General features: G+C 39.9%; 3 protein-coding genes, 1 long non-coding RNA gene and 3 pseudogenes across 4 annotated transcripts in view; 3 read left to right on the plus strand and 4 right to left on the minus strand.

The window, feature by feature from the left end:
* The window catches only part of LOC131838112 (uncharacterized), a 7,161-nt gene extending 6,165 nt beyond the window's left edge, over window positions 1–996 (minus strand). Inside the window, exon 1 of the long non-coding RNA XR_009356481.1 lies at window positions 940–996. This is a non-coding gene — a long non-coding RNA (uncharacterized LOC131838112). The remainder of the gene's footprint in view (window positions 1–939) is intronic.
* Window positions 997–15,697: 14,701 nt separating this feature from the next.
* On the minus strand, window positions 15,698–46,696 carry LOC131838332 (IQ motif and SEC7 domain-containing protein 3-like; annotated as a pseudogene).
* A 19,123-nt stretch (window positions 46,697–65,819) lies between these two features.
* Window positions 65,820–68,601, minus strand: LOC131838113 (C2 domain-containing protein 2-like; annotated as a pseudogene).
* LOC131838333 (ATP-dependent zinc metalloprotease YME1L1-like) lies at window positions 68,500–91,815 on the plus strand. Its single transcript, XM_059184288.1, is given in 11 exon segments — window positions 68,500–68,887; window positions 69,205–69,339; window positions 69,913–70,045; window positions 78,952–78,956; window positions 79,094–79,138; window positions 79,141–79,248; window positions 79,816–79,967; window positions 80,630–80,771; window positions 80,847–80,918; window positions 81,752–81,840; window positions 91,468–91,815. Coding segments are annotated over 11 exon segments (1,617 nt in total).
* Window positions 91,816–92,005: 190 nt separating this feature from the next.
* Window positions 92,006–119,677, plus strand: LOC131838336 (RAD51-associated protein 1-like; annotated as a pseudogene).
* Window positions 119,678–120,988: 1,311 nt separating this feature from the next.
* On the plus strand, window positions 120,989–204,158 carry LOC131838338 (ankyrin repeat domain-containing protein 26-like). The gene is made up of 18 exons (XM_059184301.1): window positions 120,989–121,019; window positions 121,693–121,750; window positions 124,314–124,389; window positions 130,569–130,692; window positions 131,232–131,290; window positions 134,742–134,832; window positions 141,916–141,998; window positions 144,465–144,613; window positions 159,587–159,620; window positions 159,970–160,096; window positions 165,148–165,361; window positions 168,493–168,676; window positions 170,642–170,794; window positions 179,463–179,732; window positions 180,382–180,596; window positions 181,841–182,006; window positions 197,147–197,192; window positions 203,921–204,158. Exons 1-18 carry the CDS (start codon window positions 120,989–120,991, stop codon window positions 204,058–204,060), a joined length of 2,220 nt encoding a protein of 739 aa, XP_059040284.1. The 3' UTR covers window positions 204,061–204,158.
* Window positions 204,159–247,726: 43,568 nt separating this feature from the next.
* LOC131839883 (patched domain-containing protein 3-like) lies at window positions 247,727–267,424 on the minus strand. The gene is made up of 4 exons (XM_059187613.1): window positions 266,196–267,424; window positions 265,112–265,233; window positions 252,230–252,375; window positions 247,727–249,387 (listed from the first exon to the last, which is right to left on the minus strand). The coding sequence occupies exons 1-4, from the start codon at window positions 267,333–267,335 to the stop codon at window positions 247,883–247,885; spliced, it is 2,913 nt and encodes a 970-aa protein (XP_059043596.1). The 5' UTR covers window positions 267,336–267,424; the 3' UTR covers window positions 247,727–247,882.
* Window positions 267,425–288,358: the final 20,934 nt, after the last annotated feature.

Below are 288,358 nucleotides of genomic sequence, written 5' to 3' on the forward strand. Positions count from 1 at the left end.
CTCATCTCATGATAGGGTTGTGAGAGTGATCCCAGCGTGGGGCTCTACACTCAGTGCACAGTTTGATTCAGAGTCTCTCCCTCTGCCCTCCCCCTGACCGGCTCCTGTACTTGCACATGTGCTCACTCACTCACTCTCAAATAAATAAATAAGTAAATAAATGAATAGGCTAAACAACTTTTTCAGATTGAAGAAAAATCAAGGGGTGCCTGGGTGGCTCAGGCAGTTAGGCAGCAACTCTTGATTCTAGTTCAGGTCATGATCTGCCTGATTGAAGATTCTCATTCTCTCTCCCTCTGCTCCTCCCCACTGCCTGATCTCCCTTTCTCTCCCTCTTTCTCTAAAATAATTTTTAAAAAAAGATTAAAGAAAAATCTAAATGTGTAAACCTGGATTGAGTCTTAAACATGGATTTGGGGTGGGGGTTGGGAGGACCTCACTACAAAAGGTATTAATAAGAGAAATGCAGAAATTTGAATATAACTAAATTTCATAATTAGTTCTGGAACCGTGTGAAATTTCCTGACTTTAATAACTATACTGGTGTTATATAATAGAATATTCTTATACTTTAGGATATACATAACAACGTATTTGGGTTAAAAGAGTATGATATCTATGATTTACACTTAAACAGTTTAAAAAATACATTTATGTAAAGCAAGTAAGCAAATGGGGCAAAGTGCTAAAAAAAATACTGAGTTTGTTTAAGAGTACAGAGGGTTCTCTGCACTATGTTCACAATTTAAAATCTTAAATTGTAATAAAATTCAAAATCCCCTTCATCCCAAAAAAAGGTTATAAATGGTATGTTCAGAATGAAGACTTATTTGTAAAATAGCCATTAAGAACTAAACCTTAAGCTTTTAAATCAGTAAAAATTAAATCAGCAATGGATTTTTTTTAATGTCAAGTCATAGTAAAGGGAAGGTACCTTACCTTTTGGAAGTTTACCTCCAAGCACAGTAAATTTTTGTGGATTTGTCAAGAATTCAAAAGACATCATTAAAAATGTTAGCTATGAACTTAAATTAAAAGCACATTTATGAGTGTACTTTTATGTATTTATTTTAAATTACACTGGTTTAATAATACATTTGCAGCCAATTTGCAACCCTGTATTAGACAACTTTAAAGAGTTCTCAGTGGGGAAAAAAAAGAGTTCAAGTACATTGGTCAGGGTTAAAAAGAAACTACCTGATAAGAAGTATACCAAAACATGAAACATCTCTGGGATGAAGGGCATTATGAAAATCTAGAATTAAACTCATGACTCTCTCAGATTCCTAGATCGTTTTCTAGGACTTTCTCTAGGAAGTATATAATTGTTCCAGAGTAAATGAGTGTTTTTTTGTTAGGCTTAGGATGGTCTTCGAAATTTACTGATGAAATTATTAAGACTTAATAAAATGTTTGTAAAGTTAACAGCCGTAAGTAAAGCTCTGTCCACCCCTAAGGAGAAATGTATACATATGTTCACCAAGAAACATAAGAGATATTCACAAGAGCACTCTTTAGGCCAAAACTAGAAACAACCCAATGTCTACCTAATGGAGAACACAAACTATTGTGATTCATAGAATAATCTGCAATGGGGATGAATGAAGTAAAACTTCATGTAAAAACATGGATGGATCTCATAAACATCATGTTGAATGAAAGAAGTCATATACGCTACATGTATTATGTTTATGTAAAGGTCAAATGCAGGCCAATTAATATATGTTATGAGACAGAACAATGAGATGCTTGAAGTAGGAAGAAAGGGACACTAGGAAGTTTCTGGTAACATTTCACTTCTTGAGCTGGATGCCAATAATATACTGAGTTCACTGTGTGAAAACTTACTGAGGTACAGATTTGTGATTTGTACAGTTTTGTGTGAATGCTAAGCTTCAAAATTTATCTTTATAAAGAGATCTGGGGGGCTCAGTCAGTAAAGCAGCTACCTTCGGCTCAGGTCATGATCTCAGGATCCTGGGATCAAACCCTACATCAGGCTCTCTGCTCAGCAGGGAGCCTGCTCCTCCCTCTCCCTCTGCCACTCCCTCTGCTTGTGCTCTCTGGCACACACTCTCTCTTGAATAAATAAATAAAATCTTAAAAAAAAATAGCATCCCCCCAAAAAATAAAAAAAATGTATATAAAAAGAGATCTAGCCCTTTATCCATTAAAATACATTTTTTAAATATTCAAAGATATCCATATACTGAAAGAAGGCCAATAGTCATTTGGTCAAGGTAATCAATAACTTTAAACTTTTAAACAGATTAGATGTCATCTACTACTAAAGCTACATTTTCTCTGCCCAAACTTTCTGTCAAGAAAATTCCCAACTGAGGTATATAAAATCTATATAGAATGGAGTTTAGGGATCAAGACAATGAATGGAGTTATAAAAGCCCTTATTAGTATTTTTATGGCAACTATATGTAAAATTATTCTTATAGAACCAGAAACTCTAGGCAAGGAAATGAAATTCCTATACTAGCTGTTTAAGAGTTGGTAAAACTGATCACAGGTACCACCTACTGACCCAACTATTTTGGTAAATGTTGTAAATTACATTGGTCTATATAAATTTAGATTCTATAGCGATGGTGGCAATATAAAATTGTAACATTAATTATAGTATTTGTTTAGAATAGCACAGAAAACTTCGTGATAATCTACAAACTTTGGGATGAGCCCTTTCTAATATTATCGATGTCTTCTTTAACTTCATAATCAGAATTGGATTCATTCCAAAAGTGTAGTCTATTGAGCACTGAAGTAAATACACTGCAAGGAGAAAGGAAGAACGCCTCGCTGACCATAATCTCAGCACAGTTCAATGGAGAGCAGGCTGACTGCACATCTTAAAATGGGCAGGGCCCTCTGCACTTACCAGTTTTCAAATACTCAACACACCAACCTCTTCCTCAATTATTCTCTTTACGCATTCCGACAGAGTTCACAGCTGTTTAAATTGGCAAGGGAGGGGAGCCTGGGTGGCTGAGTGGGTTAAAGCCTCTGCCTTTGGCTCAGGTCATGATCCCAGTGTCCTGGGATTGAGCCCCGCATTCGGCTCTCTGCTCAGCGAGGAGCCTGCTTCCCCCACTCTCTCTGCCTGCCTCTCTGCCTACTGTGATATCTCTCTTTCTCCCTCTGTCAAATAAATAAATAATATCTTTTTTAAAAATTGCCAAAGGAAGGGAAGGAGTACTTGGTATAAAATTATCATAGTGACTCCTGATACTTTATTCCCTAATAGTTGAGGTTGTGAAAAGTATTTATGCATAGATAGGGAACAGAGTGTGGAAAGAGTAGGTGCTTTCATTCTACTCCATATTAAAGTGGACTTTTGACTGGTCAAACAAGTCAGGCACATTAATTCTCAAGATCTTTGCTCTCTCTCTTCTTCTGGCTAGAAGTGTCTTTTGCTCAAATACATACATGGTTTAGGTACACCTGGCTGGCTCAGTCTATAGAGCATGTGATTCTTGATCTCAGGGTTGCACGTCTGAGCCCCATGTTGGGTGTAGCGATCACTTAAAAATAAAACCTTAAAAAAAAACCACATGCATGGTTTACTCCATCATCTTCAAATCTTCACTCAATGTCACCTTCTCAGTCAATCAGAAACTGAATATCCCCATTTAAAATTGTGATCTTTAGGGGCGCCTGGGTGCTCAGTGGGTTAAGCCTCTGCCTTTGGCTCAGGTCATGATCTCAGGGTCCTGGGATAGAGCCCCGCATCAGGCTCTCTGCTCAGCAGGGAACATACATCCCCCTATTTCTCTCTCTGCATGCCTCTCTGCCTACTTGTGATCTTATCTGTCAAATAAATAAATAAAATCTTTAAAAATAAATAAATAAAAATTAAAATTGTGATCTTTCGCTCAAAACTCCCAGTCTTCTTCATGCCACTCCATATTTTTCCTATAATGCTTCATCACTTTGAGCATACTCTATTATTCCCTTATATGCAATATCATGGTTTAGTTTCTGTTAGAAATGACAGCAGAGATTTATTTCTTCTTTCCCAAAACCTAAAAGAGGGATGGAGACTATGCAATCACGGCTCATTTTTTCTAGTGTCCAGCCCCACCCAGGAGCCCACCAGAGTGGCCTCGTACAAATGACAGCACCATCACCCAGGAAATTCCTAGGGATTTAGAAGCCCTGTGTCAGATATCAGCATCAAAGACCATGCTGCAGAAGCAAAGATGCACTTACTACTCTTGTCATTTAGGGAATTACAAGAGTTTTAGTGCCTCGACCTGGAGGTACATACCAATATATATATTTTCTATTTTATATCTTTAAAATGAAATATTGGCCTTATATAATTATATAATATTTGAAGAGTGCAGGGTAAACTTTAATTTAAATTTATTTTTTGTTTATTTTCAGCAAAACAGTATTCATTATTTTTGCACCACACCCAGTGTTCCATGCAATCCGTGCCCTCTATAATACCCACCACCTCGTACCCCGACCTCCCACCCCCCACCCCTTCAAAACCCTCAGATTGTTTTTCAGAGTCCATAGTCTCTCATGGTTCACCTCCCCTTCCAATTTTCCCCAACTCCCTTCTCCTCTCTTATCTCCCCGTGTCCTCCATGCTATTTGTTATACTCCACAAATAAGTGAAACCATATGATAATTGACTCTCTCTGCTTGACTTATTTCACTCAGCTTAATCACTTCCACTCCCGTCCATATTGCTACAAAAGTTGGGTATTCGTCCTTTCTGATGGAGGCATACTACTCCATAGTGTATATGGACCACATCTTCCTTATCCATTCGTCCACTGAAGGGCATCTTGGTTCTTTCCATAGTTTGGGGACCGTGGCCATTGCTGCTATAAACATTGGGGTACAGATCGCCCTTCTTTTCAGTACATCTGTATCTTTGGGGTAAATACCCGGGAGTGAAATTGCAGGGTCATAGGGAAGTTGTATTTTTAATTTCCTGAGGAATATCAACCCTGCTCTCCAAATTGGCTGCACCAACTTGCATTCCCACCAACAGTGGAAGAGGGTTCCCCTTTCTCCACATCCCCTCCAACACATGATGTTTCCTGTCTTGCTAAGTTTGGCCATTCTAACTGGTGTAAGGTGATATCTCAATGTGGTTTTAATTTGAATCTCTCTGTTGGCTAGTGATGATGAACATTTTTTCATGTGTCTGATAGCCATTTGTATGTCTTCATTGGAAAAGTGTCTGTTCATATCTTCTGCCCATTTTTTTATATGATTGTCTGTTTTGTGTATGTTGAGTTTGAAATTTCTTTATAGATCCTAGATATCAACCTTTTGTCTGTACTGTCATTTGCAAATATCTACTCCCATTCAGTGGGTTGCCTCTTTGTTTTCTTGACTGTTTCCTTTGCTGTGCAGAAGCTTTTGATTTTTATGAAGTCCCAAAAGTTCATTTTCGCTTTTGTTTCCTTTGCTTTTGGAGACATATCTTGAAAGAATTGCTGTGGCTGATATCGAAGAGATAACTGCCTATGTTCTCCTCTAGGTCTCTGATGGATTCCTGTCTCACATTGAGGTCTTTTATCCATTCTGAGTTTATCTTTATGTATGGTGTAAGAGAATGGTCTAGTTTCACTCTTCTACATATAGCTGCCTAGTTTTCCCAGCACCATTTATTGAAGAGACTGTCTTTTTTCCACTGTATATTTTTTTCCTGTTTTGTCGAAGATGATTTTACCATAGAGTTGAGGGTCCATAGCTGGGCTATCTACACTGTTCCACTGGTCTTTGTGTCTGTTTTTATGCCAGTACCATGTTGTCTTGGGGATCACAGCTTTGTAGTAAAGCTTGAAATCAGGTAACGTGATGCACCCCATTTTGTTTTTGTTTTTCATTATTTCCTTAGTTATTCGGGGTCTCTTCTGATTCCATACAAATTTTTTGGATTAGTTGCTCCAGCTCTTTGAAGAATGCCAGTGGAATTTTGATCAGAATGGCATTAAAAGTATAGATTGATCAAGGCAGCATAGACATTTTAACAATGTTTATCCTTCCAATACAAGAGCATGGAATGGTCTTCCATCTTTTTGTGTCTTCTTCGATTTCTTTCACGAGTGTTTTGTAGTTCTTCGAGTACAGGTCCTTTACCTCTTTGGTTAGGTTTATTCCCAGGCATATTATGGTTCTTGGTGCTATAGTAAATGGAATCGATTCTCTAATTTCCCTTTCTGTATTTTCATTATTAGTGTATAAGAGAGCCACTGATTTCTGTATGTTGACTTTGTATCCTGCCACATTGCTGAATTGTTGTATGACTTCTAGTAGTTTGGGGTGGAGTCTTTTGGGTTTTCCATATAAAGAATCATGTCATCTGCGAAGAGAGAGAGTTTGACTTCTTCATTACCAATTTGGATACCTTTTATTTCTCTTTGTTGTCTGATTGCTATTACTAGGACTTCTAATACTATGTTGAACAAGAGTGGTGAGAGTGAGCATCCTTGTCGTGTTTCTGATCTCAACAGGAAGGCTGCAAGCTTTTTCACATTGAGGATGATATTTGCTGTGGATCTTTCATAGATAGATTTGATGAAGTTCAGGAATATCCCTCTATCTCTATACTTTGAAGCGTTTTAATCAGGAACGGGTGCTGGATTATGTCAAATGCTTTTTCTGCATCAATTGAGAGGACCATGTGGTTCTTCTCTCTTCTCTTATTAATTTGTTCTATCACATTGATTGATTTGCGAATGTTGAACCATCCTTGTAGCACAGGGATGAATCCCACCTCATCATGGTGGATAATCTTTTTAATGTGCTGTTCGATCCTGTTGGCTAGGATTTTGTTGAGAATCTTAGCATCCATATTCATCAGTGATATTGGTCTGAAATTCTCCTTTTTGGTAGGGTCTTGGCCTGGTTTGGGGATCAAGGTAATGCTGGCTTCATAGAAAGAGTCTGGAAGTATTCCTTCTGCTTCAATTTTTTGAAACAGCTTCAAGAGAATAGGTGCTATGTCTTCTTTGAAAGTTAGGTAGAATTCCCCAGGGAATCCATCAGGTCCTGGGCTCTTCTTTTTGGGGAGGTTTTTGATCACTGATTCAATCTCTTTACTAGATATTGGTCTCTTCAGGTTGCCAATTTCTTCCTGGTTCAATTTTGGGAGTTTATAGCTTTCCAGGAATGCATCCATTTCATCTAGGTTGCTTAGCTTATGGGCATATGACTGTTGATAATAACTTCTGATGAGTGTTTCTACTTTCTTAGTGTTCGTTGTGATCTCTCCCTTTTCATTCATAATTTTATGAATTTGAGCTTTCTCTCTTTTCTTTTGGATTAGTGTGGCCAGTAGTTTATCAATCTTATTGACTCTTTCAAAAAAACAGCTTCTAGTTTCATTGATACGTTCTACTGCATCTCTGGTTTCTACCTCATTGATCTCAGCTCTAATCTTGATGATTTCCCTTCTTATGTGTGGAGTTGATTTGATTTGTTGTTGATTCTCCTGTTCTTTCAGGTGTGGAGACAGCTGCTGTGTTCTGGATTTTTCAATTTTTTTGAGGGAGGCTTGGATGGCTATGTATTTCCCCCTTAGGACCTCCTTTGCTGTATCCCTTAAGTTTTGGAGCAAAGTGTCTTCATTCTCATTGGTTTCCATGAATTGTTTCAGTTCTTCTTTGATCTCCTGGTTGATCCATGCATTCTTAAGCAAGGTGGTCTTTAGCTTCCAGGTGTTTGAGTTCCTTCTGAACTTTTCCTTGTGATTGAGCTCCAGTTTCAAAGCATTGTGATCTGAGAATGTTCAGGGAATAATCTCAGTCTTTTGATATCGGTTGAGTCCTGATTTGTGACCCAGTATGTGGTCTATTGTAGAGAAGGTTCCATGTGCACTTGAGAAGAATGAGTATTCTATTTTTTTAGGGTGAAATGTTCTGTATATATCTATGAGGTCCATCTAGTCCAATGTGTCATTCAATGCTCTTGTTTCTTTATTGATTTTCTGCTTCAATGATCTGTCTATTTCTGAGCGAGGCATGTTAAGATCTCCTACAATTCGTGTATTTGTATCAATATGACTCTTTATCTTGATTAACAGTTTTCTTATGTAATTGGCTTCTCCGATATTGGGGGCGTAGATATTTACAATTGTTAGATCATCTTGGTTGATAGTCCCTTTAAGGATTATGTAGTGTCCTTCTGTATATCTGACTACAGTCTTTAGTTTAAAATCTAATATGTCTTATATGAGAATCGCTACCCTGGCTTTCTTTTGAGGCCCATTGGCATGAAAGATGCTTCTCCATCCCTTCACTTTCAGTCTGGGTGTATCTTTAGGTTCAAAATGGGTCTCCTGTAGACAACATATGGATAGGTCCTGTCATTTTATCCAATCTGCAACCCTGTGCCATTTTATGGGCACATTTAGACCATTCACATTGAGAGTGATTATTGATATATACATTTTTATTGACATCGTGTTACCTTTGAAGTCTTTCATTTTGTAGATTGTCTCTATATTTCTGTTCAATGCTATTCTTTTATAGAACCCCTCTTAATATTTCCTGCAGTATTGGCTTGGTGGATGCATAGTCTTTTTTTTTTTTTTTTTGGTGTATGTGTTTTGTTTTTGTTTCGTTTTGTTTGAAGTGGCATTTTTAAATTTTTTTCAATTTATTTATTTTCAGAAAAACAGTATTCATTATTTTTTCACCACACCCAGTGCTCATTGCAATCCCTGCCCTCTATAATACCAACCACCTGGTACCCCAACTTCCCCCCCCCCGCCACTTCAATCCCCTCAGATTGTTTTTCAGAGTCCATAGTCTCTCATGGTTCACCTCCCCTTCCAATTTACCCCGACTCCCTTCTTCTCTCTAACACCCCTTGTCCTCCATGATATTTGTTATGCTCCACAAATAAGTGAAACTATATGATAATTGACTCTCTCTGCTTGACTTATTTCACTCAGCATAATCTATTCCAGTCCCGCCCATGTTGCTATAAAAGTTGGGTATTCACCCTTTTTTTTTTTTTTTTTTTTTTTTTTTATTTATTATTATTTTTTTTTTATTTTATTTTTTATATACATATATTTTTATCCCCAGGTCTGTGAATCACCAGGTTTACACACTTCACAGCACTCACCAAATCACATACCCTCCCCAATGTCCATAATCCCACCCCCTTCTCCCCAACCCCCTCCCCCCGGCAACCCTCAGTTTGTTTTGTGAGATTAAGAGTCACTTATGGTTTGTATTCACCCTTTCTGATGGAGGCATAATACTTCATAGTGCATATGGACCACATCTTCCTTATCCATTCGTCCACTGAAGGGCATCTTGGTTCTTTCCATAGTTTGGGGACCGTGGCCATTGCTGCTATAAACATTGGAGTACAGATGGCCCTTCTTTTGACAACATCTGTATCCTTGGGGTAAATACCCAGGAGTGCAATTGCAGGGTCATAGGGAAGCTCTATTTTTAATTTTTTGAGGAATCTCCACACTGTTCTCCAAAGAGGCTGCACCGACTGGCATTCCCACCAACAGTGTAAGATGGTTCCCCATTCTCCACATCCTCTCCAACACATGTTGTTTCCTGTTTTGTTAATTTTGGCCATTCTAACTGGTGTAAGGTGATATCTCAATGTGGTTTTAATTTGAATCTCCCTGAGGACTAATGATGATGAACATTTTTTCATGTGTCTGATAGCCATTTGTATGTCTTGGTTGGAGAAGTGTCTGTTCATATCTTCTTCCCATTTTTTGATATGTTTGCCTGTTTCGTGAGTGTTGAGTTTGAGGAGTTAATTATAGATCCTGCATATCAACCTTTTGTTTGTACTGTCACTTGCAAATATCTTCTCCCATTCCGTGGGTTGCCTCTTTGTTTTTTTGACTGTTTCCTTTGCTATGCAGAAGCTTTTGATTTTGATGAAGTCCCAAAAGTTCATTTTTGCTTTTGAATACAGGCTTTTCCCACTGCCTTCAGCCGCATGCGCGAGCAAGTGAGTGACAAGAAGCTGGGTAAACTGGTGCCCATTAAGCCGCTTCTAGCAGAGCCTGCCTGCACCTGCCCAGGGTGAGGCCTCCGATCAGCGAGTGAGTGGATCATGAGAGTTGGAGCTTCTACTCAGGCCTCCCTTTCTCTCTTTCCTGTACAAGCCCCTTCCAGAGGCTGTGGGGAGCAGAAGCACAGATGTTCCCTGCATCTGTATAAATAGGTACAGCCTTGCAGAAAATGGTTTGTTGATACTGGTCTGTGCGTGGAAGTGGTTTGTGTTGCAAGGAGGTGAAGCATCATACACGACTGTGAGCAAAATGAATTTTGTCATCTCAACTTTTTTTTTTTTTCTTTTAGGATAGCAAGACTGTGTCTGGCAGACAAAGGAACTGAATGGGAGCTGAAAATAGGTTATGATAGCAGCAGGGATTTTTAATTGGCCAGAAGAGACAGCAGAGATCTGGAAGGTGAGGCTCGGGCTGAGCTCAGAAGAGGTGCAAGAGTGCAGCCTCCGACGACAGCAGGGGTGGCCCTGGTACTCATGGCGGGGACTGAGTCCAGGCTCCAGGATTAGGATGGAAGGTGAAACCGCCCATTGCCACGGGATGTAGGAACGTTGGTTTTATTTCTGCAGGTCTTGGCTCATACAATTCAATTAAAAATATCCCCATCCGCCAGAGAGTTATTTTTCTGAGGCAGAACTCAAAACATGCCCAACAAAGGTCAAGGATTTTTGGAAAAGTGTGATGTGGCTCAGAAAATAGAACAGAGGGAAGCTGACGCAGGAGGACCTGCCAGCATCCCTGGTGACGACATGGGGACAAAGAGAGTCTCATCTGGGAGGTCCTCAAAAGGGATGGCTGCCAGTCACACGTTGGAGACTCAGGAACCAAAAGAATGAAGTTGAAACTGCCCGAATGAACTCAAAGCCAGTGTGGATGCCTGGAGGGGATTCTTCCTTCACTGGGCCAGCCAGCATCCCCGCTTGCCAGGGATTCTCCAACTTGAGTGTGCCTCCGAACCACCCGGCTGGCTTGTGAACCCACTGTTGCTGCCCCTGGAGTTCTGACTCCATGGGTCTGGGGTCGAGCCTGAGAATTGATATCTCTAACAGTTTTCCAGGGGCTGTTGCTGCTGCTGTTCCGGGAACCCCACTTTGAGAACCACTGCCCCAGGGAATTAAGAATGGGCAGCATGGGAAGTCAGGCCTTTGGTGTCAGACACCCTCAAGGCTGAATCTTGCTTCCATCATTGAGCCTCTCGGATCAGGTCACCTAGACTCTCCATGCCTCATTTTTCTCCACCTATAGAAGGGAGCTGACTCCTAGGACCTCTAGTGGATAGGTGGTTCTGAGTTTTAAAAGAGACGGTGTATGTAAAGCTACATAACAAAGCTTCAGAGATGACGGTTTTCATTATGTACCTGGACACCCAATCTGAATTGACATATGAAGTGAGTCAGTGAATTTGAAGTCCCTTCTAGCATAGGGATTGAGACCTTTTCCATCATCAGCAGTTAACTCTGCCTGAAATTTCACCTCTAGATGTTCATTCACTAACTCTTGAAAATATCCACCTATCGGGGAGAGAGGAAAGTTGATCCAGCTCAGACCCGAGATGTACGGATCCATTTCTCAGTTTTGCTTTCTTCTCGAATGAGCAGAGCCAACAAATGTGGGTCAAGAGTTGTAGGAGTACCTGATTTTGTTCAATTTGCCACTGGCTAGGGGACTAGTCATTTCTTTTCTCTGGTCCTCTCTTCCTGCTTGGGTGAAATGAGAGGGCTGGACAAGCAGGCCATGTAAGGCGCCTTCCTGCACTGCATTTCACAACTGAGGTCATCTGCCTTGAGATGAGGCAGAGAGGAAGGATGGTGTCGGGCTATGAGTTCAGGTTGTAGACCCATTCGCCTGCCTTCAGATCTCAGCCATTGGTTAGCTCTGTGACTGTGGGCAAGTTACCTACCCTCTCTGTTCCTCAGTTCCTTCATTTGGCACAGATTAATAGCACTCACCTAACAGAGCTGCTGAGAAGATGGGATGAGATTTTGCACGTATGGGTCTTGGCCCAGTGCCAGCTGGCACACAGTGAATGCATGATATATGTGAGCTGTCACTGTTACATCTCACAGCCTACTCACTCACAGCTGACCCTCCTACAAGCCCCAGAGTACTGTAATCCTAGGACGCCCCTTTCCTAGAATCCTACTCCCTAGAAATCCCACTTAAAAGAGTGGCCAGGTGAAGGCACACCTGAATGTCACACAGGGACTGAGAGAACATTCCAGAGCTAGGGCCCAAAATATCATGAAGGTACTGGGTGGTATATCTTTGTGTGAAAGTCCAACTTATACGCTAATGTGACCAAGCCAAAGGGAATCTTAACATTGGACTTGTTTGCCCCACACTTAAAGTCCAGAGATCTCTACACACAGGAGCAAGTGGGTCTAAAATGTTCATTACTCTTTATTGTTAAGGAAAATCTCTTGTCTGTGTGTGTACGTGTGTAATGGTTGGGGAGACAACAGGGGAACGGGCACTGGAGAGGTGAGGGGTCAAGGCCATAAACCTAACGCCTTACCTTTTAGAAGAAACCCTCTTCCACAGAGCTGGAACAAATAATCCTAAAATTTATGGAACCAGAAAAGATCCCAAATAGCCAAAAGAATGTTGAAAAAGAAAACCAAAGCTGGGGGCATCACAATGGCAGACTTCAAGCTCTATTACAAAGCTGTTATCATCAAGACAGTATGGTGCTGGCACAAAAACAGACAATACATCAGTGGAACAGAACAGAGAGCCCAGAAAGGGACCCTCAACTCTATGGTCAACTAATATTTGAGAAAGTGGGAAAGAATATCCAATGGAAAAAAGACAGTCTCTTCAACACAGGGTGTTGGGAAAATTCGACAGCCACATGCAAAGAATGAAACTGGACCATTTCCTTACACCACACAGAAAAATAGACTAAAAATGGATGAAAGACCTAAACGTGAGTCAAGAATCCATCAAAATCCAAAGGAGAACACAAGCAGCAACCACTTTGACCTCAGCCACAGCAACTTCTTGATAGACCTATCTCCAAAGGCAAGGGAAACAAAAGCAAAAATGAACTATTGGGACTTCATCAAGGTAAAAAGCTTTTGCACAGCAAAGGAAACAGTCAACAAAGCCAAAAGATAATCGAAAGAATGGGAGAAGATATTCGCAAATGTCTTAACAGATAAAGGGATAGCATCCGAAATCTATAAAGAACTTAGCAAACTCAACACCCAAAGAAAAATAATCCAATCAAGAAATGGGCAGAGGACATGAACAGACATTTCTCCAAAGAAGACATACAAATGGCCAACAGACACATGAAAAAATGCTCAACATCATGTGACACCAGGGAAATAGAAATCAAAACCACAATGAGATGTCACCTCACACCGGTCAGAATGGTTCATGTTAACAAGTCAGGAAATGACAGATGTTGGCGAGATTGTGGAGAAAGGGGAACCCTCTTACACTGTTGGCAGGAATGCAAGCTGGTGCAGCTGCTCTGGAAAACAGTGTGGAGGTTCCTCTAAAAGTTAAAAATAGAGCTACCCTATGACCCAGCAATTGTACTACTACCCAAAGATACAAATGTAGTGACCCAAAAAGGCACCTGCACCCCAGTGTTTATAGCAGCAATGTCAACAACAGCCAAAGTGTGTAAAGAGCTCAGGTGTCCACCCACAGATGAACAGATAAAGATGTGGTATAAATAAATAAATAAATACACACACACAGAGAGAGACAATGGAATATTACTCATCTATCAAAAAAATGAAATCTCATCATTTGCAATGATGTGGATGGAACTAGAGGGTATTATGCTAAGTGAAATAAGTCAATCAGAGAAAGACAATAATATGATTTCATTCATATGTGGAATCTAAGAAACAAAACAGTTCACGGAGGAAGGGAAGAAAAAATAAAACGAGGAAATCAGAAGGGAGAAAAACCATAAGAGACTCTTAATCTCAGGAAACAAACTGAGGGCTGCTGGAGGGGTGCTGGGTGGGGGGATGGGGTAATTGGGTGATGGGCAGTAAGGAGGGCACATGATGTAGTGAGCACTGGGTGGCATATGTGACTGATGAATCGCTGAGCTCTATCTCCAAAACAAATAATACACCATATGTTAATTAACTTAATTTAAATAAAATACAATTAAATTAAAAGAAAAAAGAAGAGACCCTGTCCTTCTAACCTGCTGGGTGGTGGCAGTGTCGAGTTTTTAAAGCAGTGGAAATAAACACAGAGTCTATCCCGGCCTGCCCTGGGCCTCTTTCCACCCTCCTGCAGACTGATAAGGGCCAGCCTGGGCCCCAGCCTGCGCTCTCCTTCCTGGTGGAATTCCCCAGAAACAAAGTAACCATTCTGAGGTTACCCATGGCAGAGTAGGCAAGACATTCTCAAATAATTCCTTCCTAACCACGAAAGGCTAGCACCTCCCAGCCTGTTGAGTTGGATAGGCAATCTGTCTTCATTTCTGAATGTCCCCTCATAAGAACAAATCTGTTACACTCTGGCCAACACATTTCCAAGGAAATGAAATAATGTGATCTGACTAAAATGTCAAATTCTCTTTTTTTAAATTTTTTATTTTTTATAAACATATATTTTTATCCCCAGGGGTACAGGTCTGTGACTCACCAGGTTTACACACTTCACAGCACTCACCGAAGCACATACCCTCCCCAATGTCCATAATCGCACCCCCTTCTCCCAAACCCCTCCCCCCAGCAACCCTCAGTTTGTTTTGTGAGATTAAGAGTCACTTATGGTTTGTCTCCCTCCCAAATCCCATCTTGTTTCATTGATTCTTCTCCTACCCACTTAAGCCCCCATGTTGCATCACCACTTCCTCATATCAGGGAGATCATATGATAGTTGTCTTTCTCTGCTTGACTTATTTCGCTAAGCATGATATGCTCCAGTTCCATCCATGTTGTCCCAAATGGCAATATTTCATTTCTTTTGATGGGGGCATAGTATTCCATTGTGTATATATACCACATCTTCTTGATCCATTCATCTGTTGATGGACATCTAGGTTCTTTCCATAGTTTGGCTATTGTGGACATTGCTGCAATAAACATTCGGGTGCACGTGCCCCTTTGGATCACTACGTTTGTATCTTTAGGGTAAATACCCAATAGTGCAATTGCTGGGTCATAGGGCAGTTCTATTTTCAACATTTTGAGGAACCTCCATGCTGTTTTCCAGAGTGGCTGCACCAGCTTGCATTCCCACCAACAGTGCAGGAGGGTTCCCCTTTCTCCGCATCCTCGCCAGCATCTGTCATTTCCTGACTTGTTGATTTTAGCCATTCTGACTGGTGTGAGGTGATATCTCACTGTGGCTTTGACTTGTATTTCCCTGATGCCGAGTGATATGGAGCACTTTTTCATGTGTCTGTTGGCCATCTGGATGTCTTCTTTGCAGAAATGTCTGTTCATGTCCTCTGCCCATTTCTTGATTGGATTATTTGTTCTTTGGGTGTTGAGTTTGCTAAGTTCTTTATAGATTCTGGACACTAGTCCTTTATCTGATATGTCGTAAAATGTCAAATTCTAATATTGAACAAGAAACGGAGTAGACGCAGCAAGAGAAGGAACATCCAGGAAACCCTTCTGGCAATTCAGCCCAAAAGCTGCCCTCCGTGCACTTCCACGGAAATGACAGATACCCACACCCACCCTGCGTCTGTGATTCCCCTCAGAAAAGATAACCCAGCCCACCCCCCCTTCACTGGCCTTCAAACTGCTGAGGTGAACATTTCAGAAGGGAAATAGAGCAGAGCCAGATTCCCCAACCATGTGAAAACTGAGAGGGAGAAGCTTCCAGCACCCCAGGATCCTACCCCAGCTGATGTCTGGCTCCTCAGGCCAGGCTGCCAGGGCCCCTCTCATCTCAGCACCAGAGAAGATTTCCTCAGAGTGCAGGATGGCCCCCAAATGAGCTCCCCTCCCTCCCTAGCAAGCCCCAGCAAGTTCTTGCTGTCTGGGGAGTGGACCTGATCTCCAACCAGACCTGAGGCATCTGAGGGATCCCCCCACCGGGCCAGGGCCAGGCTGGGGAGGCATCTACCGACCTGTGCTTTCAAGTGAGAAAGATAATAATGGAAATAGCTAATATTCGTAAAGAACTGACTTAGCCTCAGTCACTGACATAAGCACTTTACATGCATTTTAAAACTGTAATTTGCATGACGTGGGTCCTATTGTCCCCATTTGACAAGCGAGGCCACAGGCCCTTTTCTCCTTTATAAAAAAAACCAAACACTTCCCAGGTAAACAGTGGAATGGACATGGCCTCTTGAGCTCAGGATGCCTCCTACTAATTCAATACACCCTGATTCAATACATTTCTTCTTGGAACGGATCTGCTAAGGAATCAGGGCATTAAGGGACGAAGAGATCAGCTTCCTAGAGCAGCAAGAGCCCGATTCCGGAGGCGACGTCACGGAATCCATGGCGCTCAGACGTAGGCCAGCAGCTGAGGTGGATTCTGCTTGGCCCCTTCTATCTTCCTTTTCTCCACAGGCCTGTAGATGGTAGGGGTCAGGGTCTCGCCCCATCCCCTCCTAGAAGCTTCCACCCTCTCCCCTTCCTGCCCAGCTACATCTCGGAGAGTGCAGTGGCCGGGGCTGTCTCAGTCTCCAACGGGATGGGTGATTTATGTCCTTTTATTCAGCAAGCAGCTTTGTACAGAATGGACGAGACATGCTGAATGTCACCAGGTGGGAGCAGAGACGCTGTGCAGAATCCCAATAAAGCCTTTTCGGCCTGGACAAAATGGCACCGGTGACTTTGTTATTATTGTGTGTGTTCTCTGGTGGGCATAAGGAAGAGGCAGCAGATGCCCAGAGGTGTTGGGAGAGCTGGCCTGAGTAGCAGGGAACCCCCCCGAACCCCAGCATCTGGCTCCCCTGTGAGTGCCTGCCCCCTTCCTGCCTCCCATCTCCCACGGACACCCTACAGGAGACAAGCCAGGCAGGCGGCAACTCGGACTTGGGTGAAGAGGTTCCCTTTTGGTGCTGTTTCCGCACAGAGGCTGGGTGTGCCGGCGAATAAAGCACAAGGGTCCGAGGCACCCACTGGGGCGGAGGGGGCTCAGCTCTACACTCCACTCTCCTGACACCCCTAGGCCTGCGGAAGTTCCGTCTCCCTGTCCACCCTCCTCTGCTCATCTCTCCCACTGACACCAGGTGTGTGAGTTCCCCTGAGGCCACGGCCACGCCTGCTCCTCCCTGCCCCCATCCTGTACTCCCAGGGATGCCCGGCACAGCCTCATTCCCAGCCCGGAGCAGGCACTGCGTGTTTGTGGCAGGAACTGTGAGCTCCCGGCTCTGGAGCCTGCGGGCTGCTCTGGGATGGCCTGGTGGCCTGACAAAGCATGGCCTTGACCTTTAGGGCAAATGATTCTGCAACCATCCCAGTGTGAGACAGTGACACTGAGGAATACGTAAGATCTCAGAGTCACCGGAGTTGAAGGGATCTTAGAGATCGCAGGGCTCGACCGTCTCGCTCGCTTTCCCGGTAAGGAAGCCGAGGCCCAGAGGAGGCCTCCCAGCAGGAGAGGAGCAGAGCCAGGCTTCAGAGCAGGCCCTGTCAGGAGCAGCTCTCTCTTGCCACCACACTGCCCCCTCATCCCTAGCCTGCTCCCCACCTCAGCGGCCAGCCTGGTCCCAGGCTCCCAGCGGCGCCCCTCCCCACGGGGGCTGCCTGTCTCCAGCCCACACACTCGGTCTCCCAGGGAGGATGGCAATTAGTTAGCATCGTGCTGCAGGGCGCCCGCACCACTGGGGCTGCCGGAAAACTGCGCGTTCCCAGTGTGCCAGGTCACTGTGGACCTCGCAGGTGAGAATTTCAGGACCAGGCCACAGGGCGACTGGGGAGGGCAGAGGAGACACAGTCAGTCAGGGCTGGGAGTGAAGCAGGAAGCCCCAGAGCGGGGAGACAAAGCAGGGTCCCCCAGGGGCACGGGGAGCCAGGAGAATGAAGCACTGAGGAGAGCACACCCCCACTCACCCTCCCACGGAAACAGGGCGGTGGGGGGTGGGGGGGCGGGAGTGGAATGGGGACAAAAGCAGATGAAAAGGCCGGAGAGATGAGCTAGATGGAGGGAAAGCCTGTGTGAAAGGAGACAGAGAAAACTTGATCTTTCTCCTCTTTCTATCATTTCCTCAGGGTCTCCCTTCAGGGCACCCTACCCAGCAGGGCTGATGCTGAGGAGAAAGGGGGGGCGAGGGAGAGGGAGAAGAGAGGAGGAGGGAGGAAGCACACTGATCCTTTCAGTTTCCTCTGCAAGACCCTCCCTCAGAGCAGCTCAAGCACTAGTGGGGGAGGGTCTGGTTGTCCAAATGGGGGGGGACTGAGTGCCGTCAACTACGGGGCATCCTGGGATTTCAAGGTCCCTCACATATGTCCAAGCCCCTGCTCTTCGGACTGTACTCAGTTAGACTGAGTGGATTCAGGAGCGTGACAGGGATTCCAGAGGACAACGGGATGACCCCTCATAATCCAGCCCCCTCCAGTCCACGGGCAGAGAACCGGAGGCCCCAGGGCAGGGACTTGTCCAAAGACACAGCACCAAGACTACTGCGTAAACAGAAGCCAGATCTCCGAGCTCCCTCTCCGGGCACAGTGACAATCTTGCCAGTCAGGCTACTCCCAAACCCTCGGGCAGGAGACCCCTGTCCCTCCTACAGCAGCCCCTTACTGCTCCAAGAGCAAGACGAAAGGGAGAGATTGTTTCAGAACCCCCGAGAAACAAGTCTGCTGACTTCCCAGGGAGAGGCTTCCGACAGCATGGTGACCTTCAAGAAGGGGGTCTGGAGCAGACTTTATGGGGCCTCAACTTCTCTCTCTGCCAGGGGCAAGGTGGCTTCGCGGCCCCAAGGATGCCACCCCAGACCTGGGGGCTCTCACCTGCCCACGCCTCCACGTGAACAGAGCCAAGAGCACTAGTGAAGCCAAGCCCACATCCTGCCCACATCTGTTGATCTTGGTGGTAAACGTATGTTTGTGGAATCACTGTATTTTCTTGCTCTGAAACCCTTCCATCTAACTCCCTTTTCCTGACTTGTGTTTGCCTCCACCAATATGAAACTGAACCCACATGGGGAGCAAGCCAGCCAGTGGGGGCTCAGGAGCTGGGCAGACGGCAGCAAGGTGGTGGGCTGAGGGTCTGTTCACCAGGCAGAGACAGTCCCCGTGTAGACCCAGTCCTCCTCTCTGGCCCCACAGGGTAGCAGGAAGGAGGCCTTTTCGTCTCCTTCGACCATTTCTATACCCCTGGTGCCTTCAGTGGGACCCAGCCTGGAGCCCGCTCAGTAAATGCAGGACCCCAGGAGGGGGAAACAAAGGCTGGTCAAGATACAGCAACGGGCCCAGACTCCAGGGGTCCTGTTCCCTCCCCTGTGTCCTGTGGGACCCTGGGCCATGCGTGGGGAGAGGGGCACTCACTCCAGCACATCGCGGTTGAACTGCTTCTTGCTGTTGCCTAGGAACTCCCCGATCATCTGCCGGCTGAGGCCCTTGCGCTGGAGCAGGAAGTGGGCCACTCCGATGGGGGTGTCGGGGATGAAGCCTCCAGAGATCAGGAACTGGATGCCTTTGTCTGGGTTTCTGGGGGTGGGAGTGGAGGTGGGAAGAAGAAGTAGAGAGTGAGCCAAGGCTGTCCACGACTTCCTTCCTCCCTTTCTTCCAACCCAGGGAAGCTACAGAAGTGCCTGGAAGCTTCTGGGAAGAATTCCATCAAAAAGTCAGGATTCCTTCTGCTGCAGACGGGCTCCTTGTCCCAGGGGCTTCACCTAGGAATTTTGTCTTCCTGAACACCCCCACCCCCCCCACCCTTATACACACACAGGAGTGAAGATAGCATGGGGAGAGAAGGAGTTAGGTCTGGCAGACGAAGAGAATTCCAGAGCAAGTGGAGAGGTTTCTTTTTGTCTTCCCTGAAAGGCCCGGAGGCTTGCCACGAAGGCCCTTCCACCCAGTCTGTGTTCTGTCGTCTGTATGCAGTACTCGCCCCAGAAGCAGGGCTCTGGGGAGCAGAGGGGAGCTCTCCTACCGCACTGGCCACAGGGACACATGAATCCTGCTCTCCATCATTCACTTTCTCAAGCTCTAGTCTCTACGTGTGGATGTAGGTACTGTGTTTTTAGGAAATGTGCTCACAGTATGGCCTGCAAATCCATGCTGTTCCCTGAACTGTATCTGACTGGTTCAGGAGAAGCTAAGTACAGAACCAGAGGGCAAGCGTTTAGAACCTTTTATAGCACTCTGACATTTTTGGGATAACCAAGCATGTGATTGTTTTTCTAGCAACTCATTTTTATTGCATTTCACAAAAGTATCAGCCACCACTTAGTCCGTGAAAACCCAGACTGGTCCTTTACTACAGAGAGTTTGAGAACCACTGTCTTGAGGGATCCCAGGGTCTGCGTGAGTGTGAGCTCACAACTCCCCTTACTTGTGTGAGCCTGCTTCTTTTCTGTAAAATGGCATAATAAGGCCATCTCTAGATATTGTTGGGAAGTTTGCAGATGTTTTATGTAAGGTGAGCCAGGAACAGTAGCTGTTCCTCCCTGGAATAGAAGTTTCTGGAGACCAGGGCATGTGTCCTCCTCATCTCCATGGTCAATGCGCCCGGCATTCAATAAGTGACAGTTGAGTGAATAAGTGAACGGACACGTGGCTGGGAGAGATGTTCAATCTCCTGGCTCGGGGCTCTGAAGGAAGGGGTGAACGCAGGGTGGAGATGGGATTTCCACGGGAGGGGTGCGTGTACACTGCTGGCCCCCGGCTCTCTACATTCTAGTTGCAAGGACAGTTCTGGCTGGGGCTCTGGCTGGGGACTCTGAACCAAAACCCTTGTTCATTTTCCTGCTTTCCTTCTCCTGTTCACTTCTGTGCCACCTCTGTGTCCTTGTCGCCGCCCCCCTTTTATCCCCGCCCCTCTCCTGCCTTTTACCTGGATTCCTTGTGCTCCTTCTCTTCCTTCTCACCCACCCAGACCCTCCCTTGCCTTTCCTCGTTTTCCTCCGTGCTCCCTCCTTGACGTCATCCCCCTGAGACGATGCTGATTCCTTGGCCTCGGGTCTGCCTGAAGGATTTCGTCTCAATCCTCATACGACCTGGACTATTAGTTAATACTGCATTTTCTTTTCAATTCCCTCACTTTTCAAGCCCTAGTAAGCAGGAATAGTGCTGAAAGCATGGGCTTGATGTGTTGTTTTGTCCCTAATCCTGAACATAAATTTGTGAACCATTAAAAAGAAAACGTGCATCCCTACCCAGCACCTCCAGGAGCAGGTGCGGCACAAATGTCACCAGGCAGGGCGCTGGGATGATGCCATTGTAGCCCCTGCCCCCTCCCCGCCGACCAAGAGATTCCTGGGTCTCCCCAGAGCTCCCGAGTCGGTGCTCACTCACATGTTGGAAAGGTTGAGGCCGATGCGGTAGAACCGTTTGCATAGGATGTCCGTTGAGAGCGTGGGCGACTTGCCGCTGGCGGGGTTCTCTCAGTGGTAGCGCGGCAGGCTCAGAATCATGGCTTGCAGGGCCTCCTGGGAGGCTGAGGCTGATGCTTCCGAGCCTGACTTGGCCGACTTGGTGGACGTGCTGCTGCTGCTCAGCGGCTCCGAGTTGTCGCAGCCTCAGCCTCAGTCCCTTTCCCCACCTCCCCAGTCCCCTCCTCCGCCACCTCTGCCTCGGCCGCCACCGTGGCCCCCTCCACCAGCGCCTCCACAGCACCCCCAGGAGGGTGGGTGCTCGGGGACCCGCTGGCTCCAGCCTCTGCGCCAGTGTTTTCGGCGGGCCCGTCCCCCTGAGCCGCGGTTGTGGCCACCGAGGCCTCCTGCCCCGGGGCCTCTCCCTGCTCGGCTTTGCCCACCGTGGGCTCCGCCAGGGCCTGGGCGGTCTGCGTGCCCAGACAGTTGGCCACTGACAGAGCCGTGGCGGAGAAAACAGAGATGTTCTGGTTGGCGATTTGCACGGTGATGTCCCGGAAAGCCATCATGAAGGTACTGCCGTGGCCCTGGGGCAGGCCGGCGGCCTCGGCGGCGGCCTCTTACCCCGGAGCGGGCGCGGGCGCGGGCGCGGGGCGGGCACTGCAGAGCTCCGGCATCTCGGCCTCTAGGCCTGGCGGCCCCGCGCCCGCGTGCAGGGCCTGGTGGAGCTGGTAGGCGCTGCTCTCCTGCGGGGAGCACATGGTCTTGAGGTTCCAGGTTCTGAGCGCGTCGTGTATGGACTTGGCCAGGGACTGCACCTGCTCAGTGAAGGAGTCCTCCAGCTCGGTGAGCGTGCCCGCGAAGGTGGGCGGCAGGGAGGGCGAGCGCACCAGTGGCAGCCCCATGAGGCCGTAGCCCTCCATGAGCGCCTTCTCGGCCGCCAGGCTCTCAGCAGTGGGCGCGCGGACTTTGCGCAGGGAGATCCGTCGCGGCAGGTGGCTCTCCAGGAGCGAGTTGCGGATCTTCTTGAAGTTCTTGTTGAGCTGGTACTGGCGGAAGGCGGTTTGGATGGTGCAAGCGGCGCGCCGGGACAGGCGGTGGCCCCCGTACTTGTGTTCTAGCATTTCCATCTGTGGCAAGAACAGGTAGGAGAAAGAGCGCGGTGAGGCCTGGGGCGGGGGAAGGGAGGGGGTGCGGGGGGACTAAAGAGCCAAAGTCTGAAACTCCTGCATGTCACGGCCTGGGATACCAGATGCTTGTCAAGACTCCTAGATGTGTAGGATATAGGACTGGCTTCCCAGCGGTTGGCGATTTCCGGGGGGCGGGGGGTGGAGCGGGTAGAGGTCAGGGCGTTGCATTTGGGGATCAGATAGCTGTTTGTTCCAAAGCGTTCATATCAGAGATCTGTATGTAAGTCCTTATGGGTGAAATACAGGGGATCTTGAGTTTGTATTAAAATACTCCATCAAAAAAACTGGAACCATTAGAGGAAACAATATTAACGAAAATTGTTAGAACTGGGGGGTGGTTATCTGAAAGTTTACTACACTATTCTTTCTACTTGTGTGCACATTTAAAACAATAACAAATTAAAAATTAAACAGGAATGTGTAAAAAATAATGCTGCTCCTCCCGTTCACCTTTCTTCCTCATCACTGAATTGCGGAAATTCCCAACCCTGGGATCATCATAAGGGGATGACTGGGGATTGATCAATGTGTTCCTGATACCCAGCCCAAGGGCTGGCACATAGTAGATGCTCAATAAATGTGAATTTAATAGATGGAGGACAGAGGAGTGGGTGGACGGATATTTTAAGAGTGGGAGTCCCTCCAGGCTACCATAATTTGGGCGCCCCATATTATGGGTGCCCCATAATTTGGGCCACCTCTGTTCCCAACAACACAATAACCTTTAGCCACATTGGCTCACCAGCCACTGCAGGTGGAGTGACTGCCTCTCACGACCTCAGCGATCCGCTGGGTTCCCTCCCCATGGGTGCCCCCCTATCCCCGGACCAACAGAGGCATCCTTCTAGCCCAGGAAAACTGACAGGCACAACCCCAACCCTTAGGGATGATCCCGGGTAAAATGGCATGACATCAATCCTATCTTCGGTTCTTCTGTCTCACCATTCAGGGCCCTTCCCCATCCCCAGACCTAGTGGCCGTATGCTTTCTATCTTCCTCAGTCTGGCTGTCCTCTCTGAAAATAGGGGGGAAGCTGAATCTCACTAAGATTTGAGTGGCCAGTAGGTATCCTAAGTTCAGCTGCTTGACATTCCACGCTGAGGCCCTTAGTCACAGCTACCTAATGTTCTCTGCCATATGATAGTTTGGCCCTTTGAGGCCAAGAGGAGAGTGACTCTGATACTTCACCTTCTTTTAAAGGGTTCACCTGATTAGGTCAAGCCGCCTGGGGTGATTTTCCTTTGATTCACTTAAGGTCAACTGAGTGGTAACCTAATCACAGGAGGGATTCCTTATTATGCCCTCTAGTCCCACAGCACTTCCCATGGAAGGGAATTATACGGATGTGTGCACTAGGGGGGCGGGAATCTCGGGCTGTCTGAGTTCTGCCTCCTGGAACGTTCAGACAGTTGCCTACAGGGTTTCATCATGTACCCAGGATCTCCAGAGAAAGAGGAACTCCTGATATCTCAGAGGCATTTCATTGTTGCTTTCACAGAAATCACATCAGAGGGGAGAGATCACTGTGGCTCAGCTCAGTGTCCCCGCAGAACTCTGGCAGGCTCCCTGAGGTCTGGAATGGCCAATCGGCCTTAACGAGGCAGGAGAGCCCTCCAAGGTGCAAACTGAGGGGAGGTGACCACTTAATTGCCTCCTTCTGTCCATTTCTGTCTGGAGGACCAGGAGAAACAGACACCAGGCAGAGATTCTTACTTCTTTCTAACCTGGCCTACTCACGCTTTGAGGGAAACGCTAGGCCCAAGAGCATTCTCTTCAGGTTATGAGATGCTATTGGCAACAGAGGGAAGTTATGAAACCCCATTGCCTGAAATGCTTCCAGAATGGGAAAGATGTCCATTTCCCTAGCACAGTATCATCCTTCCTGGAGAGAGAAGGCTGAGCTAAGCCTAGGAGACTTCTACCAGCCTGTGTCCTAGTGTCCCAAGCAGAGAAGAAAACCAGATTTTGAATATCTTTAATCTGTTCCCATCAAGTTCTCCACTAGACTGTAAGCCCCACGAATGCACAGACTCTGCCATGTTCACTCCTTTATCCCCAGTGCTTAGAGAGCACCCAGCACACAGTAGGACTACAGTGGATATTTACTGAATACATTAAAGAATTAATTGCAAAGTTATCTTTGTGACTCTCAAACCCCCCCCCCCAACCTAACCCATAACTTTCTTCTCCTGGAACTGATGTATTTCACTTGCATTTCCAAACTCTACTGTGTCACTGGCTCCTTTCCACCTGCCTACAGACCCTCCCAGATCTCCCCAGGATAAAACATAACTCCTCTTGACTTCACTGCTCTGGGGCACTGGCCCAGGCTCTTTTTCTCTGTTTGCCACCAGACCTCTTGGAAAACTAGTCTATACCCTCTGCCTCCTTCCGTGAACAAGTGCCAAACAGCCAACCCAACCCTGTGTGCGCCGACTCCTCAGGGTCTGCCTCCTGCTCCCACCAGTCTTCTAAAGTGACTCTCAGGAAGGTCACCAGAGACCTTTAATCATGAAACCTGATGGTCCGTCCTTCACTCTCCCTCTGCCCCTTTTCCACAGTTCTTGGTGTGTTTATCACCTTGAGACTCTGTCCTCAGCTCTCACCACCCAGTCTACCTTGGTCTGCCTGCTTCCATAGCCCTTTCATCCTACATTCTGACCGCGAAACCCCTACGCATGTCAGTTACGAGTCCCACGTGGGCCATCTTCCACTCTGCAGACACATCTGAGCCCTTCCGGACATTCCATAACTGCCGTGTTGGACATTGTCAGAGCAGCCTCTGGTAACTGATAATTAGGCACCAATTAAGAGGGAAGCTGTCTCAGGCAGAGCCTTTGTGGCAACATCTACAGGCTAATGTCTTCTCACCTCTTATGTGAGAACCTTGTTTCCTATCATAACTTCACTCTACTTTAATGGACCGATGAACAAGCCTTAGGAGAGATACTCAGGCCCAGATCTGCTTCTTCCCGGCTGGTTGACCTTGAGCAAGTTTCCTAACATCTCTGATTCTCCACTTTCTTATCTGTTAAATGAAACTAATCCTGCTTATCCTGTACCTTGTTATGAGATTTGAACTGTTCGTATAGTGCTTGGCACATAATAGGTATACAGTAAGTGGTAACTTGATGACAATGATGATGATGGGAATGACTCTCAAATTTCCGTTCCTAGGCTTGATCCGAGACTTGGATTTCCAACAACCCACAGATCCCCCTGTACTCCTATACAAAGCCCCTGTCTTCCCCCACCTCCCTTAACCAGCTCTAGGACTTCTTTTTTTGCATACAGAGCCTTGGCTGTTACATTCTCCAGGCTGGGAAACTTGCATTTGACCATGGGTTCTCCTTCACCCTTGCCTCTGCATTTGTCAGCCTCAAAGCCTTTATTCCACACCCCCCCACCCCAATACCTTTTGCATCAACCTGACCCGACTGTTGCCATGTGAGGCTGTCTTTGGCTCCCCACTTGGACCCTCTGGCAACCTCCCCACTGCCTTCCTGCTTCTTGTTCACACCTACCATCCACCCTACATGACCGTGATCAAGGGTCTTGAAGAGCCGATGTGATGCTTTGTGTTGCTTGAGAGCATCACCCAGAATAAGTAGAAGTGTTTCCTGCTGGCCTTCCGATCCTGATCAACCTGGCCTCAGCCTCCCTCCCATCATCTACTCCTACGCCAAGCCTGCATACACACTGGCTGGACTCCTGCGCTTCCCCCAGCCCACGCTAGGCTTTCCTGCCCTGAGCATTGGCTCAGCCTTGTCACTCAGTCTGCAACATTCTTCCCTTTCTTCGAGACCTGCCTCCAATGTGCTTCCTCTGTGAAGCCTTCTCAGTCCCCCAACCCGACGGGGGGCTCCTCATTTCAGGTGCCCATGGAGAACGTTGTTTCTTACTTCTCTCCAACACTCAGTTCTCTCCACTCACCTTTGGGATATTTATCTAACCCACCCTTCTCTCCACCTCACTGACCCCAACTCAAACAGAGCAGAAGTAATTCGAGCCCTCTGATCCATGCCCAGCACCCAGCACAGAGCCTGGCAAGGAGCAACTGCTCATTGTGGTATTTGAATTCAATTGTTGGATCTTCTCCATTTGTTCCAGCGCATTTAACACAACCATCTCCCATTTATTCCAGACTTGTGCCTGCTGCAACCCCAGCCTGCACTGTCCCCCACTGTTTCTTTCCCGACCTTTATGGCCCACGCTCTGTTGCCCCACAAACTGTACCTTACAGACAGGACGGTATTATGTCTCTCTATTCCTGGGGCCCAGCATCAAGCCGGAGCCATGGCTGGGGCTTGATAAATGTTTGCAGACAGGAACTCAACTGAACTCTCTCCTATATCCCAGGGAAAATAAAAATCTAGGCTCTCTTCCGGATCTGGGCTTGGAGTCAAATGCTGCATTCTCCCCTTTCCCTCCACTATCTCGCCCCCAACCAGGGCTCGGGAACTTGGCAGGGTCCCAGATCAGCTCTGTCTACCCAGCCAGGTCCTCCCAAGCGCCCTAACACTTTTCTTTTTTTAACCGGTGCCAGATTAGAGCTAAAAGAGATGGACACGGGGGTGGGGGAAAGTGGGGGGTGGGCCCAGGGAGGGAAGGTCTCTGGGCCCACCGGCCTAAGAGCAGCTCAGCTCACTTCTCTCTAAACCCCATGAATCATGGGTAATTGTAGCCTCGCCTCCTCCCAAGAGAGCAATCTCTCAGCTTCTGCCAGGAGAAGGGGTGGAGGGGAGCTTGGGGGGCTCTGTCTGTCTAATGAGCCTCTTAGTGTTAATTAGAACACGCTCCCTCTTTTCAGGTTGCTGCCGCAGCCGGGCCCGAGGAAGGCAGCAGAGAGAGGGCCGCCAAGTCAGGCTGGGAGAGGAAGAGCAGCTAGCTGGGGGGTGGGAGGGGCGGCAGTGCTGGGGAAGGAGGGAGCCAGCCCGAGGTGGGGGGTGGCTTTCACACGTGAGCGAGGATTTCCTCTGATCCAAGATTTCCCAGCTGAGAATGTTTAAACATTACGTGGAATGAGCCTGCAGAACTTGGCAAAGGAAGGCTTCCAGGAGGCTTAGGGGCAGACAGTAGGGGTGGGAGCGGGGAGAAGCTCGGAGATGCTAATGGCGGCCCCCAGGGGAAGCTGGCCTGCGCCTGGCACCTGTCGGGATGGGACCCCTGCGTCTTCCCTGTGTTCCCACCTCCCTGTCTGCTGTCCAAAACACAGAAAGTGCTCGACACAACAGGGTACTGAGGCCTGCCTAGGAGTAAGGATGCTCTTGGGAAACTCTCTGGGCCCCAGCCAGCTAGGGTTAGGGGCTACTAATGACTCTGTTCCTCCTCAGTCACAGAGACTGCCTCAGGGAGAGCTACTGCTATGGGGAGCCTGCTTTGAACCCCAGATTGGGCTCCTCGCTGTCACCAGTGCTCCCACAACACGCCGTCCACCGCTTCCTTGGAACCTACCCCTTTGCTGCCCTTGTGAAAGACTTGGGATAAAATCAAAGACTGTGAGTCCCAGTCTTGGCTGGACTGCAGACATACACTTAGGGACGTGTCCTTGGGTGAGTTACTTGTTACGGCTAAGCCTCAGTCCCCTCATTCCTCAAATGGGGGTAGCAGTAGTCCCTAGCTCACCGAGATATCCTGCAGATCTGGGAAGATAATGCATAAGAAATGCTTAGAACCTCATCTGGCCCAGATTAGGGCTGTTAGTGCTACTTAGTACCCGCTACATGTCAGTGCCGACCCCTGGAGTGAGCTCCTTGAGGCCTGGAACTTCGTCTTTTGTAGTGCAGTGGCCCAGGCCTTGCACATAGCAGCTGTGCGGTAGTGCTCACTGAATTGGATGCAGGTGGACAGAAGGACAACCCTTGACTGGCATTGCCTTCACCATCATCTGAAGGCTGGCCCCTGATGCCATCCAGGGCCATGGTGGGACTCTCACCTTCAGAGGAAGAACAAGTCTTAGATATTCCAGAATAATCTCTTGTTTCTTCAATGAGGAAACTGGAATGTTGGAAACATAATCAACCACCTCTCCCCTTAAGAGGGTGATCACCTCACGGATGAGGCTGGACCCCAAGGCTCGGGTAGGGGAGATCACTTGTAGAAAGTACTGCTGTCCAAAAAAGAAAACATGACTTCCACCCAGGACCTGACGTGGGGTCAAGGCCTGGCTGCTACGGACCACCGCCACATGGTCCCCTGGCTTGGATGGCACAGAGACCATGCCATTTGGATATCCCACACGGGCTCCAACAGGGTCCTCCTCAGCAGTGGCACACAACAGGATCCGAACTCCCTCGAGAGCAAGGATGAATGTGGAACTCACTCAGCTGCCCTATGCATCCTCCCCACACCACTTTCCTAAAGGACCCCCCAATAGGACCTGCATGTTCTTTGTCCTGGGAGGTTGTAACCTCAAGGACCACTGTGAGATAAAGTGACAGAGCTGAGGGCGGAGGGAATGGAGGACAGGAGAAGCCAGACTGGAGGACCTCCCCACTGTGTGAGTATGAGGAGAGGCCTTGGGGGCTGGGAAGCAGGGATGTCTGGAAGGCGGACTCATTCATTCTTTCGTTCATTCGTTCGTTCTTTCATTCATTCATTTGTTTGTTCTTTCACTCCTGTGTTCGTCCAGTGTGAAGCATGTCTTAGGCACCAGGGACTGTGCGGGGTGCTGGGAAGCAAAGGTGGGCAAGAGCTGTATATCATCTAACACACAGCTCTGAGCAGTGCTCAGTCCCCACAGAGACTACAAAGGTGTTCTGTGCACAGTCTGCTCGACTCCGTGACAGCCCTGAGGACGACATAGCCCCTGCCTTTATGGGTGGGACAGCTCTCAGGAGGCACAGAGTCATCAGAGGGGCACTCCGTGAAAGCACACAGCCAGGCTCAGGGATACTGAGCTGAGATGCGGAGTATGAGCAGAGATCTCCCCAGTGACGTGTGCTGGAGGGACAAGTGGGGAGTATTCCCAGCAAAGGAAATAAAATCTGCCAAGGCCCAGAGGCAAACGACAGCACAGAGGTCTGGAGCAAGGCAAGTGGGAAAGGCTGGAAACCCACTTGGGAGCGGGGCAGGAGATGGAGTTGTGTCTGGTGATAGGAGACCTTGGAGAAGTCTTTGTCCTGCACACAGAGAGGAGCCATGCAAGGCTTTCAGACAGATACCGTGATCAGATGTGCTCTCCAAGAGGGCTCAGTGGCAGCGTGGAGATCAGTTTGGAGGAAGCACAGCTCCAAGTAGGGGAATGTGTGGCCTCCCCCGCCCAGGGGCTCAGGCAGGAGAGGATGGTGGCCTACCCTGGGGTGGGAGTAGTGGGGGTGGCAGGAGGGGGTGGGAATTGGAGAAATAGTTAAGATGTAGCAGCAGTGGAGGTTGGGTTGTAGCAGATGTGGAGGAGCGAGAAGCCACAGAAACTGCCTAGGATTCTGGACTGGCTGATGGAGCAAGACTAGCAGTTGGTGGACTAGGGAGATAATGACTGTCCAAGATCCTTCCAGTCCAAGTGCGACAGTATTTGTGCAACTGTTGGGACTGACAGAATCAGAATACCATATCCTAGGTCTCAAGGAAACCCAAAGCAGAGCCAGGTCCTGGCCCCAGGTCTTATGCCCCTCTCCCTCTTCAGCTCCCTTAGTATTTTCCCCTTTTCATCCCTGAGCATCTTCTTCATGCCAGGAACTGTGTCAGGCACTGGGGATATAATGATGAATAATAAGTCATGCGTCCTGCCTTCAAGGAGTGGTCAAATCAACAGGGAATGAGGATATAGGACTGAAGGGCTATGACTGGGAACGGCTGGGTGCGGGAGGGTCACAGAGAAGGGACATCCAACACAGGCTTGGGAGGGCAGGGAAAGCTGCCAGGAGGAGGAAAGAGAACCACCATTCTGTCTCAAAGTAAAATAAAGAGTAATTGAGGCCAAGTGCCAAGTGAGGAGGGGAGCATGAAAGTTAGCGGTAGAGGCAGAGGGAACAGCATGTACAAAGCCCCAAAGAGATAGGAGGCAATGGAGGCCAGAGAAGTTAAGCAGCTTGCCGGAGGTCACACAGTTCATTTGCAGAAGAGACAGAAGTTGAGTTCAGTCTCTTATGAATGTGTGCCGCATTTTTAATCACTTTTCTCTAGCCCCTCACTTTTTGCCCTCTTCCTACCTCCCTCCCATCTATGCTTGACCCAGATACTCAATCCAGGGGAGTGGGCTGTTCCCCGAGGCTGGGTTCACTCAACACAAAGGCTCCTGTCACACCCTCTGCCAACCCTCCCGCACCTTTCCCACCCCACTCCTGTTGGTCCGACATGCAGAACCGTCTATCAGAATGATGTGCACTATAAAAAGGTCCATGATACCGATCAGAGCAACTCTCCATCTGCCATCGTGGCTCAGAATTAAACTAATTCTCCCGCCCAAGTTGAAGCACAGATTTCTCTCAGTTTTATTGGCCCGATAATCCTTAAAATGAACTACACTCTCTTTGGGGGTCAGTAGGGACCATTTTCTTCTTGTTACCTCACTCTCTTGTTGCTTTTCACACCATAGTTATCCAAATATTATTCACTCAATGAGCTCTTTCTATGTCCAAGACCCTCTGCTAGGTGCTGGGGGAACGGTACGAAGATGGACGGTAGATGGTCTCTGTCCTCAAGGAGCACAGTCTTGTGGAACTGGGAAGATGTCTTCTCTGGGCCAACTGACCAGCCACATCATACTGTAGTGTTCCAGATGGACTGTCTGCCAACCCCTGCCTGGGCATTCCCAGGAACACAAACTCACTACCTCACAAGCAAGGCCTTCTATATTTTTAAGAGCTCTGATTGTTAGTTGAGCTAAAAGCTTCCTTTCCTGTAGCTTTCTTACGTTAGTATCACTATTTTTGTCTGGAGTGATAGAAAATATATCTAATCCCTTTTTCACATGCCAGCTCTTCCATATTTAAAACTTGTTTTCGTGTCTACAATTTCTCCATATGGATCCAGTCAATCCTCTTTTCCTTCTTGGGAGAACCTTGGAATCCTCGGCGTTCTTACCTGCTTCTTAAACACAGCCCCAAGAATCAAGGACGGGCTCCAGATAGGCCCTGACCAGGAACCAGTGTGGGGCTCTAGCCAGCTGCTTCCTTATCCAGGGGGCTTTATCTACCCTGCTGTGCACTGCTGGACTCACTTTGGCACCTGATTTCCTGGTTATTGACTCCTTTCGAACTTACAGTCAACAGAAGCCCTAAGGTCTCTCTCCCAGGGCCAAGCCTGCCCATCTTGTATGAATTCTGTGGGCTTTTCAAAGCTAAGAGAACTTTAGATGTTTTTCCCTATTTCATTTGGACTTTTTCATTTAAATCTTTATGTCTGGATAAGATTTTTACAAAATCTTGGATTCTGTCACCGAGGTATTTTGCTGTCCCCTTTCAGCTTTGTGTCATCAGAAATTAGTGCCTTGTCAAAACCCGTCGAACAGAACAGGACCAAGGACAGCACACCACTCACCTCCCCCAGGAATTGGCCTTGATGGATAAACCAACTTTTTTTTTTTTTTTTTTAAGAATTCTGTTTGAAAAGAACCCGCTTGACTATATTGTCATCTACTCTGCTTCCTCTCTTGCCCATATATCAATCATGGGGGATTTTTTAAATACTTTGCTGACAGCCAGATGTTCCACCTACAGCTGACCTTGATGCAGAAGGAAAGAAGGGAGGTTAGTATGGCCTGACTCAGTCTTAGTGATCTTCCCACTAGCTTTCCTTCCCAAGACTGACTTTGCCCATTGAGTTAAATAATGCTTCTTTAGAACCTACACACTGTAGAGCTAGAAGGGACCTTGGAGATGATTCAAGGTCTAATGCCCAATTTTGCTGATGAAGAAATCAGTGCCCAGAGTGCATAACTGGCATTCCCAAAGTCACAGAGTTAACTAGAGCAATACCAAGGATTGGATCCTATGTCTCTGGCTCCAAGTTCAATGCTCTTTCTTAACAATATCTAGTCACAGGAGACCTGGGTGGCTCAGTGGGTTAAGCCTCTGTCCTGGGATGGAGCCCTGCATCGGACTCTCTGCTCAGTGGGGAGCCTGCTTCCCCTTCTCTCTCTGCCTGCCTCTCTGCCTACTTGTGGTCTCTCTCCCTGCCAAATAAATAAACAAAATCTTAAAAAAAAAAAAAAACCCAATCTCTAGTCATGATGTTTTTCTCTAAGTATATGCACATAAGTACACACACACACACACACACACACACACACACACACGGGATTTGTTCTCCAGGAGGGGAGCTTTGGTTAATCCAGGGAATCCTCAATCTGCTTGGAGGAGACCATTCTCTTGGTACCTCATTTTAACCTGTGTGTGCCTACACACAGAGCTTGTCCTTTGCATGGACACGTAAGCGAGGCTCTCTCTTCATTCCCAGAGAACAGTGGGCCACCTGGCTCAGGGTCTGAGGCAGTTTAAGCTTCTGGCTCACGTCGAGAGGAACAGGGTCCTGAACACAGTACCGAGGGGACTGGCATTGCAAAGGTGTGACCCCTGCCATGGAGAGGCTGGTTCCTGACAAACTGGGCTCCAAGGAAGGGCTGAAGACAGCTCCATTTGGGAGAATTCATGGCGAAAGAAGTGTGCCTACAGCAGAGGTGGGCCCAAGTGGGGAGATCCCTGGTACCCTGGATAGCCCCCGAAGGCAGGACTCCCTCATCACCCTTCCCGCCCCCATCAGAGGCCCTGGGTACCTGTTTATTCTTTAGGTCAAGGGAGAGCTCGTAATCAGAGGCGTTAGGGTCATGGGAGCAGGCTGCTGCCGGCCAGGGGAGGCCACACAGTAGGAGCCATCCCTTGGGGAGGCACTCCCCTGTCCCCGGCCGCTCCTCCTCATGCTGCAGCTCCTGGGCTTGAGCCTTCAGGGCATGGGCACTGGGTCTGCCGGCTGCCACTGCCGCCGCTGCCACCATGGAGTCCTCCATGCCCCCACCGGCCTGGGTGCAGGAGCCATCGCTGTGAACAAAAGGCAAAGGTGCTCGGTTGGGGGAAAGTGGGACAGGGTGCATGTGGGTGCGGGGGTGAGGAGAGAGACTGGGCACTCCGGCCTGGCCTTTGGGGCACTGATGGGCCTTTCTGGTGGTGGGGACTCGTGGGGGTGCCTCCTGCCATCGCCTCTAGGGAGGGGCTGCCTTGGCAGGGGAGAGCTGTGAGCAAGGAGAGAGAACCTATATTTGAGAAGGGTAGCCCAGGAAGAGGGAAGAAGCAGCAGTGCTTAGAAGCAGTGTGGCACAGTGGGGAAGAGCAGATCACCTGGGCTGGGACCTGGACTCTGACTTATCAGCTGTGCGAACCTCAATAGGCTATTTGACCTCATTGTACCTGTTTCCCCATCTATAAAATGGGCACAATGATAGTATCTACCTCATAGGGATGTTGGAAGATTTGAGTTAGTTAAAGTTCTCAGAAAAGTGCCTGACTCATGGTCCCTCCTATATCTCAGTGTTAAGGATCATCATTATCAGTCATCTAGTTCCCGGACCAGTGGCTTAAGCAACTGGAAAGAAGCTGGTTTACACTGAACCCGCTCCGTCTTTACACCGTCCCAGCAGCTGTGGGGGAAGGAATGATCCTTACGTTGAAAGACAGAATGAAAGGGTGAATAGCAGATGATTGTGAACGGCACTCTAAGGCTCTCTCTGCTGAAATCCCCTCCCTCTTCTGCCTTTTGAACCTTCCACTCTGGTTTCCAAAGTAGGGCATTGCATCACTGCCCTGTCTAAAGTTTTGCCCCTATGACTTCCTATTAGCCTCCCAGAGGGGCAGAGGGGCAGAGGGAGAAGTGGACTCACCACTGAGCAGGGAGCCTGGACCCTGGGATCACGACCTGAACCAAAGTCAGATGCTTCACCAACTGAGCCATCTAGGCACCCCCTAGCCCGGTTTGTCTTAAGATCAAAATCAAACTCATCACAATGGACGTCAAGACCCTATCAGCGTGTCTCAACAAAGAACACTGGTATTTTGGACAAGAACATTGTTCACTGCAGGAGCTGTCCTGTGCTCTATTGGCTGTTTGGCATAGCCTTTGCCCCCAAATGCTGGGGGAGCGACACCTCCCCCTCAACCTAGCCAGCCATTGTGGCAACTAGCATATCCCCATACATTTCCAAACACAGCCCAGTGGATCCCATTTGTAGCATCTCTTACAAGATTTTCTGCACCCCTGCACTCTACCACTTCGCAACCCTCCACCAACATTTCTGATTTTGCCTCAGACTATTCTCCATGGGTTCCCTCTGTTCCTGTCTTACTTCAAAAACCAGGCTGTTCCCTCAGTCCCTCAAGGGGGCTTTGACTCTGCCAGCCTCACTCCCCCACCCAGATTTCTCAAAACCCCAACCCCCAGGCTCTGGGTCTTTGCCCAGGTGTTATCTTCTCAGTGAGAACTTCCCAGGACTCCCTGTTTGAAACTGTGGTTCCCCTTTACTCCCAGGTCCCCTTCTCTGTTTAATTTTTCTCCACGACACTCACCCCATCAGATGTAACTGATGTTCTCTTTCTTAATCTTGCTATTTTTTTTTCCCTGTCAGCTTCCTGACGAGAGTCGAGGGTTTTTTTTGTTTGTTTGTTTTTGTTCACTACTGTACCCCAGTGCCTGGAACAGTAGGAACGGGCTCATGGTAGACGACCGAGTATTATTTAGGTGGAAGAACAGACATATCATGACTATATACTTACACAGAGAAGAAAATAAGCATTTTTAAACCAAGGAATAAAGAATTGACTTCATTCTTAGCCAGGCCTGGATTAGGCTCAGCCTGAGGTGGGAAGTAGGGGGAGAGGTAATGGGAAACTCCGTTTCCTCCTCAGATCAGTTCAGGAAGACTTCCTGAAAGAGGTGGTGTTCTCGGACTCATCTTTGGCTGGTGGGAAGGAGACTATATACCTTGGCAGCTCCCCAACCTTGTTGTCTATAGGCAACAAAGGGAGCCAAGCTAAAAGAGTGGCAAAGACTTTTCAGGGAAGAAGGCATGCTTCCGGAGTCTTCTTTCTACGGCAACTGATCTGGTGTCTGGAGGAGGCTGCAGGAGCACACCTCAGCAACTGGAGGGCCAAGTTCAAATGGAACTCCTAGGTCATGTCTGCCCACCCACCCACCCCTCAGAGAAACACCTCCAAATGATTACACGGCTGGGTTACCCAGAGCTCACCTTCCAAACTCTCAGTAGGCAAGAAGGAACCTAGATTCACAGCCAATGGCATACTTCACAGCTATTAAAAAGAATGAGGCAGCTTTCTCTATACTGCATATGGAAGGATCACCAAGACAGATTATTGGGGGGTAAAAGCAAGATGCAGAACAGCATGTAGTTTACTGTTATTTGTGTAAAAGATAACACACACACACACACACATATATCTATATGTGTGTGTGTGTGTGTGTGTGTGTGTGTGTGTGTGTTTGCTTGAAGGTACATAGAATAACCCTGGGAGGTTGCATGAGAATTCGTTAACTTTTCTGGGGGGGTGGTTTCTGGGGGGTGACAATGGGAATAAATGGGTTGGAGGGATTGTCAATGAGAAGTCTTTCTGTTCTGAGCCCTCTGGAAGACACAGGGGGATAAGGAAGAGAGCCCTCTACCTTCGAAAAGCACTTTCTGGCCTCGAAGGTCCCCAAACAACAGCAACTAATATACCTTCTTGAGTGCTCACTGCCCGCAGGCACTCGCCTTGCCTGGCGCTTTCTTGGCCTGACCTCTTCATTTCCCAGCAGTCCTACGAGATGAGGAGTATGCGCATCCCCATTTCAGATAAGAAAACCAAGACTGTCACTGCTGAGTATGGCAGCGAGCACGTGACCGAGTGAGGGTTCAAACCCAGTGCCACTTTCGGAACAATTATGCCTCATCATAGGTTGCACCAGAATTCTAAGGCTAAGTGATTCTATAAAATACAATATAAACCATGGGAAGGCTGAGATACAGCTGGGATTCTCTTGCCAGGTCCTTGATGCTGCCGCAACCTCTCAACAGCTCTGTCTCTAGTGGACTTAGTGAGTCTAGGGGAGACAGTCCAAGAGTGGAGCAAAGAGTGATGGTCCCCCCCTTGATCTGGGGGGAGACCAAGGCCCAGAGAAGGGGAGGGGTTTGCACCAAGCTTACATTTGGGGTCTGTGAGGATTGCACAGGCATCAGGACTGAGGGGCCTGGCTTCTGGGTCAGGGACCTGCCTAGTTCTGGAATTCCCTTCAGCCTTCCATGACTGGCTCATAAGAGGGAAATAGCCCCAAGAATGTCAAAGATGCCAACCTAGCCAATTTGGAAGCATCCGGGACATCTCTGTAAAGACCAGACTATGCCAGGAAACACTGAAACTACACACAAGCAAGAGCTTCCCAACCGCTTTGTAGAGTTTTTGTCGCTGTTGCCGTTTTAAAATAATCATTGTGTTGAATTCATGTGTTGAATGAAAATTGTGGTGCATTGGAATCATTTATCAAGGAAGAGATTGTGGAATTCCCTTGCCTCTCTGCCTGGGGTGGGAGTGCATTCCTCATAGCAGGGAGACAGCTGGTAGGACCTGACAACTCCAGAGTCCAGAGAAGTCATATGGTGCCACTCCCTGGCCAGAGCTAGGCCAACTCTGGTCCAGGGAAAATCACAGCGCAGCTTTCCATGCATCACCCTGCTGCTGGGTGGCTGAGCTTCCAAACACAATACCTTAATAGAGAGTCTCTGATCCCTGACCCCTGCCCTTGCCCACCCTTCAGGCAACCTTCTTCCCAGGAGCTAGCAGCTTCCAGAAACCTGGCCCCCGTCACTCCTGCAATGGGGTGAGAGTGGGAGCATGTAGACTCACCCCATTTTACAGAGGGGAAGACCCAGAAGGAGCTGGCTAGCCAAGAGAGACGAAACGAGTCATGCAGAGAAAGGAGAGAGAACCCAGAGTCTTGACTGTGTAACCAGACCACGGAGTCATGGGGAAGCAGAAGGAAGATCTATGCTGAGTTTTGCCATAAGGTCCACACATCTTTTTATGGTGTGTGCTGTGATCCCTCTCCCCCACCCCTAGTAACACATTCACCTCTGCACAGCCGTAACCATGAACACATCTGATGCTTATACACACCTGCTCACCCTCCCTTCAGGGTCCTAACATTTCCCTGAACAGAGCTGACACTGCCTGGTCAGGAAATAGGAGTAAGAGGCCTGGAGCCTGAGGCTGGTTCCTGTTTCATCCCTCAGGCCAGAATCCAGTTCTCTCTCTCTTCTCTTTCCACCTGGAGACGTGGCCAAATCTTGGGCTTCCTTTCCCTCCCATCATCATAGACCAGTTACCTATTCCTGGTTCAAGCTTCTGACAAGGCCATGGGCCTGGGGCAGGGTCACTGAGATGAAATACTCAAAGGGCTTTCTCATGCTTGATCCTTAACACGGTTTCCCACACGAAGGATTGCACTGGTCTGGGGTTAGAGGCTGGCGGCAGAGGGAGAGGAGACCTTTGCAGGCTCGTGGAGAGGTTTGGGGTAGGAGAAGCCCTGATGTGGCTCTTACTCCCCAGCTGGCCTTAAGAGCTGAATCTCTCATCCAGCTTCTCTCTCTTGTGCTCAGCTGCAGACTTCAGGCTTTGGGGCCTAACTAAGCACAACCTCCTCCCCCAGTAGAGATTCCCTCCAGCTGAGATCTTCTTCAGCCTGGACACCGTGTGCTTACCTCCCTCCACCCAATGATTGCTGAGCCTGCCTGGGACCTACATATTAAGAAATTGTTTCTTCAAGCAGTATTTATCAAGCTCCTACTAGATGTTGAGTTAGCCCCTCTTCCCCCAATCTCTCCAGGCCCATAACCCCAACCTCTACCACCTGTTAACGCTCTCGCCCACCTCTTCCCAACCTCACAGCAGAGCCCAATAGAATCATGTGAAATTTTGCCATCTAGAGAATTATTCTAAGATCCTAGAAAGGATCAAAAGAGATTACCCTGTGTCAGGATGCTCCTTAAATTCCTGCCGAATGATTTTTAGCCAAGAAGCTCATTGGGCAAGTATCCCTTCTACAGCCAAGACAATCACTTTTCCGAGGCAAGCCAATGTGGGAGTGCCCTGGGTCCCCCCGCCACTCAGCTTGCCAGGTCCAGGCCAAGCAATTCCAAATCCCTACAAAATATGGCAGAGATAAAAATCATTTAGGCTTTCAACAGCCTCCCCTGTGAGCCTTTCCACTCCTTCTGAGCCTCCTGCTCTGTCTCTTAGTCAACCAGTGCCACCATGGCACCCCCCTCCCTTATCAAATCCTTTCTCGGACACTTCTCACATCAGAACTCTTTCATGCTGAAGTGTAAAGGCTGATAGAGCTAAATGGGTTGTTTTTCTCCTGTCCTAGGAGAATTTGCATTTTAACAAGGGGGATAACCTTGAAGTATTGAAAGGAATCTCTAATTGTGGAATTTCTGGCAGAGGCGAGCTATTCTGGATGGCAGAGACCCCCCTGGGACCCCTGAGTTCCCATAACTAGCTGTAGGTCTGGCCCCATACATCCACGGGACAGTCCTGACCAGCTACGGGGGCCTGTCACTGGATAATGTCAAGTGCACCAGGGGAAGAGTTCTAGGTCTCTTTCTACCACTAACTCATCTGGAAACACCAGTCACTTCTCTCTCCAGCCATAGTTGCCTCACGTGCCACAGTAAGTTTGGAGCCACGGCCCTTTTTGTACCTTTCCAGCTCTGACCTTTGCTTGACCTCCCAGTGGGGCTGGAGGACCTTAGCCCAGCTCCGAAAGCTCTCCCACCCCTGCAGCTGTGGCCTGGAGAGAAGGGCCCAGTGCCGGCACAGAGCATGGGGAGGCGCTCGGACAGCCGTGCTTGGCCTCCGTCCACAGTCGCCTGCCTGCCTGCTGGGCACAAATGGTACCCCTCAGCATATACAGCGGGGCCTGCATAGTTACATAACCCTCCCAGATGGGATATTCCAAGGAGCCACCGCAAAGCAGCCCGTGCCTCTGCTGCGCCCAGGGCCACCCGTGGCCGCCTATGCCTGTTGTGGCCTCATAGCCACAACCACCCTGGGAGGGAATATCAGAAGCCCATTGTCTGTTCTGTTTTTGTTTTTTTGTTTTTTCTTAGATGGCATTTCATCTCAGGAAGTCTTAGGAGAAGAAACTCTTTTATCTTTTGACCCTAGAAAGTAGAATCCTCCCGTAACCTCCCTGCCTTCCCCCTCAACCCACCACCCCAAGTCCCACAACACATCAGGCTGTTCTCTCCTCAGGCAAACCCTGCTGGGCTTTGTGTTTTGTTTTTGTTTTTGTTTTCAACTTTCAGACCTCAGAAAGAGCTGCAAAGAACAGGGCTGCCCTTTCAAAATTCCCAGGATGGAAAAATTTGGACAAATGGATGTAGGTTTCATTCCAGGGAACTGGGACACATTCTCCTGGCCCAGACTCCATTCCACTCACCTCTTACTTTTATCCTCGACAAGTTCATATACTAGAGGAGACTGTGGCTTCCCCATTTGGAAAACAGGCAAGATCATTCTTATCACCACGGGGCACGGGGTGCTCCCTTTGATGTCCTTAGGAGAAGTGCAAATCATCTTAAAATGCAACAGAAGACATTTCAGTTGAGCTTAAGGAGGCATTTCTCAACAATAAAGTTGTGAGGCCCCATCACAGATCACTAAGGGATGGTGGATTTGTCCTGCTTGGCTGTATTCGAAGGTAAGCTCTACAAGCGTGCAAACGAAATAGCTTGGGTGCGCACTGACTGAAGAGAGAGGGGCAGATGACAAAAGGGCACATGTAGGAAGCTGGCTTGGAAGCAGGAAAGGGATCTTGAACTTGGTTTCAGGTCTTTCACTGTGGTGAACGACCCTGGGTTCTTTATCTGGGGATGAGCCCTGGGTTCTTTATCTGAAGAAATGCTACAATGTCTTGAGCACTTATTGGGTTTCCAGAACAATATTTTTAAAATGATACCATTTAATTTTTAAGCTTTACAGCAACCCTTCAAAGTATATGTTACTTTTTATTTTATAAATGAAAAAACCAGAGGCTTAAAGAAGGTAAATAATGACTATAAAGTCTCACAGCTGGTAGGGGATAGAGCAGGACTCACACCCAGGGATGCCTGACTCCAAAGCCCGTGTTCTTAACTACCTAGATCTTGAAAATTCTGTGATTATTTAGTTCCTTAAGTTCCCTTCAGCCTGAAAAGTCTAAAAATTTCTCCCTCATGCTGCTCCTCACCCTTTTTGTTTGTTAGTGCCCTCACTCCTTGAAATGGAGATGACCACAACTCTCCTCCCTCAAAACAAGAAACCCTTTGCAGCCTGGGTGAGAACCTGCCCTTTGTGATTTTCCAGGAGCAGAGGAAGAAGGTGCTGCAGTGGCCCAAGGCTTGGAAATCCTGCCAGATGGCCTTGCATTTGGGGGTGTGCCAGGTGCAATGAGAGTGTCCCCAGGACCTCTTACTAAGAACCCCCACACCAAGCTGCTGCTTAGCTAATGTCCAGGGCCACTGAGAGTATGTTTGGGCCCCAGTGAGAAGTGTTGAGGCTCCCCACAAGGTCAGTCTGTCTAAAAATCTTTACCTGGGATTTAAATTCAGGATCCAAGTCTCTTTCCAGACCACAGGTCCAGCTGTTGGACCCAGCTCTCCCCTCTTCTTCAGGATCATTCTTGCTTTTGTTGGCTCTCCCCCCACACCTGACTCCATCTGCCTTGTCTCGTAAGTGACCTTTGAAACTCGGGCCACACAGATATATGCTGCATCAGCAGAGCCAACTACGGCTCCTCTTGTTGGGTTTCAAGCCAACAGGAGAATGTTCCAGGATGGTCTCATGGGGCCCTTATGGTGTTTGCTATGTGGGCTCAGGAAGGGCCTTGGAGTGAGGAAGGAGAACGCAAATGGAGCAAGGCACCGGGAGCTGGTGAGGAGGACAGAGAACAGTAGGTTTTCCCAGAGGCAGGGGTGACTCGTTTCTCTTGAGCTGTGTTCTTTTTGGATGAAAGGGAGGAAGGTCTGGGCTCTTGGGCAAGCAGGGAACAGAAAATCTTTACAAGTGCCCACTTTGTGCCAGCTTCTAGGTGAGCAGAAAGATGCATACACCCTCCGCTCGGTGAACCTTCCTTCTGGCCCCATTTCCCAGCTTCCCAGCTGGAATTCCTCTCCTTGCTGGGGGCAGAGGAGAAACGGAGGGTAGGCGGGCAGTTTGGTGAGCACTGGCCTTCATGTTGCTTCCGCAGCAAGCAGGCCTTCCAGCCGCAGGTAGACAAGGACTCTGAGTGTGAAGGCCCTTCTTACTCTGCTGATAGGGTTTAGCCTGGTGGGAAGTGATTAGGGTTGGAGGTACTGTACTGTCCGAGGATGGAACGATATGCATATGCAGCACAGGTCATGAGTTGAATCTCTGGGTCTCCACCCTCCTTCCAGCTGCCCTTGGCCCTTACTCCTCCTGACATAAGCCCTTGACTCCAACCAAGAAAACCTCCTCCCTGGGCTCTCAGTATGCTCCTCCTTGTCCCCCTGTTCTTTTCTGATCCACTGAGCAGCAATCCGCTTACACTTGCTTGGATGGTTCTAGATATATGTTTCAGGTATGTTGACAGAGACTGCTTGCTTCTTTCCTGTTTTTCCACTGACAGACAGACCTTCACACTCTCTTAGTAGCTCTCAGAATGGGCCACATAGGAGCCACCATCTCTAGGCAGACGAGCCTGACTCAGTGGGGACAGAGACACCTGCTCCAATCAGAGTTTTAGACAACAGGCTAAAAATCACATCTAATGATTGTATGTCCTTCAGCCTGCAGTCATGACACCGTGGAGCTCAAAAAGTGACCCAAGATTTGTATTATGCTTAAAGGGTGAGAGCAGAGAAAAGGAGACTTCACTGGGCTGCGGAAGTGGAACCAAAGGAGAGATAGGAGGAAGAAAATATGGGAGAGAAGAAGAGTTTGAGGGGAGAGAAGAAAGGTGAAAGAGAGAAGGAAGAACAAAGAGAAGGGGGAAGGTAGGGAGGAAGAGAAAGTAGAAGAGGAAGATGAGGGACAAAGGAAGAGAGGAGAGGACAGGAGCTACTGAGGTGGGGGGTTTGGAGTAGGAGCAGAATTTGAATTATAATTCAAGAATCTTATCCAGCCTCCATTAATCCCCTGCCTGGGGCTGGAGAACATGGGCTGTAAATGCATGGCTGGCTAGGTGGGCATACGTGTTCAAACAGAGAAGCTGTGGTCCCAGGGAAGCCAGTAGCCTCTGGTAGGATCATGTGCTTCCACGGCACGAAGTAGGCTTTGCCAGATCAGGCTGAGGCTCTGACTCCAGCCAGGAAAGGGATAGTCAATTCTGTAGATGCTGTGAGCCTTGATTGAAAAAATAAAGAGGAGGAAGCTAGATAGCTGCTTTCATTAAGAGGCAAAAGCAGTGGCGGCTGGAGCTTAGCAAAAGCCAGGAAGCATGCAGAGAAAGAACGTTAACCCCTCCAGCGTCTTTCTTCAGTGATATCTTTGCAATCATCCACTCCTTCATCGTCACTTCCTTGGCCTGACCTCTGAGGCCACCACCTTCCTATCGCCCTTAGCTGAAGAAGAGAGAGAAGCAAGGCTGCATAATAATGCAGATCTGATGACAATTAAATGATGCATTGTTCTCTGGGCCCAGGTTCCCCGGGGCTCTTGCCTCTCCTGGATTTGGGCAGGAAGAGGAGCTCTGGGTACAAGAGACAAACTGTGTGGGAGGATAATGCATCTAACACAGTGCCTGGCCCCATGTAACACTCGCCCAACCCTCAGCAACCTCCCCAGGGCCCCATCTTTACTATAATGAGGCCAGAGAAGGGCAAGTAAAAGAATGAGAAAGGATTTCAGTAAAATTATGATCAGAAGACCTCATCTGCCATGTCTTCTTCTTACTTCAGCGTGCCCAGTAGAGAACTGATTCAGCAGGGAGCTCCCCAGAAGAAACATCAAGGAGAGGGCTGCTGGCTCTGTTCTTCCTCTCCTCACCCCACTCTACCCGTAAAGATCTCTGCCTGCTGGTTTCATCCAGCCCTGCACCACTGAGAGATATGGGCAGAGGAGAATACCCATACAAAATGGGGGTCAGGGGTAGAATCTAGATGGGACCAAATGTAATCAGCAACAGTGAGTCATTACTGAGGTTCTGTGAGGGAAACTTGGATTGAAGTTCAGCGAAACAGTGTGGAGGAATGAGTGGCACAAAAGGCACAAAAGGTGTTCAGCGAGCCAAGATGTCCATGGTTTCACATCCAAGGGGAGAGAGTGTTGCAGACAGGAGGTAAGACACTCTCTCTGTCTCTTAGTGTCCAGGCTCCGGGAGCAAGGGGAGACACTGGAGGAGCTGGAGGAAGGAGGGGGCTACTTGGGGTATTAACCTCTTAGGTTCCTAGGTGAGAGATTTTTAACAACTTCCTAGGTGAGAGATTTTTAACAACTTCCTAGGTGAGAGATTTTTAACAACTTTCACTCCCTCTGCCATTCTAATTATTTCTTATTTTTGTTTTGCTCCTATGGGAAGCAAAAACAGGACAAAGGAGAAGGAAAGATGAAGACGCTATGGGCAGAAGAATTGGGGCTCTCCAAGCTACTTTGGGGGCCACAACAAAGTCCTTTTCCCAGAAAAAATGATCTTTCCTCAACCCTTTTTGCTCTTAGTTCCCTGAAGAGATGCAGGGAATGTGGGGAAGAGAAAGGAGATACCAAAGGGCATGAGGAGAGGAAGCAGGTGAAGAATCATAATTATCAGGAAGCTGTATCAACCCCCAGAAAAACAAATGAAATAGGTCTTTCCCCCCTACTTAGGGGAAAGCCACATAACACCTTGTAAGAACATTGTCTTGTTGAATCCTGGGCACTGAGGGAAACCTGACTTTCTGCTTTTTATGTCAGATAAGGAAAGAAAACTGAAACTGAAGGAAGGACAGATGAGCCATTGGGGGAGCTGGGGAAAAAGGCTTCACCTTTTGGGGGCTTAACGCAATTGCTATAGGTCTGCCAAGTCAAATCATCCTGGGTCTTCACCCCTAGGAGACCATGGTTCCAGTCAAGTCTATTCTCTAGGAGTTAACATATCCTTCCCCAACTTCTCTAACTACATAGATATGAGGAGAAAATGAGTTTTGAAGGAATACACCAAATCCCCACAAGTATCCGCAGACTTGAAACATGCCGAGACTAGATGAGATGAGATTCTTGGCTCTCCTCCCTGCCACCCCACCCACCTCCTCCAGTAACATCACCATTGTCAGTGTCAGGTGCTGACTAGGTACTGATTTCCCCTGAGCTGTTCTTCCATGCAGTTCTCCCATCACCTGTATACTCAGAGGAAGGAAGCTGATATGTCACAGCCTGCCCAATACAGAGGACAGAACATTCCAGTCCTCTTTCATCTCTTCTTCCCAAGTCCCTGGTTCATAGACATTGAAAGTAAAGAAAGAGCTTGAGCTCCTAGAGTACCTCACTGGGGGCTAATGAGTATCTTTCACTCAGGACCAAACAGGAGATTCCTAATATCACCAAATAACCAAGTGGAAACAAGAATGCAGTCACCAGCCATAACAGAGAGAGACTTAAACATCCAAATGCCAACAACTCCGTTTGCCGACTCTCTCTCCCATCATTGTTCCCCTTCCACAATTGCCAACCATCCTGCACAGAAATCCTCCTTGAGTCAGAGGGAAAGAGCTATAGCCAGATTGAGTCCTCATGCTGTAACTGAGTCCTCCATTGGCTTGGTGCGTTGTCTTTGCACCCCTTTGGTTCTGTGGGGATTCAGAAGAAAGATGCCCACTCAGGTCAGCAGAGTAAGCTTTCCCTAAGAGCCACTCCTGGCTTTGATCCCACTGCATCAGTGAAAGAGCTAGACTTATTCCCCTGGGAAATGTTTTCTCCCACCCTTTCTCTATCCCCAGCACCCCTGCCTTCTCACATCATTCCTTCTTTTCAGCCTTATCCCCTGCCTCCTAAATTTTCTCAGACCCCAATTCTACTCTTCCTGGACCCTAGTACTTTTAAAGCCCTTAACATGCATCTTTGCCAAGCCTCTGTCTCTTTCCATTCAAATAATTTTACTACCTAAACTCCCTTCCAAATTCCTCTTAACTTAAAAAAAAAAAAAAATCACCTCTTCCTTTTTTTTTTTTTCAGTGTAATCTTCATCACAACTTCCTCCTGATCTTGTCCCCTTTAAAATCTGTCAGTTTCTGATATCCCCAATCACTTAAAAACCCATTTCTTCCCTTCTTTGCCCCTCCGTAAGGGTCTGGATTCTCTCTTTTGCTCCAACATCCCCTGAAACCTCCCAAACACTGATATCAATCCCTCCTTCCCCCCAAATCTCCTTGACACACTTCTACCTCCAAACATCTTCTCATCTCTTCACTTCAGGTTGTCCTAGTCCTTCAGACTCTTAGGGGATCCCAATTTCCTCCTTATCTCCTCCTTACACCCATTTGCTTCTCTTTCTATCACTACAATCCGCCTCCCTTCTTCCCCACTCACTCTGGTCTCCTGCTCAGGACGCCCTTGCCGAGGGCGGCAGGGGGATTTATGCTGAAGGAGGGTTCCAGCAGCAGTGCAACAACTCGGGGGCTGCTCCTTCTCTTTGTCGGGGACGGCCCCAGGCGCCACTGGGTGCTGGTGGGCGACTGAGGTGCATGAGCCCTGGTGCTGGGGTCTGGGTGGGGCCGCGCCAGGAGCTGTCCGTGGTGCTGAAGCGGTGGCTGCTCCAGCGCGGGCTGTGGCGCTGTGGGAGAGATCTGTCCGTGGTTCTGGAGAGGTTCCTGGGCCCCGGCGACGGCAGCGGTGGCCAGGGTGGCAGGCGGCAGGGCTGGCGACGGAGGGATGAGCCCGGGCGGAGGCTGGGCTTGCAGCAGCTGCTGGTGCTCCCACAGATTGCGGTTCTCGGCGCTTGGCTTGTCCAGCCGCCGCTCCAGCTCGTCGATGCGCGGGCGCTGGGTGTGGATGAGGCTCTGCTGGTTCTGCACGATGGCCGTGAGCTCCTTGAGGTAGAGCACGGCACGCACCGGGTTCTCCAGCAGGCTCTCCATGCCGCCCGCCGCCGCCTGCGCCCTGCCTGCACCTCGGCGGGTGGCGGGGAGCGCGAGGGCGCGCAGGAGCCGAGCAGCCCCAGCAATCCGCTTGCCTCCCTCTCCAGTTGGCCCAATCTCCCTCCCCGCCGCCGCCGGCGCTGCGTCACGGCCACACAGACATTCACACAGGCACCGAGGGGCGGGACCGCCGCGCCAGGGTCCACCCACCTACCCTCCCACCTCCAGGCTTCGTGAGGAGTCTCAGCTTCCTGCAGGGCTGACAGAGAAGGGAGATGAGCGAGGGAGTGGATAGGGGAGCAGGATAAACGAAGGGGACCAGAGATAGATAAATCGGGAGACGAAAAGAAAGCGGGTGAGGTGGACTTAGCGCTACTGTGGGATGGGTAGAAGAAGAAAAGCAGATAAGGAAAGAGGAAAAGAAGAGGAAGAGGCCAGGAGAAGGGGGGGGGGCGGGCGAGAGAGAGAGAGAAGGTGGCAAAGGGAAGAGAAATATATTTGAAACGAGGAAGTCATGGGACTCTGAAAGGTCGCATTCTTCTTCCTGTGTCCAACCATCCCAGGGGTTATGGGTCATCTTAAAGGCCTTCTGAGAGAGGCCACACTTGCCTCTTTTGTACTCAACAACCTATTCTGCTAGGGAATTCCCTGGGACACAGGATCACAGAATTATAAGGGACCCTAGAGAACATCTAGTCCTTCTTTATTCAGCCAAGAGGGAACTTAGAGTGCGAAGTCTGTTTATGCTGGGTTTTCTCAGGAAATGAGACCTCAGGACAGTCTCAGCCACTCTAATATGAACATTAACTAAATAAACCCAGGTCCTGTGTGTTGGATTGGCGGCTCTGGGAATGCCGAAGAAACAAAAGAAATGATCGCTGGTCCACCATTATCGAGGTCCCCCCTTTCTTAACCCTTGACTCTCCCGCCATAAGGATGTATGCCCAGTTCATGTCTCCACAAGTAACCGGATACTTATGCAAGAAACCGGAACATCAGGACTCCCACAACCCTCCAATCCCCCGAATACCATACCTTATATGGCTGTGAACCTATTCCCTCTCTTAACCCAGATTAAAGACCCACTCGACCCCCTCCCAGCGCGACTTCCCCACTCCTCCTTCGGGAGTGGGGGTGTCTCCCCTGAGGGTGCCCACCTCCTCCGGATGCAACTTTTCTGGTTCCCCTTCTCTTGAGCCCTGAAACTTCGCAGGAGAGCGCCTTTGATAAATCTTGCCTTGTGCCTACCTCGCCTGGTGTCGTGTTTATCTCGCCTGTAAAACCTTACACCGTGTGTCGTGGCTCAGGCTTCCAGAAACTTCTGAAGAAATCGTTCTACTTAAAAACACACACACACACACACACACACACACACAACATTTATGCAGTGCATTCTCCTACAAACACTGGGCTAGGTGGTGGTAAGATCCAGATGACTAGGATGGAATCTTTGGGTTCTTGAAGCTTACAATTAAGTAGGTGAAACAGGTAGTAAATATTTAACTTTGATATATGGTTCTGGTTGTGTGTTATAAGACAGAAATATGCCCAGAGTACTACAGGAGCCCAGCAGCTTGGGATCTGGGAAGACCTTTTGGGGAAAGTAACACTTGAAGTGGAAAGGATTTTCCTGGAAAGAGGAACAGCAGGAGCAAAAGATCAGAGATATGAATCAGCATGGATTGAATCATTCATTAATTACTACAACAAATGTACGTGTAACACCCACTAATTGCTAAGTAATGTACTAGGAACTAGGCAGGCTATACCCAGCATAGATAATAAATTATGATTTCCATAACCAAGAAGATTATAATCTAGTACAGTAGATAAGGCATGCACCTAAATAGCTAAAATGCAAATCAGAATTTCTGTTAGAGCTCCTCAAGCCAAGTTTCATAAGAGTTCAGGGGAGGGAGCAGTTGTTTGACTCTGGTGGTCTGATCAGGAGAGGTGTTACTCAAGCTAGGTTCTGAAGGATGGAAAATTTCACCAGGTAGACAGAACAGGAGAGCAGAAGATGAAGAAGATATGTCAAACAGAAGGACAAGACTAAGGGATGGAAATAGAGAACTTTGATTTAATCTAATTTGACAGAAGAATGGCCTTTTCCTCTGGGCTGTGAGTGCTCTTACCATTATCTGTTATTCTCCTGTTCTATTCTCCACATGGTTGTTGTTTCCCCAGGGTAGGTGTATCTGTGGATACCACGTGTCCAGCGAGCTGGGTTAGCCAAGTCCATCTGGTGCCAGACTATAATGCCCTTATGGGAAAGGAGATGTGCTCTGCAAATACATTGGTTTCTCTGTACCAGTGTGTGTTTTTATTTTGTTTTTCTCCCATTTATTTTCTGAGGAAACCTCCTTCTATAAAGAATGAGTGAAAGAACCTATCCATAGCTGAGCCAACAGTTGGGAGAGGATCCTTTGGTAGTGATCAGTATTCCAACTAAAAAATGAAGGTTGGGGGAATGGGATGGGGGGATGGAATGAGGGCACACAAAAATTCAAACACTTTTCTTCTGAATTTTCTTTGCTCGCCTAGTCAGTTTGTTTTCCATGAGTTGGGTGCCCATAGAGACAATACTATTTCTACAAATAACATAACCTGCAGCATAATTATCCATAGGACTTGTTTGAAATGCAGGTTTCATGGACCCATGTTAGTCCTGCTATGTTGAAATCACTAGGAATGGGGCCCAAGTACTTTCATTTTTTTTTTTTTGGCGCTTTTTTCCTGTTTATTAAAAAAATCAATTGTATTGAGTTACAACTTAAATGTAATAATATGCATCCACGTTGAATGCAAGATTTAAAGAGTTTTGCCAAATACATATACCCATGTGATCCAAATTTCCATCACTATAAAAAGTAACCTCAGGGCGCCTGGGTGGCTCAGTGGATTAAGCGGCTGCCTTCTGCTCAGGTCATGATCTCAGGGTCCTGGGATTGAGTCCTGTATCGGGCTCTCTGCTCAGCAGGGAGCCTCCCTCCTTCCCTCTCTCTCTTTCTCTGCCTGCCTCTCCATCTGCTTGTGGTATCTCTCTCTAAAAAAAAAAAAAAAAAAAAAAAAAAGTAACCCATGCCCCTTGCAGTCAGTTCAGTCAGTTGCTTTTAGCCTCAGCCTCAGTCCACCATTGATCTAATTTTTGTCAAGATAAATTAGTTTTGCCTATTCTAGAATTTCTTATAAATGGCAATCATAAAATATATACTCTTTTGTGTATTTTTTTTGCTCAGCATAATGCTTTTGAGATTCATCTATTTTATTATGATATCAATAGTGTGTTCTTTTTTTTTTTTTTCTGAGTAGTCTTGTGTGGTATGGATAAAAACCGTAGTTTACCCACTCACCTAAATGTGGACATTTTGGTTGTTTCTAGGTATTGGTTATTTTGAAAAAAGTTGTTGTGGATAAGCATAACGGACAAGTCTTAGTGTCGACCTATTTGGCGGGGAGAAACTCTGGAATTGGAGTTGCTGAGTCATATACTAAATATATATTTAACATAATAAGAAACTCTCAAATTGTTTCCCAAAGTGGTTGTACTATTTTTTATCTTCACCAGCAGTGTATGAGAGGTTCAGGTGTTTTTACATCCTCACTAACACTTGGTACTTTTAGGCTTTTTAAGTTTTATCACTCTGAGTGGGTAGTAGTATATTAATATGGATTTCCCAAATATTTTTCTGTTGACTAACACTGTTGAGTTTCTTCTCAGGTGCTGTTGGCCTTTTACCTGTTTTCTCTGCCCACTCATTCTATTGAATTGTATTTCTTATCTATTGATTGTAAGAGTTCTCGATATATTCTGGAAAGCAGTCTTGGTCAGATGCATATATTATAAATATTTTCTCTAGTCAGTAGCTTGCCTTTTTACTTTCTTACCATTGTCTTTTGAATAGCAAATGTTTTTATTTTGATAAAGGAAAGCTTATCATTTTTTTCTTTTCCTAGCTCATGCTTTTTGCGTCCTATCTAAAAATTCCTTGCCTATATCAAAGTCAAAAACATGTCCTCCTGTGTTTTCTTCTGGAAGTTTTACCATTTTTGTTTTTATGTTTAGATCTGTGATCTATTTTAGGTTAATTTTTGTATTTGGTATGAAGAGTCGAAGTTCATTTTTTTCCTTAAACATTTGACGGAATTCATCACTGAAGCCATTCCAACCTGGAGGTTTCTTTGTGAGAAGATATTTAACTACAAATTCAAGTTCTTTAATAGATAGGGGTTTTTTCATCCATTCTATTTCTTTGTGTATCCATTTTGGTAATTTGTGTCTCTGGTAGGCAGAATGAACACCCCAAGATATCTGTTTTAGTCTCCCAAACCTGTGAATGTGCTATAGTCTGTTTTAGTCTCCAAAACCTGTGAATCCTTACGTGATCAAGTTAAGGATCTTTTTTTTTTTTAAGATTTTATTTATTTATCTGAGAGAGATAGAGAGGAGTGAAAGAGAGCACGGGAGGGAGGAAGGTCAGAGAGGGAAGTAGACTCCCCATGGAGCTGGGAGCCTGATGCAGGACTCCATCCCAGGACTCCAGGACAATGACCTGAGCTGAAGGCAGTTGCCCAACCAAATGAGCCACCCAGGTGCCCTAATTTAAGGATCTTGAAATAGAAAGAGTATACTGGATTATCTGAATGGGTCCAATGTAATTATAAGAGTCTTTGTAATGGGGATGTGAGAATGTCAGAATGGAGATGTGACAACAGAAGCAGAGGTCAGAATGAAGCAATTGCTATCTGGGAAGCAAAATTCAGAAAATGCAGGTGGCATATAAAAAATAGAAAAAGGAAGGAAACAGATTCTCCTCCAGAGCCTCCAGAAGAAATGCAATCCCACCAATACCTTGATTTTAGCCAGGTGAAATGCATTTTGGACTTCTGGCTTGTGGAACTGTAAGATAATGAATTGTGTTGTTTCAAGTCAGTATGTGTGTCGTAATCTAATGATGTATCCATTTCATCTGAGTTGCCAAACTTTTTGGCATGAAGTTGTTTATAATATGTTCCTATTAGCCTTCTAATGTCTGTAGGCTATGTAGTGATGTCTCCTCTTTCATTCCTGATATTGGTAATTTGGGTGTTTTAAAAACTCAGTCTGGCTAAATATTTATCCATTTTTATATTTTCATATAACCAGTTTTTAGTGTCATTGATTTTTCTCTATTGTTTGTCCGTTTGCTATTTCATTGATTTGCTCTCTTATCTTTCTTTTCTTCTACCTATTTTTGTTTCCATTTGCTTTTTTAAACTAGCTTCTTAAGATAGAAGCTTACAGTATTGACCTTGAAACTTACTCCTTGTTTAGTATAAGTACTTAAAGCTCTGAAGTTCCCACCAAGCACTGTTTTATCTGCATCCCAATTTCTCATATTTATTTAGTGCAAAATATTTTTAAATTTCTCCTTGTATTTGCAGATCTTTCTATTATTCATTTCTAATTTAATTCCTTTGTGGTCAGAGAACATATCTATATGAGTTCAATCTTGTAAGATTAATTGAAATTTTTGGAACTTTTATAGGGTCTAATTTATGGTCTATTTTGATGAATGTTCTATGTGCAGTTGTCTGATAGCTATTCCAGCTTTCCCGTTATTAATATTTGCTTTTGTGGTAGGCAGAACAATGGCTCCCCAAAACATCCATATACTGTCCGAGTAAACTGTGATTGTATTACCCTACACGGCAAAAGAAACTTTGCAGATGCCATTAAAATTAAGAACAGTGAGATTGGGGAGATTGTCCTGGATTTTGTCCTCAGCACACCTGTGCCCATTCTAACCACATGATTCCTTAAAAGCAGAGAACTATTTGTGGTTGTGGTCACAGGGAGGTAGGACTACAAAGGAATGGTCAGGGTAGTGTGATGTGAGAAGGACTAGACCTGCTTTGCTTGCTTTGAAGATAGAGGAAGGAACCATGTCTATGTATGTCTTTAAATTTAAAGTTTGTTTTTTTTTTTCCTATAGAATACATTTAGTTGGATCTAACTTTTTAAAAATCTAGCTTGAGAGGCAACTGGGTGGTTTGGTTGGTTAAACATCCAACTCTTTTTTTTTTTTTTTTTTAAATGTTCAGTTAGCCACTGTATAGTAAGTGCATCATTAATTTTTGATGTAGTGTCCAGTGATTCATTAGTTATGTATAACACCCAGTGCTCATCACAACATGTCATCATCCTGCTACCCCCTCCCCCCACTCCCTCTCTTGAGAGCCTCAGTTTTTTTTCCCAGGGTCCATAGTCTCTCATGGTTCATCTCTCTCTCTCTGATTTCTCCCCTTTCAGATATCTCTCCCTTTCCTATGATCCTCCATGCTATTGCTTATGTTACACATATGAATTGTCTTTCTCTGCTTGACCTACTTCACTTAGCATAATCCCCTCCAGTTCCAACCATGTTGAGCATCCGACTCGTGATTTAGGTTCAGGTCATGATCACATAGTTGTGAGGGCATGGAACCTGCTTAAGATCCTCTCTCAACCCCTCCCTCATCCTCCCCCCACCAAACAAAAAAGAATCCAGCCTGACATTCTTTTAATTGGAGTGCTTAGATTATTTACATTTAATTTATTTATAAATATGTTTGGATTTAAATTTGCCATCTTGCTGTTTTATTATTTGTTTCATTTGTTTTCTGTTCTTTTTCACCTTTTCCTGCCTTCTTTTTGCTTGAATAGCTTTTTTAGCTTTTCTGGTCCATCTCACCTCCACTAGTGTCTTGTTGACACCACCTGTTTATCTGTTTAGCAGTTGCTTTGGGTTTACAATATTTGTTGTTAAATTCTCATTGTCTATGTCCAAAAGTTGTATTTCATATATAATATAAAAACATTATAGCAGTTTATTTCCATTCCTCCCATCCTCTGTGCTATTATCATCATAGATTTACTTTTATATTTATTGTAAATTTCACAATACATCATTATCAGTTTGCCTTAAGAAGTCAATTATCTTTTTTTAATTTTTTAAAATTTTATTATCTTTTTTATTTTCATACACACACACACACACACACACACACACACACACACCATTTTGGAGACTTGCATTTCTATATAGATCCAGGTTTCCATTTGGTATCATTGTCCTCCCACCTGAATAATTTTCTTTAACATTTGTTTTTTTTTTAATTTTTAATTTTTATAAACATATATTTTTATCCCCAGGGGTACAGGTCTGTGAATCACCAGGTTTACATACTTCACAGCACTCACCAAAGCACATACCCTCCCCAATGTCCATAAATCCCACCCCCTTCTCCCAAAACCCCTCCCCCCAGCAACCCTCAGTTTGTTTTGTGAGATTAAGAGTCACTTATGGTTTGTCTCCCTCCCAATCCCATCTTGTTTCATTTATTCTTCTCCTACCCACATAAGCCCCCATGTTGCATCACCACTTCCTCATATCAGGGAGATCATATGATAGTTGTCTTTCTCTGCTTGACTTATTTCGCTAAGCATGATACGCTCTAGTTCCATCCATGTTGTCGCAAATGGCAAGATTTCATTTCTTTTGATGGCTGCATAGTATTCCATTGTGTATATATACCACATCTTCTTGATCAATTCATCTGTTGATGGACATCTAGGTTCTTTCCATAGTTTGGCTATTGTGGACATTGCTGCAATAAACATTCGGGTGCACGTGCCCCTTTGGATCACTACGTTTGTATCTTTAGGGTAAATACTCAATAGTGCAATTGCTGGGTCATAGGGCAGTTCTATTTTCAACATTTTGAGGAACCTCCATGCTGTTTTCCAGAGTGGCTGCACCAGCTCGCATTCCCACCAACAGTGTAGGAGGGTTCCCCTTTCTCCGCATTCTCTCCAGCATCTGTCATTTTCTGACTTGTTGATTTTAGCCATTCTGACTGGTGTGAAGTGATATCTCATTGTGGTTTTGATTTGTATTTCCCTGATGCCGAGTGATATGGAGCACTTTTTCTTGTGTCTGTTGGCCATCTGGATGTCTTCTTTGCAGAAATGTCTGCTCATGTCCTCTGCCCATTTCTTGATTGGATTATTTGTTCTTGGGGTGTTGAGTTTGCTAAGTTCTTTATAGATTCTGGACACTAGTCCTTTATCTGATATGTCATTTGCAAATATCTTCTCCCATTCTATCAGTTGTTAACTGTTTCCTTTGCTGTGCAAAAGCTTTTGATCTTGATGAAATCCCAATAGTTCATTTTTTCCCTTGCTTCCCTTGCCTTTGGCATTGTTCCTAGGAAGATGTTGCTGCGGCTGAGGTAGAAGAGGTTGCTGCCTGTGTTCTCCTCAAGGATTTTGATGGATACCTTTTGCACATTGAGGTCCTTCATCCATTTTGAGTCTATTTTTGTGTGTGATGTAAGGAAATGGTCCAATTTCATTTTTCTGCATGTGGCTGTCCAATTTTCCCAGCACCATTTATTGAAGAGGCTGTCTTTTTTCTATTGGACATTCTTTCCTGCTTTGTCGAAAATCAGTTGACCATAGAGTTGAGGGTCTATTTCTGGGCTCTCTATTCTGTTCCATTGATCTATGTGTCTGTTTTTGTGCCAGTACCATGCTGTCTTGATGATGACAGCTTTGTAATAGAGCTTGAAGTCCGGAATTGTGATGCCACCAACATTGGCTTTCTTTTTCAATATCCCTTTGGCTATTCGAGGTCTTTCCTGGTTCCATATAAATTGTAGAATTATTTGTTCCATTTCTTTGAAAAAGATGGATGGTACTTTGATAGGAATTGCATTAAATGTGTAGATTGCTTTAGGTAGCATAGACATTTTCACAATATTTATTCTTCCAATCCAGGAGCATGGAACATTTTTCCATTTCTTTGCATCTTCCTCAATTTCTTTCATGAGTACTTTATAGTTTTCTGAGTCTAGATTCTGTGTCTCTTTGGTTAGGTTTATTCCTAGGTATCTTATGGTTTTGGATGCAATTGTAAATGGGATTGACTCCTTAATTTCTCTTTCTTCTGTCTTGTTGTTGGTGTAGAGAAATGCACCTGATTTCTGTGCATTGATTTTATATCCTGACACTTTACTGAATTCCTGTATAAGTTCTAGCAGTTTTGGAGTGGAGTCTTTTGAGTTTTCCACATATAGTATCATATCATCTGCAAAGAGTGATAATTTGACTTCTTCTTTGCCGATTTGGATGCCTTTAATTTCCTTTTGTTGTCTGATTGCTGAGGCTAGGACCTCTAGTACTATGTTGAATAGCAGTGGTGATAATGGACATCCCTGCCGTGTTCCTGAACTTAGCGGAAAAGCTTTCAGTTTTTCTCCATTGAGAATGATATTTGTGGTGGGTTTTTCATAGAAGGCTTTGATGATATTGAGGTATGTGCCCTCTATCCCTACACTTTGAAGAGTTTTAATCAGGAAGGGATGCTGTACTTTGTCAAATGCTTTTTCAGCATCTATTGAGAGTATCATATGGTTCTTGTTCTTTCTTTTATTGATGTGCTATATCACATTGACTGATTTGCGGATGTTGAACCAACCTTGCAGCCCTGGAATAAATCCCACTTGGTCGTGGTGAATAATCCTTTTAATGTACTGTTGAATCCTATTGGCTAGTATTTTGGTGAGAATTTTCGCATCTGTGTTCATCAAGGATATTGGTCTATAGCTCTCTTTTTTGGTGGGATCCTTGTCTGGTTTGGGGATCAAGGTGATGCTGCCCTCATAAAATGAGTTTGGAAGTTTTCCTTCCATTTCTATTTTTTGGAACAGTTTCAGGAGAATAGGAATTAGTTCTTCTTTAAATGTTTGGTAGAATTCCCCCGGGAAGCCGTCTGGCCCTGGTCTTTTGTTTGTTTGGAGATTTTTAATGACTGTTTCAATCTCCTTACTGGTTATGGGTCTGTTCAGGCTTTCTATTTATTCCTGGTTCAGTTGTGGTAGTTTATATGTTTCTAGGAATGCATCCATTTCTTCCAGATTGTCAAATTTATTGGCGTAGAGTTGCTCATAGTATGTTCTTATAATAGTTTGTAATTCTTTGGAGTTAGTTGCCATCTCTCCTCTTTCATTCATGATTTTATGTATTTGGGTCCTTTCTCTTTTCTTTTTGATAAGTTGGGCCAGGGGTTTATCAATTTTATTAATTCTTTCAAAGAACCAGCTCCTAGTTTCATTGATTTGTTCTATTGTTTTTTTTGGTTTCTATTTCATTGATTTGTGCTCTGAGCTCTATGATTTCTCTTCTCCTGCTGGGCTTAGGGTTTCTTTCTTGTTCTTTCTCCAGTTCCTTTAGTTGTAGGGTTAGGTTGTATACCTGAGACCTTTCTTGTTTCTTGAAAAGGCTTGTACCGCTATATATTTTCCTCTCAGGACTGCCTTTGTTGTGTCCCACAGATTTTGAAACGTTGTATTTTCATTATCATTTGTTTGCATGATTTTTTTCAATTCTTCTTTAATTTCCCGGTTGACCCATTCATTCTTTAGAAGGATGCTGTTTAGTTTCCATGTATTTGGGTTCTTTTCAAACTTCCTTTTGTGGTTGAGTTCTAGCTTTAGAGCACTGTGGTCTGAAAATATGCAGGGAATGATCCAAATCTTTTGATAACGGTTGAGTCCTGATTTAGGACCGAGGATGTGATCTATTCTGGAGAATGTTCCATGTGCACTAGAGAAGAATGTGTATTCTGATGCTTTGGGATGAAATGTTCTGAATATATCTGTAATGTCCTTCTGGTCCAGTGTATCGTTTAAGGCCTTTATTTCCTTGCTGATCTTTTGCTTGCATGATCTGTCCATTTTAGTGAGGGGAGTGTTAAATCCCCTACTATTATTGTATTATTGTTGATGTGTTTCTTTGATTTTGTTATTAATTGGTTTATATAGTTGGATGCTCCCACGTTGGGGGCATAGATATTTAAAATTGTTAGATCTTCTTGTTGGACAGACCCTTTGAGTATGATATAGTGTCCTTCCTCATCTCTTATTATAGTCTTTGGCTTAAAATCTAATTGATCTGATATAAGGATTGCCACTCCTGCTTTCTTCTGATGTCCATTAGCATGGTAAATTCTTTTCCACCCCCTCACTTTAAATCCGGAGGTGTCTTCAGGCTTAAAATGAGTTTCTTGGAGGCAACATATAGATGGGTTTTGTTTTTTTATCCATTCTGATACCCTGTGTCTTTTAATTGGTGCATTTAGCCCATTAACATTCAGGGTAACTATTGAGAGATATGAATTTAGTGCCATTGTATTGCCTATAAGGTGACTGTTACTGTATATGGTCTCTGTTCCTTTCTGATCTACCACTTGTAGGCTCTCTCTTTGCTTAGAGAACCCCTTTCAAGATTTCCTGTAGAGCTGATTTGGTGTTTGCAAATTCTTTCAGTTGTTGTTTGTCCTGGAAGCTTTTAATCTCTCCTTCTATTTTCAATGATAGTCTAGCTGGATATAGTATTCTGGGCTGCATGTTTTTCTCGTTTAGTGCTCTGAAAATATCATGCCAGCTCTTTCTGGCCTGCCTGGTCTCTGTGGATAAGTCAGCTGCCAATCTAATATTTTTAGCATTTTATGTTACAGACTTCTTTTCCCGGGCTGCTTTCAGGATTTTCTCTTTGTCACTGTGACTTGTAAATTTTACTATTAGGTGACGGGGTGTGGGCCTTTTCTTATTGATTTTGAGGGGCGTTCTCTGAACCTCCTGAATTTTGATGCTCGTTCCCTTTGCCATATTGGGGAAATTCTCCCCAATAATTCTCTCCAGTATACCTTCTGCTCCCCTCTCTCTTTCTTCTTCTTCTGGAATCCCAATTATTCTAATGTTGTTTCGTCTTATGGTGTCACTTATCTCTCGAATTCTCCCCTCGTGGTCCAGTACCTGTTTGTCCCTCTTTTGCTCAGCTTCTTTATTCTCTGTCATTTGGTCTTCTAGATCACTAATTCTTTCTTCTGCCTCATTTATCCTAGCAGTGAGAGCCTCCATTTTTGATTGCACCTCATTAATAGCTTTTTTGATTTCAACTTGGTTAGATTTTAGTTCTTTTATTTCTCCAGAAAGGGATTTTATATCTCTCAATAGGGTTTCTCTAATATCTTCCATGCCTTTTTCGAGCCCGGCTAGAACCTTGAGAATTGTCATTCTGAACTCTAGATCTGACATATTACCAATGTCTGTATTGATTAGGTCCCTAGCCTTCGGTACTGCCTCTTGTTCTTTTTTTTGTGTTGAATTTTTCCGTCTTGTCATTTTGTCCAGATAAGAGTATATGAAGGGGCAAGTAAAATACTAAAAGGGTGGCAACAACTCCAGGAATATATGCTTTAACCAAATTAGAAGAGATCCAAAATCGTGAGGGGCGAGAAAGGGGATAAAAAGAGGTTCAAAAAGGAAGAAAGAAAAAAAAAAGAAAAAAGAAAAAAAAAGAAAAGTATTAAAAAAAAAGAAAACACCTAAGAAAAATATAAAAAAGAAAAAATATATATATTAGATAAACTAGTAAAAAATCGTTAAAAAAGATAAAGGTAACAGTTAAAAAAAATTTTCCGAAGGCAAGAAAAAAAAAACAAAAAATGAAAAAAAAAATTAAATTAACTGCAAGACTAAAAAAAATCACAGGGAAAAACCATGAGTTCCATGCTTGGCTTTCTCCTCCTCTGGAATTCTGCTGCTCTCCTTGGTATTGAAACCGCACTCCTTGATAGGTGAACTTGGTCTCGGCTGGATTTCTTGTTGATCTTCTTGGGGAGGGGCCTGTTGTAGTGATTCTCAAGTGTCTTTGCCCCAGGCGGAATTACACCGCCCTTACCAGGGCCGGGGTGAGTAATCTGCTCAGGTTTGCTTTCATGAGCTTTTGTTCCCTGAGCGCTTTCCGTAGAGTTCCGGAGGACGGGGAATACAAATGGCGGCCTCCTGGTCTCTGGCCCGGAGGAGCCGAGAGCCCAGGGCCCCACTCCCCAATGCGCCTTCAGAGAACAGCGCCCAGTTACTCCTGTCTGCCTGACCTCTGGCTGCGCTCCGAGCTCACCGAGCCTGCGACCGGTTCAAGGTCACCCCGAGCTGCGAGCTTACTGTCGGCTCTATCTCTGTAGCGGCTTTCCCGTTCCAATACCCGCAAGCTCTGCGACACTCAGACACCCCCGATCCTTCTGTGACCCTGCGAGACCTGAGGCCACGCTAACCCCGCGCGTGGGCTTTGCCCCGGGTTGCCTCTGGAGCGATGTCCCTCAGCGGAACAGACTTTTAAAAGTCCTGATTTTGTGCGCAGTTGCTCCGCCGCTTGCCGGGAGCCGGCCCCTCCCCCCGGGGTCTATCTTCCCGTTGCTTTGGATTCACTTCTCCGCCGGTCCTACCTTCCAGAAAGTGGTTGTTTTTCTGTTTCCAGAATTGCTGTTCTTCTTCTCTTCGATCTGCGGATGGATTTTCAGGTGTTTGCAATCTTTAGATAAGCTATGTAGTTGATCTCCGGCTAGCTGAAGTAGTCTCAGCCTGCTACTTCTCCGCCATCTTGACTCCTCCCTTCTTTAACATTTGTTATAGTCAGGTCTGTTGGTAACATATTCTGTCAGGTATTTTCTTTTTGTCTGACAAAGTATGTCTTCCCAATTTTTTTTTCAAGATTTTATTTATTTGAGAGAGAGAGAGAACACAAGCAGGGGGATTGTCAGGGGGAGAAGAAGTAGTTTTCCCACTGAGCAGGGAGCCTGATGTAGGGCTTGATCCCAACACCCCTGAATCATGACCTGAGCCAAAGGCAAATGCTCAACTGACTGAGCCACCCAGGCACCTCCATATCTATCTCCTCAATTGTTAAAAATTTCCTTTTCACGAATATAGAATATTTTACTTTGCTTTCTTTTAGGCACTAAAAGATATCATTCCAGTATCTTCTGGCTTGCATTTTCTGGAAAGAACTCTGTGATCAATCTTCTCATTATTATAACCCAAAATGAGAAGAAAAATATTCAGTAAAACAAGATATGAAATTAAAGGTGAAGTTAGCAAGGATTTTAAAACAGCTGTCATAAATATGTGTAAGGATTTACAGAAATATAAGAATACAATGGGGAGAGAAATGGAAATATGGAAAGACTAAATGGAACTTCCAGAGATAAAAATATAATATCCAAAATGAAAGTTTTACACGGTGGGACTGACAGCATATATACAGTGCAGAATTAAAAACCGGTAAGCTTAGCGATACAGCAACAGAAACTCTAACCTGATTAATATCAATCCACATGTTCCTGAGCATCAGGATTTTTTTCCCAGTCTTTTTTCTCTCCATGCTTCAGTTTAGATAGCTTCACTTCTAGAAGTTCCATTTAGTTCCTTTTATATATTCCATTTCTCACCTCATTATGTTTACGTTTTCTTCTAGTTTGGGGTCTTACTCCCCCCCAACTTCTTTACATGTCTAGTAATTTTTTTCATTTTATACTAGACAGTTTGAGTGCTGTCTGTTGAGTGCTGACCTTTGTTTTGCCTTCAACAGTGTGGGACTGTATTTTTGCAGGTAGTTAAGTTACTTGTGGATCCATCGATGCTTTTAAGGTTTGTTTTAAGCTTTTTATAGGGCAAGTCTAGAATAGTTACCACTCTTGTCTAATCTATCCTTACTAGTATGGCGAGATCATTTTGTCATCTGATTGAACGTCATCAAGATCTTTGCAGTCTGATGGGTCAGAACTCTAATCTTTTCCAGCCTGTGTGAGCCCTGAACTTATTCATCTTAAAGCCCCAAAGTCATTATTTACTCGGTCATGTAGAATTTCACTCTCTCTATATATATATGGCTTAGTGTTCAGCAGCAGACTTAAGGAGGGTTATCTGCAGATTCCTAGAGCTTCTTTATATAACTCTTTCTTTTCTGATATTCTGTCCTATAAATCCAGCCACCTCAGCCTCCTCCAATTGCTGTGTCCTTAACTCAGAGAGACCATTATGTTCTGCTTTGGCTCTGAAAGGAGCCTATTCACACTTGGTGATAGATAGTTCTCCTACCATTCACTGAATGATGAGAAAAGCTGTCATCCTTGAGAGTGGTCTAAAGCACGAAAGAGTTCCACAGCCCAGGCCATGGTACAAGTAATCCTGACATTTGGATCATATGATTTGGCAAGCTCTAGGCCACTAGAGGTACCTTGGGTGGGAAAAGGAGCTGTGTGGATTTTATGATAAGTCTCAAAAGGAGAATCACAGGCTGAGTAAAAACCTAAGTTCTTACAATGGCTTACAAAATTTTGCATCATCTGTCCTCTGACCTCTCTCTGACCTCAACTTTATGTTATTCCCCCAACACTATTCATTCCAGTCACATTGGCCTCTGTGCTGTTCCAGGAATGCTCCCAAAATAAGGGGTTTGCTATTTCCCTGCTGCCTAGAAGGCTCTTCTCCCAGATGTCTGCATGACTAATTCCCTCACTTCCTTTGACTATTTCTCCAAGTCACCCTGTTAATAAGGTCCATCTTGTAACCTGCTCGCTTTCTCTATCACGACTCACACCCAAAGCTCCAAATCTCTATTATCCTCCACTACTTTTCCTTTTTTAAAATAGTTCATTACAAGTTCTAACATCTTGGATATTTTACCCATTTTTAAAATTTTTACCTGTTTTCTGTCTCTCTTCACTGACAGAATATAAGGCAGAGATCTTTGTTTCATTCGCTGATATGTCCCAGGTGTCTTCAATAATTCCTGGCATACAGTAGGTACTCAATAAATTTTAAGAATGAATTGAGAGGAGAGAATAATCACCACTTTGACTATAATAGCCTTTGAAATGATAACCTTTTTATTTCAGGGGAATATTGAAAGTAAGGACAAACAAAGGGGGGGTGGCGCCTGGGTGGCTCAGTGGGTTAAAGCCTCTGCCTTCGGCTTGGGTCATGATCCCAGAGTCCTGAGATCGAGCCCCGCATCAGGCTCTCTGCTCAGCAGAGAGCCTGCTTTCTCCTCTCTCTCTGCCTGCCTCTCTGCCTACTTGTGTTCTCTCTCTGTCAAATAAATAAATAAAATCTTTCCAAAAAATATTAAAAAAAAATACACGCATCTAAATAATGCCTAACAGGAACAAAGAAAAACAATCCAAACCTGTATTAGGAGAAATTAATGTAGTTTGTACAACAAGATATACTAAATTAACTGGTCTTCTAAAACCTCATTAACATCTATAGAATTTCTTCTTTATCTATAGCACAACATAAGCAGTATTGCTTATTTTAATGACTTAAGATTCTTAAAGGAAATGCTACTAAAATATATTCCATGTGTACTCTCCAAAAGTCTGGAGAAGATAATGCAGGTATTCGTATTATTCATTTTGTATAAATAAAAACAGCTTGAATGGTCAAAAGTATAAGTAGTTAATTTCTCAGCTAATATTTAGAAAATACTAATGCATATTAGTACCTTTGCCTGTAATTCTAAAAAAAGAGATGCCCAATACCATTTATAACCTTTTTTTGGGACGAAGGGGATTTTGAATTTTATTACAATTTAAGATTTTAAATTGTGAACATAGTGCAGAGAACCCTCTGTACTCTTAAACAAACTATTTTTTTTAGCACTTTGCCCCATTTGCTTACTTGCTTTACATAAATGTATTTTTTAAACTGTTTAAGTGTAAATCATAGATATCATACTCTTTTAACCCAAATACGTTGTTATGTATATCCTAAAGTATAAGAATATTCTATTATATAACACCAGTATAGTTATTAAAGTCAGGAAATTTCACACGGTTCCAGAACTAATTATGAAATTTAGTTATATTCAAATTTCTGCATTTCTCTTATTAATACCTTTTGTAGTGAGGTCCTCCCAACCCCCACCCCAAATCCATGTTTAAGACTCAATCCAGGTTTACACATTTAGATTTTTCTTTAATCTTTTTTTAAAAATTATTTTAGAGAAAGAGGGAGAGAAAGGGAGATCAGGCAGTGGGGAGGAGCAGAGGGAGAGAGAATGAGAATCTTCAATCAGGCAGATCATGACCTGAACTAGAATCAAGAGTTGCTGCCTAACTGCCTGAGCCACCCAGGCACCCCTTGATTTTTCTTCAATCTGAAAAAGTTGTTTAGCCTATTCATTTATTTACTTATTTATTTATTTGAGAGTGAGTGAGTGAGCACATGTGCAAGTACAGGAGCCGGTCAGGGGGAGGGCAGAGGGAGAGACTCTGAATCAAACTGTGCACTGAGTGTAGAGCCCCACGCTGGGATCACTCTCACAACCCTATCATGAGATGAGCTGAAGTCTCATGTTTAACTGATTCAGCCACCCAGGCTTCCCTCCTCACTCCATTATTATGGGAGTGGGTGTGGATCTTTCATGACCTTAAAACATACTAATTTGTGAAATAGTCTCATTTGTCTTTGATGTTTTCTCTTTTAATGACTGTTGTGATTTATAATTAGAAATATATATTTAGGGGTTGCTGGGTGGCTCAGTGGGTTAAAGCCTCTGCCTTCAGCTCAGGTCATGATCCCAGGGTCCTGGGATTGAGCCTGGCATGGGGTTTTCTGCTCAGCAGGGAGCCTGCTTCCTCCTCTCTCTCTGCCTGCCTCTCTGCCTACTTGTGATTTCCGTCAAATAAATTTTTAAAAAACTTTAATAAAAAGAAATATATATGTCTTAGTCCCATTTCTTGTAGTTTTACAGTGATGACAGGAATAGATTTGTCTTTTGTTAATGAGTCAACTTTTAGGACACACCTAAGGTTAGCAGCTGGTTGCCGAGAGAATCAACCATGTGATAAGAGGGCCAGAACTTTCCACAAGTTAGTATATATTCTGCTGTCTTTTGGGATGAAGTCCTTAACTTACAGTGTTTGATGCTATCTCCAGGTGGGTAGCATCCGAATTGACTGGAATGTTAGGGTGCCCGACTGGTGTTGGAGAATTGTTTCTTTGTGTGACGGAATACCATATGCTAGAATTGGGTCCAAGATTGTAATAACTTTGTGGTGTCCCTGGACCAAATGATCATGCTATGCTGTAATCACTTACATTAAGCTTTTATGGTTTCCAGTGTTTTGTGATTAAAATTAGCAGTGTGAGGGCTGGGCAAAAGGTATGAAGAGGAAAGAGAGAAACATGCTTTCAGTTGTCAAATGAGTGAGTCAGAGGAGTAAAAGGCATAGGAAATACAGTCAGTGATACTGTGATAGTGTTGTATGGTGACAGAGGGTAGCTACACTTGTGAGCAGCATAATGTTTAAACTTGTTAAATCACTATGGTGTACACCTGAAACTAATGTAACTGTGTGTCAACTATACTCAGACATTTTTAACTAAAATAGTAAAATCAGCACTTGTGAAGGTCATCTTATTATCTCAAGGCTTTGCCTACAGCCTTATTTATCTCTTTAGAATAAATTATAGATTTACTCATTTATTGATTGATTATTCTGGATTCTAATTCTAGAAACAGAATTGGTAAGTTAAATGGGGCACTCATATTTAAGGTTTGTTTCTATACTGCCCACTATCTCTACTGACAGTGTTCAGCAGTGTATAAAAGTGTTGGTATGAATCTCTGCAAATTTGGGATTCATTTATTAGAATCAGTACTATAACATCAGAAAGTTTAAAGTTTAAAGTCATAGAATAGTTAAACACTTTTCTTTCTAATCACAAGAGATCTTTTACAAAATTATGGGAAAATTCTCAGTTACAAAAATACATTCTACCATTTAAACCAGTTAAGAATGACAATAACATGGCAATACAAGGGGTAGTCTTAGGGGTATTTTTCAACAACTTTCCTTTAAAGATAGTTTTTTATGTAAAATATAGCATTAATTAATAAAGGGTTTTTTACCTTTTTAAATGAAAAATGAAAAGTTGTGGAAACCAGAGAAATCTGTTATTCCAACTTATGAAAAAGTACTGCTGTTATGAAAATTTTCGAACATAGGAAAAGTTACAAAGCTGCAGAAGTGAACTTCTTTACCTCTCCATACTTTGTTATGTGTCACCGAAGACTAAAGACATTATCCTGAAGAGAATAATTTATCCTACCAAATAAAATTGAATACTATTTCCTTAATATCTTGTACTCCGGAATTCTTTCAAAATTTCCTCAGATATCCACATCAAATTTTCATCAGAGATTCTGAAATATGTGGGGTTTTTTGTTTGTTTGGTTTTTTGTTTTTTTTTTTTTTGTTTTGTTTTTTTGTTTTTTTTTTAAGGTGTGCAGAATTTAGTGTTTGCATATGGTTTCAGGCTCTATGGCTAATCCCAAAGGCAACTGTCCTCTTCCTTTGTCACAGTGTCCTCATCACCACCGTAATTTCCCTGCGGACCCCAAATGCTGCCTCGGTCCCACCTCTCCATACTCAGGGCCGGCCGCACCGTGATGCCGAGCCACCCTCGAGGACAGGTGACTCATCCATTCTATTCCCAGTGACAGCACAGGGGGACACCTCCTCTTTGGGATGTGGCCCAGGTGCGGACCCAAGGTGTCCGAGCGCAGCAGCGGGGGTAAGACCGAGTCCCCCGCAGCTGCCCCATCTCCGTCCTTCACAGGACGTTCTTTAGTTCCTAACGTAAATCTTCTCGCGTTTAACTTCCGCTCTTGGGTGGGAGCAGAGCTTTGGGTCTCCCTGGGCATCTGGGGGCAAATCGGACTTTGTCAGGTGTCTCTGGGGGAAGCCTCCTGGCTGGGAACTCGGGTTCCGTTCCCCTTTACCCCAGCCAGACCAGGCGGCCATCTGACAGTGTGCAGATGTCCTGGCGGGTGGTTAGGGGGGCCCGCATCTCCCCGCGTCCTGGTGAGACAGGGGGCCGGCCGCGGGGTCCGCCGGAGGCCCGTTCATGGCACTCTTGCTTCTGTGTCTGGAGAGCAGCTTCTTGTTCAGGATCCTGGAGAGTGTCACCCCCTTCCTCCGGGGCCCCCTCTGGCTGCTGCAGGAACACGAGGTCATTGTGCGACTGGCTCATGCCGGGGTCTTTCTGTTGCTGTCGCTGGCAGAAGAACAGCTTTGCGCCTTTTCTTAAAATCCCTCCTTTATGCTTCTTGGCAGTGCCCGGCTCTGAGACACTCAGGGAGCTTTCCGACAGCTCGTCCCCGTCGGGGTCCAGCGGGGCCTGGCTGCCCCACGCCGAGGTCTGGGACTCCTTGTCCAAGTCCCGGGAGTCTAGCTCGCCCTCCTGGGGCTCCGGGGCCGGCGGGGCTGGGGCGGAGGCCTCTTCCTGCAGTGGGGCGGAGGCAGCGGCTGCCCCCACGAGGGTCGGGGTGTCCTCCTGGTGGGCACTGTCCATGGAGGCCGAGTAGTCCAGCATTAGGGCGGCGGCATTGTCCTGAGAGAGTGAGGTCTTGGAGATCCCTGATATGATGATGGTGCTCTTCTTCCGCGGGGACTTGACCTTCATCTTCGAGGACTCGCTGAGCTGGCGGATGGCCACTTCAGCCATGGGGTCCGAGCCGTTCAGCACCAGCAGCTCTGTGTCCGAAGAAGAGAAGGTCTTACTGACGGGAGCCCCGTGGCAGGAGATGGCTTGAACAGAGATGTCCTTCTCAATGACCTTCACCTGGACAGGCGTCTTCAGGGGAGACTCGCAGCTCAGCGGGGACGCTCGCCCCGTGTCAAAGCGAGGCTTGGTCTTCACGGCGGTGACGGTGGTGACTACGGTCCCACAGGGCATCACCATGCGGTCTTTTTCGACCTTTGTGGCAGGAGTAGGTGGCGGGGTCTTGGGTTTCACTTCACCGGGTTCTAGGTAAGAAAACTCCGCGGTGACCGAACCCAGCACCGAGCCGCCGCAGGAGCCGCCGGTCAGCGTGAAGCTCTGGGGCCCCGATGGCTGCTTCTTGAATAAATCCAAAGGAATGGTCGTCATCGCCAATATGGCTTCTGAGGCTCGCTCAGCCGCCGACACCTGCAGGTGCAACTCCTTCGACTTGGCGTTCAGCTCAAAGATGAATTCTTCTTCCCAGGTGAGGTCGGCGGGGTTTGTCGCGAGGGCGCTGAACTTCTGAATGGGCTCATTCAGCCCAACTACACACTGTGGGTTCATGTTGCCTGAAGCCCCAGGAGCACTTAGCAGCGAAGCCCGGATGTTCTTCACCAGTAATCTGAGCTCATGAGCCCTTGGAGGCTTGGGCGGACAGGACTCCTGAGGGGAGGATGAAATGCGCTGTAGATTCTGAACGTCCCTCGTGTCCACGGGCTTCGTGCTCAGAAGCACCGACGGAGACGCAGCCCCAACCAGGTGCTTCAAGATGTCCTTGAGAGCTTCACACACGGCCTTGGTCTCTGTCTCCCGGTCCTCCGCCACTGCCCTGGGCTGCACCGTAACGGCCGCGTCCGGAGTGCTGACGTAGGACCACCGGATCGGGATGTCCTCCGTCTTCTCTCTCATGTGGAGCTCCCGCTGCACATGAAACGGAGAGAGCCGTGCACAGTACAGCGGGGGCCCTGTGTCTTCGGGGGACGGGGACCCCGCGCGGACCAGGAACTGAATGGCCTCGCCCACCACGTGACAAGACACGACCTTCTCCTGGGCGGACCTGGCCAGGCTGGAGACGCCCTGCACTGCGAGCTCCAGGGGCTGCTGGAGCGGGTCCTCCTCGAAGGACAGGAGCAGCGGGCCCCCTTTCCGTTTGGCCTCATCATTCAGGGCGGTCACCCAGGCGGCCTGCCACTGGCTCCTCCAGCTGTTCAGCGTCAGGATCCAGGCGAGCAGCGCGTCGGACTCCGGGCGCGGGCCCTCTCCAGGCTCGGCAGCCCGCCGCGGGGGCCGGGGTCGCGCCCTGGCCAGCGCCCACTGTGCCAGGTACAGGCCCACCGTGCCCAGGGCCACGACGAAGAGCGACACCAAGACCAGCCACTGGACCTCCCCGAGCCACGAGCTCAGGCGGGACATGGTGATGGCGCATACCCGGCGCGCCTCGCCCCAACTTGCCAGGGCACCCCCCGGCCGGGGGCGCAGAGCCCGCGGGCGGCGAGCTCAGGACCTGAGCGCGCGGCCGGCCGGGCTCGCGGGGGGCGTGGAGGAGGGCGCGGCGGAGCTGGGTGGGCGGCTGGCGGCGCGGGCCCGGAGGCCGGGCGGCCGCGCGGGGCGAGCTGGAGGGGAAATGCCGGCCGGCGCACGACGGCCGCGGCCCGGGACTGCGCCCCGGCCCCGCACGCCTGGAAAATGGGGACGCTGCTCTCGGCGATCCCGACTAGCGCGTCTGGGCAGGTCCCGGGCCCCGGCCGGCGCGCTTCCTCCTCCGCGCCTGAAATATGTGTTTTATGGAAGAACATTAAGTCAAGGGTTCATGTGTCACATTTGGTTGCTTAATCTTTTAATCTGTGTTTATGTGAATTTTATCTTACTTGTTTAATGGCAGATAAGTTTATTATGTTCCATTCTCTCAAGACTTAAATGGTAGAGGGAAATTAGTTTTAAAGAAGTTCCTGAAGAGAATCATTACTAGAGACATACTTTGCTTCAAAATAATAGTCATGTGCTTTCAACCTCAAAACTATGTATGCATTAATTAATAACTATTTGTTTCATAGGTTGACATCAAGTTTTATTTTTATTTTTTAAGTTGAATTAGTGTATTTGTTTTCTCTTTTAGGAATACTTTTAGTTGGACCACCAGGGACAGGAAAGATGCTTCTTGCTCGAGCTGTGGCTGGAGAAGCTGATGGTCCTTTTTATTATTCTTCTGGATCAGAATTTGATGAAATGTTTGTGAGTGTGGGAGCCAGCCGTATCAGAAATTTATTTAGTACGTTTTAATGTACCTTTCATGCAATACGTAATTTTGTTAATTTTAGGGGAAGAGGGATTCTTACCTATTTGTTATTCGATTATGATTGATAGCTGAACTCGCCATTGTGGGGTTTTGGTTTTAGGTAATTTACTGTGTGACCTAAAACAGAACTCTACTTTCCCAAATAGAGAGCTAGAAGTGTTAGGTGAGCTTGGGGCCTGTTGAAAAGCTGGATTTTCTGTTGTTGTCCTTTTTATCTTATTCATTAATTCAGTAGTATGTAATTAAGGAATAGTTAGCCTCAGATCTGACTGTGGCTTGTACAGTCAGAAGAATGAATACTTGGTTGTTTTTATTATATATCATTTTGTATGATACAGTTTTTTTCATGAGGCTATTGTTCTTAAATTAGTTTTAAAGAAAAGAAAGAGAACTCATTTTTATGGACTTTCTCCTTAATGAATATCTTTTGTTGCCTTTGACAGTTTTACAGGTTTTTAATACTTACATGATTTTGTTCAAAAAACGTTGATTTCATTAAGCTTATTTGTATATTTTCTCTTTTCCTAGGGGAAGCAAAAGCAAATGCTCCCTGTGTTATATTTATTGATGAATTAGATTCTGTCGGTGGGAAGCGAATTGAGTCTCCAATGCATCCATATTCAAGGCAGACTATAAATCAGCTTCTTGCTGAAATGAATGGGTAATTGAATCTTCATCTCTCTTTGGGATATGGTAATATATTTGGGAATATTAGAGAAATCGTGGGGCATCTGGCTAAGTCAGTGGAGCATGCAGCTCTTCCTCTCGGAGTTGTACATTTGAGCCCCATGTGGGGTATAGAGATTACTTTAAAATGAAATCTTAAAAAAATAGGAAGAAAGGGGAAAAAATGTAGGCAACAGAGTAGTCTCTGTGTATGAAGTCAAGACAAGCTGCATTCTCTGTATTGTGTTCTTTCCATTACTAGTGGGGTGACTGAGGTATCAACCTTTCTTAATTGGTGACTCTATACCTTTTTTCATTGATTGTATCATGTCAGGAAAGTGATGATTCCCATTGAGAATACTAGTCTGTTTGGAGACATAAAGAGTGTTTGCTGGTTCCTACAAAATTCGTGACTCGCTTTTAGTGTGGTAGATTAAAAGTTTGCATCAGTTTTTATAATATAAAGAGCAAGAAGTGGGGTTGCTTTGGAAGAAGGAAAGACTTCTTTTTTTTTAAGATTTTATTTATTTATTTGACAGAGAGAGATCATTAGTAGAGAGGCAGGCGGGGTTGGGGGGGAGCAGGCTCCCTGCTGAGCAGAGAGAACCTGATGCAGGGCTTGATCCCAGGACCCTGAGACCATGACCTGAGCTGAAAGCAGAGGCTTTAACCCACTGAGCCACCCGGGCATCCTAGAAGGAAAGACTTCTTAAAACCACGTATGACCTTTTGGAAACAAACAGGAAGTCTAGGAGCAAATAATTTGAATCGGTAAGCTTGAGGATAATTTTTCACAAATTAGGTTCCCTAGCCTTTTCTGTCAGGTCATGTCTTCCTAAGTAGAACAAATATTGTGAAGGCATGTAATCATAGATGACTTTGTGATTTATTGTTAGCAGTTTTATTGAGTACTGGCCTAGTAATATTTGTTCTTTTAAAAAATAATAGGGATGTCTTATCACTTTGGGTATAAAAAGGATCAGTCCCTTTTATTTACTGTTACTCAATTTAATGATAGTTTCGTGTAGAGCATTTCTATATGTGTATTGTTCTAATTTTCAGTGAAATGTTACTTTCCTTCTTTGGAAGAAGGAAAGTACAAACCCAGTGAAGGAGTTATAATAGGAGCCACAAGCTTCCCAGAAGCATTTGATAAGTATGTATTAAAAGACCGTTTTTTACAAGTACTGATACATACTGAAACGTGGATGAAGTTTAAAAGAGAAGGAAGCCCATCACCAAACATCACATATGATCTGTTTATGTGAAATGTACAGAATCAGCAAATCGGGGGCAACAGAGAGTAGATAAGTGGCTGCCAGGAGGAGGAAAGAATGAAGAGTGACTGTTGGTGGCTATGGGATTTCTTTTGGAGTGGGGGAATAAAAATATTCTTAAGTTAGATTGTTGGTAATTGCACAAATCTGACTATATTAAAAACCACTGGATTATCTACTTTGAATTCTGTGATGTGTGAATTAAATTTCAGTAAAGTTGTTAAAAGAATCTTCTGACAACTTTATATCACAAAAGTCTGGGGGTGGTGGAGAGCATTTTTAAAATAAAATTTGTAGCAGTTTTAAATCTTTAAATTTTATCAGTGAAGTTATTAATATTTTAATTTGATCTAATAGTTTTTTGTAATCTTTGCCTAAGTCTGTGGTTTAACATTCTATACTTAAAGCAGTTGTGATAGGAAGCTATCACAGTGTAGCTTTCATAATAGACTGCTGTAGAATTATTGTTCCTAGAGCGACTAGCTTGCATGTTTTTGTTTATGTGGATTGCCTGCTATCTATCTCTATCAACCTTTGTTCTGCCTTCTGGTTATTGAACCTGATACTTGAGCCATGTTTTACAAGGAGTTCTCTGAATGCCAGTCTAGGCTGGAATAGGTGATGGGGATTAAGGAGCACACTTGTGATGAGCAGTGGGTGACGTGTGGAATTGTCGAATCACTGTACTGTACACCTGAAACTAACATAGCACTGTATGTTGGCTGTCCTGGAATTGAAAGAAGAAAAAAAACTCCATCCATGATAATAATCCTCAAATATTTAATGTTAATGGATATGAGAGGCATTAACTTGCAACATTTAATCATATTTACTCTTCCAAACATGAAAATATCTATCAAATGATACTAGAACTTTTATTATTTATTTGTTTTTTTTTTAATTACTTTTCAGTGTACTAGAGTTAATTGTTTAGGCACCACACCCAGTGCTCTATGCAATACATGCCCTACATGATACCCACCACCAGGCTGGCCCAACTTCCCACCCACCACCCCTTCAAAACCGTCAGATGGTTTTTCAGAGTCCATAGTCTCTCATGGTTCATCTCCCCCTCCAATTTCCCTCAACTCCCTTCTCCTCTCCATCTTCCATGTCCCCTGTGTTATTTTTTATGCTCCACAAATAAGTGAAACCATATGATAATCGACTCTCTCTACTTGACTTATTTCACTCAGCATAATCTCTTCCAGTCACATCCATGTTGATACAAAAGTTGGGTATTCATCCTTTCTGATGGAGGCATAATACTCCATAGTGTATATGGACCACATCTTTATCCATTCGTCCATTGAAGGGTATCTTGCTTCTTTCCACAGTTTGGCAACTGTGGCCATTGCTGCTATGAGCATTGGGGTACAGATGGCCTTTCTTTTCACTACATCTGTATGTTTGTGGTAAATACCCAGTCATGCAATTGCAGGGTCATAGGGAAGCTCTATTTTTAATTTCTTAAGGAATCTCCACACTGTTCTCCAATGTGGCTGCACCAACTTGCATTCCCGCCAACAGTGTAAGAGGGTTCCCCTTTCTCCACATCCTCCCAACACATGTTGTTTCCTGTCTTGTTAATTTTGGCCCTTCTAACTGGTGTAAGGTGGTATCTCAATGTGTTTTTAATTTGAATCTCCCTGATGGCTAGTGATGATGAACATTTTTTCATGTGTCTTAAAGCAAAAGTATTTTTGTTCTAACAAACACATTTTTAAGCATTAGGCACTTACAATTTCATAGTGTCAGTAGATAAAATAATACTAATTTAAAAACCATGAGAGAATCTTAACTATAGGAAACAAACCTAGGGTTTCTGGAAGGGAGGTGGTTGGGGGATGGGGATTAAGGCGGACACTTGATGTAATGAGCACTGGGTGTTATACACAGCTGATGAATGATTGAACTCTACATCTGAAGCTAATGATATATTGGTATGTTGGCTAATTGAATTTAAATTAAAAAACAAAATTGGTAGAAGTATTAAATATATGTATATATAGTGAACTAAAGGAAGATCTATAGTCTTAGTAAAAATTTAAAAGCAAAGTTCAAATTAATGGATATAGTATGATCCAATTCTTACAAAAATACCATAATCTATCTATCTATCTATCTATCTATCTATCATCTATATATCTATATATCATCTATATATATTACATATCCTACATTATGTATTATCTACAGCTCTGTAAAGCTATAGATGATATATGTACATATAGAAATCAAAGCCATGGCTATCCAAGTGTTTGTTCAGAATCTTAAGTTTTTTTATATGTCCCCCTATGGTTATACTTGTCACTGAAAACATGTAATATCTTTGTGATTTAAAAAGTAATAAAGAAAATATAAACAATTATAAAACAGATAACAAGTGGAAAAAAAAAAACTCCATCCAGCTTCTGATTGTCCTTATCTTTTCATCTTATCTTCAGAGTGTCAGATATGGACCCACAACTCCATGGTTGATAATCTTCAACAAAGCAGGAAAAAATGTTTAGTGGAAAAAAAGACAGTCTCTTCAATAAATCGTGCTGGGAAAACTGGACATCTATGTACAGAAGAATGAAACTTGATGACTCTCTTATGCCATACACAAATATAAACTCAAACTGAATGAAAGGTCTTAGCATGAGGAAGGACTCTATCAATATCCTAAATCAGAACATGTTAAAGTCTGAAGTCCGGAATTGTGATGCCACCAACGTTGGCTTTCTTTTTCAATATCCCTTTGGCTATTCGAGGTCTTTTCTGGTTCCATATAAATTTTAGCATTATTTGTTCCATTTCTTTGAAAAAGATGGATGGTACTTTGATAGGAATTGCATTAAATGTGTAGATTGCTTTAGGTAGCATAGACATTTTCACAATATTTATTCTTCCAATCCAGGAGCATGGAACATTTTTCCATTTCTTTGTGTCTTCCTCAATTTCTTTCATGAGTACTTTATAGTTTTCTGAGTATAGATTCTGTGTCTCTTTGGTTAGGTTTATTCCTAGGTATCTTATGGTTTTGGATGCAATTGTAAATGGGATTGACTCCTTAATATCTCTTTCTTCTGTCTTGCTGTTGGTGTAGAGAAATGCAACTGATTTCTGTGCATTGATTTTATATCCTGGCACTTTACTGAATTCCTGTATAAGTTCTAGCAGTTTTGGAGTGGAGTCTTTTGGGTTTTCCACATATAGTATCATATCATCTGCGAAGAGTGATAATTTGACTTCTTCTTTGCCGATTTGGATGCCTTTAATTTCCTTTTGTTGTCTGATTGCTGAGGCTAGGACCTCTAGTACGATGTTGAATAGCAGTGGTGATAATGGACATCCCTGCCGTGTTCCTGACCTTAGGGGAAAAGCTTTCAGTTTTTCTCCATTGAGAATGATATTTGTGGTGGGTTTTTCATAGATGGCTTTGATGATATTGAGGTATGTGCCCTCTATCCCTACACTTTGAAGAGTTTTGATCAGGAAGGGATGTTGTACTTTGTCAAATGCTTTTTCAGCATCTATTGAGAGTATCATATGGTTCTTGTTCTTTCTTTTATTGATGTGTTGTATCACATTGACTGATTTGCGGATGTTGAACCAACCTTGCAGCCCTGGAATAAATCCCACTTGGTCGTGGTGAATAATCCTTTTAATGTACTGTTGAATCCTATTGGCTAGTATTTTGTTGAGTATTTTCACATAAAGTAATTCCTTCAACATCGGCCACAGCAACTTCTTTCAGATATGTCTCCAAAGGGAAAGGAAACAAAAGCAAAAAAGAATTTTGAGGACTTAATCAAAATCAAAAGCTTTGTCACAGCAAAGGAAACAGTCAACAAAAGTAGGAGGCAACCCATGGAACAGGATAATATATTCAAAAACAACAGTACAGACTAAGGGCTGATATCCAAGATCTATAAACTCAAACTCAAATTCAATACACACAAAACAGACAATCAGGTCAAAAAAAGGCAGAAGACATGAACAGACACTTCTCCAAAGAAGACATACAAATGGCTAACAGACACATGAGAAAATGTTCATCATCACTAGCCATCACAGAAATTCTAATCAAAACCACATTGAGATACACCTTACACCAGTTAGAATGGCCAAAATTAACAAGACAGTAAACAACTTGTGTTGGAGGAAATGTGGAGAAAGGAGAAACCTCTTACACTATTGGTGGGAATGCAAGTTGGTGCAGCCACTTTGGAGAACAGTATGGAGATTCCTTAAGAAATTAAAAATAGAGCTTCCCGATGACTATGTAATTGTACTACTGGGTATTTACCCCAAAGATACAGATGTAGTGAAAAGAAGGGCCATCTGTACCGCAATGTTCATAGCAGCAATGGCCACAGTCACCAAACTGTGGAAAGATCCAAGATGCCCTTCAATGGACAAATGGATAAAGAAGATGTGATCCATATACACTATGGAGTATTATGCCTCCATCAGAAAGGATGAATACCCAACTTTTGTATCAACATGGATGGGACTGGTAGAGATGATGCTAAGTGAAATAAGTCAAACAGAGAGAGTCAACTATCATAAGATTTTGCTTATTTGTGGAGCATAAGGAGTAACACGGAGGACATGGGGAGATGGAGGGAAGGGAGTTGGGGGAAACTGGAGGGGGAGACGAACCATGAGAGCCTGTGGACTCTGAGAAACAAACTGAAGATTTTGGAGGGGAGGAAGTGGGAGGTTGGGTGAGCGCTGATTATGGAGGGCATGTATAGGATGGAGCATGGGGTGTGGTGCATAAACAATGAATCTTGAAACATTGAAAAGAAATTTTAAAAATAAATTAGAAAAAGAGTTTAACAGATTAAATAAATAATAAATAAAAATAATTAAATATAAGTAAATTATTATAACTATAAATGAATTAAATGATTAAATATAAAATAAACAATTAAAAATAAAAAAAATAAGTTTAGTAATTTTAGTTAAAAAATCTATAATTTACTTATTTATTTATTTTTAAATTTTTAAATAAACATATAATGTATTTTTATCCCCAGGGGTACAGGTATGTGAATCGTCAGGTTTACACATTCCACAGCACTCACCATAGCACGTACCCTCCCTAATGTCCATAACCCCCTCACCCTCTCCCGACCCCCCACCCACAGCAATGCTCAGCCTATTTTGTGAGATTGAGTCTTTTATGGTTTGTCTCCCTCCTGATCTCATCTTGTTTCATTTATTCTGTTCCTATCCCCCAAACCCCCCACATTGCATCTCCACTTCTTCATATCAGGGAGATCTATGATAGTTGTCCTTCTCGCATTGACTTATTTCGCCAAGCATAATACCCTCTAGTTCCATCCACGTCATCACAAATGGCAAGATTTCATTTCTTTTGTTGGATGCAATATATATATATATATATATATATATGCCACATCTTCTTTATCCATTCATCTGTTGATGGACATCTAGGTTCTTTCCATAGTTTGGCTATTGTGGACATTGCTGCTATAAACATTCGGGTGCACGTGTCCCTTTGGAGCACCATGTTTATAACTTTAGGGTATATACCCAGTGGTGCCATCACTGGGTCATACGGTAGCTCTATTTTCTGCTTTTTAAGGAACCTCCATGCTGTTTTTCAGAGTGATTGCACCAGCTTGCATTCCCACCAACAGTGTAGGAGGGTTCCTTTCTCCACATCCTCACCAGCATCTGTCATTTCCTGACTTGCTAATTTTAGCCATTCTGACTGGTGTGAGGTGGTATCTCATTGTGGTTTTGATTTGTATTTCCCTGATGCCAAGTGATGTGGAGCATTTTTTCATGTGTTTGTTGGCCATCTGGATGTCTCTTTGCAGAAATGTCTGTTCATGTCCTCTGCCCATTTCTTGATTGGATTATTTGTCCTTTGGGTGTTGAGTTTGCTGAGCCCTTTATAAATTTTGGATACTAGCCCTTTGTCTGATATGTTGTTTGCGAATATTTTCTCCCATTCTGCCAGATGTCTTTTTGGTTTTGTTGATTGTTTCACTTTCTGTGCAAAAGCTTTTGATCTTGATGATATCCCAATAGTTCATTTTTGCCCTTGCTTCCCTTGCCTTTTGCGTTGTTCCTAGGAAGATGTTGCTGCGGCTGAGGTCAAAGAGGTTGCTGCCTGTGTTCTCCTCAAGGATTTGGTGGATTCTTTTCTCACATTGAAGTCCTTCATCCATTTTGAGTCTATTTTCATATGTGGTGTAAGGAAATAGTCCAATTTCATTTTTCTGCATGTGACTGTCCAAAACCCGAACACCGTTTGTCGAAGAGGCTGTCTTTTTTCCAGTGGACATTCTTTCCTGCTTTGTTGAAGATTAGTTGACGATAGAGTTGAGGGTCTATTTCTGGGCTCTCTATTCTGTTCCATTCTGTTCCACATCTGATCTATGAGTCTGTTTTTGTGTCAGTACCATACTGTCTTGATGATGACAGCTTTGTAAGAGAGCTTGAAGTCTGGAATCGTGATGCCACCAACTTTGGCTTTCTTTTTCAATATTCCTTTGGCTATTCGAGGTCTTTTCTGATTCCATATAAATTTTAGGATTATTTGTTCTATTTCTTAGAAAAAATGGATAGGATTTTGATAGGGATTGCATTAAATGTGTAGATTGCTTGAGGTAGCATAGACATTTTCACAATATTTGTTCTTCCAATCCATGAGCATAGAATATTTTTCCATTTCTTTGGTTTTCCTCAATTTCTTTCATGAGTACTTATTGTTTTCTGAGTACAGATTCTTTGCCTCTTTGGTTGGGTTTATTTATAGGTATCTTATGGGTTTGGGTGCAATTGTAAATGGGATTGACAAAATTTAGCAATTTTCAAAAAATTTCTTTTTTAAAAAAGGAATGTTTTCTTGAGAGTATTTCGATAATTGTGGAAGATAAATATAAGTGGTTTTAGATGAATGTAAAATATTAAATAATAGAAAAAGCAATATAATGTCATCACTTTGGACTGAAAAGAAGCAAACTGTAAAACAAAACATAGGAAAATATTATGGGCCCACTTGAGTAATAAATGCAGCTATTAAATTAAGCTCTAGTATTTTCAAGGACAGATGAATCAATTTATAAAACCTGATATGTTGGGGCACCTGGGTGGCTCTGTAGGTTAAGTGACTGCCTTCAGCTCAGGTCACGATCCTGGCGTCCCAGGATTGAGTCCCACATCGGGCTCCTATCTCCATGAGGGAGCTTCTCCCTCTGACATTCTCCCCTCTCATGCTCTCTCTCTCTCAAATAAAAGTAAATAAAATCTTTTTTAAAAAGCCTGGTATGTTTCCTTTAATAGGGGTAGCTTTTATTTATTTTTTATTTATATATTTTTTTATATAGGGGTAGCTTTTATAAAGGTACATATAATACTAAATACTTAAGCATAAAGTATTTCAAGATGAAATTCAGAAAACAAAATGTTTTCTGAATGATTTCAGTTATGCTTAGGCTAGTAACAGTTTAGGTCATAATTTAGAGATTTATAAATCATGTCTGGCAACTCTGCATTTCTTTATTTTTCACAAAGTTATCTAAATTTAAGAACTTTTGTGATGTGTCCCAATGGGATTTTAATGATCTATTTAATGGCAATTTTGGTTTTCCTTTAGAAAAAGTAAGTTTATTTTGTAGTTACAGTGATATAAATATTTTAAGTTCTAGTTCAGGATAGTTATTTTCTTTTTTCTTTTGGAATACGAGTCATTTGTGAAGAGTAGTTTTGGAATTTTAATATTGTGTTTATCTACGTAGCTGTGGATCCAGAAATTGTAGCTCGAGGTACTGTTGGCTTTTCTGGGCAGAGTTGGAGAATCTTGTGAACCAGTCTGCATTAAAGGCAGCTCTTGATGGAAAAGAAATGGTTATCATGAAGGAACTAGAGTTTTCCAAAGATAAAATTCCAATGGGTAGGTTTTTTTTTCTCTTTTTCATCTTCCCTGTCTTACACTGTTCATTATGTTAGAGAATAAATTCTTTTTGAGAAAAATGTTATAAGAAAGAAAGTTATAAGAGCATGAAAATATTTACTCTGAAGTAGCCACACAACTGGGCCTCTTACAGAACAAATACAGTTTATATGATTATACAGTTTGGGGGAAGGGGATGCCCATGTGTTTACTCTTGTCTGGTATAGCTGATAAAAGAATAATTGTACTGATAAAAGAAATTTTTTTTCTAATTTTAAGTATTTGATTTTAAATCTTGAATGAACTTCAGAACAATTTCGTTGTGACATTTCCTGTTTAAATTTATTTTCTGGAAATAGGATTAAACTTCCCTGGTTGATAGTAAGGAGTAAGAGGACAGCTCTTACAAATTTGATTGTCAGTTGGCAACTTATTTTGGTTTAAAATAATTTATTAATGATATTAAGTCATGTCACTCTAAGAATTACTTAAAGGCAAGTGGGTTTCATTCATCTAAATATACCTTCCTAATGGAATAATTTCATTCAATTAAATTTTTATCCTTAGGGCATGAACGTAGAAGCATGGAGATTGACAATAAAAACAAAACCATCACAGCATATCATGAATCCGGTCATGCTATTATTGCATATTACACTAAGGACGCAATGCCTATCAACAAAGCTACAATCATGCCAAGAGGGCCAACACCTGGACATGTATCATTTTTTCTCTTTTTTCCTTAAAATAACACTCTCTAAAAGCTGTAGGAAACTGTTGAGGAAAATAATTTAAAAGAAAATTCAACTAAGTTCTAAGTTTGCTGATAACTTTCTTCTGTAACCTTCTGAACCATTGTGAGATCAGAGATACTCATGAAACTTATCTGCTAATAAAGAATACTAATAATTCAAATATTATATATCTACATCATGAAATTTAAGTCTGGAATGACAACAAAGTATCATTCTTAAATATGTCACTGCTTTTTTCCCTCCGCAAAGAAACTAGGTTAGTGGTTCCATAGTCTTTCTAGGATTTTTCTCACTGAGTACAAGTTTGATTTTCTTATCTTTCTAACGATAGACATTTTAAGCCTTTTTCGGCACCTGGGTACAAGTCCATCCTATTGCAGCATTATCCTGTTGCAGGGTTATAGAGTTATGACATGTAAAATAAACTTTTGCTATATAAGGAATTTTTCTTCCTTTGTATAATGCCAGTTTTGTCGTTAGTCTCCTGAGACCAACTCTACTAAATGTCTTTGAACTGTCAGCATCATGACATTAAGTGCTATAGCAAGAGCCAGATGATAATTCTAATCATTAATGTAAATATTTCCAACTGTGTCTGAAGTTTTTCTTTGTTTCCAATTGTCCAGGTGTCCCTCTTGCCTGAGAATGACAGACAGAATGAAACTAGAGCTCAGCTGCTTGTGCAGATGGATGTTAGTATGGGAAGAAGGGGGGCTGAGGAGCTTATATTTGGAACTGACTATCACAACAGGTTGGCTGTAAAGAATGGCTTTAGTTCAGATTGTGCTTGCTGATATAAAAATATTTGAAAATATTGAGTCTATGTATATTTTTAAATTTTAGGTGCTTCCAGTGATTTTGATAATGCAGCCAAAATTGCAAAGCGGATGGTTACCAAAATTTGGAATGAGCAAAAAGGGAATAGCTAATTCTACCCCACCCTCATGTATCAAATGATTTGCCATGTGTCTCCTTATGAGACAGGGTTCTTTTTTTATTCTTGAGACTTTATTTATTTATTTTTTTTTTATTGGAGAGAGCGAGCATGAGAGGGGGTATGGTCAGAGGGAGAAGCAGACTCCCAGCTGAGCAGGGAGCCCAGTGCAGGACTTGATCCTAGGACTCTGGCACCATGACTGGAGCTGAAGTGAGTCTCTTAACCCACTGAGCTACCCCAGGCACCTTAGGAGAGAGGGGTCTTGTTATAAACTGGTAACATTTACTTTCCCCCTCTCATTCCGAGTAGACTTGTCACAGCTCATTCTAAACTAAACTTTTTTTTTTTTTTTGAGTGCTAAAGTTTAGTATTCACTTTCCATTCTGGCTGCTTGGACAATAGTAGTATGTCATGAGTTAAGCAAATGATAAGATATCCTGTTTCTGTTCATATGACCTAAAACTTCTGTTTGCTGAGCTTGCTTACTTTGCCCTTCCCACGTATTTCACTCTCCTACGTTATCACTGTGGCTTCACACAGCACTTCTAGCAACTACATTGTGGATTTCTGGATTTAGAATAGTGGCAAAGGTTTTCTAAGAAGGTACTCAGAACCATACTTGGGATTTTAAAGTTTCTCTCTTGTTCATACTTTTTAGTCTTACGCTTTCAGAAGAATGATGAAATTTCTATACTGAATTTCTTCCTTGCCCTTGATGAGGTTTCCTTAAGTATAGGATAGTACTTCCTCTGTTTACATGTATTAGTGGTTTCGGGTGTTTCTGTTCAATTTCATTCTTTTCATTTGTTTTAGCTTGGAGTTATGACCTACAGTGATACTGGGAAACTGAGTCCAGAAACTCAATCTGCTATTGAACAAGAAATTAGAATCCTTCTAAGGGTAATAATTCCTTTTTTCTGTGCTTATTCATCTGTCCAGTCATTAATGTGCCTAAATAGTTAGGTGCTACCAGAAGATAATGGTTATCCCCTGTGTAGAGCTGTCACTATATATAATCAAGAGAATGAGTGCACCATTGAAGCCATGATTTCAGTATGTAGTTGGGAGCCTCTGGTCATAGACTGAATCTTTATTTTCTCCTGGCCATAGGCTAGCAACTGTCAATATCAGTAATTTTAAATATTCTACTTCATCTGCAAAACCATAGTGTTGCTAGAATAGGGAGGATATTTGATTATTTGAATCTTTATTAGTTTTTCACTCTGACATATATTTTATTCCACAAATATTAGTTGCTTTGTGCCTTACTGTGTACATACACTGAGAATGAAGCATAAAGGTCTTTGAAAACAAAAGCCTTTTTCATTGCAGGGTCCAGTACAGAGTACATGAGCGTCGATTCAGGGAGATGAGTGAGTAGGTTCTGTGGAATCTCCTTAAGGCAGAGCATATGCTTGGATTAGGGCAGTGAGAGGGGAAATTGAGAAAAATGAAAGCATTCAAGAGATGCTGATCTAGTGGAATCGAATGCCTTTCTGATATTTAGCTGCCTAAATTAAGTAACAAAGCTGTGCTCTCGATTTCTGCCTGGTGCAGCCATCTAGTTGTGTGCCGTTGACTGAGAAACCACTGATGATGACCTAAGGTGGGGAAGTGTGTAGATTATAAACTGAGTTTTATACATATTGAATTTGAAGTGTTTACTTTTTTTAAGGTTTTACTTGTTTATTTGAGAGAGAGTGAGAGAGCGTGAGCATAAAGTGGGGTGGGTGAGGGGCAGAGGGAGAAGCAGATATCCCTGTTGAGCAGGGAGCCTGATGTGGGGCACGATCTCTGGACTCTGGGATCATGACCTGAGCTGAAGGCAGACACTTAACCAGCTCAGCTCCTGAATTTGAGGTGTCTTAGTGAAGATTTCACGTGGGGAGGGATACGTGGGTCTGGTGCTTAGTGCAGAGGTTGGATATGTGCATTCCATTTGGATGTACATGAAGGCAGGTCTTGGAATGGAAAAGACTGAGCTAAATGGCAGAAAGTCTAGTGAACGAGAACTGGAATTAGGGTTGTAGATGGCCAAATGAAGGATGTTGAAGTCAGATGGTGAAAACTTCAAAGGAATCATGCTTTATAGAAGAGGATGGTAAAGTAATCGTCTGTCAGTGGTGAGGGGAGCAATGGTCTCATCTCTTTACTCTGAAAGATCTGGGATAGGAGGGAATCAGTAGCTGTCAGTCGAGGGATTCAGAGTGTCCCCAGGAGGGTCAGGTTTTGATTAACTCAAGGAGGTAAAAGTTTTAAAGTCTTTAAGTTTATGAAAAGTTTATATGTTGGAAAGGTTTAGAAGGTGTTTCAGAAGAGGAATTCTCTCTCCCTTGCCTGAATCTTCATTCCTTTTTTTACTGTTTATGTTATCTTGAGTAAATTATCTCTTCTAGTATTAGAGCATTGGAAATACTCTTTCTTTGCTCTTAATCCTTTTCTGAAATGTTAAGCTTGCGAGGGCGGTAGGTACTCTTTCCACTAGATGGCACACTTACATTGTTATTAAGGAAAATGATGCTTAGCTAGTATACGTTTTAGGTTCAAATGTATATGAAACTTAAAGATATAAAAACCTTAGCATAGTCTTACATGGTACAGGCGATGTTCCTAGGAAGATGTTGCTGCGGCTGAGGTCGAAGAGGTTGCTGCCTGTGTTCTCCACAAGGATTTTGATGGATTCCTTTCGCACATTGAGGTCCTTCATCCATTTTGAGTCTATTTTCGTGTGTGGTGTAAGGAAATGGTCCAATTTCATTTTTCTGCATGTGGCTGTCCAATTTTCCCAACACCATTTATTGAAGAGGCTGTCTTTTTTCCATTGGACATTCTTTCCTGCTTTGTCAAAGATGAGTTGACGATAGAGTTGAGGGTCTATTTCTGGGCTCTCTATTCTGTTCCATTGATCTATGTGTCTGTTTTTGTGCCAGTACCATGCTGTCTTGATGATGACAACTTTGTAATAGAGCTTGAAGTCCGGAATCGTGATGCCACCAACTTTGGCTTTCTTTTTCAATATCCCTTTGGCTATTTGAGATCTTTTCTGGTTCCATATAAATTTTAGAATTATTTGTTCCATTTCTTTGAAAAAGATGGATGGTACTTTGATAGGAATTGCATTAAATGTGTAGATTGCTTTAGGTAGCATAGACATTTTCACAATATTTATTCTTCCAATCCAGGAGCATGGAACATTTTTCCATTTCTTTGCATCTTCCTCAATTTCTTTCATGAGTACTTTATAGTTTTCTGAGTCTAGATTCTGTGTCTCTTTGGTTAGGTTTATTCCTAGGTATCTTATGGTTTTGGGTGCAATTGTAAATGGGATTGACTCCTTAATTTCTCTTTCTTCTGTCTTGTTGTTGGTGTAGAGAAATGCAACTGATTTCTGTGCATTGATTTTATATCCTGACACTTTACTGAATTCCTGTATAAGTTCTAGCAGTTTTGGAGTGGAGTCTTTTGGGTTTTCCACATATAGTATCATATCATCTGCAAAGAGTGATAATTTGACTTCTTCTTTGCCCATTTGGATGCCTTTAATTTCCTTTTGTTATATGATTGCTGAGGCTAGGACCTCTAGTACTATGTTGAATAGCAGTGGTGATAATGGACATCCCTGCTGTTTTCCTGACCTTAGCGGAAAAGCTTTCAGTTTTTCTCCATTGAGAATGATATTTGTGGTGGGTTTTTCATAGAAGGCTTTGATGATATTGAGGTATGTGCCCTCTATCCCTACACTTTGAAGAGTTTTGATCAGGAAGGGATGCTGTACTTTGTCAAATGCTTTTTCAGCATCTATTGAGAGTATCATATGGTTCTTGTTTCTTTTATTGATGTGTTGTATCACATTGACTGATTTGCGGATTTTGAACCAACCTTGCAGCCCTGGAATAAATCCCACTTGGTCGTGGTGAATAATCCTTTTAATGTACTGTTGAATCCTATTGGCTAGTATTTTGGTGAGAATTTTTGCATCTGTGTTCATCAAGGATATTGGTCTATAGCTCTCTTTTTTGATGGAATCCTTGTCTGGTTTTGGGATCAAGGTGATGCTGCCCTCATAAAATGAGTTTGGAAGTTTTCCTTCCATTTCTATTTTTTGGAACAGTTTCAGGAGAATAGGAATTAGTTCTTCTTTAAATGTTTGGTAGAATTCCCCCGGGAAGCCGTCTGGCCCTGGGCTTTTGTTTGTTTGGAGATTTTTAATGACTGTTTCAATCTCCTTACTGGTTATGGGTCAGTTCAGGCTTTCTATTTCTTCTTGGTTCAGTTGTGGTAGTTTATATGTTTCTAGGAATGCATCCATTTCTTCCAGATTGTCAAATTTGTTGGCGTAGAGTTGTTCATAGTATGTTCTTATAATAGTTTGTATTTCTTTGGTGTTAGTTGTGATCTCTCCTCTTTCATTCATGATTTTACTTATTTGGGTCCTTTCTCTTTTCTTTTTGATAAGTCGGGCCAGGGGTTTATCAATTTTATTAATTCTTTCAAAGAACCAGCTCCTAGTTTCGTTGATTTGTTCTATTGTTTTTTTGTTGTTGTTGTTGTTGTTTTTGTTGTTTGTTTGTTTTTTGGTTTCTATTTCATTGATTTATGCTCTGAGCTTTATGATTTCTCTTCTCCTGCTGGGCTTAGGGTTTCTTTCTTGTTTTTTCTCCAGCTCCTTTAGGTGTAGGGTTAGGTTGTGTACCTGAGACCTTTCTTGTTTCTTGAGAAAGGCTTGTACCGCTATATATTTTCCTCTCAGGACTGCCTTTGTTGTGTCCCCAGATTTTGAACCATTGTATTTTCATTATCATTTGTTTGCATGATTTTTTTCAATTCTTCCTTAATTTCCTGGTTGACCCATTAATTCTTTAGAAGGATGCTGTTTAGTCTCCATGTATTTGGGTTATTTCCAAACGTCCTCTTGTGGTTGAGTTCTAGCTTTAGAGCATTGTGGTCTGAAAATATGCAGGGAATGATCCCAATCTTTTGATAACGGTTGAGTCCTGATTTAGGACCAAGGATGTGATCTATTCTGGAGAATGTTCCATGTGCACTAGAGAAGAATGTGTATTCTGTTGCATTGGGATGAAATGTTCTGAATCTATCTGTGATGTCCATCTGGTCCAGTGTGTCGTTTAAGGCCTTTATTTCCTTGCTGATCTTTTGCTTGCATGATCTGTCCATTTTAGTGAGGGGAGTGTTAAATCCCCTACTATTATTGTATTATTGTTGATGTGTTTCTTTGATTTTGTTATTAATTGGTTTATATAGTTGGATGCTCCCACGTTGGGGGCATAGATATTTAAAATTGTTAGATCTTCTTGTTGGACAGACCCTTTGAGTATGATATAGTGTCCTTCCTCATCTCTTATTATAGTCTTTGGCTTAAAATCTAATTGATCTGATATAAGGATTGCCACTCCTGCTTTCTTCTGATGTCCATTAGCATGGTAAATTCTTTTCCACCCCCTCACTTTAAATCCGGAGGTGTCTTCAGGCTTAAAATGAGTTTCTTGGAGGCAACATATAGATGGGTTTTGTTTTTTTATCCATTCTGATACCCTGTGTCTTTTAATTGGTGCATTTAGCCCATTAACATTCAGGGTAACTATTGAGAGATATGAATTTAGTGCCATTGTATTGCCTATAAGGTGACTGTTACTGTATATGGTCTCTGTTCCTTTCTGATCTACCACTTGTAGGCTCTCTCTTTGCTTAGAGGACCCCTTTCAATATTTCCTGTTGAGCTGGTTTGGTGTTTGCAAATTCTTTCCGTTTTTGTTTGTCCTGGAAGCTTTTAATCTCTCCTTCTATTTTCAATGATAGCCTAGCTCGATATAGTATTCTTGGCTGCATGTTTTTCTCGTTTAGTACTCTGAAAATATCATGCCAGCTCTTTCTGGCCTGTCAGGTCTCTGTGGATAAGTCAGCTGCCAATCTAATATTTTTACCATTGTATGTTACAGACTTCTTTTCCCGGGCTGCTTTCAGGATTTTCTCTTTGTCACTGTGACTTGTAAATTTTACTATTAGGTGACGGGGTGTGGGCCTATTCTTATTGATTTTGAGGGGCATTCTCTGAACCTCCTGAATTTTGATGCTTGTTCCCTTTGCCATATTGGGGAAATTCTCCCCAATAATTCTCTCCAGTATACCTTCTGCTCCCCTCTCTCTTTCTTCTTCTTCTGGAATCCCAATTATTCTAATGTTGTTTCGTCTTATGGTGTCACTTATCTCTCGAATTCTCCCCTCGTGGTCCAGTACCTGTTTGTCCCTCTTTTGCTCAGCTTCTTTATTCTCTGTCATTTGGTCTTCTAGATCACTAATTCTTTCTTCTGCCTCATTTATCCTAGAAGTGAGAGCCTCCATTTTTGATTGCACCTCATTAATAGCTTTTTTGATTTCAACTTGGTTAGATTTTAGTTCTTTTATTTCTCCAGAAAGGGCTTTTATATCTCTTGAGAGGGTTTCTCTAATATCTTCCATGCCTTTTTTGAGCCCGGCTAGAACCTTGAGAATTGTCATTCTGAACTCTAGATCTGACATATTACCAATGTCTGTATTGATTAGGTCCTTAGCCTTCAGTACTGCCTCTTGTTCTTTTTTTGTGTGGTGAATTTTTCCGTTTTGTCATTTTTCCAGATAAGAGTATATGAAGGAGCAAGTAAAATACTAAAAGGGTGGCAACAACCCCAGGAAAATATGCTTTAACCAAATCAGAAGAGATCCCAAATTGTGAGTGGGGAGAAAGGGGATAAAAAGAGGTTCAAAAAGGAAGAAAGAAAAAAAAAAAGAAAGAAAAGAAAAGAATTAAAAAAAAGAAAACGAATAAAGAAAAATATAAAAAAGAAAAAATATATATATTAGATAAACTAGTTAAAAAATCGTTGAAAAAGAAAAGGGTAAAAGTTAAAAAAAATTACCAGAAGGTGAGGAAAAAAAAATGAAAAAGAAAAAAATTAAATTCACTGCAAGACTAAAAAAAATCACAGGGAGAAAGCCATGAGCTCTGTGCTTTGCTTTCTCCTCCTCTGGAATTCTGCTGCTCACCTTGGTATTGAAACCACACTCCTTAGTAGGTGAACTTGGTCTTGATTGGATTTCTTGTTGATCTTCTGGGGGTGGGGCCTGGTGTAGTGATTCTCAAGTGTCTTTGCCCCAGGCGGAATTGCACCGCCCTTACCAGGGGCCGGGCTGAGTAATCCACTCGGGTTTGCTTTCAGGAGCTTTTGTTCCCTGAGCGCTTTCTGTAGAGTTCCGGAGGACGGGAATACAAATGGAGGCCTCCTGTTCTCCAGCCCAGAGGAGCCGAGAGCCTGGGGCCCCACTCCTCAGTGCACCCTCAGAGAACAGCGCCCAGGTACTCCCGTCTGCCTGACCTCCGGCCACGCTCTGAGCTCACCAAGCCTGTGGCTGGTTCAAGGTAACACCGAGATGTGAGCTTACTGTTGGCTCTGTCTCTGTAGCCGGTTTTCCCATTCCAATAACCACAAGCTCTGCGACACTCAGACACCCCCGATCCTTCTGTGACCATGCGGGACCTGAGGCCATGCTGACCCCGCGTGGGCTTTGCCCTGGTTTAGCCTCTGGAGCGATGTCCCTCAGTGGAACAGACTTTTAAAAGTCCTGATTTTGTGCTCTGTTGCTCCGCCACTTGCCAGGAGCCAGCCCCTCCCCCCAGGTCTATCTTCCCGTTGCTTTGAATTCACGTCTCTGCCAGTCCTGCCTTTCAGAAAGTGCTTGTTTTTCTGTTTCCAGAATTGCTGTTCTTCTTCTCTTCCATCTGCCAATGGATTTGCAGGTGTTTGCAATCTTTAGATAAGCTACCTAGCTGATCTCCTGCTAGCTGAAGTAGAATCAGCCTGCTACTTCTCCGCCATCTTGACTCCTCCACCCCCATTATCCCATTTTTTAATTGGCCACTTCCCTTTCCCCTTTCTCTCCTCTTTCATCCTTCCCTGTCCCTCTCTCCTTCCTTCCTTCCCCCTGTGTGTATACATGTCTTTGTGTGGATGCAGGTTTTTATTTTTCTTAGACTTCTGGGGTAGAAGTTGCTGGGTCATGTAGTAAGTTTCTGTTTACCTTTTTACGGACCTGATGAAATGCATCATTCTCCGTATCTTCTACAGCATATTCTTAGAGTCTTTTTGATAAAAATGTCATTCTTAGAGAGTCATTCTGGTGTGAATGAAATAATATCTCATGGATTAACATACGGTTAGCTACACTAGTGATATCCTCTCCTGTTTTATTGGCCGTGTGTATATTTTCTTTGGAGAAACATCCATTCAGAGCACCCTCACTGTCCATTTTGGGTTTTCTTATTATGTGTTGTAAGAGATCATATATTCTGAACACACGTTCTTTAACAATCCTGCTTTTTAAAAATCCAATTGACAATCTCTGTTGAGTGGAGTGTTTAGTTAATTCAGATTTAGTTTTGATATACTTGTTTCTACACTTCCCATTTTGCTTTTTCTTTCCTGGTTTTCTCATATCTCAAGAGATCCTTCTGTTCCTCCTTTTTTGAGTTACATCTTAGTGATTGATCTAGGTATGACTGTGTGCATCTTTTCAGTCTACTCTAATTCTGGTCAAATGTGGGAACTTTGTTTCAGTAGATCTCATTTTCTTCTCTGTGCTCCTAGTGTCATATGTTATATCTGTGCATGTTACAGCAGCTCAACAATACAGTGACATAACTAGTGCTTCATAGACTCTTCTTTCCACAGTCTTTCTCAGGGAATGTCATTTATTTTTGCCTCTGTTTTTTTAAGAATAGTTTTGCTGGACATAGAATACATTGTTGCCTTTTTAAAAATCTGTAATCATTTAGATTATGTTATCCCATAGGCTCCTAGCTTCCATTCATTTTTTGTAAGAAGTCAGCTGTTAATCATAATTTTGGTCTCCTTTTGTGATAGGTTGTTTTTTTTTTTTTCTCTTGCAGATTTCAAGGTTTTGTGTTCATTTGTTTATCCTTGATTTTAGCAGTTTGACCCCATGATGACACGTTTAGGTGTGGATGTCCTTGTCTATTTCCTGGTTAGGATTTACTGGGCTTCATGGATCTGCAGATTAGGTTTTCATCAAATTTAAGCAAATTTTGGCAATTGCTTCTTCAAATATATTTATTAATCCTTTTCTGTCTTTCTTCTGGGGATCTCCTTATCATTGATCTGGTCTCAGGCTTTGTTCATTTTCTTCATTTTCTTTTCTACCTCTCTGCTTGAGATTGAGTAATTTCTGTTGATTCTTCAAGTTCACTGATTCTCCTGTCATCTCAAATCAGTTGAATTTTCCATTGCAGGTACTGTATTTTTCAGCTGTAAGTTCCCATTCAATTCTTTAATTTTCTTTGTATTTTTTTTAATTTTAATTTTTATTTTTTAAAGTTTTTTTTTTTTTTTTTTGACAGAGAGATCATAAGTAGGTATATAGACAGGCAGAGAGAGGGGGGGAAGCACGCTCCCTGCTGAGTAGAGGGCCCAATGTGGGCCTCGTTCCCAGGATCCTGAGATCATGACCTGAGCTGAAGGTAGAGGCTTAACCCACTGAGCCACCCAGGCACCCCTCTATCTTTTTATTGAGACTCTTCATGTGTCATTTTCATCATGGTTTTCAGCACTATTTCCATTAGTCTTTGACCATGTCCATGTAGCTGCTTTTAAATCTTTGCTGAATCTACCATCTGGAAATACTTAGATGGTTTCTCCTTAATGCATTTTGTAGTAAGGGTCACCTTTCTTGTCTCTTTGTTTTATAATCTTGTTGAATTTCAGGTAATGTAGCAATTAGGGGTTCTGATTTCCACCCCAGGGGGTTGTGTTGTTCTGCTTAATAACTTTCCTCCAGTAAATTTATGAAGTCTGTCTCTCCTGCAGTGTGCAGCCATTGATGTCTCTGTTCATTTCTTAATTTTTTAAGTCTTGCTTCCTACATGTTGCTGCTGTGCCTGCATCCTTTCACATTTAGCCAACGATTGGGCAGATGTTGTGTGCAGACCCCATTATTCATGCTTTCTCCTCTGCTGATGGATCTGTGTGGGCTTCTAGGTCCATTCAACATTTGGGTCATTTTCAAGGCTTCCTAGTTTTTGCTAACAAGCTTTTTGCTTCTTTGCGTATGTGTGCATGGCTTGGCAACCATGGGTATGTGGGTGGCTTGAACCAGCTTCAGTTTCAACTGCATGCCCTGGGTAAACCTGGAATTTATGTGGAGTGCTTATCACATTTAGAAGGCTCTCTGAACTCTCAGAGCTTACAGTTAAGTACCTTGCTACTCTTACCTTGTTTCCCCCAAACAGCATTGCAGCTTCAGGCTAGAGAACCCTGTCTGCTTAGCATGGAGGCCACCTCTTTGACTCATTCTGCCTCAGGTCAGGCAAGTCCCTTCTCTAAGCGACAGGTTTCTGGCACGGGAGGTGAGAGCACAGAACAGACTCACACAACTCCAATCAAACTTCAGTGATTTTCATGAATAAACACTTCTTCGTTTGTTGTAGGTCTTTAGAGTCTTTAAAATATTATTATCCAGATTTATAGCCCCGGAGCGGCGAGCAGAGTGGAGGCCCCGCCGCCCCGCCGCCCCGCCACCCCCGAGCAGCGAGCTCAGCATAGGCACCGTGGCCCCGCCCTCGCGCCACCCCGGAGCGGCGAGCCCAGCGGAGGCCCCGCCGCCCCGCGGACCCGGCGCCCTGCCACCCCTCTGCCCGGGAGCGGGGAGCCCAGCGGAGGCCCTGCCACACTGAGATCTGAGAGGCTTGGGCCTCGCACATGCGCGTTGGGCACCTTTAGTCACTGCCCTTTATGCGCAGGCGCAGCCACGCCGGATTCAGAGGTGCGCATGCGCATTTGTGCTTGGCGTCCTAGTTACCGTTGTTAGGTGCTCCAAGATTCCTAACTGTTGCCTGGTGGGTTCGGCTTATCTCTAGCACTGGTGTTGGTGTCTAGAAGCAGCGAAGAGCCAAGCGGAAGGTGAAGTGGTGGTAAAGCCTCTGGGCTTTGCAATGAAGAAGTTTTTTTGTTTTCAGAGTGCGAAGGTGTGCTCATCCCCAGCCTCTGACATCGAGGGGATGAATGACTTGATGGCTTGGGTTCACAAGGAGGATGTCACGGAGACCCAGCCCCGGTATAACATCCGCCGGAAAGAGCTCAAAAAGATCCACAAAGTTGCTCTCCTGGGTGATATAAGGAATATGGAGCAGTTGCTACTGCGTGGGAAGAACGTGAATAAAAGAGACAAGAGGAAAAGGTAATATGCATTAAAGGCCTGCTTAGCCAGAGGGGGTCATTTTGTGTTTATGTAGTGAACTTAGATTGACCCCGCCCCTCCCAGAGGAAATTACTTGCAAAGCCTAGATAGATACAAGGGCAGGTCAGGCCAGGTGAAGACATCCAATAAGTGGGATGCGCATATATCTACTAGGGTAAATTGAAATTCAGTTGGCCATCCGTATATTTACTAGGGTAAATTGAAATTCAATTGGCCACACAGAGAAAGCCCAGGCAGTTTTCTCTGTGTGTTGCAGACCTAGCATGATTGTGCAGTTTTCTATGTGTATCACAATCTCATTGCCCACCTGTGTATAGCCCGGCTAAACGACCTCTAGAAAAGTCTGTGAGGCTGGGAGGGTTCATCTCTTTGCAAGAGACAGCCCTGAGCGGTCAGTTTGATTCTCGATGCTTGGCGCGAAATAAAGCATTGCTTGACCTTCGCTTTGTATCAGTCTCATTCCTTTGATTATGGGATTGTCCGGGAACAAACAATGAGCACTGAGCCAGCATCAGGATTTCTGGGAATAGCCTCTAGAGGTAAGATCACGGGATCCTGTCTGTCTGATTGTGGAGCTCCAGCGTATGGCCCACCGGGAAGGAGCTGGAGCAGCCATGCTCCCCAGGGCTAGAGTGGATGCGGGGACGCCCCTTCCCTCCACTGGTAGGTCGCCAGGGAGTTCAAGTCCCTATAAGCAGTCAGGGGGTTTGAGTCCCCCTAAGCTGTCACCAGGTGTTCGAGTCCCCCTAGGAAGCCAGGGGGTTCGAGTCCCCCTAGGCTGTCAGGGGTTTCGAGTCCCCCTAGAAAATCCCCACCTGTGGCAGGACCACTGGGCCTGCAGTTGTCTTTGTCTTGTTTTGTTGTTGTTGTTGTTGTTGTCTGTTGTGTTGTTTGCTGTGTTTGAAAAAATGGGGCAAGCAGAGAATGAGGGGACTCTGACTTTTAATGGGTATAACTGGAGCTGACTGTGGTTAGTCTAACTCAAGACAGAGACTTTAAGGAATATTCCCAAGCAGCTGCTGAAACTCTCTTTGTTTTGGGGCAGTTCCTGTCTTCTATGGCCCGATGTGGACTGCCTAGCCCCTCCCCCTTGCTGGCAGGAGAGCATGGCATCTGAAGTGGAGTGGGCCCAGGTGGAACATGAAATATGTTAAGAAAGAGGTTACTAAACTGATGGTTAATTGTCTGTCTCAGGGTCTTAATGGGTAATTGTTAAAGTAGCTCTCAAAGTCTTTGGTATCCTGAAACTGTGAAAACTTGAAGGTTTGCTTGAATGACAAATGGAATTAAATTTGTTGTACATCTAGGTCTTAACCAAATGGGATAAAATGCTAGAGCGTTGGTTGTTGGAACTGTTTTGTGCTTTTGAAATCTGCTGGTGAACATGTTTTGTACTTAAATGATTCTTAAATTTGCCTTCTAAGAATTCCCTTGTAAAATGACTTCCGCCTTAAAGGAAATTCATATGGGTAGACTTTCAGGACAAATACAGGTCTTTGATATGGTAAAATCCTGGAACTAAAATGGGTAAGAATTGCCAGAAGTAAAAGCTGCATTCAGACTAAACCAGAATTAGTAACATGGGACTAGATGAACTGAAAGATTGTAATGTTGTATCTCTTGATGTTTTGTCTTATTTTAAACATTACTGGTTCTGTAGTGTTTGCTCTCCCAGGCTTGTTAAACTTTTTCTTAAGTTATCTGTAACTTACAGAGATGTAAAAGTAGTCATTTGTAAACAAATCAAGGTATTCAACTCTTTCTCTCTATCTGAACCCTCTGAAACCGAAAGGTCTCAGCAAGTATTCTTTCTTGCATGGCAATCAGTCATTTGCATAAGTTCAGTAAGAATCGGTTCTCCTTGTAACAAGACACCATTGGAAACACTGGTTATTTTACCAAGGCTTTGACTGGAATGTCATATTTGAAAAGATTCAGCTATGACTAGACAGCTTAAAGGAACTAAGGTGGACATTATAAAACCTGGAGCCTGAAAGCCCTTTGGTACTGTTGGCCTGAGACCTTGCTTATAGAGTTCCCAGCAGCCTCCCCAGGCGAGTAAAGGATATAACTTCCTGGCAGATGCAGGAACCTCAGGATACTTTGGGTACCTCAGGAAGAGGAATTCGCCCAAATCGAGAGGTATTGCAGGCATGTCTGATGGCAAGTACGTGGCTTGGCTTCTGGTCTGGAGAGGCTACTATAAGCTCAACCTAGAGATTCCTTATGAGAAGTTCCAGCAAAGCAGATTGTAAAAGATTTATATGATCACTCACTGTTCTTGCAGAGCTTATGTAAGTAATTAGGCCAAGTTTGTTAAAGCTGGACTTGTTTTTCAAATAAATTAGTCCTGATTTGGTTATATCTGGAAATGAGGGTTATTTTAGAGAGAAAAATTATGTTTTAATAATACACCTTTATGGATGTTAAATTCTACATTTGATTGTCTTTAAATGCTTGCTTACCTAAGCTAGACAACCTGAGGTAAACGTCAGGGAAGTTGCATGATAGCTTGTTTAGATGATCTTGCTTTTGCCAGTCAGTCAGCTGCAGATATAGGGAGGAAACTTCAGAAAATTGAAGGATTTGAAGGGAAGAATGTGACTGAGTGAGTGGGACTAGTAGAAAAGGTGTTTAACAACAGGGATGTACAGGAGGAAGATCTTGGCTTTACAATCAGGCAGGTAGGGGATGGTAAATGGAAGGAAAAGCCTAAGCACAGAGAAGGCAGGCAGGAAGACATAGATTCAGATCAGTGTGCTTACTGTAAGGAAAAAGGGCATTGGGCCAGGGAGTGCCCCGAATGGTAGATGGCCATGCTGGCCTCCAGAGACTGAAAGGGCTATGGTTCAGAGCCCCTCCCCGAACCTCAGGAAAAACTGAAGTGGAGGGGAAATCAATTGAAACCTATGGGAAAACTATCTGAAGAGGAAGTCTCGGTACAAGGGGTGAATGGCATAGAAAGACATAAATGTACAACTGTGCAGATGTCTGTGGCAGCTGTAGATGAATACCTTCTTTACGAGCCAGTCTCAGAACCAGAGGAGACAAGAGAAGGGAGCCTCCTCCAAACCCTACAGGAAACAATGGGGCCTAATCCCTATGCCCTCCTCTACCTTCTGGGCCCCCAAAGAACTGTTTATACCATCTTAGATCTCAAAGATGCATATTTCTGCATATCTTTATCAAGGGAGTCTCAGCCCCTTCTTTGCTTTTGAGTGGCCCAATCCACAGGAAGGATTTCAAGGCCAACTCACATGGACAGGACTTCCCCAAGGGTTCAAGAATTCAACCACTATCTTCAGCGAGGCCCTACATGAGGATTTGCATGAGTATAGAACCTCTAACCTGGGAGTCACTCTGTTACAGTATGTTGATAACTTGCTAATAGCCACTGAGGACTATGAGTCATGTTCGTGGGGATGAGAGCTCTCTTACAGATTCTGCAGGAAAAGGGTATTGGGTGTCAGCAAAGAAAGCACAGCTCTGTCAGAGCCATGCTACTTATCTAGGCTTTGATCTCCACAAGGGAGTGCTTTCACTGTCTGAGTCCAGGAAACAGGTGATCACCCAATACCCCCACACCACCACGTCCCAACAAGTGAGGGAGTTTCTTGGGATGGTGGGCTACTGTAGGCTGTGGATACTGCAGTCTACGGAGATTGCCTGACCTCTCTATGAACTGGCAAAAGGGGGGCTCACTATGATAGAGTGGATGGCTGAGGCAGAAGGAGCATCTTGGGAATTACAAACAGACTTCCTGAGTGCCCCAGCATTGGCCATCCCAGAAGCCCTTCCAGTTGTATGTGGATGAAAAAGCAGAGGTGGCCAAAGGAGTTTTGACTCAGACTCTGGAGGCTTGGCAAAGGCCAGTAGCCTATCTTAGCAAGAAACTAGATCCAGTAGCAGCTGGGTTCCCCCTTGCATCTGCAGAATTGCTGCCATGGCCCTCCTGGTCAAGGATGCAAGTAAATTGACTTTGGGTCAAAATCTCATCTTGACCACCACCCACACTACCAAAGGCCCTCTCCAGAATCCACCAGACCAATGAGTGATGAACGCCCAAGTGACAGGGTATCAGGGCCTCCTCCTCAATGAAACAAGAGTGAGCTTCTGGCCCCCAGTGGTGCTAAATCCAGCCACGCTGCTGCCAGTAGAACAGGCTCACCACCTACATGACTGCGGGGAGGTCCTAACCCGAGTCACAGAAGTAAGGCCGGCCCTCAGAGACATTCACCTTCTGGATGCAGAGGTGACTCTGTTCACGGATGGGAGTAGTTACATGGTCAATGGAGAAAGGGATGCAGGGGCTGCGGTGGTTTCCCCTGAGCAGGAACTCTGGACAGCAGCCCTGCCACATGGAACATCGGTGCAAAAAGCGGAGCTGATTGCACTGCTGATGGCCAAAGGTAAAACTGCCAACATCTATATGGACAGCAGGTAAGCCCTTGCTACTCTCCATATACATGGGGCTATTCATAAAGAAAGGAGCCTATTAACAGCAGAAGGGAAAAGAATTAAAAACAGAGAAGTAGTACTGGCTCTCCTCCAAGCTATTTGGGACTCAAAAGAGGTGGCCGTTATGCACTGCCCAGGACACTAAAAGGGGACTGGTCTGATTTCAAAAGGAAACCAATTAGCAGATCAACCTGCAAAGCAAGCACCCCCAAAAAACAGTGCAGGAGCTGGTTACACTTCTGGCTCCAGCCCTACCAGAAAAACTGAACTATTCAGAAGATTTAAAGTATTTACAAAAATGGCCTAAATTAGACTATGAGGAGAATTGGGCTAAGACTAAAACAGGAAACTTAATTCTTACTCGGAGACTAGGTAAGAACTTAGTAGGCCAGATAAATCAGGGTACTCATTTGAGGACATGAAAATTTAAGGAGCTTATAGGCAAGCAGTTCCAGGTTTCTAAATTAGGACGTATATTTCAGGATGTAGTTGATGGATGTGCTAAATGCCAGGGAGTAAATGCAGGAGGAACTAGAATGGGAAGAGGGAAAAGAGAAAGAGGTAAGGAACCAAGAATTTTTTTTAATGTTATTTTTTAAATTTATTTTTTATTTATTTTCAGCATAATAGTATTTATTGTTTTTGCACCACACCCAGTGCTCCATGCAATCTGTGCCCTCTATAACACCCACTACCTGGTACCCCAGCCTCTAACCCCCCTGCCACTCCAAACCCCTCAGATTGTTTTTTAGAGTCCATAGTGTCTCATGGTTCACCTCCCCTTCCAATTTCCCCCAACTCCCTTCTCCTCTCCATCTCCCCATGTCCTCCATGATATTTGTTATGCTCCACAAATAAGTGAAACCATATGATAATTGACTCTCTGAGCTTGACTTATTTCACTTAGCATAATCTCTTCCAGTCCCAGCCATGTTGCTACAAAAGTTAGGTATTCATCCTTTCTGATGGAGGCATCATACTCCATAGTGTATATGGACCACATCTTCCTTATCCATTCATCCGTTGAATGGCATCTTGGTTCTTTCCACAGTTTGACAGCCGTGGCCATTGCTGCTCTGAACATTGGGGTACAGATGGCTCTTCTTTTCATTACATCTGTATCTTTGGGGTAAATGCCCTCTTGTCACTGAGGGCACTTGGCGGTCTTCCCTCCTGAGGCTGGGCAGCAAGGGGTCTGGTGCCCAGGCTGGCTGAGCAACAAAACAAAATACTCAGCTGCCTTTGGACCCACTCATAAGTCCCCGTATAGGCCACTTAAGAGACAGCTTTGATATGACTGAACCACATTTCAATAGTGACAGAAAAGAAATGAAGTATATACAGTATTTCACTTTATTTTTTAAGATTTTATTATTGACAGAGATACAGAGGGAGGGAATACATCAGAGGGAGTGGGAGAGGTGGAAGCAGCCCCCCACCCCCAGCAGAAAGCCCGATGTGGGGCTTGATCTTAGGACCCTGAGATCAGGACCTGAACCCAAGGCAGATTCTGAATCACTGAGCCACCCAGGCGCCTCTAGTATTTTATTTTTAATGGACATCTTTTTATATGATAATGTTATAAAAAAAGGTCTAATCCCATAATAGATCAACTTCTGGGCTACCAATTCTTTCGATAAAATCCAATATATAATTTTTATCTGTGTCCTCTTTGTATGTATGTTATTTACTGAATGGCTGTCAAAAGAAATTTTGAATTGGGAAGATGGTTCTGTTTGTGATTAGGAAGACGTATTTCTCAAAATGTGTACTCTTCCACATTCCATAAAGCAAATAAAATCATCATGATTTTAAGAATTTTGTGTTAAACCTGCTCTCATTTATCATTGTGATGACATTAAGAAATTTTTTGGAATCACTAGAGTGTACACCTGAAAGTAATATAACACTGCATGTTAACTGGAATTAAAATAAAAACTTAAATTTTTATAAGTAGACAGATATACCCTTCCAGATATCAAAATGTATCTTAAGTTTCCACAAATTACACGGTTACTAATGGCTGAAAGGATAGATGAATGAATGGGGCAGAGAAGAAAATGCCAAACACCCCAATATGGTGACATTTCATATTAGTAGGAAAAGGTGAATCATTCATAAGTGGTGAAGAAAGACCTGCTATTTATTTATTTATAATGGTATTAAATACTAATATTGATAATTGGTAATTTTTGATTTTCATATGATCTATAAATCTAATAAAATGAAAAAAATTTTTCATTTTTTATTTAATATAATGTATATGAAAATATATCATATATAAACATATGATATATTTATGTATAAGATATAGAAAATATATATTATTTCATATATAAAATATATATAAAATACATAATGTACAAAAATAAAACTGTTCCTGTTTATTTGAATCCTGAGCTTCCTTTGGCTTTAAGTTTCTTGAAAATCAGAGTGAAGAATTACTTAAAAAGAATTCTTCATTATTTTAGTCCTCTTTTCACATAATGCTTTCAAGAACTAAAATTTATTTAAATGCCAACCATGTGACTAGAACTGCAGTAGAGCTGTTGTATGTATATAACATTATTACATTTAACGTAAGGCACATTGATTGTGTGATGCCCCACCATTTTGTATACCAATAAGGAATCTTAAAAAGTTCTGCCAGTTATAATTGTAAGACATTTTGAATTCTAAATCACATTCCAATGTCAGAGATACTAAAAGGTGACAAAATGAGCCTCCTAGAATTATTGATATGTAGTATTCTTGTGAATATTTAAAACATATCTGAGAAGTAGGCATAATTGTATCACTTTACCTAATGGGATTTGTACAGTAGTAGCAATAGTAATAGTCATAATAATAATATGTAACAAACTTTGCATAGATCCTCATTTAAGCATGGTGACGAGGTCTCGTGAGATACCTATTCTTTACTTTATTTTTATTAGTTTTTAGTAATCTCTGTAGCCAACATGAGGCTTGAATTCATGACCCTTGAGATCAAGAGTCACATGACCTTCAAACTGAGCAAGGCAGGGAACATGAGCTAACTGTTTTTATCTCCATTATTTGATGAGGAAATTGAGGATAAGGCTGAACCATAACTATTAAGTTTAAATCCTATCCCAGGTTGAGCTGAATCCTGAGGTCACGCTCTACCTAATCAGATAGCCTGCTCTTTTATTAGTATGGTGAATGATCACTAATAATTATTGTACTTTCTTCAAAAGAACATGAAATCTTTGTTTTTGAGTCAAAGGAATAAGATGCTATTTAATGTTTACAATTTCATGAATTAATTGCATGTTTTGAAATCGTGCACTATAATTTCCTAAAACATTCTTTCACTTTCATAGGACGCCTCTCCATCTGGCCTGTACCATCGGCCATGCTGACATGGTAGATTTTCTTGTAGAGAGGAAATGCAAGCTTGACCTCTATGATGGAGACTATAGGACTCCTCTAATGAAGGTGTGTGGTAGCAGCTGTGTCTGCCTGAGATGGATTTGATTTAATTACTTAGAATGAAAATTTATTACAATTAAATGTAACTAATTGGTTGTAGCATATTTGCTTTAAATTCCCAGAATTTACACTCTGTTTCTTGGGATACTACTGACAGGCTGTACAATACCAGGAAGAGGCATGTGTAACTACTCTTTTAGAACATGGTGCTAATCCAGATCTTATGGATAAGTTTGGCAATACTGCGCTCCACTATGCTGTTGCTGGTGAGAACACATCAATAGTAGAGAAGCTGATTTTATACCATGCAAATATTGAAGCAAGAAACAAGGTACGTCAACATTATTTATAAAGTATTTGAAATTTTAAAACATATATATATATATATATATATATATATGTATATATATATATATATATATATATATATATATAAATTTTTTAGCTACAAAACATTTATTTACATATTTATTCATATATGTAATAAATAATAAATACTGAATTCTATCATCAAGTCCTATACCATGGAAACAACTCCAAAGCCAGGGCAGGGAGGACTAGAGAACGATGAAGCCCATGGAAAGGGCAGAGTTCTGTTTCCCAGCCACTCTTCGACCCCAGAAGGAGAATTTTCCCATTAGTGTTTGGGAGTGGATGGTGGGCTCAGAGCCCACAAAGGCTTGAAGGCCTGAGGGGAGTGAGGTGATGATGGAGGCTGGGTGCTGTGCAGGGACTTAGGAAACAGGTGCTGCTGGGAAGGGGTGGGAGACCATGACCCAGTGGGGTAACTTGGGTGAGTGCGAGTGGGAGGAGAAAGCAGCAGGTTGCAGGCCCCAGGCACTGCAGGCCCCAAGGTTCTGAAGATGAGAGCAAGGGGATTGGGTCCTGACATCCTCCAGGGGCATCTACTTGTGCTCATAGCCACTCTGCCTGCCATGTCCCGCACTGGGGTCTCCCATTTCACAGAGTAGTTCCTGCTCAGCATTGTGTAGGTCCTCAGGGGGTAGTAGCTGTGCATGGGGAGTCGAGGGGGACCACACTCACTCTACCATTTGTTATTTCTTTGACATGTCTTACCTCCTACCACTGCCCTTAAGGAAGCACTGTTGGTTGACATAGATAGGGTCAATTTTTCATACATAGAATCTCGAGCATTCCCTGAATGAAAATATTTTGAAATAACTTCATTGTCTAAGATTTCACTTTATTTTTATTTTTTAATTTTTTTTCTTGAGCTTACTTTTTGGAAATACATTTTTTTAGGAACTCTAAAGAAAGAAAGCAGGAAGAAAGCACATATGCAGACTTATAAGAAGAGAAGCTTGTTCTTCACATAGCAGGAATTTTTCTGTCTTGACTTCTAACCCAAGTAGTAATTCTGAGTAATTTTACATGGAATATGCCTTATTCTGCTCTAAGACCATGATCTAGTTATAGGGATAGGGAAGTTTATCTAAGTTTCTAAGATTCAGTTGATATTAATACTAGTCTTTGATACATTTTCATTCTTAAATGCAGCAATTATCTACAATTGATTATAGTTATTAAGTTTTTGTTGACCCAAGTGTTGGTTTTCTTCAAGTTTTGAAAGAGGCCGGCTTTGGCTAACAGTGCTGTAACCTGTCAAGTTAGTTATTCGAAGTTTTAAGATTTCACTTTAATGAACATTTTTTAAAGAAATATCTTATGTATTTGAGAGAGAACGTGAGCGTGAATACACTTGAGTAGGGAGGAAGGGCATAGGGAGAGGGAAAAATAGGGGAGCCTGATGCAAGGCCAGATCCCAGGACCCCAAGAACAGGACCTGAGCCAAAGGCAGACACTTAACTGACTGATCCACCCAGATGCCCCACAGCTGCTCATTTAATTCAGAGTCCATCTCCTTAGTGACCCATTTGGAGCAAGAGCGCTTTATGTTGACATCTGGGATCCTGATACCATTGATAGAAGAGAATCAAGCATGTTGGTATAACCTGGAGAAAAGCTTAACCTTTACTGGAAAGCTCTCAACACTGTATCCCTGAAACTCTAATTCTGAAATGTTAATGTTTGCCATGAAAGTATTGTCAAATGGGGATAAGCAAATTTAAACCGATTTCTTTTGTGCTAGAGATAATGTGCAGTTCTGTAATATTTCTCAAACATCGAGGATCATTGAATCTTTCTATTGAGGCACAATCCTCACCTTCCAGCAAATATATGTTCTTTGGAATATAATTTAAGAAACACTGCTCCGGAGATAATCATTTAGGTTGTTAACTCAGTAAAAATACTTTAAGCTTTTACGGCTATGTTTTAGAGTTTGGAGATACAGAGATAAAATATAGTCCCTTCCCTCAAGAAGCTCTTGGTTTCGATGGGTGCAATAAAATAAGTGGAGTATACAGTGGTAAATGCTGTGATAGAAGCCGAGATTCTTGGAACCGGTCAATGTTTGAAGTAAGATTTGGAGAATGACTACAGTTAATCTGTTGAAGAGGTGGAGGAGGGCTATTTAACTTAATTTAATTTATTTTATTTTCTTCAAAAATATTTATTTATTTGAGAGAGTGAGAGTGGGAGAGAGACGTGAGCAGAGGGGTGGGGAAGAGGGAAAAGGAGAAGCTGACTCCCCACTGAGCAGGGAGCCTGACGTGAGGCTGGATCCCAGAAACCTGGGCTCGGGACCTGAGCTGAAGGCAGACCCTCAGATTGAGCTGCCCAGGTCCCCTGAGGAGGGCTATTGCCAAGAGAAGGAGCAGCTGGTGAAAGAGGGGGTGGGGATGGGGGTGGGGGGAAAGGTAGGGGCGGTGTGAAGGGGTGGGGAAGACTGAGGGCTGGGGAAGGTGGGGGGTTGAGAGTACTTATGTATGTGTTTAAGGTTAGAGGATCCTTTATAGGTTTTAAAATTCAGTATGGAAATATGTAATTTTGTAAATTATAAATTGGTTTTACACTTTTACAGGTCGAATTCACACCGTTTTTACTTGCTGTAAATGAAAACAACCACAAAATGGTGGACTTGTTAATTAGAGAAAAAGCAGATGTACATGTGGTTGATAAGTTTAAAAGGTACAGTAGTTGTTTTTTTTTTTAACCTTATATTGTTCTAGGGTGGTAATAATTAAGTCAGAAAGATTAACTTAATAAGAAGAGGATTAATTTATAATTACATAGTGAAAAATGTCGACATGTCATCAGTTAGGCAGAAATCAATTATTCTGATGGGGCAACATGAAGAACAGTATACACGAAATTTATATTCTTTCATATTATTGACTGATGTGATCTGCAGTCTTTTTTTTCTGCCATATGACTTTATGTTAGCTAAAAGGGTTTCATATTAGTTTTATTATAAAGTGTGGACTCCTTTTATTCTATGACACAATATTAAAATTCTTAACCCTTTTATAGTATTTTTTAGAAACTTCTACTTCATATACATTTTCCTTAAAAGATGCATATTAAACATAAATAGGAGTTGTTTTATCTTTTGGATGACTCCTTGCTTTAAATTTTTTTGTAAAGAATACTGATGTTAGATGACCCCTAAGTGATTATTAATTACTATTACCAGATAGGGTGGGCTTATCATCCTTTTTCATTATATATATATATATATATATATATAGTTTCCATTGGTAAGGGTAGAAGGATGAAATATAACTTTAATCGAAGAGATTTTTCTTTTTGTGAGGACAAATCATAGGTTGATGATAAAGAGAAAAGAGATGGACTTTAGATAGACACAAGACTAGGTTTAATTCCTTTCCTACTTGCTGGGTATGTGACTCTGGAAACATTACTTATCATGATCAGATACGTTCTCTGATATGAAAAGGAGGATAATATATCCTTCAAGGGTTGTTGTGTGTAAATAATATCATATATATATATATATATATATATATATATATATATATATATATAGTATTTAATTTAGTGCCTAACCATGCTTATTTTAGTACCATTAACTGCAACTATGACTCTTTTATTACTGTTAGTATGAATGCTGTTATTTTAAGCCTGAATGTAGATTTTTTGTTTTTTTATTTTTTTATTTTTAAAGATTTTTTTTTTTTTTTTTGAGAGAGAGAGAGAGAGGGAGCGAGCATGAGCAGGGGAAGGGGTTAGAGCAGGAAACCAGATGTGGGGCTCACTTCTAGGACCCCAATTTCATGACTGAGCTGAAGGCAGATGTTTAAATGACTGAGCCACCCAAGCACCCCTGCAAATAACTTTTTTTTTTTAAAGATTTTATTTATTTATTTGACAGAGATCACAAGTAGCCAGAGAGGCAGGCAGAGAGGGAGGGAAGGCAGGCTCCACACTGAGCAGAGAGACCAATGTGGGGCTCGATCCCAGGACCCTAAGATCATGACCTGAGCTGAAGGCAGAGGCTTAACCCACTGAACCACCCAGGCACCCCTGCAAATAACTTTTTATACAGACCTGTCCTCTAGAAGGCTTGGAAGTACACTGAATCAGCTTATGGGGAATTCTTTTTTAAAATATTCACTCATTCAGTTAAGTGACCTCAGCATAGTTTCTTGTTCATCAAATGACTTTAGCAACTTCTACTATCATACCCAGGTGGGACAAGAGGCTTCTTTTTTGTCTTTTAATTTTGGCCATGGAGGTAATTTACAAAAACAAACACTTGAAGTTGTTAATGGTCAATTCTGTACTGACAGGAAAGATATTAACCTGGTAAAGTATATGAAATTTGCTTTTTAGATAACCCTAAGTTCCTAAGGGTGAAGTTATGTCTCTGTTATTTTAGAACAGCCCTCATGCATGCTGCACCTTCTAAATCTCCAGATATAGTCAGGCTTCTTCTTCAGCAAGGTGTTAATACCTCTTCTCGTGATAAACGTGGATGGACGGCAGGAGACTATGCTCTTTTTAGTGGATCTGATGGGTAAGTGTTTACATTAAAATGTTAGTTATTACTAAAGTGAAGTTTAAAATAATTGAACTCTTAGTTCTTATGTAACAGATGAGCGTTCGTAGTTTGATTCCGGCAATTTTGGGGCTGCAGTGAGTTAGCCCATGTCACTTGCCAGAAACCAAGACAAAGGCTAGACTAGTCAGCATTAGAAATGAGTGCGGGTTTTTTTTTTTTTTTTTTTTATCTCAGAACTATCGAGACCTTTATCTTTAGGGATCCTAACTGTATCTGTTTCATTCCAAGGATAACTGTATGCATGGGGTACAAAGAATGTTACATTTGTGTGTTTACTCCTTCCTGCCTCCCTCCCTTCCTCCCTCTCCTCCCTCCCTCTCCTCCTTTCCTTTCTTTGTAGATTTCAGTCATAATTATTTCAGAGAGGGGCAGAGTAGGGACAGAGGAAGAAGCAGATTCCCTGCTGAGCAGGGAGCCTGACGTGGGGCTCAATCCCAGGACCCCAAGACTGTGACCCGAGCTGAATGCAGATGCTTAACCAAGTGCCAAGTGAGCCACCTAGGTGTCCCAACATCACCTCCCCCCCCCCCCCGCCCAACTAGTTACTTGGGTCCTGAGATGCTCAGTTTAGTAGAAAATCCTATCCTTTCCCTTGACGGTTATCTCCTTTCCCCTTTGAATTTTCCAAGAACCTAAGGAGTTCCCTAAGACCAAAGAGACCATCCTCTTTCTCAAGTCATTTGGAAGGAAAAGGACATTCTTATCATTCCTTTGTTTCCTTTGATTCTATTGCTGCAATATTGCTGTGTGGTGCCTTGGTGACTCAGTTGGTTAAGCGACTGTCTTTGGCTCATGTCATGATCCTGAGGTCCCAGGATTGAGTCCCACAGGTGGGCTCCCTGCTCAGAGGGGAGTCTGCTTCTCCTTCTGACCCTCCCCTCTCTCATGTTCTCTCTCTCCCTCTCTCATTCTCTCTCTCAAATAAATAAATAAATAAATATCTTTAAAAGAGAAAGAAAGAAAAAAAAAGAATTAATTTTTTGAAAGAGAGAGAGAGAACAAGAGCATGAGCATGAGCAGAGGGAGGGTTTGAGTAGGGAGCCAGACGTGGGGCTCAATTCCAGGACCCCAAGATCATGACGGAGCTGAAGGCAGACGCTTAAATGACTGAGCCACCCAGACACACCTGCAAATAACTTTTTATACAGACCTATCCTCTAGAAGGCAATTTTTTTCCCCTGTAGTCTGGTTATGATTGACCTTTGCTCCCAGGAAGACCTTGCTGATCTGCATTCTCTGGTCTTCATGGTGACCCACAATGAGACTTCAAAGTTACAACATTTTTTAGTTTATGACATATGCTTATATGCTCAGCTGCTATTCCAAGGCACCAGCACCCTGTTCTGGCCACCAGGCCCCCTGGCTTTAGCCACACACACCCTTCCCTTCACACTCAAAAGCCTTACATGAAGCCCATATGTTAGTGCAGACCTTCATAATCCGCTTGAGGATTTTGCTTGTCTATCCTGCTAGCAGATGATAGTTGGGACCCTTCTAAGCTGTTAAAGAGGTTCAAATAATGCTACAGGAAGAGCCTGGACTTTCCTTTCTCCTTTGTTACTAGGCCTGTATCTCAAGCCTGATTTAAATCCCGCAGAGCGCCTTTTCTTATGAGGTGATGAAAGGTGTCATACTGACCTTCCCAGAGTGGTGGGCATCACCTTTCCCTAGAGGCCATGTTTGGGTATAATATTTCATTAAATCCTCTTAACAACATTGTGAAATAAGGCAGTAAGATGCCTGTTTTATAGAGGAAGACTTGGAGACAGAGAGAAGTGGCTCCTCCAAGAGCAAATAGCTGTGATTATAGTTAGGACCACTGAGTTCACAACATGTTCCATTATGGCAAGCTAACACTACGAATTGCTAAATTACTACTTTATGACTAGTTCACCTTACTTTAAGTATATAGGGTAATTTAAGTTTTGATATTAGCTCTGATATTATTTCAAATACACTTATGAATTTGATATATTTGGTAAATGTTTTTCATATCAGTATTAAAATAGTAACATTGTTTATCACCCTTCTTATATGTAGCAATCACCAAATAATTGCCAAACATACAGAAGAAAGACTTAAAAATTTTTCGCAAAATAACAATCCAGGTAAGACTTTTCTGAGTGAAGTACTTTTCGTGGTCACATAGATGAAGTCATATTAAAAAATTTTGAAAATGAAAGAATAGTGGGGAAAAAAAAAAAACCGTAAATGTAAATTGTTAAGTTCACTTTCTTGCATTCTTTCTCTTTCTCTCTCCCACCTCTTGATTTTACTTATGTGACACAGATAGAGAAAAAGTGAGAGAACACAGGCAGAGGGACAGGGAGAAGCTTATTTCTCACTGAGCAGGGAGCCCAATGTAGGACTCAATCCCAGGGTCCAGGGATCTTGACCTGAGCTGAAGGCAGATGCTTACCCAACTGAGCCACCCAGGGGCCCTTATTTTTTTTTTTCCTTTCTTAATATCTTTCTATTATTTTTTAAATTTCTTTTCAGTGTAACATAATTCATTGTGTAAGCACCCCACCCAGTGGTCCATGCAATACGTGTCTTCCATAATACCCACCACCTGGATCCCCCAACCTCCCACCCCCTGCACCTTCAAAACCCTCAGATTGTTTTTCAGATTCCATAGTCTCTCGTGGTACATCTCCTCCTCCAATTTCCCTCAACTCCCTTCTCCTCTCCATCTCCCCATGCCTTCCATGTTATTTGTTATGCTCCACAAATAAGTGAAACCATATGATAACTGACTCTCTCTGCTTGACCAATTTCACTTGGCGTAATCTCTTCTAGTCCCATCCATGTTGCTACAAAAGGTGGGTATTCATCCTTTCTGATGGAGGCATAATACTCCGTAGTGAATATGGACCACTTCTTCTTTATCCATTCATCCATTGAAGGGCATCTTGGTTCTTTCCACAGTTTGATGACCGTGGCCATTTCTGCTATGAACGTTGGGGTACAGATGGCCCTTATTTTCACTACATGTGTATCTTTGGGGTAAATACCCAGTAGTGCAATTGCAGGGTCATAGGGAAGCTATATTTTTAATTTCTTAAGGAAACTGCACACTGTTCTGCAAAGTAGCTGCACCAACTTGCATTCCCACCAACAGTGGAAGAAGGTTCCCCTTCCTCCACATGCTCTCCAACACACGTTGTTTCTTATCTTGCTAATTTTGGCCATTCTAACTGGTGTAAGGTGGTATCTCAATGTGGTTTTAATTTAAATCTCCCTGATGGCTAGTGATGATGAACACTTTTTCATGTGTCTGATAGCCATCTGTATGTCTTCATTGGAGAAGTGTCTGTTCAGTCTTCTGCCCAGTTTTTGATATGGTTATCTGTTTTGTGTGTGTTGAGTTTGAGAAGTTCTTTATAGATCCTGGGTACTGTCATTTGCAAATATCTTCTCCCATTCCGTGGGCTGCCTCTCTGTTTTGTTGACTGTTTTCTTTGCTGTGCAGAAGCTTTTGATTTTAATGAGGTCCCAAAATTTCATTTGCACTTTTGTTTCCTTTGCCTTTGGAGACATATCTTTAAAGAAGTTGCTGTGGCCAGTGTTTAAGTGGTTACTGCCTATGTTCTCCTCTAGGATTCTGATGGATTCCTGTCTCATGTTGAGGTCTTCTATCCACTTCGAGGTTATCTTTGTGTATGATGTAAGAGAATGGTTGAGTTTCATTCCTCTACATATAGCTGTCCAATTTTCGCAGCACCATTTATTTTATTTTTTATTTTTTTAATTTTTTAAAAGATTTTAATTTATTTATCAGAGAGAGAGAGAGAGGGAGAGAGAGCAAGCACAGGCAGAGAGAATGGCAGGCAGAGGCAGAGGTAGAAGCAGGTTCCCTGTTGAGCAAGGAGCCCAATGTGGGACTCAATCCCAGGATGCTGGGATCATGACCTGAGCCGAAGGCAGCTGCTTAACCAACTGAGCCACCCAGGCATCCCTCCCAGCACCATTTATTGAAGAGACTGTCTTTAAGCCAGCATTAACCTGACTCCCAAAGCTGGCAAAGACCCCACCAAAAAGGAGAATTTCAGACCGATATCACTGATGATTACGGGTGCTAAGATTCTCAACAAGATCCTAGCAAATAGGATCCAACAGCACATTAAAAAGATTATCCACCAGATTGTTTTTCAGATTCTATATTCTCTCATGGCTCACCTCCCCTTCCAATTTCCCCCAACTCCCTTCTCCTCTCTATCTCCCCATGTCCTCCATGCTATTTGTTATGCTCCACAAATAAGCTCTGCTTGACTTATTTCACTCAGCATAATCTCTTCCAGTCCCGTCCATGTTGCTACAAAAGTTGGGTATTCTTCCTTTCTGATGGAGGCATAATACTCCATAGTGTATATGGACCACATCTTCCTTATCCATTCATCCCTTGAAGGGCATTAGTATCTTTCTTTATAGTCCAGTATTCAGAATTATTTAAGAATTTAAATACTGTCATGAACAATAGGAACAAAGCCATGAGAGAGACCGGACTCCAGGAAATAAACTGAGGGTTATGAAAGGGAGGGGCTTGGGGTATGGGGGAACTGGGTGATGAGTATTAAGGAGGGCACGTGTTGTGATGACACTCGGTGTTATACACAGCTAATTAATCATTGAACACTACAACCGAAACTTACGATGTAGTGTATGCTGGCTACTGAACATAATTAAAAAAAAAAAAAAAAGTACCTCAGTGTGAACAATAACAATAAAGAATTTAATTGTAGGCAATTTAAAATATAAGGCATTATTGTCTGAAAAGAAATTCATTATTATAGTCATGACCCCTAAAATCCCTTGTATCTTTGTGTAAATAAGAGAAAGATTTTAAGTTAGTATGTTTCATACTTCCTCTTTAAGCATATTAAAACAAATTGAACTTGTTATGAAAATGGATCTTTTAATTTTTACAAGTGGATTACATTTAGTAAATATTATTACATACTGATTTGTCTCATTAAAAAAGGAGCTATCCTTAAAACTGGGAACTCTACAATATATTCCTGGTACCGTAAAGAAATGGCAAAAAATACGAACTGGAAAACTTAGCTAGTATGCAGCAATACCAGTGAGACTGTGGTTTTTTTTTTTTTCTTTAAAGATAACTGTCTATGGTACAGAAATCAGAAAAGAAACGCCTTGAGGAGCATAGGTTGTTTTACATATTGTTGTACCAACAAGATCTCACCTTTAACAACTATTTAGTAATTTCTCATTAGTAAAAGAGAATGAGATATGTTGACTTTATTAGAACAATGTTTTCTTCTGTTTGTTGCATAATTGTCATGATAGTGTAATTTTTAAAAAAGATTTTATTTATTTATTTGACAGAGAGAAATCACAGGTAGGCAGAGAGGCAGGCAGAGAGAGGAAGGGAAGCAGGCTCCTTGCTGAGCAGAGAGCCCAATGCAGGGCTCAATCCCAGGACCCTGGGATCATGACCCGAGCCAAAGGCAGAGGCTTTAACCCACTGAGCCACCCAGGCGCCCCAGGATAGTGTAATTTTGTTAGAACAAGATACTCTGTAGCCATTAGTAAAGAGATTATCATAATAAAAATTCAAGTGGGGCAACTGAGGCTCAACAGATTATAATAAAAGCACAAAAATGGTTCACAATAACAAAAAGGCTACCATTGCTTCCTAGATGTGGCACCTAGTGCATTGTACAATCTGAAATGTATGAAGAAACATTTAATTTAGTAGACTTTTATCAAAGAAAACTGTAGGTTGGTTTGGTTTTGCAATTTACGCATTTTCATTTGTTCACTTAGCAAATAACTATCAAGTGTCTTTTAGCTACTGTTACTCTGATGTAGAATAAACACATTCAAAAAACACAATCCTTGCCCTCCAGAAGTTTGTTATTATCATTGTCATTTTTATTATTTACTCTATTTTCACTATTTTATTTTTATTATTTAGTTTATTCCATGCTTAGTATGTGCCAGAGTCCCCTAATGTTTATAATTCTCATTGTTATGTTTTTATTGGTATTTAATATGTAAGTCGATAGTATGCAGACTGAGTAGTAAGTTTGCCAGGTAAATAAGCAGAAGAACCATGTTTGGCAGGAAGAACGTCCATCAAGATTACATGTTTTGCAGAGGGAACAGCAGTGCGGACGCTCAGATGTATGAATGAACTTCGGAGCACTTAGGAGAAGTTCAGTTTTGCTGGTGCAGAAAATGTGCTATGGGAATGGTTGGAATGAGTGAATACTTAGCTAAGGCAAGCTAATGAAAGTTTTTCAGTACCATGGAAAGGTGTAGATCTTACCCTTTAGACCTTGGGAAATTTATCAGATCAAATGCTTTTAGCTGCAAATAACAGGTGACTTATAATAGTGACTAAAACGGGCCCACCTGGGTGGCTTATTCATTATGCATTGACTCTTAGTTTCAGCTCAGGTCACACAGTCTCATGGGTCATGAGATCAAGCCCAACATCCCACAGGGCTCCGTGCTCAGCATGGAGTCTGCTTGATAATTCTCTTCCTCTGCCATTCTCCGATTCGTGCACTCTCTCTAGTAAGCGTTCACTCTCTCTCAAATAAATAAATCTAAAAAAAAGCAAACCAAACAAAACAGTGACTAAAACAGTAGGAACCAGAATCGTTTTGATGGATCAGTGATGTCTCCAGGATCCCAGTTGTCTCTTTTTAGCTGTGAGGTTGGCAATATTTTCTATGCCCTTTCCTGATTGGCTAATTAGCAACAGTTAGAGGCATATTCTCACATGACAATATCCATTGACTGGAAGGACTGTTTTTCTTTATATGTTTCTTTTCTTTTTTTAAAATATATTGTTTATTTATTTGACAAAGAGAGACAGACAGAGAGGGAATACAAGCAGGGGGAAGTGGCAGAGGGAGAAGCAGGCCTCTTGCTGAGCAGAGAGCCTGATGTGGGGCTGGATCCCAGGACCCTCGAATCATGACCCGAGCCGAAGGCTGACGCTTAACAACTGAGCCACCCAGGCACCCCTATATGTTTCTTTTAAATAGGAAGAAAACTCAGGGGCTTGCAGCAACTTTCCTCTAACATCTCATAAGCTTGGTTATATCACATGCTTATTCCTAAACCAGCCACTGGTAAACCAGGTACTGTGATTAGCTTAGAATAATCCTTTTTCCTTTTGAAGCTGGGCTAAAGCCACCTTCTTTGTGTTTGGGACAATAAATATCCAAATAAAGTTGTGGTTTTCCAGCAAGAATGAAGACTATGGCATGGTTATTGGGGAGGGAGCCAGCAGTACTTGATGCAGAGACTCACTGGAGAATGTGAAGCAGAAGGGTAATAAGATTAGATTTGAATTAGGGCCTTCTGGTTGTGGCACAAAATAGTGATCACCAAGCTTTTTCTCTAAAGGTCCAGACAGTGAATATTTTAGGCCCTGTGGTTTTTCAACTACAAATACCACTATAGTGTGAAATCAGCTGTAGCAATATGTAGGTGAATAGCAAGAGCCAACCATCTGGTTCTGTAAATAAAGTTTTATGGGGGCACAGGCACGTGACTGGTCTGACTTGGCCTGTGGCCATAGTTTGGTCACCCCTCATGTGGAGGATAGATTGGAAAAAAAAATGTAAAGATACTGGAAGATAAAGGACGCTTATATTTCCTTAGTCTAGTATCAGTCCATTATGAAATGTTCACTCCTCTATACTGAAAAAGTCATGAGGCTCAATTTATTCAATTTACAATGTTGTTCTTTTTCTAGGCCTTATCTTTCTGATTTTTTAAAAATTTAAAACTTTTCAAAAGATTTTATTTATTTGAGAGAGAGCACAAGTGGGGCAGAGGGGCAGAAGGAGAGGGAGAAGCAGAATCCCCATTGAGCAGGGAGCCTGGTATGGGGCTTGATCCCAGGACCCTGAGACCATGACTTGAGGTGAAGGCAGATGCTTAGCTGAGTCATGTAGGTGCCCCCTTTCTCATTTGTTTTGCTTAGAAACTTTTTATTCATTTAAGAAATAACAATATTAGTTGGTGGCTTTTTTTTTTTTTCTTCTGGAAGTCATCAGTTAGGAGCTCATGTTTGTGTAGGGCAGTGGCAGGGGAAATATAAAGCAATGAGAGAAAAGAAGTATAGTTAATACAGTTTCATGATTATTGAATGTAGAAAGAGGAGAGAGGGGAATGCCTGGGTGGCTCAGTTATTTAGTAGCCGCCTTCAGCTCAGGTCATGATCCCAAGGTCCTGGGATAAAACCCCACATTGGGGTCCCTGCTCCATGGGAAGCCTGCTTCTCACTCTCCCACTCCCCCTGCTTGTGTTCCCTCTCTCTCTGTGTCTCTCTGTCAAATAAATAAATAAAATCTTAAAAAAGGGGAGGGGGAGGAAGAAATCTTAGAAGAGTCATACATTTCCAGGTTGTGCACTAACATTTAAACTGGCCATGAAGAATGAGTAGGACTTTTTATCGGAGTGCAGTGGGAATAGGGATGACCAGGTATTTTCTGTATATGTTGAATTTGATGGAATATCCATGTAGTATATTTTTAGTAATTGGATAATTGAATACTAGGAGTTTCTAGCTGGAGATAGAGCATCAAGTTTGGAGGTGCTTATTTAGAATTAGAATTATTAGGCAAAGTCATAGCTTGGACAAAAATTGAGCTTGTCCATGATGGAAAACATATAGAAATAGACGAAGGCCAGTGAACAAAGCCTGGGAATACCAATATATAAAGTGTGGATGGAGGTGTAAGACTTGGTAGAGAAGACTGAGAAGTGGCTGGGGAATCTTAGGATGAGGAATTAGAGGAAATGTTATTGAAAATTTTGAAAAAAAAATTCATGGAGTATTAATTGTATCAAATAAAATCACTAAAAAAAGTTGGATTTAACTTTTAAAAGTTCTTACCAAAAATGGTAAAAGAACCATTTTTGAGTTGTAAGGTCTGTTATTTATGTGACTGGTACATTCTGTGTCCAAATATGGAAAAATAACACATCAAGTAAGGTCTTCCCTAACTTTTCTAACTGCAGTATCTACCTGGACAGGGTCAAGGGGAAATGGGTCTAGCCTGGTGAGTAGACTGGCCAACATTTTCCCATAATTGTCAAAACCTAGGGTTCAAGTGTGAGGAAAAGTGTTTTCTTTCTTACCTTTTTTGTTTAGAGGTACTTGATCTTTTCTTCAAGTCCCTGGGACATTCTCCTGGATGAATACTAGGGCCACAATCTGGAAGCAATAGGCAGGAGTCACTGTCAGGCCCTATCTCTGAAATGGAATCACGATGCAGCTGTATTTTGACAGTTTTAAATTTTGATCAGAAATATTTTACACAGACCAGCAGTTTGGGAGAAACTGACCCCTTCTAAGTATTTTATTGCAGAAAATTAGTATAATATCAAGTTGGAAATATAAGGTGATATGCTGACTTATACTCGTTCTCACTTGCCAGGGATTCTGTGTCAGTAAAAAATGTCAGTACTGGACTATTTTTGTTAGTGCTGTCTCTATCCATCCTCTTTCATTTGCCTTCTTCTGATATCTCTACTTTTACTGCTCATTTTTTTAAATTTATTTTTTATTTATTTTCAGAAAAACAGTATTCATTATTTTTGCACCACACCCAGTGCTCCATGCAATCTGTGCCCTCTATAATACCCACTACCTGGTACCCCAACCTCTACACCTCCCCGCCACTTCAAACCCCTCAGATTGTTTTTTAGAGTCCATAGTCTCTCATTGTTCATCCCCCCTTCCAATTTCCCCCAACTCCCTTCTCCTCTCTAACTCCCCATGTCCTCCATGCTATTTGTTATGCTCCACAAATAAGTGAAACCATATGATAATTGACTCTCTGAGCTTGACTTATTTCACTCAGCATAATCTCTTCCAGTCCCGTCCATGTTGCTACAAAACTTGGGTATTCATCCTTTCTGATGGAGGCATAATACTCCATAGTGTATGTGAACGACATCTTCCTTATCTATTCGTCTGTTGAAGGGCATCTTGGTTCTTTCCACAGTTTGGCGACCGTGGTGGCCATTGCTGCTGTAAACATTGGGGTATAGATGTCTCTTCTTTTCACGACATCTGTATCTTTGGGATAAATACCCAGTAGTGCAATTGCAGGGTCATAGGGAAGTTCTATTTTTAATTTCTTGAGGAATCTCCACACTGTTCTCCAAAGAGGCTGCACCACCTTGCATTCCCACCAACAGTGGAAGAGGGTTCCCCTTTCTCCACATCCCCTCCAACACATGTTGTTTCCTGTCTTGTTAATTTTGGCCATTCTAACTGGTGTAAGGTGATATCTTAATGTGGTTTTAATTTGAATCTCCCTGATGACTAGTGATGATGAGCATTTTTTCATGTATCTGATAGCCATTTGTATGTCTTCATTGGAGAAGTCTCTGTTCATATCTTCTGCCCATTTTTTGATATGATTGTCTGTTTTTTGTGTGTTGAGTTTGAGGAGTTCATTATAGATCCTGGATATCAACCTTTTGTCTTTACTGTCATTTGCAAATATCTTCTCCCATTCCATGGGTTGCCTCTTTGTTTTTTTGACTGTTTCCTTTGCTGTGCAGAAGCTTTTGATTTTGATGAAGTCCCAAAGAATTTCATCTGTAAAGAAAGCACTAAGGAAAACTGTCTTGGAATCTATCACTATTGGAACATATTTCTACCATATGTATATTTCCTTCAAAGGTAACAGGCTACCCATCTAAAATGTATTTCATATTTTGTTGTTTCTTATGGTAAACTTCTTTGTACCTGTACCACAGTGACAGAGGTAGTGATGATATTTAGCCAAGATTGAAAGCATTTTCTGGATTATCGGAAATTTTAATGTGACATGCTTTTGTATTTTTTCAGAATTTGGTAAACTGTGCCTTAACAAGAATATGTGGCCAATTAGATTTACAAGTTTTTAATCACCTATGTATATAAGATAACTCACTTTGTTTTCCCCCAAATGAGTTCTGTTGATCTCTAATGATCAAAACCACTATTTTCAGGCTGGAGTGGATAACTCATCCCACATTTTGACTGTAGTATTTCTGAGTTTTTGAGCAGTTTGTCAACAACTGCCTTTAATAGGTGAACTGTTTCTAATTCTATAAGAAATTAAGAAAATGAGTGGAAACAAAAAAACTCTATAACCAATAGTGTGTTATTATACTGTGTATGATAGTTATATATTTTTCTATAATTATCCCAGTTACCTTATCGATTCATAACTACAATAGAAGTGAATTAAGCCCTATTTAGTTGCAGAAAATTTATGTGACCTTTTAGTTTTTTTTATAGGAACTTTTATACTGTAGGACATATTGGTAATCATCAGAATTCTCTTTTTTTTTTCCCAATTAAAATACGATTGTTGCTTGTTTCACATTATTTTCTGATATTATTTCATCTATTCCTTTTATGCCTTTATTCAAATGGATATAGAAATACAGCAGTCTCCCAGGCAAATACTAAGAAAAACAGATTCAAGGAAAGGTGTTCTATGAATTAACATTCTAACTGTAATCGTGTCTTAAAACATCAACCTTAATCATAAAAATTGCATATAATGCATTGGTATTAGAGGCTCCCAAAATGACAACCAGGTTTGGTTATTCACTGGAGGAACTCACACATCTCAGCATATTTGTACGCATGCCTGTGGTTTATTACGGTGAAATGATACAAAGCAAAATCAGCAGAGAAAAGGTGCCTGGAGTGAAGTCTAGAGGAAGCCAAGTGCAGGCTTCTAAGAATCCTCTGCCTATGGGTGTGCTTAATTCCTCCAGCATCAAATCATGACAACTCGTGTGAGATGTTGCTGCCAATACAAGAATCTTATAGATACTCAGTGCCTGAAATTTTCTTTAAGTGATAATCATGTAGGCATCTTCTCCCTAGCATATATCAAAATTCTGGTTCCCAGAAGGAAATCAAGTAATAAGTACTTGATAAATCACCTGGTTTGTACCAACACTTAGCAGTCTCAATGGATACCTTTTGTTTTTTTCCTTCACAATAAATATTATTTTTTACAGCATTTTCAAGTTTATTGCACAATATAGCAGAAAGTACAGAGAGTTTCCATTTACCGCATGTTCCTCTACACACGTAGCCTTCCTTGTTGTCAACATCTTGAACCACAGTGGTACATTGTTATATTTATATTAGCTTATCTTTATTGTCCACAGTCTATAATTTACATCAGGGTTCATTCTTGGTGTTTTACATTCTATGGGTTTTAACAAATGTGTGATGACATGTATCTATCATGTGGTATCACATAGAATAGTTTCACTGCCTTAAAATTTCTCTGTGCTGTACCTGTTCCCCTTGCTGCAACCCTTAACTCCTAACTTAAAAAGTTTTACTTTTACCAGAATGTCATATAGTTGCAATCATACAGTGGATATCTTCTTGAATTTTTTAAAAATTAAACTTCCGAGGTAATTGAATATAGTGATTCAAGATAATCTTTGTCCTTTGTTATGTTCATCAGTGTAGGATTGATGACATATGCCTTACAGACTGAAAAAGTGTGATTTCTACAGATGTTTGTCACATAGTGGGGAATCATATCCTGCTACCTAGCCAAATCACTGGTACCATTCTGGTCTAAGAGGTGGATCCAGATAGACTCTCCAGCAATGAAAATAGGTCATCTTAAGAGAACCAGAATCATTAAAATCACTAAAAGCTTTCATACTTACCTTGCAATTGGAAATAAGGCCAGAGAGAGTCTGTTTGCTATGTTTTGCCATGCTGCAAAGTAGAGTGGCTGTAGACCAAACTTTGTGATGAGGTGTTTCACCCCAAACTTAACAGCCCCTGCTGGAGATCTGGAGAAGTTCTGTTGTGTTACAGCGAAATAAGTATAGTGTCTTTTAACTGTGCCTCATAGTGAAAGTCCTGAAGAATCCAGAAGAATCCTGACATTGTCAGTCTATGATGATGATTCTGCTAATGACACCATTTTCTGTCAGTCTCAAGGGTTTGGTTAAAATTATGGTCATTATAAACATCCACTTGTAGGTATCAAATTCTGATAAATACCATTCTTTTCTTCCATTTGGTAAATGTAGAAGAGAAAGTAAGATTTCTTAGCGAGTTAACTGCCTACCAATAGTATAATTAATATTCACTCCAGTGTGGTTACCAGGTATGGTCCCAAAGAATACTTTTTAACACAACATCAGTCTTAGACTTTGAATAGTCTGTATTTCTCTGTTGTTGATTTAAAATGTATTTTGCTTTTTTCTTTACAGTGAATAAGACTTCTGAAGAAGACTTTGTAATCAGGTAGGATTTTTGTGGATTTTTTTTTTCTTTTTACAAATTCTGTGTTAAGGGAATGCAGAGAAAAGCATTTGTTGAGAGTTCTACTGTGTGCTAGGCCCTATATTATGTGCTTGACATTTATTATTTATATAGTCATTACAATAGCATCACGAAGTAGATGTGCTGTTACAGCCTATTATTTTATTAATTAGTCATCTGTGGTTCAGGAACACTGATTAATTGACCTATGATTCTATAGTTAAAGAGTAGCAGACCCATAAACCACCACTGCTTCTAACAAGAGCTTGAACACTGTGAATTTTCAGTCTTGGAGGGGGCCATGGTGCCCCCCTGAGGCATAAGAAACTAGTCAGTTACTCACAGTTGAAAATTCTGGCAGCGATGATGACTTTGTTTCCGCAACCACACCTTTGAATAAGAAGCCCAGAACAACACCAAAAGAGTTAATACTAGAAACAAGGAAACCTAAATTGAAGAATCTCCAGAAAGAACATATCCCACTACAAGAGAAAACCCCTAAAAAAGGATGGCTTTAGGGAACGAACTCTACCAGCCAGACTTAGAAGTGGCACTAGCTTTATCAGTGAAGGAACTTCCAGCAGTCACCATTGATATGGGAGAGGCTCAAGATACAAGCACCAAAAAAATGTGGCAGCAGCGAAATTGGGACAATGACTAAGGCTCCCCATCTCTCCGATTGCAGTGTAGCCAGTGATGATTTAGATTTGGATAAGCTTACCGAGGAAGATGATGTGTGCAGTGCTCAAGGGAAAAGAAAAGCAGCATCAAAAGCTGTGGTACAACAGAGGAAGATTCTTTTGGAAGGCAGTGATGGTGGTAGTGCTGATGACTCTGAACCTCTGGTGGAGAGTCTGAGGATGAGTCTGATTTTAGGGAGAGTGAAGATGATGATGCAAACTTCACTCTGGGAGAAAAAAAGTGGAAGAAATTAAAAAGAAAGAAGTGAAGGTAAAATCCCCAGTTGAAAAAAAAAGGAGAAGAAACCTAAATCCAAACGTGATACTTTGGAAGTGATTTCAAGAGACTCTGCTCCAGCTGCCCTGAAATCAGAATCTCAGCTTTCACCAAAAAAGGCTTTATCAGTGAAGAGGCCATTTGGAAACCACTACAAATATGCAAACCTTCCAGCTGAAGCTGGAAGCAGAAAACATAAGTAGATGCCACCAGCGCTGTCTGGAAGCAGCAGCAGCAGCAACAGCAGCAGGAGCCCACTGGCAGGGGTGTCTGTTAAGTCTCCAAATCAGAGTCTCTGACTTGGCTTGTCCAGATTAGCACAAGTGAAACCTTTGCATCCAAATGCTGCTAGTGGCTGAGTGTGGTAGTCAGCGAAGGTTTGATTAAGAGAAAAAGAGTTTTACAAGTGTGTTTATGTTTGAATTGTGTTTCTATTTAAGGAAGTTATCATACTATAAAGGAATCCTTTTTTTTTTTTTTTTTTTTTAGACTTTAATTTTTTTTATTTTTTATAAACATATATTTTTATCCCCAGGGGTACAGGTCTGTGAATCACCAGGTTTACACACTTCACAGCACTCACCAAATCACATACCCTCCCCAATGTCCATAATCCCACCGCCTTCTCCCAAACCCCCTCCCCCCGGCAACCCTCAGTTTGTTTTGTGAGATTAAGAGTCACTTATGGTTTGTCTCCCTCCCAATCCCATTAATGTAAAAAAAAACAAAAACAAAAACAAAAACGAGTAGTAGACCCATGATTTGACTGTCAGCCTCCGTGACTCCCACATCGATTCTTTTGTCCCTCAGCAGCACTGGGGTTAAGGTACAGATCCTAGTCAGATCAATTCAGAGAGTCAAATTTAGTTATGTGTTTGCTTATTTAGCGTTTTCCTAAGAGACCAGGTTAGTCCAAGCATTTGTCCTAATATATTTGACAACTAGTGATAACTAGGGGTAATTAGTGCAGCGGCAACTAGTCTCTTGTTTTTAACTGTCAAAGATTTTAGGATGGCTCTCATTACCTATGGCCATAGTACATAGCTTTTATATAAGCAAGACCTAATCAGGCAAGTTCTTAGATATAGAGATGTCTGCTCTCCTTGAGATGAATGATTTTCCAGAAGTGATGTATATGTAATTTAAGTGTAGGCCTTGATACGTTAATTAATTTTATCATCTCTTTAGAGGATATTTCTAAATGAGTCTCTGTTTACTGACTTCCCACTCTAGTTTTTCCTTTAGGCTAGTTCCCTTGATCTTGAAGCTTTTTCTTTTTTTGTAGTTTTTTTTCCTTTTCTCTGTTGACTTTTCTATAATCTTTTCTTGTTGTTTTTCTTTTTTCTTTCTTCTCTGCTTTTCTTGGCATTTCTTTTATTCCATTTTTTCCCTTTCTGCCAGCTAAGTATTCTCTGTTTTTCTGTAGAGAAAATCAAAAGCACATAGAATTTCAGGATTTTAGGACATCTTAGAGATGAACTAATCAAAATACTCTCTGGTACTACAACCTGTGTTTAACATCCTCACCAAGTGATTATTTAAATGGAGAATTTGAAATGCAAAAGAGATTAAAGTAACTTATTTGGATATAAGTGACAGAAATGAGATTTACATTCAGGTTTCCCCTTTTTTTTCTCATCTTAATAGGTGAATGTTTTAATAATAGAAAGATGGGGAGTTGGTCTAGTGAACACAGTGAAGGTGCGTAAGGAAGGAATTGGCAGGAGAGGCCAACTTTCAAGAATAACAACACTGGGTTGGATAGGAATAAGAGTTTTAGAAAAGATGTCAGACTATTTGGGCATATGATAAGTTAGATAAAGATGGATTACAGAAATGAAGGACACACACACATGGGAAGGAATGAAGGACACAGGATATTGGGAGTTGTTTAGAAAAGCATATTAAAATAGAGGGTTCAAGAAAATCATGAGCAATTTTTTTGATGATTTGTTTAATTGAATGAACTAGCATACTTCAGGTTTTCTTTCTTTCTTTTTTTTTTGGTTCTCTTATTTATTTATTTATTTTTAATTTATTTATTATTTCTTTTCAGCATAACAGTATTCATTATTTTTGTACCACACCCAGTGCTCCATGCAATCCGTGCCCTCTATAATACCCACCACTTGTACCCCGACTTCTCACTCCCCGCTGTTGAGAGGTTTTAAAATCATTTGAGCCATGAGGAAGGCTTTTTACAGCATATAGGAATGTGATATCATCTACTTGCAGCCCAATCTTGGCTAAGATCCTCTTGAGTATCTAAGGGGGAATGGAGATTCTGAACCACACAGATATATGGCCCAAGGTAGGGGTCTCCTCACTCCACCTCTTTTTCAAATTCTTTGATGTCTTTCCCATGTACATGTAGGGTTTGGTGGGCTAGGACTGGCTGTCAGATCAGTAACAGAGCTTCATTTTGGTAGTTGGTAACATGTCTACATTGAGATGATTACATGGATGACTTTCAGTTTAGCTTGTCCTCCAGGAGCAGGACATGGCTCCTACTCTTGGCCATTTGAAGGTATGCTTGTTTTGGGAATCTGCTTTCATAGGCTAAAGATTTAAAAGGTTGGAGGGTACGACTGAGCCCTGCAAAAGAGTGATCTAAGAGCTCACAGAAAGAAAATATTAGGTGGTGTATAGGGAAATAGAGGAACAGCTACCAGGACTCTATTTTTATAGCAGTCTCTCTTCTTGGGTATCTCAGTGCTTTGAAGGTTCAGGTAGACCTAAATAAGGCAGGACCTGTGTAGGGAAAAAGTTGGACCTTATACTTTATAACCTCTCTGGGAACAGTATTCCCACTAATAACATAAATTTGTTCTTTAACATGTGTATATTTGTTTGGTTGTTTATTTAAATTGAAGCATAGTTGACACATAATGTGATGTTGTGTTTCAGACAATTTAAGAACTCTGAATGTTACACCATGCCTACCACAAGCATAGCTATCTCTTACTGCATGATGCTATTACAATACCATTGACTGTATTTCCTATGCTGTACCTGTATCCCTGTGACTTACTATAACTGGAATCCTGAACCTCACATTCCCCTTTACCCATTTTGTCCATCCTCCCACCCCCTTCCCTTCTGGTGATACAGAATTCTCTGTATCTCTGGGTCTGTTTCTGTTTACTTTTGCTTTTACTGCTCTTGCTTCAGGAGCAAGTTGGGACTACATCAAAATCAAAAGCTTTTGCACAGTGAAGGAATCAATCCACACAACAAGAAGGCAACCTATGGAATAGGAGCAGATATTTGCAAATGATATAGCCAGTAAAGGGTTAGTATACAAATATAAAAAATTCATAGAACTCAGCACCAAAACACCCAATTTTTAAATTTTTTAACCCAATTTAAAAATTATCAGAATTGAGCACTGGGTGTGCTATAAAAATAATGAATACTGTTATGCTGAAAATAAATAAAAAACTGGGTATTTACCCCAAAGATACAGATGTAGTGAAAAGAAGGGCCATCTGTACCCCAATGTTTATAGCAACAATGGCCACGGTCACCAAACTGTGGAAAGAACCAAATGCCTTCAATGGACGAATGGATAAGGAAGATGTGGTCTATATACACTATGGAGTATTATGCCTCCATCAGAAAAGATGAATACCCAACTTTTGTAACAACATGGATGGGACTGGGAGAGATTATGCTGAGCGAAATCAGTCAAGCAGAGAGAATCAATTATCATATGGTTTTACTTATTTGTGGAGCATAACAAATAGCATGGAGGACATGGGGAGTTAGAGAGGAGAAGGGAGTTGGGGTAAATTGAAGGGGAGGTGAACCATGAGAGACTATGGACTCTGAAAAACAATCTGAATGGTTTGAAGTGGCGGGAGTGGGTTGGAGGTTGGGGTACCAGATGGTGGGTATTAGAGAGGGCATGGATTGCATGAGCACTGGGCATGGTGCAAAGATAATGAATACTGTTATGCTGAAAACAAATTAAAAATAAATTTAAAAAATATATTAAAAATTATAAGAAAGTAGATGTAAAAAAAATTATCATAAGACACGAACAGATATTTTTCCAAAGAAAACATACAGATGACCTACAGACACCTAAGAAGATACTCAGCATCACTCATCATCAGGCAAATGGAAATCAACACTACAATGGTATCTCTGCATACCTGTCAGAACGGTTAAAAGAAAAAAAAGACAAGTAACAATGTCAGCAAGTATATGGAGAAAAAGGAATCCACTTTGATTATTGGTGGGAATGCAAACTAATGCAGCCACTGTGGAAACAGTATGGAGTTTTCCAAAAGTTAAAAATTGAACTACCCTACAATGCAGTAATCACACTATTGGATATTTACTCCCCAAAAGACGAAAACACTAACTCGAAGGGATACATGTACCCCTGTGGTTACAACAGCATTAGTTAATAATAGCCAACCCAAGTGTCCATTGATAGATGAATGGATAAAGAAGAAGTGACATATATATATACAATGGAATATTCAGCCATAGAAAAGAATCAAAATTTGCCATTTGCAGTGAAATGGAGGGAACTAGAGAATATTGTGCTAAGCAGAGTTGTCAGAGAAAAACAAATACTATAAGATTTCACTCGTGTAGAATTTAAGAAACAATAGAAATGAGCAAAGAAAAAAATAAAAAATGAGAGACAGACAACCAAGAAACTGACTCTTAAATATAGAGAACAAGTTGATGGTTACCAGACGGGAGATGGGTGGGGGGACGAGTGAAATAGGAGCTAAGGGTTAAGGAATGCACTTGTTGTGATGAGCACTGGGTGATGGAATTACCAAATCATTATATTGTCTACATGAAACTAATACAGCACTGTGTGTTAATGATACTGGAATTAAAATAAAAAATAACAAAAACAGAGGTCAAAGTTCAATTACATCAAGAAACTTCATTTAATAAGTAGATAGCTGACTTTTAACTCAGTTTTTCTTTTTCATGAACTTGTTTTTGTTGTGTATTTTTGCTCTAAAGTATTTCCATTAAACCTGGTGATGATGATGCTTCATGGCCTGCATCAGGTGTTGAAGACTTAAGTTTGAATACAAAGGTAATGTACTCTCTTGTGAAATTAATTTTCCTGCTCTGAATTTAGTTTTGTGTATTATTTGCTCTTAAAATTTAACAGTGGCCTGCCTATCATCATTTTATGTTTGAAGTGGAAAGTTGGTCAGAACAAACCATTTTATAGAAATATGACAAGTTGAATTTTTTTTTAACTCCGTTAAATAACGAAGGTGGAAAAAATAGGCTGGAAATGTATCATGACAGAAAAATTATATTGGAAAAAGCTTTCCCATGATGGAGGAAATAGGACATTTGGTCATGGATAAGGATTCTTACTGTGAGTTTTAAATTATAGTATCATGACTTTTCTGTCTTTTATTTTCCTTTTTCTTCCTCTCTTTCTTTTCTTCTAACATGACTTTTATAATACTCATGCCTAAATGAAACTTTAGTGGACCAGTTATTTATTGCAAATTGTTTTTTCTTGGATATGTGTCTGTTTTTGTGCCAGTTGCATGTGTTCATCGTCATTAGCCATCAGAGAGATTCAAATCAAAAACACATTGAGATACCACCTTACACAAGTTAGAATGGCCAAAATCAACAAGACAGTAAACAACGGGTGTTGGAAAGGATGTGGAGAAAGGGGAACCCTCTTACACTGTTGGTGGGAATGCAAGTTGGTGCAGCCACTTTGGAAAACAGTGCTACCCTATGACCCTGCAATTGCACTACTGGGTATTTACCCAAAAGATACAAGTATAGTGAAAAGAAGAGCCATCTGTACCCCAACGTTCATAGTAGCAATGGCCACAGTTGACAAACTGTGGAAAGAACCAAGATGCCCTTCAACAGATAAATGGATAAAGAAGATATGGCCCATATATACAATGGGGTATTATGCCTCCATCAGGAAGGATGAATACCCAACTTTTGTATCAACATGGACTGGACTGGCAAAGATTATGCTGAGTGAAATAAGTCAAGCAGAGAGAGTCAATTATCATATGGTTTCACTTACTTGTGGAGCACAAGGAATAACATGAAGGACATTGGGAGATGGAGAGGAGAAGTGGGTTGGGGGAAATAGTAGGGGGAGACAAACCATGAGTGCTGTGGACTCTGAGAAACAAACTGAGGGTTTTGGAGGGGAGGTGGGTGGGGGGTATTGGTTGAGCCTGGTGGTGGGTATTAAGGAGGATATCTTTTCCATGGAGCACTGGGTGTGGTGCATAAACAATGAATTTTGGAACACACACACACAAAATTAAATTTAAAAATTTTTTTGATAAAAATTCCTCAACTTTTTTTCTTTAACCCCATTTGTGTCCCATTAGATATATCCTTCCAATGTATATATTTCTCCTTAGAATTCTTATTACCAATTCTTTCTTCATGTGAAAGCTGATGTATTAGAAACATTTCTTTTACTATTTTTTCTCTTGAGAGATAATTATGGCTTTCAGGTAGCAATAGATGGCCACTAATTGAGCAATTTACTTTATAGCCAAAAAATTAAATTCTTTACTATAGTATTTATAAATAAATAATTGTAGAGTGAGAAAAGTCAGTAGTATTAGGGATATACTCTGAAAAAAAACCTCTGTTTTATATGTATTTAGAATATATATATATAGATTATATGTAATTGGAAAAAATTTTAAGAGACTTCTGTTTATGGTATATCCATAATCACACTTACATATACTGAAAAGTATGTTTTTTCTACATATCATTTTTTAACTTACATTTTTCCTCTTTTTCTTATCTTACACTCATGCTTTATTGATTGGTCATGTCTTATATTTTTCCTTTTTTCTTCCTTTCCCTCCAAAGCTTTTTTTTTTTTTTTTTAATGACTTATTCCTACCCTAATTTTTCCTTGCAGAAAACTTTAGTGTCTATTGTTTCAGTCCATCTCTTTCTATCTCCACTGTCAACATATTTGGTTATGACTTTCTGTTTTGTGTGTGTGGTTTTTGTTCATGAATCATGCCCCACAAGGTATATGATGATTTTTTTTTTCTCTTTTCTGGAAGGAACTAAATTTAAACAATCACTTGTCAAAAAATATTTATTTGATAGAGACTGCACATGCGGGGAGCAGCAGGCAGAGGGAGAAGCAGGCTCCATGCTGAGCAATGAACCCAATGTGGGACTCTATCCTAGAATCCTGAGCCAAAGGCAGATACTTAACCGAATGAGGCACCCAGGTGTCCCTGTCTTTAGCATTTTGGCAAACAGAAGCAACTTAAATTGTTTGCAATTCCAACTAACCTAACTAAGATACTACTAAAAACTAAATTTTAATATTTCCTCCTGTAAGAGATATTCATGCAAATGTAAATCATGCAAATACATTTTAAAAACAATTAAATAGTTAACATTTCTTAATGTTAGTTTTTTTTTTCAATAATAGTTTTAATTACCTAGGAATAAATTTTATTTTAGGTTACTTTGGTAAAGAAAGTATTTAAACATTTTTGAAATTTCAATTCCATTTATTTTACATATACTGTATTATTGGTTTCAGAAGAATTCAGTGACTCATCAGTTGTGTACAACACCCACTGCTCATTAATTCAAGTGCCCTCTTTAATGTCCATCACTCAGTTATTCCATTCCCTCGTAATCCTCCCATTCCCAACCCACCTCCCTCCAGCAACCCTCGGGTTCTCAGAGTCTTCAAGGGGTATGGGGTTATGGACATTGGGGAGGGTATGCGCTTTGGTGAGTGCTGTGAAGTGTGTAAACCTGGTGATTCACAGATCTGTACCCCTGGGGATAAAAATATATGTTCATAAAAAATTAAATTAAAAATTTAAAAAAAAAAGCCCTTTACGGGGATTAACTTAAAAAAAAAAAAAAAAAGGAATGGTGATATAAATGTAAACTTGCAGAGTTGAGAGAGATTAGTATAAAAACACAATAGCAGTTGTGGGGCTATGGGAGAGCAAATATTCTACATCATAAAATATGGTAGAAATTATTTTAAGTGCAAATTAAGAAAATGAAGGCAGGTAATTAAAAAATGCTCAGACTCCTCTGAATGACTTACAGCTTATTTTTATGAAGAAGTGGAAGAAAATTTTATCCTTACCTTTAAGTTGATAAAGTGTGATATTGTATATTTAATTTAGCAAAACCTGTGTTTATAGATAATGCAAAGTGAAATTTATTTTAGGCCTTACTCAGATTAATTATGAACTTTGAGTTTTGGTCATTATATTTCTTGTTTTTTTTTTTAAGATTTTATTTTTATTTTTTCTGTATGTGTAATAGAGAGAGAGAGTATAAGAGGTGGGAGAGGGGCAGAGGAGAAGCAGGCTCCCTACTGAGCAGGGAGCCCAAAGCAGGATTCATCCCTGGGATCATGACCTGAGTTGAAGGCAGATGCTTAACCAACTGAGCCAACCAGGTGCTCTTTCTTGTGATTTAGAATTTATTTGCCATGTGGTATAATCTTGGTAAGTTTTTAGATCTTTTTGAGAATAAAGAGAGGAGATAAGTAAACACTTTATGTAGTCTTTTCATTACTTAAAACTGAAATTTCTGACTATGTAAGTGAGGTTCTTAATCTTTATCCATTAAATAAAATAAATTTTAAGCTGAAACAATCTTAAAGAAAAAATATAAAATTTTGTTTCTTTTTTTAAAGAGTCTATTTATTTATTTGAGAGACAGAGATCACAAGTAGTATATAATTGAAATATTGGATCCCATGGGTTTTTTCCTCCCTGCTTTTATTTATTATTTTTTTTAATATTTTTTATTTTTTATAAACATATATTTTTATCCCCAGGGGTACAGGTCTGTGAATCACCAGGTTTACACACTTCACAGCAGTCACCAAAGCACATACCCTCCCTAATGTCCATAATCCCACCCCCTTCTCCCAAACCCCCTCCCCCCAGCAACCCTCAGTTTGTTTTGTGAGATTAAGAGTCACTTATGTTTTGTCTCCCTCCCAATCCCATCTTGTTTCATCGATTCTTCTTGTACCCACTTAAGCCCCCATGTTGCATCACCAATTCCTCATATCAGGGAGATCATATGATAGTTGCCTGCTTTTATTTTTATTCTGAAAATTTCAAGAGTTCTGTGTAGGTTTATATTATTTAATTATATCAGATTAGTATATTTTAGTATATCTATATTTAGTATATATATTTATCTTTTCTTTTTTAGATTTTTATGCTTTTATTTGACAGAGAGGCAGGAGGCAGAGAGGCAGGCAGAGGGAGAGGGGGAAAGCAGGCTGCCTGCTGAGCAGACAGCCCCATGTGGAGCTCGATCCCAGGACCCTGAGATTATGACCTGAGCTGAAGGCAGAGGCTCAACCCACAGAGCCACGCAGGCACCCAATATTTATCTTTTAACATTATGAGTAATGTCATTTTTCCTACTCCAAATGTATTTGTCTAGAACTTTCTTCGTATGTCTTCTGGGTGCTTCAGGATGTCTGGTGGCTCAGTCAGTTAAGCTTCTATCTTTGGTTCAGGTCATGATCCCAGGGTGCTGGGATTGAGTCCTGCATTGGGCTTCTTGTTCAGTGGGGAGCCTGCTTCTCCTTCTGCCTGCCCCTCCCTCTACTTGTACTCTCTGTCTCTGACAAATAAATAAATAAAATCTTTAAAAAAAAAGTCTCCTGGGTGCTTCAAATTTGGTATGTCCCAGGTTGAAGACATTGTTTCTGACCCTTTCTTCTTCCCTGACTTTTTGTAATCTGCTCTGTCATTTGTTTTCCCCATCCTAGTAGATAGCACCACTGAAACACTGAAGTAGAAAAATCCTGGACTCCAAACTTCCCTGAAATTACTACATCCAGGGGCACTTCGGTGGCTTGCTCAGTTAAGCATCTGACTGTTGGTGTTGCTCAGGTCATGATCTCAGGGTCCTGGTATGAAGGCCCTGATCGGGCCCCATACTGAGTAGGGAGTCTACTTGAGGATTCTCTCTCTTCCTCTCCCTCTGCCCCTCCACCTGCATACACACCCTCCCCTTCTAAATAGAAATAAATTAAATCTTTTAGAAAAAAATCATCACATCTCTACCTCTGAAATAATACATTATATGTTAATTAATTGAATTTAATTAGAAAAAGGGGCACCTGAGTGGCTCAGTCGGTTAAGCATCTGCCTTCAGCTCAGAACATGATCCCAGGGTTCTGGGCTTGAGTCCCTCGTTGGGCTCCTTGCTCAGCGAGGAGTCTGCTGATTTCTCTGCCTGCCGCTCTTCTTGCTTGTGCTCTCTCCCTCTCTGACAAATACATATCAAACCTTTAAAAAATATTTAAATAAAATCACCACATTTAGTCACTCTCTGCATTCATTATTTTGTACCTGCTTCCCATTTTCATATCTTACTATAATTCCCTCTCTCACCTATAATTTTGAAATCCTCTTCTGGCTTGGGCTCCTTTTTCTTTCTTTCTTTTATTTATTTATTTGACAGGCAGATCACAAGTAGGCAGAGATGCAGACAGAGAGAGAGGAGGGAGCAGGCTCCCCGATGAGCAGAGAGCCTGATTGGGGCTTGATCTCAGGACCCCAGGATCATGACCTGAGCCGAAGGCAGAGGCTTTAACACATTGAGCCACCCAGGTGTCCTTTGGGTTCCTTTATGTTCATCTCTACATTGCTGTCAGAGTGACCTTTCTAGAATATATTTCTGGTGATGTAACTCCTCTGCTTCTTTAGTGGCTATCCATTACCTGAAGGAGAAAGTTCATATTCCTGCATGACACTTGCCTTTTTGGTTTCAGTCCTGATTTTCCAATTCCATCTCTCTATCCCACACCCCAAAATCGTGTTCCAGTTTTGCCACCTTCTGTAGCTCTCGTCACTTACTGTGTTATTCCATACGTCGTCCTTTTGCTCATTCTACCTTTTCTAGAATGCCCTTTGCACCGTCTTTGTGTAGTCTCTCTCTCAAAATACAGCCCAACTTCGCAGCATTTCCTGAGCTTCCCATATACAACTGTTTTCCCCTTTGTGCCTTCACTGTGCTTTATTCACTTCACCTGTCAAACTAGTAAATGATACTCTTCTGTTCTTGTTTTTGTCCATCTCTACCCCTACTAGTATATATGGCAGTCTCTTTTCTCCAAAGATAGTGCCTATGACTTGACAGAAGCCTTTGTCTTTCTGAGTGAGTGGGTGAGCACGTGAATTGATGTGATGTTTTCTGAAGTTGGGTTTTTGTTTTTTGTTGTTTTTATAGGAAGGAGAGGAGAGGCCAGCAACTGGAACAAAGGACGATCGTATCACTGAAAGTGTTCCACAAGCGCAAACAATTAATGACTGTTTGACTTCTGCTGACAGGGCAGATAAAAATGATAGACGTGGTAAGTTAGTGAACATCCATACATTTTTTTCTAGGCTTAAATGCTAGTATAGAAAATATCACAGTATGTAGATCCAGTTATGTTACCCATTTCTTTAAGTTATTTTTCTTATTCTTTTTGCTGTCTTTCTTTTTCTTTTTAATTTTTTATTTTTTATAAACATATATTTTTATCCCCAGGGGTACAGGTCTGTGAATCACCAGGTTTACACACTTCACAGCACTCACCAAATCACATACCCTCCCCAATGTCCATAATCCCACCCCCTTCTCCCAAACCCCTTCCCCCCGGCAACCCTCAGTTTGTTTTGTGAGATTAAGAGTCACTTATGGTTTGTCTCCCTCCCAATGCTGTCTTTCTTTTTAAGTATCCCGACTGCTACCAGCTTTTTCTTCCTGAAAATACTTCAACCCTCTGAAAATCTGTACTGCTTTTACTTTTATTTTATTGAAGTAATCATGAAGGGGGATAGGCTTGTATACACATTTAAAATACATAATGCATGTTCTCATTAATGTATCTGTGACTGTATTTTATAGTTACACTGTCAGCATTAGCATTCACAGAACAAACTGAGGAATCACCTTGGGATTCTGAGGTACCGTTTTATTATTATTTTAAAATCAAAGCATGGAATGATGTTAAAATGTAAAAGGGATGCTTAGACGTTACTCTCTCATCTCTGCATTTGCCCATAAAAACTATTTCCTTATACTTTTTACCTGTAATTGATAAAATATTTATGTGCTAAATATAATAATCCAGCATAATACAGTTCTATTATTTTACAAACTTAACCTAATGAAAGCTGTGTAGTAGTATTGCAGAAAACGGAGGCTTAGACGTGATAAGGAATTAGCTTGTATTTTGAAATTAAGTTATCTGAATAACCAAAGAATTACTCCAGGCCAGCTTATGGCCAGATATATGATTCTGTGGTGTATATGGATGTGCAAAACCCCTAATGAGATCTAGAAAGAGTTTGGATTTTTAGTTTTTTACAACTTGGAACTTGAAAAGATAATGCCTGGGACTTGAAAGTCTATCTATCTATCTATCTATCTATCTATCTATCTATCTATATGCATGTATGATATGCATATGTATATGTATATTTTTTTAAATATGTAGTTTATTTAAGTATTTGAGAGAGAGAGTGAGTGAGTGGGAGGGAGAGGGAGAATCTGAAGCAGACTCCAGTCTGAGCACAGAGCTCAACTGAGCCATCGGGGGGCGCTGAAACTATTTTATTTGGATTGTTAAGTAAATTTACAAGGAGCATTGGGATTATAATAAATATTACAATAATATAATGGTATTAGTGGTATTATTGGTTTAGTGGTGTTTTGTTTATTTATTTTTTAGAAGATTTTATTTATTTATTCGAGAGAGAGAGAAAGGGATCATGAGTGGGGGGAGGAGCAGAGGGCAAGGGAGAAGCAGGCTCCCTGCTGTCATGTGGGGCTAAATCCCAGAAATGCCCAGGCATTGCTGGTCTAGTGGTGTTTTCAATAAGTAACAACTATTTTGGATAGTTAAAATAGTATGCCTTGAGTATCTTTGTGGCAACCATACTTGTAGAAGCATGAGTGTAAAGAAATGATGACCTTTTCTAAGGTGATGGGCTATGGAAGGAGGTAAAAAGGGCCTGATCTCTTAGCACAGGTAGGTGCTACACAGTGCTTCAAGCACCGTGTTTGAAGTCAAAAGATACAGTGGCACCCAGGTTCTGTCACTTGGTAGCTGTGGGATCCCAGAAAAACTTGTTTAACCTGTTTGAAGGTCACAGACCTCATTCATAAAAATGGTTCTAATACCTACCTCTCAGGTATGTGTAAAGAACAAATGTGAAAACACTTTGTAAACTGTTAAGGGCACTATAGAAATACCAGACAAAAATGATCACAGCAGTATTTAGTGATTTACTAAATATCGAGGACACTTTTTTGAAATGTGAAGATTTCTGAAGGACAATAAAATAAATGGCAGTAGTGTCAAGAAAAGAAGGGCAAAGTTAGAATGGGCAGGTGGATTTCTAATTTGGGCTATGTTAAATTTCAATGACATTGCATAAGTATACAGTTGACCCTTGAACAAGATGGGTTTGAATTGCTTGTCCACTTACACTCAGACTTTTTTTTGATACAGTACAGTACTGTTAATGTATCTTCTCTTCCTTATGATTTTCTTAATAACCTTTTCTTTAGTTTATATTGTAGGAATACTGTATATAATATATAGGACATACAAAATGTGTTAATTGACTTTACGTTATTGGTAAGTTCATCATTAGGTTATAATTTACTTTGACCTTCTGTGCTCAGTTTACAGAGTCAATGGTCAAATGAGGATTAAGAAGTAGATTAGATCTAGAGATCTAATGATCTCTATTCTAGAGATAAAAGGTCTTCTTTCAATATTTTGGTTTTTAATATACACTTTTGCTGTTTTTAAGTCTAACTGCTTTTGAAGTAGGAAGTTCAATAGGATTTTAGTAAAGTTTTGGGGTAATCCAAAGTTATATGTGGAGTTTGGACTGCACGGCTATCAATGCCCTTAACCCTTGCATTGTGCAAGGATCGATACCTAGTATAGTGACTTGGTACTTGAGACCTTCTCAGTGAGATTGTTATTGTTTTTTAGAGAGAGAGAGAGAGAGAGAGAGAGAGCATGTGAGGGGGATGTGGAGGGGCAGAAGAAGAGGGACAGAAAGATTCCCAAGTAGGCTTCATGCTCACCATGAAGCCCAACATGAGGCTTAATCTCCCAACCCTGAGATCATGAACTGAACTGAAATCAACAGTCAGTTGCTTGACTGACTGATCCATATAGATTCCCCCTCAGTGAGATTATTTTAAGTGTTTTGACCTTAAATACATTTATTATTGAATACCAGCTATGTACCAGGCTGTACAAGTTGAGGGGTTAGGCTGTAGTGGTTGAAGCAGAAAAATGAGGAAACAACAACGCACTGTAAGTCACTGTTAGTGGTTCATATAAAGAAAATGGAAATGTTAGGTTAGGGAATTGTGGGGGAGTTTGCAGTTAGAATGGGGATGAGAACACGTATGGAATTTTGTTGGTCAGAAACAATCTCTTTGAGTGTGGCAAGAACTGCCAAGTAAAGGATGAGAAGGACCAGTTGTATGAAGGTCTTGGAGACCTTCTAGAAATTCTAGACAGACAGAACCGTGGATCACACGGTTCATCATTTCACTCTAATGTCTTGGAATGCCCAGGAAGCAGGAAGATCCACCCCATTGTCATAACCATTGGTATTATTGTTGTTTGTATAAATGAAAATGGGTATACTAAAATAAGTGCCTGGTACCTTTTAGGTAATTAATAAATAAATGTTCTTATTATTCCCTTATGAAAGCTTATTTTACTTTTTGGAGAGTTTCATACCTATATATAAAACTTTTTGCTATTATTTAAACATAATTTCAAGAAAACTTTTTCTTCCTACTTTGCCATTGCCTTTAACCATTATCCTGTCAATAAAGTTTCCAAGCCTTTGTTTATCCAAATGAAGCAGCAGTTACCAAACTGTACTCTTTATACTCAACATGATCTACTCCAAGGTTTCTTATGTCAAGTGTCCTATTTTAACATGGAAAAAAGTTCTGCTGTTAGGAGAAGTTTAAATTTGTAGCAAATATACTTATTAAAGAATTTATTTAATACATATTTTTAATATCCTTTTATTTTGGTGGGGAATGCAAAGGAGAGTTAGGTGTTTTGTTAGTTCCTGTGGAAATGTACATATAAGTACATATAAGTACATATTTACTCTGGCATTTGATGTTCAGTTTACAGCCATTGGCCAAATGAAGATTAAACATTATATTTAATTTAGAAAGCATATATGAGTTTTTCAAATGTTTGCTTTTCTTATTTGTGAGTCTGATTACTATTACTTATTTTCAAATGTATATGCTTTTCTTATTTGTGAGTCTGATTGCTATTAAAGTAGGAAATTCAGATATTTTCTTAGGAAAGGATTAGGTAATCTTTATGCAACTCATTTTTGTTGTTCATTTTAACAGAGTAATTCTGAGAGTCTTCCAGAAACATACGTTGTTCATTTACCTGTAAATGAACAGAAAGGGGCAAGTACATTAAAACAACAAGTAGAAGGTAAGACTTGTATTTTATTAAAAAGTCATTTGATAAAATACTGATGTAAAATGGGAACACTGATATAATTAAATATCCAAAGAAAGTCACCTATTGAATTAGAGATAAAGAGGAGAAAGATTGAAAAGGAGATAAGTTGAAGTCTTATCAGGTGTCAGTGTCAGTAACAGATGAAATTGAGGGTGCCACAAAGGAGATTAATTAGTAGCTCCATTTCAAGATACTCTAAGACCAAAGGAACGTCAGGAAATAAGTGGAAAGGATAAAAAGAGTGACTGATGTGGAAAGAACCAAGATGCCCTTCAACGGATGAATGGATAAGGAAGATGTGGTCCATATACACTATGGAGTATTATGCCTCCATCAGAAAGGACGAATACCCAACTTTTGTAGCAACATGGACGGGACTGGAAAAGATTATGCTGAGTGAAGTCAAGCAGAGTCAGTCAATTATCTCATGGTTTCACTTATTGCGGAGCATAAAAATAGCATGGAGGACATGGGAGATAGAGAGGAGAAGGGAGTTGGGGGAAATTGGAAGGGGATGTGAACCATGAGAGCCTATGGACACTGAAAAATAATCTGAGGGTTTTGAAGGGGCGGGGAGTGGGAGGTTGGGGTACCAGGTGGTGGGTATTATAGAGGGCATGGATTGCATGGAGCACTGAGTGTGGTGCAAAAATAATGAATACTGTAATGATGAAAATAAATAAAAAATAAATTTTTAAAAAAGAAAGTCAAGAATACAGGGAGTAAATGAAGGACAATAAGCAGCTCTTAAAGTGGAAGGTGGTAAAGTAAAACAATTCTTTATTTTTTATTTTCTTTTTAATATTTTTTATTTTTTTATTTACATATAATGTGTTCTTAGCTGCAGGGGTACAGGTCTGTGAATCTCCAGGTTTACACACTGCACAGCATTGACCATAGCACATACCCTCCCCAATGCCCATAACCCCACCAAAATAATTCTTTTAAATGAGGAGCAGACTATAGGAATTGCAAGAATAATATCAGGTGAGCTTCCAGTACCAAAACCTGTTAGAGTAGGATACCAAAATTTTCCTGCTCTTACTTCTTTCCTCATGGTTGGGAAGACATTCAGGTCTTCCCTGGTTGATGATGCAGAGCTATGTGTGTATCTTAATGGCATAAAAATTGTGGTACTTCATAAATAGTATCATTGAGTGCAAAGAAAGAGTATTGGAAGGAAGAAGGGAGGAGGGTCAGTTCAGGAGAAATCAAGGAAACTTTAGCCATGATAAAAAGTCCATTAGATAGCTTATGGCTTTTAAGACATTTCTACTTTCGAAGAATTGATAGTGATGCACATAAGGCTTGTTTCTAGAAGGTGAAGTTAAGGTAAAGGAATGTGGTAGCAGACACAGTATGGACTAGAATTTCTCCAACTTTAGTAATCAGAGACCTTACTAAAAATGCAGATTGTGAGCAGCAGGTCTGGGATTCTGCTTCTGACCTCTCAGGTGATGCCAATGTCTGTGGTCCCTGTGTCATGTGCTCTGTAGCAAGGGGTTTCTGTAGAGATATCTGGAAGGGCCAGTGGATAGTTCAGGACACCATGGGATCAAGAAGTATTATTTTGTTTTTATTTGTGAGCATGTTTTTAGCTAGAGGGAAGCAAGGAGATGCAGAAAGAGAGATTATAGATGTGAGATACTAGTGCTAAATAAAGAGGAAAGAAATGGTGAAGATGAACCCTAGTAAAATGGGTGTAAAAGCAGAACAATCAAGACCATAGATCCAGAAATAATTCTGTTTTAAGGATTTCTTTCTTTATTTATTTTAGGGAGAGAGAATGAGAGAGACAGTGAGTGATTAGGGGGATGGGCAAAGGGAGAGGGAGAGAGCTGCCTCAAACAGGTTCACTTCTGAGACTAGAGCCCGATGCGGGGCTCATTCCCAAGACAGTGCCATCATGACTTGAGCCGAAATCAACAGTTGGATGGCAAATCCGCTGCCACCCAGGCACCCCCAGAATTACTTTTGGAGAAGAGGGACAGTGACAGGAATGATGGAAAAAGGAAGGGCACATTAGCTGGGAAATTTTGGAGTTGAGGAGGAAACTCCAGAGAATTCACTTGAGCCGGCTTGAGGGTATTTGCTCTAAACAGATTAAATCACAGAAGCTCTACAGAGAATACTGAAAGCAGATGGAGTGCTAGACATGGGGTAAATCATAGCCACGTATTCATCCTCCTCAGTTCTACTGGACATCAAAGATATATGTTAGATTGATATTCATTATTTAAATGAGATACAGAAGCTATAGGTTTTTATTTTTTTAACATAGGTAATTTATTGATATTATTGCTGATTGAAAACCCCTGCAAAAACTGACATTATCTGTTCATATCTTCTGCCCATTTTTTTATATGATTGTCTGTTTGTGTGTGTTGAGTTTGAGGAGTTTTTATAGATCCTGGATATCAACCTTTTGTCTGTACTGTCATTTGCAAATATCTTCTTCCATTCTGTGGGTTGCCTCTCTGTTTTGCTGAATGTTTCCTTTGCTGTGCAGAAGCTTTTGATCTTGACGAAGTCCCCAAAGTTCATTTTCACTTTTATTTCCTTTGCCTTTGGAGACATATCTTGAAAGAAATTGCTGTGGCTGATATTGAAGAGGTTACTGCCTATGTTCTCCTCTAGGATTCTGATGGATTCCTGTCTCACGTTGAGGTCTTTTATGCATTTTGAGTTTACCTTTGTGTACGGTGTAAGAGAATGGTCAAGTTTCATTATTCTACATATAGCTGTCCAGTTTTCCCAGCACCTTTTATTGAAGAGACTGTCTTTTTATCAATGTATATTTTTACCTTTTTTGTGGAAGATTATTTGACCATAGAGTTGAGGGTCCATATCAGGGCTCTCTACTCTGTTCCACTGGTCTATGTGTCTGTTATTATGCCAGTACCATGCTGTAATATAAAAAAATGGGCAGAAAATATGACCAGACCCTTCTCCAATGAAGACATACAAATGGTTATCAGACACATGAAAAAATGTTCATCATCACAGGCCATCAGGGAGTTTCAAATTAAAACCATATCGAGATACCAACTTACACCAGTTAGAATTGCCAAAATTAGCAAGACTAGAAGCAACATGTGTTGTAGAGGATGTGGAGAAAGGGGAACCCTCTTACACTGTTGGTGGGAATGCAAGTTGGTGCAGCCACTTTGGAGAACATTGTGGAGATTCCTCAAGAAATTAAAAATAGAGCTTCCCTATGACCTTTCAATTGCACTCCTGGGTATTTACCCCATAGATACAGATGTAGTGAAAAGAAGGGCCATCTATACCCCAGTGTTTATAGAAGCAATGGCCACGGTCACCAAACTGTTGAAAGAACCAAGATGCCCTTCAACAGATGAATGGATAAAGAAGATGTGGTCCATATACACTATGGAGCATTATGCCTCCATCAGAAAGGATGAATACCCACCTTTTGTAGCAACATGGATGGGACTGGAAGAGATTCTGCTGAGTGAAATAAGTCAAGCAGAGAGAGTCAATTATCGTATGGTTTCACTTAGTTGTGAAGCATAACAAATATCATGGAGGACAAGGGGAGATGAAGTGGAGAAGGGAGATGAGGGAAATTGAAAGGGGAGGTGAACCGTGAGAGACGATGCAAAACAACCTTCTGAAAAACAGTCTGAGGGTTTTGAAGGCGTAGGGGGTGGGAGGTTGGGGGAACCAGGTGGTGGGTATTATAGAGGGCACGGATTGCATGGAGCACTGGGTGTGGTGCAAAAACAATGAATACTGTTACTCTGAAAAGAAATAAAAAATTAAGAAAAAAACCCTGACATTGTCTACCAAATTAAACTACTTTTGGAAACAAAAGTACTTATAGGGTTGGTTCCCTACATGCTAAAATTGCTAGTATCAGTAACTATGACACTGATTCTGAAATACAAAAGATTTTCAGTGCCTAAGTATTCTGTGGCAATTAAATAGCATTCTTCCATTTTGATAGTCATATTTCCATATTGAAAGCTTATTGTACATTGTTTCGTAGATGTGTTTTATATATCTTCTTGCGTGAGTGGATCAAGAAACTTTAAGATGGGGACACCTGGGTGGCTCAGTGGGTTAAAGGCTCTGCCTTCAGCTCGGGTCATGGTCTCAGGGTCCTGAGTTTGAGCCCCGTATCTGGCTCTCTGCTCCGCAGGGAGCCTGATTCCACCTCTCTCTCCGCCTGCCTCTCTGGAGGAGACCAGCTTCCAAGCCTGGAGGCAGATGTGAGACTCTATCCAGGGACCTTTCAATCATGATGGGAGCTGAAATCAAGAGCCGGATGTGCAATCCAAGGCTCCGTTCATGTGTCCCCAGAAATTACTTTTTTTTCTTTTTTTTCAGTAATTACTTTTGAGGAAGGGGACAGTGATGGGAACAAGGGGAAAAAGAACGGCTCGTTAGCTGAGAATTTTGGAGTTGAGCAGGAAACTCCAGAGAATTCACTTAAGATGGTTTGAGGGTATATGCACTAGAACAGATTTAATCACAGCAGCGCCACAAAGAATACTGAAGGCAGATGGAGTGCTATACATGGGGTAAACCATAGCCACATATTCATCCTCCTCAGGTCTATTGGACATCAAAGATACAGGTTATATTGGTATTTATTATTCAAATGAGATACGGAAGCTATGGCATTTTTTGGTAAAGATATTTAATTTTTTGATTTGATAGCTGTTTCCAAAAACCCTTAAAAGATCGATATGATCTCCCAAATCAAACTCCTCTTGGAAATTATAGAATTACAGGATTGGTTCCCTACATGTTAAAATTTTTATTATCAGTAAGTGTGACACTAATTCTGAAATACATATTTTTTAAATTTTAATAAATAGAATCTTTTAAAAAAAAAGAATTAGGAGAAAATAATTTCTTTTAGGCTTTTTTTTAGCATTTACTTTAGAGTGGGTGGCAGGATTATATTTAGATGCTTGTGCCCAGCTGGGAATACTAGGTAGAGGTCTAAAGATTGCTTATTGAAAACAAAGTTTCTTAGCCTTATTTTTATAGCTTTAAATTCACAAGTATTGGTCAAATTATATTCAATGTAACTAGAAAAAGCAGCTTCCCAAGCCAAATATTAGAATATTTCCTATATTCTCTATGACTTTATTTTAGCGTTGGCTTTCCCAGCCATAATGGGAATCACTGAGAATTTACTATATAGTACCGTCTTCTCAATTATGTACACATTGTCTATCTCCTTGTTTTATTATTTTTATTTTTTCTTAGAGAGCAAGAAAGTGGGGAGGGAGGGAGGGAAGGCAGGAGAGGGAGGGAGAGAACCCTAAGCAGCAGGCTTCACGCTTAGCATGGGGTCTGATGTGGGGCTCCATCTCATGACCATGAGATCATGACCTGAGCTGACATCCAGAGTCAGACACTTAACTCACTGACCCACCCAGATTCCCCTTTATTATTATCATTATTATTATTGTTATTATTACTTAATGATTTTATTTATTTGAGAGAGATTGAGAGAAAAAGTGGGAGGAGGGGCAGAGGGAGAAACAGACTACCCACTGACCTGGGAGCCCGATGCAGGACTCCATCCCAGGACCCAGTCATGACCTGAGCTGAAAGCAGCCGTTTAACTGACTGAGCCACCCAGGCGCCCCCCTTCATTAATTTTGATGAATAGGTGGAATATTGGTTTTCAGGAGTACTATATCATTTAAAAATAATATTCTCCTGATACTCAGTCTATTGATTAACCATTTCTAATTTGTGCTCTACTTAATGTACCAGTTAACTCAGGGCCTTTCATCAGTCATATGATCAGATTGGTACTAATAAATTGTACAGTACTTTTTTCACCCCTGTAGTTTTATGTTCTTTCTTTCCTTGTAGAACTAACGCTATATTTTCAAAAGATTTTCAATTAATCTCCTAGAGTAGTGAATACAGACAATAAATTCAAAGTTATTTACCTATACAAGTGATTTGCTCCTGTTACTTCCTCATGAGCTTGGTGGATCCAAGAAGCAGGACTTTTAAAACAAAGCACCGGGCGCCTGGGTGGCTCAGTGGGTTAAGCCGCTGCCTTCGGCTCAGGTCATGATCTCAGGGTCCTGGGATCGAGTCCCACATCGGGCTCTCTGCTCAGCAGGGGGCCTGCTTCCCTTCCTCTCTCCTACTGTGATCTCTCTCTGTCAAATAAATAAATAAAATCTTTAAAAAAAATAAAAATAATAAAAATAAATAAAACAAAGCACCTACAGGTTCCTGTAACACAGGAAGATATGGAACAGAAAAATTATAAAATAAATACATGCAACTTAAAACAGTTCATGTAGAATAATTCCCACTTGATTCCTTTTGTAAAGTAATGAGCAGAGTTGGTTGCTAAGGACCCAAGATTGTGTGTTTATTCATTTGGTATAGATTTATTCTGTACTGGCCCTGATAATTTTATATCCTCAATATTTCTAGAACGAGTCTGTCAGTTCAGGTGTGCTTCATCTTTATTTTGCATCAGTGCCTTCTCATTCATCTCCCATCTTATATTAAAATGCCCCTCAAATTCATCCCTCCCCACAGCATTGAGAGTGACCTGCCTCAAATGCAAATATTACTGTGAACCATTGCTGAAAATATGTTTGTGTCCAGGTATCTTAAAATTACATATAAAGCTTTCATAATTTTGAGTTGTGCTAAACTCTCCAACCCTTTCTACTGTCTGCCCTTTTCTCTGCCATTCTGAACTGCTGGTGATGTCTTACTCTTTGATTCCTGTATTTTAGATATTTACCCTGTTGTGTGCTTCTCTCCCTTGTCTTATTACTGGCTTTTATACTCCCCCCATTTTCCGCCTTCTAGCCCCTTTGAGATGTTTGTATGCCTTTAACCTAGTGACATTTAGTATTTCCCAAATGGTTTCCTGAAATTTTTGTTAATTAAAAGTATTTCTTAAATTAAATTTTCATCTAAAGATTAAGTTTAATTTAAACTCTTAATTGATAAGATATTGTTTTCTATCTTTATGAAGGTTATAGCTTTTATCTAACCATTCTAATTTGTCCATTTTACTAAAATATATAGATTTTTCTGGAGAACTAGACTTAGAAATGACAACAGAAAAAGAGGAAGAAAGTTGTAATGAAAGTGAAAATAAACACCTGCAGGTATATACAAATTTAAATTTAAATTTCCAATTTTATATTGTTTTCCCTGCTTTAAGAACGTAACATAGTTCAATTGAAATTATCTTCTGAACAGAGCGTATTGAAGTTGATAGATTATAATTTAATATTTAGTTTTTATAAACTTTTACAAGTTACCAAATTTAAAATATTGTTAGAATTTATAGTCGCTTATAGTTAAACTTTATCCTTGCAATTGGACCGAAAAAAAATCCTGAATATTATTTGCTTCTTCCATTTTTGTAAGTTTTTACATGCTAAAAAGGTAACATCAAATACTGAACCATATGTTTAAGTAGTTGAAATTATGAGCAGTATAACAATGATGACTACTGACTTAGACTCATGTAGAAGGAGTGGTTCTTGGTGGTTCTTAATGTGCAGTTCTCAGTGGTTCAAAATGTGCAGTTCTGTATTGCCTGTCACTAATGCCAAGATTAAAGATTTATTTTGCCTTGTGATCTCTGTGTAGTTGACTTCAGAGAGTAGGGTCATAAAATCAACACAATTGCCTATTGTAGAATCACACCTTCCAGGATGGGACCTTTGTAGTTGGGTAATAAACAGGCACATTTTCAGTTATTTCATTTCAGTATAGGGAATCTGTAAATATTATTAACATTTTTTCTTACCTACTCTCAGAGGACATTACAATAGCTGCATACAGGCAGATAATTTATAGTGATGTATAATACTATCATAGTATATAATTTGAATTAAAATTTAGGAATTTATTTTTCTTTTCTGATTGATGTTTATTGATTTCAGTTCCTAATAATAAGTTTGCCTATTCTCTAGTTATTAATCTTTAAAAAACATCATCAAATGCACTATTGGGGCTCACTGTTTAAGGTATGGTAAGATAAAATGTTTTTAAGTTTGTAACATTGAAAATCATGTAATTCATTTTTTGGTAGATGTAACATGTGATGAATTGTTTAGCTTAAAAAACTGACAAAATTAAGTTTATGGATTTGTGTTTTTCTTCTATTTCAGGCTAGGGCAACTTATTTTTCGCTTCTTAGTTACAATCCAGTGACTTGGGAGCATCTTAACATAGATTAAGGAATTTAACAGTTAAATTTTAATTATTTTCTAATTTTTCCTTTGTCCATACTCGATTACTTAAGGATAAAGTTATTTTATAAACATGTATGCTAACAGAAGGGACATCTGAAAATCAAATACAGCACTTTCACTTTCCATTTTTGTATCTGTCAAAAATGGCCCAAGAACCAGGAATGAAGAAGGAATGTGATAGAGAGGATGATATATTTTTATATTCAGAACATCCCTCTGTTCAAAATTGTGAGGACATGTGGACCAAACAAGACAACTTAGAGTGGAAAAATAAGTTAAAACTCATCACCAGAGAGTTAAAGCAGAAGTTTGGTGAAATTTGTGAAAAACAAAAACAAAAACAAAAACAACATTACTGCTTATCCTAAGGAAGAATCCCTACATGGTCCCTTTACAGAAGGAGCAAACTTAACGGAATAACCTTCTAATTTGACAAATGATAGATTTGATTGCGAGAAAAAAGATGCATTTGCAGTGCCTGTCTTTGTCACACTTCGGGCATCACCTGAACAGAAAGAGTCTAGACTCGAAAATGTCGTTCTTTCTCATTCATCCTCGGATTGTAGTTGCCGGTCATCTTCTGATCTTTCCTTAAGTGAAAATAAATCAGACTCTGAAAATGATAACAAATCAGACTCTGAGCATATTTTTAACAAAAATGAGTTTTGATAGTGACAGAGAATATAAAAAAGTAAGGAACCCACGGGTTACATTTGAAATGAAAGAAGACCAAGAGTTTGACATGCAAATGGCAAAAAAGTATAAATCAAACTAGTTATTTTAAAGATTTTATTTATTTGTCGGAGAGAGACTGAGAGATAGAGAGAGCAAGACAGCATGTTCACACAAGCAGGGGGAAGTACTGGCAGAAGAAGGAGGCCTGAACTCTGTCCCAGGACTCTGGGATCATGACCTGAGCCCAAGGCAGATACTTAACCAACGAGGTACCTATGCGTCCCAATTCCTCTCTTTTTATTGAAACAGAAATGAAGCAGAATTTATAAATATTGCAGTTACTTGTAATGATAAACATAAAATATTTTTATCAATTAAAATTATGACAAACTAAGAGTCAAATGATATAATTAATGAAAAAAGTTCTGGGATGCCTGGGTGGCTCAGTAAGTTAAGAGTCTACTTTTGGCTTGGGTCATGATCCCAGGATCCTGGGATGGGGTCCTGCATTAGGCTCCCTGCTCAGTAGGGAGCCTGCTTCTCCCACTGCTGGCACCTCCTCCTCCTTGTGCTCTCTCTCACTCTGATGAATAAATAAATGAAATCTTTAAAACATGTATAATTGATAAAAAAAAGTTCATTTTAATGAATAAACTAGTAACAATTATCCTTCGTATCAAACTTCTGTTAAAGGTTGAAGAAATGGAGAAGCACCAAAATGATGAAACGGCAGTATTAGAAAGCATATATTCTGCTGCTGCTGCTGGACTAATGCATCCAATAGGGAGTGGAAAAACTGATAACAACCTATGTCCTATTACGGAAAATGAAGAATCTCATGGGTAAGCCTATAGCAATATTTAAATAGTAGGTAATTATTATTTTCCTATAAAACAAATTCTAGTTGGAGCTAACATTCATGATTAACAAATTTTATATTTTTTAGTAAGACTATTTCATCTTGGGTACTAATCAGAAAAATTTAAATACTGAGATACCATTTTTTGCAATCATAATGATAAATATTTTATTAAGAAATTAACAGCAAATGTGAAGAAAAGGGCATTCTTATACACTGTTGTTAAATAAAATTGGTAAACCTTTTCTGAAGAGTTTAAATTAGCCCTCAGGGAGATTCAAATTAAAACCACATTGAGATATCACCTTACACCAGTTAGAATGGCCCAAATTATCAAAACAGGAAACAACATGTGTTGGCGAGGATGTGGAGAAAGGGGAACCCTCTTCCACTGTTGGGAATGCAAGTTGGTGCAGCCTCTTTGGAGAACAGTGTGGAGATTCCTCAAGAAATTAAAAATAGAGCTTTCCTATTACCCTGCAATTGCACTCCTGGGTATTTACCCCAAGGGTACAGATGTCGTGAAAAGAATGGCCATCTGTACCCCAATGTTTATAGCAGCAATGGCCATGGTCGCCAAACTATGGAAAGAATCAAGATGCCCTTCAACAGACGAATGGATAAGGAAGATGTGATCCATATACACTATGGAGTATTATGCCTCCATCAGAAAGGATGAATACCCAACTTTTGTAGCAACATGGGCGGGACTGGAAGAGATTATGCTGAGTGAAATAAGTCAAGCAGAGAGAGTCAATTATCATATGGTTTCACTTATTTGTGGAGCATAACAAATATCATGGAGGACAAGGGGTGTTAGAGAGGAGAAGGGAGTTGGGTAAATTGGAAGGGGAGGTGAATCATGAGAGTCTATGGACTCTGAAAAACAATCTGAGGGGTTTGAAGTGGCGGGGGTGTGGGAGGTTGGGGTACCAGGTGGCAGGTATTATAGAGGGCACGGATTGCATGGAGCACTGGGTGTGGTGAAAAAATAATGAATACTGTTTTTCTGAAAATAAATAAATTGAAAAAATTAAAAATAAAAGTTTTAAATATTCTGACCCCTTATCCCAAGAACTTCATTGCCAGGACTAGATCCTACGGGAAAATGTGACTTGTGTAAACACACATACACACACACACACACACACACACACACACATTAAAAGGACATTTATTATACATTTTATTTATATAAAATATGACATATGTTAAGGATATTTATTATAGCATTATTTTCATATTAAAAAGTTAGAGATAGTCTTAAGTATCTGTCAATAGGGAAGGAAATTTTTACCCCTGTAAAACAATGTAGTATGTGACTGTTGGAAAAAATGAGTTTAAGTCTACAAGGTACTGATTGTTTAACAAAGTATATTTAAAGTTTTTGGTTTGATGTCATGTTTTATGCAAATTTTAGAATACTTTTATTTACTTATTTATTTTTCTATCCCAGCATTTCTTCTTCTTTCTTTCTTCTTCTTCTTTTTTTTTTTTTATTATGGTATGGTAGTCACCATACAATACATCATTAGTTTTTGATGTAGTGTTCTGTGATTTGTTGTTTGTGTATAACACCCAGGGCTCCATGCAACACATGCCCTACTTAATACCCATCATTGGGCTCACTCAACTCTCCAACCTCATTACCCTTTAAAATCCTCAGTTTGACTCCCAGAGTCCATAGTCTCTCATGGTTCATCTCCCCCTCTGATTTTCCCCCCTTCATTTTCCCCTTCCTTCTAATTCCTCCATGCTATTCCTTTATTTTTTTATTAACATATAATGTATTAGTAGCCCCAGGGGTACAGGTCTGTGAATCGCCAGGTTTACACATTTCACAGCATTCACTATAGCATATACCTTCCCCAATGTCCATAACCCAACCACCCTCTCCCTACCCCCCCTCCAGCAACCCTCAGTTTGTTTTGTGATATTAAGAGTCTCCTATGGTTTGTCTCCCTTCTGATCCCATCTTGTTTCATTTATTTCTTTGCTACCCCTCAAGTCCCCCATGTTGCCTCTCAACTTTCTCATCTCAGGGAGATCATACAATCATTGTCTTTCTCTGATTGACTTATTTTGCTCAGCATAATACCCTCTAGTTCTATCCATGTCATCGAAAATGGCAAGATTTCATTTCTTTTGATGGCTGCATAGTAGTCCATCGTATGTATGTATGTGTGTGTGTGTGTGTGTGTGTGTGTATCACATCTTCTTTATATATTCATCTGTTGATATCCATTCATTCATCTAGAAAGAGCATGTAGGTTCTTTCCATCGTTCGGCTATTGTAGATATTGCTGCTATAAACATTCAGGTGCCTGTGCCCCTCCGATCACTACTTTTGTATCTTTAGGGTAAATACCCCGTAGTGCGATTGCTGGGTCATAGGGTAGCTCTATTTTTCACTTTTTGAAGAATCTCCATGCTATTTTCCAGAGTGGTTGCACCAGCTTGCATTCCCACCAACAGTGTAGGAGGGTTCCCTTTTCTTCGCATGCTCACCAGGATTTGTCATTTCCTGACTTGTTAATTTTAGCCATTCTGACTGGTGTGAGGTGGTATCTCATTATGGTTTTGATTTGTATTTCCCTTATATGGAGTGATGTGGAGCACTTTTTCATGACTCTGTTGTTCACATTTTTTGACTTGATTATTTGTTTTTTGGGTGTGGAGTTTGGGAAGTACTTTATAGATCTTGGATACCAGCCCTTTATCTGTAGTGTCAGTTGTGAATATCTTCTCCATTCTGTTGGTTGTTCTTTGTTTTGTTGACTGTTTCCTTTGCTGTGCAGAAGCTTTTTATCTTGAAGTCCAAAAGTTCATTTTCACTTTTTTTTCCTTTGCTTTTGGAGACATGTTCTGAAAGAAGTTGCTGTGGCTGATGTGGAAGAGGTTACTACCTATGGGCTACTCTAGGATTTTGATGGATTCCTTTCTCACATTGAGGTCTTTCATCCATTTAGAATTTATCTTTGTGTATGGTGTAGGATAATGGTTGAGTTTTGTGAAAAACAGAATACTTTTAAAATCTGATGTGTTGCAAAAGGAAGTTACCTGCTATACTGGCACTCTTATTACCAACAAAATTGCTAGTCACTAGGTTTTGGTTTTGGTTCCTAGCGCATGAGTGCTCAAATGTTGGACCCTCAAATTGATCTGAATATTACCAAGAGATTTCATATGGCAACTTGTCCCATGTTCTATACAAACATTTCATTTGATCCCTGTCTATAAACTAAGATGTTGCTAATGTGTTGAATCTTCTTAAGGTATCATGCATGCATGCTATTATCCTTCCTTTTTAAAGAGAATCTATTTCTACATGCACCCCACCAAAATTTTCAATAGTAACTTCATATTATAGAATTTATGAGAATTCAATTTACAAAGTAGGAATATTTTCTACATTCTAAACCCCTTGTACTTTCCTTAGAGAATTTTAATCTGACTAATGATTTTGTATAGTAGAAGATATCCTAGAGTTAGATGATTTTTATCAAGCATGAAATACTGCTGTTGGAACTTAGAGTTTTTCTGTGGTCTTTCTAAGCATGAGAAAAATGATAATCAGGTTATATAATATATATATAGAAAATTTTTAAGGAGTCTTTTGCTGGTATAATTTCATGAATTATTTAATGCCTTGATCTGGCTTTTTAAAAAGATTTTATTTGTTTATATTAGAAAGAGAGTTGGGTTTGAGGTGCGGTGGTGGGGAGAGGGATAAGCTGGCTTGGCACTGAGAGCAGAGCCCTGTGCAGGGCTTGATCTCACAACCCTGAGATCATGGCTTGAGCCAAACCAAGAATCAGAGACTTAACCAACTAAGCCACTCAGGCGTACCCTTGGTCAGGCACTTAAAAAAAAAAATAGTGCTACATGTATGCAATTTAAAAAACTTCAAGATATTACAAAAATACTACGTCATCATTATGTAAGGATTGAACTAAACAAGAAAATTAAGTCATCTATAATCATTCCACTTAGCTATGAAATCCTTAAAAGAACCATGTACACTCAGTGATCCTTATTTCCATCCCATTCACTATTGAATTATCACTAGTAATTTTCACTCCCATTACTCCAGAATTGATCTTTCAAAGGTTACCACTGATTTTCATTTTAATAAATCTAGACATAATTTCTTAGATCTCATTTTATTTAACCTATCAGCAATCTTTCACCCATTGGAAAACTCTCTTCTCCAAAATTCTGTCTTCATTTAGCTTTCAGAATATCACTCACTCACCTGGTTCCCCCCCCCCGCCTTTCTAGTCTGTACATCTCAGCCCGATTTGCTTCTTTCTCTTCATTCTCCATGTCTTCCACATTGAAGTCTTCCAGGAATCAGTCCTTGATCTTCCTTCTCTTGACTTTTACTATCTTGTATATTCTTGTATATTCTAATGATCCTCAAGGTTGTATCTCCAGCCCACATCTCTCTGTGGAATTCCAGACCTACATATGAAACTGCCTATTTGATATTTCTTTGGGATAGTTATTGGGTATTGCAAACTTAACATGTCCAAAATTGAACTACTGATATTCTTTCTTATACCTTCTCTTCTTGTCTTTCCCAATTAAGTTAATGACAATTCTTCTAGTTGCTCTGCCAAAAAAAACTTGGTATCATCTTTGACTCCTGTCTTTTTCTTTTTCATACATGTCCCATCTACTCTGTCAGCAAATCTTGTCAGGTCTTCCTTCAAAATATATCCAGAAGCCAAGCACATCCTCCGTGACCAAGCCACTGTCATCTGTTGTCTGTATAAGTGTAATAATTACCTAATTGGTCTTCTTGTTTGTTTGTTCTTTTGCCTTTTCTTTTTCCATTTATTCTAAACACAGTGGATCTTTTAAAACACAAGTCAGCACCATTTATTGAAAAGGCTGTCTTTTTTTCCATTGGACATTCTTTCCTGCTTTGTCGAAGATTAGTTGACCATAGATTTGAGGGTCTATTTCTGGGCTCTCTATTCTGTTCCATTGATCTATGTGTCTGTTTTTGTGCCAGTACCATGCTGTCTTGATGATGACAGCTTTGTAATAGAGCTTGAAGTCCGGAATTGTGATGCCACCAACGTTGGCTTTCTTTTTCAATATCCCTTTGGCTATTCGAGGTCTTTTCTGGTTCCATATAAATTTTAGCATTATTTGTTCCATTTCTTTGAAAAAGATGGATGGTACTTTGATAGGAATTGCATTAAATGTGTAGATTGCTTTAGGTAGCATAGACATTTTCACAATATTTATTCTTCCAATCCAGGAGCATGGAACATTTTTCCATTTCTTTGTGTCTTCCTCAATTTCTTTCATGAGTACTTTATAGTTTTCTGAGTATAGATTCTGTGGCCAACAGACACATGAAAAAGTGCTCCATATCACTCGGCATCAGGGAAATACAAATCAAAACCACAATGAGATATCACCTCACGCCAGTCAGAATGGCTAAAATCAACAAGTCAGGAAATGACAGATGCTGGCGAGGATGCGGAGAAAGGGGAACCCTCCTACACTGTTGGTGGGAATGCAAGCTGGTGCAGCCACTCTGGAAAACAGCATGGAGGTTCCTCAAAATTTTGAAAATAGAACTGCCCTATGACCCAGCAATTGCACTATTGGGTATTTACCCTAAAGATACAAATGTAGTGATCCAAAGGGACACATGCACCCGAATGTTTATAGCAGCAATGTCCACAATAGCCAAACTATGGAAAGAACCTAGATGTCCATCAACAGATGAATGGATCAAGAAGATGTGGTATATATACACAATGGAATACTATGCAGCCATCAAAAGAAATGAAATCTTGCCATTTGCAACAACATGGATGGAACTAGAGCGTATCATGCTTAGCGAAATAAGTCAAGCAGAGAAAGACAACTATCATATGATCTCCCTGATATGAGGAAGTGGTGATGCAACATGGAGGCTTAAGTGGGTAGAAGAATAAATGGAACAAGATGGGATTGGGAGGGAGACAAACCATAAGTGACTCTTAATCTCACAAAACAAACTGAGGGTTGCTGGGGGGAGGGGTTTTGGGAGAAGGGGGTGGGATTATGGACATTGGGGAGGGTATGTGATTTGGTGAGTGCTGTGAAGTGTGTAAACCTGGTGATTCACAGACCTGTACCCCTGGGGATAAAAATATATGTTTATAAAAAAAAATAAAAAATTAAAAATAAATAAATAAATAAATAAAACTGTTTAAAAAAAAAAAAAAAAAAACACAAGTCAGATTATGTCTTTCTCTGCTCAAACCCCAATTGTCTCCGATTTCACTCAGAGTATGTGCCGAAGTTTTTTCTAACACCTACAAGGCCTTGTATGATCTATTCATCTAGGGTCTCTCCCTATTGCTTACCACCTCTCCTTGATTTGAACTCCTATTTTCTGTCCTTTTCACTCTGTTGAGGCACACTGAATGTTTTTCTTTTTTTTTTTCTTTTTTGCTCTCTATAAACACTTTGAGCATACCTCTCTACTTGCTGTTGACTCTGGAGTGCTTTTACCATCAATGCTCTCATATGGCTTGCTTGCTACTTGCTCCTTCCTTTTTTTTTTTTAAGATGTGCTTAAAAATTAAGGCCTTTCGAGGTGCCTGGGTGACTCAGTGGGTTGAATCTCTGCCTTCAGCTCAGGTCATGATGCAGGGGTCCTGGGATGGAGCTCTGCACAGGACTCTCTGTTCAGCAGGGGGCCTGATTCCCCCTCTCTCTCTCTGCCTGTCTCTCTGCCTACTTGTGATCTCTTACTCTGTCAAATAAATAAATAAAATCTTTAAAAAAATTAAGGCCTTTCTTGGTTATCCTATATTTCAGGAAATATCCTGATTTCTTAGTTATCCTATAGCACATCAAAATTTGATTTCTCTGCTTTAGTTTTTCTCCTCTACTATTGGCTATTTCGCCTGTGTAGCTTATTGTTCATTGTATTTACTTCACTCATGAGTAGGATTATAGTTATCTGTTTAACAGTTTTAAAACAATAATTGCTAGCTTTCTTTTTGTTTTCAGTGCTCTTTGGGGCTCATGCTCAATTCCTAAATTAATAATCTCTTGTGGGAAATTTAGTCTTTTTGTGAGTTTATGTAGCTATATGCTAATAATATTCTCTTGCATGCATTTAGTCCATGAAAAAGTAATTATAATTTTGTATTAGTAAGTCTAGCTTTTATATTAGGATTAAATAGTAAGCTAAAAGTATACAAAAGTTACCAAATCATTTTCTTTAAGAAAATTAAAAAGAAATTATTTGTGAGAGAGAGAGTATGAGCAGGAGGGAGGGGCAAAGGGAGAGGGAGAAGCTCAGTGGGGAGCCTGATTTGGGGTTCGATCCCAGGACCTGGAGATCATGACCTGAGCTGAAGGCAGACCTTATCCGACTGAGCCACCCAGGCACCCCCAAATAATTTTATTTTCAAACAAAGTTAAGCACATTATTGCTATTTTTGACATCTGAGTATTGTTGAATTTTGTCCAGATTTTTTGAGGTATAATTGACAGATAACTGTGTAAATGTAAGGTATACCTGTATTACTTTAATATACTTTTATATTGTAAAATGCTAATAGTGTTAATAGCTCTATCACCTCACATAATTATCATTTCTTTTTTAGCAACTCTTTTAGCAACTTCTAAATATATAACAGTATTATTAACTGTAATCACCATTCTGTACATTAGATCCTCAGATCTTACTCTTCTTGTAACAGGAAGTTTGTACCCTCTAGCCAATATCTACCCATTTCCCTCAGCTTCCTACCCCTGGCAACCACAAATCTATAAATGTGTGTGTGTTTTTTTTTTTTTTCCAAGATTCCCTGAGTAAGTCAGATCATAGAGTATTTATCTTTTTGCATGACTTCCTTCACTTAGCTTAATTCCCTCAAAGTTCATTCATGTTGTTGCAGAGGACAGGGTTTCCCTCTTTTTTGGTGGCTAAAAATATTCCATTGTAAGTGTATACCACATTTTTAAATCAGTGGATCCACTGATGGGCACATAGGTCGTTTCCGTGTCTTGGCTGCTATAAATAATGCTGCAGTAAATGTAGAGGGACAGATACCTCTTTGAGATACTGATTCATTTCTGTCAGAATGTTCCCAGAAATGGGATTACTGGATATTCTGATAGTTCTATTTTTTCGTTTGTTGAGGAACCTCCACACTGTTTTGCACAGTGGCTGTACCAGTTTACAGTCCTGTAACAGTGTGTAAGGATTCCCTTTTCTGTACATCTTTGCCAGTGGTATCTCTTCCCTTTTTGATGTAAGCCATTTTAACAGGTGTGAAGTGATAGATATATCATTATGGTTTTGATATGCATTTCCCTGATGAATAGTGATGTCGAGCCCATTTTTTGGTCCTGTTGGCCATTTGAATATCTTCTGAGGAAAGCTGTCTATTAAGATGCCTTGCCCAGTTTTTAATTGAATTGTTTTTGTGCTGTTGAATTGTATGAATTTTTTATATACTTTACATATTAACCTTTTTTCAGATAGTGTGGTTTACATATATTTTCATCCATTCTGTAGGTTGCATGTTCATTATGTTACTTGTTTCTGCTTTGTTTTTTAGATTTTATTTAAATTCAACTTAGTTAACATATATTGTATTATTAGTTTCAGGGGTAGACTTTAGTGATTCATCACTTGCATGTAACACCCAGTGCTCCTCACAAGTGATGAGCCCACCACACAGACCATCTTCTAATGCCCACCACACATTTAGACCATCTTCCCGCCCACCTCCCCTCCAGCAGCTCTGTTTCTTTTCTCTAGTTAAGAGTCCCTTACGGTTTGCTTCCATCACTGTTTTTATCTTATTTTTTCCTTTCCTTACCCTATATATTCAACGTAAATGGAACTAGAGCGTTGCTCATTTCTTTTGCCGTGCAGAAACATTGCTTGTTCCACTGTTTTTGCTTTTGTTGGTTGTACTTTTGATATCACATCCAAAATCATTGCCAACAATGTTGGCAATATCAGGGAGATTTCCCCCTGTTTTCTTGTAGGAGTTTTATGGTTTAAGGTTATATATTTAAGTCTTTAACCCAGTTTTGGCTAATTTTTATGAGTGGTGGTAAGTTAGGGGTCTGGTTTCATTCTCTGCATGTGAATATCCAGTTTTCTCAGGATCATTTATTGAAGAGATTATCTTTTCTTCCTTGAGTGTGCTCAGCTCCCTCATCAAATTTTAGTTGACTACATCCATGGGTTTATTGTCCAGTTCTTGATTCTTTTTCTTTGGGTTTTGTGTTTTTTTTTTTTTTTTAATGAACGGTCATCCTATTTTGATTTTTATACCTTTGTAACAGTTTGAAAACAGGAAGTGTGATGCTTCCAGCTTTGTTCTTTCCCAGGAATTATTTGCTTATTTGGGGTATTTTTTGTTCTATATAAATTTAAGGATTCTTTTTACCTATTTCTCTGAAAAATGTCCCTGGAATTTTGACAAGGATTGCCTTGAATCTACAGATGGCTTTGAGTCATGTGGATATTTAATGTTGATTTTTCTAAGCTATAAATGATGAGTTATCTTCCTATTTGTGTGTCTGATGTTTCTTTGTTCAAAGTCTCAGTTTTTAGTGTACATATCTTTCACCTCGTTGGTTAAGTTTATTCCTAAGTATTTTGTTCTTTTTGATGCTTTTGTGAATGGTAGTTATAAATTTCTTTTTCAGATTTTTTGGGTTAATGTATAGAAATGTAATGGATTTGTATATGTGGATATTGCATCCTTCATCTTTGCTAGTTCCAACAGCTTTTTGGTGGTGTCTTCAGGATTTTCTATATGTAAGATCATATCCTCTGCAGACAAAGACAATTTGATTTCTTCTTTTCTGATCTGGATGCCTTTCTTTATCTAGTCTGATATTGAATACGAGTGGTAAGGTGAGTGCCTTTGTCTTATTCTGGAACTTAGAGGAAAAACTTTCAGTGTTTTGCCACTGAGTATGATGTTAGCTGTGGGTTTTTCCTATGTGGTCTTAATTATGTTCAGGTATGATACTTTGGTACCCACTTTATTGAGAGTGTTTATCATGAAAAGATGTTGAATTTTGTCAAATGCTTTTTCTGCACATATTGAGATGATCAAGTAATTTTTTTCATTCTGTTAATGTGTATCAAATTACTGATTTGATTTGATTGATTTCTATAGGATAATTTTGCTCAGTAAAGTATTCTTGGTTGGCAGTTCTTTTCTCTCAGCATTTTTTTTTAAGATTTTATTTATTTGACACAGAGAGAGGGATCACAAGTAGGCAGAACAGCAGGCTGAAGAGAGGGGGAAGCAGGCTCCCCCCAAGCAGACAGCCTGATGTGGGGCTCAATCCCAGGACCCAGAGATCATGACCTGACCTGAAGGCGGAGGCCCAGCACATTGAGCCATCCAGGCTCCCCTCTCTCAGCATTTTGAATATACAATCCTATTCTTCTCCTGGCATATAAGGTTTCTGCTGAGAAACTGCTAATAGCCTTATGAGGGCTCACTCGTAGGTGACAAGCTTCTTTTCTCTTGCTGCTTTTATGATTCTCTCTTTGATTTTGATTTTCGATGGTTTTATTATAATGTGTTTTGGAGAAAATCTCTTTAATTAGTTTTTTTGATGACTGAGCTTCATAAACTTGGATTCCAAATGTTTCCCCAGGTTTGAGAGTTCTCACCCATGACTTCTTTAAGCTTTATGTCTTTTTCTCCCTTTTCCTCCTTCTGGAACTGCAGTAATTTACATGTTGTTTCTTTTAGTGGTATCCCACAATCACATAGGCTTTTCTCATTCTTTTCTTTCTTTTTTCTTTGTTCTCCACTGATTGGATAACTTGAAAGTTCTAAAATTTGAAAACTTTAAATTCACAAGATTTTTTTTGATCCATTTTCCTCTCAGTGATTTCTTTTTTCTCTCTCTCTCTTTTTAAAAAGATTTTATTTTTATTTATTTGACAGAGAAAGAAAGATCACAAGTAGGCAGAGAAGCAGGCAGAGAGAGAGTGGGAAGCAGGCTCCCTGCAGGGAGCCTGATGCCAGGCTGGATATAAGAACCCTGAAATCATGACGGGAGCTGAAGGCAGACGCTTAACCAACTGAGCTACCCAGGCGCCCCTTGTCAGTGATTTCTATTGCTTTTTTCTATTTCATTTACTATATTATTCAGCTCCAGAATTTTTTAGTTATTTTTTTAACTATTTCCAGCTCTTTTAAAAAATATATATTTTATTTATTTATTGAGAGAGAAAGTGAAAGAGATCAGGTTGGGGGTGGGAGAGAGAGGGAGAGAGAATGTCAAGCAGACCTGGGGCTCAATCCCACAATCCTGAGGCCATGATCTGAGCTAAAACCAAGAGGCAGACACCTAACTTACTGAGCACCCAGGTGCCCTTCCTACTCTTTATTAAACTTCTCATTTCGTTCTTCTAGTATTTTTCTCATCTTATTGAACTGGGTTTTTTTGTTTTTTAAGATTTTATTTGTTTATTTATTTATTTTAGAGAGAGCATGTGTGTGAGCCAGGTGAGTGGGAGAAGGAGAGGGACATGCAGACTGCACTGAGCATAAGTCCGATGCAGGGGTGCATCTCATGACCTTGCGACCATGACCTGAAACAGAATCAAAGGTCAGGCGCTTAACAGACTGAGCCACCCAGGCACTCCTGAACGGGCTTTTTGTGTTTTCTTGTAGCTCACTGAGTTTACTTAAAACTGCTGTTTTGAATTCTTTTTTGGATAAACTAATGATCTTCATGGGTTTGAGATCAATTATTGGAAGATTATTGTGATCATTTCGTGGTATAATATTTCCTTGACTTTTTATATTCTTTGAAGTTTTACATTGCTGTCTTTGCATTTGAAGTAGTCTTTAATGACTACCTTTCCAGTGTATCCAAACCTGTTTTGCTTTGTTTTTTCTCTAATGGTGTGCTGGAACTTTACTGTAAGAAATTTAGTTTTCCAAAAAGGCTCTCTCTTCAATGGGTGAATATCTAAGTGTGTTCCAAGGGCTCCCAGATGTGGTTGAGAGGAAGGGGCTGGAGCCAGTCTGTGGACTATTGCTGGCTCTATAGCTGGGACTTTAGTAAGTGTGTCTGTTATCTGATGCATGGGTAGGTAAGAGTTTTCCTAGGTCCCTTGGTTTATGATGCTTGGTTCCACAGCTCCTACAAAGAGGTCCACAGCTGTTTTGTTGCCACAAAGACATTGTATTGTAATTGTATATTTATCAATCTTTGAAGCAAGGGATGTGCTTATATATGGTTGGACTTCATAACTGTTCTGTGAACTAATAAATGAATTGAGATGGCTATCAGAATTTTACAAAAAACTGGTTTTTTATTCTTTACCAGTAAAATTATTAGAAAACATCAGTTTATTAAATCTTTTAAAAATATTTTAAAGGATTTTTTAGAATTTAATTTTTTCTCAGTGCTCCAATATTTATTGATTATGGACCACACCCAGCACTCCATGCAATTTGTGCCCTCCTTAATACCCACCACCAGGCTCAACCAACCCCCCACGCCAACCCCTCCAAAACCCTCAGTTTGTTTCTCAGAGTACACCACTCTCATGGTTTGTCTCCCCCTCCGATTTCCTCCAACTCACTTTTCCTCTCTATCTCCCAATGTGCTCCATGTTATTACTTGCTCCACAAATAAGTGAAACCATATGATAATTGACTCTCTCTGCATGACCTAGTTCACTCAGCATGATCTCCTCCAGTCCCGTCCATGTTGATACAAAAGTTGGGTATTCACCCTTTCTGCTGGAGGCATAATATTCCATTGTATATATGGACCATATCTTCTTTATCCATTTGTCTGTTGAAGGGCATCTTGGTTTTTCCACAGTTTGGGGATTGTGACCATTGCTGCTATGAACATTGGGGTACAGATGGCTCTTCTTTTCACTACATCTGTATCTTTGGGGTAAATCCCAGTAGTGCAATTACAGGGTCATAGGGAAGCTCTATTTTTAATTTCTTAAGGAATCTCTGCACTGTTCTCCAAAGTGGCTGTACCAACTTGCATTCCCACCAATAGTGTAAGAGGGTTCCCCTTTCTCCACATCTTCTCCAACACTTGTTGTTTACTGTCTTGTTGATTTTGGCCATTCTAACTGGTGTAAGGTAGTATCTCAATGTGGTTTTGGTTTGAATATCCCTGATGGCTAGTGAAGATGACCATTTTTTCATGTGTCCATTAGCCATTTGTATGTCTTCTTTGAAGAAGAGTCTGTTCATGTCTCTGCCCATTTTTTGATGCGATTTTATGTTTTTTTGTGTGTTAAGTTTGAGGAGTTCTTTATTAGATCTTGGATATCAGCCTTCTGTCCATAGTGTCATTTGCAAATATTTTCTCCTATTCCATGGGTTGTATATTTGTTTTGTTGATTGTTTCATTTGTTGAAACTATTTTTTCTTGAGGAGGTCCCAAAAAGTTCATTTTCACTTTTGTTTCCTTTGCCTTTGGAGACATGTCTTGAAAGAAGCTGCTGTGGCCTATGTCGAAGAGATTACTGCCTATGTTCTCCCCTAGGATTTTGATAGATTCCTGCCTCACATTGAGGTCTTTGATCCATTTCGAGTTTATCTTTGTGTATGGTATAAGAGAAATGTCGAGCATTTATTTAAGAGAGAGGGATAGAGAGTAAGAGACAGCATAAGAGGTGAGAAGGCCACTGAGCCAAAGGCAGTGGCTTAACCAACTGAGCCACCCAGGCTCCCAAAAATATTAGCTTTGTTTTTTTAAAGATTTTATTTGTTTATTTGACAGAGAGAGAGAGAGAGATCACAAGTAGGCAGAGAGAGAGAGGAAAGAAAGCAGGCTCACTGCTGAGCAGAGAGCCCAATGCAGGACCTGATCCCAGGACCCTGGGGTCATGACCTGAGCTGAAGGCAGAGGCTTTAACCCACTGAGTCACCCAGGCACCCCCATTCCTTGATAATTTTAGATATTCAGTGCCTTTGATAGTATCATGAATGGTTATGGATTTATTAGGGACTTTGAATTATCTGGTTATATTTACTTAATATTTGTTTAGATTCTGGGGGAAGGGGGAAGATTTTATTTATCAATCTATCATAGATTATTACTTTTGGCTTATAAAGTTCTAAATTACAAAAGCTGAAGATTCCTGTACCAACAGTGTCATTGACACATATATAGTATACTCAATAAGTGTCTGTTTGGGAATAAACAGTTGAATGAATAAATGAATGCCCATTGATCAGCTTCTGTAGAAGAAGCAAATCTTGAGTTGTTTGAAAGTAGATTTTCAATATTGCCTACATATGTAGTCTTTTTATTTAAAAAATGGTTAAGATTTATGAATTATTATTACAATTATAGCTAAAATTGGAATACTAATAGATTCACTTGCTATCCGATTACTTAAAAACACTTAAACATTACTTTCGCCATATGTTGTAAAACACGTGTTTTGAAGGCACATTTCCTGGATTTGAATTCTGGGTCTACTCCTGACCACCTGTACTAGCTTTGGGAAGTTACATTTTTCTGTGCCTCATTTTCTTCCTGTGTAAAATACCTAATATAATTACCTAGGTTTTGTAAGATTGTTGTGAGGCTTAAAATAGCTTTAAAACATGTGAAGTTTTCATAAAAATGCATAGTATTTACACAATAGATCCTCAAAATACTAATATCATGATTATTTAAAAAGGGTTTCTTCCATATCAGAATGTAACTTGAAGTTTCCAAATAGTTTTTAGAACCAGTAAAAGCTTTATTTATTGAAAATGACAACAAAAAATGTGGTATATTTCTTCGTATCAAATAATGCAAGTTATGTTATGATTTTCCTTTGCTCAGTTTGATCTGAATTTAGTGCTTTGTTAACATTATTAATAATATAGTTTAGATATGATTTAGATATTCCTTATATTTTAAGTATTTAATATTTGCCTGAAAAGAATTGTTTTTTTTTTAGATATTCAAAGAAAACTTCTAGTGACAAGGAAGAGGTAAATACATATATAGAAAATTTATTAATTTATTAATTTTTAAATTTTTATTTTATTATGTTATTTTGATAATGTTTATCAGGAATATTATTCCATGATATAAAATTACTTTAGGAAAGGTATAGTGAAAAAAGAGAAAATCTGCCTTTGTTGTACAGACATATACTTTGAAAAAGTTGTTCAGAAACACTAGCTATTGATAAAGGTCATTTTGATAAAAATCAGTCCTTTTGAAAGTACCTTTTTTTTTTGCTCTTATAAAGAGATATGTGTATTTATCATCTCTCTACACTCAGTATATTTTATCAATATTCAGGGAACATTTTGAAGTAGTATTATTTATTTATAGGTCAAAGAAACAATTGATTCTATGGATGACTTCAATGACTTAGCTTTGTCATCTGAAAGAATTTCGGAGGTTTTCCACATGCCTGACTGTCATCATATGGCTTGCATGTTGCTAATTGAACAGCATGGTATGTATTGTAAAGGTCAGACCATTGTGTAAATATGAAGCCTTTGTATGTACATTACTATAGTAATATGTGCACTTCTTGTCTAGTGCTGTACCATACAACACTGATGTGTTATAGAGCTACTCATCTCAGAAATACATTTTATATGAAAATAGAGAAATGTTGAATACTCTTAGCAAAGAGCCATAATTTCCACTATACTTTTCATCATGGGAATGGCACACCTGATGTGTGTTAACTCTCCTCTTCTGTGCCTTCACCCAAGGTCAGGTTACCACTATATTTGTCCTAGAATACTGAAACAACCTCGGGACTGTTTTCCTTGTCATGCCTCCTCCCAGAATCTTGGTCTACTCTGCAACCATAGTTACCATATATTTTTAAAAAAATTATATTTCATCACGTGACCCCCTTGCTTAAAGCTTAGCTATTACTCTCATCGTTCTGGGATGAAAGACCACAGTTCTCAGCCTCATCTTGGATTGTTTCATATCCTTCTGTCCATATCTCAGCCACTGTTTTAGATATTTTTCCTTACAATAGAGCTTTTTTCCCCTCAACAGCTTAAGTTAGGACAACTGCACATGTATAAAGTGTATAATTTGATAGTTTTGACATATGTATATGCATATGAAACCATAACTGTAATTCGGGCAGGTAAATAACCCTTAAGTCTCGTGTCTCTTTGTAATCTCCCATTATGAAACTGCCGAATGTTTTTCTAAAGTAGTTGCAACATTTTCAGTTCCCACCAGCAATGTCTGAGAGTTCTGATTTCTCCCTGTATATTCATAACACTTAGTATTGTCAGTTTTTTAAATCTCAGATGTTCTGATGGGACTGTAGTATATGTATCGTTATGGTTTTAGTATACATTTCCCTAAGAACTTATAATGTTGAGCATATATTTGTGGGCTTATTTGCCATTTGTATATCTTCTTTGAACTGTCCAAATCCTTTGTCATTTTAGAAATTGGGTTTTCTTACCTGTTGAGTTTTGAGAATTCTTTGTATATTCTAGATATAGTTCCTTTATCACCTGTATTTTTTTTTTTTTTGCAAAGATTTTCTCCCAGTCTGTGACTTTTCATTCTCTCAGCAATATCTTTTGAAGAACAGTTTTTCTTTTTTGATGAAGTTCAGTTTATACTTTGTTCTTTTATGAATTTTTGCTTTTGGTGTTCCTATATGAGAACTCTTTGCCTAGCACAAGGTCAGAGATTTTCTCTCTGCTTTCTTTTAGAAGTTTTGCAGTTGAATAACAAAGTTTTATAGTTTTAGGTCTTACATTTCGGTCTGTGATCCATGAGATCTAGTTTGTATTCTTTTTTTAAAGATTCTATTTGTTTATTTATTTATTTGACAGAGAAAGAGAGCATGAGCAGAGGGAATGGCAGGCTGAGGGAGATGGAGAAACAGTCTCCCAGCTGAGCAGAGGGCTGGACATGGGGCTTGATCCCAGGACGCGTGAATCATGACCTGAGCTGAAGGCAGCCACTTAACTGACTGAGCCATGCAAGCACTCCCATTTTGAATTCTTTTTTATTTATGATACAGGGTATGGGTCCAGGTTTATTCTTGAACTTAGTAAGTTTACTTATTAGTTTTAGTAGCTTTTTAAAAAATTCTGTCAGATTTTTCTACATAACCAAAGTATATCAAACTTTTTTTTAACTACTATTTTACTAATTTCTTAAGGTGGAGCCAAAGGTCATCAGTTTGAGGCTTTTCTTCTTTTTTAGTACATACATTCAGTGCTATAAATGTTCATGTGAGTGCTGCTACTGCAGGATTCCAGAAATTCTTATGTGTTATATGTTCACTTCCATTCAGTTCAGAATATTTTCTAATTTCTTTTTTCTTTACTTCTTTGACCCAGGGGTTATTTAAAATTTTATTTATTTGAGAGAGAGAGAGAGAAAGAGAGAGCATGAGCTGGGAGGGGGGAAGAAGACTCCCCTCTAAGCAGGGAGCCCAGTGTGGGGCTTGATCCCAGGACCCTGAGATCATGACCTGAGCCGAAGGAAGACATTTAACTGACTGAACCACCCAGGTGCCCTGACCCAGGTTTTATTTAGATGTGTGTTAATTAGTTTTCAAATATTTGAGTATTCTCCAGAGATATTTTTATTCTTGATTTCTAATTTGATTTCTTTGTGGTCATAAAACACACTCTTATGACTTCAGTTCTTTTGACTTACTTCTCCTATTATAATTTATTTTATGATCCAGAATATCGTCTCTTTCGGTAAGTGTTCCATGGATGCTTGAGAAGAACAGTTGTGTTCAAGTCTACTATGTCCTTGCTGATTTTCTGCCTACTGAAATCTCAGACTATAATTGTGAATTTGCTTGTTCCTCTGAAGTTCTGTCAATTTTACTTTATGTATTTTGAACCTGTTAATAAATGCATAAACATTTAGGTTTATTATGCTTCCTTTAGTTGACTGTTTTATCATTATTAAATGAACTTATTTACTGCTGCTAATGTTTTTTTGTTTTGAAATCTATTTTGTGTGGTATTAATGTAACCGCTCAGGCTCAGCTTTCTTTTGCCCAGTGTTAGTGTGGTCTGTCATGTTTCTGGCCTCTTAACACATTTGTAGTTTTTACATTTAAAATGCATTTTTTTAATAGCTGGAAGATAGCTGGGTCTTCCTTTTTTATCCATTTTGATGTCTGCCATTTCCTTGAGGCTTTTAGACCATTTTCATTTAATGTGATTATTGATGTAGTCGATTTGAATCTGTCATCATGTTGTTTGACTTCAATTTGTCCTTTCCGATCTTCATTGCATTCTCTTCTTTTCTGATTTCTTTCAGATTGAGCAAGTAATTTTTATGAGTTAGTTTTATTTATGTGTGTGTGGGTATGTGTATGTATGTATTTTTCTTACTAGCTGTAACTCTGTAGTTTTGCTATTTTGGTGATTAGAGCCTAAAGTATATGACCTAAGCATCATAGTCCTCCATCTAGTAATGTTATAACAGATCATATGTCGTTTAAGAAATTATAAAGGTTTACTTCCTTTTCTTCACTCCTAGCCAGATCCTTCTGAATCTGTGGGTTTGTAGTTTTCATTAAGTTTAGAAAGGTTTTGGCCATGTTTTCTTTTCTTTTTTAAAAAAATATTGTATTCATTTATTTGAGAGAGAGAAGGAGAAAGAGGGAGAGTGCACGAGCCAGGGAGGAGTGGCAGAAGGAGGGGGAGAATCAGACTCCCCTCTAATCAGGGAGTCTAACACCGGGCTTGATCCTAGGACCCTGAGATCATGAGATCATGACCTGAGCTGAAGGTGGACACCCACTGACGAATCCACTCAGATGCCTCCATCGTTTTTTCTTCAAATATTTTTTTCTTGTTCCTTTCCTCTACCTCTTTGGGAAACTGTATATTAGTTACTTGAAGTTTTCTCAGTTTTCCTATGTCAAATTTCAGTCTTTTATTTTGAGCTGTCTAATATGTGTTTATTCCAATCCAGTGTGTTTTTCATGTCTGACATAATTTACATCTCTGTAAGTGCTATTTGGTTTTTCAAAAATTAGCTTCTACGCCTCCACTTACCTTTTTATGCTTTATTTGGAGTTCTACCTCAGTTAATGACAAACAGTTCGATCCTTTCCCATCCTGCTCTTATGAATTGTTAGGTGAATCCAGAGTAGTGTTCAGCCTAGAGCTCATAATTCCCCACTGCTGAGGCATGACCTACTTAACTCTATTAATTGTGCTGCGGGTTATGAGTTTTTCCAGCATGGCTAATGGGGATAGATACTGCCCCTGGTGCCATGTGAGCTCCAGGAATGGTTTCCTCTGCTCTTTCTAGATGGATCTTTCCCCCAGTGGCAGGAGATTTCCTTACAGCCATGCATTGGTTATTACTCTTCTGATCTCTAGGGTTCTTTCTTGGTTTGGTTTCTCCTCACCAGGGGCTTTGACCTCTGATCTCATCTGTCTTGGTTTCACCAGACTCAGTTTCATCACCTCAACTCAGGGAGTCTGGTGGAGTCTATCGGTTTTTTCTCCTATGTCATGGCCTGGAAATTGTCCCAAGGCAGTGAGCTCAGGTATGTGTTAGGCTAACTTCCTGTGTTTTCAGGGATCATTGTCCTTCATTGCCTGAATTCCTTTTCCTTGAAAATGATTTTAAAGTGTATTTTACCTGTTTTTGTTTGGCTTTTTTCAGGTAGGAAGATAAATCAGTACCTGTTACTCCAACTTGGCCAGAAGCAGATTGCAATAGAACTTTGGCACATGCTGTAGACTGTCTTTAATGCTTTCCTTCCTCATTGCTCACATGCTTCCTGCTCCTCCTTCATTTCTCAGAATAGTTCCTCAGGGAAATCTTCCCTTCTTACTATAGATCAAGTTATGTTATGTGATCATAGAACTCTTTTATTAGAGGAACTATCTGAATTTATAATTGTGTTCTCCTTCCCTAGACTTTAAGCTAAATAAAAGCCAGAGATCTGCAGAGCTTAGTGTAATATGTTTTGCTTTTTAAAAAAATTTTATTTATTTAAGAGACAGAGTGCATAAACAGGGGGAGGGGCAGGGACAGTGGGAGAAGCAGACTCTCCACTGAGTAGGGAGCCCAATGTAGAGCTTGATCCCAGGACCCTGGGATCATGACCTGAGTTGAAGGCAGATGCTTAACCAACTGAGACACCCAGGCATCCCAGTACTATATTTGATATTGAAATCATTCAATATATATTTGTTTAATGTATGAATGAGTGAATGTGAAAGCATACAGTCTTTTATATGCAAAAAGTACTCATATGTTTTATTTATTTTTCTTTTTTTATATTTAATTAATTTATTTGAGAACAAACATGACTGGGGGTGTGGGAAAGAACAGAGCAGGAGGGAGGAAGGGTGGATAGAATCTCAAGCAGACTCTGTGCTGAGTGGAGCCCAATGCAGGGCTCGATACGACGACTCTGGGATTATGTATGAGACCTGAGCTGAAACCAAGAGTCAGATGCTTAGCCAGCTGAGCCACCCAGGTGCCCTATATATTTTATTTGTTTTTGTTTTTTCTCTGATGTAGATTTTGCCAGTTTATTGAAAACCCAGAATGCGGTTCTTTCAAATGAAAGACAAATAGAACGTAAAAAAGATCAATGTGAACAACTTAAAAGAAAAAATAAAGAAATGGAAAATATGGCTAAGGGACTACAAAAGAATCTATCAAAAACAAAAGAAATAATATCTAAGTTGGAGCTTCAAAAAATAAAATGGGAGGATGAACTCTGCAGTTTGAGGTATGATATCTTGGTTTTAAGGAAATACTTGTACTATTTACCTTGTGTGTGTGTGTGTGTGTGTGTTTTTAATAGGCTCCACACCCAATATATTTAGGGCTTGAAGTCAAGAGTGATATCAAGAGTCACATGCTCTACCAGTTGAGCCAATGAGGCACGCCTTGTATTATTTGCTTTTATCTAGAGATGCATAGATGTTTTGAAATTGCTAACTTACCTTGGATTTTATAGGGAAGAAAACTTCTTTAGTACTGTGAAGTATGAGATTCTTCAAAATAATATAGCAAGTTCTTAACAGTGAATACTTTTAATAATTTAATGAATATTCCAAAACATAATTTTAATGACCATATAGAAATCCACCATGTGGAAACCTCATTATTTACCAAATTGAATTTTGGGTTTTTTACCCCCATTTTTCTATACTTTAATTAATGCTGTAAGGAATGTTTTTTATATAAATCTGTTTCTACATTTCTGGTTACTCAGAATAAATTCTTCAATGTAGTGTTGTTAAAGTATAAAAATTTTTAAAGAACATCTTTGATCCTATTTTTAAATTGTTCTCAGGAAATTTTATATTAATTTATATGCCCATCAACAGAGTAGAAAATGGCCATTTTTCTCAAGACAGAAAAAATTTTAAGAACTAGTTTTAAACATATGCGTGATTAAAAGGTGAAATAGAAAATGATTACTGCTAAATTTTTCAGCATCTCTCTTATATGTTGATGAAATTAATTCAAAAGTCTATGCTGCAAGCACATATCACTCTTTATTATTTACTTAATATAGACCCTGTGTTATAAAAAGAGTTTTCAAATGATTTATTAAATGGATAATAGGGGAAACCAATAATACATTATATGTTATGCTGAGTGAAATAAGTCAAGCAGAGAGAGTCAGTTATCATATGGTTTCACTTATTTGTGGAGCATAACAAATAGCATGGAGGACATGGGGAGATAGAGAGGAGAAGGGAGTTGGGGGAAATTGGAAGGGGAGGTGAACCATGGGAGACTATGGACTCTGAAAAACAATCTGAGGGTTTGGAAGGGGCGGGGGGTGGGAGGTCGGGGTACCTGGTGGTGGATATTATAGAGGGCACAGATTGCATGGAGCACTGGGTGTGGTGCAAAAATAATGAATACTGTTATGCTGAAAATAAATAAAAAATAAATTTAAAAAAGAAAAAAAAATGTATAAATGTGTAATTTGAGTGTCACCTGTGATGAGAATTGGCAAGCTGTATATTTGAGTATTCTGTTATCTAAAACTGAAAATTTGCTATAGACTATTTTCTCAAAAATAATCCATATGTTTATGTTATAGAGCTACAGTCCAAATTTGCATGTATAATCTTCAACAGAAGGCTTTTCACATACATTTTTAAATTAATTTGTTTTTTAAAATTTTTTATATTTTTAATTTATTTTTTATTTATTTTCAGCATAACAGTATTCATTATTTTTGCACCACACCCAGTGCTCCATGCAATCCATGCCCTCGATAATACCCACCACCTGCTACACTGACCTCCCATACCCCACCACTTCAAACCCCTCAGATTGTTTTTCAGAGTCCATAGACTCTCGTGATGCACCTCCCCTTCCAATTTACCCCAAGTCCCTTCTTCTCTCTAACACCCCTTGTCCTCCATGCTATTTGTTATGCTCCACAAATAAGTGAAACCATATGATAATTGACTCTCTCTGCTTGACTTATTTCACTCAGCATAATCTCTTCCAGTCCCGCCCATGTTGCTACAAAAGTTGGGTATTCATCCTTTCTGATGGAGGCATAATACTCCATAGTGTATATGGACCACGTCTTCCTTATCCATTCCTCCGTTGAAGGGCATCTTGATTCTTTCCACAGTTTGGCGACCGTGGCCATTGCTGCTATAAACACTGGGGTACAGATGGCCCTTCTTTTCACGACATCTGTATTTTTGGGGTTAATACCCAGTAGTACAGTTGCAGGGTCATAGGGAAGTTGTATTTTTAATTTCTTGAGGAATCTCTACACTGTTCTCCAAAGTGGCTGCACTAACTTGCATTCCCACCAACAGTGGAAGAGAGTTCCCCTTTCTCCACATCCCCTCCAACACATGTTGTTTCCTGTCTTGCTAATTTTGGCCATTCTAGCTGGTGTAAGGTGGTATCTCAATGTGCTTTTAATTTGAATCTCCCTGTTGGCTAGTGATGATGAACATTTTTCCATGTGTCTGATAGCCTTTTGTTTGTCTTCATTGGAGAAGTGTCTGTTCATATCTTCTGCCCATTTTTTGTTATGATTGTCTCTTTTGTGTGTGTTGAGTATGAGGAGTTCTTTATAGATCCTGGATATCAACCTTTTGTGTGTACTGTCATTTGCAAATATCTTCTCCCATTCTGTGGGTTGCCTCTTTGTTTTCATGACTGTTTCCTTTGCTGTGCAGAAGCTTTTGATTTTGATGAAGTCCCAAAATTTCATTTTCACGTTTGTTTCCTTTGCCTTTGGAGACATATCTTGAAAGAATTTGCTGTGGCTTATATCGAAGAGATTACATAGTTGCCTTTGGAGACATATCTTGAAAGAATTTGCTGTGGCTTATATTGAAGAGATTACTGCCTATGTTCTCCTCTAGTATTATGATGGAGTCCTGTCTCACATTGAGGTCTTTTATCCATGTAGAAGAATGAAACTCGACCATCCTCTTACACAATACACAAAGATAAACTCAAAATGGATAAAAGACCTCCATGCGAGACAGGAACTTCTCTTTTTAAATATTAACTAAATTATCTTTTCTAATGGAGGAGTAATTACGAGTATGTGGAAAAAACAATAATTTTCCATTCTTTCTTGAATAATATCAAAATTCCTTTCCCTAATGTATCTTCCAGAGATGTCTCCCAGAGATACTAGTACTAAGCAGCATAATGCTTTTTCATTGCTTCTTTTCAACTATATATATCTTTTGGAAGAGTTTGAAGTGAGAAATTACAAACATGAGCCTTAGAAAGGAAAATAATTGAGAACATAGAAATTTCATTTGGATAATAAACCAGCATATGTGGCACCAGATCATAACATGAGCTTTTTATTGTTTACAAAACAAATTTTAAAATAAGTACATTTATTTGCAGATTTACTCTAAAACAAGAAAAACAAAAAAGAATAAATGCTGAAAGCTTATATGGAAAGATTCAGGAGGAACTAACAAAAAGAGAAGAGCAGTATAAGAAAGAAGTTGAAATGAAACAAGAACTTGAATTTAATCTTAGAGCACTAGATATGGAATTGAGGACTCTAAGAAATCATGTCAATCAGGTAAGTCTTTGATAAAAATTGCATATTTCCATCACTATTATTTATAATATCCCTTTGATTTAATGTGTATTACTTAGGTATAAAATAGATAAAAAATTTAGTTTTATATTAATAGGAACTATGATATTTATAGCTAAAATCATTAATTTATTGGAATTCTTGGCTTCTCATATAAACCCTATGTGTATTTTCTGAATGAAGGGATGGAGGGTAAATTGAAATAAATATGCATGTTGGCTATTTTTTAAAAAATATTTCATTTATTTTTAGAGAGAGAGAGCATGAGTAGGGGATGTGTAGAGGGGGTGGGAAAAGGAGGGATAAGAATCTCAAGCAGACTCTGAGTGCAGAGCCTGACTCAGGGTTGGATCTTAAAACCTTGAGATCATGACCCGAGCTGAAACCAAAAATAGGACACTTAACCAACTGAGCTACCCAGGCACCCCAGTTTTGGATCTTTTATATTAAAATATAGGCTAAATCACCTTGAGACTATGATGGAATTAGTTAAGTGTTTTGTAAAGAAATTTTATTTCACATACTATATCTACCTGTATATCTATGACAAATTTAGCTGTCATTTTTATTAAAATTTGTGTTATTCATATAGGATAAAAATCCTTGTATTTAAAAAGGCTACTTCTTTTGAACATTTTTTTAAGTTCTCTTAAACTTTTACTTTGTTAATATATATTTATAAAATATAAAATTAAAAAATATATATTATATATAAAATATAGTATATATATGTTTATATATGTATATATGTATATATATGTATATATGTATATATATGTGTTTGTATATATATATTTTCTCCATGTATATATGTATATATATTTTAAAAGCCAACACTGCAAACATAGAGGATTTTTAAAGCATGCATATTTTGAAATTGAGATTCAATTAAGTGGATTAACTTGACAGCTCCAGATTTCCCAAGTGAACTGAATAAAAAGTACAGTATCTCAGTACTTTTTATACATATATACAAGTATATATTTATAAGTATAAATATATGTATATATGTATATATGTATATACATATATACTTTAATATATGTATACATTTATGCAAACTATACATAGTACCTTTATATACATTTTAGGTTGGCTCGATTTTATTCTTATTTATATAAATTTGAATTTTTAGTCTGAAATCGTGTATCCTTATGACCTTTTAATCCTTTGAAGGCCCTTCCTTTTCATTAAATCATAATTTGGGGCAATTGTGATGAGCTTTAGCAAAACTATATTTGATTTAATCTTCCCACTGCTATTTATAATTTTTTAAGCAATTTTACAAAAAATTTTCTCATTTCAAATCTCAGTTACTATCATTTGGGCCTAAGTTTATCCAACAGAAAGAGAATTGTATCTCTGTAATTTATTAATTGGGCATTGGATCTCCATTTTCAGATTAATGAGGGGTGGCAGAATTCTTGTGTAGCAGGAATGGAGGTCAGAGAGAGAGGTGAAAGCCAGGTCATCTAGGGTCTTGAAGGCCATTAGAATGACTTCACTTATGTTCTGAGATAGTTATCTATTAAAAGGATTTGAGCAGAGGATTGAACATGTGAGGAACTCTGACATTAATTGAAGCCTCTAATAAAAAAGAAGGAAAACATTTCATACTGTAGAATTTACCAATGCTAGTCCCACCTATATACCCATTTCTTTTTGAGACTTCAGTCGATTGGGAAGCTTTGGGAAAATTCACCTACAAGGAAAGGATAGTGGGGCTGAATTAATTAACTAAGTAACATAATACTGACTAGGCAGATAACATCTTTTTGTGTATTTAACCAAATTCATTAAACAGCCATAATGTGTACATGTTAGGAAAAGGAGATGAATCGATGTTTGTAGTGAAATTTTCCAGGTACATAGGTTAAAGTTATATATTGTTAACATATCTTAATAGTAAGATGATTTATAAAACCAGTAACAGAAATGTCTTATTAGGTTTCTATGAGACAACTTCAAGAAGAACTGGCCAATACCCTAAAAACACTGTCTATGTCAGAGGCTTCACTGGAGGTGAAATCACGTTGTTGTACGAATTTAGAAGATGAGGTAAAAGACTTAAAGGAAAAACTGGCTCAGAGTAAGAATCAGGTATGTATGAAATGTAACATGTCAAGTTAATCTGTAGTTGGTTAAATAATATGAAGTGTTTTAGGATGCTTATTTCCATGGACCACTTCCTTCTCTTTTTCATTATAATTAATTTAGTATAATTTTAGTATCTTCACAATATACTTATTTCTTAAACTTTGACTTTCATTCTGTTACTTGTTTTATACATTTTTTTCTTATGGTAGTTACCCTTAGGAAAGTTAAATCTTATACATTATTCTTCACAGAAATTGGGACTTTTTTTCCTACTAAATAATAATTTTTAAAGACTTATTTATTCATTTATGGTGGGGGTGGTTGGAGAGACATAGGGAGATGGAGAGAATTTCAAGCAGACCCCTGCCCAGCAGAGAGCCCCAAGCTGGCTTGATTCCATGACCCATAAGATCATGACCTGAGATAAAATCCTGAGTTGGATGCTTGACCAACTGAGCCACCCAGGTGTGCTAAATAATGTTTTTTTTTAATGATCTCTCTGTTACCATCATGAGCTAAGCCATGTAAAAGCAGAAGATAATGTTTAATAGAATGTTTCAGAAAATTATCTTATTTCTCATCTTCATTTTTTTGAATGGATACAGAATCTGTACTGATTTCAGGATAACTTGTGCAGAAAAGTGATTTCACAAACCAGTTGAACTTAGGCATTTCCTTCATTTTCTTTTCCTTTTCAATATATAATAAATGCACAGAAATATTTAGATCATGTATACTATATATACCCAAAAGAGAGAATTAAGAAAATTATCTTGGCCTTGCCATTGGATTTTTTTAAAGCTGTATTGAGATGGAATGCACATTCCATACAATTCACCCATTTAATATTTGTAGTTCAATGTTTGGGTATATTGTTAGAGTTGGGCAACCATTACTGCCATCAAGTAGAACATTTTAATTACCCTGAAAAGAAACCCTTAATCTTTGCCCCCAGGCTCAGGCAACAACCAGTCTACTTTCTGCCTCTATAGAGTTGCCCATTCTGAATATTTCATATATGAAGAATCACACAATGTGTGGTCCTTTGTGACTAGCTTTCTTCGCTTAATGTTTTTGGGGTTCATCTGTCTCATAGCATATATCAGTGCTTCATTCCTTATTATCAAATGGTACTCCATTATGAGAAAAAACCCTTGTTCATTCATCATTTGATGCACCTTTGGGTTGTTTCCACTTTTGGGCCATTAATAATGCTGCTGTGAACGTTCATTTAGTTATTGTCTGGACATATCTTTTTATTTTCCTGCCATCACATTTTATCCTCTCAGTTAATTGGGTTGATTTCACCATCTCTCAGTCCTTTTTTTTTTTTTTTTTTTGCTAGCAGATGACATAAATGGCTTTTCTAACACAGAGAAGCTGGTAGAGACTTAGATAAGATGAGAAAACATAGGAATTTATCTTAAATGAAAGAACAGGATAAAGCGATGGGTCCAGAGATTGAAGTGAGACAGATGTAAATATCACGGCTGATGGAGGATTTAAAGCAGTGATCATAGGGACACTCACTGGACTTGAGAAAAGAACAACAACATCATTGAGACCCTTACAACAGAGATGTAAGAGTTAAAAAAGAATCATAGTTGAAGAGTGGAATAAATCAGTTAAGAAACACACCTAATGCAATGAACAGCAGGCTGGAAAAAACAGAGGAACAAATTAACAACTAAGAAGTCAAAGTAAGGGAAAGCAATGAAGCCAAAGAAGGGGGAGAAAGAAAAATTATGCAAAATGAGACCAGACCTAGGGAACTCAGTGACTCCATCAAATGTAATAACATTCATGTTATAGGATTCCCAGTAGAAGAAGAGAGAAAAAAGGTGTAAGAAAACTTGTTTCTAGAAATATAGCTGAAAATGTCCCTAATCTAGGGAAGGCAACAGACATCAAGATCCAGGAGACACAGAAAACTATCAAAATCAACAATAGTGGGCTAACACCAAAACCTATTGTAATTGAATTTGCAAAATATACTGATAAAGAAAACATCTTAAAAGCACGAAAGCAAGTCAGTAACTTCCAGGGGAAACCCCTTAAGGCTAGCAGGAACTTTTTCAGCAGAAACTTTGCAAGCCAGAAGAGAGTGGTATTATCTATTCAACGTGGTGAATGGGAAAAATCTGTAGGCAAGAATACTCTATCCAGCAAGCCTATTACTCAGAATAGGAGAGATAGAGTTTCCCAGATAAAAACTAAACGAGTTTGTGACTACTAAACTAGCCCCACAAGAAATATTAAAGGGGACTCTTTGAGTGGAAAGAAGAGACCAAATGTGACACTATAAAGGCAGGAAACACAAAAGTAGTAAAAATGAACATTTATATAAAAAATAAGTTTAGGAACTCAGGAAAAAATGATATAAAATGTAATACTTTACCTAAAGCATGGGGAGAAGAAGAGAAAAGAATGGGCTCAAACTTAAAGACCAGCAGCTTAATATAGACTGCTATATGCAGAAGAGGTTATATACAAATTATATATCAAAACCCACTAATAGTGGTGCCTGTGTGGCTTAGTTGGTTAAACATCTGACTTGATTTCAGCTCAGGTCATAATCTCAGGATTGTGAGATTGAATCCTGCACTGCACTCTATTCTGGCCATGGAGTCTGCTTAAGGTTCCCTTTCCCTCTCCCCACTCCACTCAAGCCCTCTCAAAAAAAACAAAACAAACAAACAAACAAACAAAAAAAAACACACTGATAAACACTCAAAGAGGAGAAAGAAATCCAAATATATCACTGAAGAAAACCAGTAAAACATCGAAGACACAAAAATGATCAGAGAAAATATCCAGAAACAACCACAAAGCAAGTAGTAAAATGACAAATACATATCTATCAATAATTACTTTGGATATAAATGGGGTAAGTGCTCCAATCAAATTACATAGGATGTCAGAGTGGATTAAAAAAAAGAAGAAGAAGAAAAAACAAAACAAGACCCATGGTATAAGCCACTTGCAAGAGTTTTATTTTTATCATAAGGACACCTGCAGATTGGAAGTCAGGGGATGGAAAAAACATGTATCCTGCAAATGGATATAAAAAGAAAGCTAGAATAGTAATACTTACATTGGACAAAATAGAGTCTAAAAGAACGACTGCAGTAAGAGACAAGAGCACTATATCATAATGAAGAGGACAATCTGACAGGAAGAAGAACTATCTATTGTAAATATTTATGCACCCAACATGGGATCACCCATGTACATAAAACAATTAATGACTAACATAATTGATAATAATACAATAATACTAGGGTCCTTTAATTTTATTATATATGTTTTAAATGAAATTCATTTCTTTTATTCCCACTTGCAAAAGTATCCATGAAGACAATGTACAATTCGGATATTTTAGGAAGGAATAGAAATAATCAATAGTTGGGTACTTTAACTCACCACTTACATCAATGGACAGATCAGAAAGTCAACAAAGAAACAGTGGCTTTATATGATGCACTGGACTAGATGGACTAAGGAGATATATTCAAAATATTCCATCCTTAAACAACAGAATACACATTCTGGAACATTCTGTAGAATAGATCACATGTTAGGCAACAAAACAAGTCTTTTTTTATTAATTTAATTTTTTTTCAGTGTTCCCAAATTCTTTGTTTATGTACCACACCCAGCGCTCCATGCAATACAATGCCCTCCATAATACCCACAAAACTGGTCTTAATAAATACAAGAAGACTTAAGTCATACCATGCACCTTTTCTGATCACAATACTATTTAAATTAGAAGTCAGCCATAGGAAACAATCTGAAAGACCACAAATACATGTTGGTTAAGTAACATTCTACTAAACAATGAATGGACCAATGAGGAAATAAGAGAATAAATTTTTTAAAATACATGGAAGCAAATTAAATTGAAAACACAATTGCCCAAACTTTTGAGATACAGTAAATATGGTTCTAAGAGGGAAGTATATAGCAATGCAGGCCTACCTCAAGAAATAAGAAAAATCTACAACAACCTAACCATAAACTAAAGAAGCTAGAAAAAGAACAACAAATGAAGCCTAAAGGCAGCAAAAGGAAGGAGATAATAAAAATTAGAGCAGTAGTAGTAGTAGGTAGCTCAGTTGGTTAAGCAGCAGACTCTTGATTTCAGCTCAGGTCACGATCTCAGAGACCTGGAATTGAACCCTGCTTTTGGCTCTGTGCTCAGCAGGGAGTCTACTCGAGGATTCTATCACTCCCTCTCCATTTGACCCTCTCCCCGCTTTCTCTCTCTCTCAAATACATTTTTTTTAAACTAGAGCAGAAGTAAACACTATAGAAACCTTAAAAAGACAAAAAATAGGAGAGATCAATGAAACCAGGAGCTGGTTCCTTGAAAAAATTAATAAAACCGATAAGGCTTTAGCCAGAGTTATCAGAAAGAAGAGAAAAAGGACCCCAATAAAATCACAGATGAGAGAGGAGAAATAACAATCAACACCACATAAATGCAAACAATTATAAAAGAATATTATGAATGACTATATGCCAATAATTTGGATGATGTAGAAGAAATGGATAAATTCCTAGAAACATATAAATTACCAGAACTGAAACAAGAATAGAAAATTTGAACAGACTGACAACCAGCAAAGAAATGGAATCATTAATCCAAAAACTATGAACAAACACAAGTCCAGGACCAGAGGCAAATTCTACTGAGCATTTTAAAGGAAGAGTTAGTACCTATTCTCAAACTATTCCAAAAAACAGAAAAGTAATCTGAGGGGTTTGAAGTGGTGGGGGGCGTAGGAGGTTGGGGTACCAGGGGGTGGGTATTATAGAGGGCACGTATTGCATGGAGCACTGGGTGTGGTGAAAAAATAATGAATACTGGTTTTCTGAAAATAAATTAATTAAAAAAAACCTTCAAAAAGTAGGTTTAGAAGGAATATACTTCAACATAATAAAGGTCATATATAAAAAATGCACGGGTAATGACATCCTAAATGGGGGAAAACGGAAAGAAAACTTCTTAGGTCTTGCTTCTAGTTATGGGCTTCTTCTCATTAGCACTGTTTGTCATTATTAAATTAATCTTAGGGGCACCTGAGTGACTAAGATGGTTAAGTGTCTGCCTTCGGCTCAGGTCATGATCTCCAGGTCCTGGGATCGAGTCCCATTTCAGGCTCCCAGCTCAGCAGGGAGTCTGCTTCTCCCTCTCCTCTGCCACTCCCCCTGTTTGTTCTCTGTCTCTCTGTATCTCTCCCAAATGAATAAATATTTTAAAATTTAAAAAAAAATTAATCTTAACCTTTTCTACTTCCCACTTAAATGGAGACCAATTTCTAATATATAAATTATGTATCTTATTAACTCTTTTTGCATTCCATTTTTATATCTGTTTGTTTTTTCTTAACAAACTCCCCAAAGTTTAGTGGCTTAAATAAATAACATTTATTTTGTTCACAAATCTACTGTTAGGAAAAGTGTGGCTAGGACAACTTGTTCTCTTCCCCTAGCTTCAGGTGGGGCAGCTGAAAGGCTTGGGGCTGGAACTGTTTAAAGATTTGTTCACTCACATCTGGTGGTGTTGATGCTGGCTATTGTCTAGGACTATAGTTGGGGCAGGCAGCCAAAACACTTACACGGGCACACCTAGACACTTTGTGGCCTGAATTTTCTTACAGGATGAGGGGCTAAATTCCAATCCAAAAAAGCTGCCTGAGCTGCAGAGCAAGGCAGAAGCTCTATTGTCTTTTGTAACCTACCCTTGGAATACACAGAGCATCACATTCACCATATTCTGTTAGGAGAAAGTCACAAAGGTAGGCCCATGGTCTTTTTTTTTTTTTTTTTTAAATGGGATGAATATTTAAAAACCTATGGACACATTTTAAAAGCAGCATGATTTAACCACTGGCCACAATTTTTTGTAATCCTCCCACATGAAAAATACACTCACCTCCCCCCTCCCATACCTCCCACAAATCTCAGTTCTCCATTGAGTTTGGGCTATCTTAATCAGGTACAGCAGGGATAAGGTGCCTGAAGTATAGTCCCTTGAGTGCAAGTCCCCTCCATCTGAACACTTGGGAATTAAGGAAGACAGTTCTCTACCACTCAAAATGGAACACTCTGGTAACCTGTTAAGGACTCTCCCATTGAAAGAAAATGGGTGGCACACTAGTCCATAGCAGTTTTGAAACACAGCCTGCAGCATGCTGTCAGTTCTTCAGTGAGGACTTAGTCCTAACCATGGGAATGCTTCTCCATGTTGTTTGCTTTACTTTTTGAGCTCTTGGTTCTGTCCTTTTCATGAGGAATGACCTGTATTTGTAGCTGCTTTTTCAGCCTGCTTCCTCCTGGTGGGAATTCTAAGACTCAAAGGCCCATTTTTAGTTTGTACTATCTTGGTCTCTTTTAGTCCAAGCTCGCAAACAGTGTTTTTGCTACGATAATTCTCTTAGTTTTTGAGTTTTCCATGATTATGGTTTGATTTCATGCCATTAGAAAGGCCATTCTCCTGGGTCTTTTGAAATAAGCTTTCACCTCAGGTTTCCTGTGCAGCTCTCATTTGACAATGCCTTTCAAATTCTCACACTCTTAAGATCCTTAAAGAAATTTGAGGCACACCTTAAGTCCTTCTCCAGTCTTAATAAAGGGTTTATAGTTTTGGTTTCATCTATAGGCCATGTCTCCCTGGATTTGCTTTTAACTCAGAAGCCATTTCTTTATTTTAGCATTATTTGAGAATATAGCATGTGGAGAGGCTATAAATGAGGAACAGATAGATGAACCCAGTAAGTCCTGGTTCCTTCATATTGAATAGTCTTTCTTTAGCTTATCTCTCTTACCAGTTTTACTTTCATGTGGTTTGTGGCACGAGTTCCTTTTCCGTCTAGTGTCATTTTCTTCACTTGTATAGAAGCCTTTTCTGTAAGCCCCTTCAAGGGACATCAGGTTTCCACTCACAGTCTCTTGGAAGCCCTTTTGGTTTTCATTCTTACTCTTCTCTACTTCTCACTCTTACTCTTCTTTCAGGTTCCACCCACCTCCTGGTTCAAAGAAGGTTTAGTTTCAGTTTTTTGGTTTTCTTTTTTAATGGCAGCACCCCATTTTAATGTCAGTATCTGTGCCAGTTATTTATTGCCGTATAATAAACCATCTCAAAACCTAGTGGCTGAAAACAACATTTATCTTGTTTACAAATCTTTGGACAAGGCTGAGTCAGACCAACTCATTTCTTCTTCATTTGGCATCACCTGGGATGACTGGAAGCTGGGAACTAGAATCATCTAAAACCTTGTTCATGCACATGTTTGGCTGTTGAGGCTGGCTTTTGGCTAGGATGTTAGCTAGGGCAGTCTCAGCTGGAATATTTGCATGAAGACTCTCTAGGTACCCTGGGCTTTCCCACAACAGCTGGATTCTAAGGGTGAGGTTTCCTAGAAGAAGAAAGTCAGATGGAAGCTATATCACATTTTCTAACTTCACCTTAAAAATCACACCGCAGCTCTGCCATATTCTGTTCACTAGGAACCAGTTACTAAGGCCAACACATATGAAGGGGAGGGATTGTCATGGTTTATAAACCCACCATATCCACTTGTCTTTCCAGTCATATTTAAAGGAAAGGAGTTCTTCCCAACTCAGCATCACTGAAACTCCAGCAAGTTTTTTGGTTGTTTTCATTGCTTAGTATATTCTCTTATTTTGTGGGAAGTAACAAAGGATTGTAACACTATCAGGTTAAAGTATTTTTTTTTTTATCCAAAAATATATGAATCATCTCACTAAATTTTTCCCTACTACTATTTTTCTTTTTTACTGAGAGATGTGATTTCTTAATCTTGTGAATCATTTCTCCTCAGACTGAAATTCAAATTAGCATAAGACATTTGTAATTCAGAAAAAGGCTTATGGCAATAGAATCAGCATTTATAGATTCATTAATTAGAGTCTTATTTTCAATGTCTTATTTTGGTAAGAATTTATTGGCTCAGACCTACATAAGTCAATATGGTATTCCTAAAACTTCTTTAAAAATTATGGAGTACATGGGCACCTGGGTGGCTCAGTTAAGTGCCTTTGGCTTGGGTCGTGATCCTGGGATGCTGGGATTGAGCCACATGCTTGGCTTCCTGATCAGTGGGGAGTCTGCTTCTCCCTCTCCCTACTCTTGTGCTCTTGCTCTCTTGCTCTCTCTCCCTCTCAAATACAGAAATAAAATTTCTAAAAATATTATGGAGTGTTAAGATGAGGGAAGGGTTAAGAGTCTTTCTACTAAGATGTGACTTACAGTTATCTTATGGAGGAAAAATCTGAAACAATCAGAAAAATAAAAGTATAAAAATTAAATACAAATGTGTGGCAAAGAGGATGACAGCAGAGATCAATTTTAGCAACTCTTAGTGGTTTGAATTTTGTTCTTCCTTTTCTGAGTTATTTGAGGTTCCGCATTCCAAGACTGTACTACAATATAGATAACGTTTTGTTGAAAATGAACTTATTTTAAGATTTGAACACCTGCCTGGAGCAGTCAGTAATGTATGTGACTCTTGATCTTGGGGGTGTGAGTTCAAGCCCCATATTTGGTGCAGAGATTTAAAATCTTTGAAAAAATTTTGGGGTCTTAGTTTTGCATTAGACTCTTTTCACTTTACTTCCAAGCTGTATTATTTTATTCATGCAGGTTGATGACCTTACTGCAAAACTGGAAACTGTTTCTTCAAGAAACCAAGTTCTTATTCAGGAATTATCATCTATGAAAGAATTACAAAGGAAATGTGAAAAGCTAGAGAAGACTAAAAAGAAGTTGGAACAACAAGTAGTAAAGCTCAGAAGTTCTGTAGAAGTCAACATGTTAGAATATAGTAAAATGGAACAATATAAACGGGATTTTGAAGAAACTATAAGATTGAACGTAGCAGAAAAATTAAAAGAAGTTGATCTATTTTTAGAGGTTAATTTATTTATCTATAAAATGTTTTAATTCATTTCACTGCAAATTACATTTTGGTTATATGCAGTGTAGAGTTTTCCTCTACTTCCTTTATAGCAATTTGGTAAATTTCTGGAAGCATTTGTTCCTTCCCTTTAAAAATTTCAGTTTTCATTATTATTCACACTAGTCGATCTTTCAGAATGATTCACAGTAGAAAGTAATTTTATTTTTTAAGACCAATTAGTATAAAACAAGGCTATTGAGAGGAAAAGAAAAAAACTGTGCTTTAAAATTTTTGATCATGGAGTACATGGGTGGCTCAGTCAGTTGCTTGTTTGGGCTCCATTCTGGGCATTCCTACATAAAAGAAATGGTACCATACTTGGATTATTCCTTTTTTAAATATTAAATATCTTTATTTATTTGGAAAACACGAGTGGGGGATGGACAGGTAGAGAGAAAATTCTAGGCATACTTCATGCTGAGTAGGACACAGGGCTTTATCCCAGCACCCTGAGAACACTATCTGAGCAGAAACTAAGAGTGAGGCACTCAGATGACTGAGTCAGCCAGGCACTCCAGGTACCTCAATTATTCTTAAGAAAGAAATATACTGTAATTACCCAGGTTGTAACAATTTTAAAACTATGCTTTTGATTTGCTTTAGATGCAAGTAGCATTTCAAGACAGCTTAGCACAGGTAAAAGAAAATAATTATGCTTCAGTAAGAAGTCAAATGGAACTCAGAATTAAAGAGCTGGAATTTGAATTATCCAAAATGAAAAAAACTCAAGATGTTACTAAAACAGAATTGGACAGATACAAGCACCTCTACCTAGAAGAAGTAAGACATCGAATATCATTGAAAAATGAACTGAACAAGTAAGTTAAAACAATCGTAGAAAGTAGAGTTAGCTTATTAATTTGCCTCTAACCCATAATTTTTATGGAGCCATGTTCATGAGATCAGTAGTAAGTGAAAGCCAACTAGATAGTATAATTTTGAAAAATGATGTTTGTAAATGAACTTATTGTCAAAATGCTAGTCCAAGTCAGTTTGCATTTCTCATTTTTTTGTTGTTTTAAATGATTTTATTTTTTCCCTTGCATATTTTCGGTTAATCTGATCTCCTAGTCTTTAAATTAATTGTTGGAAGGTTTATAATTTAGACAGCATATTATTATAAAATTGTCAGAATTAACCTAAATAGAAATGAGTTTATTAATATTTATTTATTAATGTTAGTTTATTTTTGGAAGAGTACATCTTTAACCCAAAATGTCAAGATGGAAGTGGAAGATTCCACCCCCAGTACCCTGGTATCTGTGTTATAACCTAATTGCCTCTGGAGCTGTTCAGTTCTTTCTGATCACAACTCTGCCATCTACTTGTCCTCTACCAATTGTTCGTCTAAATTTTTCCTCAGTGCCAAATGCTCAATCTCTCTGAGGTAATGTGTGAAACGTACAAGAGTGGTGAAAGCCAATGCTTGAAAAATGTCTTTGAGGGATTTTTAAAATTTTTATTTTCCTTTAAAGATTTTACATATTTATTTGACAGAGAGAGAGATAGAGAGTGAGAGAGCAAGTGAGCACAAGCAGAGGGGAGCAACAGGCAGAGGGTGAGGGAGAAGCAGGCTTCCCTCAAGCAGGGAGCCCAGTGTGGGGCTCAATTCCAGGACTGTGGGGTCCTGACCTGAGTTGAAGGCAGATGGTTAACTGACCGAGCCACCCAGACCCCCAGGATGGCTTATTTTTGCAGCTCTAAACTGGTTTACTAAATATAAGTATGTATCATGGCATCCCCAAGAATCTTTTAAGTACAACCATTCCAAAAGGCAGCAGGTATAACCTGTTAGGCCATGGACATCACTGATAGCCATTTCTCTCCCTCCTTAATTTGAATTACTTGTTATTTAGGAACCCTAGAAATATATGTACTTCTTTAGAACAGTTTTAAACCTATAATTATACATAGTGGGTCTTCTCTGTCACATTTACCATGTTAAAACACTATTTAATGGCACATTCTGTTTACTATTATGGAAACTTAAAAAATGCAAGTAATTTAGGACTAATTTGGGGAGAAATGAAATACTAAGCATTGTGTTTTGTTATCTGAACAGGACTAGTGCGGCCAATATGAGGCCAGCCCCATATCTGCCTTATGGTATAAATGTTAATAATAATAGCTCGCTATTCAATAGAGATGTTTCTCTAAGAGAAAACATGGTGATTCGTACCTCAAACTCAAGGCGTTCAAGTAATGACATCGATACTTACATCACCAAGGTTAGTTATATTATTTTTCCTTTTTTTCCTTGGGTTTCAGATTCCTGATATAATTTTTGTTTTTAATTTGGTAAAATTCTGAGTTGTTTAGCTAACTAATACACACTAAGTAAAAGTCATAATTATTTGTGCTAATAAAGAAATGAGACAGAAATTTTGATTTTTTTTCTTAGATCCTGGAACTCTTACTTTCAAGAGATACCTATTATAACCTTTATCAATAAATATAACTAAACTGACATATTTTATTTTTTTTTCAAGATTTTATTTATTTTAGAGAGTGTACAAGAGGGGGAGAGAGTGTGAGATTCTCAAGCAGACTTCCTGCTGAGTGTGGAACCCTACATGGGGCCCAGTCTCACAATCCTAAGATCATAACCTAAGCCAAAAACAAGAGTCAGACACTTGACAAAGTTACCCCGGCACCCCAAAATGGACACATTTTAAATTTCTTAAAAACCTACATCTAAATTCGATTTTAGAAAGTAACTATAATTGCTCACTAATGAAATGTATACTTAGATGCTTTGACTCAATTCCTGGTTGGCAATGGTTCATAACAATTTTAAAGTTCGCTATTACCCATTTTTCCCACCCCTATGTATAAGTGAACAATAAGAATCCAAACACTAATCACATATGGATATTTATTATTTAAAAGAGCCTATGATAAGTCCTTTTTATGAATTAAATAAACTTGTAATTCTAAAGAGATTAATTTTACTTTTTCAGTTGTGATTGCTGTCATTTTCTCACCTGAGAGTACATCCTTAATAGTTGTGTTACTTGGAGCATTTTTTAAAACTTATAACACTTCTATTTCAATTTTTACAAAATGTCCTGCTGAGCAATTGGTAGAGCATTTTCTAAATTGCTAAATCAAATCAAACAGATACAGGATTCTTCTTCTTCTTTTTTTTTTAGAGAGAGTGAGAGGGTGAGAGAGAGTATGTGCAAGCTGGCAGTGGGGGGTGAGGTGCAGAGGGTAAGCAGGCTACATACTCAGTGCAGAGCCTGATGCAGGGCTCAGTCTCAACAATCCCGAGATCATGACCTGAACCAAAGTCAAGATCAGATCCTTAACTGACTGAGCTACCCAGGTGCCCCACAACTGGAATTTTTAAAATTAAGTTCACATATATCTACCTTGCCATCACTTGAATGATTGATGACTAAGATGGGAATAATAGGGAGTCTTTAAGTAGCAGCTGGTTTCCATTGTGTATCATTGTTATTAAAATATCCATTTCAATCAATGTACATAGGTTTATGGTTTTGAAAGTATATTCATGGTCTTCCTAATGTAGACAAAAGTAGCATAGACTCATGGTAAGTGAGGCCTCAATCTTGTTCTTTCATTTGGTTTCCTTTGCTTTCCTTTCCTTTCATTTGCTCTCTTCCCTCCTAATTTGAGGACTTTCTTTAGTGTTATGCTTGGTTGCCTTTCTTTTCCTTTTTTGTATATTATAGATTTTTGTGATCACAATGAAGTTCATATATAACATCCCATGCATATAGAAGTCTATTTTAAGTTGATGGTTACTTAAGTTCAAACACATTTTTAAAACACTACATTTTTCCACCCCACCTTGTTTTATGTATTTGATGTCTTAGTTTACATATTTTTATTTTGTGTATCTCTGAACTAATTACTGTAGATACAATTGTTGTTACTACTTTTGTCTTTTAACATTCATACTGACTTTATAAAACTGATCTATTACTTTTATTGTATGTTTGCTTTTACTAATAAAACTCTTTCTTTCATAATTTTCTTATTTCTAGTTATGGCCTTGTCTTTCTTCTTTCTTTCTTTTAATCTATTTTTGAGAGCAAGCAAGAGAGAACACAGATGGGAGGGGAGGGCCACAGAAAAAGGGAGAAGCAGACTCCCTGAGCATGGGGCCTGGTGTGGGGCTTGATCCTAGGAGGTCCCTTAACCTGTCCTCATTTTAAAATTTTTCTTGTCTTTTTGTTTTTTGGCTTGGATGGCTTCTGCTGCCCTGTCCCATAGATCACTGATCTGTTCATCTGAAGCTTTGAATCTGCTGTTAATTCCCTCTGGTGTATTTTTCTTTTCAGTTATTGTATTTTTCAGCTCTGATTGGTTCTTCATTATATTTTCTCATTGTTGAAGTTCTCACTGAATCCATTCATTCTTATCCCAAGTTTGCTGAGCATTTTTGTGACCATTACTTTGAACTCTTTATCAGGGAGATTAGTTATCTCTGTTTCATTAGTTATTTTTCTGAAGCATTGTATTGTTCTTTCATTTGGAACATATTCCTCTATCTCTTCATTTTGTCTGACTTTCTGTGTTTATTTCTGAAATTGTTCTTTTCAGCTTTTTTCCCTCTTTAAAGTACGTTGCTTTGAATAATGAATGTTAAGTATAAAGTCAAGGAAGCAGAAACCATTTCTAAGTATTGTCTGATCATTTTTCTTGTTGAAACTATGGTGGAGTAGGTGGCAGATGACATTGCTCTTCTTTTTCTGAGTTGAGAACACAGGAGTCAGGCAGCTGGAGATAAGCTTAGTGACATGAATACATACTAACAACTTGGAGGATGTGGCTTAGGTATGTAGCCACATCGAACTTCCTAATACTTTATTTCAAATTAGGCACTTCCACACAGAGTTGTAAACGGAAGGAACAGATGTTTGATGCCCATCCCACAAAGATGAAAGCAGACCTCAATTCATGTTACTATGGCAGGCATAGTTTTGCAAAACAGAGATTTGGAAGCACATAGGCACTGCTTAGTCCCTTCTCCCAAATTCACCCACTAGGTAAATCTCCTTTCCTGTCATGAAGAAGGTAGAGAAGTGTTCTCACATGGAAATGAAGGTTTACCTATAATTTCTGAGTGGATTTAATTTATAATTAAAGTTAATTGTGTCTTTTGTACATATGAACTAATGGAGAAGCTAGATGGCAAAGAGAAATCTGTTCAGTGTTTTAAATTTTGCTATAAATAACTCACAACATAGGTAACACATTTGTTGATTGATTTTGATAAACCAAGTTTTATTTGAAGGAAATGAATAACTCTTTCAAGGGAGAATTTCCTTGGTTTCAGGTTCTTTGGTTCAATTAAAAATTTTCTTCTTCAAGTTCTCTGTCCCTTCAAGTTAAAAAAGTTTGTGTTTATAGGGCACCTGGGTGTCTCAGTGGGTTAATCCTCTGCCTTCGACTCAGGTCATGATCCCGGGTCCTGGGATCGAGTCCCACATTGGGCTGGCTGCTCAGCAGGGAGTCTGCTTCCTCCTCTCTCTCTGCCTGCCTCTCTGCCTACTTGGGATTTCTCTCTTTGTGTGTCAAATAAATAAAAATCTTTAAAAAAAATTTATGCTTATAAATTGAATATATTGACTGTTACTAATAGGAGTTAAGATAACTTCCTTCCTTTATTTCTGTTTATGACTGTAAAAATTATAGTTAGAAAGCTGTTTTCTGCCTAATGCCTTAACTTTATTGATCCACATGACAAAGGTTTATGTATTCATTTTCTTGGAGTTCTAGTTAAAAATGCATGTATTTTTCCTGCATATGAGGAAGTAACTCTCATAAAACACTAGGCTCAGTAAGACCTAAAACACATGCCTGGCTTGCAATGAGGTGGTTTTTTGACTTCAGGCAAACTACAATCTTTCTGAAGCCTTTTTGTCTCTTATGTAAAATTAGGGACTTTGACTAAGTTAGTGACTTTTATACCTCTGGGGGGAAAATTTTTTTTTTAAAAAATTTTATTTATTTTTTTGACAGAGAGAGATCACAAGTAGGCAGAGAGGCAGGCAGAGAGAGAGAGGAAGAAGAGCATGCCCCCTGCTGAGCAGAGAGCCCAATGCAGAACTCAATCCCAGGACCCCGAGATCATGACCTGAGCCCAAGGCAGTGGCTTAAACCACTGAGCCACCCAGGTGCCCTGGGGAAAATTTTTTTTCCAAAGAATAGAACTTAGCTTTTTTTTTTAATTTTTTTTATTTCCTTTCAGCATAACAGTATTGTTTTTACACCACACCCAGTGCTCCACGAAATCTGTGCCCTCTCTAATTAATACCCACCACCTGGTTCCCCCAACCTCCTACCCCCCCACCCCTTCAGAACCATCAGATTGATTTTCAGAGTCCATAGTCTGGGTATTTACCTTAAAGATACAGATATAGTGAAAAGAAGGGCCATCTGCACCCCAATGTTTATAGCAGCAATGGCCACGGTCACCAAACTGTGGAAAGAACCAAGATGCCCTTCAATGGACGAATGGATAAGGAAGACACGGTCCATATACACTATGGAGTATTATGCCTCCATCAGAAGGATGAATACCCAACTTTTGTAGCAACATAGACGGGACTGGAAGAGATTATGCTGAGTGAAATAAGTCAAGCAGAGAGAGTCAATTGTCATATGGTTTCACTTAGTTGTGGAGCATAACAAATAGCATGGAGGACAAGGGGAGATGGAGAGAAGAAGGGAGTTGAGGGAAATTGGAAGGGGAGGTGAACCATTTTGCATTAAACTTTATTATATGAAACAGAGACAAGTAGAGCTGTTTAGCTAAAGGAGAAAGGAGACTACACCTATAGACTTCCTTGTCCCTCAATCCTGTTATGTCCCATTGGACCCTTAGATTTCTATGAGCCATAGTTTGAAAACTAACAGTTATGAGAAAATCCTTCTAGTTGATAATTCTTTGAATTAAAAATTGCTGATACATTGAACATTGTTTTTCTGTGTATAATTTTCTTACCCTCCTATTTTTTTGATAAATGGAAAAGTATAAATAAAATTGCAAATGCGTTCTCCTTATTAGTGGACTTCAAGCTATTTCTACATCTAAACACAGTTCTCTCCTGGAAATAAAGGTCACAGAAGTAAATATTTAGTAAATTATGGGGGAAAAGATAGTAACATTACATTGGTAATTCCTTAAGTCATGTCATATAAAAATATTTTATATTTTACATAGTATTTATTAATGGTATTATAAAATTGCTTCAATAAAAGTTTTTCCCATCAAGTGGTATTGAGTTATTAGTTTTAAAAGGCTGTCTAGTAGTATTGTCAGATTATTAATTTTATAAGGCCTGAATAGTATGGTAATAGAATGGTATTCTCAAAAAATGTTATGATTTCTCAAAAAAAATAAAAATAGAAATGCAGTACAATTCAGTGATTCCACTACTGGGTATTTACCCAAAGAAAATGAAAACAATAATTTGAAAAGTTATATGCACCCCTATGTTTTTTGAAACATTATTTACAATAACCAAATTATGGAAGCAACCTGTGTCCATCAATAGATGAATAAAGATGTGATTGATGTATATATATATAATATATATATAATATATATTATATATATATATTCAGCTATAAAAAAGAATGGGATCTTGCCATTTGTGACAACATTGATAGACCTAGTATTATGCTAAGTGAAATAATGCAGAGAAAGGCATATACCATATGATTTGGCTTCTGCATGGAATCTAAAATCTAAACTACTAATAGCCTACTGGTGACTGGAAGCCTTTCTTATAATATAAATAGTTCATCAACACAGGTTTTGTACATTTATATTATATACTATATTCTCATAATAAAGCTAGAGAAAAAATGTTAATGAGAAAAACACAAGAGAAAATACATTAAAATACAGTATCAAAAAGAGTCTATGTGTAAGTAGACCTGCACCATTCAAACCCATGTTGGTCAAGGGTCAGCTGTATATTATAAGTATTCCCATTTAAAATTTTCTTACTCTTCCTGACTTGTTGATTTTAGCCATTCTGACTGGTGTGAGGTGATATCGCATTGTGGTTTTGATTTGTATTTCCCTGATGCCGAGTGATATGGAGCACTTTTTCATGTGTCTGTTGGCCATCTGGATGTCTTCTTTGCAGAAATGTCTGTTCATGTCCTCTGCCCATTTCTTGATTGGATTATTTGTTCTTTGGGTGTTGAGTTTGCTAAGTTCTTTATAGATTCTGGACACTAGTCCTTTATCTGATATGTCGTTTGCAAATATCTTCTCCCATTCTGTCAGTTGTCTTTTGATTTTGTTAACTGTTTCCTTTGCTGTGCAAAAGCTTTTGATCTTGATGAAATCCCAGTAGTTCATTTTTTCCCTTGCTTCCCTTGCCTTTTGCGTTGTTCCTAGGAAGATGTTGCTGCGGCAGAGGTCGAAGAGGTTGCTGCCCGTGTTCTCCTCAAGGATTTTGATGGATTCCTTTCGTACATTGAGGTCCTTCATCCATTTTGAGTCTATTTTTGTGTGTGGTGTAAGGGAATGGTCCAATTTCATTTTTCTGCATGTGGCTGTCCAATTTTCCCAGCACCATTTATTGAAAAGGCTGTCTTTTTTCCATTGGACATTCTTTCCTGCTTTGTCGAAGATTAGTTGACCATAGATTTGAGGGTCTATTTCTGGGCTCTCTATTCTGTTCCATTGATCTATGTGTCTGTTTTTGTGCCAGTACCATGCTGTCTTGATGATGACAGCTTTGTAATAGAGCCTGAAGTCCGGAATTCTGATGCCACCAACGTTGGCTTTCTTTTTCAATATCCCTTTGGCTATTCGAGGTCTTTTCTGGTTCCATATAAATTTTAGCATTATTTGTTCCATTTCTTTGAAAAAGATGGATGGTACTTGGATAGGAATTGCATTAAATGTGTAGATTGCTTTAGGTAGCATAGACATTTTCACAATATTTATTCTTCCAATCCAGGAGTCAGGAAATGACAGATGCTGGCGAGGATGCGGAGAAAGGGGAACCCTCCTACACTGTTGGTGGGAATGCAAGCTGGTGCAGCCACTCTGGAAAACAGCATGGAGGTTCCTCAAAATGTTGAAAATAGAACTGCCCTATGACCCAGCAATTGCACTATTGGGTATTTACCCTAAAGATACAAATGTAGTGATCCAAAGGGGCACATGCACCCGAATGTTTATAGCAGCAATGTCCACAATAGCCAAACTATGGAAAGAACCTAGATGTCCATCAACAGATGAATGGATCAAGAAGATGTGGTATATATACACAATGGAACACTATGCAGCCATCAAAAGAAATGAAATCTTGCCATTTGCAACAACATGGATGGAACTAGAGCGTATCATGCTTAGCGAAATAAGTCAAGCAGAGAAAGACAACTATCATATGATCTCCCTGATATGAGGAAGTGGTGATACAACATGGAGGCTTAAGTGGGTAGAAGAAGAATAAATGAAACAAGATGGGATTGGGAGGGAGACAAACCATAAGTGACTCTTAATCTCACAAAACAAACTGAGGGTTGCCGGGGGGAGGGGGCTTGGGAGAAGGGGGTGGGATTATGGACATTGGGGAGGGTATGTGATTTGGTGAGTGCTTTGAAGTGTGTAAACCTGGCGATTCACAGACCTGTACCCCTGGGGATAAAAATATATGTTTATAAAAAATAAAAAATTAAAAAAAAAATTTTCTTACTCTTGAAAGGTATCCTCTCACTGAATGCCCAAAATGGGGTCTAATGTAGGGTACCAAGTGTTGCCTGGGTGGCTTAGTTGGTTAAGTGACTGCTTTCAGCTTAGCTCATGATTCCTCGGTTCTGGGATAGAGCCCCACTTCAGGCTGTCTGCTAAGTGGGGAGTCTGCTACTTCCTCCCCCTCTGCCTCTTCCCCCACTCATGCTCTCTATCTCTCATTTTGTCTCAAATAAATAAATAAATAAATAAATAAAATTGCTGGCATAAACATTGGTGTTCAGGTGCCCCTTTGGATCAATATATTTATATCTTTGAGATCAACCCATAGTAGTGCAATTGCTGTGTCGTTGGGTATCTCTATTTTCAGCTCTTTGAGGAACCACCATACTGTTTTCCAGAGTGGCTGTAACAGCTTATATTCCCACCAACAGTGTAAGCGGTTTCTGCTTTCTCTTCATGCCTGACAACATCTGTTGTTTCCTGACTTGTTCATTTTAGCCATTCTGACAGGTGTGAGATGATATCTCATTGTGCTTTTGATTTGTATTAATTTCCCTGATGCCAAGTGATGTTGAGCATTTTTTTCATGTCTGTTGCCCATTTGTGTGTCTTCTTTGGAGAAATGTCTGTTCATTTCTTCTACCCATTTCTTGACTGGATTGTTTGTTTTTTGGGTGTTGAGTTTGATAAGTTCTTTATAGATTTTGGATACTAGCCCCTCATCTGATATGTTCAATTGCAAATATCATTTTCCATTCTGTATGTCATCTTTTTGTGTTGTCAGGTGCTTCCTTTGCTATGCAAAACCTTTTTATCTTGATGAAGTCTTTGTTTCCCTTGCCTTTGGAGATGTTTGTAGCAAGAAGTTGCTTTGGCCAGAGTCAGAGAGAATACAACCTGTGTTCTCTTTTAGGATTTATTTTAATTTTTTCAATTTATTTATTTTCAGAAAAACATTATTCATTATTTTTTCACCACACCCAGTGCTCCATGCAATCTGTGCCCTCTATAATACCCAACACCTGGTACCCCAACCTCCCACACTGCCGCCACTTCAAACCCCTCAGATTGTTTTTCAGAGTCCATAGTCTCTCATGATTCACCTCCCCTTCCAATTTACCCCAACTCCTGTCTCACATGTACGTCTTACATTCATTTTGAAACTTATTTTTGTGTGTGGTGTAAGAAGATGGTCCAGTTTCATTCTTCTGCTTGTGGCTGTCCAGTTTTCCCAACACCATTTGTTGGAATGACTGTCTTTTGTTCCATTGGACATTCTTTCCTGCTTTGTCACAGATTAGTTGACCATAGAGTTGAAGGTCCATTTCTGGGCTCTCTATTCTGTTCCATTGACCTGTGTGTCTGTTTTTGTGCCTGTACCATACTGTCTTGATGATGACAGCTTTGTCATAGAGCTTGAAGTCCGGAATTGTGATGCCACCAGCTTTGGTTTCCTTTTTTGACATTCCTTTGTCTATTTGACGTGTTTCCTGGTTCCATACAAATCTTATTTATTTGTACCAGCTCTGAAAAAAATGCTGATGGTATTCTGATAGGGATTGTGTTGAACGTATAGATTGCTCTGGGAAGCATAGACATTTTAACAGTATTTGTTCTTCCAATCCATGAGCATGGAAGGTTTTTCCATTTCTTTGTGTCTTCCTCGGTTTCTTTCGTGAGTGTTTGATAGTTTATTGAAGAGGCAAGTACAGATCCCTTGCCTCTTTGGTTGGGTTTATTCCTAGGTATCTTAATGGTTTTTGGTGCAATTGTAAATGGCTTTGACTCCTTAATTTCTCTTTCTTCTATCTCATTGTTGGTGTATAGAAATGTAACTGATTTCTGTGCATTAATTTTATATCCTGCCACTTTGCTGAATTCCTGTAGGACTTCTAACAATTTTAGGGTGGAGTCTTTGGGTTTTTCCACATAGAGTATCACATCATCTGCGAAGAGTGAGAGTTTGACTTCTTGCTGATCCAGATGCCTTTATTTCTTTTTGTTGCCTGATTGCTGAGGCTAGGGCTTCCAGTACTATGCTGAACAACAGTGGTGAGAGTAACCATCCCTGCCATGTTCCTGACCTTAGGAGTGAAGCTCTCAGTTTTTCCCCATTGAAAAATGATACTCGCTGTGGGCTTTTTGTAGATGGCTTTATGATTTTGAGGTATGTTCCCTCTATCCCTGCACCATGAAGAGTTTTAATCAAGAAGGGATGCTGTACTTTGTCACGTGGTTTTTCTGCAACTATTGAGAGTATCATATGGTTCTTGTTCTTTCTTTTATTAACATATTGTGTCACATTGATTGAGTTGCGGATGTTGAATCACCCTTGCAGACCAGGAACAAATCCCACATAGTCATGGTGAATAATCCTTTTAATGTACTGTTGGATCCTGCTGGCTAGTATCTTGGTGAGAATTTTTGCATCCGTGTTCATCAGTATTGGTTTGTAATTCTCCTTTTTGGTGGGGTCTTTGTGTGGTTTTGGGATCAAGGTAATGCTGGCCTCATAGAGTTTAGAGGTTTTCTGTCCATTTTTATTTTTGAGACAGCTTCAGAAGAATAGGTGTTAATTCCTCTTTAAATGTTTGGTCGAACTCTCCAGGGAAGCCATCTGTCCCTGGAGTTTTCTTTTTTGGGAGATTTTTGATGACTGCTTCAGTTTCCTTGCTGGTTATGGGTCTGTTCAGGTTTTTCTGTTACTCTTTCTTCCAGATTGCCTAATTTGTTGGCAAATAGTTGTTCATTATAGGTTCTCAAAATTGTTTGTATTTCCTTGGTGTTGGTTGTGATCTCTCTTCTTTCATTCGTGATTTTGTTAATTTGGGTACTTTCTCTATTCTTTTTGCAAAGTCTGGCCAGGGGTTTATCGATCCTATTACTTCTTTCAAAGAGCCATCTCCTAATTTTGTTGCTGTGTTTTACTGTACTTTCCATTTCTATTTCATTGATTTCTGCTCTGGTTGTTATTAATTCGCGTCTCCTGTGGGATTTAGGCTTTCTTTGCTGTTGCTTTTCCAGGTCCTTTAGGGGGAAGGTTAGGGTGTGTATTTAGGACCTTTCTTGGTTCTTGAGAAAGGTTTGTATTGCTCTATACTTCCCTCTTCAGGACTTCCTTGGCTGCATCCCAAAGATTGTGAATGGTTGTGTTTTCAAATTCCTTTATTCAATGAATTCTTTTACTTGTTCTTTAACTTCCTGGTTGACCCATTCATTCTTTAGTCGGATGCACTTTAACCTCTGTGTATTTGAGTTCTTCCCAAATTTCCTCTTGTGACTGAGTCAAGCTTGAAGTGACTGTGGTCTGGAAATATGCAGGGAATGATTCCAAACTTTTGGTACCGGTTGAGACCTGATTTGTGACCCAATATGTGATCTCTACTAAAGAAAGTTCCCTGTGCACTGGAGAAGAATATGTATTCTGTGGCTTTGGGATAGAGTGCTCTGAATTTATCTGTGAAGTCCATCTGGTCCAAAGTGTCATTCAAACCCCTTGTGTCCTTGTTTATCTTCTGCTTAGATGACCTGTCCATTGCAGTGAGTGAAGTGTAAAAGTCCCCTACTATGTATTGTATCATGCTCGATGTGTTTAATTTTGTTATTAGTTGGCTTATGTAATTGGCTGCTCCCATGTTAGGAGCATAAACCTTGACAATCATTAGATCTTCTTTTTGGAGAGACCCTTTAATTATGATAGTGTCTTTCCAAATCTCTTATGATGGCCTTTGGCTTAAAATCTAATTTATCTGATAGAAGGATTGCCACCCTGGCTTTCTTTTGATGTCAACTAGCATGGTAAATGGTTTTCCACCCCCTCGCTTTCAATCTGGAGGTGTCCTTGGTTCTAAAATGAGTCTCTTGCAGATAGCATATTGATGGGTCTTGCTTTTTTATCCAATCTGATACCCTATGTCTTTTGATTGGGGAATGTGGCCCATTGACTTTCAGGGTAATTATCGAATGATATGAATTGAGTGCCATTGTATTACCTGTAATGTCATTGTTTCTGTATATTGTTTCCTTTCTGGTCTATCTCACTTTGAGGCTCTCTCTTTGCTTAAAGGATCCGCTTTAGTATTTCTTGCAGGGATGGTTTGGTGGTCACAGATTTTTTAGTTTCTGTTTGTCCTGGGAACTCTTTATCTTTCCTTCTATTTTGAATGAGAACCTTGCTGAATAAAGTATTCTTGGCTGCATATTGTTCTGGTTTAGCACGATGACTATACCTTGCCAGTCTTTTCTGGCATGTCCTGAGCTGCTTTCTGGATTTTCTCTTTGTCTCTGAAATTTGCAAGCTTCACTACTATATGTCGAAGTGTTGGCCAATTCTTATTGATGTTGAAGGGGGTTCTCTGTGCCTCCTGGATTTGAATGCCTTTTTCCTTCCCTGGATTATGGAGGTTCTCTGCTATAATTTCTCAGATATACCTTCTGCCACACCTCCTTTCCTCCTCTTCTGGGATCCCAGTTATTCTAATATTGTTTTGATTTATGGTGTCACTTATTTCTTGAATTCTCCCCTCGTGATCCAGTAATTGTTTATCTATCTTTTTTCTCAACTTCTTTATTCTTCATCATTTTGTTTTCTATCTCACTACTTCTTCTTTCTGTTTTGTTTATCCTACCCGTTAGAGCCTCCAATTTTTAAAATTTGAAATAGTTAATATTTATTAGTTAATTATAGCTCAGTAAGTCTATAAAAGATAAGAAGTGTTTTATTTCACCATTACCCATTATGTATGTGATGAATTTTTTAAAATTTCTATTCAATTAGCTGATACATGATATATCAGTTTCAGATATAATGTTCAGTTAACCATCAGTTGTATATAATATCCAGTGATCTACACATCACCTGCCCTCCTTTATGCCCATCACCCAATTACCTACCCCATCCTACCTCCTCTTCAGCAAACATCTGTTTTTTTCCTATAGTTAAAAGACACTCATGATTTGTCTCCCTATTTGATTTCTTCTATTTAGTGTTCCCTTCCTTCCCTTATGATTCTATGCACTGTTTCTTATATTCCCCATATGTATGAAACAATAAGATAATTGTCTTTCTGTTATTGACTTATTTCTCTCAGTATAGTGACCTACATTTCCATCCACATCAATGTAAATTGTAAGAGTTCATCCTTTTTGATGGCTTTGTAATATTCCATTGTATTTATATACACACAACATCTTCTTTATCCATTCATCTGTTGATGGACATTTGGGCTCTTTCCACAGTTTGGCTATTGTGGAGATTGCTTCTATAAACATTGGTGTCCAGGTGCCCCTTCAGATCAGTATGTTTTCATCTTTGGGGTAAATACATTGCAGTACAATTACTGGGTCATAGTTTTAACTTCTTGAGGAAACTCCATACTGTTTCTGGAGGCAGAGGCTCCATTTTTTTATTATATCTCCTTAATAACCTTTTGATTTCAACTTGGTAATATTTTTGTTCTTTTATTTCTGCAGAAAGGGATTCTCCAGTGTCTTTTGTGCTTTGTTCAAGCCCAGCTAGTATTTTCATAGTTGTTATTCCAAGCTCTAATTCTGTCATCTTACTTATATCCATACTGATTAGGTCCCTGACAGTCAGTAGTACCTCCTGTTCTCTTATTTCAGGTGAGTTTTTCCATCTAGTCATTCTGTCTAGAGAAGAACAGAAAATGAGAGAACAAAATACTAAAATAACAACAACCTCAGAGAAATATAATTTTAAACCATTCAGAAGAGACCAGAAACCAAAATAAATAAAAAATAAAATAAAAATTTTAAAAGAGAGAGAATATAATCAGGTGATGAAAACAGAACAATACACTAGATTCTGTGTATATTTTGGTCTGTTTGCTGAAGGAACATACATCCCAAAATTGTAAAGAAAGGAAAATATATATATATAATCAAAAATAAAGTTAAACACTATGAAAGGATAGAATGTAACTATAAAAATTGAAATTAAAAAATTTAAAAACCCGAGTTGATAAAATGAGAAATTAGTTGAAATGGGGGAAAAAAAGAAAATTAAACTAGAAAGATTAAGGAGCCATGAGTCCTAGAGAGTATTTTCCCCCAGCACTAGAGTTTTGCAGTTCTCTGTGATTGGTTAAAGTTGATCCTAGCGCTAAGTTCTTGCTGATTTTCTGGGGGAGGTGCCTTTGTGCTTTAGCTGATTCTTCACCCTGGTGGTATTGCACTGCCATTGCCAGGGGGGCAGGCTAAGTAAGGGCTTCCAGATTCCTCTTTGTGGCTTTTGTTCCCTGACGGTTTTCCACACCACTTGAGAGGATTAAAATGAAAATGTGAGCCTCCCAGTGTCCGGCCCTAGAGCTGAAAGTGGGCACATTCCACTCTTCAGTGTGCCCTCACAGAAAATCTGTCAATCACTCTTGTCTCCCTGGTTTCTGTATGCACTCTCTGCATGCTCAACCTTTGAGCATTTTTATCTCAGCCATGCTACCCCCTTTGGAGTTTCCAAACTTTGCAGTCTCCTGTGGCAAGCATTCATGCTGCTCCTCCAGGGGAAGGGAGGGATGTTTTGCCCTGGCTTTTCTGTGTGTTGGGCCATTACTCTAAGAGCAGTTACCTAACGAGATGGGGTTTGTGGTTAATGGCAACACTGAGCTGAAAGCCCCCTCCTCTGCTCTTTGATTGCAGCTGGCTTCCCTGCTGAAACTCCTGGGAACTCTCCCATACTCAGGCACCCCATTCTTTCTGTGACCCTGGGGATCCTGAGATCAGGCAGTTCTACCGAGGATTCCGACCTACTTCTCCACCTGAGTGCTTTTCATACTGGGATGTCTCTCATCAGATTAGACTTATAAAAGTTTCAGTTTGCACGCCACTGCTATATCACTTTCTGATAGGTGGTTTATGCACCCCACCCCACCAACAGTTTATCTTCCCATGTATCACCTTGGATTCACTTCTCCATGCCACACATCCTACCTTGGAGAACATGGTCACTTTTCTATTTGTAGAATTATAACAGTTCTTTTCTTAGATCTCAGGTTGAGTTCACAGGTGTTCAGAATGATTTGAAAACTCTAGCTGAATTCCAGGGACTGGACAAAACTATGGTCCCCTACGCCTCTGCCATATTCCTCCTCTTCCAGAAATTTTGTATATTTAATAGACCAATATTAATTGTACTTTTTATCAGATTTATCTAAATAGCATTACTTGTATTTCTTCTGTTACCTAAGATTAAAATAAGTAGGGGTTTATTTTATTTATGTGATTATCTTTCTATTTAAGCAATCCCTAACTTAGTCTCTAGTAGTGGTTTTTTTATATTAAAAATTTTTATTAATTTCTTTTCAGTGTAACAGAATTCATTGTTTATTCACCACACCCAATGCTCCATGCAATCCATGCCCTCCATAATACCCACCACCTGGCTCCCCCAACCTCCCACCCCCAGCCCTTCAAAACTGTCAGATTGTTTTTCAGAGTCCATAGTCTCTGATGGTTCATCCCCCCTTCCAATTTCCCTCAACTCCCTTTTCCTCTTGAGAGTCAATTATCATATGGTTTCACTTATTTGTGGAGCAGAACAACATGGAGGACATAATAGTGTTATTTTAAGTTCACATTTCATAAGATATATATAATTCATACAGTAAAGTCTCTTGTTTAACTTGAACATTATAAATAATATTTGACTAATTTCAGGCGCTGCAGGAGTTTGAAGAAACTCTATCTAGAGCAGCAAAGGAAGGTATGTTGCCAAATTTCTGAATTAAGGTGGTCATTGATTTCTGAAGTAAACTATGAATACTAAATGGCATTGCTTTCTATTGTTTGGATAATGGTACTATGTTAAAATTTTTAATATATATCTAATAAAATGTAAAACATAAACATAATGAAATATATACTTATTCCTCATTTAGTCATTGTTTCAGACTTAAAAAAAAAATCTCCAAATGCCTATTTATCTGTTATTTCAAGCTGTAATCTTCCTTCACTTCGGCCATCCCTCTGGAACTGTAAACCTAAATATGTGGGCTTTCTCAAATCCTTGTTTCTGCTAATGATATAAACATCCTCCCCCCCCCCAAAAAAAAGAAGTCTTGTCTTAGGTAATAGTTAAGCAATTATAGTTCAAATAGCTGTCACTTGACAGGTGACATTTAAATCTCCAGTCATTGATTTTGTCATTGATTTATCATTTGCCATTGGGTAAAACTCCAAGCTCCATACATGGAATAAAAACACCCAAATCAGTTTGGTTCTTGCCAGATTTTTCAGCCTTCTCTATTTCTAACATTTACCCTACTCTGCGGCTTTGCTCTCCCACCTCTTCAGCATCAACTACTTGCAGTTCCACAAGTGTTCTTTCTCACTCTCTGTGTACATTCTTTGTATATGCATCTTCCCTCTACCTACATGCTTCTTCCCTGTCCTTCAGGTATCAGCTTACATATCCCCTCCACCAAAAAGCAGACAATATTGATAGAAAACTAGGATTTTCCTTCTGTGAGTTCTTATGTTCAACGCTGAAACTTGCCTGCTTGATTTTTCAGTCTGTCCTATATGATCTGCTCTGTTATCATCTTGTAATGAGAAAAACAGAAGCTCTGATATTTATCCACAATAGTAATTACCTCAGTGGGCAACTGTGAGCAAAATATATTTAAAAGTGATCTTGTAGAAGCAATCAGGTGGCTTGTTGGTCTGGAAGGTTCCCCTCTCTTCCTAAAGACAAGAGACTTTTCTGCTGGTCATGACCATAAAAATCCAATGGGTCCTGCCATACTTGACCACAGAGATAAGAATAGATGAATGAGGTAAGCAGGATGGCTGGGAAGTAGGAGTAGGCGCCGTTTCAACCTGTATCCTAAAGTGAGCTGATTACCTTCCAAAGAACTCCAATCACCCACAAAATCAGCCTATATATGAATTATACACATCTGGATCTCTACTGGAGCAGAAGACGCCAGTGGGCAGTCTTTTTGTTTATCTGTTTTTGTTTGTATACTTCATCAATCTTACCTTGGGGCCCATTTGGGCTGAACCTTCTTTTTTATCTTCCCTTTCTTCCCTGTCTCTCATTCTCTCTCTTTTTTTTCTTTTCTTTTCTTTTTTCTCTCATTTGGGTGGGGAATCCTGATTGCTCAGAAGTGTTCCCGGGTGCACCTTGACTGCACCACGGTTGATTCATCCAGCTACATCCATTCAGCCATCTCTCACCAAGATGACTAGGAGGAGGGATGCCCAACAGAAGAAAAATACAGAGGATGAGCCTTTTGCAACAGAGCTAACAGCTATCAACATAGACAATATGTCAGAAAGAGAATTCAGGCTAACAATTATCCAGGCATAGTTAGGTTGGAGAAAGCCATGAATGATCAAATGGAACTGATTAGGGCTGAATTGAAAGCAAAGAGAGATCATGTTTTCAATGTTAGGGAAGAGCTGAAAGCTACCAGGAATGAGCTTCACAATGCTCTCAATGAGTTCCAATCTAATCTAAATTCTCTCTAAAGCTAGGGTAACTGAGACAGAAGATGGAATTAGTGATCTGGAGGACAAACATAGAGAAAGAGTCAGGAGGAAGCCTGGAACAAACAGCTTAGAAGCTACGAAAACAGAATCAGGGAAATAAAGGATGCCATGAAACATTTCAATGTCAGAATTATTGGAATCCCTGAAGGGGAGGAGAAAGAAAGAAGTCTGGAAGATATAGTGGAACAAGTTCTTCATCAAAATTTTCCCAATCATGCTAATGGAACCAGCATTCATGTACTAGAGGCTGAACGGTCTCTACCCGACTATAGATTCCAGAAAAACATCAAGGCACCTGATAGTCAAATTGAGGAATCATAATTGTAGATATAATCTCTTGAAAGCTGCTAGGTCAAAGAGGCTCCTTACGTACAAAGGAAAGCCCATCAGAAAACGTCAGACCTGTCCACAGAGACCTGGCAAGCCAGAAAGGGCTGGAAAGATATATTCAGGGCACTAAGTGAGAAGAACATGCAGCCAAGTATACTTTATCCAGCAAGAGTGACATTCAAAATGGATGGAGAGATAAAGAGTTTCCAAGACCGGCAAGTCTTAAAAGACTATGCAACCACCAAGCCAACACTGCAGGAAATATTAAGGGGGTTCTATAAAAGCAGAATGAACCTAAGAATAGCATTGAACAGAAATATAGAGACGATCTACAGAAAGAAAGGCTTCAAAGGTAACACAATGTCAATAAAAATGTATCTATGAATAATCACTCTCAATGTGAATGGCCTAAATGCACCCATAAAATGACACAGGGTTGCAGATTGGATAAAACAACAGGACCCATCCATATGTTGTCTACAAGAGACCCATTTTGAACCTAGAGATACACCCAGACTGAAAGGGAAGGGATGGAGAAGCATCTTTCATGCGAAAGGGCCTCAAAAGAAGGCCGGGGTAGTGATTCTCATATAAGACAAATTAGATTATAAACTAAAGACTGTAGTCAGAGATACAGAAGGACACTACATCATTCTAAAGGGACTATCCACCAAGATGATCTAACAATTGGAAATATCTATGTCCCCAACACGAGAGCAGCCAATTACATAAGAAAACTGTTAATCAAGATAGTCATTGATATGAATACACTGATCGTAGGAGATCTTAACATGCCTCTCTCAGAAATAGATCATCAAAGTGGAAAATCATTAAAGAAAAAAGAGCATTGAATGACACATTGGACCAGATAGACCTCATAGATATATACAAAACATTCCACCCTAAAACAACAGAATACACATTCTTCTCAAGTGCACATGGAACCTTCTCCAGAATAAACCACATACTGGGTCGGTCACAAATCAGGATTCAACCGATACCAAAAGACTGAGATGATTCCCTGAACATTCTCAGATCACAGTGCTTTGAAACTGGAGCTCAATCACAAGGAAAAGTTCAGAAGGAACTCAAACACCTGGAAGCTAAAGACCACCTTGTTTAAGAATGCTTGGATCAACTAGGAGATCAAAGAAGAACTGAAACAATTCATGGAAACCAATGAGAATGAAGACACTTCGCTCCAAAACCTATGGGATACAGCAAAGGAGGTCCTAAGGGGGAAATACATAGCCATCCAAGCCTCCCTCAAAAAAATTGAAAAATCCAGAACACAGCAGCTGTCTCTACACCTCAAAGAACTGGAGAATCAACAACAAATCAAACCAACTCCACACATAAGAAGGGAAATCATCAAGATTAGAGCTAAAATCACTGAGGTAGAAACCAGAGATGCAGTAGAAAGTATCAATGAAACTAGAAGCTGTTTTTTTGAAAGAGTCAATAAGATCAATAAACCACTGGCCACACTAATCCAAAAGAAAAGAGAGAAAGCTCAAATTCATAAAATTATGAATGAAAAGGGAGAGATCACAATGAATACCAAGAAAGTAGAAACAATCTTCAGAAGTTATTAGCAACAGTTATATGCCAATAACCTAAGCAACCTAGATGAAATGGATGCATTCCTAGAAAAATATAAACTCCCAAAATTGAACCAGGAAGAAATTGAGAACCTGAACCTGTTCTTTCTATGAAGCCAGCATTACCTTGATCCCCAAACCAGGCAAAGACCCTACCAAAAAGGAGAATTTCAGACCAATATCACTGATGAATATGGATGCTAAGATTCTCAACAAGATTCTCAACAAGGATCCAACAGCACATTAAAAAGATTATCCACCATGACCAGGTGGGATTCATACCTGGGCTACAAGGATGGTTCAACATTCTCAAATCAATCAATGTGATAGAACAAATTAATAAGAGAAAAGAGAAGAACCACAAGGTCCTCCCAATTGATGCAGAAAAAGCATTTGACAAAATCCGGCATCCGTTCCTGATTAAAATGCTTCAAAGTATAGGGATAGAGGGAACATTCCTGAACTTCATAAAATCTATCTATGAAAGACCCACAGCAAATATCATCCTCAATGGGAAAAAGCTTGCAGCCTTCCCTTTGAGATCAGGAACACAACAAGGATGCCCACTCTCACCACTCATGTTCAACATAGTATTAGAAGTCCTAGCAACAGCAATCGGACAACAAAGAGAAAAAAAAAATGCATCCAAATTGGCAATGAAGAAGTCAAACTCTCTCTCTCTTTGCAAATAACAAGACTCTTTATATGGAAAACCCAAAAGACACCACCCCCAAACTACTTGAACTCATACAACAATTCAGCAATGTGGCAGGATACAAAGTCAATGTACAGAAATCAGTGGCTTTCTTATACACTAACAATGAAAATACAGGAAGAAAAATTAGAGAATCGATTCCATTTACTATAGCACCAAGAACCATAAGATTCCTGGGAATAAACCTAAGCAAAGAGGTAAAGGATCTGTACTCGAGGAACTACAGAACACTCATGAAAGAACTCAAAGAAGACATAAAAAGATGGAAGACCATTCCATGCTCTTGGATCAGAAGAATAAACATTGTTAAAATGTCTATACTGCCTAGACCAATCTATACTTTTAATGCCATTCCGATCAAAATTCCACTAGTATTTTTCATAGAGCTGGAGCAAATAATCCGAAAATTTGTATGGAATCAGAAAAGACCCTGAATCGCTAAGGAAATGTTGAAAAACAAAAATAAAACTGGGGGCATCACATTACCTGATTTCAAGCTTTACTACAAAGCTGTGATCACCAAGACAGCATGGTACTGGCATAAAAACAGACACATAGACCAGTGGAACAGAGTAGAGAGCCCAGATATGGACCCTCAATTCTTTGGTCAAATAATCTTTGACAAAGAATGAAAAAGTATCCAGTGGGAAGAAGACAGTCTCTTCAATAAATGGTGCTGGGGAACCTGGGCAGCAATATGTAGAAGAATGAAACTCGACCATTCTCTTACACCGTACACAAAAATAAACTCAAAAAGGATAAAAGACCCCAACGTGAGACAGGAATCCATCAGAATTCCTAGAGGAGAACATACGCAGAAACCTCTTCGATATCAGCCACAGAAACTTCTTTCAAGATAAGTCTCCAAGGGCAAAGGAAACAAAAGTGGAGATGAAGTTTTGGGACTTCGTCAAGATCAAAAGATTCTGCACAGCAAAGGAAACACTCAACAAAACAAAGAGGGTTCTCAGAATGGAAGAACATATTTGCAAATGACAGTACAGACAAAAAGTTGATATCCAGGATCTATAAAGAACTCAACACACACAAAACAAACAATCATATGAAAAAATGGGCAGATGATATGAACAGACACTTCTGCAATGAAGACATACAAATCACTATCAGACACATGAAAAAATGTTCATCATCACTAGCCATCAGGGAAATTCAAATTAAAACCACATTGAGATACCACCTTACACCAGTTAGAATGGCCAAAATTAACTAGAGAGGAAACAACATGTGTTGGAGGGGATGTGGAGAAAGGGGAACCCTCCTACACTGCTGGTGGGAATGCAAGTTGGTGCAGTCATTTTGGAGAACAGTGTGGAGATTCCTCAAATTAAAAATAGAGCTTCCCTATGACCCTGCAATTGCACTGGGTATTTACCCCAAAGACACAGATGTTGTGAAAAGAAGGGCCATCTGTGCCCCAATGTTTCTAGCAGCAATGGCCACAGTCGCCGAACTGTGGAAAGAACCAAGATGCCTTTCAATGGAAGAATGGATAAAGATGTTGTCCATATACACTATGGAGTGTTATGCCTCCATCAGAAAAGATGAATACCCAACTTTTGTACCAACATGGACGGGACTGGAAGAGATTATGCTGAGTGAAATAAGTCAAGCAGAGAGAGTCAATTATCATATGGTTTCACTTATTTGTTGAGCATAACAAATAGCATGGAGGACAAGGGGAGATGGAGAGGAGAAGAGAGTTGAGGGAAATTGGGAGGGGAGGTGAACCATGATAGACTATGGACTTTGAAAAACTATCCGAGGGTTTTGAAGGGTTGGGGTTGGGAGGTTGGGGGAACCAGGTGGTGGGTATTGGAGAGGGCACAGATTGCATGGAGCACTGGGTGTGGTGCAAAAACAATGAATACTTGGGCGCCTGGGTGGCTCAGTGAGTTAAGCTGGGAACTTCGGCTCAGGTCATGATCTCAGGGTCCTGGGATTGAGTCCCGCATCAGGCTCTCTGCTCAGCAAGGAGCCTGCTTCCTCCTCTCTCTCTCTCTGCCTGCTTCTCTGCCTACTTGTGATTTCTCTCTGTCAAATAAATAAATAAAATCTTTTTAAAAAAATAAATACTGTTATGCTGAAAAAAATTATTAAAAAAAGTATGCAGGAAAAAATAAAAATAAAAGTGATCTTGTATTTTATATTGTAGTTGTATTAGACATTTTTCATTCTTCATAACACTCATTAGGCTTCAACTTTGTTTTTTTAGTAACTTTTAATTAAAAATGAATTGTTATAGATAAAGACTGTAATTCTTTTTCTTTTCAGCTGCTACTGAATTTGAATTAGGCTTACCTGGTGAGGCCACCTCTTTAGAATCTACTTTTGAAAGACATACAGATTGTGACGACGTAACAAAAGCATACAGAGAGTACTCAGAGTTTCTGAAGCAAAAGTATAGCATCTAAAAGATAAATAGTAAAAATTTATTTACTGGATGTTTACACAACATTTTAATTGTTTCCTATTAAATGTATGATATGCAAAAATCTTTAATAAAGGAAAATATTTCTGGACCATGTGTGTAATGAAAGTTTATATAATATTTTAAGCTATGTTTCTCGGCAGCTAATTAACTTTTAAGCAGATTTTTTATGTGGAAATCAGCCTTATGGGTTTTACATGCTCCAGGCTGCCCAAATACAAGCTTTCTAAACAGCACCCAACCAACCAAGTTTTCATGAATACTTCAGTCATGTTAATTGATAACTTCTTGGTATTTTCCAATTTTTATTACTCCATATGAACGTAGAGATTTAGACAAACATTACTTTGATATATTACTGCTAAGTTTAATGTCAATGTTTACACGTATTCTAATTTTTATAGTGCCATAATACCTATGTATAATTTTAATTTTAAATACTGATTCTGGGTTGCTTGGGTGGCTCAGTGGGTTGGGCTTCTGCCTTCAGCTACGATCATGGTCCCATGATCCTGGGATCGAACCCCACATCAGGCGCTCTGCTCAGCGGGGAGCCTGCTTCCATCTCTCTCTCTATCTATCTCTCTGCCTACTTGTGATCTCTCTCTCTCTGTCAAATAAAAAAATAAAATCTTTTAAAAAATTTTAAAAATAGATAAATAAATAAATACTGATTCATAGCTCTTCCCTCACGTTAAATAAGTTTTGCCTAAGGCTTTTCACCTTTTCTGTTTATTTTTTACTTTTATAGAACAGTCTTAAGATTAGAAGAAAAAAAAAGGAACTTTTACCCCAGAACCATTTGCAAGACAATTGTTAAATTATGTCTGATTACCATAGTATTTATATCCTACAAGTCAGTACATTCTGCATAACTACTGTACCACCTTGACAATCAGATAATTAATTCTAATACAGTTGACCCTTGAATAATGCAGGGGTTAAGGTCACCGACCCTTTGCAGTCAGAAATATGTGAATAACTTTTGACTCCCCAAGCACTTGAGTACTAATAATCTGCTGTTGACCAGGAAACTTACATGTTCAAAAACAGTTACTTAACCTGTGTTTTGTGTTATATGTATTCCATACTATATTTTTACAATAAAGTAAGTTATACAAAAGAAAATGTTATTAAAATCATAAGGAAGAAGTTCCAAAAGTTCATTTTCGCTTTTGTTTCCTTTGCCTTTGGAGACATCTTGAAAGAAGTTGCTGTGGCTGATATGGAAGAGGTTATTGCCTATGTTCTCCATTGATCTATGTGTCTGTTTTTGTGCCAGTACTACACTGTCTTGATGATGACAGCTTGGTAATAGAGCTTGAAATCTGGAATTGTGATGCCACCAACTTTGGCTTTCTTTTTCAATATTCTTTTGGCTATTTGTGGTCTTTTCTGGTTCCATAAAAAATTTAGGATTATTTGTTCCATTTCTTTGAAAAAAAAATGAATGGGATTTTGATAGGGATTGCATTAAATGTGTAGATTGCTTGAGGTAGCATAAACATTTTCACAATATTTGTTCTTCCAATCCATGAGCATGAAACATTTTTCCATTTCTTTGTGTCTTCCTCAATTTCTTTCATGCCTACTTTATAGTTTTCTGGGTTTATATTCTTCATCTCTTTGGCTAGGTTTATTCCTAGGTATCTTATGGTTTTTGGTGCAATTGTAAGTGGGATTGACTCCTTAATTTATCTTTCTTCTGTCTTGTTGTTGGTGTAAAGAAATGCAACTGATTTCTGTGCATTGAATTTATATCCTGACACTTTACTGAACTCCTGTACAAGTTATAGCAGATTTGGAGTGGAGTCTTTTGGGTTTTTCACATATAGTATCATATCATCTGCACAGAGTGATAGTTTGACTTCTTTGCCAACTTGGATGCCTTTAATTTCTTATTGTTGTCTGATTGCTAAGACTAGAACTTCTAGTACTATGTTGAATAGCAGTGGTGATAATAGACATCCCTGCCATGTTCCCGACCTTAGCAGAAAAGTTCTCAGTTTTTCTCCACTGAGAATGATATTTGTTATGGGTTTTTCATAGATGGCTTTGATGATATTTAGGTATGTACCCCCTATCCCTACACTTTGAAGTGTTTTGATCAGGAAGGGATACTGTACTTTGACAAATGCCTTTTCCACATCTATTTAGAGTATTATATGTTTCTTGTCCTTTCTTTTATTAATGTATTGTATCACATTGATTGATTTGCAGATGTTGAACCAAACTTGCAGCCCTGGAATAAATCCCATTTGGTTGTGGTGAATAATCCTTTTAATGAACTGCTGGATCCTATTGGCTAGTATTTTGGTGAGAATTTTCGCATCTGTATTCATCAAGGATATTGGTCTGTAATTCTCTTTTTTGATGGGATCCTTGTCTGGTTTTGCAATCAAGGTGATGCTGGCCTCATAAAATGAGTTTGGAAGTTTTCCTTCCATTTCTATTTTTTGGATTAGTTTCAGGAGAATAGGAATTAATTCTTCTTTAAATGTTTGGTAGAATTCCCCTGGGAAGCCGTCTGGCCCTGGGCTTTTGTTTGTTTGGAGATTTTTGGTGACTGTTTCAATCTCCTGGCTGATTATGGGTCTGTTCAGTTTTCTATTACTTCCTGGTTCAGTTGTGATAGTTTGTATGTCTCTAGGAATGCATCCATTTCTTCCAGATTATCAAATTTGTGGGTGTAGAGTTGCTCATAATATGTACTTATAATTGTTTGAATTTCTTTGGTATTGGTTGTGATCTCTCCTCTTTCTTTCATGATTTTATTTATTTGGGTCCTTTCTCTTTTCTTTTTGATAAGTCTGGCCAGGGGTTTATCAATTTTATTTATTCTTTCAAAGAACCAGCTCCTAGTTTCGTTGATTTGTTCTATTATTTTTTAGTTTCTATTTCATTTCTGCTCTGATTTTTAATGTTTCTCTTCTCCTGCTGGGACTAGGTTTTCTTTGTTGTTTTCCCTCCAGCTCCTTTAGGTGTACAGTTAGGTTGTGTATTTAAGACCTTTCTTATTTCTTGAGAAAGGCTTGTATCGCTATATATTTTCCTCTAGGACTGCCTTTGCCGTGTCCCACAGATTTTGAACCATTGTGTTTTCATTATCATTTGTTTCCTTGAATTTTTCAGTTCTTCTTTAATTTACTTATTGACCCATTCATTCTTTAGAATGGTACTGTTTAGTCTCCATGTATTTAGATTCTTTCCAAATTTCCTCTTGTGATTGAGTTTTAGCTTAAGAGCATTTTGGTATGAAAATGTGCAGGGAATGGCCCCAATCATTTGATATGGGTTGAGACCTGATTTATGACCCAGGATGGAATCCATTCTGGAGAATGTTCCATGTGCACTAGAGAAGAATGTGTATTCTGTTGCTTTGGGATGCAATGTTCTGAATATATGTGTGATGTCCATCTGGCCCAGTGTGTCATTTAAGGCCTTTATTTCCTTGTTGATTTTTTGCTTGGATGATCTGTCCATTTCAGTGAGGGGGTGTTAAATATTGTATTATTGTCTCCTATTATTATTGTATTATGGTCTATGTGTTTCTTTGAATTTATTATTAATTGTTTTACATAGTTGGCTGCTCCCATGTTAGGGGCATAGATATTTAAAATTGTTAGATCTTCTTGTTGGACAGACCCTTTGAGCATGATATAGCGTCCTTCCTCATCTCTTATTATAGTCTTTGGCCTAAAATCTAATTGATCTGATATAAGGATTGTCACCCCAGCTTTCTTTTGATGTCCATTAGTATGGTAAATTGTTTTCCACCTGGGACAAGGAGTCTTAAGCAGACTCTGCATTGAGTGCAGAACATGATGCAGGGCTCCATCTCATGACCCTGATCATGACCTAAGCCAAAACCCAAATCTGCATGCTCTACCAACTGTGCCAGCCAGGCGCCCCTGTCTTCAGATCTAGTAGCATTTGCTTAATATATTTCGGTGCTCTCGTGTTGGATGCATATATGTATTTATGATTGTTGTATCTTCTTGATCAGTTGACTCTTGCATCATTCTATAATGGCCTTCTTTGTCTTTTGTTACTATTTTTGGCTTAAAGTCTCTTTTGTCTAATGTAAATAAAGCTACATCAATTGCTCTTTTTCGGTTTCCACTTGCATGGAATATCTTTTTCCATCCATTCACTTTTAGCCTATATGTATTAAAGCTGAGGTGAGTCTTTTGTAGAAAGCATATATGTGGGTCTTATATATTTTATCTGTTCAGCCACTCTGTGTTTTTTTCCTGGGAGAAATTAGTGCATTTTCATTTACAGTAATTATGGATAGATAAAGATTTACTTATGCCATCTCATTGTTTCCTAGCTGTTTTATAGTTCCCTTATACCTTTCTTCCTCTTTGACTGCCTTCCGTTCTGAATTGATGATTTTCTGTAGTGGTATGCTTTGATTCTCTTCCACGTATCATTTGTGAATCTATTGTAGGTTTCTGCTTTTTGGTTACCATGAGGCTTACATGAAACATCTTATATGTATAGCGGTCTATTTCATACTGATAATAATGAAACTTCAATCACATGAAAACTCTACCCTTTTACTCCCTTTTATATTTTTATATTATAAATATAAATATATATATATAAATATGATATATTTTGTATTATATACTATATGTTATATAGTATATATATATATATTTTATATTATATACTACCCTTTTATATTTTTGATGTCACAGTTTACTTCTTTTTATATTGCATACCTATTAATAAATCATTGTAGCTGTAGTTTTTATTTTATTTTACTTTTTTTCAGTGTTCCAAAATTCATTGTCTATGCACCATACCCAGTGCTCCAGGTGATACGTAGCTATAGTTATTTTTAAAAAGTTTTGTCCTTTAACTGTGAAACTAGAGTTAAATGGTTAGCATACCAGTGTTGTGTATTTTCATGTGTTTTCATGTTTCTAATTATCATCCTTTCATTTCAGTTTCAAGTACTCCTTTCAGCATTTCTTTTAAGGCAGTTCTAGTGGTAGTGAGCTCCATCATCTTCCTTTTTTGGGGGGGAAAGTCTTCATTTTGCCTTCCTTTCTGAAGGCAGCTTTGCCAGGTTAAGTATTCTTGGTTGGCAGTTTCTTTCTCACAGGATTTTGAAAATATCATTCTATTCTTTCCTGGCCTGCAAGGTCCCTGCTCAGAAATCTGCTGTAGCCTTATGGAGCTTACCTTGTATGAGAGAGTTTTTTTCTCTTGTTGCTTTTGAAATTCTTTCTTTGTCTTTGATTTAGTGAGTTACATTACAATACATCTTCTAGAAGATCATTTGGGGTTAAAATTTTGTGGTGACTTATTACCTTCATTAACTTAGTTAACATTAACTTCCAAATATCTCCCCCAGGTTTGGGAAGTTCTCGGCCATTATTTCTTTAACTAAGCTCTTCACCACATTTTTCTCTCCTCTTTCTGGGACTCCAGTGATCCTTACATTGTTTTTTGTTTTCTTTTGTTTAGTTTTGATGGTGCCTCATAATTTTCATAAGTTTTCTTTATTCTTTTTCATTCTTTTTCCTTCTAGCTCCCCTATTTGGATAATTTCAGTTAATCTCTCTTTTACATCACTGATTCTTTATTCTGCTTTGTCAAGTCTGATATTGAAGCTCTCTATTGAACTATTCAGTTACTGTATTCTTCAGGTCCAAAATTTCCGTCTGGTATTTTTAAAGAATGTTTTCTCTTGGTTGAACTTTTCATTTTTCTTCTGTATTGTCTTCCTGATTTTGTTAAGTTGTTTATATGGTTTTTTTTAATAGTTTCCTGAACATCTTTAGAATAACTGTTTTGAATTATTTGTTGAGCAATTCTTGGATCTCCATTTCTTTGGGGCCAGGTACTAGAGGTTTACTCTATTCCTTTGGTGGAGTCATGTTTTCCTAATTCTTTGTGATTCCAATAGCCTTTTGTAGATCTATGCATCTGAAGTAGTCACCTGAACTTTATGGCCTGACTTGGGTAATATAAGACTTTGATCTCAGAGTGGGGGCATGCTGATGCAGGGCACCAAGTGTGGGGTGTGGGTGGCATGGTTCTCTTTGGCTAGGGCCACTAGGGTTCACAGCATTGACAACACTGTTGTCCTTGGTAAGCATTCAAGGGATCCACAGTGGCTTCAAGGGTAGTTGGGGTCCTCAGTGACACTTCCAGGTACAATGGCTAGGGACAAGGCATGTAGTGATGGTGGTCAGAGCTCACGGTGGCATACTTGGCTTCAGTCTAGCTGCAAGTGCCTGTGTCATGTCATGTCAGTTGGCCACATCATGCAGTGGTGGGGTCATGGAAGGCAGCAAAGGGCAGGCCCAGCTACAGGCTCACTGGCATGCACTACTGTAGCTGTTGGGTATTGCCATGTGTGTATAGTAGAGTAGACCATTGACAGGATTCAAACCTGGAATGTGTGGGTACACAGTTAGTGGTGCTAGTGACAGAATCCAGGGCCTAATCCAGGCCCACAAGCAATTACAGAATCCCTGGCTGTTGGTGTGCTCTTCTACGCCTCCACAATCTTACTCCAAGGCCTGCACACTTCAGCAGAGGCCAGTGACAATTGTCAGGCTTGCCAGGCCTGCAGTGTGCAAGTGCACAGGTAGTTGGGCTAGCCCCAAGTGCACACATGGTGGTGGGGTAAGTATCGGGGGTCTAGACTGGCATCTTATGCTTGTGCAACAACAGAGGACTGGGCTAGCTGCTGGTGCAGTTTCCAGGCTCTTTTTGCAGCCAGAGAGGGGAATTAGAGGGAAGAGACCCCGACAACGGGTGTCAGCAAATGCCAATACATGAAAGCTGGTGAAAACTGCAGGTTTTCATCTTAGTGAAATTTAGTGAAACTTACTTCCATGGAGGCTAAGTTGGCGGTTGATTTCTTCACTGACAAAACCTGCTGGGCTTCACTGCAGTGGGTCCTGCTATGTGGCTGCTATTAGTAGCTATTGTGTTTCTTGTTGTTCCTAGCCATCTATGCATATCTCACTTTTTTTGGTCTCTGGGTGGGGTAAAACTGAAGTGGGACCTTTTTGCAGTATCCTGAAAGCCTGGAGAAGCTGGTCCCTCACTCTGCTTTTCCTCTTCTGGTAAGTGGAACTCTTTCTGGCTGGGGACTCTTGGCACTGAGCAGTGCCAGCTTGAAGGGTGAGATGATGCAGGCAAAATGAAACATTTTTCCCTTCTTCTGCAATTATTCTCAATTATTTTGTTTCACTGTGTTGCTAAGATTTCTTAAGAGGACTCCTAAGCTCTTCCAGAGCCATTTTTGTTCACGGATAGCTTTCTGATTATTGATCTTTGTGAAGGGATGGAGGTCTCCTACATCATTATTTTGGTGATGTCACTCCCACCTTTCCCAGATTTTTAAATGAACTCCAAAATTTGTGAATAATTGTGCAAGATAGTAAAGGAGGGAGAAGTCAAGAACCATGTTTTATTGATCCCAGGTCAGCACAATTCCTTATATTGACAATCATTAAAAATTTATCTTATTTACTCATCACTGTTACCCTTAGAATTAATTTTGGATTTAAAAGCTATAACATTTTTATTATTTTCTTTATCAAGCTCTAGAAGGCCATCCCACAGTCTGGGGAGTCATGAGTGCCATCGCTGTCCATCAAAGTCAGCTACTTTCATCACTAGACCATCTCAGAAGAGTGGGAGAGGTCCCTACAGAGCATCTATTTGACTCATGTTGACCCATTAAGAGTACAGTACAAGACTCACCATGGGAATGTCTGCTGGAGATCCCACTAAAGTGGAGACCTTGGCAAACACCATTGGAAGAAATAAGCAACAGGGGACTCCTGCTCTGAAGGTTGGTCAGTGAAAGGCAGCAGTGGCCACACTGAATCTGCAGGGGGAATAATGGGCCTCATTAAGCAGCACTATGTAGAGATCCTTCCATATTTGCACTATTTAGATAGTGTAAACTGCATAAACACTAATAATTTGAATCTGTCCATTGCAGCAAGCCTGAAGGCTTGCAAAGAGTCCCAAAAATTTATCCGGGGAGCTAGGGTTAACAATTTCGGATTTGGGGGGAACCAATGTTCATGTTGTCATTAATTGTCATTAATTCATGGGTTGAAGCAGTAATCCCAGAATCTTAGGAGTCTAAATGAAACATTTCTATAGGCTACAGGTTCCAGGAAGTCCCTACAGCTCCCAATGGAAGACATGGCTTATTATCTGGGCCAAAGAATTTGGATGCATCCTTAATTGGCCATACTTTTATGGAGGTTTGAAACAACTCCAACAAATTATCTAAAATATTGGTTTGATCAAAAGAATCTTAAGACTTATTTAAAAAGTCTTCAGTTTATCACAAAAGTAAAAGGGGAAAGTGCAAAGTTCTGAGGTAACAAAGAAATAAAAAAATATCAAATATATGGATATATAGTAGAAGATGAAATTGTAAACTAGATCATACAGGGTGCTTTGTAGACTATCTTTAAAAATGTGTGTTTTAAGTATGACAGGACATCACTGAAAGATTTCTTTTTAAGATTTTATTTATTTATTTGAAAGAGAGAGAGAGAGAGTGAGAGCACAAGCAGAGAGGAGAGGGATTGTTTTATTTATTTTTTTGGCTGTTATGCATAATGTTATGAACATTTTTTTCAAAGATTTCATTTATTTATTTGAGAGAGAGAAAGAAAGATTTAGAGAGAGAGAGAAAGTCTGAAAGGAGAGGTCAGCGGGAGAAGCAGACTCCTCACCAAGAAGTGATCCTGATTCAGGACTCAATCCTAAGGTTCCAGGATCATGACCTGAGCCAAATGCAGTCACCCAACAAATAGCTACCCATGTGCGCTGCTATGGACATTCTTGGGCAATCCTAACTGGTTTTTGGGGTCATGATCATGGGCCCCAGACAAGCAACATATGTTGACTAGTAAAGTTGAAAAAATATTTTCCAGATACTTTTGAGTTTCTACTATGACTTTTGATGACACTAAGTGCTGAGATTTGGAATATAATTATGTTTGGGTTAACTATCCTAAGATTTGGGGATTGTTTTATTTTTGTTAATGTGTAGGTGTGAAAAACAATTGCTATGCAATTTTATATGCTGTATATCCTTCATAGTGAGGCTGCTGAGCTGTGTGGCAAGCAAACAGACACAAAATCTGAGGTCCTGAACTGCAGCCAGACTAGAGAAAGTCAGTCCAGGCTGCAGCTGCATAAAGAATGAAGACATGGGGTGCCTGGGTGGCTCAGTGGGTTAAAGCCTCTGCCTTCAGCTCAGGTCATGATCTCAGGGTTCTGGGATCGAGTCCCATATCAAACTCCCTGCTCAGCAGGGAGCCTGCTTCCCTCTATCTCTCTGCCTGCCTCTCTGCCTACTTGTGATCTCTCTCTGTGTGTCAAAAAAAAGATAAATATTAAAAAAAAAAAGAATGAAGACATGGAAAATTCATTTAACTGAAATTGAGCAGAATGAGCAGTTGAGGAAAATGATTATTTAGACTTTAAACTGGAATTGGGGACTTTAATTTCTTGGATTCATAATGCACAGGGAGAGCAGAATTTTTTCACGCTTTAGCCCTTTGGGACTTCAGCTAAAAGATTTTGCATTTTAATTTCTTAAGATTTATATATTTTAATTATGCCACTAGGAAATTAACAATGGGAGGGGTTTTTAATTGATTTTAGGACTCTCACAGTATGTTGATATATGATTTTTGGAATATTTTAATTTAATTTGGAAGATTTAATTTCATTTTAATGTTTTAGTGTTGTTATTTAGCCTCATTGCAGAAACTCTGAGAGGCTAAGGTGGGCAATATAGCTGGACAAAATTTGGAATAGGAACTAGAACAGAAGTGAACATTCATCTTTAAATTCAGAATGGCCACTGAGATCATTCAATTAATATACCATTCTGTCCCATTTCAGAGCTTAGAGCAAAATCTAATTCTATTAGCAGTAAAAAAGGTTCTAGAAAGTCCTAGAGAGATCCACAAATGAGTATGGAAGGGCCATTATTTTCTTATAGCAAATATTTTCTTCACTATGGTAAATGCATATTAATTCTATGCTAATAATGCCTCATGGACTGATTTTTAGAAGATATCTAAAAAAACAGTCAGAAACTCACATTTAGAATAAAATTTTTTAAAAACACCCCACAAGATAAGTCTTCTATGCAAAGGTAAAGGAAAATACAAGGAATGATGATTGTATTATCACTTACTCTTCCATCTGGGAGATGGAAAATTTCTTTTGTTGTAGATTTTTTAAGCAGTTAGATGACAGAGACATTCAAATGTGAAAAAAAAAAAATAGTTCTGGATTTTCCTTTCTTACCTGAATCACTGCTACTTTCACTGCCAGGAATGTAAAAATGGTGATTGCACTTCGGCCCCTTAGCTTTTTCTCCTTGGGCCAAAGTGGAAGATAAATTTGACCATTCTTCCAAGTGTGGGCCTTGAGCCCTTTTTTGCCATCTTGGGAAAGAGGCTAGCAACCAGCTATGCTCTTTCTGCTCCTGACCTGTCAGCACTGTGGGTTTTCCAGAATTTTCCCACTTGCTAGTACTTTGCATATTTTTCTCTGGAAAGAAAGTCCCTTTTCAATTCCTGGCATTATATCTTAATTTGGTGCAAGGTTGTGTTATAAGATTGGACCTTTTGTTGGTTTGTTTGTTTCATCATGAAAGATCTGTTCTTTACTGTTTTTATTTTTTAAGTTCATGTCATTCACTTTCAAGAGTGATTTCGAAAGGGATTTCAAGAAGGCCACCTGGGTGGCTCAGCTGGTTAAGCATCTGACTCTTGATTTTGGCTCAGGTGGTCATTGCATGGGTTGTGATCTCATGGGTTGTGGAACGGTCCCCATGTCAGGCTCCATGCTCAGTGGGAAGTCTGCTTGAGATTCTCTCTCTCCTTCCCTCTCCTTCTGCCCCCACCCCCTTGCATGCATGCTTGCTCTTTCTCTCTCTCTCTTTATTTATTATTAAATAAATAAATCTTTAAAGAAAGAGATTTCAAAAATTTGTGCATATATGGCCATTTTATCCTGACTTTAAGATACTTAAAAATGTTTCACTATCTCCTTTAAAAAAAAAGTCTGGAATATTTGTTTAGTTAATGTATGGACACCATGTGAGGTTCTGAAGCAGAATGTCCTATACATTAAAAGCCATCTCTGGAATTTTGAAGTTAGAGAAAAATTCTGCAAAATATCCCATCTAGCTATCTAATTCTAGTAGTGTTAGAAGCTTACCTACTTTTTTTTCTTTTTCAAAGATGATTAAATATTACACAGTCAGAACTTCACATTTTACCTGGCATATGATGAGTGTTCAACAAATGCTTTTATTATTACTACTCTTTAATTTGCTCAACAACATGTGGTCATCACACAACATTTTACCCTATGCTTATGTAATACCTTTTTACTCTCCTTCTCTCTTCCCTCCCTGGCTCTTCCATTCTTCACTTTTTTTCTTTTCTTCTTGCTCTGTTAAGCTCCACAATCATCCTCTAAGTCTGCTACTATTTCTATTCTCATTGTTTCTATCAATAACTCCCATCAGGCAAATAGTGCAAATTCTTATGTTTACTTAAAAAAAAAAAGATTCTATTTATTTATTTGAGAAAGAGAAAGAGAGCACATGAGTTCTAGGGCGTTGGGACAAGGGAGAGAGAGAAGCAGGCTCCTGGTTGAGCAGGGAGCCTGACATAGGGCTAGATCCTAGGACCCTGAGATCATGACCTGAGCTAAAGGCAGATGCTTAACTAACTGAGCCACGCAGGCTCTCTTGTATATTTACTTTCTAGTACTATAAAGTACAAATGTGTTTCTTCTTTTTTTTAAGATTTTATTCATTCATTCATTAATTCATTCATTCATTTGACTGAGAGAGACAGCAAGAGCAGGAACACAAGCAGGCAAAGTGGGAGAGGGAGAAGCAGGCTTCCCAAAGAGCAGGGAGCCTAAAGAGGGGCTCCATCCCAGGACCCTGAATTCATGACCTGAGCCAAAGGCTTAATGACTGACTGAGCCACCTAGGTGCCCACAAACATGTTTCTTATTGAGGTATATTGTTAAATTTAAACATAAATTATTTAAATTACTGTATCAACTTATACTAGGAGGTCCTATATGTTAGTATAAATGCAGAACACCCAAATATTATTACTTATGGGGATATCCTTTTAGTTTTCATGGACTGATGTGAAGTATAGGAATGCCTTTATAATGCAGAAGAAGGTCTGCTTCTGGTTGGCACCATTTTGTATTCAAAGTAAGGATGCTTGTTAGTTCATGGCATTGTCCTTTAGTCTATAAGATGTGCAGCATTTGGGAGGACATTTAACTCATGCTCATCTTATGTCTTTGGTCACTCCAGACAATTCTGGGAAGAAGGATTTTAACACTTTTCATAGCGTTACATTTTCTGGAATTCAACCTATACTTTCATGGACTCTTAAAAAATCCAGTCATATGTTGTTTCCAGTGCTTGAAATCATCTCTCAAAGACATTTGCTGATTATCATGTTAATGCCTAAAACATGTCTTAGAGCTCTTTTCCATGAATGCATTACCTTAGCATTCATAATTAAGATCTGTTTCTGATTCAAAAATCAAAGTATAATCATGGAAACTATTTTTTCAAGAAATTAGATTTTCCTCGCTGAGATAGCAATAAGTCTGATTGACAAGGAAAACTCTCCACATGAACAATATTCTAAAGTAGGAATAAAAGGTTTTATCTGGGAATTTCAGAACACTGAGAGAAACAATTGTTTAAGGTGGGCCTGATTTTGGCAATGATTCTTTAATATATTGAAAAAGTGAGATAAAATTTTTATTTTTACTTCTTTGTAACCACCAGATGGCACCAATTTCCTATTTTTAAACGTTTGGCGCTGCTATTTTTCATTTTTTATGTTTTTTAAAGATTACAAGCTGTTTAGGGACATTTGGTTATAACTTTCCCTCAAATATGGGCTCATAGACTATAAGGCTAGAGTTACGGTATTAAATAAGAATTTGTAGGTGGAATAAGATCTATAATATGCATCGCACATGCACGGGATTAATTGGTTTAAATGGTTGGAATCTCAGCCCAAGGGAAAGGAGTTTCTCTGGGGGTGTTGTAAGTGAAAGGGCATTGGGCAACTTAAACTGGGATACATCACGAGAAGTCAGATGTGAAGTGGTCTTGGCCCGGAGTTACCTGTCTGGTTCAAGGGTATGAGTTGGCTGAGAATATAGGCAGGAGAAGAAGGAGGGTAAGAATGTCAGCTGTGCTGAGAGTTGAACTCTCCTAGAAATGATATTTTGATATCAACCTTTTGTCTGTACTGTCATTTGCAAATATCTTCTCCCATTCCGTGGGTTGCCTCTTTGTTTTCTTGACTGTTTCCTCAAACTCAACACACACAAAACAGATAATCATATCAAAAAATGGGCAGAAGATATGAACAGACACTTCTCCAATCAAGACATACAAATGGCTATCAGACACATGAAAAAATGTTCATCATCACTATCCCTCAGGGAGATTCAAATTAAAAGCACATTGAGATATCACCTTATACCAGTTAGAATGGCCAAAATTAACAAAACAGGAAACAACATGTGTTGGAGAGAATGTGGAGAAAGGGGAACCCTCTTACACTGTTGGTGGGAATGCAAGTTGGTGCAGCCTCTTTGGAGAACAGTGTTGAGATTCCTCAAGAAATTAAAAATAGAACTTCCCTATGACCCAGCAATTGCACTACTGGGTATTTATCCTAAAAATACAAACGTAGTGATCCAAAGGGGCACGTGCACCTGAATTTTTATAGCAGCAATGTCCACAATACCAAACTATGGAAAGAATCTAGATGTCCATCAACAGATGAATGGATAAAGAAGATGTTGTATATATACACAATGGAATACTATGCAGCCATCAAAAGAAATGAAATCTTGCCATTTGCGACAACATGGATGGAACTAGAGTGTATCATGCTTAGCAAAATAAGTCAAGCAGAGAAAGACAACTATCATATGATCTCCCTGATATGAGGAAGTGGTGATGCAACATGGGGGCTTAAGTGGGTAGGAGAAGAATCAATGAAGCAAGATGGGATTGGGAGGGAGACAAACCATAAGTGACTCTTAATCTCACAAAACAAACTGAGGGTTGCTGGGTGGAGGGGGGTTGGGAGAAGGGGGGTGGGGTTATGGACATTGGGGAGGGTATGTGCTTTGGTGAGTGCTATGAAGTGTGTAAACCTGGTGATTCACAGAACTGTACCCCTGGGGATAAAAATATATGTTTATAAAAAATAAAAAATTAGAAAAAAAACACATTGAGATATCACCTTATACCAGTTAGAATGGCCAAAATTAACAAAACAGGAAACAACATGTGTTGGAGAGAATGTGGAGAAATGGGAACCCTCTTACACTGTTGGTGGAAATGCAAGTTGGTGCAGCCTCTTTGGAGAACAGTGTGGAGATTCCTCAAGAAATTAAAAATAGAAATTCCCTATGACCCTGCAATTGCACTCCTGGGTATTTACCCCAAATTTACAGATGTCGTGAAAAGAAGAGCCATCTGTACCCCAGTGTTTATAGCAGCAATGGCCACAGTCGCCAAACTATGGAAAGAACCAAGATGCCCTTCAACGGACGAATGGATAAGGAAGATGTGGTCCATATACACTATGGAGTATTGTGCCTCCATCAGAAAGGACGAATACCCAACTTTTGTAGCAACATGGACAGGACTGGAAGAGATTCTGGTGAGTGAAATAAGTCAAGCAGAGAGAGTCAATTATCATATGGTTTCACTTATTTGTGGAGCATAACAAATATCATGGAGGAGGGTGTTAAAGAGGAGAAGGGAGTTGGGGTAAATTAGAAGGGGAGGTGAATCATGAGAGACTATGGATTCTGAAAAACAATCTGAGGGGTTTGAAGTGGTGGGGGTGGGAGGTTGGGGTACCAGGTGGTGGGTATTATAGAGGGCACGGATTGCATGGAGCACTGGGTGTGGTGAAAAAATAATGAATACCATTTTTCTGAAAATAAATAAATTTAAAAAAAAAAAACTACATTGAGATATAACGTTACACCAGTTAGAATGGCCAAAATTAGCAAGACTGGAAACAACATGTGTTGGAGAGAATGTGGAGAAAGGGGAACCCTCTTACACTGTTGGTGGGAATGCAAGTTGGTGCAGCCACTTTGGAGAACAGTGTGGAGATTCCTCAAGAAATTAAAAATAGAACTTCCCTATGACCCTGCTATTGCACTGCTGTGTATTTACCCCAAAGATACAGATGTAGTGAAAAGAAGGGCCATCTGTACCCCAGTGTTTATAGCAGCAATGGCCATGGTCGCCAATCTTGGAAAGAACGAAGATGCTCTTCAATGGATGAATGGATAAGGAAGATGTGGTCCATATACACTATGGAGTATTATGCCTCCATCAGAAAGGACGAATACCCAACTTTTGTAGCAACATGGATGGGATGGTAAGAGATTATGCTGAGTGAAATAAGTCAAGCAGAGAGAGTCAATTATCATATGGTTTCACTTATTTGTGGAGCATAACAGAAAGCATGGAGGACATGGGGAGTTAGAGAGGGGTTGGGGTAAATTGGAAGGGGTGGTGACTCATGAGAGACTTTGGACTCTGAAAAACAATCTGAGCGGTTTGATGTGGCGGGGGGGTGGGAGGTCGGGCTACCAGGTTGTGGGTATTATAGAGGGCATGGATTGCATAGAGCACTGAGTGTGGTAAAAAAAATAATGATACTGTTATGCTGAAAATAAATAAATAAATAAATAAAAATAAATGATATTTTGAAGTGAGGGGAGTACTGAAGCTGTGTCTAAAGAAGGAGAAGGAAGAGATCGGTGTGCCTAAGCGTGCCTAAAGCAGAAGCAAAAAGTAGAAGGCAATTCCACCCACTTCTCAGTTCTGACCTAACTCTGTTAACATATTCTGGTTTAGCAAACTGTGTTGGCCTACAAAAGACAAATGAAGTGGAGACAAGATGGCGGGGAAGTAGGAGGAGGCGCCCTTTCAACCTGTACCCTAAAGTGAGCTGATTACCTTCCAAAGAACTCTGATCACCCACAAAATCAGCCTGAGATCAAAATTATACAAGTCTGGATCTCTACCAGAGCAGAAGACGCCAGTGGACAGGTAAAGTGGAGTGGGAAAGTCAGACTGACATTGGAAGATAAACAAAAGGGGGAAGGAGCCACCAGAGGTGACCCATTGGAAAGTAATATCCCACTACGAGAGTGCCCTGCCTCTGGGGACCAGCATTAACTTGGGAGTCTGGTAGAAAGCACTCAAAAAGAGCAAAGGATCATGGTGTGTGTGTGGGGGGGGTGGGAATCAGGGTGTTAGGGACAGGGGCTTAACTCCCCAGACCCAGGACAGCCACCCCTGGTGCAGAGCCAGAGAGAGTGCGCAGAGGAACCAGGTCTTGGTCCAGGAGCCACTAGCGTGCCTGAGAGCTCCTGGGGCCTGGCTCCGGTGAGGGGTTGGGAGCCTCACCAGCCAACCGAAGCACAACCTTTTTGCAGTCCCCACTCAAGTGCCCTGCGTGCTATCAGAGTCCAAGTGCCTTCCCTTGAGAGAGGTGTGCACAGGCGCCAGCCTGGTGCTCTCTGACTGGAAAGACCAGGCACTCCCAGCCCCCAGCTGGGGCGAGTGGGAAAATCTCAGTATGTGATCACTGCTTGGAACTTTTCTGGCAGTCTGGAGCTGCCCAGACAGCCGCCTCTGCCATGGATTTGGGTACAAGCAAAAAATCCTGTGTCCCCAGGGACCGCCACTGGGAACCGGTTCTGCCAGCAGCCAAGGGGGGATTTATTTGGGCTCTGCAGCCAGACTGAGGCTTCTCTGAGAGGGAGGTCAGGGTGCATTTTGCTTTCCTCTAAACCTAAGAAAACTATCAAAAGCGGTCAAGGTGAGAGAGAAAAACAAAAGTGAACAAAGGGAGGGCATGTGCTTTGGTGAGTGCTGTGAAGTGTGTAAACCTGGTGATTCACAGACCTATACCCCTGGGGATAAAAATATATGTTTATAAAAAATAAAAAATTAAAAAAAAAAAACCTCCAGAGAACAAAAGCCTGAAAAAACCAGTTTCCTCAGAGCCCTCCGTCTTGAGGGGGGTGGGAGGACTTAACTCAGAGAACCTCATTGACTGAAAAATCACATGGCAGGACCCTCCCCCAGAAAACCAACCAGGAAAGGAAAAAAAAAAAAAGATGACAAGAGAACAACCACCACTACTTCATAGAACAACTTATATTTTTAATTCGTTCCCACTATTCTGGCTCATTTTTTTTAATATAGATAATTTTTTAACCTATTTACCAGCACAGTGAGATGTCCAGTACATCAAATTCCATAATAACCTTCTAACCTGAACTTTTTGTTACATACACCTGTGTTTTACTCTTGCATTTCTATTTTTTAAATTTTTTTTTAACTTTAGTTTAGTCTAGTTTATTCCTTTTTTTTATTTTCTTTTTTTTAGTTTATTTTTAATTTATTTTCAGCATAACAGTATTCATTATTTTTGCACCACACCCAGTGCTCCATGCAATCTGTGCCCTCTATAATACCCACCACATGATACCCTGACCCCCCAACCCCCACCCCTTCAAACCCCTCAGATTGTTTTTCAGAGTCCATAGTCTCCCATGGTTCACCTCCCCTTCCAATTTCCCTCTACTCCCCTCTCCTCTCCATCCCCATGTCCTCCATGCTATTTGTTATGCTCCACAAATAAGTGAAACCATATGATAATTGACTCTCTCTGCTTGACCTATTTCACTCAGCATAATCTCTTCCAGTCCCATCCATATTGCTACAAAAGTTGGGTATTTTCTAATATTCATATAGAGTTAAATTTTAAGGTATTCCCCTTTCCCCAATCAATGCTACCCCTATAGGTAAACGAATTTTTAATTCCCCTTTATCTTAGGGTAGTTGAGTCCTTTAACAAAAATATCAAGATACATCCAGGAAGAATCAAAACAAACTTCCTTGCCCACACTGAGCATTTATAACCACTCTCCCATCTTTTTCTTCCACCAGTGTTTCTGTTTTTGTGTTTGTCCTGATAGTATATAAATCTTACACTTGGGGTTCTTTTTGACAAGGTACTTCCTTTATTTGCTTATATATATAATTTTTACTCTTGTCATATACCTTTATCAGTATTTTTGTTTGTCTGTTTTTGTTTGTTTACTTCATAAATCTTACCTTGGGGGCCATTTGGGCTGAACCTTCTCTTTTATCTTCCCTTTCTTTCCTCTTTCTCTCTTTTTCTTTTTCTTTTCCCTTTTCTCTCATTTGGGTGGGGAACCCTGATTGCTCAGAAGCATTCCAGGGTGCACCTTGACTACACCATGGTTGATACATCCAGCTACATCTGTTCAGCCATCTCTCACCAAGATGACTAGGAGGAGGAATGCCCAACAGAAGAAAAATACAGAGCATGGACCTTCTGCAACAGAGCTAACGTCTATCAACATAGACAATATGTTGGAAAGAGAATTCAGGCTAACAATTGTTCAGGCAATAGCTAGGTTGGAGAAAGCCATGAATGACCAGAACTGATTAAGGCTGAACTGAAAGCGACCAGAGATCATGTTTTCAATGTTAGGGAAGAGCTGAAAGCTACCAGGGATGAGCTTCACAATGCTCTCAATGAGTTCCAAACTAATCTAAATTCTCTCAAAACTAAGGTAACTGAGACAGAAGATAGAATTAATGATCTGGAGAACAAACAGATAGAGAGAAAGGATCAGGAGGAAGCCTGGAACAAACAGCTTAGAAGCCACGAAAACAGAATCAGGGAAATAAAGGATGCCATGAAACATTTCAAAGTCAGAATTATTGGAAACCCTGAAGGGGAGGAGAAAGAAAGAAGTCTAGAAGATATAGTGGAACAGGTTCTTCATGAAAATTTTCCCAATCTCGTGAACGGAACCAGTGTTCATGTACTAGAGGCCGAATGGTCTCCACCCAAGACTATAGATTCCAGAAAAACATCAAGGCACCTGATAGTCAAATTGAGGAATTATAATTGTAGATATAATCTCTTGAAAGCCGCTAGGCCAAAGAGGCTCCTTATGTACAGAGGAAAGCCCATCAGAATAACGTCAGACCTGTCCACAGAGACCTGGCAAGCCAGAAAGAGCTGGCAAGATATATTCAGGGCACTGAGTGAGGAGAACATGCAGCCAAGAATACTTTATCCAGCAAGAATGACATTCAAAATGGATGGAGAGATAAAGAGTTTCCAAGACCGGCAAGGCTTAAAAGAAAGCCTTCAAAGGTAGCACGATGTCAATAAAAATGTATCTATCAATAATCACTCTCAATGTGAATGGCCTAAATGCGCCCATAAAATGGCATAGGGTTGCAGATTGGATAAAATGACATGACCAATCCATATGTTATCTACAAGAGACCCATTTTGAACGTAAAGATACACCCAGACTGAAAGGGAAGGGATGGAGAAGCATCTTACATGCCAATGGGCCTCAAAAGAAGGCAGGGTAGCAATTCTCATATCAGATAAATTAGATTTTAAACTAAGACTGTAGTCAGAGATAAAGAGGGACACTATATAATTCTTAAAGGGACTATCCACCAAGATGATCTAACAATTGTAAACATCTATGCCCCCAATATGAGAGCAGTCAATTACATAAGAAAACTGTTAATCAAGATAAAGAGTCATATTGATATAAATACACTAAAACTAGGAGATCTTAACATGCCTCTTTCAGAAATACACAGATCATCGAAGCAGAAAATCAATAAAGAAACAAGAGCATTGAATGACACATTGGACCAGACGGACCTCATATAGATACAGAACATTCCACCCTAAAACAACAGAATACTCATTCTTCTTAAGTGCACATGGAACCTTCTCCAGAATAGACCACGACTGGGTCACAAATCAGGACCCAAACGATACCAAAAGACTGAGATTATTTCCTGCATATTCTCAGATCACAATGCTTTGAAACTGGAGCTCAATCACAAGGAAAAGTTCAGAAGGAACTCAAACACCTGGAAGCTAAAGACCACCTTGCTTAAGAATGCTTGGATCAACCTGGAGATCAAAGAAGAACTGAAACAATTCATGGAAACCAATGAGAATGAGGACACTTCGGTCTAAAAGCTATGGGATACAGCAAAGGCGGTCCTAAAGGGAAAATACATAGCCATCCAAGCCTCCCTCAAAAAAACTGAAAATCCAGAACACAGCAGCTGTCTCTACACCTCAAAGAACTGGAGAATCAACAACAAATTAAACCAACTCCACACAGAAGAAGGGAAGTAATCAAGATCAGAGCTGAGATCAATGAGGTAGAAACCACAGATACAGTAGAACATATCAATGAAACTAGAAGCTGTTTTTTTTTTTGAAAGAATCAATAAGATCGATAAACCATTGGCCACACAAATCCAAAAGAAAAGAGAGAAAGCCCAAATTCTTAAAATTATGAATGAAAAGAGAGAGATCACAACGAACACCAAGGAAGTAGAAACAATCATCAGAAGTTATCAAAAGATATATGACAATAAGCTAAGCAACCTAGATGAAATGGATGCATTCCTGGAAAACTATAAACTCCAAAAAATGAACCAGGAAGAGATCAACAACCTGAATAGACCGATATCTAGTGACGAGATTGAAGCAGTGATCAAAAACCTCCCAAAAAACAAGAGCCCAGGACCTGATGGATTCTCTGGGGAATTCTACCAAACTTTCAAAGAAGAAATAACACCTATTCTTTTGAAGCTGCTTGAAAAAATTGAAGCAGAAGGGAAATTTCCAGACTCTTTCTATGAAGCCAGCATTACCTTGATCCCCAAACCAAGCAAAGACCCTACCAAAAAGGAGAATTTCAGACCAATATCACTGATGAATATGGATGCTAAGATTCTCAACAAGATTCTCAACAAGGATCCAACAGCACATTAAAAAGATTATCTACCATGACCAGGTGGGATTCATCCCTGGGCTGCAAGGATGGTTCAACATTCTCAAATCAATCAGTGTGATAGAACAAATTAATAAGAGAAGAGAGAAGAACCACATGGTCCTCTCAATTGATGCAGAAAAAGCATTTGACAAAATCCAGCATCCGTTCCTGATTAAAACGCTTCAAAGTATAGGGATAGAGGGAACATTCCTGAACTTCATCAAATCTACCTATGAAAGACCCACAGCAAATATCATCCTCAATGGGAAAAAGTTTGCAGTCTTTCCTATGAGATCAGGAACATGACAAGGAGGCCCACTCTCACAACTCTTGTTCAACATAGTATTAGAAGTCCTAGCAACAGCAATCAGACAACAAAGAGAAATAAAAAGTATCCAAATTGGCAGTGAAGAAGTCAAACTCTCTCTCTTTGCAGATGACATGATATTTCATGGAAAACCCAAAAGACTCCACCCCCAAACTACTTGAACTCATACAACAATTCAGCAATGTGGCAGGATACAAAGTCAATGTACAGAAATCAGTGGCTTTCTTATACACTAGCAATGAAAATACAGAAAGGGAAATTAGAGAATCGATTCCATTTATTATAGCACCAAGAACCATAAGATACCTGGGAATAAACCTAAGCAAAGAGGTAAAGGATCTGTACTTGAGGAACTACATAACACTCATGAAAGAAATTGAAGAAGACACAAAAAGATGGAAGACCATTCCATGCTCTTGGATCAGAAGAATAAACATTGTTAAAATGTCTATACTGCCTAGAGCAATCTATACTTTTAATGCCATTCCGATCAAAATTCCACCAGTATTTTTCAAAGAGCTTGAGCAAATAATCCAAAAATTTGTATGGAATCAGAAGAGACCCCGAATCACTAAGGAAATGTTGAAAAAAAAAAAAAAAGAAAATGGGGGGCATCACGTTACCTGATTTCAAGCTTTACTACAAAGCTGTGATCACCAAGACAGCATGGTACTGGCATAAGAAGACACATAGACCAGTGGAACCGAGTAGAGAGCCCAGATATAGACCCTCAACTCTATGGTCAATTAATCTTCGACAAAACAGGAAAAAATATACAGTGGAAGAAAGTCTCTTCCATAAATAGTGCTGGGAAAACTGGGCAGCTATATGTAGAAGAATGAAACTCGACCATTCTCTTACACCGTACACAAAGATAAACTCGAAATGGATAAAAGACCTCAACATGAGACAGGATTCCATCACAACACTAGAGGAGAACATAGGCAGTAACATCTTCGATATAAGCTGCAGCAACTTCTTTCAAGATATGTCTCCAAAGGCAAAGGAAACAAAAGCGAAGATGAACTTTTGGGAATTCATCAAGATCAACAGCTTCTGCATAGCAAAGGAAACACTCAACAAAACAAAGAGGCAACCCACGGAATGGGAGAAGATATTTGCAAATGACAGTACAGACAAAAGGTTGATATCCAGGATCTATAAAGAACTCCTCAAACTCAACACACATAAAACAGACAATCATGTCAAAAAATGGGCAGAAGATATGAACAGACACTTCTCTAATGAAGACATACAAATGGGTGTCAGACACATGAAAAAATGTTCATCATCACTAGCCATGAGGGAAATGCAAATTAAAACCACATTGAGATACCACCTTACACCAGTTAGTATGGCCAAAATTAACAAGACAGGAAACAACATGTGTTGGAGTGGATGTGGAGAAAGGGGAGCCCTCCTACACTGTTGGTGGGAAAGCAAGTTGGTACAGCCACTTTGGAAAACAATGTGGAGATTCCTCAAGAAATTAAAAATAGAGCTTCCCTATTATCTTGCAATTGTGTTACTGGGTATTTACCCCAATGTTACAGATGTAGTGAAAAGAAGGGCCATCTGTACCCCAATGTTTATAGCAGCAATGGCCACGGTCGCCAAACTGTGGAAAGAACCAAGATTCCATTCAACAGATGAATGTATAAAGAAGATGTGGTCCATATACACTATGGAGTATTATGCCTCCATCAGAAAGGATGAATACCCAACTTTTGTTGCAGCATGGACAGGACTGGAAGAGCTTCTGCTGAGTGAAATAAGTCAAGCAGAGAGAGTCAATTATCATATGGTTTCACTTATTTGTGGATATAACCAGTAGCATGGAGGATAATGGGAGATGGATAGGAGAAGGGAGTTGTGGGAAATTGGAAGGCGAGGTGAACCATGAGAGAATATGGACTCTGAAAAACAATCTGAGGGTTTTGAAGGGGTTGGGGCGGCGGGAGGTTGGGGGAACCTGGTGGTGGGTATTAGAGAGAGCACAGATTGCATGGAGCACTGGGTGTGATGCAAAAACAATGAATACTGCTATGCTGAAGAAAATAAATATTTTTTTAAAAGACAAATGATGGGAACCAAGGGGGAACCAGCCACTTTCCTGTCATAAATGCTGTGGTAAGGCTGTTGTCTAGCTATAGTTCTAATATCTTCCTGTCCTCACCGTCCCTTCATTCCCTGTTTTCCTTCTCTTCATCAGTCCAATTCTTTTTGGTTATAAGTAGTAGAAACCCAGTGCAAAGTAGCTTAAACACAAGGGAATTTATCCACACATGAGACTTAAAAGTTCAGGGTTTGAATAACTTCAAACAGCTGCATGTAGATGTTCTACTCTCAGTTCTGTTGTTGTTGTTGCTGTTTTCCCCCTGTTGTCTTCATTCTTGCTCACATATGTCCAGGTTGCAGGATAGACTGTCCCAGCTGCACTAGACATTCACAATTTTCATAGCCATCAATCTCAGAAGCCATTAGTTTCTCTCCCAGTATTCCTACAAAGACCCTCATTGATGGGTCTGGGTAGTGTGTCCACTTGGCATAAGAATTATATGGGCTACACAAGGTGCAGTACTCAAAAGAAAAGGTTTCTGGACAGATTTTAAATGTAACCCATGTCCATTATATCTTCCTAAGAAAGTATCTGGATAGTAACATGGCCCTAGGCCAAAGTTCCCAATGCAGTAAGAACTAATCTCTTAATGCAGGGAAAATGCACAGCTTATAATTATGGATAAGGACTAGATCTAAGTTTGGAGATCTTCAACCTAGGAGGAAAGTCTCTTAGAGAGAATTAAAGCTTTGATCTGCTGTTACCCTCTAGTATTTCCCATTCTTTTTAGCCATTTACTTATATGGGTAAGCATTATGGTGGGCAGATTGACTCGAGAAGAATTTCTGGTCTCAGAGTCTCCTGAACTAAAATCAGTCTTTTTCCCTCTCCCTCCTTCTATCCCTCCTTCTGTACCTTCCCACCCCATCACCAAATGTGATTGGATTTCCTTTGACCCATTGTATGTAGGACTCATTCGGAATCCTGAAATGAGACATCCAACAGAAATCTTGAGACTAAAATTTTTGTGTTCAAAGTGGGGAACTGGAGATGTTTCCTTATACTGATGTGTGGTCATGTAATTGTGTCAAGAATGAAAGCTCTAGATGTAGTTACTTTCATTAATTTCCATCTCACAAAGGTAATAAGTGTTCTGTAGTGAGTGCCTGGGAAGATGGCTCTTGGCAAATCTGGAGAATATAAGAAAAGAAGAGTTCTTCTGGGTAAACGTTCTTGGTACCAGGTATTAGAAGCTTTTGTAGAGCTCAAACGCATACTAAGAAATTTAATTATATACTCCTATATTTTAGGTATAGTTTATTTTATAAAGGGTCAAACCATTATATTAGCATGATGACTGTGTTTTTCTTGTGGAAAATTTGGAAACAGACTAATAATAAAATGTCCTCCTGCCCTGCACTATCAAAACTAGATTGATTTAGTTTGAGAGAGTTGATCATAGTCTTACAATGACAGTTTCAACACTATTTTACACAGCATTCTCAGAGTATTTAACATTTACTTTGACAGCAAAGCTGTGGAAAGAAAATTTCTGAGTGGTTATGAATGAAAAACCAGGTAAGAAGCTTGACTTAAAGGAATAATTTGTATCCTGTTAATTGTCCTATGGGTCTTAAAGAAATGAGATAGACAATAATCAATTCTTAGTGGGCTAATGAGGCACAACATCTGAAAAGTTGGCACGTATATTGGAAGTTCCTTGATGATGAATGATGCTGAACATCTTTTCAAGTACCTGTTGGCCATCTGTATGTCTTCTTTGGAAAAATGTCTATTCAGAGCCTCTACTCATTGTAAAATCAGACTGTGTTTTGTTTTGTTTGGCTATTGAGTTGTATGAGATCTTCATGTATTTTTTTATTTTTATTTTTTCCAGCATAACAGTATTCACTGTTTTTGTACCACACCCAGTGCTCCATGCAACCCGTGCCCTCTCTAATACCCACCACCTGGTTCCCCCAACCTCCCACCCCCCACCCCTTCAAAACCCTCAAATTGTTTTTCAGAGTCCATAGTCTCTCATGGTTCACCTCCCCTTCCAATTTCCCTCAACTCCCTTCTCTCTAATTCCCCTTGTCCTCCATGCTATTTTTTCTGCTCCAAAATTAAGTGAAGCCACATGATAATTGACTCTCTCTGCTTGACTTATCTCACTCAGCATAATCTCTTCCAGTCCCATTCATGTTGCTGCAAAAGTTGGGTATTCATTCTTTCTGATGGAGGCATAATATTCCATAGTGTATATGGACCACATCTTCCTTATCCATTTGTCCGTTGAAGGGGATGTTGTTTCTTTCCACAGTTTCGTGGCCATGGCCATTGCTGCTATAAACACGGGGGTAGAGATGGCCCTTTTTTTTTTATTTCTTTCTTCCTTTTTTTTTTTTTTTTTTTTTTTTTTTACAAATGGCCCTTCTTTTCACTACATCTGTATCTTTGGGGTAAATACCCAGGAGTACAATTGCAGGGTCATAGGGAAGCTTTGATATCTGCTCTACTCCAAGTCCTATTTCTATGTTCCCTTTTAATTGACTGGCACCAACATTCATTTGGACAGGTTATTTTATCTCTCATCCTATCGACCACTGAATTCTGAAATTTTTTACCTTCAAAACATCTTTTGAATTCTTCTGTAAGTTTCTGCTATAATCTGAACAACATTTTTTTAAAATGTGGAATACTGCATTATTAGTCTGAAAAATGGCTTTCTTGTATGCAATCTGACCTTCACCCTGGAAGAATAACCCTTTAAAATATGAATCTGTTGATACCACCGTTTAGACAAGTCACTTCAGAAATTCCCCTTTACATTGAAAATAAAGACTCTATTAATAAACATAAGTTTCCAGTGCCTGTATGATCTGGCCCCTCCCTTAGACTCTGGCTTTCATGTGCACCACCTCCCTCATTCCTCTAGGCTCTGACCTCTCTGGCCATGTTCTCTCTTGCCACAGAGTCTTCTCACATGAGGCTCCCTCTGTCTGGATCACTCTTCTACCTCTCCACTACTTACCAGGTGGACTCCTAACTTCCCGCAATATAAGCTCAAGCTTTAGCTTCTCAAGTCTGCCTTCGTGGACCTGACTTGGAGCTCTTTCTTGGCACTTATCACTGATAATTTTGCATTTGCTTCTATTGTTATTGTTAGCCAATAATGCCTGTCTTTCTTATTGGAATCAAGCTCTACAAGGTCACGATTTATGTCTGGCAATCATTAATTCTGTAGTCCCAGGCAAGAGAATGTAATAGGAGTTCAATAAATAGTTGTTAGATGAAAGATTGCTTATATTGCTTTACAACTTACTTTTCTATCTAAAAGAAAGCGGTGTGCGATTACTGTTAGGTTTGGGCTGTCTTGAGCATTGTTGTGAAGTGGCCAGCAGAACCTTCAATGGCATACATGAAAGGGATGTTGCAGGCTACTGTGTATGTTGTTCCAGAGGAGGTTGTGGATAGAGTAGCCCAATTTCTCAGAAGAAATAGATGTTGCTCTCACCTTATTTCCTCTCTAGCCATGCAAAAAGCAGACTAAATGGAGCAAGTTAATTTAGCACATTTTCAGATGAAGTCTCACACTATTCCTGGGATGGGATAGCATTATAGGATAGTCAAGGTCGTCTGAGATTGGCTATGGACAGTTGCAATTGGTGTTCTTCCATACACGTTGGGAAGCATGTAGAAGTTTCCAGAAGTGTTACCCAAGATAAAAATCTTGTTTGCTACTGAAAAGCTGTTCCCACCTTTTCTGGGTATGTAGAGCCTTTATTGCATCCCAGTGTGTAACCCTAACTCATGCACCTTGAGAAAGATACAGTATCCAGACCCCAGCAAGAAATTCTAATGGATCTAAGCCAATCATTGTGACCCGGTCTCCTTGTCAGTTATTGAATCTGATGCGGACATGCCACTGCATGTGAGAGGCCTTCGTGTTCTTGGAGAAAAGGCTCTTCTCTTGTTATCAGAGGCACATAGATAAGCAGTCCCCCTCCTTCTGCTCAATGCTGTCTTGTCTGAATGGGGTCCTGAGAAGGCTGCAGCCAGCTTGTGACATGGGAACTAATCTGCAGATGAGAGATATGCTGAGCATGGCAGAGAGGCTAAGGTAGAAAGCTCTGAGCTGCAGGCTAGTTCTCCTCACTGATATGGCTGGGTAAGCATGCACAATTACCTGGACACACACACACACACACACACACACACACACACACGTTTGTATGTGTGCAGCAAAGAATTTGGCAAAACATCATGTGCTTCGATTTCCTTCTGCTGTTGCATGTATATACGTAAAAGTTATCTCCATCATGGGGCAGAATTTTGTTGTGCTGTGTTTCAGGAATAAAATTGAAAATTAACCACTTTCACCAATTTCATTTAGAGGTGAAATAAAAACTGTGGAATGGAAAACACTGAGAAATTTCCCAGTCTCTACCACTTTTAAGAGCTTGGAGAGTACGCTGGCCCCACTTGGATAACCCATGATCTGCTCCCTGTCTCAAGGTCGGCTGATTAGCAATCTTAGCACAACTTTAATTCTCTTTTGGTACATAACAAAGCATAGTCATGAGTTCTGGGGAATAGGATGCAGACATATTTGAGTGTCATTCACATCCTTGCCATCTTAGTATTTCTTTCATTGTAAGTTGATTCAAAAATTTATCCATTTGGTAAACTTTGGGGCACTTGCTTTGGAAATGTGAGAAATGGTCCCTGCATTTAAAGAGGTGGTAATTTAGTGATGTCTTGATCATAAAAAGTTTTAATTTCTAGCATTCAATTTAATGATAAAGGAGATATTGTTCTAAATAGTCTAGCCATCCTGTTTCAGATATTCTAGAGGTTATGTGTATATGTATGTTTTTCATTTTCTAGTGGAGCAACAAGAAGTTATACTGAAGTAAATCTACTTTTATCCAGAGGCGCAGCTGGAAGGACATGGAGACAGTGTGCAAATTGTTATTTCCTTGCTTGTCTGGTGGTTTTCCCTCTGCGTTAATGGCTGCATTATGTATGAAGAATTCAGGTCTTGTTTTTGTTTTATGATAACTTACAGACCTGAAAAGCAAAATAAGAATGCAGCTTTCCCTGTTTTCACAGAATTTCAGCTGAGAACAGTGGGTGGTAGACTCTTCCTTGCATCCATAAAGTTCAGTGGTGGCCATTTCCAACAGTCTAAAAGGAATAAAGAGTTCTTGAAGTTTTCTTTGACATACATAAGGAAAACATACATATGTGAGTGCACGTGAGTCTGTGAGTGGCTTTTCCTCTCTCCTCCTCCTTGTGGAGAGACTTGCAGACTCTTGCCTTGAGAATTCTGAAGTTAGGACTTTGGCAGGAGTTAGCCATTAGCACGGCAAGGAGGAAGGGCAGCAGAAAAACATGCCACTTAGAAAGTAAGGATATGTGATTTTGTGGATCAATGGATATTGCATAGAGGGAGCTGCACTTGAGTGAACAGATGTGTCCCTCTCTGAAGAGCAGGGGACCTCAGCAGGAGTTTGTGTGGCGTGAACCACAAAAGGGATTTTAAGAGGAGTCAGCTGGAAGAGTATCTGCACTGGGGAAGGCAAAGACCCCACCAATGAGATCCAAGATAATGGGCACAAACTGTCACATTTATGGTTTGAAATAAATACCCTCAGCTCGAGGAGACTCTTTACCTGTCAAAAAAAATGTCACATGCATGGGAAGGAGTATGTCAAGATCTGTGTTTCATAATTGTGAATAAACATAGTATGAACCTTCGCTTTGGGTTTTGCCATTTTGTCCTTGGGAGTTGTTGCACAGGGCCAAAGTGGAGCTGGTCTCTGATCTTTAGGAGGTGGAACAGGGTCACTGAGCAGTAGATAAGATAATTTCTTGTTAAGTGATGGGCACTGTCTCTGTGGTTCATGGTGGGAGATGGCCAGGAGAGGAGGTGACTGAAAGGGTGGAAGGCCCTTGTGATCCTCCTTGAGTAGGATGACTACCTCTGCTCTTTTCAAAAGGCACAGACAGGGTTATCATCTCTGCATTTCTGAAGGGGTACATGGAAATCTAGGTGCCTTCAAACTTTACTTCTAAGTATACCCAACTGCTTCCAGAATAAATGTGGTAAAGTAATGTGCAGCACAACACCTCCTCAGTTGATCTTGGGTCTTCATATATGTACCCTCTGGTCCTGCCAGCCCTCAGTGATTTGAAGATTCTTCCTTTGGTCAGAGGGGGACGCCTTAGCCAAATTGAGGCAAGTAGCCATTGTTGATTAGAAACTTCAAAATCACCTAGTCCCTCTAACCAATGGCAATGGGGACAAAGTGGAGAAAAACTAGCCTCTGAGAAGTAGAGCTCTACCCTATAAAAAAGTCTGCTGAAAAGTTTATGGTCTCAAAATGTTAATATAGGAGGAATCAACTAGGAGCACAATTCATATGAAGAAAATAATGAAGCTTTTTCTCAGGGAATGGGCAAAGTATTTCTCAACATTCCTGAAGTCACCTGAAACTGTAATGCATTTCACCACATTTCAGTAAGATAATAAAAAAGTGCTGTGGGAATAATAACTTGCCTTGTACACATTTGTCTGAGATGAAATAAGCCACCAGGAGTGTATAAAATCTGTAAGTATTGTTGAAAAGGGTATTCAAATTATAGATTATATTTACTCATTCCTTACTGGCAAAGGAACTGTGCAACACACTAGCTTTTATTCATTTTAGTACTAACAAATTTTTGGCAAACGGCCTCGATAATGTATTTCCTTTAAAACACCAGAGAAAGTATTGAAATAAAAGTAAGCTATTGCTTATTTTTAAAGTTACCAAATTTCTATTCTTGAAATAGTACGACCTTTATTTTTAAATGGTATAGATAATGTAGGAAATGAACTATATTTCTTGGTCAACAATCTGAAAAATTCATAAAACTCTGTCCCCTCTTTGACTCTTGAACCGAGCAGCAGTAGTGTGCTCCCAGAATTTCCATTAGAGTTGATGCAAGACACAGGTGTGCTTTTAGAGGGAACAATATCTGGTGTCCTGTTATTTGAATAACATTATAAAAGACTGCTTTAGAGATAGAACCAGTATGGGTAGGATACAAAAACTGAGAAAAAAAGTCTGTGTTTCTTTACGTGGGTGAATATTGGTGAAATTTCATTAGTTGCCTAGAGAATAGAGAGTATCTATTGAAAAAAATAATTGTGGAAAGAGAAGAATGGAAAGGAAAACCTTAGAGGATTAATGTATTTTGGAATCTGTTTGCAATCTTCTGTGTGTGACAGAGAGGGAGAAAGAAAGGGAGGGAGGGAGAAAGAGACAGAGGAGAGAGAGATTAAGGGAAAGAGGAGAGGGAGAGAGAGAAAGAGGGGAAGAAAGTAAGAGGGATTAGTGACTGCTATCTCTATTGGTAATATCTATTCAAAAGCTATGCATACCTACTAAGGGTGTTTTAGGCTCCACTATCTCTATGCCATATATCCGTTTCTGCAATAAATGACTTTTAAAAAAAACCTCAATACACCTATCATGGCTTGCAATTGATTCTTGGCTCAAGATTTAGTTGGCTTTAGGTTTTTATTGATGAGCTACGTGTTATTCTTATTAACAATTCTTTTATGATTTCCATAGCAGTTTAACACCTGGAATATAGTTTTTATTTTGGAGGAAGAAAACTTATTTATTTCATTTTATTTTTTTTCAAGGTCTTCTAACATCATGACCTTGATGATTTTCCTAATTGGGTTGTTGATGATAGTTATTATTTGAATGAATTAACTGTCATATGGGCTTAATCAACCTGAAACTTTAAGTGTGTGGGTTTTATTTTGTTGGACCAACATCATAACAGAGGATTAAAAAAAAAAAATGGTACCCTTGTGAATCCCTGAAGACAGGCTCTAGACATCTGACATGCCTGTACAAAACATAATCACTTATTTTGCCTGAAAGCACATGCCAACCCCATTTGCTATGTTTCTATGTTGCTAGATACTGGGTTTTGTATATCCCTGAAGTCAGTTTACCTCTACGTGCCTTGTTGTGTCTGATAGGCTGATTCTCCTCAACTGTTTAGGGCACAGATACCACACCAGACTTGATTTTGTTGTGTCACATTATGGAATTCCTTTTTCTCTTCTACTTTCAAAAAGGTAGTATTCCATAGAACACATTTCATGATTCTTGCATTTTGAAGATTATCCTTCAACATTCCAGAGTGTGGTGAAGATCTGGAGGGCTTGGCTCGAGTGTCCAGTGAGTGAAGACTTTTGTTATGACAAAATAATAAGGTGTGGGCTTTTTATTGTGAAGTCTCCCTGGAATGTTAGTGCTATTTTTTTAATTTTTTTTTTTTACTTACTAAAAACCTTACAGTGAACACTTAAATCTAATACATTTGGTTAAAATGAAGTACATGATTTATAATTCACAGTCAGTTTCCTGTTGATACCCAGAAAACTGATGCTGATTCCAAGCCATTTTAGAAAAGCAAATAAAATTGTAATCACGATTGATAATGTGTAGGGGAATTGCACTTCCTTTACCTAAATTTTCTTTCCAGTTTAATGTATGTTAATATACTTATAAGAATAAACTTTCACCCCCCCCCCCAGTTTTGTCATCAACCGCTATGGCAATTTCCTGCCCTGCCCACCAACGCATGTGGACCCATGCAGAGACAGTAACTTGAGCGTACATGTACACACACACTCTTACTCAGGGATGAGGTCTCACTTTGTCTTGTTGGACTTCTTGGTAATTGCTGTTAGGTCTCTCCCTGACAATCATCACCTCCTAACTTACTTACTTATCTTGTGTGTTTTCTTCTTCAGCTGCTAGAATGTAAATCCCACAGGGACAGAGATTTCTGTTTATTTTGTTCTTTGCTTTATGGTCTGTGCCCACAAGAACGTCTGCCATAATACAAATGCTCAAAAAATATTTGTGAAGTCAATGAGCAGATTGCATGCCTTTAACACTAGAAAAGAGATTTATTATTACTGTGTCAAAAAGAAAGAAGTGTTGGCAACTACCTCTCATCTACCCTCCCTCTTTTAGTAGGATATTCTTTGAGTCTATTTTTCTGATGAAAACTGAAATTCCTAACAAGAAATGTGGTTGCAGTGACTCTTCCTGTATTCTGACTCCATTTGCAGTCCCTGCCCTGCCTCTTGAAGAAAATCTGGGCAAAAGGATTCTGTCTCAGGGCATCGTCGGTGCAGCGTAAGGATGATGAAGTCCACAGTTGTTCCGCTGTGATTCAGGTCAGATGCCCTCTGAGAAAATCTTGAACTTTAGAATTCTTAAAGCCTTTTTCTTTTTGGAGAAAAGAATATATTCTTTGCAATTATCTAAGCAAAAAGAGAAAATGAAGGCTGACAGTCTCTATTGACTTTAGAATAATAAGCAGAAAGATCATTTTAAATCTATAACTTCCAGAAATATCAACTCTCCTCTGCATAGCATCAGATATTAAGTATTTATTATGTATTATGTATGTAATATGTATGTATATATGTATACACTGATACGTGTGTACATACCTAAAAAATAATAACAGATATAAGTCATGGACTGAGTATCAAATCAAAGTGACAATTTTAAGTGCTTGTATATTCTTCAATATAATGATAGACATGTTATAATTTGATTATCTCTCTTTTTTAAAAAATTTATTTATTTAGTTCACAGACCAATCACAAGTACACAGAGAGGCAGGCAGAGAGAGAGAGGAGGAGGAAGCAGGCTCCCCGATGAACAGAGAGCCCAATGAGGGGCTTGATTCCAGGACCCTGGGATCATGACCTGAGCCGAAGGCAGAAGCTTTAACCCACTGAGCCACCCAAGCACCCTATATCTCTCTCTTTTTTTTAAGTTACTCTCAGCTGATATTTTTTTTTTAAAAAAATGTTTATTTTTAAGTAACCTCTACAGCCAGCATGGGGCTTGATCTCACAACCCTGAGATCAAGGGTCACATACTCTACTGAGCCAGCCAGGCACCCCTACAGTTTGATACTTACATGGCCAACAAATTCTTTAACTTTAGATGCTATGAATATATACTTTGATAATCATTGAGCAACAAAGCTATACTTAAATCACCGTAAGGATCTTTCTCCATAGGAAAAAGAAAAAAGTTGGGGGGGGGATGGGAATAGGGGTAAAAGTCATCTTATCTTGCAGATTTGCAGCATAAAAGGATATTATGTATAGAGGTGATGTATTCTTTGGAATTTGAAGGCAAAAATGTTATATGGAAGAACTTTTCTGAACTTTCTGGGCAACTGGCATAGAATGCATTCAGTCTCTTTTGTAACTTCCTTGAAAACCTATTTACTTTGTTAAAGCAAAATCTTTTTGTTGTTATTTTAGAAACTTTAAGAGCCAATCGAGGGAATTATAAGATCATTTTTTTGCATTACATGGCTATTAATTTATTGAGAGAGAATAGGGATGCTCTAGATATATTGAAGTCCCATATAATTAATTTACTTCAAAGCTTACTTCAAGGAGGTGAACTAGAGTGAACCCAAACTGTAAACTTAGATAGCAATATGAATGACATAAGTAGGAAAAAAGATAGGGGACTTGTCTCCAGCTCTGATGAGATAAATAGAAGACTGTCCTCTTACTGTAAATAATGGGGCAAAATGTGTTGAGCTATTATCTTCAGAAACTGGGCAATAAATAGTGGAGGAAAAAAGAAAACAAATGCGGTGACCCATAGAACCCCTCTGACCTCCTTAGAGACATCTTCCAGACTGCAGTCCAGGAAGGATATTCTAAGCAAAGCACAGAATTTTCTCCAAGTCGAGGAGACCAAGCAGAGTTTGGGGGTGGGGGCTGGAAAATGTGAGGCTGAGTGCCAGGGAAGAGGGAATTCTGGAGATATAGTGCCTCAGAAATGTACACGGGGTTCACTTCAGTTTGTCTTCAAATCCCTAGTCACGGATGTGGATGATCAAATTCTTTGAAGTCAGGCAAAGCTTGGCTAGAGCCTATCACTAAACACTGAGCCACACATGCATGGGATAAAACTCTGAACTGAGGCAAAACATAACTAGAGGAATAGATGCTAAAAAGTTGCCTGAGCTCAACCAGAGCTGGGGGATGTTTTGGACAGCCAGAAAGCAGAGTCGTTATTCGGCCTTTTCCATAGAAACTCCAGAGAGTTTTGCCTCATATTATGACAAAACCAGCCCTGGGACTAAAGACTACTCTAGACTTGCCTTAACAAGGCTTAAAAACAAGTCTTGAAAAATCAGACTGATGCATCCATAACTTCCTGTCAGATCAAAGTCCAACAGTATTTAAAGGAAACAAAGAAATCTAGTACTCAACATTCATAGTCGACAAGGCCCAGTACCTAATACAAAATTACTAGGCACATAAAATAGGAAAATATGACCCACAACTCTGGTAGATATCAACAAACAGCCAACAGTAGTGGGACTCAGTGATGGCTCTCAATGACCATCACCTCCTGATGGTCATGCCCTTTAGTCTTCTTGCACTTTGTGTTAGCATGCGTTGCTATGGCCAGAAGAGTGCATTAGCAGTGCTCCTGTGTTACATTCTAGGCTAGGACAAGAGCACAGTTGGATCCCTTGTTCTGGAAGAAGCCAGCAGCTACACCATGAGCAGCCCCCGTAATGAGGCTTAGGTGGAGAGGAACTGAGACTTGCCATCCCCATGAGTTAGCCACCTTGAAAATGAATCTTTTACCTGCTCCAGTCAAGCCTTCAGACATGTGCATCTCCAGCTGACATCTGACTAAATCTCACGAGAACTGCGAGATAGTACACCCAATCAAAGCCACTCCCCAATTCCTTAACCACAGAAAATATGAAAGACAGTAAATGTGATTATTGGTTTATGCCACTGAGTTTTGGGCTAATTTCTTAGGGAACAATAGAGAGTTAATATAGACATTGGTACTGTCACTCTAATAAAAACCCCCAAATCTAGGAGTGACTTTGGGACTGAGAAAGTAGGGAAAAGCTAGAACATCTTAAGGAGACTTTTAATGAAAGGCCAAGGCCTTGGAGCTACTACTAACAACCTTGTGGCCCTTGAGGAGGCTGCCACGGAGGCGGAAAGGGAGGAGAATATGTTTGTGGAGACCGGTGAAAAGAGAACCCCTGTTACATGGTGGCCAAAGTTGAGAGGCACGGTCGATGGCCCTGATACTGTGGTATCCTGGGAACTAGAGAAGGCCCTGAGTCAGCTGGATGATTAAACTAAGAATCTTTGGAGGCAGGTGCCATCTGGCTTCCTTTTGCAGTTTGTTGCACAACGTAAAGAAGAGGGAGACAAGTTAAAGGAAAAGGTGTTAAACATGAGGAAACTGCTAGGTTTGAAAGTGCCCCGTCTCTTCAAATAGCAGACAAGGCTAAAATTAAGAAATGGATCTAGGAAAAGATCAAGTCCAAAGAACTGTTAGGAAAGCCAGGCATGGAGGGGAGTGACATCATCAAGATGGCAACACAATGGCTCCCAAATGCAGCCCTCCTCCCAAGAACAACTAGCGACTGTCCATAGGCAAGACACCACTTGAAAATCCAGGACGTGGGGTTAGGGTTGAAGCACCCCCTTCCCCCGGAACACAGAGACTGAAAAGGGATTGCATTAGAAGGGCAAGAAGAGCAGTTACACTCTGATGGCGTCACCCATCCACAGGCGCCAGCACTGGGATGCGCTGAGAGGCAGCCCTCTTCTTCCCCTCCCCTCAAGCTGATGGTTTCTCTGGTGGGAAAAATAAAAGAGCCCAAGATGAACATCTAGCCCTCCCGGCATTGTGGGATGTTTCCTGCAGGGTCCACCTGGGTCTTGCCTCACAAGGATCACAGGGGAAATCTGTGAGGTTTGATCCCTGGGGATCGGACTGAGATGGAGGGGTTGGGGTAGAGTTTACAGCAACTCGTGCTCAGACCTTGGCTGACAGCATTCTTCTTGCAGGAGTGAGCAAGTAGGCATGGCAGCCAGTGGCTCTGCCCATCTGCAGAGCTGAGCTGGTGGCCCTGTCTGGCCAGGGAGCAGCTCAGCTAGATTATGTCCACAGTAAATGAGCCATACACACCTGGGAGCCTATTCAGTCCTTCTGCCTTGGCAGGAAAGTGAGCTCAAAGCCCTGCCTAATATTGAATACAGTCCTCTGTCCTGCCAGAGCAGGAAGCCTAACCAGAGTAACAGGGACACTGCACAGATGATCCTACAGTCCCAATATATAGTAGTAACAGCTGCACAGAGAGCCCAGCCAGTGGCTCTTCTGATCTCCAGAGCCAAGCCAGGGGTCTGTTGGGTCAGCAAACTTGGTGGCAAGTTCTGCCTGATTCAGGTACCCATCCAACCAGCCAAACCAGCCTCAGACCCTTTTCTGTCACTACACCCAGGCAGGGAAGCAAATTCAAAGCCTGCATACTGCAGAATAGAGCTCACAGTCCTACCTAAGCAGGAATCCTAATCAGAGGACCCGAGGAGCTGTGCAGCCCAGCCTACATGCTCTAACCCAGGATCCAGCTCAGCAGGTTGATGAGAAGGATATGTAGTTGGAGAGAGCCAGAACGTTTTAAAATGTTTTAGCCCACTAATTTTATAACACCAGGTTTTTTTTTTTTTTTAATTCTTCCTGCTCCACCCCCATCCTTTCTGTGTTTTAAGAGATGTGGTTTACTATTATTCCAGAATAATGGAATTAGGAGGTAATTTATCAGCGTTACTCACTGTGTTCAAGTCTTTTTACCTACTGGGTCATCTTTCTCTTTAAATCTCTACCAGGTCCAAGTCCCAAGGAACAGGGCTGACTCCCTGCTTGGCTTGCGATCAGCTTGTGCTCTGACACCCAGAACACTTCCAAAAACCTCCCAATGCCAGTCTCCACTTAGTTTAGGGCCCCCAAAGATATCTGACTGGATGTTTGGCTTGGATCTGGCCCCTGACCCCTGCACTACACTTTCTTCTAGAGCTGCTCTGACACTTCCCTTGAGGATCCCAGCCACTGTGACCCCAGTACCCACTGATGACTGCTGACAACCCCTCTCAGGTTGACAAGAAGTCCTGGCCCCCTTCCTTCTCTGCTTATGGCTGCAGTTTGGCTTCTGGTTCCAGACTGACTCTCAGTTCCAGGCCAGGTCCTGGGTAATGATCAGACTCTGCTCAGGAACAGCCTTCGAGGGACTGAGGCTCATTTCTGGGAAGGTAAGGATGTCCTCAAACCTGACCGCAGGTGAGACGCAGCTACTGGACAGAGCGCCCGTCTCCACCCTATCCCACAGTTTTCTGGAGAAATTCTAAGAGAGTCAGTTTGAGCTCCTGCGGCTCGCACCCAGATCCTGGGATCTTCCTACTGTGGGGAGCAACCAGTTTGAGCAAAACTGGTTTGTGGTGTGTCTGTCCTCTCAGAAGCTAAGTTAATACAAGAAACACTTCTTAAAGGTGCATAAAATGTGTACAGGTTCTACAGGACTCACAGTTTATAGGGGGAATTTGGCTTGTTCACAGACACAAATACACACACCCACCCACATACAAATAAATTCCAACTGGCAGTTTTTACCTTTCGGGGGATTATCCAGCAGCATAATTCTTAGGTAAGGCTTTTGTGAACCTGTACACGTAATTTAGTTATTTTCATTCCCTAATCACAAAAGTAATTGGTGCATACATTCTCCTTGCAAAAAGTTAGAATTACATAAAATGAAAAATGGGTGTTCATCCTAACAAACCATTTTTTATGCATTTGCACATTTCAAAATACATGTAAGTATATGTTTTTCATAAATGTTATATACTATTTGTGTATGAAAAATTCATTTTTCATAATACATCAAAGGATCTTAACATGTCTGTGCATATGGATATTTTATTCTTTAGAACTATTCTCTAATCTTCCAGTCTAGGAGTGAAATATAAATTAGTCATAACCCTATTGATTTGTGGGTTGTTAAGAGTCTTTTCTGTTATAAGCAGGGACTGTTATAAAGAGCATTGTTATAAATAACGCTAAGTGAATAAATGTCTTTTATTCAGAACACAAGATCCATATCTGTGAGATAATTTTCTAGAAGTAGATTTACTGGGCCAGAGGATATCCCCTTTCAAATTTCTAGAGCTATTGATAAACTAATATGCTTAGAGTTTATCAATTTACACCCTCAAAGGCAGTGTATGAGGTTTTGTTTTGACATAGCCTATACCAGAATGTCAGTAAATCATTTGATTTGTGTCACTGGTATTTATTTTGATTTTATTTTTATATTATTGCTTAGAATCCTATTTCCTCTTTGAGTGAGCTCTCAAACGTTTTCTGGTTTACCTTTTGGACTGTTGGGATTTTCTCCTTGATTTATGAGAACCTCTCGTATATTAAAGAAAGGATCACTTTTACCCGGATTTTGAGTCAAAACTTCTTCCCTCCACCCACCCACCCCTGCCACCTCTGTTGGTGACCATGGCTCATGTTTGTAGGTGAATTAACTAAGACTTTGCTTTTATGAGTTCTAGATTTTGTGTCATAATAGACAGACTTTGTGATTGTAATTAGCTACTACATAAAAAATTTAAATAACCATCTGGAATTTATTTTAGTGTAGTGTAAGAGGTTAAGAATCAATGACATTGAGTGCTTGCTGTTAAGCAAAAATTGTGCCGTCTTTCCATAATATGGAGTGGCAATTGGAACATGGGTGCCCACTCAAGGACTACATATTCTAGTCCCTTTGGCCTACATGTGTAGCCATGTGGCCTGTAATCAAGTACAGAATTTAAGCAGAAGTGATGTGTATCACCTATAGGCCAAGACCTTTAAGAAGTTCTCTGTTATGCCATCTAGACTGAGGCAACAGAGGAACCCATTTAAATTGTGGCACTGTACGTTGGCAGAAATTTGGGTCCCTGAACTACCATGGTCAAGATAGCAAGATAGCTACTCACTAACTAGGAAAATCTACTGTGATTGTTACATGAGTGAGAAACATTCTTCCATTGGGATAAGCCACTAAAATGTTGGGCCATATTATTAAAGTGGCTAGTACAGCTTTACCAATAAAGTATCCCGTGAAGAGATAGCTGTCCCTAACCACTCGTGTCTGAGCACACTTCATTTTATTCAGTGAGTACTCTGCCAACTGTCAGTGGAGGGGAAGTGTTAGTTGCATAACAACTAACGAGGTGATTTATCATGGGTGACTTTCAGAGTTAACCACATGTTAAAGTGAGAATTCTATTCAGTGCACGTGTGTCATCCACATCACTAGACCAGGAAGAATCTGAAAGTAAAAAGCAGAAGTATATCAAACCAATCCAGGCTTATTTTAATTCATCTATTAATAATAATAATACTTCATTTAAAATAAGACATTAAAATTTAATTTAAATTAGGTGGTATACCAGGACAGTAGTGGAAAACCAGTTTTGGCTGCTGGAGATAGAATTAACAATCACATAGAAAACTTAATAATAACCTATGCTAAGCAAAATAGGCTTCTTTTGTAAATATGAATAGATAATCAAAGATTACATCTGAGGAATACATGCAGAAGGAACAAGATGAACTAATAAAATACCTGAAATAAGTGAACAATAAATATTTGCTGATAAAGCGGACATTGAATTTAAAAATATTCAAGCATGACAATATGTACATTGTTTTCTTAACTGTCCAACATCAGCCAGATTTGACAAATGCTTGACTCTTTGAAAAACTACTTTGAAAATCAATCTAGTGCACTACAATGGTATTGGACTAGTTTGTGAATGAGTCCTCTATTTGTTCTTGTTGCAATTTGTTCAAAATCAGTTGTGGTCTTTAATCAAGTGTCCAATGAAGGGAAGACCAAAGAAACATAAAGCTTTGAAGTGTTTAGCAAATTGGAATTATTCAAAACAAAGTGTGTGAGTAAGAAGCCATTGAATTCATCACTACAAAAGCCAGGAAGGAAATGAACAAATCAAACAAGGAGAGCTCAAACAATGTATCTAATTTAATTTTGCAATTTTATAATTGTGTTTTGTAATTTCTTAAGTTGGGAGAAGAATTTTTTGATGAGCTTCCATTTGGGGGATAAATTTACATTCTGTAATGAAAGACCTATTATTTTGCAACACCTCCAATTGTTGGCCAAATATTGAAGATAATCAGAGATATTGAGAATTTATTTGATGAATTTTGTGCTATAAAATATTTTCTAAGAATGATAATATCAATAAAATAAAAAGAGACAGTAGATGAACATATATTGACTGAATTATTTAAATATTTCCATACATAAAAGCATTATTAATAACCTTCACAGAGTAGACTATTCCTGAGGAATATTCCTGAGAATATTCCTGAGGAATCTCACCATATGTAGAAAGACTGTTTTTTCAATAAAATATGGGTTAAAGAGAAGAGTCTATTGAAGGTGTCAACAAATTCAAATTTATTAATGACTAAATGCAAACTTGAAGAATATTACAATATTATGCACCAACTAAAAATAACAAACATATTTGTAATTAGAGTCCCAGAAAGAGAGGATAGAGACAATGTTGCAGAAAAATATTTCAAGAAATAAAGGCTAAAATATTTCTAAATATGACAGAAAATATCAAGCTACAGGTCCTAAAAGCTCAAGAGACCCAAAGAAAGTTGAATAGAAAATAACACCACACCACCACATCATAGTCAAATTGCTAAAAACAAGTAAGAAAGAAAAATATTAAAAGCAGCTATTGAAAAAAAAACGCATATTCCATAGAGAAGAATAGTATAACAGTGGAAACTGGATTCTAATCAAGTAGACAATGCGATGACATTTTTTAAGTGCTGAAAAAACCCTCTCAACCCAAAGTTCTAAATCTAGTTAAAGTATTCTTTTAAAAAAAATGAAGAGAAAGCAAAGGCATGATCATTTGGTCCATGATCAAAGAAGAAATCACAAGAGAAATGGGAACTTATTTTTAAAGGAGTGTTAAGGAACACCCATTGTATAAAAATTTGTGGATACAGTTAAAACAGTAGTAAGAAGGTTATATATAGCATTAAATGCTTTCTTTGAAGAATAAAGGTTTAAAATCAAGCTACTACCTTAAAGAGCTGGAAAATGAGGAGAAAATTAAACTCAAAGTAGAAAACAAGAAGGAACAAAGATAGAAGGCAGTGAAGCAGCAAATAGAGAAATAAAAGGAGAAATCAATAAAGTCAACAGTTGGTTCTTAGCAAGATTTAATAAAATTGATAATTCCTTGATCAAGAAATAAAAGGGATATAATACAAATTACCAATATCAAGAATTGCACAGGGGACATCGCTAGAGACATTAAAATGATAATAAGAAAATTATCCATTGTCCATTTAGCTAAAAGGGATAATTAAAACATACCAAACAAAACATCTGAATGTCCTTATATTTGTTAAAGAAAGTGAATTTTAAATTTAAAAAAAAAGCTCTATGCCCAGTTGACTTCACTGGTGAATTCTACTAAACATTTAAGTAAGAAATTGTATCACCCATACATCATATATTTCAAAAAATAGAAGAGGAATATTTACCAGCTCATTTCCTGAGGGAAGCATAACCCTGCTATCAAAACCTGAAGAAGACATTATGAGAAAAGGGAAAGGCAGACCAATATCCCTCATGATCACAGGAACAAATATCATTGAAAAAATGACAAAACAAAGACAGTAATATATGGTAACACTAATATGCCATGACCTAATGTGAGTCATCTTAGGAATGCAAGGTTGATAAATACACTAAAAAGTCATTCAACATAAATTGTCACATTCATAGATTAAAATAGAAAAATGATCATCTAAATAGATGGACAAAAATTAGTTGACAGAATTCAATATGCATCCATGGTAAAACATCACAGCACTCTGGAAGGAAAGGGGAACTTCCCCAATCTGATAGAAACAGCTATGACATACCTCCAGGTAGCTATCATATTTAGTGATGAAATATTGAACATTTCAGAGTTGGGAACATGGCAATGAGATATGCCTTTAGTGTGTTTTCCCACATTTTACTGGATGTTTTAAGCCAGTGCAATTAGTCAAGTAAGAGAGAAAGACTATATGGGAAGAAATAAAATGGCCTTTATATGTCCTTTACATAATTGCACAGATAAAAACTGCTAAAGAAACTACAAGGATCAACAAGAACTAATAAATGAGCCTAACAATGTTACACAATATAACTTAGGTATACCTGAGTCGGCTGTACTTTTATATAGTAGTAAAAAGAAAATGGAAAAAGAATTTAAATTTATTTACAAGCCATAAAGATGAAAATACTTGGAAGTAAATCTACCTAAATCTATAAGGTAGTCCTGAGGAAAATTAAAGAAGACACAAATAAATGGAGAGATAAACCATGTTCATAGATTAGAAGATTTCAAATGGCTAAGATACCTATTTTCCCCAAATTAAAGTGTAGATTCACTATAACTGAGTCATGAACACAGAAAGCTTTCTGATAAATTGACAAGTGATTCTAAAATTAGTATCTAAATGCTAAGAACCAAGAATAGCCAAAATAATTTGGAAAAGAAAAAAATGTTGGACACATTATACAACCTAATTTCACGATTTAATATAAAGGTTTAATAATCAAAGCACTGTGGTATTGGCTTTAGGATAGACAGACAGATCAATGCACAGAAATAGAACCACACATAAAATGTCAGCTAATTCTTTGACAGAGGTGCCAAATTAATCCTATGCTGAAAATATAGTCTTTTTACTAATGATGCTGGAAAACTGGATGATAACTATAATGGGAAGATAATGAACTTCTACCCACACTTCTCAACAAAAGATTTATGGATTACAGACTTCAATGTAAAATTAAAACTATGAGCTTTGAGAAGATATCGTAGGTGGATTTTTTTGTCATCTTGGAATAGACAAAGTCTTCTTAGGACACAGAAAACATTGGTCATTAAAAAATGATAAATTGGATTTCAAAACTTAAAAATTTCAGTTTATCAAAATATACCATTAAGAAAATGCATACAAAGCCCCAGACTGGGAGAATAAATAATAAGTTGTACTTTTACATAATAATGATAGAGGAGGTACAATGAAAATAATATTCCATTTATATTATAATGTATAAAATATTTGAATTCCAGGCATAAACTTCTATCAGTGAAACAAAAGGAAAAAATAATTGGAAAGTCATACCTTATGCTTGATTGTATAGACTATAATAAAGATGACAACACTTCCTAATTTAGTAAAGATATTTTAATGTAAGACTAATTAATTTTTCTCAGGATATTTAAAATAACATCTTTAAACAGGATTTCCAAGCCAAGGAAACATGCCTTTAAGTTTATTGACTATTTCTGATAGTGTGTTTTTATCAGATTGGATTCTGGCAATGAGGAATTCTAAAATTGGTCTTTGATTTGTTAGCAGATATTCAAACAAACCTTCAAAAAAAGGTTAAGAATACTGGAATAAAAATTAGGCCGTGAGCAGCCCCAAATACCATAACAAGAAACATAATCTTAAAAAATGTCCTGAAGATGTATGCTTTAGCTGCAGATAAAACACACACCCCTATTACTGTTGAAAGTGCACTTTGTAACACTGGATAGCCTAGCAGATACAACGCCTCAATTGTTTTTTGGTTTACTGAGGGCTTAGAACTGGAAACAAATGCATAAGAAATGTGTGCAGAAAAATCGAAAGAAAACCCTATACAAATGACAAGATTAATCATGGATATGGAATCAAGATTGACATTCCAGAATGCCATGAAACCCGTTACTCCCACAATCACAGAAGCAATAGCAAAAGTCACCCACAAGGAACACAGTGGGTGAGGAATTAACAATAAGGAAACAATGAACATAGCGGTTGATGCAACAATGACATTTCGAACAGTATTTTCTAATATTGCAGTATACTGATCAAAATATATGAATGCCTGGTTATACACCATTAGGGGAATTTCGCACTTTTCAGCTTTGCTTCGTAACTGGGATAACATCGTCTTCTTATTGATTGAAGAAGAAACACCCACGGTCTGAATGAAGCCCCGGGAAGAAATGATTTCATGTGATGATGAAATGTTAATATCATACATAAAAAGTGGAAAATGTGTTAAAAAATTCGGCAAATTATTCATAAAAGTATCCTTATCATTTACATCTTGCTGGCTCTTTTCCGTATATTGCACATACTCTCGTAACCAAAACTCTGTAAGACTTTTATCTACATAGTCACTGTTTTCCAAATCTGACAGACATATTTCCAGTTTTGGCCTAACACCTTCATCCCAGTAGTTAAGAGTTTCTGTAACAATAACCATAACTCTGGGACCATAATCTGAAAAATATTCTTCTTCTACATTAAAATATGGTGTGATGTAGGAATCGTCACTTGCCAAATTTCGAAGGTCTAAACCTTCCTGCACTTGGAAACACCCATAGATGCTACTTATGATGTACAAAATGTATAAAAGCACTACAAAAAATTTGGACTCAGTTCTTGTCAGAAAAGGGCCAAAATAGTCCCGAAAGAACACATTCATTGGATGGACATCAGTTTCTTCTTCTTCCGGGAGAGAATCACATGGAAGACAGCAGGATCTTTTCAATGAGGAGCATTTTTGGTCAGGAGTTTCTGGCTTTTTCAACCAGCGTAGACAGACTCTTTCTCTTTCACCATCTAGGGCCAGAAAGGCCCCAAAACAGGTGATGTTATAGAAATAACAAAAGAGCAGGGTTGTTCCTGTATAGATGCAAAAGTACTGTACGGACCTGAAAGAGGTCATAATCCCTGTATAGAAGGCCAGGACGTTGGTGATGGTGGTAATTGTAATCGACACTGCCACTTTGGAATAGACACTGGACAGACGCTGTTTTATGTTATCCATGAGGCTGGTCTTCTGCCAGGCAGAAATCATTATGAACATATCATCAACCCCGACACCTGTTAAAAAAAAAGCCATCTCCATACATATTAATATCCATTAAAAATTAAATGCATAAACTCAAACCATCTTCTTTGTCCATCTCTTAAGGTCTAATTTATCTCGCCCAATCTGTGCTTTGATACTCTGTTCTCTGTTGCCTCTGAAGCCACACCAGAACTCAGCCCTTCCTCTGTAACAACTCCAGGCTTTGTATGTCCTCCTGTTATTTGTACATAGCATGAGATAGACCGGATACTCTGTTCCTAGTCTTCGTGCAGGGCGTTTTAACAATGAGTCAGGAAACCTGTTGTGGATGTTAGCTGAAGCAGGATTAGCAATGCTATCTTTGATTCCACTGGATTATCTGAAAGACCATTTTCCCTCATAAACCATTGTACACAAATGTACAGACACATTGAGCCAACGTTCTGTTGCTTAAAATATAAGCTGGACTTATCTGTTCTACAGTTAGCATCTAAGTATCGATGTGGTAGGATTTGAGAGGCACCACATAGTACACACACACAGATCGTTTTCCTCCAAGCCTGTTTTTGATACCCAGAATGTTATCACTTAAACTTTCCCAGGTTAAGGCATTATTATTAAAATGCAAGTACTCTTGATATCAGACACATGCACCAAAGTAAATTTCAAGAATCCTTTGCATAGGGGTGCCTGGGTGACTCAGTAGGTTAAAGCCTCTGCCTTCGACTCAGGTCATGATCCCAGGGTCCCGGGATCGAGACTCCCTGCTGAGCAGAGAGCCTGCTTCCTCCTCTCTCTCTCTGCCTGCCTTTCTGCCTACTTGTGATCTCTGTAAAATAAATAAGTAAAATCTTAAAAAAAAGATCCCTTGCATATTAATATCTACAAGGTAATCCTTTTCCATAAGGATATTTCTTGATGGAATAGAGAGGACAGAACATTTGAGGACTTTGAAATCACCACTGAAAACTTGCAAAGGAGGACTAGAAAGAAGAAAGGGTATAGAGTGAGGACAGCAAGAGCATTTGCAGATAAGTTTCACCTGCCTCAAGCTTTCTGCTAGAGTTGACACTACTTTCACCTGTGTATATTGATACAAACTCAATAAAATAAACAAGGATAGAAAAAAAATAAACAAGGAAATACACAAAGTGGAATAAAATGCTGATCTCTACTTCAATTTGGGGGTATCTTCTCTACAGGAGGGTACTAGGAATTGCAACTTTGCCTCTAATCAGATGTTCTCTGGGTATGATCAAGCAGGCAGAAGGATCTAAATTAACATAAGGCTACACAGAATGTCACAAATGCTTCCTGACATCCCATGGCTAGCGGCCTTGAGGATTTCAGTTGTACTCAGCTGGACAAAAGGGAAGAATCAGAAGTACTAAGGACAAAGAATTAACTCATTGATATTTACGAGGTATTTAAAAACTAGTTTTATTTATTTTTATTTTTATTTTTTAAAAAGATTTTATTTATTTATTTGACAGAGAGAGATCACAAGTAGGCAGAGAGAGAGGAGGAAGCAGGCTCTCTGCTGAGCAGAGAGACCGATGCAGGACTCGATCCCAGAACCCTGAGATCATGACCCGAGTTAGAAGGCAGAGGCTTAACCCCCTGAGCCACCCAGGCACCCTAAAAACCAGTTTTATTATTTATAGAACCTTATTCAGAAATTGTCCTCACACACTTCTTGAGTTGCTTAAATCACACACACATAGAGCCATTCAGACTCCTGTGAATACACAAACTTTACAATCCTGGTTTACATGAAATCAATTACATACACCTTAACCTTGTTATTAATGGCTGTGGGGGGTTGATGAGTGACTAAGTATGGCTGTGTACCAGGAATCGATGCCCTGACATCCAGCATACAGCTCATCCACTCTCACCCATAGGAAACCAAATACTACCTCTTCCAAGCTCCTTACTTTCTCAAATAGAAACACCTTTGTTTTCTCATGCTTATTATAAAATAAATTCTGCAAATACAGGAAAATATGGAGAAAAAATTTAAACAGCTGTAATTCCACCCTTCATTTTTACTTATATACATCTGGAATTTGCTCTATGCAAATACACCAATACAACTATATCTTTCTATTTTGAACACCCTGTTTCATAACAAGCATTTTTCTGGTAGTGGTTATATATCTTTTGTCTACCTTATATATCTTATAAATCTACCTCTTTCTAAGGACTGAATATGATTCACAATTTTAATATGCTACATTTGTGTTGCCCAATCCCATGTGATAGGGAATTAAATGGTTTTTTTAAAACATTCCTGTTCTAAATAATGCCAAAGTGAACATGCTTTCACTTTTTGAGCACTTGTCCAATTATTAGGACAGATTCCTAGGAAGTGGAATCAGTAAGTCAAACACATTCCCTGTTTAATTTTTAAGTCTTTTGATTTGCAAAACTGGACTAAAAAAAGGGTGTACCAGGTTACAGTTTTCCCGTAGCAGGATGAGTGTTCATTTTCAAACAACCTTCCTTCAATCTTGCCGATATTCATTAATCCAATATGAAAACAAGGTGTCTCATTTTTGTTTTAATTTGTATCCCTTGGTTAATTGAGAGGTCAAATTTTTTTTCTTATTATTTCCAGTAATTCATATTTTGGTTTTGGGTGTGACCCATCTGTTCATGTCCCTTGTCTGTGTTTTTCCATTTGGGGTGCTAGATTTTCTCCCTCTAAAGACACACAATTCAATTTTATTTTCTTTTTTTCTATCACCTCATTTTGGATCTATAGAACCACCCAAATATAATTATTTTGCTTAATCTAACCTAAACTCCCTCCCTTATCTACCCCACATCCCCACATATACAACATGAAAGCTCATGTTTTGTTTTACTCACCCAGAATAAGAAATGGTGAATTTGCAACTATAATCACAAATGGCACCCCCATGTACAACATCAGGCCAAAGCCGCTCACCACTGCCAAGGCAGCAGAAATCACCCCAAAGGCTGCGGTCCACATTTTGTTACGTACGCAGTCACACCTGTAAGTTTGGAAGGAAAAATCATGGGATTTGTGGTGGTAGGTTCTATACTGAAATTCCATCAGTTTGTAACATTTTTGACTTGGACACCTGTTCAGAAGGCTCTTGGGCAATAATTCCCACGCTAGTCTAGTGGAGACCTTTAATTCCCAGGCACTATCCCAGACCAAGTGGGAAAAAGGAGAGAGGGAACAGAAAAGCTATATGAGCTTTTACAAAACTTTCTAGGTGATTCTTCTGCAGCAAAGCAAGCAATCACTCCACTGATTGGTAGTTGAGAACCACAGAGTTATACTAAAACACTCCTGATGGTTAATTCCACTCTGCTCTTCAAAGGGTATAAATGGACTACAACAGCAAATGGAGGGCAAGTCTTAGCAAATTAAGTATCCATATCCAGTGCTCTTTTCACCCAACCCTCGACTCCAGCTCACTGTAGATGCAAGCCTAAATAGCTCATGTATTTCAGAGCCAGTTCAATATGTATTTTGGTTAGCAAAATGTAGAAAGACTCCTCCTAAGACGTTTTCAGGATTTTCATCTACTGCTGAAGTGGGCTCTAGAAAAGTTGCTACTAATTGCAAAAGAATTGGAAATGTAGTCCATTTAGAATAACACAGCCTGGGCCTATTTCCCAGAAGTGGGAGTATATAGACAGCATTTTAAAGTATAAGTTCAGTACTTTACCTACCCAACAGCCACAACATTATACTTTTTTAAAAGATTATTTATTTATTTGTCAGAGAAAGAGAGAGAGAAGGACCACAAGCAGGGGGAGTGGCAGGCAGAGGGAGAAGCAGGCTCCCTGCTAAGCAGGGAACCTGATGTGGGACTTGACCCCAGGACCCTCTGATCATGACCTGAGCTGAAGACAGATGCTTAACTGACTGAGCCTGCCAGGTGCCCACCACATTACATTTTAAAATTTTAAAATTTATATTTCACTTGTTTGTTAAGTGCTTCAAAACAAATGACTGACACTCATCTCTAGACATTTTTAGTAGGAGAGACAAACTAAGTTTGGATTGAAACCTAAGAGTCAACTATGGAAACAGAAGCACTGATTCTAATACACTATCAACATGACTAAAGACCTTTTACTGTTGTAACAGTAAAATAGATAAACTTTCTTATTATAAAAAAATATTCTGCACCATGGTTGTAGCTCACGTTCTGTCAGTCCACCAGTTCTAGGAGTTAAATTCTGGGCCCTAAATCAAACACACAGACAAAATTCCAGAGCAAAAATAAGTTGCTTTGTTAGACTAAATTTTGACTATGATGAATACTTTATTAAAACAATACTGGCTTATCCATGAAAAATCTGCAGCGAATATCATTCTCAATGGAAAAAACTGAGAGCTTTTCTGCTAAAGTCAGGAACATGGCAGGGCTATCCACTATCACCACTGCTACTCAACATAGTACTAGAAGTCCAGCCTCAGCAATCAGACAACAAGAAGAAATTAAAGGCATCCAAATCAGCAAAGAAGAAGTCAAACTATCACTCTTTGCAGATGATATGATACTTTATGTGGAAAACCCAAAAGACTCCACTCCAAGTCTGCTAGAACTTGTACAGGAATTCAGTAAAGTGTCAGGATATAAAATCAATGCACATAAATCAGTTGCATTTCTATACACCAGCAACAAGACAGAAGGAAGAGAAATTAAGGAGTCGATCCTATTTACAATTGCACCCCAAACCATAAAATACCTAGGAATAAACATAACCAAGAGGCAAAGAATCTGTACTCAGAAAAATATAAAATCCTCATGAAAGAAATTGAGGAAGGCACAAAGAAATGAAAAAATGTTTCATGTTCATGGATTGTAAGAACAAATATTGTGAAAATGTCTAAAGCAGTCGACAAGTTTAATGCAATCCCTATTGGGAAATGTTGAAAAAGGAAACCAAAGTTGGTGGCATCACAATTCCAGACTTCAAGCTCTATTACAAAACTATCATCATCAAGACAATATGGTACTGGCACAAAAACAGACACATAGATCAATGGAACAGAATAGAGAGCCCAGAAATAGACCCTCAACTCTATGGTCAACTAATCTTCAACAAAGCAGGAAAGAATGTCCACTGGAAAAAAGAGAGTCTCTTCAACAAATGGTGTTGGGAAAATTAGACAGCCACATGCAGAAAAATGAAATTGGACCATTTCCTTACACCACACATGAAAATAAACTCAAAATGGATGAAGAACCTCAATGTGAGAAAGAAATCCATCAAAATCCTTGAGGATCCTTGATAGCAACCTCTTTGACCCCAGCCGCAGCAACTTCTTCCTAGAAACATTGCCAAAGGCAAGGGAAACAAGGGCAAAAATGAACTATTGAGACATCATCAAGATCAAAAGCTTTTGCACAGCACAGGAAACAGGCAACAAAACCAAAATACAACTGACAGAATGGGAGAAGATATTTGCAAAGGACATATCAGATAAAGGGCTAGTATCCAAAATCTATAAAGAGCTTAGCAAACTCAACACCCAAAGAACAAATAATCCAATCAAGAAATGGGCAGAGGACATGAACAGACATTTCTGCAAAGAAGACATCCAAATGGCCAACAGACACATGAAAAAGTGCTCCATATCACTCGGCATCAGGGAAATACAAACAAAACCACAGTTAGATACCACCTCACACCAGTCAGAATGGCTAAAATTAGCAAGTCAGGAAATGACAGATGCTGGCGAGGATGCGGAGAAAGGGGAACCCTCCTACACTGTTCGTGGGAATGCAAGCTGGTGCAACCACTCTGGAAAACAGTGTGGAGGTTCCTCAAAAACTTGAAAATAGAGCTACCTTACAATCCAGTAATTGCACTACTGGATATTTACCCTAAAAATACAAATGTAGTGATCCGAAGGGGCATGGGCACCTAAATGTTTATAGCAGCAATGTCCACAATAGCCAAACGATGGAAAGAACCTAGATGTTCATCCACAGATAAATGGATAAAGAAGATGTGGTATATATACACAATGGAACACTATGCAGCCATCAAAAGAAATGAAATCTTGCCGTTTGCGACGACATGGATAGAACTAGAGGGTATTATGCTGAGCAAAATAAGTCAATCAGAGAAAGATAATGATCATATGATCTCCCTGATATAAGAAAGTTGAGAGGCAATGTGGGGGACTTGGAGGGTAGGAAATGAATAAATGAAACAAGATGGTATTAGGAAGGAGACAAACCATAAGAGACTCTTAATCTCACAAAACAAACTGAGGGTTGCCGGGGGGAGGTGGGTAGGCAAAGGGTGGTTGGGTTATGGACACTAGGGAGAGTGTGTGCTATGGTGAGTGCTGTTAAGTGTGTAAACCTGTTGATTCACAAACCTGTACCCCTGGAGCTAATAATACATTATATGTTAATTTATAAAAATTAAAAAATAATTTAAAAAAATACTGGCTTCTTATGGCAGTTTAAAAGAAGAAGGTAACGAAGATGAACTCTGAAATCAGAAAGATTAAGGAGGATAAAAGTTACATATGACACATTTATTTCCATTCCCTCTTTCAAGTTTCTGGATTTTTTGGTATAAATTTTCCAGAGGGTGGGAGGCATGATTTTAATTGCTGAGTTGACTTTCTCTCAATGACCTTTATTTTAATTTATTTTTATTATTTTAAAAAACATTTTATTTATTTATTTGACAGACAGAGATCACAAGCAGGCAGAGAGGAAAGCAGAGAGGAAGGAGGAAGCAGGCTCCCCACTGAGCAGAGAGCCCGACGTGGGGCTTGATCCCAGGACCCTGAGATCATGGCCCTAGCCGAAGGCAGAGGCTTTAACCCACTGAGCCACCCAGGCACTCCTCAATGACCTTTATTTTAATGTTCAATAGACCATGGAAGAAAAAATTTGAAGGTGAACACTGTAAGAATTTGGTGAATACATTTGCAGATATTCCAGTGTCCTAGATGGATTTGGTTTTAAGCAGTTTATCAGAATGACCTAGGAGGGTCTTAAAACTTTGGATTTCCTGGAACCTAGCTCTGCAGATTCTGATACGATAAGTTTGTAGGGAAGCTGCAGAGTCTGAATGTCTAAATCTTTCCTCATATGATTCCAGTGCTCAGGCCTATTTGGGCATCACTGACAGCAAGATGGTCCATTCTCTGAATTTTTAATTCACTTAGCAGACAAGGGCTAAACTAGAAATTATTGTCCTTAGAAAACAATCTGTATGTTTGGTGAGAGATCCTTATCTTCCTTGAAAGGTAATCATGTCTCCTATGAGTAAACAATAATTTCCAGTGTATTTGAGAAGGGAAAGATTTTCCCCAGATTGTTTCAGAAACTGATTGAATATTTGGGGTAAGTTCTGACATTTCCAAAATGTTAGACAAGTTTGAAATAGTCTAGAAGCTCAACTACTGTGCTGTAGAATGAGGTTCAGGTTAGAGCATAAAGTTGGAAAAGTCTTACTATTGTTCTTATCACTTCATTATGAGACAATGAATATTGAACCCTAAATTGAACAAGGCTTCTGTGTGAGGCAAATGCAGGTATGCAAGGAGTAGCCTTCCTGTGTAAGGATCTGAGACAAGCAGGACAGGCAATGTTTTAGGGACTGTCTAGGAGGCCCCACCCAGAACACAGAGAAGAGATTCTCTGTGATAACAGAGAGAGGAGTGAGAGGTGCTAAGAAACTTAGAAATACTCTCACAGGAGAATGGGTTTTAATTTTGATAGCAGAAAAGGCATGAATTGAGCCATCATGGCAACATCTTTACCTTAAGTATTTTCCTGCTCCTTTTTCTCTTCTCCTTGGGCATGCTCCAACCAGAGCCAACTTAGCAAGATGAGAAGTAGGAAGAAAAGTGCTACAAGAGGACTGGTGAGTCCCTTTTTTCCCCATTAAGGACTATCCCAGGCAGCACACTCTGGCTAAGAGTGCTGGCAGCGTGGGGGTGGGGGGGAACCTTAGCTTCAAATCTAGTTATTTTTTTGCTTTTTTTTTTTTATTACATGATTTTGTTTCATTTATTACATAGACATGGACATTTTAATTCAGACTAGAGGATTTTGTCTTACCTAAGAATGACCACAAAAGTCACAGGGCCTGCCTGAGTTTTCATGGGGCAGAGGAAGAACTGCTCTACCTACAAAACTTAAAGAGAACAAAGGGAGACAAAAACAAAAAGTTGCTGTATGTGTATTTCTCATGAGTCCTATGTGTTCAGTGTGTTGGTTATAAACACATAAATTCTTCAAAGACACCTAAATATAAATCATTTTCTAATTGCCTTTGGTACAGGATTTATTTTCTGTATTACTGTCCATAGTCATTTAAGTCAGATAAGCAAGAATTGATATAAACTTCTATCTTCAGAACCAACTATCTAGTAGACAAGTTTTATCAAACCAGTTGTTGGTACCTTGTAGATTCCACACGAGTTTAACATTTTTTTTAACTCTACTGACTTGAAAAAGAATTTTGTCTTTCCCTCCCCACATTCTGCCTCCTCCCTCAATGGCTCCCTCCCTCCCTCCTACGCCTCCTCTTTAGTATTTTGGTTTGTTCCTTTTCTAGGGCATTGTGGTCTTTCTTTCCAGAATAACAAAGCTGTGAGGTAGTTTACCGACTCAAAGAGGTACCCATGGTAGTTATTTGACTCCCTTTGTCTACTGGGGCCTCATTTTCCTCTACCTTAAAATCTAGAGGTTGAATTATATCATTTGTTCCCAAATCAACCTACCAATGAGAATCAAGTAGACAAGCTTTTGAAATATAGATTTTCAAACGGAACCCCCAGAGACTTGATTCAATAGGGAAAGGCCTCGGAATACATAGACTTAAGAGCTGTCTCTGTGACGCTGCTGTGAGAATCACTGGGATGATATAATCCGTAGTGTTCTTTCTACACCTAAATTCTTTTATTTGTTGATATTTTTCACATTTTAGCTTTCTGATCACAAGAGACTAAATTAACCCTAAGGCCTAGATAACAATTTTTAAGTGCTTAACAAGATAAAGCCGACATCAGAACAATGAAGATATCTAAGTCAATTAAATTAAAGATTATTTTTATATAGTTAAAAATACTAGTTCAAACTTAGAAATCAGGACTTGTTGTTTAGTTCTATCAGCATATCTGCCTCCAAATGGTCATAATTGGCAAATATGTAAGGTAAAAAAATATACCAAATCAAACAAAACTGGCCACAAGTTCTTTTTCTTTTTTTCTTTTTTTTAAAAGACTTTACTTATTTATTTGTTAGAGAGAGAGAGAGGGAGCACAAGCAGGGGGAGTGGCAGGCAGAGGGCAAGGGAGAAGCAGGCTCCCTGCTAGGCAGGGAGCCCATGTGGGACTCAATCCCAGGATGCTGGGATCATGACCTGAGCCAAAAGCAGATATTTAACTGACTGAGCCACCCAAATATCCCTAACCACAATTTCTTTATTTCTTTTTACTATTCTATGTGATTGCACACTATTGCTAATGGGGAAAAAGTTTAAAAAATAAGAGTTTAGTGTTAGATGTCAACAAAACCTGGAGTAGGTATTTCACAAGTCTCATGACTCCACCCAACCCCCAGAAATATAGAAAAACCAGCATATATTTTCAGAATTCTATAAACTCTGGAAAATAGTCAAATGCTTACAACAAGTAAACAAATGTTGAATAAAATGTGGGGAAGCACTTCAAAATTGTTGAAAATTTTTATAGTGATTTTACATGCCATGTCTCTCTCCCTCTCCAGTGTAGTAGAAGTCTTAAAGTGACAGTGACCATAAAGTGACAGATGTATTAAAGGGGCCACAGCCTCAAGGTGGCAATAGCATTAAGGCAGAAGCAGTCTTAAAACAGTAACAAATATGTGTTTATAAAAAATAAAAAATTAAAAAAAAATTGCAAAAATAAAAAAAAAGAAAACTATCAAAAAAAAATAAAATAAAAAGCTATATCTTTAAAAAAAAAAAAAACAAAAAACAAAAAACAGTAACAGCTGTGTTACCAGTATGGAACCAATTCTAAGCTTTCACCTAGGGCTGATCCCCAGGCACAGTGTAAGCCTTGCTAAGTATTGAAGGAGGGTCTAGGCTAGAACCATGTTGCAAAAATTGGGAGAGTTCCTGGCATCCAGGGAAATCTATGTCAAGACACTAGCTAAATGAAAGCTAAGGTACAGAAACTTCAGTGAGTACAAAAACAATAATTACAATCTTTACAATAATGTTTTGGGAAAATCACTAAGAAAATGAACTACTATAGTCTTAAATAAACACATTAAAAAACAACAGAGAACTCTAGGAAATCTGATTTGAAGTTAAGTTTGTACCAGTTTAATGTAGATTGTTTTAAATTGAGAATTATAAATCTCCATGGTAACCCTAAAGAAAATCTCACAAACTCACTGCCAAAGGGAATGACAAGAGAATCAAACAGCTCACTAGAAAAATAAAAACTAAACATTCAAGAGGCATAAATGGATGAAATGAGGAATAAAAAAGCTGTAATATATACAGAATACAAATAGCAAAATAGCAGAAGGCCCTCATTCTCAGCAGTTATTTTATTTTATTTTTTAAGATTTTATTTATTTATTTGACAGAGAGAGATCACAAGCAGGCAGAGAGGCAGGCAGAGAGAGAAAGGGAAACAGGCTCCCGCTGAGCCCAGAGCCCAATATGGGGCTCCATCCCAGGACCCTGGGATCATGACCTGAGCCAAAGGCAGAGGCTTTAACTCACTGAGCCACCCAGGCACCCCTCAGCAGTTATTTTAAATGTAAATGGATTAAGCTCCCCAGTCAAAACGTAGAGATTGACAGAATGGATAAAATAGCATGATTCAACTATATGGTGTCTATAAGAAACTCTAGATTCGAAGACATAAACAAATTGAAAGTTAAAGGATGAATAAAGATATTCCATATGAGTAGTAACCAAAGGACAGCAAGGGTGGATATACTGATATAAGACAAAACAAACTTTATTTTAAAAATAGTTAAAAGAGACAAAGGACATTATATATTGATAAAAAGGCCAATTCATCAAGAGGATTTAAAAACTACAAACAGACATGCACCACCAGTAGAGACCAAAAATACATGAAGCAAATATTGACAGACTTGCAGAGAAAAATAGGTAGCTCTACAATAATAGTTGGAGAATTCAATATACCACTTTCAATAATGGATAAAACATCCAGGCAGATACTCTATAATGAAACATAAGAAATGGACAACACTATAAATCAGTTCGACTTACAGAGATACATAGAACACTCAACCCAATGATAGCAGAATATACATTATTCTCAAGCACACATGAAACATTCTCTGGAATAGATCATATGTTTGGTTACAAAACAAGTCTGAAAATGTAAAAATATTGAAATTATACAAAGCATCTTTTCAACTAACAATGGAGTGATGCTCCAAATCAATAGTAGAGGGAAAGCTGGATAATTCAAAATATATGGAAATTAACTCTCTATTTAATAACTAATGGGCCAAAGAACAGATCACGTGGGAAATTAGAAAATACTTAGCAATAAATGAAAACAAATACACAGCATACCAGAACTTACTGGATGTAGTGCTCACAGATAAATTTATACTACATTAAAAAAAGAAAAAGATATTAAATCACTTTATGGTATTAGACATCTAATAGAAATAGAAACAAAACAAAACCCAAAGCTAACAGAAGGAAGGAAGGAAATGAAAGATTAGAATAAGAAAAAATAAAACTAAGTATAGAAAAAACAAAGGAGAACCAATGGAAGTAAAATTTGGCTATTTAAAAAAAATCAGCAAATTGACAAACCTTTATCTAGAGTGACAAAGAAAAAAGAAGATCTAAATAACTAAATCAGATATGAAAGTGAAGATATTACTACTGCTTATAGGGAAATAGAAAGGATTATTTTTAAAAATACTATAAACATCTTACACCAACAAATTAGGTAACCTAGATGAAATGCACAAATTCCAAGAACCACGAACAAATGACATAAACTGACTCACGATGAAACAGAAAATCTCAACAGACATGTAACAAGTAAAAAGATTGAATTAATAATCAAAAACCTTCCAAAAAAGAAAAGTCCAAGACCAGATCATTGTACTGGTGAATTTTACTAAAGGTATAAGAAAGAATTAACACCAATCATTCTCAAATCATTCCAAAAGATTGAAAAAGGAACACTAATACTAATGCAAGATAAAGACTACAAGAAGAAAACTACAGATCAATATCTCTTATGAATATGGATGCAAATGTCCTTAATAAAATTCTAGTAAACCCAGTTCAATAGAATATTAAAAGGATTATACATCATGACCAAGTGGGATTTATCCCAGGAATGCAAGAGAGGTTCAACATGGGAAAATCAATCAATATAATATACCACACTAATAGGACAAAAGATTAAAACTATGTGATCATCTCAACAGATGCAGAAAAGGCATTTGACAAGACCTAATACCCATTTACAATAATGTGGGAGGCTTCAATAAGGCTTGAGACGAGGACCAAAACAGACCCTGACTTGTGCCTCCTTTAAAGTCCGAATAACCTAACAAAAGGTTTAGGACGGGAAAAGCTGAGTAGCACTGAGAAAGGGTCTGTGCTGTTATGTGCTTGCCTACGTGACTTCCCACATGCTTGCTAAACAAATGAGAACAATTCGTTTGAGGTCATAAGTTCATGGATGGTCCTTGCTGCCCTAGTACAGCCCATAGCTTACTTTCAGGTTTGATGTATCAATTCAGAACAAGTGTACTGGCATCAGCCATTTGGCATCTGCTTATAGTGGGAACTCATGGTTGTTTAACTAGACACAGATGTATTGCTCCTCCTATTGTGGGAACTCTTGGTTGTTTAACTAGAATCAGATGTATTGCTTCTCCTATTGTAATATCACTATATATATGGCCTTAATGCTTTGAATAAACTTAGCACTGTTGGACATCCTCCGCAGTGCTCCTCCTGCCCCTATCTCTCTGCTTCTCGAGTTCTTTTCTTCATCCTCTTACCCTCATGTTCCTGGTCAATTTGTCACGCCAGCTGTGACACAATAAAAATACTCAAAAAACAAGGAATGGAAATGAACTTCCTCAAAATGATAGGTGCATTTATGAAAACTGTATAGCTAACATTATACTCAATAGTGAAAGACTGAAAGATTTCCCTCTAAATTCTGGAACATGATAAAGATGCCCATTTTCACCAATGACACTCAACATTGAAATAGAAGTGCTAGCCAGAGAAATTAGATAAGAAAGAGCAATAAAAGGAACTCAAATTGGAAGTGAAGAATGTAACTATTCCTTTTTACAGATTATATGATTCTATACATGAAAATTTCAAATAATCCACAATAAAACTAGTAGAGTTAATAAACAAATTGAGCAAAGCTGCAAGATACAAGATCAACACAGAAAAATCAGTTGTGTTTCCATTTATGTGCAATGAACAATCCAAAAAATGACATGATAAAGCAATTGCATTTATATAGTGTCTGAAAGAATAAAATACTTAGAAATAAATTTAACCAAGGAAATAAAAGACTAAAAATTTTAAAAATTGGCAAAAGAAAATAAAGACCTAAGTTAATGGAAAGTCATCCTTAGTTCATGGGGAGAAAGAGAGTGCCCTCTCTTCCAAACTGAGATTGTTCAGATGTCAATCTCACCTAAAGCAACCTATAGATTCAACATAATCTTTATTACAAAACGCCAATGGCCTTTTTCTTTTCTTAAGAGATGGAAAAGTCAACCCTCAAATTCATATGGAATTGCAAGAATCCATGGATATCCAAAATAATCATGAAAAAGAAGAAAAGAATTGGAGGACTGAGATTTCCAGATTTCAAAACTCACAACAAAGCTACAGCAACTAAAACAATGTGGTTCTGACATATCAACAGACATGTAGGCTAATGGAATAGAATTGAGAGTCCACAGAAATAAACCCATATATCTACAACCAATTGATTTTTGACAAGGATGCCAAATCCAGTCAACTGGGAAAGAACAATCTCTTCATCACATGGTACTTGGACAACTAGGTTTCCATATGTGCAAGAATGAAGTTAGACCTCTACTCACACCATATACAAAAATGAACTAAAACCAATCAACAACTTAAATATAAAAGATAAAACCATCAAAGGTTTTCAATTCTTAGAAGGAAACAGGGCAAAGGTACATGACCTTGGACTTGTCAACAGATTCCTAGATATAACACCAAAAGCATAAGTAGCAAAAGAAAAATGGTAAAAGATAAATTGGATTTCTTCAAAATTAAAAGCTTTTGTGCATTAAAGACATTATCGAGAAAGTGAAGAGACTGTATGAAAGAGTGGGAGGAAATATTCATAAATCATATATCTTTTCTTGAGAAAGAAAGAGAGAACGAGCAAGCAAGAACATGAGCAGGGGAGAGGGGCAGAGAAAGAGAGAGATTGAAAATCTTAAGTGGGCTCCAGCCCAGCACCAAGCCCGACTCAGGGCTTGATCTCACAACCCTGAGATCATGATCTGAGCTGAAACCAAGAGCTGGATGTTCAACCAACTGAGCCACCCAGATGTCTCTACAAATCTGATAAAGGTTTAATATCCAGAATACACAAAGTACTCATTAACAGCAGGACTCAACAACAAAAAGACAAACAACCCAATGAAAATAAATGGGCAAAGGACTTGCATAGATATCTCTCCAAAGAAGACAGGCAAATGGCCAATAAGCACATGAAGATACTTAACATCATTCATAATTAGGGAAATATACATTTAAACACAATTTGCTACTACTAAGATAGCTGTTATCAATGTTGGTGAGGGTGTGTGGAAATTAGAACCTACACTGCTGGTAGGATGTAAAATGAGGTAGCCCCTGTGGCAAGTGGTTTGGCACTTCTTAGAAGAGCTAAACACAGAATTACATAACTTGCCAACTCAACTCCTAGGAATGTACTGAAAACAATTGAAAACAGCAACTCAGACAAATATTTGTATACCCATGTTCACTGCAACATTATTCACAAAAGCCAAAAGGTGGAAACATTCCAAATGCCCAACAACAGACAAGTGAATAAACAGCACTGTTTATATATGATGAAACATTAGTCAGGAAAAGGAATGGAGTTTTGATACATGCTACATCATAGTTGAACCTTGAAAACGTTATGGTAAGTGAAATAAACCAGACACAAAAGAACAAATATTGCGTGCTTTCACTTAGATGAAATCTCTAGAATAGGCAAGTTCATAAAAATAGAAAGAAGATAAAGATTAATTGGGGGGCGGAGAGGAAGGTTGTACGTGGGTGGCTCAGTTGGTTAAGCATTTGCCTTTGGCTCAGGTCATGATCTCAGGGTCCTGGGATCACCCTGCGTGGGGCTCATTGTTTGGGGGGAAGCCTGCTTCTCCCTCTCTTACTCCCCCTGCTTGTGTTCTCTCTCTTGCTGTCTCTGTCAAATAAATAAATAAAATCTTTTTAAAAAAAGTTAATAGGGATTGGGATGTGGGGAGGCCATGGTGGGTTACAGGCTGAGACTTACACAAATTGTTTGGAGTGATGAAAAATGTTTAGAATCAGATAGTTGTGATGGTTGTACAACAGTGTGAATCTAATTAATACCACTAAATTGCACACTGAAAAATTATTAAAATGACATATTTTATATCTTTTATATGTATTTCACCACACACAAATATTTTTTAAAAGAGTTAACTAATAAAACTGCTTTACCTGTAGCATGATATGATTGCGAATAATATGATTAGAAGGTATGCCAAGTGAAACAAAGGGATCACTGTCATAGAAGTGGCTTGAAATTCCAGTTGTCTGGAAAGTGATGTAAAGTAGACCACCTGCCACAGAAAATATACCCAAGTAAATAACTTTTCATTCCAATATTTGTGTGTAAGTGACAAAAACTACTGAAACACTACAGCTTATTCATTGAAACGACATGTTGAAATTTGTGGACTATGACTTTAGAATAAAGAAGACAACATAGATTTGCTTCTTCCCACAAATCTATGGCATGATTTCCAAAGTCTCTTGCAAAAACCCAAAGTTTAAAACTTCTGAATATACAAAATCTGAGTTCTATATAAGACCATGAAGTCATAAATAGCCACAGAAAAGTGTCGCTTTTTCCAAATTTCATTAAGTTTTTGACTTTTACAATTTTAAGTGCATTGGTATTTCAGAAAGACCTGGCATTCAAAGCCTTTTTCCAGTAGCTGTCTCACTTTACCAGGCTTATTCACAAGTATTAAAGGGCTTGCTGGCCCAACATTACAGAATTGTTAGCATGTGCCTGGCACTGTGCTAGAATTTACTCAGAAAATGCTAAGCTAGTTCTTTTTTCATAAACACTATGAACTTCTGTTTGAAGGGTTTTTTGTTGTTGTTATGTTTTTTGGGTTGCTTGGGTTTTTTGTTTTGTTTTGTTTTTAATTTCAGTGAACTCCAAACAAGTTTTAGGGAGCTCCCCCAAACAGCAAAGACTTTAACTAAAAGTAGGAATTTCAAAGTCATTTGACTAGGAAACCTGATGATCAATGTCTGAATGGAACTGACCTACCTTGAGGATGTAGAATTTGTGTTTTCCACCAACACTGCTAAGGATTTAAGATTTGTAGCATCCTTTGATGTGTGAGATTAAGGACATTGGTTTAAGTACTGAATAGAGTAGAGCACTCCCAGCTTCGAGGCAAGGACTCCATCAAATAATTGGGGAGTGCTACTGCTACGATCCTTGGGGAAAGTTTCCTATTCCTCCCACCTTCTCCTGGCCTCCCTCTAAAGCCCAGCCACCAGGTACCTGGATCTTCTTCAAGGCCAGACTCTTTTCGATGTTGCTAAATTGGTTCAGGAAATGGATCAGCCACATCTTGCTATGCTCGTTGACCTCGCCATCCTCAGTCTTCAGGAAGTACAGCAGCCGCATGGCCTTGGCCCTCACGAGTAACTGGTTCTTTCCCATCCTCTTGCCTAAAAACGTTCCTCCAATGGTCCCGGCCAGGTAGATGGGCTGGCCTGTTGGGTTGAAGATTGGGAAGGTGACGTTTCCCAGGTCGAGGTTTTTGTTCCTCTGCCAGACAGCCAGGAGCGGGTTGGAGGGAACGCAGAAATCCTCGTTCTTAGCACACACCTGATCGTAGCGGGTCTGGGTTCCGTTTTCCTTGGTCACATACAGATCCTGTATCGCAGTGTCCAGTTTACTAATTTCTTCCAGGATTTCTTGTTCCAGCACGGAGGTGGTGTTGGAGACCGCCAGAATGCAAGCGAAATTGACTTCAGTGCTCTTCCTGGAGATGGAGAAGTGGTAAGAGTCGTTGGCGGTGAAATGTCCCTGCACAAAGCGCCGCTCAGCCTTGGCCGGGCTCCCGATGGGGGTGTACTGCTCCTCCAGGTTTTCCTCTTTATCCTTGGGTAAGTAAATCAAGCCGGTGCCCAGAATGGCCGTCAGCGCAATGGGCGCCAGCAGGAAGATCCAGGGGTGCGAGCCCACCACCCACCCCAGCTTTCCGAAGGCGCGGGAGAGAGGCGCCTCCAGGCAGTCGGTGTGGCAGTGGGGTCTCTTCGACGGCTGATTTTCCGACCGTGACCTTGAGCGTGACCATGACACCGGAGGGCCTGAAGGCCCCCTCGCGGACCTCGACTGGGAATGGGACGCCCCAAGGGACTGCGTGCGCTGCCCCAAAGCCAGGTTAAGCTTGGGTTCCAGTCCATGACTTGACTGCAAGGGCCGCTCTGACTCGGGCTTGGAGGCGGGCAGCGGCTGTGCCCGCGGGCGCGCCCCCCGCTCCGACGGCCTCCCGGAGTCCCGCCCGGGCTGGGCCTGGGCTTTCGGCCTAGTCTCCGGCTGTGGCCGCCGTGGCGGCTCCGGCTCCGGCTCCGGCTTCTGGGCTGCGGACTGGGGCCCGGCCTCTGGCGCAACCTTGGAGGGACTGAGGCTCATTTCCGGGAAGGCGAGGCGACGTTCTCACTCGGGGCAGCAGGTGAGACGGCAGCCACCGGACGGAGCGCCCATCTCACCGCACCCGACGGTTTCCAGAAGTTCCAAGGGAGTCTGTTTGAGCTCCGGCTGCTCGCGCCCCGACCCTGCAGGCTTCGGGGCGGAGCACGTGTCCGGACCCATGGCCCGACGAGCCCCAAATCTGCGTGTGGCGAGCCCGTGCCCTCCGGAGTCGAGTTAATACAGAAGCACTTCTTAAAGGTAAGATGCTGCCTGTTGTGCAAGACTTACATTGGGGGGGGGGGGGGCTTACACACACACACACACACACACACACACACACACACATGTTCTAGCCTTTCTGGGATCATCCAGTAACACAGTTCTTGGGTAAGGGGAGCCTGCTACACTGAATCACTGAATGCATTGTTTTTATCAAATCGAACATAAACATTCTCCTCGTAAAAAGTTAGAAGGCAACATGTAGAATGAAACGTGAGTGTTTATCTTTGGTCTGTTCCACAGTTCCCAGGATGGAGGGACCCCTGTGTTCATGTCATCATTTTCATGAAAGTCCTTACCCACCTTTTGACGTGCAGGTGACTAGAAGGCAGGCGGGTGGCGAGCGGGTCCTACAATCAGGAAAATTGCTCGTCATGTTTTCTGTGGTTGGCGGTCACTTAGCATTGATTGTGGTTGTGTTTTTATGTGTGGAGATACTGCATTTTAACGAAATCTCCAGATTCTAGGAATATCAAGTCCAAGACTTTAAGCAAGATATCTTTAACAGTATTTTAAAGGAGAAGGAAATAGGAGATATTAAGTTGGCTTTCCAGAAAGTCATGGTTTAAGAGTGACCTTAATAACCATAAGGTGGCACCCGTTTTCTGTTCTAAAAGTTACATTAAATGGGAGGTGGATTCCTCTTCTTCGTCGGCTTGTTGCAAGTCCTAGTTATAGCTATATCTTGAGTTTATCATTGATGTGGTACAAATCTAATGGCATCTGTATCACATTAAAAAAATGGGGGAACCAATTTGGGAATTCCATTTGTTAAACCATGTCTATATTATGGTGAGAATGGCTCAGCTCTTGTCCTAAATGTTTAGGATGAAATGTTAGAGGGAGGGTGTTCACAAGTGCTCTGTAATGTGCAAAACCAGGGCCTTTTACTGCCCATCTTTATGGTATTTCTTTAGCACAACATCGGCGTGGTTTTTTTTTTTTTTTCATTCTCAAAACACAACCCCTAAGCTTCTACAATTGCTCATAAATCAGCCACCGTGAAATACTAAATTTTATAGAAAAGTATGTACTTCGAGATTTGATTTTACTGAGTTTCTTCATTCTAGTTTATTAACTCTAGATTATTTAATTTTACTAATCTAGTTATGTAGATTACTAATGTTTGTATGGGTTTAGAAGGTCAATAAAAAATAACACTAATAGTTATTCCCAACCAGTTTTTCTGTATAAATCCATAAAAGAAATTTGACATTTTTGAAATGAGCTCATCTGCTATATTTGAGTTGTGAAAGCTTTTCATATTGATTTTGGCGCTCTCGACTATATCCAGAACAGCCAGAACATGGCCTAGAAGTCACATGTCTTAAGTGACAAGTCTCTTAAGTTGCTTCCTTTCAATTCACACAATACTCTGGCCTTTAATCCGGGAATGGTGTCTACTTTGTCAGGATTGGATTCTCCATATTTTGTGAAATGCCTTCTGGATGAGAAGGGGGTGGGTATTGGGAACTCAAGAATACAGTTTAGGACTTAAAATTTTATCTAGTCTACTTCTTATCCATCTTCAATCTAGGTAAAATTAAACAGGCAAAGCATTACCTTTTCTTTATCTCTTATTGCTATGTGGATTCCATTTCCTTCTCCTCCCCAGTCCTTTCAAGCAGCCCCCATGTCCCATTTTTTTCTCTTCTCCCCATTTCTCCTTTTGTAAGTCTCATTCTCTCAGATTAGCCAAACTGAGTTTGGTATAAATAAAGGGCATTTGCCCATTATTTTTTATTTAAAAAAATTTTTTGCCCATTACTATGCAAAAAAAATTTTTTTTTGCACATTACTGTGTATTTTAGTTACTGGTTAATCTGTTTCCTACACTTGAGTATGAGCTCCTCAGAGACAAGGAGGACATCTTGTTTTTGTTGTTCAGAGGACACTCCAATGTTAGTCATAACTTAGGTTCTACTGCTTGTCTTTCCACAGCTATAGAAATTATAAAATTCAAAAATGGCAGAAATAATAATGGCTGAAATGTATTCTGTAGATCCTGTAGATCTGCTCAGATGCCTGTGTTCTGAAATACCAGGTATCATTTTGCAACTTTTCACCTGCCCTATCTTAAGCCTTTTACCTTTTCCTTTGCTCCTTGTTGAAATTAAAACAGTATAGCTTTCCTCCTAATTCATATAATAATCTATCACAGAGTGTCATGAAGTCACTCAGTTTTCCTTTTCTAGATCAAAATCTAAAGATTTAATAAATTTATTGGCCATTGAGAAGAGGCTGTAAAACTGAGATGAATAGTTAAGAAAGAAACTGAGAAGGGACAGCAGCAAGAATTAATCATGAATGTAGTGTTGGAGAAGAATTTTTTTTTTTTTTTGAGAGAGAGAGAGAAGGAATAGAAGAAGAGGGAGAGAGAATCCCAGGTACGCTCCATGCCTCGTGTGGAGCCTGACTTGGGGCTCCATCTCACAACCCTGAGATCATGACCTGAGCCAAAATCAAGAGAAGACACTTAACTGGCTGAGTTACCCAGGTGTCCCAAGAAACATATGGTTAAAATGCATATACACATAATGGTAGAGTGATAGGCTTTTATATTAATGGTCTCCAATGAATCATGGCTCCCAGTATTTATGGCTTTTCGTGGTTCTCTCCCACATTAGCCATGTGTCTTACTTGGTCCCATGGGACATCAGCAACTGTGACACAAACAGAAGGTTGATAAATACTTATGCATTTGGGATTTGCCTTCTTGGAAGCAAGAGAACTCAGGTCTTTATGGACTTGGGGTTCACAATGCTGTGGGTAAAACTTTTTGAAGTAGTTACTTTATCATTGACCTCCATTAAATTCCTTTTTATATAATAAGGTGAATCTCTCATTTTCTTTAGTATAGTGATGCCCAAAAACATGGCTTGGGAAATAGCAGAAGACAAGCTGGAGAATGCTTGAGAGAAAGAAAAATAGAGATTTCCTTAAAGGAATTGCTGGAATTTGGGAAAACAAATTAGACAGAACATGGAAGTAGAGATCTTGAAGGCCACACTCAACATACAGAAAGGAAAACACAGCAACAATAACCAGACTTGACAGGGGACTTTAAAGGGGCAAGGAATAATTAAAAATTAATAGGTTAGAGAGAGTGACTAGAGTTTTAAAAAATGTAACAGAGAAAACCAGACTAATGCCCCCAGAGGGAGCACAAATCCAGGAGATAACTGAGTAACTGCAAGTGCCCTTGGAGATTTTCTCCTGGAAGAGCAGAAGAGCTAGTCAGAGTGAGACAAAAAATCTGAACAGACTTTTAAGTCTAGAACAAGGACAATTAAATTAGACCCTTTCACATATTATTCAGTCAGTCTCAAAGTGATAAAGTTATTTAGGTAAAGATTTTTGTATCTCCTGAGTCCTAGGGGACCAAGAATTTCTTGAGTTAAATCTTCTCCAAAGAGAAGCACAGCAAAGAGGAGAAGTACTACAAGGAACAAGGAGGGACCAAATTGATTGACCTGGGCACGATGGCTACTGGGAGAATATGAATTTTTCCAATGGAGGCAACGGTGGGCAAGATTCGGTAAACAGTGGGTGGTTTTGATCATTCAGTAACTCCTTGGCTTTATATTTCTGTCCTGTGGGAACCTTCCTAAAACAAAAATAGAAGACTATGTTAACAAAGCAATGTCTGAGCCCTAAACCAAGGAGAAATAATGAAGGGAGAACACTCAGTCCCACCAAACAGGGCTGCTGATGGGTTTTTTGATAAGGAAAGGAATCACTGTGAGGGGCAGGATAAGATTTGTAAAATTAAGGGAACCTTCTTAAAAGAGTAGGGGAAATGTAGCCCGGAAGAGCTTTGTCATAGATCTCTACCACAGAAAACAATGTGAGAAAAGGAAGATCTTCTGCATCCCATTGAAGTCAAGTAACTTCTTAAGACTAAAGAAAATCCAAAAGCCAATTAAGGTTAGTTTTTTGGGGGAGAGAACATGACACAAGTATTGAACCTCATTATAGGCCCCAAGGGGCATAGACTTTAGGAGCATAAAGAACAGATTCTGTCTAGGAATCTGCTGAGAATGACTCTACAGCTGAAATGGATGTGGGGACCCCAGGAGAAAGTGACCCTAAGACACAAGTTCTAGGGCCCACATAAAATCTGCTCAAACAGGATTAGACAGAATACACACTCAATCCAGGAGAATGTGGTCTACACGGGCAGTGGAAATGAAGCTGTTTTGGATATTTTTCAAGGAATTCTGGCATCCTAGTTAAAAGTGTTGACTTTGATATCCAGGATCTATAAAGAACTCCTCAAACTCAACACACACAAAACAGATAATCATATCAAAAAATGGGCAGAAGATATGAACAGACACTTCTCCAATGAAGACATACAAATGGCTATCAGACACATGAAAAAAATGTTCATCATCACTAGCCATCAGGTAAATTCAAATTAAAAGCACATTGAGATACCACCTTACACCTGTTAGAATGGCCAAAATTAGCAAGACAGGAAACAACATGTGTTGGAGGGATGTGGAGAAAGGGGAACCCTCTTCCACTGTTGGTGGGAATGCAAGTTGGTGCAGCCTCTTTCAGAGAACAGTGTGGAGATTCCTCAAGAAATTAAAAGTTGAACTTCCCTATGACCCTGCAAATGCACTACTGGGTATTTACCCCAAAGATACAGATGTAGTGAAAGAAGGGCCATCTGAACCCCAATGTTTATAGCAGCAATGGCCACAGTCACCAAACTATGGAAAGAACCAAGATGCCCTTCAACGGACGAATGGATAAGGAAGATGTGGTCCATATACACTATGGAGTATTATGCCTCCATCAGAAAGGATGAATACCCAACTTTTGTAGCAACATGGACGGGGCTGGAAGAGATTCTGCTGAGTGAAATAAGTCAAGCAGAGAGTCCATTATCATATGGTTTCACTTATTTGTGGAGCATAACAAATAGCATGGAGGACATGGAGAGTGAGAGGAAAAGGGAGGTGGGGGAAATTGGAAGGGGAGGTGAACCATGAAAGACTATGGACTCTGAAAAACAATCTGAGGGGTTTTAAGTGGCGGGGGGGTGGGAGGTTGGGGGAACGAGGTGGTGGGTATTATAGAGGGCACGGATTGCATGGAGCACTGGGTGTGGTGCAAAAATAATGAATACTATTATGTTAAAAATAAATAAAAAAATAAATAAATAAAAACTATGGACTTTGAGGCTGATGTGCTTGGGTTCACTGCCCAGCTCAACCTCTTACTACCTGTGTGATTTTGGGCAAGTTACTTAACCTCTCTCTGTCACATTTTCCATTTGTCAAATGGAGAAGATAATACCTTGCTATCGGGGTTCTTAGGATTAATTATTTAAAACATGTGAAATTATTTTAAACACATGAAATTCAATAAGGGCTAATTGTTAGAAATATTTTGATCATTGAGTGGGACTTCTTGCTTGTTTTAGTTTTATACCTTTATGGAGGTAAGGAAAATTTGCTACAAAGTATTTTTTTCATGAATGAGTTAAATTTTCATCAAATCATGTGTGTTAATCTGTTGGGAAGAACATAGGGAGTCTCTCCTTCTATGCATGTGGCAAATGGTATTGTTATTGTTTTTTAATCTTGAAAAAATGCTTGAAAACCCTAAATGTCAGAATATAATGCAGTTTTGTTTTATAAAGTTTATATAGCATTACTACATTCATGTTGAGGTGAGATTGGCCTCTAATTTTCTTTTATTGTCCAATTTGGGTAACAGTGTGAGATAGAAGTAACCTGTTTCTTCCCCCCACCTTTTTCTTTATTTTATTTTTCCATCATGGTAAGTGTACTCTTTAATACCCATCACCAGTTTCACCCATCCCCCCCCACCTCTGGTTATCATTAGTTTGTTCTCAGAGTTAAGACTCTGTTTCTAGGGGCCCCTGGGTGGCTCAGTGGTTAAATCCTCTGCCTTCGGCTCAGGTCATGATCTCAGGGTCCTGGGATTGAGCCCCACATCGGGCTCTCTGCTCAGCGGGGAACCTGCTTCCTCCTCTCTCTCTGCCTGCCTCTCTGCCTACTTGTGATCTCTGCCTGTCATATAAATAAATAAAATCTTTAAAAAAAAAAAAAAAAGACTCTGTTTCTAGGGGCACCTGGATGGCTTAGTCGTTAAGCGTCTGGTTCAGCTCAGGTCATGATCCCAGGGTCCTGGGATTGAGCGCCGCATCAGGATGGAAGTCTGCTTTTCCCTCTCCCACCCCCCCCCCGCTTCTGTTCCCTCTCTCGCTGTGTCTGTCTGTCAAATAAATAAAATCTTAAAAAAAAAAAAATTTGAGGCTGGGGGTGGGGGGTTGGGCGAAGGGGGTTGGGGTTATGGACATTGGGGAGGGTATGTGCTTTGGTGAGTGCTGTGAAGTGTGTAAACCTGGCGATTTATAGACCTGTACCCCTGGGGATAAAAATATATGTTTATAAAAAATAAAAAATTTAAAAAAAAGACTCTGTTTCCTGGTTTATTTCTCTCTTGCCCTTTTTTTCCCTTCACTGGTTTTTGTTTCTTAAATTCCACATATGAGTGAGATCACATGGTATTTGTCTTTCTCTAATGGCCTTCTTTGGCTTTGCTTACCGTTACTCTCTAGCTCCATCCTTGCCATTGCAAATGGCAAGACTTCGTTCCTTCTTATAACTGAAAAATATTCCATTATGTGTGTGTGTGTGTGTGTGTGTGTGTGTGTGTGTGTGTTTGTGTATCACTGCTTTACCCATTCATCTGTCCATAGACATTGGGCTGGTTCCTTACTTGGCTATTGTAAACAATGCTGCAATAAGCAGGAGGGATGCATGTATCCTTCTGAATCAGTGTTTTGTATTTTGGAAGAAATACCCAGTAGTACAATTACTGGATCATAGGGTAGTTCTACTGCTAATTTTTTTGAGACACCTCCATACTCTTTTGCACGGTGGCTGCGCCAGTTTGCATTCCCACCAACAGTGCAAGAGGTTTCTTTTTCTCCACATCTTTCTTAATACTTGTTCCTTATGTTTTTGATTTTAGCCATTCTGACAAATATGAGATGACATCTCATTGTGGTTTGATTTGCATTTCCCTGACGATACATGATAATGAGCATCTTTTCATGTGTCTGTCTGCCATCTGGATGATGCTTTGGAGAAATGTCTGTTAATGTCCTCTGCCCATTTTTTAAAAAGATTTTATTTATTTATTTGACAGACAGAGATCACAAGTAGGCAAAGAGGCAAGCAGAGAGAGAGGGGGGAATGCAGGCTCCCTGCCAAGCAGAGAGCCTGATGTGGGGCTCAATCCCAGGACCCTGAGATCATGACCCGAGCTGAAGGCAGAAGCTTAACCCACTGAGCCACCAAGGTGCCCACCTCTGCCCATTTTTTAATCATATTATATTTTTGGGGGTATGGAGTTGTATCTTTATATATTTTTATATTTATTATATTTTTTTTATTTTTATATATCATTTGTATTTATATATGTTTATTTTTATATTTATATATATTTATATATATTTATATTTTATCTTCATATATCTTTGATATTTTTATCTTTATATATATGTATATAAAGATATTTATGTATCTTTATATATTTCAGATACTAACCCTTTATCAGATAGGTCATTTGCAAATATCTTCTCCCATTCTGTAGGTTGCCTTTTAGTTTTGTAGATTATTTTCTTTACTGTACAGAAGCTTTTTATTTTGATGTTGTCCCAATAGTTTACTTTTACTCTTATTTCCCTTTCATCAGGAAATATACCTAGGAAAGTGTTGCTACAGCCAATGTCAGAGAAGTTACTACCTGTGCTCTCTTCAAGGATTTTTATGGTCTCAGGTCTCACATTTAGGTCTTTAATCCATTTTGAGTTTCTTTTTATGGATGGTGAAAAGAAGTAATCCAGTTTTCATTTTTTTGTAAGTAACTGTCTAGTTTTCCCAGCACCATTTATTGAAGATACTGTATTTCCTCCACTGTATATTCATTCCTCTTTTATTGATGATTAATTCATCATATAATTATGGATTTATTTCTGAGTTTCCTACTTTATTCCATTGATCCATGTGTCTATTTTTATGCCAGTACCATACTGTTTTAATTACTAGCACTTTATAATGTAACTTGGAATCTGAAATTATCATGCCTCAAGTTTTGTTTTCCTTTTTTAAGATTGCTTTGATTATTCAACAACAATTTGATTATTCAAAACAATTTGATTTGTCTTTTTTCTAGATCCTTTAGGTACAAGTTAGATTGTTTATTTGGGATTTTTTCCCGCTCATTGAGTCAGGCCTCTATCACTATGAACTTCCTTCTTAGAACCACTTTTGTTGCACCCCAAAGATTTCGGATCATTATGTTTTGATTTTCATTTGTTTCTTTGTAATTTTTTATTTCTTCTTTTATTTCTTCATTGACCCATTCATTGTTTAGTAGCATGTAATTTGACCTCCAGATATTTGTGCTCTTTCCAAAATTTTGCTTGTGGTTGATTTCTAGTTTCATAGCATTATGGTCAGAAATGACACATGATATGACTTATATTTTTTTGAATTTGTTGAGACTTGTTTTGTGGCCTAATGTGTGATCTGTTATGGAGAATGTTCTATGTACACTTGAAAAGAATGTGGTATTCTGCTGTTTTAGGATGGAATGTGCTGAATGTCTGTTAAATCCATCTGCTCCAGTGTGTCGTTCAAAGCCACTGTTTCCTTGTTGATTTTCTTCTTGGATAATAATACAATAATAGTAGGGGACTTTAACACCTTACATGCATCAACAGAATCATCCATCGAAGTATGTACAGTGTTACAAAGTCCCCTACTATTATTGTATTACTATCAATTATTTCCTTTATGTTTTTTTATTAATGGATTTATGTATTTGAGTGCATAAATATTTACAATTGTTATATCTTCTTGTTGGATTGTCCCCTTTATTATACAGTGTCCTTCTTTGTCTGTTACAATCTCTGTTATAAGTCTGTTTTGTCTGAAAAAATAAAAATAAAAAAAATAAAGTCTTTTGTCTGATTTAACTATTACTACTCTGGGTTTCTTTTGACATCCATTTGTATGATAAATGTTTCTCCATCTCCTCACTTTAAATCTGCAGGTGTTTTTTGGTCTGAATTGAGTCTTTTGTAGGCAGCATACAGCTGGGTCTCTGTCACCATATGTCATTTGGTTGGAGCCTTTAGTTCGTTTCTATTCAAAGGAAGTATTGATAGATACATATCGATTGTCATTTTGATGCTTGTTTTATGGTTGCTTCTATAGATTTTTTAAAATTTTTTCATCTCTTGCTGTCTTTCATGATTTGTTGGCTTTTTTTAGTAATATTCTTGGATTCCTTTCTCTTTATTTTTTGCATATCAATTAGTAGTTTTTGATTTGTGATTACCATTACATTTATATATAACATCTTCTTCATCTAGCAGATTTGACGGCTGCTTAAGTTAAAACCCATTTTTTTCTCCTCTCTCTCCACATTTTAGGTATGTGGGATCATATTCTACATCCTCTTATTTTATGAATCTCTTGACTGATTTTCACAAAAATACTTATTTTTACTGCTTTTGTGTTTTTACTTTTCATTTTCTCTCTTACGGTTTTTTCTTCTCATTTAAAGAGTCCCAGAGAGTATTTCTTGCAGGGCTGGTTTAGTGGTCATGAATTCCTTTAGTTTTTGTTTGTCAGGGAAATTCTTTTTTTTTTTTTTTTTTTTAAGTAGGCTCCACATCCAGCATGGAGTCCTTTGAGGGACTTGAACTCATAACTGTGAGCTCAAGACCTGATCTGAGAACAAGAGTTGGAAGCTTAGCAGACCAAGCCACCCAGGCACCCCTGTCTGGAAAGCTCTTTGTCTATCCTCCTGTTCTGAATGATAGTCTTCCTGGACAGAATATTCTTAACTGCATTCTTTTTCCCTCTCAGCACTTTGAATATATCATGTCACTCCCTCTGGCCTACAAAGTTTCTGCTTTTAAAGGATGGGGACTCTGCTTTCCTGGACCCTTTGGACTCTTAGAGCCGAGCCTGCCAGTTTTTAAGATTCCAGGCTTTAAGTCCCTCAAGTTATAAGAACTCATGAATTTTGGCCTCTCTCTCTTTCAAAGGCAAATGTTTGGGGGATTTATCATCCCCATTTGTGGCTTCCCAATGTGAACATCTGTTTTTTATGCTTCTCTGCACTGCCAGCTCCCTCTCCATTAAGCATGTCCACAGTCCTTTTAGCTCCTAGACTTTGTCTGCTGTGACTTCACCCTTCCTAACTCTCTTCAATGTGACATCTTCTCTTTCTTCTGTAAGTCTTGGGTCATTTTCTGAGTGATTTGCACTGCTGTGAGGGTTACCTACTTACATCCATGGGAGGAGAAAAGCTTAGGACCCTTCTACTCTGCCTTCTCCCCCACAGACCAGAAATAACCTGTTTCTTAGAAGATTGTTAAATCCTTCCTCTGACTTATCTGGGTCTAGTGCATTTAAGAGATGGAAGTTTATACCAACCAATTCAATGTCTTTGACAGTATTGGGTGAATCAGGTTTTAAATTTCTTCTTCAGCCAGCTTGATAATGTTTTTAAAAATGTGTTTGTCATTAATTTTTAAATTGCCATAACATTTTCAAACATTTTTAAAAATTAAAAAAAAATCTATTCTTTATTTGTACTTCTGAAACTTTTTACATTCTTAATATTAATCTGTGTCTACTCTCTTTTTTCCTTAGGAAGGCTTTTAAAGCTTTTTAAATTTACTACACTTTTAAGAAAAGCAGGTTTTGATTTTGCAGTTTAACTCTATTTTAAAATTCTTTGATCATCATTTCCTTAATTTCTACCCTTGCTCATATTTCCTCCTTCCAACTTTTAAAAATCTTTTTCAGATTTAAGTTGACTGCTTCTTGTATTATAAGTACATATAAAACTATGACTTTTCACTTACATACTAGATTAATGACCCTATAGGTTTTGATGGGTAGTGTTCTAAATTTATTAATTTCCTTAGAATTTGTCCTACTTTATGTCATCTTTTTACCAAGCTTTTATCTCTACTTGCTTTTTTTACTTTTATTCTTTTTTTTTTTTTTTTAAAGATTTTATTTATTTGTCAGAGAGAGAGCGAGCAAGAGCGAGCACAGGCAGACAAAGTGGAAGGCAGAGTCAGAGGGAGAAGCAGGCTCCCTGCGGAGCAAGGAGCCCGATGTGGGACTCGATCCCAGGACGCTGGGATCATGACCTGAGCCGAAGGCAGCTGCTTAACCAACTGAGCCACCCAGGCGTCCCTTTTTACTTTTATTCTTGCTCCTTTTGTTGGAGTAGTACATTTTTCTTAATTCTCATGGTTTGTTTTTAAAGTTACTCTTAAATTTTCAACAAGTATCGTAGTTTTATATTTCTCCAACAAGTTCTTTCTTTTTATTTTAAGATTTATTTGTTTATTTGGTGGGGGAGAGAGCATGCATACAGAGGGAGGGGCAGAAGGAGAGAAAGAAGGAGAGAAGCAGACTCCTCGCTGAGTAGGGAGTCTGACTCTAAGGCTCCAGCTGATGATCCTGAGATCGTGACCAGAGCTAAAACCAAAAGTTGGGCTCTTGACTAACTAAGCCACCCAAGTGCCCCTCTCCAAGAAGTTCCAAGGTTAATTACTAACTGTTCTCTTCCAAAAGCAGTGAAAATATTGTAATATTTTATTTCAAGTTGAAACACCCTGCTATCAGCTTTCCTAGTATTGTTATCTAAAATTTTCTGATTTTTAAACACGTCCATGAAAATTACTGTGGTTATTTTTTTTCCTTTTAAGATTTATTTATTTTTATTTTAAAGAGAGAGAGAAAATCGGGGGGGGGGGGGAAGAGGCAGAGGGAGAGAGGTAATCATCAAACAGGCTCTCTACTGCTGAGTGTGGCACCTGATCCCAGGACCATGAAATCACGACCTGAGCCAAAATCAAGAGTTAGACGTTTAATTAACTGGGTCACCCAGGCACCCCCATACTGTTGAATTTCCTCCTTCATTCTTTGAATCAGTTTTACGGCTGATTCATAGTCTTCAGCAGTTCCTTTACAAATGTCAGTGAGGAGTAAACTCTTATTTTTTTGTACTTGAATATATATTGAATTATCTTTCTTCTTCAGTCATTTATTATGTATAAAATTCTAGGTTATGAGTTCTTTACTTTAGGTATGTGAAAGATAGTTTCCTGCTATCTTTTGGCATTTATTTTTGCCAATGAGATATTTTGTTGTTGCTGTTGTTGTTGTTCTTGTAGATCATCTGTCATTAAAAAAAAGGACATGGGGTGCCTGGTTGGCTCAGTTGGTGGAGCATGGGACTCTTGATCTCGGGGTTGTGAATTCAAGCCCCATGTAGAGATTGCTTAAAAACAAAATCTTGGGGGCACCTGGGACTCTTTTTTTTTTTTTTTAATTTAAGATTTATTTCTTTGAGAGAGACGGGGGCTGAAGAGAGCAGTGGGGAGAGGCAGAAGGAAGGGGAGAGAGAGAGAATCTCAGGCAGACTCCGTGTTGAGTGTGGAGCCGATGCAGGGCTCGATCTCACAACTGTGAGATCATGACCTGAGAGGAAACCAAGATGCTTACCTGGTGGAACCACCCAGGCGCCCCTCTCAAACCTCAACTTTTATGTTGTATTTCACACCCATTCATTGTGTTGCGCTGCCTTTAGGGCTGGGGGATCAGCTTATTAACTTGCTCTTCCCTTGTGTCCATTCTATCATTCAGCAGATATATTGAGTTTTACTGTAATAATAAAATATTTTTTTTAATTTTTAAGATCTAAAGTTACATTTTTATAATACCCATTCTTTTTTCAGAGTGATGATGTTCTCCTGTGGATCATAGTTTCACTTCTATTAAAGCCTCATTTTGTTTGCTCTGTTAAGCATTTTTCTCTCCAGTATTCATTGTGATAATGAGGTTTGGTACGTGATACTGATATAATACTGATTTCCCTCTTGTGTTTGGAAGTTTTGGGTTTGGGTACTGTACTTGTCCAGGTCTGTCTCCCATGATGGGGAGAAGGACCAGGACGAGTTGCTGGATGACACATGCTAGGCATGCATACCCTTGGAGGGGACCACTTTGCTCGGCCTGAGTGACACCAGTTGCGAGGGGAAACTTAGCTATCTACGCTCACTTCTCCAGCCTGGAGCGATGCCTCCGCGACTTGCTCCTCGACAATGGGGAAGAGGGTCTCTGCAGCAGGAGGGAGGGTCCATGCATCCAGCATCCACCTCGCAAGCATCTTCTCTGAGTTTGGAAATTGCAGAGCATTCCGCTTCACAGCTGTTCTTTCCGGTGTGTTTTTGCCATGGCTTTTCCCTCAGCCAGTCCTACCTATCTGTCTCTCAGAAATGCCTAGAACTTTTTCTACTCTCTTGATTTCTGGCACTGCTCTACATTTTAATTATTTCCCCCCTGACATTTATAGGGATTTGGGGTCAGGGGGAAGGTGGAAGACTGTTTGTCTCTTCCAGTGCAGAGATAAAGAGCTTTTATCTCTGCCCTATATTGCCATGAAATATTTGGGAGGATTCAAGTTAATTTGCCAATAACTTTGGAAAAAGCCCATACCTTTGCCTGAAATAATAACAGTAATAATAACTTGAGAACTAAAATAAATTACTTGATTAATAATCTAGAAATTAAAAATAAAATAAACTTTGCAATACCCTATTCCCCTGGGATGTCTGGGTGGCTCAGTCAGTTAAGTGTCTGATTATGGCTCAGTTCATGATCCCAGGGTCCTGGTTTCAAGCCTGGAGCTGGGTATCCTGTTCAGCAGAAAGCCTGCTTCTCCCTCTCCCTCTGCTTCTCCCCTTGCTTGTGCTCTCGCTCTCTCTCTGACAAATAAATAAATAAAATCTTTAAAAATATATCCTGTTCCATTTCCATCGATCAAGTTCACACATCATGCCATTTAATTTGTGGAAAGTTACAAAGGAAAGAATATCAGGTGTCTTGTTGTTATGGACAATGTGATAAGAAGAAACTCCAGGTAAATTATTAAAAATTTGCAGGTTCAGAAGCTTTGAGAAAAGCCAAGGAAAAACAAATATGTTTTTATACACTTTTATTTTTTATACACTTTTATTAGGATGCCTAATGTAAAGAAACACAGTTTCTGGAGAGATGATTAAGAATGCAAAATGACCATGAGAGAAGATGGAGTGTAAAATTTCAAATCATTTATCAGTGTGAAATTGAGTGAAATCTGAGAATTATGAAAATAGCTGGTAGATTTCTGCTGTGATTTCCATTGATAATAGAGGCTGTATTCAAAGATTGTGGATGTGCACTGGGCTTAAATTCTCAAAAGAAGATGCATGACTGTGTTTTCTTGGTCAGGAGAGCCCTAATTCAAATATCTGTTTCTGTAATAAAGATAGAGATAATTCTTTGGCTATTTTATCATGAGCCTCAATGGACTCTTGGCCCAAGATTTAATTGGCTCTGGGTTCCTTTGATGCTCTGCCTGTTTTTCCTATCAGCCACTTCTGTTTGTGGATTAGCCTCCCCTCCCGACCCTCCCTTGTCTTTGCTTTTGGATTAAGACTGACATTTCTACTGTACACGATCACTGTGCTAGTGACTTACTTGATTTGCTAGGCCTTTGGCTTCACTGTACCTGAAGCTTGAGCTTGGTGTTGGGTTAACAGTATAGGAAAGAAACATAAGTCTTGGATTGTTCATCACTGTCATTTTAATGCCCTGGGAATGTATCTGGACATCTGGAAAAAGTGTCCAAAGCAAGATCATCAACGATGTTTCAGGGATAGATCGTAAGTATTTCTATATATAATTCTATCTCTTTTTATGCTGATGCTCAACAACTATTAAGTGCATATTTGGGACCAAATATTTTAGTCCAGTTTGGAAAAAAAAAAAACAACAAAATTTTCCTTTAAGACTACCATAGAGTTCTTTTCTTTTGCAAAAGAAGGAGGAAACTCCTTCCGTCCATTATCAAGACAAAGCACACTTGGGGCATCTCTGTGGCTCAACTGGTTGATTGTTGACTCTTGATTTTGGCTCAGGTCATGAGACAGAGCCCCTAGTCGGATTTCATGCTCAGCTGGCGTCCGCTTGAGATTCTGTCTCCTTCTCCCTCAGCTCCCACCCCTGACTCATGTGAGCATTCTCTCTCTCTCTCTCTCCCAGATAAATAAGTAAATCTAAAGCCAAAACAAACAAGAACAAGCACAACACTTACTGGATACCACATGAATGTCATTGATCTTACTGGAGGGCATGGACAGGTCCAGACTCAAACACTTCAATTGTATAGTGATAATATAACAAGACTGTGAATTCTATTTTTTGTTTCCTGCAACTCAAAGGATGAAGTCCTTATATTTGTTAACTCCTAGAACAGATTAAATTCCTTGGGGTACCCAAATATATCCATCAGTTAGGATTCAGACTCTAGATTTTGGCTTAGTTATGGTTCAGGGTCATGAGATTGAGTCCTACCTAGGGCTCAGAGCTCAGTGCTGAGTCTGCTTGAAATTCTCTCCCTCTAACCTGGCCCTGCCCCTTCCCCTTGCTTGTATACCCATGCCCACATGTGCAGACTCAATCTCACAAAAAAAAAAGAAAGAAAGAAAGAAAAAGAGAGAGAGAAAGATTAAATTAAATTCCTAACTCTCTGTAACATAAAAATCAGTAAAATCACATGTTATACGATTCAAAAGCAGTTTCCTTATTGCACTGTAGATGACGTGCACTCATCTTGTTGATACTTACTGCACAAAGAGAAGAAATACCAGGATTGGGTAAGATCATTTTATCTCTTTGCCGTAACATGTTTGTATAGTAAGGGGAATATGTGCTGTGGGTAAGCTTTAGTTTTCTCTCATTGGTTACGTTCTACATCAGCTCTCTTCCTTCTCACATTCCCTGCTCCATTCTACAAAATGGGATGGAGGATTCAGGACATTCACAGCTGAATTTCTAAAACATGCTATTTATCAGCAATAAATACACCGTAGGTGCTTTTTATCAAGGATGTCAAAGGATTGCATTATATCATCAGTATATAGTTGAAGTTTTTAATTCCTGTTGTAACTATGCACTTGAACTCAAATGTGGAAGCTAAAGAAAGATAATCTCTGAGATGGGAATTCAGTGCTGTGACCCCTGTAAGGAGATATTGTCAACAGAACAGAACCATGTGTTCTTGTCCCTTTGGGAGTAAGTGAAGGAAAGATTACTCAGAGACCCGGCCCACGTATTGATGAAACAGTCAGTACTGTATCAACACAATGTTGCTTCCTCTTTTAACATAGTAGTTCATTGTAAACCTGATGGCAAACATCTTCAGTTTTTCTCTAACTTTGCTTTTGAGTAGATCACAGTACCAAGTTATTACATTACCATGAAATATATATCACTGACTTCTGTGGGAAGTCAGTTTCACATTTTAAGAGATTTTAGTGCACTAGGTCTTCATGTTTTAGGATGTGAATATCTGATAAAGGCCATGTGACCTCTTCTCAGGGAAAATGTGTACATGCACCTATGTTCACAGTTTTGTCTGTCTTCAGGAGCTCCTGACTCCATGGGGTTCCTTTATTTCTTTCTTTCTCTCTCTCTTTCTTTTATTTTTAAGATTTTATTTATTTGACAGAGAGAAAGATCACAAGTAGGCAGGAAGAGAGAGGGAAGCAGGCTCCCTGACAAGCAGAGAGCCCGACACGGGGCTCAATCCCAGGACCCCGAGATCATGACCCGAACTGAAGGCAGAGGTTTAACCCACTGAGCCACCCAGGTGCTCCTCGTGGTGTTCATTTCTGACTTAGCAGTTTGAGAGCAGAGCAGATTCTTTTTTTTTTTTTTTTTTCAGAGCAGATTGTTTGATACTCATTTTGCCAGTACTGCAAATGGGACAGCTATGTGATTTAATTCCTATTAAAAAAAATATTGTGTGGAATTTGCACATGCAGTACTAATTGTGATACACCAGAGTCTGTAAACATTAATATAATATGAAAAAAATAGGGGCACCTGAGTGGCTCAGTCGGTTGAGCATCTGCCTTCAGCTCAGGTCATGATCCCAGGGTCCTGGGATTGAGTCCCATATCGGACTCCCTGCTTGGTGGGGAGCCTGTTTCTCCCTCTGCCCTTCCCCAAGCTCGTGCTCTCTCTCTCTTTCTCAAATAAAATTAAAAAGAAAAAAAGGAAGAAGAAAAAGAGGGGAAAAAAGACTAAAAAACGGTCAGGCTAGAAAGCTGCTTAATTAAACTCCTCATAATATAACCTAGGGCAAGAAGACAGGAAGTCATGTTTGTGTCATTTTTACCAATAAATCTAGCCCCTCACATTCATTTATTCAGAGGTCAAATCGTGCACCAGTCAGTGGTATGAGCTCGACAGTGAGACATTTGTGTTCACCTCCCCGCTGGGCAACATCCTGGGTGCGTAACCTGGGGGCAAGTTAAATGGGGACCAACTAGAGCACCTGCTTCTAAGGAGTGTAAGATAGTGCCAACACTTTGTACAAACTCAATAAATGCCCAATGCCCAACAAAAGAACTATGCCAGGTATCTATAATACCTGAAGCGATTGTTTGGATATGCCTTTCTGAGCTCTCTCTCTCTTTCTCTTTTTTTTTTTTTTTCAAAGATTTTATTTATTTACTTGACAGAGACAGATCACAAGTAGTCAGAGAGGCAGACAGAGAGAGAGGAGAAAGCAGGCTCCCTGCTGAGCAGAGAGCCCAATGAGGGCCTCAATCCCAAGACCCTGAGATCATGACCTGAGCCGGAGGCAGAGGCTTTAACCCACTGAGCCATCCAGCTGCCCCTCTGAGCTCTCTTCTTGTGCCATTTGGCGATATGGACTCAATCTAGGAAGAGTTTCTTAGGCTTTCCTCTGTTGCCGTGACTGAGCTGTCTTGCCCCAGCACAGTCCCTGGGAAGGCTGGGTAGTGTGGGGACAGATGGGTCCTCTCACTCTCTGGCGACCTCCTAGAACTCGGGTAAACTGCAGTGCTTTCTTTCCAGGCCTGCTGATGGAAGATACAAAGCATTCTGCCTTTCCTTTCTGCCATTTGCAGTCTGAATTTGAAGTCATTAGATACAGGTTTTGACTCTTGAAAGAACTCAAGTCTGCCAAACAAACAAAAGATTTTTCAAAAACACTGCGAAAGCTGTTGTGAGGAATAGATTTCAGAGCTCTTATGTTGAATTTTAGCAATTAGATATTCAGAAATAAAGGATGATCTATTTTACAGGAATAAAATAATTACAATTTTAAAATGCTTTCCAGAGTGAAGCTCTAGAAATGACAGCATTCAGGCACTAATTGTGATAGTGGGTAATTTCAACAACATATGGTAACATTTATAAAAATGTGTAAGTAAATGATCAAAATAAATTCATTAGACATTTATATTTCTGTCATGTACTTGTGTAGGTGTTTCCTTATTCTGTAGGATCAGTGGTTTTTTGGGGGGCATACCATGTAGCAGATGGAAAACATTAACTACTCTTTTCCATACTTGTCAAAATGTTTGGTAATCATTACTCTAAATATATATATATATATATGTATATATATGATATATAGTACTAAGTCACAGTGAAGAAAATATTCATAATAAAGTGAACCACTGGTGTGAAATGAAAAATGAGCTAGACTTTAAAATGAAAATAAATATGACTTGGATCTTGAGCTGAGCAGCAATTTTAAATTAAAGACCATACAGAAATAAAATAATAGAGATTGGATTTTGCTTTCTTGGGTCTGTATGCAACATTTCTATGTATTTTTAGCATCTAAAAAGTATAAACTATAACATAGATTTCACAAATCACATCTGAGAGGTAATAACAATTTGTCATTATCACAAATTTGTTAACTAACCCATAAAGAATATTCTGAATCAGTTGATCTGATTTCACTATTGGAACTAAGTCAACTAAGACCTCCATTTTTGACAGTTATGTTCAATAGGAAAATCCTATTTTTAGGACTTTCAAAAATTTATGAATTACCATTGACGTCTTTAACATGAGAGCTAAAGAATTTTAGAACTAAAGAGGACGGGGATTTCTGGGTGGCTCAGTGGGTTAAACATCCAACTCTTTTTTTTTTTTTAAGATTTCATTTATTTATTTATTTGACAGAAAGAGACAAATTGAGAGAGGAAAGACAAGCAGGGGACTGAGAGAGGGAGAAACAGGCTTCCCGCTGAGCAGGGAGCCCGATCCCAGGACCCTGATATCCTGACCCCAGCTGAAGGCAAATGCTTAATGACAGAGCCAACCAGGCACCCCTAAACATCCAACTCTTGATTTTGCTTCCATTTATGATCTTAGGGTTTTGAGATTAAGTCCTGCTCTGCACTGGGTGTGGAGCCTCCTTAAGATTCTTTCCCTTTTTGGGGCGCCTGGTTGGCTCAGTTGGTTAAGCATCTGCCTTTGGCTCAGGTCATGATCCCAGGGTCCTGGGATTGAGCCATCCATGGGGCTCCCTGCTCAGTAGGAAGCTTTTTCTCCTTCTCCCACTCCTCCTACTGTCTTCCTTCTCTTGCTCTCTCTCTCTCTCTGCCAAATAAGTAAATAAAATCTTAAAAAAAAGAAAAGACTCTTTCCCTTTCCCTGTGCCCGCTCCCAATTCCTCTCTTTCTCTTTCTCGCCCTATCAAAAAAAAAAAAAACCCAACCAAACAAAAACAAAACAAAAAAATTGATAAGGAGCTAAGCAGTTATCTTGTCGACCTCTTTTATTTTGTATGAAATAGGAAGTTACATGAAGAAGCTTTCAGTGCCTAGCAGAGAAACAGTTCTATCTTGATAGGTGCCTTGTAATCTTCCTTTAAAAAAAAATTATTTATTTACTTAGCACGATGGGGGAGGGGCAGAGGGAGAGAAAGGAAGAGTATCTCCAGCAGACTTGGCACTGAGCGTGGAGCCTACTGTGGGACCTGACACTGAAACAAGCTCAGGACCTGAGCTGAAATTAAGAGTCAGACATTCACCCAACTGAGCCACTCAGACACCCATTAGTTGCCTTGTGATTTTACAGCACTACCTGCTGATTCACTGACAAAGAAATCAGAACTTTGTCTGGTAAATGTGGAAAAAAAAATTTTTTTAAACGTGCTTAAAAAATACTTTGTTAAATGTACACTATAGAGTCTTACAAGGCAACTTAGCTTCTAGAAGGTCTGGGATCTAGTTGGGCCTCAGGAAGATCTGGGACCAAGCCTTCAATGCCACCAAGATTTTTGTGGCTCATCTGTTTTTCTGTCTGCCTTGGCTTCTTTTTTTTTTTTTTTCTCTAGAAATCCAAACATCTATAAATCTAAATCTGAATAGATTGCCAATTCCAGTTCTAAGATTCTGAGAAAAAGACAATGAATGGCTTAGCCTGAGTCATGTGCCTGCTCATAGACCAACTGGCCTTGGCCAGGAAATGAATTACTACCAGAGCAATCTCTTGGCTCAAGTAATCACTCTTGGACCAACCAACTGTGTCCCAAAAGTGGGGTCATAGTGCCTCCCACCATAACCATGAGTTTTGGGTAAAGGGCAGTTCCTAGATGATTGTCATGGAGGCCACTATGTGAATGAACTTGAGATATGCTCTCCACGGGTTCCCACATCACTATTCCAATCTCTCCTTTCCTCAGCCATGTTGGAATAAGCCAAAATTTTTAAACATTTAAGAACATTTTAAAACATTTAAACATTTTTACATTTTAAAAATTTTAAAAATTTATAAAATTTT

This window comes from Mustela lutreola, chromosome 8, assembly GCF_030435805.1.
Source record: "Mustela lutreola isolate mMusLut2 chromosome 8, mMusLut2.pri, whole genome shotgun sequence".
NCBI classification, from domain to species: Eukaryota; Metazoa; Chordata; class Mammalia; order Carnivora; family Mustelidae; genus Mustela; species Mustela lutreola.

What these genes read in the sequence shown, in the direction of transcription:
- LOC131838338 (XM_059184301.1), top strand. Translation starts at nt 120,989, where the DNA reads ATGGGGAGTTGGTCTAGTGAACACAGTGAAG. An exon ending in TAAGAAATCATGTCAATCAG is followed by an intron (nt 168,677 to 170,641) that starts GTAAGTCTTTGA and finishes ATGTCTTATTAG; the next exon opens with GTTTCTATGAGACAACTTCA. An exon ending in TCGATACTTACATCACCAAG is followed by an intron (nt 182,007 to 197,146) that starts GTTAGTTATATT and finishes GACTAATTTCAG; the next exon opens with GCGCTGCAGGAGTTTGAAGA.
- LOC131839883 (XM_059187613.1), bottom strand. Translation starts at nt 267,335, where the DNA reads ATGAGCCTCAGTCCCTCCAAGGTTGCGCCAGAGGCCGGGCCCCAGTCC. An exon ending in TGGCCTTGAAGAAGATCCAG is followed by an intron (nt 265,234 to 266,195) that starts GTACCTGGTGGC and finishes TTTCTGTGGCAG; the next exon opens with GTGGTCTACTTTACATCACT. An exon ending in GCAATCATATCATGCTACAG is followed by an intron (nt 252,376 to 265,111) that starts GTAAAGCAGTTT and finishes CCAAACTTACAG; the next exon opens with GTGTGACTGCGTACGTAACA.